The 269,404-nt window shown below is 36.7% G+C and overlaps 3 protein-coding genes across 10 annotated transcripts; all 3 read right to left on the bottom strand.

Annotated features, from left to right (window-relative positions):
• Positions 1-44,807: 44,807 nt before the first annotated feature.
• LOC124096583 (cytochrome P450 26A1) lies at positions 44,808-57,958 on the bottom strand. 4 transcript variants are annotated; one of them, XM_058581094.1, is made up of 9 exons: positions 57,189-57,470; positions 56,787-57,011; positions 56,254-56,544; positions 56,005-56,163; positions 55,399-55,533; positions 54,727-54,879; positions 47,903-48,052; positions 46,683-46,757; positions 44,808-45,507 (listed from the first exon to the last, which is right to left on the bottom strand). In XM_058581094.1, exons 1-9 carry the CDS (start codon positions 57,375-57,377, stop codon positions 45,487-45,489), a joined length of 1,398 nt encoding a protein of 465 aa, XP_058437077.1. In that variant the 5' UTR covers positions 57,378-57,470; the 3' UTR covers positions 44,808-45,486. The 4 variants fall into 4 exon arrangements, with proteins under 4 accessions (XP_058437077.1, XP_046306499.1, XP_046306500.1 ...); XM_046450543.2 differs by having other exon boundaries at positions 44,808-46,757; XM_046450544.2 differs by lacking the exons at positions 44,808-45,507; positions 46,683-46,757; positions 47,903-48,052; positions 57,189-57,470 and adding exons at positions 53,838-54,470; positions 57,477-57,958.
• Positions 57,959-59,449: 1,491 nt separating this feature from the next.
• LOC124096390 (cytochrome P450 26C1) lies at positions 59,450-71,647 on the bottom strand. The gene is made up of 6 exons (XM_046450220.2): positions 69,681-71,647; positions 68,935-69,159; positions 68,225-68,500; positions 66,485-66,640; positions 64,223-64,540; positions 59,450-62,253 (listed from the first exon to the last, which is right to left on the bottom strand). Exons 1-6 carry the CDS (start codon positions 69,882-69,884, stop codon positions 61,876-61,878), a joined length of 1,557 nt encoding a protein of 518 aa, XP_046306176.1. The 5' UTR covers positions 69,885-71,647; the 3' UTR covers positions 59,450-61,875.
• Positions 71,648-71,799: 152 nt separating this feature from the next.
• Exoc6 (exocyst complex component 6) lies at positions 71,800-268,290 on the bottom strand. 5 transcript variants are annotated; one of them, XM_058581091.1, is made up of 24 exons: positions 268,145-268,236; positions 254,749-255,776; positions 230,106-230,277; positions 228,807-228,854; positions 228,632-228,722; positions 225,076-225,121; positions 207,241-207,445; positions 203,681-203,836; positions 201,773-201,841; positions 188,155-188,238; positions 178,380-178,426; positions 178,132-178,252; positions 176,564-176,635; positions 173,233-173,330; positions 167,031-167,136; positions 163,970-164,079; positions 156,888-156,999; positions 156,023-156,157; positions 146,133-146,312; positions 133,282-133,308; positions 122,985-123,126; positions 105,806-105,879; positions 74,748-74,860; positions 71,800-73,042 (listed from the first exon to the last, which is right to left on the bottom strand). In XM_058581091.1, the coding sequence occupies exons 2-24, from the start codon at positions 254,808-254,810 to the stop codon at positions 72,910-72,912; spliced, it is 2,403 nt and encodes an 800-aa protein (XP_058437074.1). In that variant the 5' UTR covers positions 254,811-255,776; positions 268,145-268,236; the 3' UTR covers positions 71,800-72,909. The 5 variants fall into 5 exon arrangements, with proteins under 5 accessions (XP_058437074.1, XP_046306174.1, XP_046306175.1 ...); XM_046450218.2 differs by lacking the exon at positions 254,749-255,776 and having other exon boundaries at positions 268,145-268,290; XM_046450219.2 differs by lacking the exons at positions 133,282-133,308; positions 254,749-255,776 and having other exon boundaries at positions 268,145-268,290.
• Positions 268,291-269,404: the final 1,114 nt, after the last annotated feature.

Genomic DNA, 269,404 nt, shown 5'->3' with positions numbered 1-269,404 from the left:
TACCGGGAGGACCATCTCCTGGGCTGCTCTCAACAATAATGGCTAACATTTACTGAGCACCTATTATGTACCTGGAGCTGTTCTAAACTCTTGGCAAGGTAGGAGGTTGCCAGAGTTATTATGTTCTCTCTGTAGAGGTAGAAATTCACCTTAGTAAGTTCAGTAAGTATAAAATGTCACTCAGCAGGGCTTCACTGCCACAGTGCCCTGTAATTCCCTTGGACACTAGTCTTCTATCTCCCACTGGGTGCTACCTGAGCGGCTACCACTCTCTTTAGACTGCCTTCCTCCAGAGATCTTCACCTAACCCTGGTGTTCCCACAGCAAAACTGTTGGGCTGCAAGTGACAGAACTTACCTGAGGACCCCAATCCTTTTTCAGAGCACTCTTTGGGAGAGGGCATGGGCATAGAAATGGAGCCAGTGCATACCTGTAAACCTCTGTTGTTGTTGTTGTTTTGTTGTTTGTTTGTTTTTTGTTTGTTTACTGAGGATTGAACCCAGGACCACTTTAAAGCTAAGCTACATCCTCAGCCCTTGAGTTGCTGAGGCTCTCATTAGGTTGCTGAGTCTGGCCTCAAACTTGTGATCCTTCTGCCTCAGCCTCCCAGATTGCTGGAATTACAGGCATGCACCACTGCACCTGACCCTTCTAATTTTTCTTGCCTGGCTGCTTATTCTATCTCTGCCAAACTTCTTCATTCTAGGTTTCTATCTCTCCAGGGACTCTGTGATCCTCCTTCTACTTTGACCACCTTTGGAAATCCTCTCCCCAGGAATTTAGACAGGATTTAGCTTGAGCAAATCTAAATCATGAACCAAGTTCAAGTCTTTCCTCCAGGTCCAGTATAAATAAGATGAGTGTGGTCCTGTAGTGCAATGTTCCTAAATGCTCCATGAAAGAAAAGAAGTTTCCATATCATTCTATCGTAAGAGGCCCTTATGCCCACAGCATACAGAGAGCCCTCTGGGGGTTTTCTATAATCCAATCTCACAATGTTATGCCATGTGGAAATAGCTTTATGCCCAATAATTCCAGGTTCTTCCCAGAGGCCTAGATCTGTGCTGATCCCTTCCAAAGAAAGCCCTGCCTCACTCAGAGCACAGCATACACCTTCCTCCCTCAGCTACCCATGCACATACAGGATCCAGTCACAGCCAGGCCAAGATGACCTGGAGTGATCAGAAATTATGATATAATGGCTAAGTTAACCAAGGTTTGCCAATAAGTACATGATCATATTAAAATTTCAGTGTTCTGACTATAACAACATCTACTGGGCATTTCCCATGCCAAGCAGTTAACAGGATCTATCCCAACAACAATGCAACAATAATAATAATTAATCCTCTCAACAACAATAATCATGTGGCAATATTATTCTGCCCATTTTTTTCAGTGAGAAAATTAAGGTTGGAAAGGTAAAATCACCTGCTATCAGTTGCACAAATAACTTGCACACGTGATAGAGCAGGAGTTCAAACATGTGCAGCATAACTCGTGGCTGAACCTATCCTGTGTGCTCAAATCTCTGTCCCAGCGCACATGAAATTTAATGGCCTGGAATTGTTCATGAGCTATCGACCTTATTTGTAAGTAAAGGGGCATGAATTCTAGTGTAAGAATGAAATCTTTAGTTTGTTATTTCCAGGAAAGTTCTTATGTACTCACCATGTGAGGGATGGTGCATATATTCTTCCTCCCTGTTCCACACCCTCAACATCCGTGATCTCTGGTGACACACACACACACTCAGCACCCCCGTCAGGCTTTCTTCCTTCTGGACAACCTGGCACTGTGGGGAAACCTAGAAGATTCACTCTGGAAGCTCTCCTCATCCTTGGCTTACGAAACAGTGAAGAGTTCCTAATTCTTTTTCTTAATTTTGTCATTTAATAAGTTCAAGTTCTGGTTATTGTTTCAATTTCATCTTCTGCCTTCTTTTCCTCTCCCACTCCTACCTGGGTGGCTGCCTGTCGCCTATTCCATTCCCAGTTGAGTGCTGAGACGTCTATTCTTCCTTAAACCAGAGGTTTCAAGTCATAGAGCCAATGCTGGCAGAGCCTAAATAAGGGCTGAGAGCAAAGCTCACAACCAAAGAGGAAAGGCCGCCCCAGGGAAGATGGTTCTGTTATCCCTGGGTGGGGCCAGGAGAAGCTGTGAGCTCCTCTGTGGGAAGGAGGCAGTCAGCAGGCCTGGAATGGGGAAGGGGGCATTTCTGGGACCTTCACCCCAGGTCAGCAGCCAATTTTCAGACCCAGAATCCAGATATGGATGTACAAAGGGCCCTGCCCATGTCTGCTCAGCTAAAGCCACAGAACCAAGTGATGTTAACCCACAGTGGGAATGAAATGATAGTTTGGGGGAAGGTTCAGAAAGGAATGACATGATAGGACCTTGGTGAAGCATTGTCCCAGCTCAACCAGTAGAACTGTATCTCATCTCACTGTGGCCACAGGCCTCTGGACATGAGGCCTACAACAGAGGCCTACAAATGTTTCTCCAACACCAACCTTTCTAAACCTGCGGGGAGGCCAGCCCTCCAACAATGACAGAAGGGAGACTTGAAGGTCCTTCCCTGGGTTCTCTTGTCCTCTCTCTGGTTTCTTTTCTCCCTCTATGCTCATGGACGCTTGGGTCTTTTCTGTCACCCTGGCCCTCGCCTCTGAGTCTTGGTCCATTTAGAGGATTAGGGCAGATCTTGAGGTCCTCCAGACTCTTAGTAACCTCACCTTGTTACTCTCCTCAGTGAACATCTATAAACAGACAGTGCTCACCTTGCTAATAGTGGCTGTAGCTCTTGTGGACTGTCCTCCTCACTGGGTCTATTTCCACACTGGAAAGAGTGGAAAGGGAAGACAAACACTCAATATGCCATTTACTCATCATCTTCATAGGTACCTAAGTACTAATTGTCAACCACCCCAAAAAGGTATTCAACATGGTTCCTAGCCCATAGTAAACACTAGATAATGTGTTGAATTGAGTAAAAATTTACACATTAAATTTCCATCTTTAAAATTTCCAAAGCCTAGGAGTACCAACAATAGCTGTCTGTCTATACACTTGCATTGGGAACTAACATGATAATATGAACCACATTATAAAAATTCAGTATGGTGGCCCAGAAATAAAAGCCATAGATTTTTAAGAAAATGGCAAAGCTCATCAGCAATCTTAAACCCAATGGGGCTTTCCTTCTTCCAGTCCAGGGGTAAACTACCTATAGGTCAGATGCAGGTTAGCTCTCCCTTCAGGAAGGCACTACTGGCACAGTTATAATCCAAGGATGAATCTGTGGTCAAACTTACATTCACACTGAAACCCAAAAGGACTAGGGTGGGAAAGAAAGAAGAGAGGAACACACACTAATTCCAGTGAAGCTAGACTAGAAGAACAATGTCACTTTAGGGATGTGGTATGTTCATACAGACATATACAAACACACATGTATAAACACATGTACACATGCACACCTTTTTTTTCCAGCATTCTAGAAGTTTACTTTGATTACTATAAGAAATACACAAATAGGAACAAAAATTGACCAGAGGTCATTGCAATGAAGTTTTTGCAACTCAATATTTAGTTGACTTAAACATATACTTTTGGAGTGTTTACTACATTCCCATACTAGATCTGGGAATGCAAACATGAAGTAACAGTATTGCTGGCCTTGAAAATCTTACAACCCAGTCAACCATCACTTCCAATTCTCCAACTTCTATTTGCAGTCTTTTAACCAATGACAGTCACATCTTACACAACCTTAGAACAAGAAACTTGGTATCACAGTTAATCTTCATTACTAACAAACCCACCACGGAAAGTTAAACAAAGCAAGAATTAAAGACAGTTGCAATCATGAATTGAACACTTACTTACTGAGTGCCATGCAGCTACTATGTTAAGGGCGTTTCCAAGTATTATTTCTTTAGCTCACAACACCCAGGTGAAGTTGGTGCAATTATTACTCAGCTTTACAGATGAAGGAGAGGAGGGTGAAAGAGGTTAAATTACTTGCTGAGGGGGCTGGAGTTGTAGCTCAGTGGCTCAGTGCTGGCCCTAGGTTCGATCCTCAGCACCACATACAAAAATAAATAAATAAAACAAAGATATATATATATATAATTACTTGCTGAGGTCATGCAAGTAGTGCATGATCGGGCTGGAATTTGGACCTGGATCCATCTGGGACCAGAACAGCAAACTTAACTGCTAAGCTGCATGACCTCTCAAGGTGACATAGTGGTTACTGGGGACATCTCACAAATCATGTCTTATTTGATCCTAGTGTATATCCCCAAGGATGGAATGAGGGAACACACATTGAAGGAGGTATTAGAAGGTCAGAAAGGATCCTCAACTGAGTCGGAAAGAATGGAGAAGTGCTCAAGATAACATGGGAACTGCAGGAAGGGGTAGGTGGATGGGTAAATGGAAGAGTTTGCCTGAGAAAAGGAACGATGGTTGGAGTAAATGGATGTATGTGACCAGAGCACAGAAAGTGAGTGAATGGGTCAGAAAGGGAAGTTGGGGCAGAATGAAGTAGGAATCGCTCTTGGAGTCCATGTAGAACTTCTGAAGGCTCATGAACAGAAAATGCCACAAAGGAATCTGTGAAAGCAATTGAATGAGGGTGGGGGGCAATGGCAGAGTAGATGGGGGAGGCTAGTGCCAATTCCCAGGGAACCCTCCAGATTCATAATCTGGGAGCAAAGTGAGAAGACCTGAAAGTCTCCACAGATGTATCCTGTTGCATCCAAACAGTTGGCACTGGGAATGTCATGAATAGGAGGAAGTGGGTTGAAGTGAAGGAAAGAGGAAAAAGAAAGGAGACTCTGATTGGATTTGGAGGCCCACTGGATGAGGCGAGGGGTCAAAGGGGAGACTGAGACAACTGACTCTTAAGCCCGGACATCTTGATCAATGGTATTATCATCAACAGAATGAAAACTAGAAGGGAAAATCATGTTTGTTGGTTTGGGGAGTTTGTGTGTTTGTTGGGTTGGGGTGACAGGCAGAGATGAATTTTGGACACTTCGAAGTTTAACATGATAGAACCACCATTTGTAAATATGCCACATATGTCTGAGGCCTGAAAGATATATCAGTGTATTTGGGAGCATTTACTTCAAGAGGATCCAGTTGTTTGTTCTCTGTGCCTAAGATAAAAACAGAAACAAACAAAAACAGACAGAACCTGAAATCTTTCTGAAAGTGACATTTTCAAAGTGGAGTGGACTCCCAGGGATGAAGGAAATTGGAACATTCTCCATCACTGAGAGTCCAGTTGACATATTTTGATGTGGCACTTTATATACATTATCTCATTTTAGTCTCTTCCCCACAACCCTGGGAAGAAGGGGTTATTTTCTTTTTTTATAAGGTTCAAAGAGGCTGATTAGGTATCATAAGATTACATAATTTGTACATAGTAGAACTAGGATTAGAAGTCAAGTAGGATTCCAAAACTCAAAGTTGATTGTTGTAGTAGTCATAGTGCAAGGACAATGCATTAGCTCAAAGGTCAAGGTTGGAACAAGTCCTTTGAATCATTAACCATCAAGCATAAACCCATTCTGAGACCCTGGAATATGATTGTCAGTTTTCCTGCTTGTGATGTTGGTCCAACATATCCCAAAAGCGCCTGGAAAATTCTTCTGTCACAGGTATTTGGCCCTGGTGAGATGCCCATGGTTCATTTTAACTCCTCAGATCTAATTACAACGATGTTAGCAGAAATAGCTACCTTTGATAGGAATATTTAGAACCTTTTAAAATTCTAAGAAAGTTGAATAAGTGTATTATTCAAATGACAACCGAATTAGAAAAACCCATTTTGAAGCATATGTTCGCAATTGTTCTTGGGACATTGTCCAAGAAGATTCTCAGAGCAGCAAAGCAACACTGAAGCCATTTCCTTAGAAGTGTGTAAAAAAATTCTTCTTTTATATACATATACTTAGCATGTAAAGACCAAAATTATTTTATGCTAATTAAAAATGCCCTGCTTGATTCTATAATACATACTTCACTTACAAACAATCATTCTGCAAAAATAGAGTCGTCAATAATTGGATCCTTCCACAAACTGGCACCTTTTTCTTTCCTCTTGGGAAGGAGACGTCTCCTAGAAATGCAGACAGCTCGTCCCCAGACACAGGGAGTCGTCACCAGTCTCTAATAACTGCTTGTCTTGCCAGGAAGACAGACAAGCCAGGGCAAGCCCATGGCCTGCAAGCATCTGTGTCCAATTCTGTCTCCTCCGGAGGCAAACGCTTACCCTCGTGGAGCAGAGGAGGGCAGAGCTATGGCATAGGTTTGTACCCAGTAGAGGTCTCTCTGGGATGCCACCCTCTATGCATGGGGTACAACAGGTCCTTACTGCAAAAGAAGAAGCCAGAACCAGCCCACCTATACTTCCCATAGCCCAAAAGCATCCAAATCCATCCCATACACACCCTCCCAACCAGACAGCTCTCCACTCACATCAGCTGCTCATTTCACGCACAGTCTACTTCAAATGGACCTCTCTGGAATTCTGTTTCTGTGATCAAAATGGAAAGGGAGTTTGGAGGCTAACTTTGAACTTGTGAAAAATTACTCTTGAGAGTTTTTAAATGAATATAAGTAATATTAAGTGTTTTTAAAAATCCAAAATTTTACTATCAATATTAGCTATTTCTGCTAATATTCGCAGTAGAATTAGATGCACATATTTATCAAACAATGAGCTGTGGTTCATTTCTGGGATGTCAAGATGTTCATTTTGCTTATTGTTGTTTATTTTTATGGACATCTGTTCTCAAACTAGATTGGATTTTTTGGGGAAAAAAAACCAACAACATACATTGGGGGGGCGGGGTTGTGGCTCAGTGGTAGAGCACTCACCTAGCATGTGCAAGGCCCTGGGTTCAATCCTCAGCACCACATAAAAATAAATGAATAAAATAAAGGTATTATGTCCAACTACAACTAAAAAATAAATATTTTTTAAAAACATAAATAAAAATTTTGTGAGATTCTCATAATTTCATACCCAGGTGAAGTTCTTCACGAAACCCTGACCCCCTTGTAGCTAGGTAATCTATATGACAGCAGCCTCCATTTGAGGAATGAGAGCTAAAGAGAAATTTTGGCACTCTTTAGAGGAACAGTGAAGGGCTCACGACTGTTCTGTCTTTTCCAGGGTAATCCAGGCTGCAGAAATATCCATTCATAATGGTGGTTTATAATTTCTTATATAAGAGAGGCTGCCCAACGTCTGCTAGATGGCTCTACTGTTCCTTAGCCTGGTCTGGATATGCTGTAAATATGTGTTGAATTGTCTCTACGTAAATTGCTAGATTGCAGTTAGCAAAAAGGGTCAAATTTCTTAGAAAGTGAGTTTCCATTAAGTGAATTCTATTTTTCTCCCAGTTCCTATGATCAGGAAGTAATTTTGCTTGGACTAGCAAGAAATAATAGCTACAAGATATAATCAAAGTACACTTAGAAAGTTAGCAATCGAAAGGGGAAATCACAGATGTCCATTCCCAGCATTAAGGTGGCTTCCATGCGCCCTGAAACACTATACCTCAGAGAAAATTTAAAATGCTAGACAAAATATAGATAGACTTCTTTAAAATAAATGAATAAGCGCCAAGAAAATAGAGGATATGTTCCAAGATCCCTAGAGGATGCCTGAAACTACGAATAATACTTAACCCTGCAATTTAATGCCTTTTCCACCTTAACTAAGCACTTATTACACACCGTGTCCATAACTTTTGCAGTTTGAGGTGTGGCAACTAAGCATAAATTTCTTTTCTTTCTTTGCTGTCTCACTAATCCAATCTTACCAGAGACTTCAGTGATCTCACAATATGATTTTTTTTCTTTCCTTATGAATTCGAAAACTATCACCATTTCCCTCAAAGGCAGCACTTCATAATTTCTCCATGGGAGATCCAAATTGCCATCATCACTACTCTTGTACTTTGGGGCCTTTTTTAAGTAAAGTGAGGATTGCCTGAAGGTAAACACCAAGATATTACCATAGTCAATTGGAAGACTGAACCACTCACTACACAGTGACTAATGGTGGGTGGAGTATGCAGAGTGGCCATCCTGACAAAGGGGTGGTTCACCTTCCCGGTGGGATATAGCAGGATGGTGTGAGATTGCATCACACTCCTCAGAAGGGCCCATAATTTAAAACTTATACATTGTTTATTTCTGAAATTTGTTACTTAATCATCTTTGTACCTTACCCACCAAGTCTTGATGGCAACTGAGATTACGGAAAATGAAACTGGCAGGACTCCAGGGCTTGGTGACCACTGGCATTCCTTAGGAGCATCTGCATATCTACAGGTATCTCCTATAGGGCAGAGAGCCGGACCACCCTGCATCAGGCCAAGACTCAAGTAGGCCCTGAGAAAAAGGTACACTACAAGAAAACCCACCCAGCAGTTACAGATAACAAAGACAATTATATAGTGGTAAAAATAGGAAACAACAAGATTTCCCTAAGACCTTCCCTCTGAAGAATAATGTAGAGGCTCTCTCTAAAAGGCAGGGAAGTCAGCTGAATGCCATGGTGGACTTGAGGGTGTCTTCGATTCTGATGTCATCTGTGCCAAGTGAGGTAGTAAGATCCATACTTAGGATTGCATGTAATTTTAAACCCAGAACATTGGAAGCATGTGTATTTCTCCAGGTTTCTCCCTTGCTCCAGAGACAACCAGCTTCCCAAGAAGAACACCTACCTGCCATTGATGCTTCCTCATGCTACACACACAGCTTTCTCAGGAGATTATGATATATCTCTATATATTAACCAACCCATAGTCTGAAAAAGAGTTGAAATGGCATTTTCTTCAAAATTTTTGCTTGGGGACAAGGGTTGTGGCTCTGTGGTAGAGCACTTTTCCAGCATGTGTGAAGCACTGGGTTCAATACTCGGAACCCCATAAAAAGAAATTTAAGAAATAAAGATATTGTGTCTATCTATAACTGAAAAAAATTAAAAGTAAAAGCAGTCTTTAAAAAAAAAAAAAGATTTCCCTAAGATTGTATAACCACCAATTTGGACACACAGAGTAATGGAATCATAAATTGATAAATTGTAATACTCACATGGACAAAAAAAAAGTGCAAGGCGAATTTTATTTCACAGGAAGAGTTTCAGCAAATAAGTTCACCATAAAAAAAAAGAAAGAAAGAAAGAAAAAGAAAAATATTGGGTAAGGTACAAATACACAAGAGGAAACAGACCACCAAGAGTGAAAGTCAGCAGAGACAATAAATGGAGCCTGATCACAAAAATTTCAGGTATTAGAATTATAAAACATAAAATAAAAATGTTGAATATGTTTTTATATTTTAATACATTTAAGCATTTTACATATTTAATATGTTTAAAAGACTCAAAAACAAATAAACAGTGTATTTGAAAGTGAACTAATCCAAACTTCTGGAAATAAAAAGATAATAATTATAAAATATTCTAGTGAGGCCCCAAGCAACTTAGTGAGACCCTGTCTCAGAATGAAAAAATTAAAAACAGGCTAGGATATGGCTCAGTGGTTTAACAATCATGGGTTCAATCCCTGGTACCCAAATATTTTTAAAATAAAAATAAATAAATAATTCAATGGAAGGGTTTAACCATGAGATGGGGGCAGGGGGCAGACGGGAGGTGGGGTGGTCACAACTAAAGAAACCCAAACATATTTGAAGAAATAACACAGAAGACAACACAGAAAGAAAAAGAGCAAAAACTATAAAAGAGAGGGTAAGTAAGCAAGAAGACAGTGAGAGGTTTCCATAGTCATCTAATTGCTATTCCAGAGGAATATTCCAGAAGGAGAGAATGCTGAGAATTTTCCAAAATTGACAGAATATTCCAATCTTTTATGCAGGAGTTCCAATGAATTCAAAGCAGGGTAAATTTCAGACAAAGGCAAAACCTAAAAGTAGTGGAAATGCACAGACAGAACCCGTCAAAGAACTGGAAATTAGGGTAAAAGGAGACTATTCAGCAAAAGTGATGGAAATCTGTAGACAGTTGAATAGGCACTTCAAAGTGCTGGGAGAAAATAGTCTCAACCTAAAATTATGCACTCAGAAACTATCTTTTCAAGAATGAGAGTAAAACTTTGTTGTGGTTTAAATTTGTGCATTTTTGAGCCAGAGTCTCACTGTGCTATGCAGGCTGGCCTGCAACTTATTGGCTCCAGTGATCCTCCCGCCTCAGCCTCCTGGTAGCTGGGAACACAGGTGCATACCATCATGCTCGGCTCAAATATATTTTTAGATTAAAAAAAAAAGACAATTTTAGATAAACAGAGACCCTCACCTAAATGTTCTTCTTCAAGGATGTGTCTTAAGAAGGAAAATTACCCCAGAGGAATAGCTCCGAAAAGAAAGAATGAAGAAATGCTAAGCATGGAGTTCTGAATGAACTGACTGTACAAGTCAACATTAAGAACACCGGGACTGGGGAGGTAGGTAGCTCCGTGGTAGAGCGCTTGCCTAGCATGCTCCAGCCATGGGTTCACTCCCCAGGATGGATGGAAATTTTGCTGGCCACCAGCTGAGGCAGAAAGAAGGATGGCAAGTACAAAGTCAGTCTCAGCAACTTAAAGAGGTCCTAAGCAATTAGGAAGACCATGTCTCAAAAAATAAAAAGCGCTGGGGATGTGGCTCGGTGGTTTAAGCACCCTGGGTTCAATCCCTGGGACCAGAGGGAGAAAAAAAAGATTGTCAAAATAGAGCTGAGATGGAGCTCAGTGGTGGAGTGCTCCCCTAGCATGTATGAGGCCCTGAGTTCAATCAATCCCCAGAACTGGGGGGAAAAAAAAAGTCAAAAGAAAAGCACTTTATTTTCTAAAAAATATAGCAATCTCCATGCTGGAATTTCTCTGAATAATAGTCATTCTTAAAAGAAACCCAAGGTATGTGTGTGAGGGGGCGTCGGGGAAGCCACAGCTTTCACCATGATTTTCCCCCTCTCTGTTTCTTTCCTCAAAACCCTCGTCTTTGCTTTCTCCATCAACTAACAGCCACCAAACCTATGGGTACATAAAGTTAAAAATGGAATGGGCCAAACTTTACTTCAAGGTGGAAGGAGTCATCATAATGTCACAAGCCATAAAAATCAATCAGAAGATCTTTGGTGACCTGAGTAAAAGCACTGTCGGTGGATTGCCAAGGTTGGAAATGAGATTCCAGTGAGGAGTGACGAGTGAGTGGGGTCAGTGCACAGGGGATACGGGGCCGAAGAGCAGAGGGTTAAGAGCATCTAGTGTGGTATTGAAATGTCACCCTGCACCTCATAAATATGCACCATTACTGTGTGGAAATTAAACATTAAAAGTATATTTAAAAAAAATAAAAAGCAGCTTGTGTTTTCAAAGAGGTAGTATGAGTCCCCACTATATTGGGATCATTCCCAATGTAAGTCAGGATTCATTGAACAAAATCATGAACTTAGGAATTGTTTGTAATTCCAAAGAATATGTCCCTCCCTTTTAGGGCTTATTTCTTCAAGTTTCGATACAATTTTTTTTGTAGTTGTAGATGACTTTATTTTATTTTTATGCAGTGCTAAGGATCAAACCCAGTGCCTCACACAGCCCCAGCCCCTCAACATTGGTTTTAAGCTTATATTTACTGAGTGTTGACTCTCTACCAGACCTAGAGCACTCTACATAAATTATTGCATTTAAACCTCACATAAACCCCATGAGAAATTATTATCTTTATTCTCACAAGGAACTCAAAGTTTAGAGAGGTTAAGTACAGTAATTTGCCAGAGGTCATAGAGCTAGCCGGGAATCAAGTCAGGACTTAAACTCAAGTTGGTCTGACTTCAAAGCTCCTGTTCTCAGTTCCCAGACTTTCCCCCACCTCCCTTAACCTTTTCTGCCATAGGCCCCGATTTAAAATGATGTAAGGCATAGACCGCTACAGGAAAGTAAAGCCTGTATGTGCATATGTGAATACATATCTACATGCATATATATATGTGAAATGTAATTTATATTACTATATTTATATTTTAAATAATTTGTTAATCGTATACATTTTTTATATACTATACATTTATTATTTAATTTAACATGATGCCATCACTTATGGACTTTTTAAAAACTCTATGACTCATAGTCTGGGGCACTGCTCTTTGAGACCACCATATGTCTCCTCACTTTGTCTTCCTTGTGCTTAGTACATAGCAGGGCTCAGAAAGTGCTTGTTGAAATGAAGCCCTGTAGCTCTCAATAACCTGTTAAACATTTTCACATTTTTTGCATGAAGACTGGTGGAAGATTTAGTAGACACTAGAATATGCATGTGAAGTAAATATTAAGAGGGGAAAAAAGAGTTCGTAAAACATGATCCAAAAACAACATGGTCCAAAAACTTGTGGAGTCAGAAGAAATGGACTGCACATTCAGTTCTGTCATTATCTACTTAGCCATTTCTGCTCTCTGCAGTGAGATAAATATTCAACAATTGCAAAACATATCCCTGATTTGGACGACTTGCTGATTTCCACGGCTGCTTTAGCCTCCTCTGCTGATTTCTAGGTAACGATATGAGACATTACTCTGCTACGTCTGCGTTGACATCATGTTAAACACAGAGTGGTAAGAGGATGCCATAGCGGTATTTCCACTGTACATGTGTAATAGACACAAATAACCTCAGAGCTTCTCTATTACAGAAACATAGTAAAATAGGAAGTGATGAGTTCTGGGTATTTATGATCTTTAACTAATTAACATATAATTATTTGATTACAAGTGTATATCATTTAATTTTTAAGAATAGCTGTGTTTGATATCCCGATGACAAAATTCCCCAAAATTTAACAATTGACTCTCACAACCCAGCTCCAGCACATCACTATCATTTGAGACCTCATTTTTCTCATCTATAAAATTTTATAAACTATCCTAAGGAAATAATTATGGTGGAAAGATTAATCTACAAAGGCATATATCACATTATTATGTGTAAAAGTAATAAACTATAAGCAAAGTTAGCATTGAATAATAGTTCAGTTAATAATAGTACCCATACCTTTTACATATGAGCACATGTAGGAATGAACATACTAATGTTCTTTGAACATGTCACATGCCTGGCACTGTGAACTTAGACAGCAGTTGCTCTCCTGATGTTCTCCTCAGCACATTCACAGGTTGACTTTTGATCATTCATTCTATAGAACATCCAACCTGATAACCATGGGGAGCTGAACACTTCAGCCTGGTTGGCCTTATTCCAGGGGACTCACACATCCTGTTTGTATAAATGAGCTCTGTGCTCTTCAAAAGCAAGGTTAGTCTGTTCCCAATATGAGAAAAGCAACTTCAAGAGATGGGAGAAATCCTAAGTATGAAACACAGTGCAGTGGACATGGTAGCACACAAGTATAATCCCAGCAACTCCAGAGGCTGAGGCAGGAGGAACTCCAAGTTTGAGGCCAGCCTCAACAACTTTAGTGAGACCCTCGGCAACTTAGTGAGAACTTTTCTCGAAATAAAAAAAATAATAAAATAAAGGGCTGGGAATGTTGCTCAGCGGTGCTAGTTTCAATCGCTAGCACCAAAGAAAGAAGTGAAAAAAGAAGACACTATCTACTCAGGTTTTTTTGTTTGCGTGAGACATTAAAACAAATTATCTGTTGTTAATCTGAAAATTATTTTTTTCCACAGTGCTAGGGATTGAACTCAGGCTCTTGCACATGCTAGGCAACCACTCAACCACTGAACCATACCCTCAGCCCTGAAACTTAAATAAAACTGGATTTCCAGCTGATGTCAGCTCTACTGGCTAGATACTCCTTATCCAAAGCTCTCTCAAATGCCAGCTTCACTCATAGAAAGCTTTACCAGTACAGTAACCTTTGTCTCCCTACAGGTGTCTGCCTACCAATGCAAAGAAAAGCCTTCTCTGCCAGGCTAGACCGCCTTCAGTTGGCCTGAGCTGCTGGCTCACCAGGAGTCAGAGGTCCCTGATGTTCCTAAGTGCTTGGGGTTAGCAAAAAGTCAAGGAGGGACCCAGAAGATAACTCCCTCTTACTAGACAGCTTTGCCCAGGACTAGCCTGGGTCAAGACTAGGGCTGGGAGGCTCTCCAACCTTCCCCAGGATCCTGTGAGCCATTTCCCTTCATGGAGCTTCCCTTTGAAGTCCACACTCTGGATAAATAACCTGACTTAACTGCAAATGAGGTCATGTGTGTACCTTTCAAATGGGTCCAAGTCCCAGCTAAACCAGAAGAGGCCTTGCCCAGTCCCTTCTCCCCACGACAGAAGGTGAGACCTTGTTAATGGCAGTAGACCACTGGGCGGCACACCCATGTGTGAACTTTCCCCTTGTCTCGCGGACCATGTATTTGGATGACACATTTTGAAGTCCCCATGAAAGGCGAAGTTGCTGCTACAGTAAGGAAATTGCCTACGACTGGGGGGATTATGCGGCAGGGAGCGCCTTGGCAGCACCTCACACATGGTAACAGCTGTCAGGAAAATGACCCCAATTTTGCCTCTTCTCGCTGGGGAAGACACAGGAATTTAACATCCTTAGGGGTTTTGAAGTGGTGTCTTTGGTGCCAGCTCTGAATGCAGAGAATTTCTACTTTTCTTAAAAAAAAAAAAAAAACCCTACAAGTTTCAGAAGATGTGACAGGGCCCAGAAGCTGGAAAACATATACCTTGGAATTTGGTGACTTGGAGTTTATTTAACAGTGACATTATTGGACAGTGGAAAAATTGGAAAGGGGCTGAATGTCCATAATAGAGGACACTTGTACTTAAATAAATGAGGTGCCCCAGGATAGGATCGTCTCTTTCCATTAAACATGGTATCGAAGTTAATTATGTGAGTTGATATATAATTAGGTGAGACGTTGCAAAACGTGTAATAATTCACTAAAATGAATACAGTAATCTCTGAGTGGTGGAGTTACCAATTATTTTCTTCTTTTTACTAATATTCATCAACTTTTGTTTAAAAAAAACGAGTGAGTTGCTTTATAAAAAGGAAAAATAAAAAGTTATTCTATATATAAAGGTCTTTAAATATCCCAGGACCATAAGAACCTAGAATCGTGCTCTTAATTCAAATAAAAACCAAAGAACCAAAGATCTATTTGAATCTAAACCATAGTAAGGAAACTCATCAGAGCTTTAAACAATTCCCTGCATAATAGAAACATTACTGTGGTTTTTGAAACTTATAAAACTCTTTATATGCGCTCCAAGAAGCTAGTGAAGGTATATGTGAGATGCAGAGATCACGATCACAGACCGGTGAGGAGGGCTACCTCCAGACTCTTCTCTGTGCATCAGGCTAAGCACTTTACATGGTTTATCTCATTTAATCCCTTAACAACCCCCAATGAATTAGGGCTGTTACCGGGCTTGTTATGGAACTTATCCATCAAACTCAAGGTGTATTTTTTTTCCTATTTTAATTATAAGAAAAGAAAAACTTAAGAAACAAGAAGAACCTGTGTACTTTCTTCAATCCCTGTGGGGAGAAATGGTTAACCCAGGTTTATAGTCATGTGTACAAGAACTAGTGCTGGCAGGCATCAAATAGAGGTTGAGTTTGGTCAATCAGTTAGTTATCTGTAACAGCCAGCTGGTCAACCAAATTAACCGGACTGACTTTTTTTAATGTTGCAATGAGTTGCTTGACTTAAATCCCCCTTCTGCTCCCTGATCCCATCCTGCACCTGCCTTCCCACCAAGGTGGGAAGGTGAGTATATAATAAATACAGTCTGCATAATGGGGCAGAGAATTCAGACTAACAACCAGGTGTTTCTCTGCGTGACAACCTTTGGATATTTGTTTGGGTTTTTTTTTTTCTTCTCTTGTCTTGTTGAATTAAATCAAGCCTATTTGGATATCTTGTCCTTAAAAACCATAGCAAAATAGGAATACACTGGCCAGGGGCTGCCAGGGTCTGCAAGCCACCTTCCCCACTGCCTGAACAAAAGCAATGCAATCTTGACCTCTACAGCAAAAGGCATTTGCCACCAAGAAGATCAAAATATTCTGCTCATGAGATTTTTAACTGGTGAAACCATCCCCACCCAGATCTCACTAGTAATGTGACACTAGGAAAGAACTAAACCAAGCTGAAGGTATGAGGAAGCAGTGCCGTCCTGTGTTGGACCCGGGCAGAGGGTGTGTTTCAGGAGTCCAGCTTAAAGGGAATAAGAAAACCCAAGGCTTCGTTCCATAATTCTTATTCACTACTAAAGCCATGAGGCCAGGATGTGTGTTTAAAGGCTCTTTAATTCAAAGACCTGTTATCTTTACTTGACCTTATTTCCTGTCATTGGCAAGAATCAAGCTGCCTGTGTTCCCCCTAATAGCCATATAGTATAACCCTTGCTGAGAACAACGGCTGTGTGTACCTTCTTTTGTGGCAGGCCGCAATCTTGGGAAGTAATGTGTCTGTTTTGAAAAGAGTCGTTTACAGCCTGCTGTTTGACCTAAGGGATCCAGGAGCCCACCCTCTCCTGGCCTCACACACTGTATTTCCTTCCTGGGTTTTCTACAGGTTTAATGCAGCGCAGGTGGGAGTGTGTTTCCAAACCAGGTGTCTGAGGCCAAAGACATTGGCTCAAATATAGGCTCTTTTTTCTTTTGGATTTGGAATTTAGTACTGGGATGCAGTGAGACGTGGCGACGACGCCACTCTCTTGCAGTTTTGACTGTCCTTTACACAATCTTTGCTCCCTGTGGTTTAAGTCTCCTTGGAGGTGCTGTCAAATCCCCGCAGCCTACTTACCAACACTTCTCCATATGAAGTTGCTGCCACACAGGCAAACAGACCATTCCCCAGGTGATGGATTGAGAGTTGGGGATGCAACCACGTGATCAGGCCTCAGAAGGCCTGGCCACAGAGGATCAAGGCCTGAACAGTTGTGTGGCTGGAGATAGAGCAGGTATGATACCTGGGACACAGTATAGAGTTTCTCCTACTTGCATAGCCAAAGAACAAAGACCAGAACTGAGCAATGGTTGGTTTGAGGCCAAGCCAGAGCTGTACCAGGCATGCCAAAATTAAAATTAATAAAATAACTCACATTTATTAAGAATTGACCGTATTCCTGCACTGCACTTGACAATATCTCCTTTTATCCAGCAATAAACTTCTGAGGGAGGTACTGTGATTAGCCCCTTTTTAATAGATAAGGAAACATATTCAGAAAAGTTAGGTAATTTGCTCAAAGTCACACTGTTCATAAGTACTAGAGCTGGGTTCAAACCCAAGTGATTCCAAACTCACATTCCATTCTCGATATATATATCCATCCCCAAAACGGTTAATGCAGGTTTTCCAAACACGTCAAACAAGAAATATTGTTGCAGATAGTCACTGAAATGACCCTACAAATGATTCCTCACTGGGCCAAATTTCTTCAGAAGTTCTATTTCTCAGTAGTATCTACTGTTCTATGCCCTATTCTATAGGGACAACTCTACTATAGAGGTGACAGTGACCTTTTGATAGAAAACACCAGGATGGGTTCTACATCGTTCTCTTACTCACTTGTTTGAGAACTTTGGCAAAGTCACTTAACTTCTTTGAGGGTCCAGTTAGGATGATGGTACATTCCCATTTTCCCAGAACAGCACGAGTTGACATTGGTTGTCCCATTGTACTTTTGGTTTTGGGTTTTTTGTTTTGTTTTGCATTGGGGATTGAACTAAGGGCACTTAACCACTGAGCCACATCCCCAGCCCTTTTTAAATATTTTATTAGAGACAGGGTCTTGCTGAGTTGCTAAGTGCCTCGCTAATCTGCTGAGATTGGCTTTGGACCTGCTATCCTCCTGCCTTAGCCTCCTGAGTCGCTGGGATTATAGGCATGTGCCACTGCACCTAGATAACTATAACTTTTAATGGTTCTCTTTTTACTTTCTAAATTATTCCATTCCTGATAAGCTACATGGTCACATTGAGTACAGTGCACATCTCTAGAGGATATTTCCCATTCTTTTGGAATTAGCACCTCCGTGTTCTCAGCAGTCCTCTGTTCCATACCATTTAGGCAGTCCAAGATGCCTAATCAACATTCCAACTCCCCTGACCAGGGCAGCTGGTTCAGAGATGAGCATTCGACCCACAGCTGGCTAGTGAGAGTGAGTGTGCAGAAGTTTTGTAGAAACTTTCAAGGAAGAGACCCTGTCTGTCCAGTGAGGTTTCTGGGCTGGTATCATGTAAGTCTCTTGGTAGCTCTTGTGGCCATGACATGAGCAATGTCTGCTGGAGAAGAAAGCAGTGCAGACACCAGAGAAACAGACAGGTAGCAAGGACCAGCAATCAGGGTGTGCTTGAACTCACGACCTGAAGCCTGATATGGCAGGGTCTTCCGAGTTAAATGTGCCAGTAACTTCCCTGCTCTGCACAGCTAGTGTGAGTTGGGTTCTGTCACTTGGAACCAAAAAGAGAGGTTAGATTTCATTAGAGCATTTCCACTCTGGCATTTCATACTTCCACAGATACAAGAGTATACACATGCGTGCGCGCACACACACACACACACACACACTCACAGCCACACACGGTGACATACATGTAACTCCAATCTCACTAAGAAAACAGAGGTATTACTTAGGTCTTTCACAGCTTGATGATGCTTAGAACACCTATGTTGCCTAATCCAGTGGTTTTCTTACTGTTCCATGGAGATGCAGATTCCAAGAATGCATCTTAGTGGCTGTTCTAGGAACTGAAGGTATGGGTATAAAAATAAACAGATCAAAACTAATCTAAGATTTCATCTCACTCAGTCAGAATGGCAGCTGTCAAGAATATAAGCAACAATAAGTGTTGGTGAGGATGTGGGGGAAAAGGCACACTCATGCATTGCTGGTGGGACTGCAAATTGGTGCAACCAATCTGGAAAGTAGTATGGAGATTCCTTAAAACATTTGGAATGGAACCCCATTTGACCCAGCTACCCCACTCCTTGGTCTATACCCAAAGGACTTAAAAACAACATACTACAGTGATGCAGCCACATACTGATATAGCAGCCCAATTCACAGTAGCCAAACTGTGGGACTAACCTACATGCCCTTTAATAGATGAATGGATAAAGAAACTGTGGTATATATACATAATGAAATATTACTCAGCAATAAAAGAGCATAAAATTATGGCATTTTCAGATAAATGGATGGAGTTGGAGACTCTCATGCTAAGTGAAGTAAGCCAATCCCCCAAAACCAAAGGCCAAATATTTTCTCTGATAACTGGATGCTAATCCCTAATGGGGGAGCAGGGTGAGTGAAGGAACTTTGAATTGGGCAAAGGGGAGGGGAGGGGAGGGGGCATGGTGGTAGAAAAAAATGGTAGAATGAGACAGACATCATTACCCTAGGTACATGTATGATTGCATGAATGGTGTGACCCTACTTCATAACCAGAGAAGTGAAAAATTGTGCTCCATTTGAGTCAAAGAGAATTCTGCTGTTATGTATAACTGATTAGAACAAATAAATTTTTTAAAAAAGAAAATAAACAGAGACTTGGAGCAGGCTGCCTCAACAGCTATCCCCTGCTTCACCCAGGGCAGCTCCCCTATTACCCATTTTATATATTAGGGTTCATCAAGAGAGTTCATATGGGGGTGAGCAAGGATTCCATTGCTCCAAGGTTCGAAAGGCACTCATTTGATCAACTTCTATTATTTTAAAATTGAGAATACCTAAGTCCAGCGAAGGTAAGGGACACCTCCTCCCCAAAGATCACACAGTGGATCTGAGCGAGAAGACCTAAACACTATATGGTTCTCTTTGACATCACAATGGATTCTTTGGTATAATAAAATCAAAATTAAAAAATACAACTTTTGGGCTGGGGTTGTGTCTCAGTGGTACAGTGCTTGCCTAGCATGCATGAGGGACTGTGTTCGATCCTCAGCACCACATAAAACAACTAAATAAACAAAATAAAGAAAAAAAAATACAACTTTCACTTCACAGTGTTATAAAGACCAAATAGTCATATTTATATCATAAGCAATATGCATCTATACATTGTATAAGTCTAATAAATAAATTTTCACGTCTGTTTGTTTACTTGCTAGTTCTTTCGGCCCTTCCCTAGACAGCAAACCCTGTGCAGGAGGAAACTCGGTGGATAAGAATCCACCACCTTAAACACAGTAGGAGCTCAGCAAAACTTGTTTTAAAAGAAGTAATAAGCAATTCTCAGAAAAGCATATTAAATATTAAAGAACACCAAGAGGACGAAAAGAGAAAAATCTGAATTGTAAAAATGTACAGGCCAAATGCCAGTTTCATCAACAAATCTGCAGGAGATAAATGGAGATGGAAGCTACAAATTAAGCAGAGGTCTGATGGGTATTAGGAACATATGCGCCATCAGGGTCTGAGTCAAACTAATCAACTGTTAAACTTCTAAGGTAATCAGGAAATTTTTAGAGTAGATGAATGTTGGGTAATATTGTTGTCGTGATTATAGGTGTAATCTATAGTTGTATCTTTAATATAAAAAAATCCACACCTTTGAAGAACACACACTAAAATAGTTACTGAATTGATTTAACTTTGGGAATTTTGTACAAAGACCCTGGCGGTGGAAGTGGAACTTGAAGGTGGAAATGAGAAAAGATTGGCCTTAAGCAGATAGTTGAGGAACAGAGAAACATCTACATGGGGCTCGTTGTACTATTTTGCTATTTTTGGACATGCTTGAGTTTTGTTTTGTTTTTTAATTTTTTTTAGTTGTTGATATATATATATATATATTATTTATTTATTTTTATGTGGTGCTGAGGATTGAACCCAGTGCCTCACACATGCCAGACAAGCCCTCTACCACTAAGCCACAATCCAGCCCTGCTTGAGTTTTTAAATACTTAAAAATGTAGAAGAAGGGGGAGAGGGAGGAAAAGAAAGAGAAAGGAAATGAAGGAAGATCCTGGACTTTGAAGTCTGTCTTAGATTCTGATCTTAGCTTCTCTATTCACCAGCTAAGACTTGAGGTTGCTACTTCTCTTCAGACTTCTTGATTTGGATAGGACTAAAATAGCATGTGCCTCCCAGAGACTGTGAGATTCAAATGAAATCATATGTGCAAAGTGTGTCTGGTAAGTAGTATGTAATAGATGGGAACTGTCACAACCAAATGCTAAACATGCTGCCCTCATTATCCAAGGGGAATTAGTGCCAGAAAAATTGCACTTCAATAATAATAATAATGACTAAGATTGTGAAGGGCTTACTATATACTTGGTGCTGTTCTGGATGCTTTACTCATAGAAACTCATTTGATTTTCATACTCAAAGTGAAAACTCTTCAAACAAAATTTTAAAATTTGTAGTAAATAGCAACATAATAAATAATGACAAAAACTAATGGAAATAATATTTTTTAAATTAAACTAAATAAAATAAGGTTTTTTATCTTATATTTAACCACATATAGAAAAAAATAGTAAGTATGCTCCAATTCTTAAAATAAACAATAAGTGAATGTATTTCAAGGGTTTTCAGTATCAATAGGATATGATACTGATATTGTTTTAGTCAGCTTTGTCACTGCTGTGACTAAAAGACCCAACCAGAACAACTGTAGAGGAAGAAAGGTTTATTTAGGGGCTCATGGTTTCAGAGGTCTCAATCCATAGACAGCAGACTTCATTCTTCAGGGCTCAAGGTAAAGCAGAACATCATGATGGAAGAGTGTGGCAGAGGGAACAGCTCTCATGATGATCAGAGAGCAGAAAAAAGACTCTGCTCCAGACACAAAATATATACCCCATAGCCTCGCCCCCAATGAACCACTTCCTCCAGCCACACCTCACCTGCCTCCATCTATCACTCAGTTAATCCCATCAGGGATTAATTCGATGATTAGGTTAAGGCTATAACTTAATCAATCATTTCTACCCCAAACCTTCTTACATTGTCTCACACTGTGAGTTTTTTGGGGATGTCTCACATGGAAATCATAACAATAATATCTTTAATAATAATATCTTTCATAGTAATATCTTTCACTTTGTATTTTATTTTGTAGCACCATCATAAAAAACAGTCATCCTTGCAAAAATACTAGAGGAGATCATCCATTTCCTGATCTTTCTTAAATCTCGTTTTCAAATCATTCTCTCTTGAAGCTTCCTACCAGTTTTGTCTCTTTCAATTACTATTTTGCGAGATCCACATGTTAATCAATAGCTCTGTCTGAAACCACAGTATTTCTCCAATGCCTCGTGGAGTCTTGCATCTTTGTAAGATCTTCCTTTTTGTGTGTTATTAGAGAAATCTTGAAGTTAGGTGGGATGTGGGGCAGAGGTGTTCAAAGGAGTACTAATTTTATAAATTGTCAGTCACTAGGGATTTCTGCTTCCCTCTGCAAACTGCTAATTGTTGGGACTAGAGTACTAGACAGGACCCAGTTGTCTGATGTGGTGCTTCTAGTGGTGGTGAGCATGCGGAACTGATCCTCTCTTCTTTCTCCCAGAGGGTCTCATTCCATGTCGCACCTTCCCTTTCCTTCTGTCACCCCTTCCCCTTCCATTACCAGCCACGGGAATGATCTTTTTATGTAACCTCTAACTTTTTTTCTTTCCCTTCTTTACTCAGAAACCTCTGGAATTGCTTCCCCTGACACGACCCTAACTGTACTCTCCATCCAGGTGCCAGGTGCAACCTCAACAGAGACTGGTGGGCATATTAGGGTAGCTCTAGCCACTCTCCAGCGCACACAGCACCGAACAGAACAGAAAAGCCATATGTTCAGAAGTGAGTTTAAATAAAAAACATTGCTATCAACCTGGGGAGTCCTGGAAGGAGTCCAGAAATTCTCTCAGAATTGTTCCAGAACCTTGTGCCTCTTTCTCTACCTTCATGAGAACTTTTTCAGATACCAACACTCAAGATCAGTCATAAGGAATTTATTTTTTAATATCTTTACTGATGCTCAAGAAGGGACGAAGCACTTGTCTAAGACATCAGGGTGGCCTCAAAAAAGCCCATGGAATGCTGAAATGAGACCTCCTGGGTGAATGGCCATCTCCCCACCCCCACCCTCCCACCTCCACATTGCTTGCTGAACTCCTGCTCTGCTCTACTGAGGAGAGGACTCCGTGTGTACTGGCCTCCTGCTCTTACCCACATTAGGGTTTTCCTCCTTTGGTCTTTCCCTCCTCCCTATTCATTGCCTTTCTCAATTCTAATTTAGCATCCTCACACTCAGATCCAAATCTAGCTGTCTCACTTATTAGGCGTGTGATATGGGCAGCAATCATCCCAGCTGCATAAGGTCACTGTGGGGACCGACTGCATCAGTCAGGAGCAGAACAGTGTGAGTGTGGCCGAGGCTGGCTCAGAGTAAGCATTTCAGAAGTAAACTGTCTCCATTCCTTTGTGTCCTCCACTTGTGCTCTATGGGCTTGCCAGCAAGCCTGGGGAATTCTCCTTCCTCAGCTCTTCCTCACTGCCACTAGGATCTATGTTAAGATAGTTGCGGAGAAAGATTGGGCAGCCCATGCAACATGAAGGAGCTTGCAGGACTTTTCCTGAAGGAGTTCATTTTATCTTCTTTCTTAATTTCCTTGAGTTCAAGAATGAGCAGCAGCAATTTCACCTTTGCGCACACTTTTTTTTTTAACGTAAAATAAAATTTTGGGGTTTTTTTGTTTGTTTTATTGGTACTGAGAATTGAACCCAGGAACATTCCACCACTGAGCTATATCCCCAGCCCTTTTTATTTTTTATTTTGAGATAGGGTTTCTCTAAGTTGTCCAGGCTGATCTCCAACTTGCCATCCTCCTGCCTCAGCCTCCATAGTCTCAGAGACCACAGACATGTACCACCATGTCCAGAGTAAAGGTACATTTCTAAATGTCTTTCTTCTGATTATAAATAGGTTGTAATTAATGAGAATTTGGAAAAACACAACGTTCAGAGTTGAAAATCAACTGAAATTCCTCTTCCTAGAGAGAACCACTAATAACATTTTGCTATCTTTTTCTCCTATCTATATCTCTGTTAAAAATAGACTCCTACTATTTTTGTTTTTAACACAGTTTTGTTTGGCTTTTGTCACTTATGTAGTAAGCATATCCCAGCATTAAATATTCATCAAAAATGACTGCACCATAATCCATCATGTGAATACCATAATTATTTACATATTTTTAAATTTCCAATTTAATAAATCCTGAAATGAACACTTTTATCAGAACTCTTTTGTCTCAGTTCTGAGTATTTTTTAGGGATTAATTTATGGAGAGGGGATTGCTGGGTCAAATAAAGATTGCCCTTCTTAAAACTCTTCACATAGATTACAAAATTTTTGCAGAAAAATTGTATCACTTTTAATCTCATCAGCAAAGTCAGAGAGACCTATGGTCCATTTTTAGTTTCAGTCCCTGGAGACAGAGCCCCTAGGTTTCAAAGCAGAGACTATGAAGGGCTACTTCCCAAAGCATCCCTCTCTGCTTCCTGCTGGTTTCTTAGTTCAAGAAGAATATACTAAGAGGCCACATACTTTGTACCATTCCTGGGACCTGACACTACCCTAAATTTCTCTACCATCCCTTCAGTGATACCCCCAAAGGCATCCATGCTAAATCTTGCCAGCATGTACATTTACCACCTTATCATTGGCTAACTCAGCCCATTCCTGGCTCCTATTCCCCTCCTGGTTCTTATCTGCCACTCTCATTATAAATGAGTTCCATAAGGACCATCTTTGTCTTACTCATCACTGTGCCTCCAGGACTAGGGCCTCTGCCTGGCACAGAACAGGTGCTCAGTGAATATCTGCAGAAGAGAAATGATCAAAGGAAGCACACTTTGTCCCAACCATCAGTCAGAGGAGGTCCCTTCATCATCCAGGCCTTGCCTGCCCAACTTTGACCTCCAACCTTGTCTCTACACACACATGCAGCCTGTATACACCCAAACACACACACTTTAGACTCCACCATGCCAATCTGACTGTAGCTCCCTGTGTACCATTGCACATATGGGTTCCCCCATAGCCGTCCCATCAGCCCACTTACCACCTTTTGATCCTTTAAAGCCCAGCTCAGCCATTACCACTTCCAAGCAGCTTTTCCTCACCAACCCATGACCATAAAGTTGCTCTCCCCTTTGCCTCTCCTGCCTCTGCTGTATCATTGCCCTGGCCTATTACCATGAATTCAAATTCTGTGTTCAGCTACCTACTGGACTAGCAAGCAGACTGTACCTTTCAACTCTAGGAACTCAGGCGCCCTGATGGTTCTGAAACAGCAACACCTTGTTACATGGTTTACCTGCCCCCTCTTCTCCCTGGGGAAAGACTTGCCCCAACCCCCTGAGTCCTTCATACTGGCAGCTCTTCCACTCTTAGACACTGAGCTGACTGGCGACTTGCTCAGCCCTCCACAGTCAAGCACCAGGGCAAATCACAAGTCCTCCCTCCCCCAACCTTCTCTTAAAAGTAAGTACAAAAATGTATGCCCAAACCAAGAAGGCAGCCCCAGTGGCTTCTTCTGGGGGCCAAGGAGAGGGAGCATGGGACCTGAGAAGGGAAGAAACTTCTTGAATTTCAGCTATGAGAATGTATCAGCACTGCAGCTACATTGCAATAACAAAGTCGTCAGTAAACAAAATACAGAGGAAGGGCAGAAAGCCTCAAGAAAAAAACGTACGCTGTGTTCTGGGGGTGCACATGAAGGGGATGGGGCCACCCAGGCTGGGAAGAGACTCCCATAAGCACCATCTGCTTGCCGATCCTCCTGCCCTTCTCCAGCCTCCATCATTGAATGAACAAGAGACATCCCCACTAACACCAACACACACACACCAACACACACACACACACGCACACACACACACACCTGGAACCATCAACAGAATCTGCCTGACTCAAGAGTTCCATAATGCCCTATAGGGTAGAGAGAACTGCACAAACTTATAAATAATGTGCCCTAGGGACTTGCCATTGCAGAAACTAGACTTGTCCCTGGGGCTGTATCCATAAAGAGGGCAGCACAAGCCTTTATGGGCTTCCCAGGGCTGCAGAAGTGAAACAGCTATCCACATGTGAATCCCTCATCATGAAAACACATAAGGAATACAGGTGGGAGTGGAGAGGAGGTTAAAGACTTTTTTCTGACCACAGTTTCCCTTGGCCCAGCTCTGCACTCCCAGGTTCCAGAGCCAGGTGGGCCCAGAGCCAGGTGGGCCCAGTGTGTGGCTACCTGAGGGATACAGAAAACATGGTCCTTTCATCAGGGCAACAAGCCCAGAGACCACTTGGCGATCCAAGCCACCTCTTTCCTTGGATCATGTTTCTCTTTGGGAGAAAATGACTTCTCTGTCCAGTGTTGGAGAAAGGAAATCCCCTCCTGGGCTACAAACCAGGTTGCCTTCTGGTAGGTTTTGCCTTCTCCTTTACAAACCTCGCCGCGTGGAAGGTCCTGGGTTGAACCTACCTTTGGCTGTTGTGGCTCCTCATAATTATGCACAAGGCAAGGAAAAGCAACAACTGTAACTCGACACTTGGCAATTCAACCTAACCACCCCAAATAACTGACAGCCCGGGTATAAAACATCCCACAACAATGCCGGCCCACTGGCTATTACGGTGATTTACTCTGGACCACATGAAGTTCAGCGGCAGGGAAAGAAGGCAGAGCCTCAAACAGTCTTTCATGCTAGTGTCGTAAATTCAGATCATTGCTTCAGAGATGGTGCCAAAGTGTGGGTAACCCAAAGTCAAGGGGCCTAGGTTTTGTTTTCCAGGGCAAAGGGACACCATCAATGATGGGAGAGTTGTTTGGAGGTGACCCAGGGATGGGTTCCCGGCCACCTCTCCACTAGCTTTGTCTCTGTGGCCTGGAGGAAGGGGCATAAAAGGTGTCAGTGGCCCCCGTGCTCAGTAAATCACTGGGTGTAAACCAGCAGGGCTGGGTGACGGCCTTAAGGGACCCTTTTTCCTAGAGGCCAAGCCCAGGAGGCCTCCCACTGAGTGATCCCATTCATGGGTCATCAGGAGTGTGGGACCAGTCAGCCTGCTCAGTCACCAGAAGGGACCTCTTCCAGGGTTAGGAAGAGGTGACCAGAGAAGAGTCCTCAATTCCCCAAAAGAAATGACTTCAGCCATCTCTTTGGGTAGGATTAGAGGAAAACACCACTTGCTGGTGCCGACCACTGGAGAATCTCTCACATTTGTTGAGTTTGGCTTAACATCAGGAGCAGGGCTACTGAATTTTTTTTTTCTTTTTGTTTCAGAACCAAAAAGATCAATGGAAAAAAGAAGTGGATATACTATATTTGAAACAAGTATGAAAGTCGTTTGTCAACAAGAGCTGCCATCTATTTGGGGAAGGCTTTGCCACAGGATTTGCCTTGAGAGGGAAGTGCTCATATAAGGGCTGTTTCACAAGGGGCAGAAGTGAGCACACTGGCCCACACTCTTGCAGCTAGTTGCACCTACGTGTGCACACGCTCTTCTATTACATTGCCGCATTTAATTTATATTTTAAATTTAGAATTGGGGATGATGCATTTACCCTTAGTGACCAGCTACTGTTAAACATAAAGAACAACTATTTTAACTCTTTTTATGCATTTTGAGAAAAGAAATGACATACTAGACAAACAAGTTGGTAAGACCATGGTCTCAAGCCTGGATATTTAACAAATAGGAAGAATTGAGAGAGTTTTTTTGCCATGAACCAAGGGGCCCCTGTGGTCCAGGAGGCCTGGGGTCAGATCCCACCCTGACACCCTTGCTTTGTTGTCTTCCCATTTCTGGGCTTAGGGTTCAATTTCTAAGATGAGGTGATGATTTCTAGGTTTCCTTCACTCCCACCCTACAGTCTGGGCTTTAATTGGTGTGCTGGAGGGCAGCCTGCCACCTGAACACCCAACTTGAGGGTTACAGAACCAAACAGGCTAAGTCGGCCAGGCCCTTCATACTTTGTCCCCGCCTCGTTGTCCTTGTACCCTCTTCAGACCTCAGAAAAGCCTGATGTCTTATGGAGCGACGTGTCTGCCACTGACCTCACCTTAAGAGCCTAGATAGGTTTGATCTTATTTGCATTTTATCACTCGAGGTCCAGTTGGGGGACAGAAATCACAGCTATTTCTCAGTAGACAGAATCTATTGTGAAGAGTTGCTAAATAGGTAAGCAACAGAGTACCTTTGAAAAGAACCCTAGGGAGCAGGGAGGAAACAATTGCAGGAACCAGTGACAATCCACCCAACTCGGGCCCAGGGGAATTATTAAAAAATAGAAGTTTGGAGGAGGAACCCCAAGAGCAAAACCCAGAGTTCCGAGGTAGGGGTTGGCAGGCCTAAGTGGGAGACAATGAGGCTGGTTTGAGTGTTGGGAAAACTACGTCTTGGATTCAGCTTTTGCCACCTGAACAAACTACTGCTGAGTGTAGCAAAGTGTAGCCTGGGTGATGCTCACAGAAGCCACAGCAAACAGAAAGAAACAAGACCTTCCTCCTCCTCTTCTTCCACCAGCATGGCTGCTTCCTTCTAGCTTCCCCTCATGAGCAGAGTCTCAACTCCACCATCACAAAGCAGGTAGAGAGGGGTGAGTTTGAAGTGAAGAGACACCTTTGGGCTTCCTACCTGACAGAGCCACCTTCAACCCATTTTGTAGTGGCTTCCTGAAGTGGAGCATTGAGGCATATGGGACCTACACAGGGCTCAGCAGAGAAGTCGTGATGAGTTGCTGATGTCAGCCACAAGACCAGCAAAGAGAAATGGTGACTGGAGTGCCACAATATTTTCCCTTTCTCTGGTGACTAAATTCCTCCACAGTGAGTATGAGAAGTGGGCACTGCATTCTGACTTCTAGGAGCAAGGGCCAGAGACAAGTCCATGATCTCTTCATTCCCTCCCCTCGGCCACCCTAGCCAGCTCTCAGTTGCCTAATGCTCATAATTAGATGTTGGTACTGCTAGACATGGTAGCATGTGCCAGTAGTCCCAGCAGCAGGGGAGACTGAGGCAGGAGGAATGCTTCTGTCCAGGAGTTTGAAGTCAGCCTAGGCAACATTTGGAGACCCATCTCAAAGTAAATAAATCAATTAAATAAAACATGATTAGGTGGTGTTATGATTTAGATCTGGAATGTTCTCCAAGAAACTCATGTGTTAGGCAACAGAGCAATGTTCAGAGGTGAAAAGATTGGATCATGAGGGTTTTGATCTTACTGGTGGATTCATTCATTTGAATAGATTACTGGGTGGTAACTGTAGGCAGGTGGGGCATGGCTAGAGGAAGGAAATCACTGGGCATGTGGCCTCGGGGACTAAATCTTTCCCTAGCCTCTTCCTGTCCCCTGTCCAGTCTGCTTCCCAGCTGCTAGGAGCTGACAGCTTTCCTCCACCACACCCTTCTGCCATGATGTTTCTGCAATAGAGTTGGCTGACCACAGAATGAAACCTTTGAAACACTGAGCCAAAATAAATCTTTCCTCCTCTGAATTGTTTTTGTTAGCCCAGCACCGTGGTCCATTCCTGTAATCCCAGCGACTTGGGAGGCTGAGGCAGGAGGATCACAAGTTCAAAGCCAGGTACGAAGCAACTTAACAAGACCCTAAGCAACTTAGCAAGACCCTGTGTCAAAATAAAAACGGGTGGGAATGTGTTTAAGTGTCCCTGGGTTCAAACTCTAGTACCAAAAAATTTTTAAAATAAATAAATGTTCTTGTCATTTGATCCCAGTGACAACCTCTCCCCCTGCCCCCAATACAGGTAGTTGTATCCAGAATCCGAAATGAAAATTTAGACCCTTACTCCAGTAATTTCCAAGGAAATGAGTACTAAAACAAGGAAAGGGATGGTTTAAAAGAATGCATACCCTTGACCATTGCCCTACCCACAGCCAAAGATATTCTTCATAGGACCATGGAAGGGCACAAGTGGAAAACAAGAGCAGAATCTCAGCAGTGTAGCTCAAGTTCTCCCACAGGACCTAGGCCCAGGGAATGGTCAGAAAGCAGACAAGTCTTTAGAGTCAGGTAACTGTGGGTTCAAATCCCAGATCAGCCACTTTCTTGGTTTGGGCTGGGGAAGAGGCTTATTTTGTTTTTGCTTTTCCTATACTGAGGATTGAACCCATGGATGCTTTACTACTGAACTACATCTCCTTTTTCATTTTGAGGCAGAGTCTCACTAAATTGTGAGGGCAGAGATCCCAACTTGATCTGCCCATCCTCCTGCCTCAGTCTCCTGAGTAGCTGGCATTATAGGCATGCAACACTGCACCAGGCTCTTAATGTTTAGAATTAAGTCACACACCATCTCTGTCACAAATTAGGTTGGCAAGAAAGATAAATTAGTATGTTCTTTAAAATTCAACTCCATTTTTGTTTTGTTGATAAGAAATAATAATTCTAGTCTTTTCCAAGGAAGATTTTAGCAATGTGCTAGAGCCAACTCATGCAGCTGGCAAGAGCAGTTGATGTAAGCCCTTCCCAATTCTGCATTCTCTGACCTCATGTTGGCAGTCTGAAGTCAGCCTGGTGGGAGTAGTCAGCAAGTGCTATAAAGCAGGGATTTTCTTTTGCTGTTTTTGGAGGTCCAGATTATCAGCACATCTTTGGTCCCCTTTCCCTCCCATGGGCTGCATCAAGGTTGGAAGGAAAGGAGGAAAGGAAGATAACTTTGGTAATGGAAAAGGGCCCATCAGCCTGAAGGGAAAGAGAGAAACAAGAGACGGGTAAGCAAGAAATGAAAGATGGAGACCAGGCAGAGATACACACGAGAGTTTATTTGTCAGAGCTGACAAATAAAGGCCATCGCTCTATTGGAGAGAGAGACAAAACAGGTTGAGTTCTGGGACTTTTATGGGGAGACTCGGGAATCCGAGCCGGAAAGGTCCTAATGTGGTTGGTTAAGGGTGGGGTTGGTATGAGGGAGTGGTGAGCCTTTCTCAGAAAGGCTCTTGGGCAGGAAAGCAAAACTTTTTCCTTAAAATGGCAGCTGTCACTTAAGATGGCCATCCAGATGCTAAGAAAGGATGTTATACAGCCTTCAACCATGGCTCCATACAGATCACCCCTAGAAAATTCTTGTTCTTTTCTACAAGGCATCTGCAAACACTTCTTTCTTTTCCCTCTGTGCATGAACACTCTCCAAGAGTGTCCTTGCAGGTCTAATGGGGACAGAGAACTCTGTTCTCCTTATCTGCTGCCTCTAGATCCAGAGACTGTGTGTGTGTGTGTGTGTGTGTGTGTGTGTGTGTGAGAGAGAGAGAGAGAGAGAGAGAGAGAGAGAGAGAGAGAGAGAGAGAGACACTAAATTCTTTCCCTCTTTGTTATGGTTTAGATATAAGGTGTCCCCAGAAAGTTCATGTGTAAGAGAATGCAAGAAAGCTTAGAGGCGAAATGATTGGGTTATAAGAGCCTTCACATAATCAGTGCATTAAACCACTGGTAGAAATTAACTGGGTGGTGACTATAGGCAGGTATGGTGTGGCTAGAGGAGGTGGGTCCCTGGGGGTGTGCCTTTAGGGTATGCATTTTGTCCCTGGTGAGCAGAGGCTCTGTTTCAAGCTCATGCTGGAGATCTCTCTCTCTCTCTCTCTCTCTCTCTCTCTCTCTCTCTCTCTCTCTCTCTCTCTCTCCCCCCCCACCCTCTCCCTCTCCCCCTCCCTCTCCCTCTCCCTTTCCCTGTCCCTCTCCCTTTCTGATCACCATCTTCTGGATTGCTCTCCTCTGCCACATGTTCTGCCTCACCTCAGACCTAGATGGAGTTGGCCATCTATGGACTGAGACCTCTAAAACCATGAGCACTTAATAAACTTTTCCTCCTCTAAAATTATTCTTGTCAGGTTTTTTGGTCACCACAGCAAAAAAGCTGACTAAACCCCTCAAATACTATTAATGTTTTCATGCTTTGGAAACAAAAATCCAGGAAGCTCTGTCTTAAACGTACCTTGAACACAGCATCGCTCTGTTTGAATGGGAGAAAGAGGGAAAGGCTAACACAGCAAAAAATTCAGGCCACAAACACATTCTAAGTTTCTAAGGCAGTTTTTGCTGTTATTGCTGTTGGTGTTGTTTTGTGTTTTTTTTACACTTATAGTGAGCTAACAGCTTTCTCACACTTCCCTAAAGAGGTTTAAAGGACAAATAATATTAGTAAGTGTACAGTGCCCGACACATAGTAGGTCTTTGAAAAATGGTGGCTTCTTTCTCCTTCTTTGAGGCTTTGGCCACAAAGACTAGATTCAGCAGGGACAAAAAGCTGCAGGTGGATGACCATCCTTGTTTCCCCTGCTCAGTGGCAGAGGTTGCAACCCACTGGACGGGTCACCTGACTCCTCCTTCTGGGCTTTGAGAAGCAGATACTGATTAATAAGGAGCAAAATCCCCACATTTGTTAATAAAATCAAGTGTCCTCTTAGGTGAAGCAGAAGGTCCAGTGGAATATTTAACAAGCGAATAAAACCAAATACTCCTGGGAGTGTGGAATCTTGGCAAGCTGTTGTCTCCTTGGACACCTTCCCCTCAGTCTCCCCCAAGCCTCCCTTCTTGCCTGTTATCCAAACTCTGTGTTATGCCTGGTCAGTTTCATCCATAACCACAACAGCCATGTCCCTCCCCCACCGCCCATCAGTGGATCCCAATTCCATTCCTTTCCGCCCTGGACACCAGACTGTATTTGCAGCTGTCTTTTGAATGTACCAGCTGAACTTTCCAGACACCCCGCACTCGACTGTCCCATCTTAAACTCCTCCTCTTCCCCCTTCTCCTGATACTGGCAATGGTCTGCGTTCTCTACCTAATGAATGCCACTTCCACCCCTAACCACCCTCACTCTTCACAGCCAGTCGATGCCTGCTCTCTAGGCTCAGTGGACAGCCCTTGTGTCTCATGGGGACAATAAAATTTTCCTACAAAGTTCTTTCTCTGCTCTCTTATATCATCCTCCCACCCAGTCCAGCCTAAAACAAATCTAAATGTTTTAAAGGTCCCTATTCAGTGGCTCCCTTACCCTTGCACGGAAGTTTGAACTTGGCAGAACACGCTTGGTTCTCCACAACCCAGAGATAGTGCCCTGAACTCTGACCTCACCTATCCTCTCTCCCTATGCTGCCTATTGCTGCTCCAGTCACACTGAACTCCTTGTGCTTTGTAGATGCTCCTGCTATGGCGCTGTGTGATGGTTAATACTGATTGTCAGCTTGACTGGATGGAGGGATGCCTAGAGAATTGGTAAAGAAAATTGGGTGCGTCTATGAAGGTGTTTCCAGAGAAAATTGGTGGACAGGTCAGCAAACTGAATGGGGAAGACCTTGCCCTGAGTGTGGGCAGCATCATGCAACAGGCTGCGCCAGGTGGAATAAAGAGGGGAAGAAAGGGAAGCTCTGAGCACACACTCAGTCCTTCTGGAGTGTGTGCACATTTTTGCCACTACGTCTGTCGCCCCTGGACATCAGGCTCCTGATCATCATCTTATGAATGCAGACTTGCACCAGTGGCTCTCCAGGGGGCTTTCAGGTCCTCAGCCTCAGGCTAGCTAGCTGCCTCAGACCTGTCTTGTTCTAAGGGCTCAGCTTTTGGGACTGAGCAGCTACCCTGGCCCTCCAACCTGCAGATGGCCACTATGGACTATTCAGCCTATGATCACATAATCCAATCTAATAAATCCCCTCTTATAATTACACATATTCTCTTGGTTCTGTTGTTCTGGAGAACCCTAATTCATCACACGGGTTTCCTGTGTTTGCACTTGGTAAACTATTACTTTTTACAACTCCATTTCTAGCTCCTTCTCTATGAGCAGTCCTCCGATTTTTCCAATTTCTTTATTTAGATTTAATCAAATCCCTGAAGGCACTTCTGCCACGTTTGGGGCTCTCATCTCTCCTTACCTCTCCACACTGCAATTCTTTCTTTCCCTTCCCCCACCCCAGCAACTGGGAATTGAACCCAGGGCTTCTCACAAGCTAGGCAAGCATTCTACCTTTAAGCTATAGCCCCAGCCCCTTTTTTTCTTTTTCTTTCTTTTTTCTCTTGTTTTAGATGGGGTCTTTCGAAGTTGCACAGGCTGGACTCAAAACTGTGATCCTACTGCCTCCATTTCTGGAGTAGCTGAGATTACAGGTGAGCACCACCACACCTGGGTTACGATTCTTTCTTTACACATCTCTCTTCCCTTCTATACTCCTTGAGAAAGAAACACGTCCTAATCATGTTTATTCTATGAAATAGGAGGGTTCAGGTAAATGAGAGAGGATAAACAGAGTTAAAATTTTGAGGTTGTTATATTTGTGAGGTGAGAAGCCCAGTGTGGTGGCACACACCTGTAATCCCAGTGGCTCAGGACGCTGAGGCAGGAGGATCACATGTTCAAAGCCAGTCTCAGCAACTTATCAAGACCCTGCCTCAAAATAAAAAATTAAAGGTGCTGGGGTTGTGGCTCAGTGGTAGAGTGTTCACCTAGCACACACTGAGACACTGGGTTCAAACCTCAGCACCACATAAAAATGAAATAAAGATATTATGTCCACCTACAACTAAAAAAAATAAATATTTTTAAAAATTAAAATTAAAAATTAAAAAAAGGACTAGGGATGTGGCTCAGTGGTTAAGCACCCATGTGTTCAAGCCCTGGAATCACAGAGACAGAGAAAGAGGGAATATGACATTTTAGCTATGAAATCTGATGTATGAAGTGCAAAGAGGTAAAATGACTAAACAGATTTTGATAACTTATGGATACGTTCTGCTAGCTCTAAGAACCCACTTAAAAATATTTTTTTAATGTGCAGCTAAGAAGAAAAAGGAAACAAAACAGAATGACAGAATATTTTTCTAACACAAAAGAAATTAGCAAAGAGCAAAAGAAATAAAAAAAAATATACTAAATAAACAAAAGGAAAACAAATAGCAAGACAGTGGATATAGGCTGGGAATGTAGCTCAGTGACAGAGTGCTTATCTAGCATATGTGAAGCCCTGGGTTTGATCCCCAGCGCTGCAAATAAATAAATAAAAATGCAAAGATAGGAAAATTGAGCACAGTCATGTCAATGATTAAATTTTAAAATCCTAAATAAAATCTAGAGAGTGTTCAACTGGATAAAAAGCAGAAATCAAACATACACTATTTATAGGAGATAAATGTTAATTATGAAGACAAAGTTTGAAAATAAAAGACATCATGGGAAGAGCATAAGAAATCAGGAGAAAATATATTCATAAAACACAAAATAGGCTTTAAGACAGAGCTTACAAGAGAGACATTTCGTGATGATAAAGTAGGCAATTATTTAGGAAAACATAAGAATCCTAAATGCATATATACCTAATAACAGCTTCAAAAATCATAAAGCAAAGCTGAAAAATAGAGAAATAGACATATTCACAAATGTACATCATAACCAAGTTGTTGACAACCAGAAAAATCTTAAAAGCATCAGAAAACCAATAACAATATTAAGTACAGAGAAACAGAAGTAAGGATAACAATAGATTTCTTGCCAGAAGCAATGCTGCAAAACAAAACAAAACAAAACAAAAAAACAAGGCAGTAGAGTACTATCTTTAGAGTACCAAAGAGGAAAAAAAAAAGTAAATTTCTACTGGGTAAAACTATCTTTTGAAAACAAACACAAAATACTTTACCAGATATATAAAAACTGAAAGAATTAATCATAGCAGATACACACTACTAGAAACAGTAAAGCAAATCCATCTGGCAGAAGGAAAATTATATCAGATAGAACTATGTGTCTATTTTCTCAGATAAAAGATATGTTGATCCATATATAACAAGACTCCATAAATTTGGAAGGATTTAAGTTAAATAAAATATGACCTCTTATCACAATAGAATTAAAATATAAATCAGTAATAGAAAGATCTCTGAAAAATCCCCCACATATTTGAAACTAAATTAATATATTTCTAAGTAACCGATGTGAAGAAGAAGAAGAAGAAGAAGAAGAAGAAGAAGAGGAGGAGGAGGAGGAGGAGGAGGAGGAGGAGGAGGAGGAGGAGGAGGAGGAGGAGGAGGAGGGAAAGAAAGCAAGCACAAGGAAAACAGAACACATTTTGAAGTAAAGGAAAATGAAGAAACTAGATATAAAATTTCGTGGTTTGCAGCTGAAGCAGCATTAGAGAAAAATTTATAGCATTAAAACACCTACTTAGATAAATGGAAAGGTCTGAAATGAAATGCCTCAGCTTCCTCCTTAGAAAGCTAGAAAAAGCAAAATGAATAAAATCCAAAGGAGGGAAAAAAGAAATAATAAAGATCAGATCAGAAATCAATCTTTAACCACAATAAAACAAAACCCAGAAAACAAATAATAAGAGCAAAAACGAACTTTTTGAGAGCTGGGGACTTAGCTCAGTGGTAGAGCACTTACCTGGCATGTGTGAGGCCTTGGGTTCCATTCATCCCCAGTTGTGGAAAAAAAACCAAAAAAAGAAACTTCCTCAGTTTGATAAAGGATAAAGGGCATTTATCACAAACCTTCAGAATACATGATTCTTAATGAATGACTCAGTGCTTTCCATCCAAAACACAGAACAAGGCAAGATGTTCTTTTCTCCCCATTTCTATTCAACATTGTACTGAAGGCTTAATAAAACCATAAAAAGGAGAAAGAAAAGGAAAAAAGAAAAACATTCTGATTGAAAGGATGTAAAAAAAAAAATCTTTATTCACAGGTGACATAACCACTATATTGCAGAATGCAAAATCAGTATACAAAAAAAAAATTATTCTATTTTTATATACTGGCAATGAACAAAAAGAGGTTGAAGTTAAAACAACATCATCAACATGAAAAAGGTGATTGCTTAGGAATTAATCTGATGAAAGATACACCAGGCCTGTAAACCCAATATACCAAAACATTCCTAGGAGAAACAAAAAACAAAGGGATATCCCATATTCTTAGAAGTCTCAGAATTGTTAATCTTCGAAGACTCAAAATGGTTAAGATGTCCATCCTCCTCATATTGGTATCATCTGAGATTTACTGTATAGGATCTATTGTATACATCCAATACAATCTCAATCAAAATCCTAGCAGGACTTTGTTTTGTACAGCACCAGAGATTCCACTGAGCCATATCTCTAGCCCTTTTTGAGACAAGGCCTTGCTAAGTTGCTTAGGGCTTCATTAAGTTGCCAAGGCTGGCTTTGAACTTTCGATCCTCCTGCCTCAGCCTCCTGAGCTGTTGGGATTACAAGTGTGTGCCACGACGCCAGGCCAAGTAGGATTTCCTAGAAATGGAAAAGATGATTCTAAAAGTTATATAGAAATACAAAGAACCTAAAATAACCAAAGCAACTTTGAAAAATAAAAGCAATGTTTGGGAATTCCACTACCTGATTTCAAGGCTTCTGATCAAACTACATACGCTTCTTTAGATAGTGTGATATTTGTGGGAAAAATAGACAAATAGATCAAAAGAACTGGATAGAGTCTAAAAAAGAGACCCACTCATACATGGACAACCATTTTTGACAAGAGAGCAAAGGCAATTCAGTTAAGAAAGGATAGTCTTCTCAAAACTGGCACTCAACAATTATAGATCCATGAGCCAGAAATGAAGTTTGATCCTCATGAGGCTGAGGCAGGAGGATCAGCCTCAACAACTTATTGAGGCCCTAAGCAACTCAGTGGGTTGGGGATGTGGCTAAGCGGTTAAGCCCCCTGGGTTCAATCTCCATAATGTGAAGAAAGAAAAGGAGACAGAAAGAGAGGGATGAAGGAAGGAAGGAAGGAAGAAAACAAATAATTCTGCCACCTCCAAATATATATAAGACATTTGACTTCATTTGTCATCAAGGGAAGACAAATTAAAACCACTAAGAGATACACTGCACATCTTTTAAAAGTCTAAAATCAAAAAGGGTGACCCTAATAAGTACGGTAGGATGTGGGGCCAGCAGAATTCTCATACACTGCTGGTAGGAATGTCAAATAGTGCACTATGTTGGAGAACCTTTTTTTTTTTTTTCACAAGTTAAAAATATGCATAGCGTATGACCTAGCCATTCCACTTCTTAGCATTTACCTCAGAGAAGTGAAAGCGTATCTCCACACAGATTTGTGTTTGAATGTTTATAGCACCCTTTTATTACAAAAACTGGAACCTAAATGTCCTTCACAGGTGACTAGGTAAAACAAATTGTGCTCTATCCATACTGTGGGCAACTGCTCAGCAATAAACTGGAGCAAGTTGTTATATACACAATAACAGGGCCCAAATCTCAAAACAATTATAGTGAAAGACACCAACAAAAATGAATATACTGTATGATTCCTTTTATATAAAATTCTAGAAATACAAACCAATCTAAAGTGACATAATAGATCAGTGGTTTCCCGTGCATAAAAGGAGTAGGGAGGAACAAGAATGAACAATTACAAAGGAATACAGGGAAACTTTTGTGGACAACACATCTTCACAATCTTGATGTGGTGATAGTTTCAGAGATGAACACAAATGTCCAAATTCGTAAAATAAACTGGGTAGAGTGGTGCATACCTGTAATCCCAGTGCCTCAAGAGGCTAAGGCCGGAGGATTGCAAGTTTGAGGCCAGCCTGGCAACTGAGTGAAACCCGTGGCAGCGTAGTGAGACCCTGTCTCAAAATAAACAATGAAAAGGACTGGGGATGTGGCTCAGCCGTAAACTCCCTTGGCTTCAACCCCCAAAACCCCCCAAAAGTTTTCATAAATTATAACTTTAATATGTGCCATTTAGTGTATATGAATTGCTTTCACTTAAACATCCAAAATAATAAAAACATACCTAAAAAAAAAATTTTAAAAACTACTCGGGGCTGGGGCTGGGGCTGTAGCTCAGCGGTAGAGCGCTTGCCTAGCATGTGTGAGGCACTGGGTTCAATCCTCAGAACCACATAAAAATAAATAAAGGCCCATTGACAACTAAGAAAATATTTAAAAAAAAAAAAAAAGCTACTCGGCATCAGTATTTTCCTTCAGAATCTCTTGTAGCAGCTGTCTTCCTAGTGAGCCGTTCCCCTGTGGCACAGAGCCAGGGCGTGGGCAGCAGTAGCCATGGTCAGCAGTTTATGTTACCACTCAGTCCATTAGGGCAGACTCCAGTGCTTTCCAGTCCCCTCCCCGCTGCCTTCCAGCCGAGGAAACCTCCAGCCCTACTTTTGCTCCCCACCCTCAGCCTTCTCAGTGTGTGACTCCAACTGCTTCCTCACCAAGACCTATCAGTTGTCCCCAAGCAACAGCTGGACAGCCTGCAGTGGCAACTCCCTTCTGCTCCAGGCTCCTCCCTCACCTTCCTGGCTGAAGACAGCACCTCCAGAGTCTTCCCCCAGCCCTCAAAGCCCTAACTCAGCCCCCTCTGTCAGTCACCTCTAGGAAAGGCCCCTGTTGTCATTTCAAGGAGATTGAAACAGTTTGGTTCTCACCTAATCCTTCTGTTGGCACTGCATGTTTGCTACACATGCTAACAGCTGGTTGATAGAGCAGACCCCAGGACAGAAGGAGGAGGGGTGGCGCTAATGAGTTCTTCCTGGCGCTATGCCGATGAGATGCAGACAAACTAGTGAGTGGGGCCCACCTTTCTCCTGGCCTCCATGGGTCACCTCCCTGATCTGCTTAGCTCTGGGCCTGTGGGATTTGGAGGCTGGGGCAGGGCAGGAAGCCCAGGGAGCAGCAAATGTGGCAGGACCTGCCTCCCGTCGGTCTCCCTGCAGGACCCAACCTCAGAAAGAGCATCACCAAGGAATTGAGTCAAAAGCAGGTCTCGGAGTTCCCCAAGGGCCTCAACAATTCACAGCCACTTTCTTCTCCCTCCTTTATTCTTAGTAACTCTTTTCTTTTCATAAAAGTCAAGTTGATATGTATTGTAGAGCACTCGGAAAAAACAAAAACAAACAAAAAAGAATCCACTTGCAATCCCATCACCCAGAAAGAACCATTTCGTTTGCTTTTATTTCTTCCTTACCTTTTTTATATATGTTTTCAAAAGCAAATATAGGATCATCGTAAAGCAATGTTTATTGAGCAAGTGCACTAGGCTATGCTAAACACCTCACACAAATTATCTCATTTAAAGTTCATGATGGCTCTGAGTGATGATGCAATTATCATTCCCATTTTATAGAGGGATTAGTTGAGGCTTAAAGAAATCAAATACATTGTTCAATGTCATTCAGCAATTAAATGGTGGTGCTGGGATTCTAATCCAGGACATCTGACTCCAGAATGATCTCACTCTTACTGCTTTGAAATTGACCAATTATCCTATAAATATCTTTCTGAGTTCTTAGCCTTCAGCATCATTTTCAGTGACTCTATAGTACTCTGTTGTTCAGATGTACCACAATTTTCCCAATCCCCCATCAGTGGACTGAGGTTATTTACAATGTCTTCGATAATATATTCTCCAATAAGCATTCTTCTTGTTAAATATTTACTCAAAAACTAAGATGGGAATCTTTGAATCAAAACATATGTATAATTTTAAGGCTTTTGATACCTAGTGCCAAGAATGTCCTCCAAAAACAATGAACCAAATTATACTTCCTACATCCTCATCCACACTAGAAAACTAAGTATTCTTCAGCCAAGTGATTAGAGGCAGCTCAAGTTCTGCCACATAAATAATGAAATTTAGATCAATTAGGGATTTGGGGCAACCCAACCTCTTCCAGTAACTACACACACACATCAGCACGACAGCTAAGCCAGGCACTGAGCGGAACGGAGTCTTGAGCAGACAGTGTGACCAGCTGCCACTTCCCCAAGCTCTCAGCAGCGCCTCTGTGTCCATCATTGTCACCGAACAGTCATTGTCAGTGATGAAGAAGGAGAATGTCCCTGAATACCTTAGCTGCTGAACCCAGGGAGTGGCAGTTTAGAGCAGAGAGAGGACAGAGACCTGGGGCTCAGGACTCAGGACTCTCACCTCAGCCCTGGCTTTCTGGGAGTGGGGGTGGAATAACAGCCTGGAGTGCCCATCTGTCCCAGTCCCCTCTGTCCCAGACTAGGACCTGAACTGATGCCAACTGATGTATACTGCACTCCTGTTGTATGCCAGCCATAGGCTAAGCATGTCACTTTCGTTATCCCACTTAACCCACAAATCTTTGTAACACTACTTTGGTGTTTGTTTGGCAGATGGGAAAAAAATAGACATGGGAAGCTTAAGTGATTTGCCCACTTGGACTGGGAGCCAAAGACAGAGCCAGAATTCCAACCCAGGACAGTCTGGAGGGCACTCACTTCTAACACTGGGCTATGGGTCCTCTCCTCCCATCCTTGAGAGTATGACCATGTCTGTTTTGTTCCTCACTCTGTTCCCAGCACCTAGCCCAACACCACAATAAGCAACATAGATTGGGCACTTGTCTTAGTGACTTGAAACAGCATCCACTTTTTAACTCACAGCTCTATAGTCAGATGTCCCCACACAGCATCACAGGGTCTCTGCTCAGGATGTCACAAGCTGAAATCAAGGTATCTGCTGGGCTGTCTTCTCATGGGGAGCTCAGGGTCCTCTTTCAGAATCACCCAGATTACTGGCAGAATTCAGTTTTCTTCCACAGGATGACTGGGGCCTGCAAGTTCTTACTAGCTGACAACCAGGGCTCTCTTAGTTCCAAGAGGCTCCCTTCAAGTCTGACCTTGTTGGGGCTGGGGATGTGTCTCAAGCGGTAGCGCGCTCACCTGGCATGCGTGCGGCCAGGGTTCGATCCTCAGCACCACATACAAACAAAGATGTTGTGTCTGCCGAAAACTTAAAAATAAATATTAAAAAAAAAATTCTCTCTCTCTCTCTCTCTCAAAAAAAAAAAAAAAAAGTAAAAAAAGTCTGACCTTGTTGCCCCTCCATAAGCCTCTCACACTCTCACCCTTGATCTTTTCCTTCAGGAAGGGTCCAAGGGCTCACCTGACTGGGTTAGGCCCATCCAGGATGCTTTCCCTTTTGAGTAACTCAAATTTAACTACTTAGGGACCTTAACTGTACCCGTGAAATCCCTCTCATCCTATAAGGGAAGCTTATCACAAGAAGGATGGCCTATCATAGTCACAAATCCCTCTGACATTCAAGTCCAAGCCATGGATGTCAGGCATGGGAATCTCAGGGGCTGTCTTAGAACTCCGTCTACCGTAGCAACTGTGCAGATAAAGTGAAGGAAGGAAGTGCTCATCTGTGCAGACGGAGGAGCGGAGTGGCTTCAGTGTGCACTAATCCTGGGATATAGTCTAGAAGTCTGAGTTTGACAGAGCCCAGGATCACTTCCCTCTTTAAGGGGCAAGCCATGACACCCGGGCAGGCCCATGTGGAAGCTGAGGGGATGACCCATTCTCTGGAGCTTGGAGCAGGAATGGGGACCCTGGAGCTCAGGGTCCTCTTTCAGGATCACCCAGATTACTTGGAGCAGGAAAGAGGACCCTGGAGACAGAGTTCTGAGCAGGAAGGTGATCAAGATCAGAGAGCCCACAAAACTCCTCCAGATGCTTGAGCAGAACTTAGGTGGAAATCCAGCCCCACATCCCTGCTGCTTTCAGGTGGGTAGAGGAAGCCACATGGAGCAAATGGGTGGCCTTGGATGCAGGAGGCACAGTCTGGACTCATTGATGGGCCGAGGGAACTGCCCTTAGCAGCCCTTCCTCCCAGGCTCTCCTGCTGTGATGAGAGGTAAGTGCCAGACAGGGGCCTGTGGAGTGTTGGGGACTGGATGACCCCTGGCCCCTCCCCAAACCAGGCTGCAATCAAACCCAACTAAGCCCCTCTCGCCTCTCCCTCAGGTGAGCTGGCCCCTTACCTCCCTCCAGCTCCAGTATCTTCATTCAAGCAACAAGACCATCATGTTCATCAAGACTGTGGACAAGATCCAGGCATGGTGGAGCGTGCCTATAATCCTGGCAGCTTGGGAGGCTGAGGCAGGAGGATAGGGAGTTCAAAAGCCAACCTCAGCCACTCAGCCAGAACCTGTCTCTAAATAAAATATTAAAAAGGGCTGGGGATGTGGTTCAGTGGTTAAGTACCCCTGGGTTCAATCCCTGGTACTAAAGAGAGAGAGAGAGAGAGAGAGAGAGAGAGAGAGAGAGAGAGATCACAAAGCAGATTTTAGTTTTGTCTGTTTTAATAAGGAAAGTCTGGCTCCTCAAAATACAATTATTATGTCCTCTTTTCAAGGTCCCAGCTTCCTTTTATAGCGCACTCCACCACCACTGTCCCCTCTGTCTTTCTTCCTCCTCCTCCTCCTCCTCCTCCTCCTCCTCCTCTTCTTCTTCTTCTTCTTCTTTTTGATATTTTTTAGATGTAGATGGACACAGTACCTTTATTTTATTTTTCTGTGGTGCTGAGGATGGAACCCAGTGCCTTCCACATGCGAGGTGAGTGCTCTAGACTGAGCTCCAACCCCAGCCCCATCTCTTTCTTTCTCTGGCACATATCAAGCTCTGTGCCCTTTGGAGTTACCTCTGAAGAGCCTTAAAAAAAAGCAACAAAAGTCTCCCTCCTCCCTGTTGGTTCTTCTGAACCTGCTCCCCAGCTTTCTGCTCTCCACTCTGGCCTGTCCCTCTCAGCCTCAGTCCCCTTCTCCCAAGGACTTGCACTCCCCTCCCTTTCTGCACACTGTGCCTGGATGACCTCACTCATTCATCCAGCCTGTCTCCAGGAGCAGGAGCAGAGCTCACCTAGAGGCAGACCTGCCTGTGAACACTTCCACCGGCTGTCCTGAGTCTCACAGGCCCAGAAGGACCCTCTGCATCCCTTCCCCAAACCAGCATCTGCCCTAGGTCCCCATCTCCCAGACACCCTGCCCTCTGCTCAGCCACCTGGCTCTCAAGTGGAGGCCCCTCCCACTCACCTCTCCTCCAGCTAGAGGATCTAGAGTAACAAAGCGCTAGACATCCACCACCCAGATGTCCTTAGCTGCTGTCCCCTTCTTGACACACCCATTCATGCCTCACTTCTCTTGCCTAAAATTTCCCATATTTAATCTCCTAACTAATTACTAGCCAGGGCACTTGGACTAAGTCACTTTATCTCCTTGAATTCCAGTTACTTTCATGAAAATCAGAAATAATGATGCTCACTGCAAGGAGTGTGGGAAAGACAGAGAAATATGTCACCTGACACCTTGTTCCACCTGTGCTAAACACATCTGACCTCAGTCCTCCCCACTTCTCAGCCCTATCTCTGTCCTGTGGTTTATGCTCTACAGACACATCTGATTTCTAAAGTCACATTTGCCAAACACACCCTGAAATTTTCTGCTTCCAAAAATCCAGCAAGAGGTGATGACTGTCTTTGTGTTTTTGTTTTTTTTTTCAAGTTGGTATGGTATAAAATTATCTGGTTATTTTGGTTTATCTAAGATATTCAAATCAGAAGGATACCTGAATTTTTTTAAATAATTATGATTTCTTATTTAGAGCTTGTCTCTGGAAGTTTTTATAAAACAAAGTAGAAAGATCTCATTTCTGCCAAGAATTATCCTTCCTTTCACTCTGCTTTTGGAAGATTTGCAATTCAAATTGAGGATAAACCCTATTTTAACTTAGAAAAACACATTTCCTCTAGCAATGACATATTTAACACCTCCCCCGCCAAAGTGTTATATCTCTGTACTTTAGATATGCAACAATTTAATAAGAAAATTCATTGATCTCTCCTCCCTTTCTTATTCTTTCCTATCATCTCTGTAATAATAGAAATTTAGAACTGCACAATCCAAACACACACACACACACACACACACACACACACACACAACCTCTCCTTTGTCTTTTTAGATTACCTTCAAATCAATCAAACCCCAGCAACGACAGAGGCTGCATTTAATTCAAATTATTTTAGATGACATTAGCTTATGTCTAAAGCCTCAGAGTCAAAATGAAACAAAAAATTGAAATAAAACCCTTAACTTAGTTGAATTATCTTGATAACAGTCCAAATTTCTGGATTCCAAGAGAAATGCTTTCAGATGGATACAGAAGAAACAGTACATTGGTGTTGATGAGTAGAGAGGACAGTGGCTCTGGGGTGTCATGCAGACTGTGTGGGCTCTGGAGGCAAACTGCCTGGGCCTCAACCCTGAGCTGAGTAGCTGGTAACTTAGAGGTTTAGTTTTCTTATTTGGGGTTGTTGTGAGGATGAAATGAATTAATTCATGGAAAGCCGTAAGAACAGAACCTGGCACATACTAAGTGCTCAGTGAAAATAGGAGTCATTATTATTCCAGATAAAATCAGTATCCATTCCAAATGCTACAAATCTGGAGACAGAGTAGAACCTTCTACTCAGACAGCCTGGTTGCCAATTTTGGCTTCAACACTTACTAGCTGTTATGACTCTAGCCATATTACCCAACCATTTTGTGTTTCCATGGCTCCATTTGTAAAATCAGCATTCAAATTTGTATCTGGTGCATGCCTGTAGTCCCAGCCACTTGGGAAGCTGAGGTGGGGGATCACTTGAGTCCATGACTTCAAGACTAGCCTGGTCAACATAGCAAGACCCCCACCTAAAAAAAAAAAAATGACTTGTATCTGCATCATGAATATTATCATGTATATCAAATCAGACAATGTGAAATAACACAGTAAATGTTCAGCAAATTTTGGCTATTTTTCCTAGTGTGCTAAAAAAATAAAATAAAATAAAAATTTAATAAACTTAGAACTGCTTTTCCAAATACATGGAAGTTTCAAAAAGGTAGGGCTATAAGATTTTCCACTTCAGTTACTGATTGGGGGTCAAATAGCATTACCATATACCTCCTAGTTGGGAGGCGACTGTCCCCACATAGTTTTGGCGATCATCTTTCCCCTCTTAGGATAGAGTCAGACATTCCCTCTCCCAAAACTGGCAGTCCATGGGCATATGACCTTGACTCAGCCAATCAGATGTTCATAACTGGCAACTGGGACATTTCCTCTGAAAGTGGAAAGAAGGAACATGGAGAGAGAGGGCAGAGACAGGAAGAATGGACTGAAAGGGGAGACTGGCAGTCTCCAAAATGGCACCTCCATTATTTTGTCTCTCCTAAAATTCTTAATTACAAAATCAATGAGCTGAGGGTGAAGCTCAGTGGAAGAGCACTTGTCTATCATGAGTAAGGCCCTGGGTTCCATCCCCAGCACCAAAACCAAAAACAAATTCCTAAACTGTGCACCAGTGGCACACGCCTATAATCCCAGCAGCTCATAAGCAGAAGCAGGAGGATTCCAAGTTCAAAGCCAGCCTCAACAACTTAGTGGGACCCTAAGGAACCCAGTGAGACCCTGTCTCTAAATAAAATATATAAAAGGGCTGAAGATGTGGCTCAGTGGTTAAGGCTCCTAGTACCTTAACCACAAAAAATGCCTTGCAGGGGGCTGGGTTTGTGGCTTAGAGGTAGAGCGCTCACCTAGCGCATGCGAGGCCCTGAGTTCGATCCTCAGCACCACATAAAAATAAACAAAAACAAAGATATTGTGTCCAACTACAATTTTTAAAAATACATTAAAAAATGCCTTGCAACCAGAAACAGCATCCATAAATCCATAAATGTATTTGGGAAGTGTAAATAATCTCCTTGGGAAGTATCCTTATCAATTCTGCCCCCCCACCCAGTTAACTAAGTCCTTCTGCAACTTCTCCCTATGAAACAGTCTGTCATAGCCATTCCTCAAGGTCAACAGAATCCATTGTACTTACTCCATTATGGCTCCATAACTTTCCATAAAATAATTGCACCACTATTTTTTCAAACACTCCTCTTTGAACGGGTACCTGTTTAGATGACCAGCACAATTTTAAATGCACATTCTCAGCAATGCAACAACCTCACTTTCAGGAATCAAACCTACAGAAAGCAAGCACTCGTTCATACACAAGGTTATACATACAAGGATATTTACTGCACACTGCTTAGAGTGTCAGATACTGGAAATAACCTAAATGCCCAGCAGTCTCCCCTTATCTATGTTGTTTATGACATTTTTGTTTGAGAAGGGGGAAAATTTCAACTGTAAAAAGTGTTATATGAAAACCACTACTAAAACCCAGGTGAGAACTGGGACTTTTAGGTTCCTTCCAACAATGAAATTTTAGATGTCTTTACTTTGGGGGATGGAGGGAGGCAGGAAGAAAGAAAGAAAAAAAAAAGATGTATATGTCAAGGTCAAATTACCACAGCACAAGTGGTTCATTTTTAAATCTATTTTACCCACAAAGTCAGCAAATTTGAAGCCTCAGAGATTCCCAAATCCAGGTTTTGCTTCCATCCAGAGAGCCTCAAACCTTAACATGCATCAGAGTCACCTGGCACTCTTGTTTAACTGCAGATTGACTCATTAGATCTGGGGTGGGGCCTGAGATGTTGCATATCTGACAGGCAACCAGGTAACCCAGATGTTGCTGGTCTATGGAGTACATTTGTGGAAGTAACTGGATTGACTCACATCTGCTTGCTGTCTGAATTAAATCCTAGAACTATCCAAGTTTTGGAACTGAAAGTCCTGAGTCTCAGGAAAGACTTGCATCCCAGACAAACCAGGATAGTTTGTCACTCTGGCAATTGGATTATCTAACGTCAAATGACTCAGAGTTCTGAAAAGTAATATAAATGAATGAAGTTGGCTGGTTGGAAACTTTGGCAAACAGAAAAGTTTAAACATCCATGTACTCAAGCTCTTCCCAAGGGTTTCCAATTTGCAACCTTGGCCTACATGATCCCTTAGACTCTAACCAGCTGAGAAATGCTACACTATGTTTTTCCTTGATGTCAGCTGTAAATGTCTGTGGGCAATGGGTCACAGTGAAAATATCAGAATGAAGGATTGCCCAGAAACAGACAACATAGGGGGATAATCTACTCAAACACACTGTGGAAAGCCAACCTCTAAATGCTCCCCCCACCGAGTGATATAGCTAACCTCTGTAATCAATAATATATTGTGGATATGATGAAGTGTGACTTCCAAGGCTAGACATAAAAGACACTGGGGCCTCTGTCTTGCTCCTTTCTTTGGATCACTTGATCTGGGTGAAGACAGCTGCCATGCCATGGGAATCCCCAAGCAACCCTGTGGAGGAAATCACATAACAAGGTACTGAGGCCTCCTGCCAACAGCCATGTGAATATGCCATCTTGGAAGCAGATCTCCCAGCCCCAATCAAGCCTTCAGACTGACTCTATTTTCAGCCAACATCATAACTACAACCACCCAGCTAACCCACTCCTGATTGAGCCCTCTAAAAACTCCCCTAAGATCAAAGATGCAAGTTCCAAACTGGCAGCCAGCAAAGCTACAAACAAGTTTTCTTTTCCATGTACACTTTTTAAAAATATAAATTGGCCACCAATATCTAGAAAAGATATTCCTATGTAAATCTTGAGGCCCAGCATCTCCTAAAATAATTGCAAGAGCTTCAAACCAAGGTCTTCATTCCTACAGGTCAAAGATAGGTCAGGGCTAAGCCACTCTAAGGGGTACCTGTGATGCCCATGTCAGCACACCCATCACCTGGTTCAAGTTACATTACATTACATTACCCTCACATTACCTACCAATCCCCTTAAGTCTGTGATCCTTGACCTACAGATCAAAAAAACTTTTTTATCAGTGGTACTCTGGCCTCTGGACTAGCAGCATCAGCGTCACCCAGAAACTTGTTAGAAATGAAATTTCTAGGATCAACCCAGAAAGTCTTGGATGTTTATGTATTTCAACAAGTCCTCCAGATGATTCTGATGCACCTTCAAGTCTGAGAACACCTTTTTCTCACAAGTAAGCAGTCTTGCCTAAGAAACTATTTTCTACTACTCAGTATCAGGGCTGCAAAATGCCCGAGAGTCCAGCTCTACAAATGTGGAGACTTAGCCACTAGGCTCACCAGAAATGCCAACAATTTTGTACTTTCTCCCAGGCTTTGGGTCAAATTCTTTCTGGCCACAAAACTCCAAGTTCATAGAGAACCTTCAAGAGCTTCTCTCAGAGATATAGTGAAGAGCAAGAATCTGGAAACAATTTGGTCTCAAATGATCCGCTCACCTGCCTGTTTTTTTTTTTCTTCCCACTACACTCAAATAAATAAGCAATATAGCTATTTTTAAAAATTGATGACCAGGTCCTACAACATACTGGGCCCTTCTCCATGGTAACCTAAGTTTTCTTTGTACTTCAGATTTCTCTGCGGTGACCTAGAGGGCTTGGATGATCTGTCTACTGTTTTCCTTCCAGCTCTAAAGTAATCTGTGACTAATGATGATATTAAATGAACTTTCCATTTCAGAATACTGAATGCCCTCATCTATCATTTAATAAGTCACTGCTCTGTTGGATGGTATGGCTGTATTTACGGAATCAATGAATCGATATGGCTGTTCTTAAAGAGTTTGTTTTGTCAAATTACAAGCAAAACACCTTGTCTTCTTTTCACAATTAAGTGAACATAAAAATGACTGCAAATAAAAATCTTGAAGCATCTACTATCAGAAATGCGTACATAGGGCATACTCCTATAATCCCAGTGGCTCCAGAGGCTGAGACAGGAGGATCACAAGATCAAAGCCAGCCTCAGCAACAGCAAGATGCTAAGCAACTCGGCAAGACCCTGTCTCTAAATAAAATACTAAAAAGGGCTGGGGATGTGGCTAAGTGGTTGAGTGCCCCTGAGTTCAATCCCTGGTACACCCCCTCTCTCCACACCAAAAAATTTTTGTACATACGTTTCTAACCCCTGGTCAACTAGGAGGGTTTGGCAGCAGTGAGAAGGCTTGCAGTGTGGGGCAGCTTTTGTACTAAAGAGATGTGGTTACAAATATTGCAACATGATAACTCTCACCCAGAAAACCCACCCCGCTGGCCAGAGCTAGGTCCCCACCCCATCCCAGGGTTCTAACTCAAGTTGACTTTACTTCAAAGGGAGGAAAGCTTGTTTGGCCAAAAACGCATGGAGCGTCGGTTTCAGGAATGTGACATGCTGTTAAACCACAGCCGTGTAAGCTCGCGGCTGCTGAGATTTTCCTAAGTTTCACTTTTCAAAGAAAAACATGGCACCATGTAAGTTGGAGAAACAGAGTAAATGGTGTCAATTGGCCCCAAGAAGCTTTCTCTCCCCCCCAAAACACCTACTATGTGTGAGTATATTCTGGGGAAGGCAGGGAGGAGTGGGAGTGGACTAGATTTCTAAGATTAGAATGCTGAGACACACTTCCCGGCCTTGAGTAGCTTTACAGGAGGTGAGAAAAAGGATAACTGAAATGGACAGACTCCAGCTCAGTGCACAGCACAGTAGAAGGAATGGGGAAAGCAGAGTACTGTTCCTGAGGCTAGGTCCTATGAATGGTCAGCATGGGACAGCGGGGAGAGGCCTTGGATATATTAGAGCATGCACAGGAACCGCAGCTGGAAGCAACAGGTCACATGGCACTTAGTGTCTCTGAGGTCACAGGTCAGTCCTCCCTGCAGTTCTACCTCTAGATCTGGCCATGAGGTTGGAGAGAATGATCACTAAGGACTGCTGAATGTTCTGGAAGAGGATGTGGGGATGTCCTATATCCCTAGATGGAAGTTGATCCACATTTTAAAGTAAAGTAGGTATCTGAGGAATTGGATTAATAATACAGAATCAATTTTAAGAGCTTCACCACTGTTAAATTGTTGAAGAAGCTTGGGAGGGTCATTTACTCCAGCTTCACCCTCCCTGTTATGATCCCTATGGTGGCTTAGTTACCCAGCTTCTGCTTGGATGCATGCTTGTTCCTTCGCAGGTGGCCTGTTTGATCACTAAAGGGTTCTAGTGAACTTTTTAGATGGCCCAGCGTCTCCCTTCTTCTATTTCACCCTCCTCTGCACATACTCTCTTTATCAGAACTGGTCTAAATCTGTATTTACTACAGCAGAGCTCCAACTGCTTAAAGGAGCCACCACAGCTTCTCCAACCACCCCTTGCTCCTCCCACAGTGCTTTCATAGGATGGCTCAGGGACTTGGGTAAGGGCATCTGAACACCAACTAGGTTGCCCATATTCTTGAAAAACTGTGGTCCCTGCTCCCTCACAACTGAGAGCGATTGTCCAGGTGGAGTAAGAGTGACACAAGTCAGATTGTGGGTAGTGTGTGGGCAATGCTGGGGCTGTGGGCTGGCTAACCTCAGAGATCACAGACTGTCTTCCAAAACTGAAAGACAGTCCTGCTCAACCCAGTTGGGGTGACCACCTTCAGAAGGGCCAGGACTGTTGTGGAGTAGTTGCTAAGCTGTGGGTACCCTGAGGCCTCTATCTATCTGTGCTCAAAGTGTTCTTGGGCCAGAGTGTTTGGACACTGGATTTCATGGACACTGGTGGGAAAACCACCAGTCCCTGAGTTTGGCATACAAGGGAGAAGCCCGCCCCCTTGTGGACCTCTTGGGGGTGGCAAGGTTCGAAAAGCAAGGAACTGGTCCCAGGAGATAAGGGATCTGGAGGGAGCAGCCACTTCCTCTCACTGCTCCCATTTTACCAGTTGCCTCTGATGGCCTGCAAAAGAACTGATCAGCACTGTGGGAGGAGAGGGGAAAGGTAGCAGGAGAAATGTAGAAAGTTATGAGATGGAGACTCTTGGTCTAGTCGTCTGGCTACAGAAAGTTGGAACAATATCAGGCAGGTATAATTAGCTGTTTAAAAAAAAGAGAGAAGGGGAAAAAGGGGTATCAGGAGGTCTTTTCTGATTCCACCACCCCCAGGCAAATCAGTCCCTCTCTGGGCCCCCAAGGGTTGTGCTAAGCAAGGGCCACAGTTTTTCTGAATGTCAAAGTTCTAGGCTTCTACATCCTTGCCGTGACAGTGCTCATTGGTGCCACTCCTCTGACTGAAGACAAGAGGTCATGGGAGGCAATAAGGGCAAAGGACATTGGCGGAAGGAGACAGAGGGTTCCAACTTGACCAGCTTAGCGGATATACACCCAGCCCCAGAAAACACAGCACCCCTTCATCTCTGCAAGATTCCAACAATGAGCCCCACAGCATCATTTCCCATACCATCTCCCCTCCTCCCACAGTTCTGGCCAAGTCTGCATCATTTCTCCACTGCACGGACAGTGACCTAGGGGCACCTGAGCCATAAGACACATTTGCCGCAGATAAACAAACCAGGCTCATTTTATGTCCAATACAGCAGCCTACAAATGTTCAGTCTACCCCACACTCACCCCAAAACTAAAGTGCCTTCACTGAGCACTCAGCATCATCGAAAATTGGGTTTTTAACAAGTTTTTTTCAGGTAATTCTATACTACTCTATAACTGATAAGCATAATTGAGCTAAAGGTAGCTCTGGGAAAGACAAAAGTTTTCCTTAAAGCTTGCCAGATTAAAAATAGGTGGAATTTAAACATTGAATTATATGCTAAAATGTCTCAAATTTCTTATTACACTATGCTTATAGAGAAACAGGGACGCAAAGCCACCAAAAACATCGTTGTTAGAGGCTAACTGTCCTCCAGCAAAATTAAGAGTTAAAATCTTTTTTAAAGTAACCTTACATAAATTATCTGAAATAATGACGCCCCTCAGGCTAGTGTGCTCCTGGCTGGAAAGATCTAGGGCAAATGTTATGCAGAGAAGGAGGCATTTTTGTACATTACAGAACACTAAATCTTGGCTGAAACTATGTAAGTCTATCACATTTTTTAAATGGCTTTATAAGGTTATTATAAAGCATTATAAGTTATTGTATAAACATTCTAAAAATCAGAAGACTCCAACAATGAGTGCAATCCAAGCTCTACCTAAATATTAAAGTCAGGTAGAACATGAAATTCTAATTGTATGAACAGAACTTTGTTCAAATACCTGTGTAGACTACCTGGTTTCTTCAGCATTGCCAAATTCTAAAATTGTAATGAAAATTTTAAAGTCCAACCTACAAGCCATCAGAGGTTCAGTGAGCAGATTGTGCCATTTCAAAACGGAAAATGTGCTTGCATAAGCAAGTCACCAGGCCTAACCTTTCTGGATTGAGAGTCTGGCCTTCAGTTCAGAACATGGCCATGCCAGGGTCAGAAATGTGACAAAACTGCGCTTTCACGGAGGTTAGCCAAGGTTCACAGGGTCATGACTGGGCCATTTTATCAGTCATGTCAGGCTCACACCCTATTGCCTGGGATAGATAAAAACTTTATCTGTCAGTTTGTTAAATCTGCTCCTCCTGCCTCATTTTGAATAAAGAAAACCTGGGCTCAGCTTATCTAAACCAGAGACTTGCCTTTCCCCGAACTGTTTTCAAATGCAACTTCTAAGTAAAGGTGACATGCCAATGAATTTTGGTCTCATTTTAGCCAAGGACTGTCCATAAGTGGAGTCACTAGCTTTGTCTTATCTACAACCTTAACTTCAGAGAAAAGTTCTGGCTCTATTCAAGCATATGGATTTATTATGTTTATTAAATGCTAGATATGATGAAGGTGTTATTGTAGAATGATAATTATCAGCGTGTGACCTTTTCAGAATCATCTTTCCCTAAAATGAAGTTAAAAAAAAAAAAAAAAACTAAAATTGCCCTGGGTTCAATCCCAAGCACCACAAAATACAAAAACAAAACAAAAAAGTAAAATTAACTTTGGGCTGGGGATGTAGCTCAGCAATATAGCACTTGCCTAGTGTGCATGAAACCCTGGGTTCAATCCCCAGACAGCACCACAAAGAAAAAATTTTAATTAATTAAATTAACCTTAATAGATTTTCCAAACAGGGAATCTAAATTACCTTTAAAGAATTTGCAAAGATACCTTTGAGCCAACACACACCTAATACTTATTTTCAAATAACTATTGAGAGAAAAACAATTAGCTAAGATTTCCTCCTTACAAAAAATAAATATGCACAGATGACAAATCAACCCAGGTAAACATTTAGAAATCTGGTCACAAACATTAAGTCCAAACATTAAACCAGTGGATTTTTCCATTTCCTTCAGTGCAAGAAAAATATTTTCAAATTTTATTTCATTTGGAAGTTATACAAACTCATTATTTTAATATTTAAAGACCATGGTGCTATAGTAGAGACACATAAATATTATAATATCATTTAGAAATTAAATATAATAATTCAACACAACAGTATATAAAAACTCATATGTACACTTCAAATAAGTCCAAGATTTGAGCATTCATGCCCATCAGACTTCTCCCTGGAAATGAGTGAATCTTGCAGGGAGATTATCCACAGGATACACAGTGGGACTGGTTTTCATTGTAGGAGGTCCATTTAGAAGCCGCCAGTCACAATGCCTGGCCAGCTCCACTGTAAATATTTTGAGAAGAATTTTTGCAAATTCTTTGCCTACACAGCTCCTAAGGCCTCCTCCAAATGGGATGAAGCTGAACCTAGATGCATCCTCTGGGTGAGGCGGCATAAAGCGATCAGGATTAAATTCCTCCTTGTTAGTGAAGATATCAGCCACATCATGAGTATCACAGATACTGTAGATAACATTCCAGCCCTTGGGAATCTGGTATCCCTGCAAAAGATTATGAAGTCCCAAGGGCTGACAAACTGGAATTTAACTTTCACCAACAAAAAACTACCAGGGATCTCCTTGGGGGTATTATGAGTTAAAAGAAAGAGGGTTGGGAGAGAGAGGGATTGGTTCTAGCACAGGACAATGTTTTCAAAAGCATAAAGAATTCAAGCCAATGTTCAAGGAAGCAAGGATAGGTTTAAAACAACAAAAGGGGCAGAGCAGGAGTGGGATGCGGGTAGAATTCTTAACTTACATTTAATTCAAAAGTCTTCAGAGCAACTCGAAATCCTCCTGGAACTGGGGGATTCAGTCGGAGGGTCTCCTTAATAACACACCCTATATACTTAAGTTGTTCCAGGATTTCCATATCCAACTTGTTGTCTTGATTGCTCTTGCAAAGTAAGCCCTGCACACCAATAAAATCAGCCCAGAAGACATAAATAGGACTTAGATGGTAGCTGAACCCAAAGGGCCTCAGGATGGCAGAGAATAGAGGGAAACAGCAGCCAGGAGCCACTTACCTCCACTCTCTGCCCAAATCCATCCTCTATTTACAATTCTAAGAAAATGCTGATCACAATGAAGAAGGGTCAAGCTTCCCTACCCCTGTCACCGCCCCATCAGCTACTTGCACTTATCACACTATTCTATTCATGCCCTTGAACACCCAAATCTAAGAAAGTGGAAACTATCTGGAAATCTCCAAATTTCTGCAAAATGTAGAGGAGAGGCAGGAATACAAGGTCTAATCCTGCCCAAGTAGGATCACAGCTCAAGATTCTCTCCCCCAACAGGCCCACTCTGCCCTTGGCCAGGCACTTTCAAAATATTCAGTGAAATACTCAGCAGACCTAATCAGGAGAGAAGTTGGTAAGGGAGCAACTGAAATTCCTAAGCTAATACAGAACTCCCAGAATCCTCTTACCTTACTCTTCAGCTCCTCTCTAACTTTCTGGAGAACATGAGGATACAGTCCCAGGTAAGTGATCAGAGATGTAGCTGCACTGGCCGTGGTTTCGTGTCCTCCAAAGAGTAGTTCAGTTGAAGATTGCTTTAGTGCCTAAGAATCGAGTAAGACCCATATTTTTACAAGTTTCCATGCAGGTTCACAGTGATTACTCAGAATCCAACTGAGGGTTCTGGAGGGAAGACTAGAAACGCAAAAAGTTTTGCTGATAGAAAGTCAAGAGACCAAACGTCTTTAAAGAGAATGCAGTCTCTTTAGATTAGCTACCTGTACCTGGACCTCCTGAGTTAAGGCCTTGATTTTATTAAAAACGTCCAAGTTTCTTTATTAACATTTGCAGATTCCGATTTTTCCCTTTGAAATTTGGAAAGACCAGGGGACGCTCTTAGAGTTCGGCGGCAGCCTCTTTAGCGGCTCTACTGACCTAGTATCAACTCTTCGGGTTATTATTGCTGGAGTCTGGGCAGGGTGCCCACTCTGAGAAGCTTTGAGGGCCCCCAAGCACTGCGGGTTGAAAAGCTGGGGACCCAATTCCACATCCCCCGCTTTGAAGCCATCACTCACCTGCATGTCCAGCCGCTCTCCCCTTTCCCAGGAGTGCTCAATTAACAGCTGCAGCGCGTCTTTACAGCTCCTGTCTGCTTCCCCAGCCCGCAGCCGGCAGATCTTGGCTCTAATGTTCTCCTCGATTCGCGCGTGAATGAGGTTCCGCGCCTTCATGCCCTGAGCAGAGAGAGAGAGAGAGAGAGTGAGGCGGTGAGCAGACGCCCGGCTCCTGCGCCCCAAACTTCGCACCCCGCCTGCCGCCCTTACCCGGTACAACCCGCTGAAAGGCACGTCGATGGGTAGCGAGAAGAGATTGCGGGTCATCTCCTCAAAGGCTTCGACTAGCTGCTGCTCTGCCTCTCCGCTGCCAGCCCGCGGGGGCTCGCAGCCCAGCAGGATGCGCATGGCGATGCGGAACATGAGGCGCTTCACCTCGGGGTAGACCAGAAGGCCGCGCTCGCCGCAGCTCAGCCATCGTTCCAGGCAACTGCCCACTTCTTCAATGATCACTGGCACGTAGCACTGGAGTGCCTCGCGGCTGAAAGCCTGCATAATCACCTGGGTCCCGAGAAGCCAAGATCGTTAAAATCCTCTATCCGCTCCATCTCACCTTCCTGGGTCCCAGGCCATACAACCTCAGCTCCTCCAGACTCTACGTACATTCCGGCTGGGAAAGCTAAACGAGAGCTCGGAGGAGTCCAAGTCCCACCTCTGCTAGCACTTGCCTTGCATTTATCTGCCTGAACCTCTCCAGAAAAGGAGTCCTGCTCCTTGCCCAGGAGTCCCCACCCCGCCCTCACCTTCTTGCGCTGCTTGTGCGAGGAATCATGCAGGTTGGAGAGACAGCCAGAGCCCAAGATGGTGCGCACAGACGCGGGCCAGTGGACAGACACCAGCCGATGCTCTCCGAGCAAGATGCGCCGCACGTTGTCCGCGCCCATCACCCGAACCGTGGGCCGCCCAAATAGATGTGTCTTGTAAATGAAGCCGTATTTCCTGCGCTTCATCTGCAGAAACTTCCTCCGCTGTGAGAAGACCGTAGAGAGACGTGGGCATGAGGGGTCGCCTGGGAGCTTCGCGCCTTCCGCTAGCTCCGTTCCTAGCTGCAGTCGTTTCCTTCACCCGTATGCCTAACCTGGCTTCAGCTAAGATCCAGAGCTGAGCCGAGCTCCAGGGAAGCGTCCCGCCCCAAGCTTCCTTACCTGCAGCACCATCTGCAACGTTTCCCCAAAGAATGGGAAGCCCATAGTCCCGGGGGGTAAGGGAAGAGAGCAGCTGCGGTCGCGGCTGCTCACGCAGTACAAGTCCCAGAGCTTGATCGCAGCCAAAAAGAGCAGCAGTGGTAGCACAAAGGTGCAAAGCGCACTGGCCAGCAGCGCGGGGAGCCCCATGGCACGCTACGGTCTCCCGCGCCACCTGCCGCCGCCACCAGCTCTCCAACCCCGCCGCGCGCCCGCTTTATAGGCGGTCCAGGTTACTGCTCACGTTACCTTGGTTAGACACAAATTAGTTCACTCAAAGTTCATCTTTAATTGCGGATTGGGCCCCTGGCTCCTCCCCCCCGCGAGGCGCAGCCCAAAATCTTTAACCGTTTGTTCTGCGCCGAAGCAGAGGCGGAGCGGTAGCTGCTACCCTCGGAGCGCGCCTCCTGGGGTGCTAGGCTAGGAGCGCCGCCTCCCCCATCCAAGGTGTGCGGAGCTCCCAGACAGCAGGGAGTGGGGGCGGACTCTGGGTTCCCAGGAGCGAGAATTCCTATCCTGGCTCTTTCAGGAGGCCCTTGAAATCCCTCCTGCCTGATCCAAGCGTCGCCCCAGCCCAAAGCCGCCTCCACGGGCTTTCCATGTACAAGTGTCGCGTGGGTTCCTGTCCACCTGCTCAAGAAGCAAAGGGAAGCGTGCTCAGCAATCTTTATTCAGTGAACTCCTCCCACAGGTGTGGTAACTTAGGTCCAGAACGCAGGTTTCCCGACTTTCGAGGATTCCAGAGAAGAGCCCAGGACCAGGACACAAGCGAGAACCATTGGGAGTCAAATATGACCTGCGGGTCGTGGATCCTAGCTCCCGGTCACAAGGGAGTACTCATAAAGTCTTGGAAAGTCCTCCGGAAGGGTACAAGTAAGCATCCAGGTCCCTCAGGAATCTGATGCAAACCTGCACAGCCTGATCCCTTATTTTGCCTCTCCAGAGGCGGACCCCAGGGGCAATTCATCCACTGCTCCACAATCAACGCCAGGCTGTGTGATCCGGCCACGCCGCCGGTTCCCTAACACCCTGGGTCTTGCAGTTCTACCTGGGCAGCGGGGAAGAAGTCCTTGGTCATAGTAGGGTAAGGAGACCCAGACAGAGCAAAGGAAAGCCCAGGAGTCCTGGCTCCAACTCTACTTGCCTGACCTTGGACAAGTCATTAAACATTCCTGTGCCTGTTTGCTCCTCCTTAGGATGGAGGTGATCGTTCCTAATCTGTCTACAACTCAGGGCAGCTGTGAGTTCCCAAACCTAGCTTCTGGATGTAAAGACTCTTCCTAGTTTCAGGAACGCTAAGCTGCATTACCAGGGTGGCCAGGACTTGGGCGCTTAGAGCCTTCCTCCGCTCCCCCACTTCCCAGCCTGTGTAAAGCTACTGTCCTCACTCTGGCGAGAGGGCATTTTGGCCCTAAACCCAGATGTCTCTCGGCAGCTAATGGGAAGGTTGAGGGAATGTATACCCGGGAGCGGGTCCTCTGGACTCTGCCCAACTCCAATAAGCCGCTTCTGCAGCCAGTAGCTGAGCTCCAGCACTACCGGGTGCGCAAGAGCGTTCACTGTTTCCCACCTGGCCGAGCTACACCGCTTCCGACCAGTCAGAGCCACACGCTGCCTGGGTTTGCGCGCTGAACGTACCAGCGGCCCCGAAAATGAAACAGAATGACGTACGTTTGTTTAGAAGCACTGGCTCTAGCAGAAGCACTCTCGCACGCCTTGGAAAGCGTCCCTTGGAGACGGAAAATTTTAATCCTGAGAGCTTAAATACGTGGCACTAATGGGGATCCCGGTGGTCCCCAAACTCGGAGGGTCAGGAAATGTATGCGGAGGTCTTAGCGACCCGCACAGTCCAGCAAATCTCCAAGCCAGGGTCTCCACAGGGTGTGTTTGGAGGAGTTAGCGATTCAGAATCTCTGGGCAAGACGGTCTCTTACTGTCATTTCTTTTAGTCAACTTCCTGGGCACTAGCAGGAACCGGGGAGAATCGCGCTAGAGGTAATTCTCAGAAATCCCCAACCCTCCCCTTTGTAGAGCGCCTCCGGCTGGTGTGCAAAACTGACTATCGGGAGCGGGAGCGTGACCTGGGGCCCATTCCCAATCCTCAGGCCTGACCCGCCTGTGACCCCTGCAGGCCGGACCGTGACATCCGAGTGAACTCTGCGGGGCCACCTCGCCAAGTTCAGCTCGCGCCTGGTCACAGGATGAGCGAGGCCTGCGCGCTGGAAGTTGCCACAGACAAAAAAAAAAAAGAAGAAGAAGAAAGAAAAAGGAAAAACCTGCCTGCTCATCGAGACCCGAGCGGGGGTATCTGTTGCCAGGGAAAAAATTACATATGAGAGTGAAAGATCATTAAAGAACATCTTGAAGGGGGAGAGGGGGTCAATAAATTACCAGCCCCCAAAGAACTTTGATCTAGTGGTGGTGGGCGGGGAGGGGGGTTTGGCTGGCTGGAAATAGACTGTTTCCAAAATGTTTACAAAACATTTCATTGCTAAGAGGTGGAGGTGAGAAACCTTTTTGTTGTTGTTGTTTTGTTTTGATTTGATTTGTTTCTTTACTGAAGGGAAAGGGAGGATCCAGAGGTAGATAAGTCAGATGAACTAGGGCAGCTGAAGCACCCCTCCATTTTTCTCCCTTCTTGAACATTTTTATCCTCAGGGTTCCATACCTGCTGTTCCCTCTGCCACTCTCTGGTTCCTTCCAAAGTTGAATATCACCGTCTCAGAAAAGCTTTCCCAGCCCACCACTCTATTACAGATGCTTCGCTTTATATTCTTTACGGGGCTTATCACCACTGGACAGATTCTTGTTCTTATGGGTTTTTTTTGTTTGTTTGTTTGTTTGTTTTATTTATTTATTTATTTTGCTAGTTCATTGCCTCCTTCCATGAGCAATATCAAGAACAGAAGGGCAATAACCACATCTGCTCCTTCCCAGAGAATTTAGAGCTACTAAATCAGGGAACCTTATTCCTTAAAATTATTAACATGATGTAGCAACGAGAAATTAGAGTAAATTTGGAGCCACTCCTATGGCTTATTTAGTTCAAACCCAAGTGCAGGTAAACCAAGTTTCTGGGAACTGATAGACTATCCTGGTTTCTGATAGGCTACGCCTCATATTTCTACACTCTCCCTAAATCAGAATCAATCCTGAAGCTGGGGTCCTTTGGCCTCCTCACCCAGACATATGCTTCTCAGACCCAGATGTCCTAAGTGTTTCCAAGAGCACCCTAAGGGCAGACCTGCATCCTGCCACCTTTGCTACCTCTGGCGCCTGCTGAGCTCAGGGTCTGGCGCCCGACCTGTGACCAGCCATGGGTGATGAATTGCGCTGTATGGGGGTTATGGCAGTGTCAGCCCCTCTTGGAAGAGCCGGCTATGCTTTGGAGCTGCCAACCCTGCACACCCCTGCTGAGTTCCCCCTTTCCTTCAGGCCCTAGGATCCACCTTAAGCATAAGGTCAGGAGGGCACTGGCTTCCTTCTGGTTCATTAAGGGGTCAGCTCTGGCCTGAGAGGCAACTTCCCCAGCTCACCAGTCATGTTCAGCTGCCCAGGCCTGTGTGAATATGGGTAGCAGGTTGAAGTGGGCTAAGGATTCCTATGAAAAGCCAAAGGGGCTAAGCCCAGAGGGTGAAGCAGTGGGGTTAAGTGATGGGGTAGAGGAAGCACTGGTGGGGGAGTTCAGAAACCTATTGCTGGCTCCTTGGGGAGTCTTTGGTTCTTTCCTCCTTAGTTCATCCTCTGTAACAGAGAGGATATTGAAGTAGTAAACCAGGAGATTTCTGCAGCTAGCTATGGGGGAGATAATTCAAAGCCGTCTCCAGAACTAGGCTCAGAAATGAAGCCCGTCCAGTGAAGGATTGGTGCTGTCCACCTTCTGAATATGCTCCGGGGTGGGTCCTTCAGGTAGGTCCTTTATGTGCCTCCCCCACCCTCCACCTGGTGCCTTCCCACCAAGGAGCAGCAGCTCAGCTAAGCCCTAGCCTCCTTGCTCAACCGCTGGCAGGAACTTTTATTTCTTGGCCTTCCTGTTTTGGGTACAAATATCCCAAACCTCTCTGATTATATCTCAGCCTCCCATGAGGGGATTATGTCTCAATCTCCCATGAACCATCTTTAGAGACATCTCGGTATGCCTTTTCTACCCTGGAAAGATTAAATGCGTTCTTGAAGTAGGAATTTTTCTTTTAATAAGTCTCCAGCAGAATCCGGTGATGTTTGGCTGTTCAGGGACCTGGAAGCGCACCCAGTTCAGAGTTTCCGCGAGATTAGACGGGCAGAAAGACCCAAGTCGCATGAAACCGGAGGCCCGTTACCTTCTGTTGGGCTCCCTTTTGGTGTTTTTTTTTCTCAAGGACCCAAATCAATTCAGGAATGGCCCCCTGGCGATTTGGCTTCCTCGAAAGTCTTGTAGTTCCCACCACGTGCGCCTGTTCTCTGTGTAACCCCCGCCGCGGGCCCGCGATCCACGTACTCTCTACGGCGCTTTGACTCGATGGCGGTGGCAAGACTTCTTACTCGCTAAAGTCCAGCACCGAGACACGTTCGGTGAAGGTTTGTTAAACTAATTAGTGACGGGTGAATGCTCGCGGGATGTAGGGCGCGCAGCAGCCACTGGGCAAGCCAAGTCTCTCAGCGCCGCCGCTCAGAGGTGTAGCTCATTCCCTGAGGCCGGAGGCGCGAGCGGGTGGAAGAGGAGCCGAAGCCCGTCCACCGGGTGCACGATGGGCACCGTCTGCATGGCCGGGAAGGCGGACGTGGCCAGTTCCCAGCGAGCGGTGCGCACCAGCTCCACAGCTAGTAGCTGCAGTACTGCCTGTGCCAGCTCCTGGCCGAGACAGCTGCGCGCTCCGCCACCGAAAGGGATGTAATGAAAGCGGCCGGAGGTGCCCGGAGCATCTTCACGCGCTGCGCTAAAGCGCTCCGGGTCGAAGCCTTCCGGCGGGCTACGATACACAGCTGCGGTCTCGTGCGTGTCCCGGATACTGTACATCACGCTCCAGCCTTTGGGGATCTGGTAGCCCTGTAAGGAGGCGAGGTGCACAACCTGACCACAAAATACCTGGAAACAGAGCCCGAAAAGACCCTCCACCCCCATGCACCATGCCATACCGGCTTGTGAAACCCGGCAGGCAGGCGTCATTCTGGGCACCAGAATGATCTTCCTTCCAGCCTCCGCTCTTTCATTAGGAAGCTGTATGATCTTGGGCTAGACATTCAATCTGCGCCTCAGTTTCTTACTTGATAAAATGAGAACTGAAATGCCTATTTCGTTGTAAAGATTCGAAAAGGGGTCTGACACATACTAGTGTTCAGTAAATATGTGTTATTATATAGTAAATCTATCGTTTATATTCCCTTGTTTTGTCTTTCTTTTTTCTTCTGACATTAGATCAGAAGACTTATATTCCAGTTCTGCACCTACCAGCTGCCTGAAACCCCAACACAAAGGGCAGAGACCCCCATTCCTATAGGTCTGTTTAATTATAAAACTGTTATTTTCATTTAACTGAAAACTTCCGGCTGTAACCACTCACTGTTTGGACAATACTTCAGATCTGGTAGACACACTTTAAGAAGTAGCACATAAGATACTGAAGACAGCCTTCCTGTAATTTTTGCCCACCTCTAGCCTTGCTAACCATTTTGCTTTTTTTGTTGTATTTTCCAATCCCTCGATCATCCTGCTGCCCTCAATTCAAGAGATTGCAGCTTTCTGAAGCCTGTTTGCCAACCCCCACCCCACAGCCTCACCAGGGTGATAGGACATCTTGGAGTCACTAAGATTCATCTTGGAATTGCTGGCTCTCCTCTCTAGTACACCCCATCTGTACACTGGAGGATGGTTAAGACTCTTCCTTGATCTCTGCTCACCCTCTGTGGGGACCCTCCCTGATCTTCTGCTCCTCTTCCTGTTCCCCTAAGGTCTTCCAAGGCATACCAGCATCTGCAGAGTAAACTGTGATTTCCAAGATTCAGCATCCAAGACACTTCTAAACACCCACCTTTGTCTGGGCTGTTCCTTCTCTGTGGTGCACTCTCATTCTACCACATTCATGACTTCAGTTCAAATGCCAGATCTCAAAATGTTTTGATTGCACCCAGCATTGGAAATCACTTCTTTTTTTCCACCATTTATGATGAAGCTATCAGTGCTGGTCCCCTCATTGTCCCCATGATACTCAATGCCCTCCCCCTGCACCCTGGTAGCAATGGGTCATGGATGCTCACTGTGGAAGGCAATGCCCACTCTTTGTTTGGAGTTGCTCAGTTATTGAGCGTGGTGCTCTAGAGACGGCTTTTTAGGCCAACAGTCCTCAATTTAGCAGTCGGAATGGGCCAATCCCAATGCTGCCACTTGGCTACACAACCCTGAACCCACCTGGAGAATCAGAGTTGGAGGACCAAGACAGTTTCCTTCCAGGGAACAAACTGAGGCCTGGAGTGAAGAGAGAAATGCCCACTGCATTCAAAGAGGAGTCAGGTCTAGACCTTAACCTTGCCCATCCCAGGGCAGTCAGCAGACCATTAAGAAATTCTACCCTGTAGAATTGCTGCACTTCACTGGCATCCAACCTTAGCTGGAGCCCTGGTCAGGTAACAATGATGGATTCTTTGATCTTGCGAGGGAGCCAGAGGTGAGATACATACTACAGTCTTTGCTGCCCACTCACCTTTGCTGAATGGGAGGTGTGCAGTGGTGTGCAGAGGAAAGCAAATTTAATTCTAAAACTTGATTATTATTGAGCAGACCTACCTAGACCGCTGACAAAATATTTAAACGAAATTCCTAACATTTCCCGGTTTACCAGGAGCCAGGCTTTGCATCCCTGTGCCGAGGACCCTGGTAAGTGGAGGAGGGCTCACCCCGTTTTACAGATGGGAAAGTCCTGGGCTAGGAGACCTGCGGCCCTAATCCCCAACCCTCTTTCCACCCACTCACTGCAGCAGGTGACAGGAGGCTGGCAGCTTGGCGGGCAAGGCGCACTTACGTCCAGCTCAAAGGTGCGCAGCGCTGTGCGGTAGCCCCCGGACACCGGCGGCAGGAGGCGCAGCACCTCCTTGACTACGCAGTCTACGTAGCGCAGACGGCCCAGCACCGCGAGACTGAGGTCAGGCTCGCAACCACAGTCTGGCCCTGGCCCGGAGGCCCCAGGCGTGCAACTGCACGCGCGTTCCAGCCCTTGGACTGCCAACTCCTGCTGGATCTTGGCGATGGCCGCCGGATTTTGCAGTAGCAGCAGAACGAGGGAAGTGCTGGCACTGGCCGTAGTGAAGAAGGCGGCGAAGAGGAGCTCCACAACGGACTCCTGCAAGACAGCCCCGTTGTCTCTGATTCACAGTCTTGGCCACACGGCGGAGGCGCAGAAAACCTTAAACTATTGCACTAAGGCGGGCGAGCTGGGATGTGCTACCGTGATGGCTGTGTGCTGTGCGAAGGTCCTGAAATCCATTAACTTCCAAATCTGCCACTTGGGAAAGTCGCATAGAGCACCAGGCAAACAAGTATCTACCTACCTTTCTTGTTGAAAGAGTTCCCAGAGGCAATGCTGGAAACTTACTCAGTGCATTACCCTTAGTGTTTTATTAACCCATTGGATTCTCCCCCTAATTCTGTGAGGCACAATTACTGCCATCCTTTTACAGGATTGGAAACTGAGGGCTGAGACGTGCTCAAGGTCCCTACAACTAGGAGTTTTAGCAGTGAGGCTTGGGATTCTAAATGCTCTTGACCTCTTGGTGGTGCTGCCTCCAACTCCCACTGGGCCTTCTGATAGCAACTACAGTGAAACAAAGGTATCTTCAGCAGCCTCCCACCAAAGCCTGCATCAGTCCTTCATCTTCTTATCCGTCACTATATCTCTTCCTGGTCTGCCCTGCTCAAGAAGGGATAGCCTTCAGATTTCAAGCCTCACTGCTTTCCTCCACCTTCTCTCTGTCAAGTGTCTTCCTTCCAGGCAGCATCAGTGTTTGTGTTTATAAGGTGAACGGGAACCCTCCCTTCCCATACCTGGGAAATGGGAGGCTGTTTTGCTCACCACTGCACCTCCCATTTCAGCACAGAGCTTGGCAGTGAATAAGTACATAATATTTGTGGAATGAATATTGACCTGTTTGAAGGCTAACTGCTGGTCCTATCTTGGACAAGATGGACATCTGGGATGGAGGACCCCATTGCCCCAACATCCTCCCTGGCCAGTCTGGTCTCCCTTTGTGATGCCCAGGCCAGAACTGAAGATTCCTGGCCAGTGAGCACCTTCCTGAGGGTGTTGTCACCCCTTTCCAGTCCTGTCAAGGCATAGGGATCATCTACTTCATTCCATTCCACTTCCCTTTACTGCCCAGAAATGATCTTATCCATTGGTCACCCCCAGGACCCATGAGCTGATTGCTCATTCTTTTGTAACCATTTTGATGCTTCTGGACCTCAACCATCCAGGAGTCAGGATGGAGATTATTTGTTCCATTGTCAGAGAAGAAACTAAAGCTGAGCCCCATATTCAGTGGCTGGCTGGTAGAAAGTGGGAAACAAGTCAGAGAAAGGATGGAAATTGCTTATGGAAGATTGAGGTCCTTCCATTTCTCACTTTCTCCTAGCCCCCATAGTGCACTTCTTTCTGGGTTCTCAAATAGATCCTGGGCCATTCCAAGCTCCCTCCTTTTCTCTACTGCATCTACATGTAGGTGGAGAGTGGACCTAATTCTTCAGGAGACCCTGCAGAAGCAAAACAGGCAGTTAAAGGTGCCAGGTGCCAAGATGGTTCATAAAATGAGAATGTTGCTTTGGGGAGGAAGATGGGAGTTTTGAGGATGTGGAGGTTTTGGTTTTTGGGGTTTTTTTATTTTTATTTTTAGTTTTTAATGGACACAATACCTTTATTTTATTTCTTTTTATATGATGCTGAGATCCTGAGCCCCTTAGAATTTATAGAAAAAGAGTGAAGGGGACTTCATAGGCAGGGGACAGCAGAGACAATGACATGGGGTGAGGGGGGGGCAAGTGGAGGGGTTAGGTCCAGAGCTGTTTGGGGCCAGAACTTATGAGGACAGGCTTAAGATTCATCCTTTCAGTGCTCTTGGAAGGTGGGTACCAGCGCAGGGCTATGCAGCTAGTGTGTGTGGCTGATTCATGGCAGGAACCCAGTTTCCTCTTTCCTTTCATCCTAATATGTGCCTGTGCCTCAAAATGGTGCTAGTGTGTGTAGACACTTGCTGGGAACAAAGAGAGGAAGGAAAAACCTCCTGCCACCTACCTTCAGCTCCTGCACTGACAGTTCATGACCCAGCTCCCTAGCACTGTGAATGATCAGGTTGAAGGCATCTCTTGGCTCTGCCTCTGTATCTTCATGAAGCTTCTCAGCAATGGCCTCCTCCAGGTACTTGTGCAACTGGTCTCTGGCCTGGATGCCCTGATGCACAGGGAGAGAAGGCAGATGTGGCAGGAAGACTCAGGGACCATATTTAGCTGCCTGCCTCTAAAACTTCTCTGGTTTCACATACTTTGCCTAGATCCTGGTGTTAGATCTCTCAGCTTAGTTCCCTCCATGCTTGGCACGTAGTAGAATTCAATAAATGACCATAAATCTGTCCATTGTCTGCAATAATTATATCTTTTTTTTTAAAGAGAATTTTTTAATATTTATTTTTTAGTTTTTGGCGGACACAACATCTTTGTTTGTATGTGGTGCTGAGGATCGAACCTGGGCCGCACGCATGCCAGGCAGCGCGCTACTGCTTGAGCCACATCCCCAGCCCCCAATAATTATATCTTGATTATCATAAGTCCCTCTGAGCAAGACTGTCATCCTCAAGGCAGTACAATGAGGCTCAGAGGGGTCAAGTGATGATCCAGAGTAACACAGCACAGTCAGGGTACAATCATTCAAGTGCCCTTTCCTTCACTAGGCTCAGGCTGGGGCAATGGGCATCACTGCTGAGAAGAAGGGGCACCCAGGAAAGCTCTTAGGGGACACTATCATATGTTCTAAGCATTAGCCTCTGTAAGGGGCTGGGGAAGAGGGCTGGGATGCCCCTTCAGAGTTTCAGGGAGCAAGCACAACTAAAACATAACTCCCTGGGGCTGGCGATGTAGCTCAGCAATACTGAGCTTTCCTAGCATCTGTGAGGCCCTGAATTCAATCCCCAGGACCATCTAAATAAAATGAAAATCCCCCTGGGGAAGCCTTGAAATTGAGCACTTCTTAACCAGAAGTATAGATTCAAATCCTGCCTGTGCCGGTAATAGCTGTGTGATCTTGCTTAAGGCATTTAACCCCAATGAGCCCGTTTCATCAATAAAATAAGAATAATAATGCTTAGCAGTCTGCAAGGATTAAATGAGAAAATGTATCCAAGGCGAACAGCGCACATGACCCTTTATACAAATCTGTTATTTTTATTCAGGTGACTGAAAACCAGGAAATCTGCAGACTGAAAAGCTCCATGCAGGGGAAAGGGAAGGCTAAAATAGGGCTTTTTCGGTGCTCTTGGAGCCCCGCCTGTCACTCTGAGCTGGAAATTAGCGGCCCAGGGCAGCGGTATTGGGGGCTAGCACCCATCCGCCTTCGACCAGGGCAGGTGCTGGGGTGGGCTGGGGTGTGCCTGCTGCCCTCCGGTTCCCACCAGTTCTGCAGCCATCCAGGCTTCCGAAGAGGCACTGGAGGCCCAGGCAGAAGCCGCCGCTCTGCGGAGGGCACGGACTGATTGGCTGGACACCCGCCACTAAGACCCAAACTGAGGAAGCCAGCGGTTGCATTGGTTGGAGTCCAACGCGTCAGGCAAGACTCTGAAAGGGTGTGTGGTCCGCCCCGATCCCACATCCAGTCAGAACAGAAGTAGACCAGGAGCCCACCACCACAGCAAGCCGCCTCCCCATTCTGGGCGGCACCTCAGCCTCCCAGCAGATGTAATGTCGTGGTGCGCTAAGTCTCAGGGATACCCCCCCGTGCTGTGGAACCCAAAAGGAAGAAGGTCTGGGGCCGGGGCTCCAGTACCTTGCGCAGACCGCTGAAAGGCACGTCCAGGGGCAGTGAGAAGAAGTTTTCCACCAGCTGCTCAAAGGTCCGGGCCAGCTCGGCACACCGCACCTCGTCCAGCCGCAGACCCAGCAGGATGCGCGCAGCCAAGCGGAAGGTGAGCGCCTTGGCAGCCTGGTAGACAGCTACGGGTCCGCGGGCAGAACACCAGGAGCGCACCTCACGCCGCAGCGCCTCCTGCAGGCGCGGCACGTAGTGCTCCAGTGCGGTGCGGCTGAACACACGTGCCAGCACCTGTGGCGAGCGCGCCAGATCAGCGCTGGCGGGAGAGGGGACCTACTCCGCTGCGCAATTCTCTAGTAGCCAGAAGACCAAGTCTGATCCCTTCCTCCTCTTCTAAGCACCCCAAACCTAAACTTGCTGGGTTTTGCTCTCATCATTCCCTCTAGTTCTGCTGTTACATACAGTCCCTCCCATATATCCACGCTTTTCTAGAAGCCATCCTTGAAGTCTTCCTTGAAGTCCTCTAGGTTTGATCTCCAGCATTTCTGTATAACAGTCACTTTATAATTCAAAACTGGAGAATGTAAGAGACTGGCCCAAGGCCACCTGCTCTTAAGCAGGGATCTCGGTCAGGTTCTCGGTGTACCCTTATACCTGGCTCCTACCTGGCCCACAGCAGGTGCCTGAGGATCGCAGTTCTGACGTTGCCCCTAGTTTCCACTCACCTTGCGCCGCCGCCGGTGAGGCTCACCAAACGCACTGAGAAGTGTGTGGGAGCCTAGAAGGATGTGCGCGCTCTTCGGCCACTGGCTGCGCACCAGGCGGTGCTCACCCAGCAGGATGGTGCGCACGTTCTCCGCACCGCTCACGCGGATCACTGGCCTGCCCAGCAGGTGGGTCTTGAACACTGTGCCGTAGCGCTCCCGGCGGGAACTGTGGAAACTCGAGCCCTGTGAGCGAGGGGAGCTTGGAGGGCTAGGGCCTCTGGGCCAGGTTGAGGCCTCTGGCCTAGGCCTCCCAACTGATAACACCTTGCCCCATCCCGGCCCGTTGTATTTAACAAAACAGGGCTCCAAACAGCCCCCGGAAATACCCGATGGGAATACAGATGCTCTTGTTTCCACTGGTAAGGTAAAGAAATAGAGGCTCAGAATGGGGACGTGAGCGCCCAAGGTCTCATGACTGAGATACGCCCCCTGACTCCTAACTCTATACTTGAATCTTTACTCGCTCCTCAAACCCCTCCTAAGCCCAGTATTGTTTAAGCTGCTCTGGGGAGAACTCTGGTAAGTAAGTTACGGTCTTTCTAGGAAGCAGAGAAGCTAGCATAAGAGAGGGTTGTAAGCTCTCCCCGGGGTCCTGGGCGAAGGGAAGGTACTAAGAACCCTGAGAGCATTGACAATGAGGAGAGTCCAGTGGGAGCTGCGGAAAGGGGGCCATATGAGGTTGCAGGGAACGGTAAATTGCTCACCTGAACCAACCAATGCAGCGTTTCGCCGAAGAAGGGCCAGCCCATGGAACCCTTGGGCAGAGGCAGGGCAGAGGTCCGGTCCCGGCTCAACTTCCAGCGGAGGGTCCAGAGGTACTGGGCCAGGCATAGCAGCAGGCCGGCGCACAGGAGAGCGGTGCCGGCCGCCCCAAGCACCGACAGGCAGCTCAGCCCCCAGGGAAACATGACGAGGCTGCGGGGACTAGGCCGCTGCGTGAACAGGAGCACAAGAATTGGGACGCGAGCGGAGCGCAGAACTCACCTGTTCTGTCCCGAAAGGGCCAGTTTGGGGGCCAAGACCGAGATTAGTAAACCTCAGAGTCCCGCTCTAAAAACAAATTGGCAGTGAAAAGCCGCAGTGACCGTGCGCCCTTGAGGAACAAGTACTCCTCCTTTGGCTGGCGCACTTGAGATATTTTCCCAGCTTCCAGTTCAAAACACCAGTCCCTTTTGGGGGTGCAGGCTGTCTTGGGAATGCTCACTCCAGGCCCCCGCAGGACACTCCCACCTCCTCCCCGGAATGGAAGCAGCGAGGGAGGGCAAAGCAACTCACCCGGATTGTCAACCAGGGCTGCAGACCCCGGCCCCAACTCCTCTCTACTAGTTTAACCCTTCTCAGATTATCCTCAACACGTTTATATAGATAATGGCTCCCTCCCTACAGACTGATCCCAGATCCCGCTTTGTACAACGCGACGTGCCTTTGCATATTTAAAGCGCCCCATGCAGAGTAATGATTGGAGGCGTTGGGCAGGGGTGCAATCAAGGAAGGGATCCTAGAAGGGAGTGGCAGCTAGGCAGGGGGCCGCGCCAGCGCACCCTCGGGCGGGGCTTGCGGTTTCGCGCCAGAACTTTCCGACTCTTCCCAAGAGCCTGGGAAGAAGGCAAAGCCTGCGCTCGGCTTACAGGCTTGCGCCCCGCAGCGCTCTAGGCCCACCCCCACCGCGTCTGTCTCTAGGATCCCCACTCTCCAGCACTAGATGTCCCCTTTACTACCACTCCACAGTTAATGGACTGGGAGTGCTCCCCTTTGCTCCGTCTCTTTCAGGGAAACTTGGGCATCGATGCCGGCCCTTGGCATCCCCAGAACCCAGAAGGGCCCAGATTCTCTGACTCCGAACCCTATCCGGGTTCTCTGATCCACCATTCAGGATCTTTGAAGAGATGGTAGTTTCATTGCTGCCAAAAATTCAGCGACGCCCCGTAGTCTGGAGAAACAAATCCTGCTTTTTGGGTCTGAAGGACCGAATTCTCTCCTTCCCCCCCCCCCCCAAGTCCGACCTACGATCCCCTGTAGTTGTGTCTGGGGTTTTGTGTCCCATCCGAGGGTTCCAAACGGACCAGAGCGTCCTTGTCCCTACATCGCAACCTGTTGTGGCGTGGCGGGGTTGGGGGTGGGGAGGAGCATGGGGTCGGTGCTTTCTTTATTGGGAAGAGTAAAGGGTAGCCACACCGGTCGGCTCCAGGCGGCAAAAAGACAGCATCCTTCCTCTCTCCGGAACTCTAGACGCCTCCGCAGACAGGAGACAAAATGGGAGGCATCCAAAGTACCCTGGAGGGCAGGGTAAGGAAGCCAGGGGTAGCCACATTCCATAGTCTTCAGAGTATGCTAGCTGTTCTCCAAATGTCTAGATTTTATTGTTCCTGAAGAATTACCATGTTTTTTTGTATGATATTTTTTAAATGTTAAATACTTTACAGTAAGAGATGGTCAAGAGAACAAATGTTTTTGTTTTGGTGCCACTTCCATTCCAATAATTAATAAATAATATTCCTTTTTGCAAGTCTTTTTAAAAGACATGCTCAAACTTTCAATATTTCATCACAAAATCCAGAGATGTAAATAGTTCTTGACACTTACTTTTTTATTTTTAGCTTTTAGTTGTTGATGGACCTTAATTTTATTAGTTTATTTATATGTGGTGCTGAAAAACCAACCTAGTACCTCACACATGGTAGGCAGTGCTCTACCACTGAACCAAAACGCCAGCACCAACACTTATTTTACAGTTTCTTACAATTTTGACTTGGTTTATAGTTTTGCTTTCTCAAGGAAGCAATTTTAAATCTGGAAACACCAAATAGACAAAATCACAATGCATTTTCAATGATTTGTTCAACCTTTTTAATACTTCACCACAAAATCAAGATGTAAATATAGTTCTTGACACTTATTTTACAGTCAGGGATAGTTTCTAACAGGTATAAATACCAAAAATGCAAAGAGAGTATTCAGCATAAATACAACCAAGAGAAAAATAAGGATTGGATTTACATTACTATTTGGATATCAGTGACTTTATACAAAGGAAAATGTACAGTTGTTTTATGTTTTTTAGAGTTTAGTTGATTTGGTCTGCTTCCACAGTGAGGATACAGTACTGAGATCTGCTATTTAAAGAAAGTAATCTGACCCCTGTGGTCATTTCTATGTGTAGGAAGAACATATCTACCCTAGTTCAAGCTGCACCTGAAGTGGTTAGCCCCAGTTAACTGTTCTATCTTTTAATTTAAACCAAACCAAACCAAATCTAGAATGATATCAACTACAAGCAAATAGAAATATTAACTCTGATGAACAAAAACAACACTAAATCTTTAGAAAATCCAAAATCTTTTCTTCATATTCAAAAGGATTCAATTAAAGCACCCAAGTAGAACATAATTTACACTCTTTATTAAGTTTGATTTCAGGACGCTTTAAAGATATGTGTATTTTCCCCTCAGAATCAGCAGAATTAAAAGCTTAGTCTACTTAAAGCACATCAAGATGAAAATAAGACTGTCATAAAATGACAGTGAAATATTCCCACATTAGACATGATTGCATTCCAAAACCATAAACTGAAGAAAAAAACAGGTCGCAAGTTTAAATAAGGGGAGAAAAAATACTTTTAAGTAGAGGCATATGCTTTTCTAATGTATTTGCAATCAGTTTTATATACAATTTTTGACAATTTATATATTATAGTTTTACCTTTTCCCCTTAAAATTGAAAAAATTAGTTTCACATTTTTCATATATAAAATAGTATTCAATTTTTAAAAATCCATACAAATGTTATTACTATTTCTTATTTAAGCCCTCATCAGTGTATTTTCTCTATTGTATTTTTGAATTTTGTAAACAAATTATTACATCACGACCTGTGCTTGTTAGAGATCAATGCTCAGTCACAGATTAGTGTCACTGAGTATAAACAATGTGAAATCTATGTGTGCTGGGACATACCATTCACCAAATTTCTTAGCTGTTTCACGACTGTCTCTATCAACTTCTGTTTGTCACGATCATTCTTCCTGAATTGGGCAAATATATTGTTCTTTTTGCTAGTATCCTTCATCCTAGAAACAAATGTGAATGAATAAGGTTATTAGGAGGAAATTAAAAGCTATGCTATCACAAGTAAAATATATTGGCAAGCTCCAAATTACCTCACACTAATTCTATGCTTACAAAATATTCTTCAAAGAAAAAAGGTACTAATGTAGTTACAGATAGAGAAAACACACACACACACACATAAATGGTTTTATTTTACATTTTATATGAAGTGGTATTTTTGCATTAGAATGTAAATCTAAAATATGCTAAGTTTAAATATCATACCATTTTCTAATATTATTCCATAAAGTATGCTAAAATACTCTATGTGGATTCTGCAAACTACATTCACAGCAAGACAAGGTAAAAGGAAAAAATGCATTAGAAAATTTAAAACAGCAATGTTTTTGCCTCAGTGGTGTTTCATGACATTATAAATCTATATTTATTTTATTTAAATTTTTTTTTGTAGTTGTAGATGGACACCATGACTTCATTTTATTTGTTTATTTTTGTGCAGTGCTAAGGATTGAACCTAGTGCCTCACACATGCCTTTAGGCAAGCGTTCTACCACTGAGCTCCAGCTCCAGCCCCTCTACATTTATTTTAAAAGTTCCTTAAGTCAAATATATCACACATATTGTGAAATGTGGGGAAATAATATATACTTTTAATTAAAAATTGAAGATTTTAGTAGTGATGTGTAAAGTGAAATATGATTAAGTCAAGACAGACTGCCACATAATGAGAAGAAAAAAACACCTTAATTTGTGTTTAGCTGGACAAAGATGTGCCAGTAAATTGTTACCTCAGTTCTGACAGTATTATTTTTTTTCTCTCTCACTTTTTGTGTGTATGGCAAGGGGCAGTAATAGGGATTGAATCCAGGGGCACTCTGTCACCAAGTTATCCCTAACTTTTTATTTTTTGAGTAAGTATCTTGCTAAATTTCCCAGGCTGACACTGAACTTAAGATCCTTCTGCCTCAGCCTTCCTAGTGGCTGGGATTACAAGCATATGCCACCATACCCAGCAATATTATTTTTTTCAAATTACATATTTCTCTATCTTCAAAGAAACCATGATGTAGATAGCCTAGTGGCGAACATTCCAATTCCTGGGCATGTTTTACAAGTACATTCTTTCCTGAACCATACAGTTTTTTGTTGTTATTGTTCTCTCTTTTTTTTTTTTTTAACATAGCCTTGCTATATTGCCTAGGATGGTCTCGAACTCATAGGCTTATGCAATTCTCCTGCCTCAGCCAAACAGCTAGTACTATAGGTGACACCGCTGCACCTAATTGGGTTTTAATAAATTCAGTTGTTATTTATATCTGCAGGTTTTTTTTGTTTTTTGTTTTTTTTTTTTTTTGGTGGTGGTGGTGCTGGGCCTGAAACCAGGGCCTGGAGCATGCTAGTAAAGGCTCTACCATTAGCCACACAAACCCAGTCCCCAATAAACATTTCTAAGGCCTATTAAGCCTGCAATTCAGGACACAAAAGAAAAAGTGTTTTGTTCACATTCATACAAAAAGCAATTGCATATGTAATTACAATTCTGAAGGGTAAGAAAAAAGCTTATTTTTTAGTCATTAAAATAGTGTGAGCTTTTAAAAGCTCCATCTAGATATATCTCTTTTCGTAAAAATTTCTAGTTCTTCATTTTGTCATTGACTCAAAATCTGTTAAAGGCTATACAAAATGTTTTCAGAATATACTCACTTCTCCAAAAGAGTAAGGGCTGTGTTTGGATTCACCCGAAGGTACTTTGAAGCCGGCTGTCCATAATCAGCTAGGTAAGTAGACCAATCCCAAACCATAAACAGGTCAAGGAGCTAAGAAAAATGGGAGAAATGTTATATTGACTTTTAATTATTGACCCATACACAAATTAAGTATATGCTATTCTTGGTCCATTTTAACATGATTTGCTTCTTAGATGGAATGGAATAAAGAAATTCATATCTAAAACTTCATTAACTGTATTTTATCTTGTTTAATGTTTATTTATTTATTTATTTTAAAAATATTTTTTAGTTGTAGTTGGACACAATATATTTATTTATTTAATTTTATGTGGTGCTGGGGATTGAACCCAGGGCCTTGCCCTTACTAGGCGAGCACTATATCACTGAGCCACAACTCCAGCCCTTAATATTTATTTTTTTAGTTTTAGGTGGACACAATATCTTTATTTTACATTTATGTGGTTCTGAGGATCGAACCCAGTGCCTCATGCATGCTAAGCGAGCACTCCACCATTGAGCCACAACCCCAGCCCCAGGACATTATCTTTTTTACTTTGGAATTACTAAAACTGTCAGTAGTTGCTTTTCTAATAAATACTGAATTTTCAAATGATCATAAATAAAAACTTTCATTGTTCTGTGAATTATATTAACACATGCTAATGTTTAGAGAATTTATGTTTATTCATTGTTCAGTCAGTACTCATATTTAATTAATAGGGGTTGATGCTACTAACTATACAAAGAAATTTAAAGAACCCTTTTCCTTAAAGATATGTTTACCTTTCAAAGGAGTTGTTTGCATGCAGACTTTTCTAAAGTAATTTAAACCAAAGGCTCAGATAATCTCAATTAAGTGCATTAAAGAACCTCTGCTGGATTCTCCCTGGTGACAGATCCCCAGTATTATTATGAAAGGAGGACTTCAGGATTTGGCCTGTTAACTTTAGGCAATCATTTTGTATAAACAAACAACAACAAAAAAAGAAACTCTCTTGTCTTCCATAGTGTCTTAAAATTGACTGTTTGCTTTATAAACTCCAGTTAGAATCATTGTCAAATATGGAAGTAATCTTTTAAAAGCAATGCCATGCCTAACCCAAAGCACCAAACTCCTTATCCAACTTTAAAACCGTAATCCTCTTTAAGCCATTTAAAACCAACTTCCTATCCCCATCTGAATTGTTTCAGAAAGCTAAATGCTTTAGTTACTACTTCCCTTTTTTTTTTTTTTTTTAAACTCACTGCATAAGTTAGGAGACTACTGGTTTAACTTTCAAATGAAGGAAGCATTTGGATTTACTTGAAGAATACATAAACTGACCTACTGACTCTGAGAAGGTTGAAACTTTCTAGAGTTATTAACCACAACTAAGTAAAGGTTAGAATAAACTAGCTTTTCTTTAGGAAGGCAAGGGACTTGTCTGACTATTTTTCCATCCAATTTACAACTTTCAATAGAGGCTCTTGCAAAAGGTAGAAACTGCTATAAAAAATATTAACTACTGAAAGTAACTACTAAAAGCCACTTACTTTCAGACAAGAAAACATTCTAGGCCATACTAGAAGTTGAAACACTGGAACAGAAAGCATACTGAAACAATGTTTAATATACTGTTTGAAAAAGAAAAGGAAACTTATATGTAAATTTTTTACTGTTGTTTGTCAGTAAATACTTTTCCTCTTTTTTCACATGGAGAGAAAGTTACTTTCATACACTCAGGTGGTGAAAATATAATTGATATCATTTCTCTGCAATGTGATCCTCCAAGTGTTTAAGCACCTTATAAAAATGGACATTCTCTGACTCAGTAATTGTACTTCTAAAGGAATTTAACTTCAGGTAATATTAATAAAGGTAAACAAAAATTTATGCACAAAGATGGTAAACTCAAAAATGTTATTTGGTTATCAAAAAACTGAAAACACCTTTAATCCCAGTGTTATGAGTGGTTAAGTAGTGAGGTGTATCTGCATGATGAATATAATAGTATGTGCTTAATATTTACATAGAATTTTAAATTACTTGGGAAGATGTTTATGATAAATGTTGCTACTTAATTTAAAAAACACATAAAACGTAACTAAAAGAAAAGCTGGGCTTGACAGTGTACACCTGTAATTTCAGTTTCTCAGGACACTGAGGCAGGGAGGATACTGAGTTCAAGGCCAGCCTCATCAATTTAGTGAGAACCCATTAAAAAAAAAGACCTGAAAAATATTAACAATGGTAGTTATTTATATGGTGACATTATGGGTAACTGCTACTTACTTTCATAATACTCTACAATGAACATTTGCTAATACTATAGATTTAAAATTTATATATTCACGTGTTAAAATACATTCCAATAATGAACACCCTTCACAGTCATCAATAAAAGCCTCATTCTGAAGGATTCCTCTCAGGTTTATGTATGTGTTTGCACAAGTGTATGTGATTATGCAAACAGTCAGCAGAAAGTAACCACTTAATATATTGGTTGTCATCTCCCTTTCTTTCCAAAGGCATTATTAGCAATGTGACCTTTGGGATGTAGAAGAGGAAGGAGTCTTAAATAAAGTTCTTTTTCTTCCTAAGTTTTTCTACACCCTGGTGAGAAAGGAGGAGTCTACTTAATGAATTAAAAGCCTACACCAATTGCACCTCTGAATACAGTACTGTTTCTTCTACAACACAAAAACAGAACTTTCCTAGATAAACACTATACTTATAATTTTAATATATGGCCAAATATCACATGCAAATCTCTAGAAACTACAAGAATCACAAAACTTAACCTACCTGCTCACATGTAGACAAATATATGTGCACATTTACATTAGTACTTGTGCATAATTGATCTATACATGTATCTGTGGAAATCTGCACATTAAAGATGAAGCAATGCATTGCCAATATGGATTAAAGGTCTAAACATCAAGATAAAAATCCCTTTAGTTATTCAACAAATATTGACTGCCCACCTGTAACATACCAGACACTATGCTAAGTACCATACAGTATTGAAATCAGGCAACATCCCATTCCCCAAGCAGCTTATATTATTAAGTGGGGATGCAATAAACAAGAAAAAAGCTGGGCATAGTTACACACACCCATAATTTCAGCAACTTGGGAGTGTGAGGCAGGAGCATGTTTGAAGTCAACCACAGCAATTTATCAAGACCCCATCTCAAAATAAAAAAAATAAGAAGGGCTAGAATACTATGCTAATGAAGTAAGCCAATCCCCCCCAAAATAAATACCTAATGTTTTCTCTGATATGAGGATGCTGATCCATAATGGAATGGGGCAGGGAGTATGGGAGGAATGGAGGAACTTTAGATAGGGCAAAGGGGATGGAGCAGAAGGAAGGGGGTATGGGGGTAGGAAAGATGGTGGAATGAGATGGACATTATTACCCTAAGTACATGTATGAAGACACAAATGGTGTGACTCTACTTTGTGTACAACCAGAGACATGAAAAATTGTGCTCTATGTGTGTAATATGAATTGAAATGCATCCTGCTGCCATACATAATAAGTTAGAAATAAGTAAACAAACAAACAAATAAATACATAAATGGAGGACTTGGAAATGTAGCTCAGAGGTAAGACATCCCTGAGTTTGATCCACAAAAAGATAAAAACAAAACAAAACAAACAAAAATAAGGTAATATTTTGGTGTTAATATGAAATTATTTTTTAAAAAAACCACTATTCACAGAACATCCTACTATTAAGCTACAGTAAGACATGAGGAAGCTACTATTACTTTAATACAGAATAAGATAGAAACCACTGATTGTTTACTCATTATTCTCAGTCTTTGTTGGATTCTTCTCTTCTCTTTTCTTTTCTTGTACTGGGTATTAAGCTGAGGGTGCTTTACCGCTGAGCTTCATCTCTAGTCCTTTTTATTTTTTGTTTTGAGACAGGGTCTCCCTAAATTTCCCAGGCTGGCCTGGAAATTGAGATTCTCCTTCCTCAACCTCCCAAACTATTGGGATTACAGGTGTGTGCCAGTGAACCTGGCTTTCATTGAATTTAAAGGCTGAACATTTGAGCACCACTTCAGTGTCTAGGTTCCAAAGGATGAATGGATGTAGATAAGAGAGGAATGGGACCAGCAAGCATGCTGATCTCATTTTCTGATTTCTCATTTCCATGAATATAAGGATTTTTCAAATGCACACTACTGCTGGAAGGAGTAAAGAGAGAAAAGCTTCACCAAGCTGGCAAGCAAAATCAAAGTGTGTTCAGCATAATGAAACCACTCAGTAGATATTCAAGAAAGAACTGATGGACGATAACAGACTACTATTCCAAGTATACCGAGGAGTTTTTACTTAAGTTTCATGAGTTTAAATTTAAAAAAAGAGCACATTATAAACTACTCTGGCTTATACTGTCTGTAGGCAAACTGACTCCCCTCCGTCTCTCCCAGGATTTCAATGGGGATAGGATATTGATAAAGAGGGTAGATTCCTTCATGATATTATTTTTGCATTAGGTCTAGTTATTGAGTAAAACAATTTCTAGAGAAAGCACCACTAATATTTCTAAATGTTATCTTTGATCCACAACAATTATAAGGTCATTTTCCAATTTTTAAAATACATTTCTGTTGAAAGAACGGTATAACACAAAACCAGGACTTTATTCCTAGGTCCCACTTGGCCAGCTTTTAGGGCCTAAATCTATTTCCTTAGGTTGCTACCCATTTCTGTTCTGACTGAGAAGCACAAATCCTGTTTTTTGATTTTGATAGCTTAAAAACAATATGACTGAAAACAGAAGGGAGACCACTGGAGGAGAGGAAGGAAGCCAGGTGAAGGGAGGAGGGAAAGGAAAGGGGAGAAATGGAGAATAAAACTAACAAAAGTATGTTATGTACACAGATGAATATGTAACAACAGTCCACTATTATGTCCAATTATAATGCAACAATAAAAAAAATCAAAATTGCTCCAGCATCAGAGTGTGATGGGAAGAAAAGAGGAAACTTGGATGCTGTCAGGTACAATCACTGACATTCAGCTTCACTCCATATTATAGTCAATGCTTTGGGACTGCCTCTCACAATTGCTCAGGTTTCACAGGATATGCTGTGTTTTTAATATTAAAACCTCAATTATAGAAAATCTCACCTCTATTTGAGTAGTGCTTCCTTCAAATGGCAAAGCACAAATAATACATTTGTTATTAATCACACAAAATCTCTTTGAGTCTTGTAAACAAACAGTAAGACATCGTGTCTCAACAGGTGAATTTATTAGTTAACACATATAACTGAAATTCAAAGATGTGGATCAAACATGAACAAAAACAAAAATCTCCCTGGATTATCCAGAAGTAATTTTTATAATTACTTATTAAAGGATAAAGTCAGGTATATGGTAATGAAAATTGGTATTAAGTTATATAAATAGGTTTGTCCCAACAGTTGAGTAAAATAATTCCACCTTAAATCCTTTTGGGAAGTAAGCAAACTATGGCTCATATAAAAATGAATAGCAAAACAATGTGCCTCAGTTTTATCTCATCACAATTTATAAGATTATCTGAAATTAGTATCCTTTTTTTCCCACCAAGGATTCAAAAATACCCTTCATAACTAATAACATTAAGTGGATTTATACCAATACTTGTACATGAGTTATAAATTTCATTTCCTCAGTGCTCCCTGTGTGTCCAGAAAACAAAAAGAGCAGCTTAAGGGGAGAAGTGGTTGCATGGGTGGTCCCATTTATGGGCTCAAAATAGTTGAATTACGGAGGAATCTACCTGTGTCAACCCATTTAGCTTGCTGACAGCTTCCCATCCCAAGAACTCACTCCTAAACCACACCCAAGAAACTTGGGGTCTCAGACTTGATGAAGTCACTTTATGCAAATGACAGAATGAATCTAGGCAGATTTAAAACCATTCTTTGGAACTCTTGAAGTGGCTTTTTGCCTTTGTAAAAATGAATCCACAGTGCCAGGTCATTTTTTCCTTGAATCTGGTTTAGCTTTCTTTGTTTTGGGTCTTTTGGATTTTGCTTTTGAAGCACCTCAGGGGCAGTGACCCAAGACAGAAGAAAATAAAGTTAAGCCAACCTCAAGAGAAAAGCAATTGGGGATACTAGGTTTGCTTTTGTAAATGTGAACAGTGACCTGGGGGCTCAGGGTCAACCTTAGTTCCCCAAGTTCCCTTTTCCAAACACTAAATCCACCTGGGACCTCAGGGTTGCTTTGCAGATTCCAAAAGTAAACCAGGAGATCGGTTTTCCTTTGCCACCAAAAAACAAAGCTGAAGCAAAGCTTCCTAGAGTGCTCCAGAGGTTTAAACAACAACAAAACTCCTAAATCCAATACAGCTTTTAGGAAGAATACTTGTCCTTCGAACAATTCCTAATTAGCTGCCACTGGGAATTCAAGAAAAATAGGTCTTACTAAATTAGCCACATTGGAGAAAAAGCAGAAGTCCTTTTTCTAAATAGATAATGGAATCAAATAATGAGCCCCATATTTTTTATTTTTTATTTTTGAGAGAGGGTCTTGCTAAATTGCTGAGGCTGGTCTCAAACTTGAGATCCTATTGCCTCACTCTTCAGTGGAGTGAGGCAATAAGATCATGGAGACTATAGGTGTGAACCACCACACTTGGCTCCATGATTTTTAAAGCACTTGGCTTTTCCTTCTTTTACCACTATGTGAAACCATAATCAGAAAACTCCACTTGCAGGATAGAAGATAATTTTAAGTATCAACCAGAAGGAGCCTGGTCAAAACTATAAAGAAGCAAAACAATACTGTGCCTTTGGCAACCTCCCTTTCTTGCCTTTAGGTTTTAATTTTCCTTGGCTACCTTCTGGATTTCTGATACACTTTCACTCAAGTCTGCCTTCTTCAAATGTTCCATTTGCCAAGTCTAATGTCAGCCAGTCTTGCCACTCTTCCTCTATGAGAACTAGGAGTGACCTCTGAGCACTTCATGCAGAAGAGGCTGCTGAAAGGCACTGGTGCTCTTAAGTCACTTTACTCAGATGAACTGCATATGACAGAGGTAGAATGCTCTTCAAGTATTTTTGATGCTCAGCTATATGGAAGTCCCAGCACCACAAAAAGAAAAAAAAAAAAAAACAACTTCGGTAAGCAAGCAACTGTCCAGGCAGCCCTCTGACACCACCTTGTCTGGGTAAGCTGCTCCTTTTCTGTGTCCTCACAATACCTTCCACATATTGCTATCACATTATTTATCATGGTATACTGCACTACTTTATTTTTCAGGGGTTAGTTTCTCTACCCATTAAATAATCAAACATCAGTAATTCATTTTTTAGTTTTAATGATTCATGGCTATCCAAGTCCTTGATATTTCCCATATCCCAGTGGCTGAAGTGCTTTTTCCTCCTCCTGTAACATACTCTGTAAATGCTTCAAGGATGATGACTTTGTTTTACTTAAAATGTACTCCTTCACATTTGACCCAGCACCTGGTAATATAGTAAGCACCAACTAAATGTTGAGATAAACTGTATATGTTACCTTTTTAAAAAAATTTCTTCTTATTTGTTCTACTTAGTTGTATATGACAGCAGAATGCATTTCAATTCATCGTACACAAATGGGGTGCAAAAACATTTCAATTCTCTGGTTGTACACAGTGTAGAGACACACCATTCATGCAATTATACATGTACCTAGGGTAATGATGTCCATCTCCTTTCACCATCTGCATATGTTACCTTTTAACATAATTTCATAAGTCTACACAGAATTTATGTCTTACATACTAACAATATGGTTATGTTATTGTTTACTTTACATGTAAATTACTAATACAACTTTTGAGTTTAAAGTTCTGCTCCTGAGATTAACTTATGTACTCTAGTGATTCCACCACCAAACATGTTAAATAGCATTCCCAGGTCATACATTTAATTTTTCTGTCCAAATTCATTACATCATCTGCTATACTTACAAAATAGGCAGTTATGTAATGACTTCATCAATGAGGCTCAAAGACTTTCAAAACTAAGGAAATTAAACCCTGAAATTCATGAGAGAGGTGTTCACTAGACTTTCATTTTTCTCTGATGAGTCATTTTGTTTCATTGAAGCTATGAAGAAATAAGATCTGCCAATATGAATGGACTTTGGAAGAACTCAAGCAACAAAGGAAGACAATATGGATTAGTCAATGAAAAAAATTGTATGCTGATGTGTCTATATTACAGGACATGGCAGATGCTTTAATGACACAAGCTAGACTAAGCTTGAATTTCTTTATGTACTCCTTTTTAGAGCACCTCTTAAGAAAAACAAGGGGGAGGGAATACTAGTTTTTTTCAAATTGTTAGGAATCTCAGTGGGTATTCTCCACCAATTCCCCCCATCCCTCCTAGCTAATGGTTGTGATTTAAAATCAAGCAAATGAAAACTTGGTGAATTTAATAGCTCAATTAACTTAATCTTCAATAAAATTAGTCACATGTGTGATTCTAAAATTTTAGTAAGTCAAACAATATTCATAATTTGCCATTATGAATGCCATTATGTTATTAATGCTGTTGATTTAAAGGAAAAAAAAAGCTCAACTAAAATTAAAACTAAATACTTTAGACACCAGAGACATCTTGTCATTCCCTCTTTAAAAAGAAACTCAGATCAAAGAGAAAGAATATTATAACATAGTAGTGAGTACTTGCATTTAAGGGGGCTTGCATCCTTAGTCAGTTCTTTCTTTCAAATCATATAATAGGTTTTACTATATTCACTCAATTAAAAATATGTATTTAGTTTATTTTTCTTGAATCTAAAAGGCACTTATTTTTTAACCCCTAATTATTCATTTACTTCCAAACCTGATTGTATATGTAATTACCTTTTGTCAGGTATAATAATTTGCTCAATAAACATGTCAGAACACTTGCTACTTAGACTGTTTCAACAGATAAATGTCTTTCCACAACCTCAAGGCATAATTAAATACGGGGAGGAGGGCAGTTATCAAAATCAAACCACACTGAAGCTGATTCACTAAGGCAGGAATTCACAGCATGCAGGCAAGGCCTACTTTGGGGCTTGATGCTTGCCTGAGTGCTCAGTTAGTGAAGAGATTTCTAAGACAAGGTAACAGTGATAACACTGCAACATTCTGACTCCCGCAGGTATCCATGTGAACTTCAAAATAGGCAAAAGATGAACTTTTAAGATGCAGTTTAATTAAGAAGCAACTACTGGCAAATAGCTATTGGTAACACATCCTTACTACAGGTTACAGCAATAGAACACAAAAAAGGAAACTAAATAAAAACAAAGGAAACACATTCCTTGGGAAGATAAATGCAGCCACTGGAATTAAATGGATTGTGACCTAAGTCCTACAATCCTCGTATAATGTGAATCTGCGCTATGGGAGTGCAAAGAAAAATCCCTACCTGACCTCTGGATAACCTAAACAGGAAATCAGGACATTTCTAAGGAAAATCAACTGTGTCATCCTGTTAAGATAATTGTTTCCATTGACACTTTGCATAAACATCTTACTCGACCATCAGAAAAAAACCTAAGCCACAGCGTCTCTTCTTTGTAATACATAAAAACAGTGCATGGCCCAGTTCCGTCAATTCATGTGAGAAGGTAAAATTTCATTGATGATAATTAGGAGGAAAACAAAAAAGAGGAGAAAGATATTAATAGGTAAAAAAGTTGGAAGTAGTTATAAATATTAAAAGTAGAACTTAATTCCTGGTAAGAATCTGGGGAATAACTTTAAAGAAAGCCTTAATAAACACCACAAGTTAAAATGAGTAAGCATTATTTTAAAAGAATAATTAAAAAATATGATATTTTATTATTGTGCTTAAGATTGTTAGAAATTAGCTCCATTGGTTGGGGACAATCAAGTCCTCCATTATCTCATTTCATCAATATTCCATGAAGCTGGATGTGGTGGTGCATTCCTGTAATCTCAGCAACTTCAAGAGGCTAAGGCAGGAGGATCACAATTGCAGGGTAGCCTTGGCAATTGAACAAGAACCTGTCAGGGGATGTAGCTCAATGGTAAAGTCCCACTGGGTTCCATCCCCAGTGCCACTCCCCTCAAAAAAAAAAAAAAACCTTTGTGGATATTATTTGCTTTTATTATTTGTCACTTGAATAAGAAAACACCTAGGAGCTAATGCTTTAAGCTCGGGGTATAGCTCAGCAGAACACTTGCTTAGCATGATCAAGGTCCTGGGTTTCATCTCATTGACAGAGCTATGTACAAATGATTAGTAGTACAGCATTAAATATTGCTAAATATTGCGAGGCAGGGTGAAAAGACCTGAAAAACCCTCTAAGGTGATACCTAAACTGAGTCTTAAGAAGGAGTTAATCCAGGACACATAAAGATATTTCAAGCAGATGGAACAACATGAGGAAAGGCACAAAGATGAGAAACAGTGTGCTCATTAGGAGTGTGATGTACTTTAGTACTGCTAAATTGAAATATGAGTTCAGGACAGGCTGGAGGAAAGGACAGGGGCTGGCTGGGTCACAAAAGGGTGTGTGCCTTATTTTGGGAATTTTGGATAGCCACTGATAGGTTCTAAAAAAGGGAGCTGACCTGGTCAGATTCACTACTTAGGTAACTCTAATAGTTTTGTGAAGAATGAATTTAAGGAGAAAAAACTTAAGACAAAAAAAAATATAAGACTGTTTTGACAACCTTATAATAAACTGAGACAGATAGGTAGCTGGCATAGAAGAGGATGCATAGGTGTAGGCAGATACTTAAGATGGAGAGAAGAGGATGGGTCTGAGAAATATTTAGGAGAAAAAATTCCTAGGACATGTTGATTAGCTATAAGACATGCTTCCACCAACCACAACAGAACACAGAAAGAAGACATGATCCAACAATGAGGGAAAATGACATATTGAAAGGATGTGGGACATACATCTAAATAGAAGTATCTACCAAACAATCTGATGTGTATCTGGAGCTCATATCAGTTTACATCAGAGACATGATGAAGAGTGGATCAAGTAAAGAGCAGAGACAGAGGAGTATTCTGCAGAAGAAACCTCAGGGATATTGAGGGAACAGGAAAAGGAGACCACAAAGAAAATAAAAGGGGGCTGGGGATGTGGCTCAAGCAGTAGCGCGCTCGCCTGGAATGCGTGCGGCCCAGGTTCGATCCTCAGCACCACATACAAACAAAGATGTTGTGTCCATCGAAAATTAAAAAATAAAAAAAAAAAGTATCACATCATGATTTATAATACGGTTGTGCGTATTGCTGTCATTTAAAAAAGAAAGAAAATAAAAGGAAAAACATTAATAGAGTTCAACTTTCAAAGGAGAGGGGATTTTAAAGAGGACATGATGAACATCATTAGTTGTGCAGAAAGAACCAGTCAGATAAAGGCTAAACACATTTACTAGCCTTCTCTGGTGACCTAAGTGAATATTGTTTTAGCACATGGCAAAGCAGACACTAAGAACTGAGGAATGAACGAGAAATGAAGAAAAATGATAATAAGTTCTAAACTACTCTTTTAAGAAAATTTAATGCAAAAGAGAGAAGAGAGGTTGGAAATAGCTAGAATGAAACCAGAAGATTCTCTTTTGGATACGAGAGATTTGAACATGTTTTTAGGCTGCAGTAATCAGGAAAAGGCTAAAGGAAAAGAAAGGTAGGTGAATACTGAAACAAAGTCCCATAGAAAAGATAGGGTCAAGGGCAAAGAAGGAGAGAGCCTCATTAAAATGGCTACCTATCACCTGAGAATGACAGAAAGGAAGTGCGGTTCGGTGTGCATATCTGCAAATTCAACAGTGGGAGACTACTGGTTATGGAAATGAATGAAAGCAAGCTCCAAGGGGCTGCAGCTTCTCTCAAGTAAGGAAGAACAAAGGTCTTTGAATAGAAATGGGCAATTAAGGGGACACCAATCTTTTTCATTGCTTAGCCAGTGAAAAAATGTGCATGGCAACTAGAGAGGGCTGCAGTGATAGAATACCCTGAATTTTATGAGGAGAAGGTGAAGAAAGCATTCTGACAACAGTTGAAGCAGTAAGGCCATTTATATTGGAGTGAAGGTTTTCAAGTGATGCAATGTAAGAGTGCTGGACGATATGAAAAGAGAGACTACATAGATTAAGGGAACAAAACAGGAGAAAGGTCAGGAGGTTGGGGAGGGGAAAATGAAAGTGAAAAAAGGGACTTAATTTCACTGAGAAATGGCAGTGTCTGACCAGGTCTCAGAGAGAAAAATGGCAAAGGCTGCAATTAGATTTCCAAAAGGGCAGGGAAACATCTACCTGAATGTGTGAAATCTCAGAACACCTGGAGCAGCTGCAACAGCCCTGTTAAGGGGAGAGTTTTTGAGAGCTGTGGAACCAGTGATTAGATTTCCTGAAGTCCCTTCCTTCTGATTCTCAAGTCTTAGGATATCATGATTATGAAAATCGTAGATTCACAGACTGAAGATAATTAACAATGCCCTGACATTTAAGAAAACACAGAAAAGAATCAAAGAAAAGGAGAAAACTTTACATTGTAAAATATTGTAGGAACTAAAATGTCACTTAACATTAGTATTAAGCATTGAAATATATACCTAAACATAATTTTAGGCAAAAATATTATAAAAGATTGATTTTCAAATTAAAAAGCCCTTCAGTAATTTGTTTTCTGATATTAGTAAAAAATTCATCATGATTATATCCAATTGGCTCTCAAGAGATCACTATTGACCTTTTCACTGATATTAATTTCTTTTATAATATACTTTACACATGCTAGTGGAGGAATGCATTCCTTTGAAATGCCAAAAGTTTTAGCAGTGTTGAGCTCTCTGAGCCTTCTAAATTTCAAGATGGGTAGCTCTGTGGGCTACTGATAATTTTCTGAAGTTTGGAGTAAGTATATATGCCGAGTTCTGGGGATTTGGAACAGAAGTAATAGCTCTCCCTTTAAGGTAATCAGTAAAAGCTTACTGAACTATAAACTAAATTTTACTTCATACAACACTTTTGAGAAGCAAAAGATTAAGTACTGTGTCTTTTATGGCACAAAACAGCCACAAAGGAAAAATAGATTAATACATAAGAAAAAGCTACTTTAACCATTGGAAAGGTTTGTATACAGTTTCAGTCTGAGATCATTTCACATACAGATGGGTTACCTATAGTGGATCCTGATTATGCAAAGTTCACTTAATCTCCTATGGTTAGTTTTTCTTTATCTCCATTCTAGATCATTAGCTATATTTGTGCATACATTTTCACTTGAACATCTGATTCAAGGGAATGCAGGCCTTTCGGTACTTTATAAAAGGAGAAACTAAGTTTCAGAGAGATGTGTCTTGTTCAAATTTATATGTAAAACAGAACTGGAATCTAATTTCTTATTTATTTGTTTTGTTTTGTTTGGGGATGGGTGGGTATTGGGGATTTTACACAAGGGAGCATAACCACTGAGCTATAGCCTCATCTAGTTTACTATTTATAGTGCTTAAAAAACTAAAACTAGGATAGCTTAATTGACATAAGATTTCCTTCTGTTTGTATGTATACCAATTTGCTCTCAAAAAGAATGCTAAATAGGGCCTTTTAGAGCCCTATTTAGATTCACACTGTATATGGCAAATGCGGATAGGTGCTGTATAGGGAATATTGTTTTATAAAGCGAAAATTTGCTAATAGTGACAGTGGTGATTGTTTGTAATAGTCATTAGTATGTGAAACACTGTATTATTACTGTTTTGGGTTTTTTTTTTTAGACAAAGTATTTAACTATTTAAAATTTCATAACTATATTCCAAACTACTTATATGAAAAAAAGAGAAACAATTTCATTCAATAAAAGACAATTGTTAGAGACAAATATTTCTTATCCATGAATAATAACAAGTTTGGCAAAAATGTGATTTTGTGTATGTAGGGGGGATTGAATTTGTGTGTTCTACCAATGAGCTTCATTCCCAGCCCTTTTTATTTTCGAGTTTATGATTCTCTTGTCTCAACCTCCTGAATTGCTGAGATTACAGGTATGCAGCACTGTGCTGGCCCAAATATGAATTAATTTTGAAAGATATGCTTCACTGTTGGATAGTGTCAATACTGAGTTTCTATTTAATAATTGAGTTAATTTATATAATATAGTGATCAAAGACCAAAATTCACAATCCTTTACTGTGATCAACTATTTTAAAATTTTTAAGCTATTCCTTTGAGTGAAAAAAATAATAAGAATATTGACGTTTAAAAAAACATTTAAAGGGGGAATGGGGGTGGGAAAGATGATGAAATGAGATGGATATCATTACCTAGGTACATGTATTACTGCACATATGGTGCAATGCTACATCATGTACGTCCATAGAAATGTAAAATTGTGCTGCAATTGTGTAATGAATCAAAATGCATTCTTCTGTCATATATACCTAATTTAAAAAAAATCTGAGGGCTGGGGATGCAGCTCAGTGGTAAAGAGCCTGTCTTGTGCTCCAAGTCCTTGGTTCAATCCTCAACACTGCAAAAAACAAACAAAAAAACAAAAACAAAGAGTATGCACACAAGAGAGAAAGAAACTAAAAATCAACAAAACTCAGCACAGTGATGGATTATGGACATCTGTAATCCCAGCTAGTTGAGAGGCTAGGGTAGGGAGATAGCTAGTAAGAGGCCAGCCTGAGCAATTTAGTAAGACCTTATGCTGGCCAACTTGGTAAGCTTTTATCTCATTAAAAAAAAAAAAGAGCTGGTGATGCAGCTTAGTGATAGAAGTTTGCCTAGTATGTGTGAGGCCCTGGGTTTAATCCCTAGTACCCCCCACCCCCGACACATACACACACATACATACACACACAAAAAAAAAACCCCAACTTGGGGTAAAAATGGGAGTTCATAACCCACTTGAATCTAATGTATGAAATATGATATGTCAAGAGCTTTGTAATGTTTTGAACAACCAATAAAAAAATAAAGAAAAAATAAATAACAAAAACCAACCAAACAGTAAGCATGTATTATTTCATGTTGTTTTTGTAGTTATTAAAGTGTATGTTTACTTCAAGTTTTTGTTTTCAAAAATTATTTGAGAGAGTAATTTTCAAAAGTATTAAACAGCTCAAACTTTATTCTTAAAGTAACAGTAAAACCCCCAAATCAAAATTTGTATTGATAACTGAAGATAAGAGTACAAATCACCAACATATTAAAACACGAACTGTAAACTTTCAGAATTATGACACTGGAACACAAAGAAGAAAAAGGCAAAAGCCATTTAAGTTCAACTAATCCTTTATAACCTAAGCTCTCCCAAAGGGCAAGCATACTTTTCTAATATTTGGACCTTACGGTAAACTATGTGAGATGTCTGGTCTTGTTACATTCAGGAATAAACTCAAATACATTTTCCTTTAATTCTTTGGTACTTCAAATGAAGTAAAATAGTCTAAAGAAAAAAATGCCTGCTGGAGGAGCTGTGTGAACAAGCTTGTTGTCCTGCTACTGTATCTAGTCAAGCATTCGGATACTACAACTTTGGCAAATCCCATTAATACTTTAAGAAGTCAAAGGCTTTAAAACTTCTAAAGAAAGTTCCTGTGGAGTAGTCACATGGGCAAGTTTAAGCAAGCGGGGTGTGTATACAATATGGTAACAAATATAATACAAACAAAAGAAGATTTGCTTAATTATAGTGGAAATAATTGTTATTTAAAAGTGACTTCTTCATTATAAAAGAATAAACTGGACAAAAGAATTGTATGTTATGATGCCTTAAGACTAGAAACAGAAGACAAAAATTTCAAAGTAAAGTCCTGGCAGACACCCAGTCTCCATGGCAAGAATTCTGGCCAAACAATTCCTTCATAACTTCCAAGGCTTGTTCCTGTTCTTAGAGATAGAAGCTGACGTTGTTCATTTTTAGACAAATGCAGTTTGAGCCCTGCAAATTTTTAAGGTTCTCCTGTTTTTCCATGGTGATGTACATCAGAACTTATTTCCTAAAATTTATAATTATTTGGGCATGGAAGAAAGGAATTTTCAGACTATGTATAAAAGGATGGAAGAAAGCAGTTGATGGGGATAATAAGAACAAGGAGGTAGGTGCCCATGTTCCTTCTTTTTTTAAGCAATATTGGTGAATGAAAATGTCAGCTCCTAATAGTTCACCACAATGTAGACCTGGCACACTAGCCTTGCCACTGCCCTGATGAAATATGCTAAGTACAGATAGATGGTAATTGCTGACTCCATCCACTATCGGCCTCTTTAATGTAAATGTCAAACAATTCACTAACTTCAGCAATGAAGACTAAGCATGCCAGGAAAAAGATCTTTCCTAGAAATAAACTGTACAATACTTTTTTCTTATAGATTTCATTAAATTATTAAAATATAAAGTTGAAATAGTCCAGGAAAGTTTCCCAAGGTCATGCAATGGTTATTAAGAGAAGCAGGATTCCACCCTGTCTCCAATTTCCTTCTTAATAGTATTCTTGTTATTGCACCACTCAGATACTTCAGTAGCTTTCTTTTTATACTCTCTCATTTCTATCCTTTCAATAAGATAACTTTATCTTCATTGATATCAGCTAACTCATACCTTAAATAGTCTGGCTCTTATTTATATTGTTACCATTCACATGTGTTTTCCCAATGCTGGACTATGAGAGATACTGAATAAACATTTGTTTAATAAATGAAATAGTAAGTGAACAAGCAAATAAAGGAAAATCCATCCACATTTAATGCTTTTACTACTGCCAGTTTTGGGACTCCATTAGCAAATGTTTAATTTATTAACACACTACATTGTTCCAAAAGGGCTTTATGGCAACTTACAAAACTACACGCAAAATAAATACAACTCAATAAGTGAGAACAGCCAGGACCAAGAGAAGTAAGAGGAGGAGTGAAGAGGAAGTTAGTATATGGAATGCAGGTGATGCTATCCTGTACACCTGCATTTTCTAGCTCCAAAATAAAGATGAAAATATAATTAATTATATAATTTACAGTATTCTTGAACCAAATTGCTGAGGATAATTTCAACTATCTCTAACACTAAAAACAGAACCGAGTCCACATGATGACACCATTATGAAATAGTGAAGCATATCATCAGTGATTAAGTAATATCAATTCAATCATCTATAGCTTAGATTACCAAAACAGTTTTCTGACTGGTTCTCCTGATTCTGATTTTGTCCTTTTAAAAAATCTATTCTCTTTAAAGCAAATAATTTTTTTCTTTTCTTTTTTTTTTTTTTGTGTGTGTGGTGGGGTAACTAGGGATCCAATTCAGGAGCTTCTACCACTAAGCCACAGGGCCTTAACTTTGAGACAGGGCCTTGAAAAATCACTGAGACTGGACTTGAACTTTTGATCCTCCTGCCTCAGCCTCCAGAGTTGCTGAGATTACAAGCAAGTGCCACTGCATTTACATTTCAAAATGTAAATCAAATCAAACCCTTCAATGATTTCCCAACATACTTACCATCTAAACTCCTTAATAAGACCCTCAAGGTCCTACTTAATTTGGCCCTGATAATTTTCCTCATCTCATGTACACCTCTTTTCCCCTGGTTCACTAAAAATTACAGCCATACCATTGCCCTTTATGTTCTTTGACCCATCTTAGGACTTCATATTTTCTATTTCCTCTGTCAGGAACGCTATTTCCCTGTATCTTCCAATTTTATTCAGATATCTTCTCTAGTGTCACCTCCTTAAAGAGGTATTCCTGGCCAAAAATCTGAAGTTGCCTACTTCACCTCCAGTTATTATCAAACTCACTGTTTTATTTTTCTCTTACCATCTAAAAGTTATTTCTCATACCATCTAAAAGCTATTTATTTAAAGTTCCATCTAAAATTATTTGAAATTCTCATTATCTATTGGGGATATCCTTCCAAAAAAATGAGATTACAAAAATGAGGAGAGGATCTTGCCTATCTTATTCACCACTGTACTCTCAGCACTTAGAATAGTGCCCAGAACAAGTGTGCAAACATTTATTAAACACATGAAGAAACACCTAAAAAAGAAACAGATTCCAGTGATATGGCTTAATCTGAACAGCTTTCCATTTCCCTTAGAGTAGTCAATGGTAGATAGTTGATCATTTTTAGGTCTTATGTACTACTTTTGAGATGAAAACATTGAGCTTTCTTCTCAGAAAAATATATACAATAACAAAAGCTGCATGTACCTCCTAATAACAACCCATGATTCTAGATTAGAACCTGTGATCTAAAAGCCTTAGTAAGGGCCTTTGTGCAATGCAGTCTACACTATAACCAATTCCTGTCCATAGAGATGAAGGGTAAGAGGGGGAAAATATCAATAAAAATTTGCATATTGTTCCTAACAGATTTCTCTGTAAGGTGATAGAACCTAACCTCACATAGGTAAAGTCCATGATTGATGGTTACTTAGTCCTTTTGTAGTGTACTGAGAAGCCAAGATTTGTAATTTAACATGAAAAAAAATGGTGTATGTGTTATGACACAGGTAATAAAATCTGTATTATGGACTGCCTCTTTTAAAAATGGCAAAGACTATACTCTTACTCTAATTAAACAAGATTGTACTGGCTTAGGATATAGATAAGAACAAGTGAGTTGTAGGGGTTGATAAAGTTAAACAACAAAAACACAGAGAGTGGTCATGTAGCCAGCTCAGTGGTAGGGAGGCCCTGGGTTCAATCCCCAGCAACAAAAACAAAAAGTACAAAGAATTGGCTTACATTCAGAATAGTCTATGAACTCTCCCAGAGGCAGAGGCTCTTCCCTGAGTACTATTAATAAAAAGATGCATGTGCAGGGTCATAAAATTACTTTCAAAAAAGTATTATTTTAAAAACTATGTCAGATCAAAGAGGTAGTGGCAGGAAAGAACAACATTTAAGTACAGAACTCGTCTCCTAGCTGGCAAGGAGGACTTGATATCAGGTAAAAGAGATCATCTGAACAAAGTCACTTTTGTTTCTGTACTTTTCTCTTTTTGCATTTGTAGGTGCTTACAGTTAACATGTAAATAAAGTAAGTCAACTGGGCAAAGACACTTCTATAAATTCTAAAGGACTTAAATCTTTTCTCCATAATATTTTTAAATATTACTGAATAGTAATACTATTTTCTTTCTGGAATTTTTGGCTTTGTTTTAAGAATTTTATTTTGACAAGTATTAGATATTCTGTCTTAAGGAAAGGTACAACTATCCTGAAAAATGTAACTTTTACTGTATTTCCTCTTTACTACAATAAGACCTATTTACAACAAGCAGAAAAATATAAAACTTAATAATTTTGTCAAAATATCTATTATTCAAAAATTTTCCATCTCATTTATAATATATGAAGTATATTAGTAAGGAAAAAAATCCCAATAATGAGTATATTCTTTCTGAGTATGAATAATGTGGCTCAACAATAATACCTTGATAATTCACTAAGGAATCTGACAACTGTTCACATTTGAACTTTATATGAGCTGGCATTTTTTTTTTTTTACAAATAACTTCGTTTTATTGTTCTTTTTTTTTTTTTAAGAGAGAGAGAGAATTTTTTTAATATTTATTTATTTTTTTAGTTTTCGGCATACACATCTTTGTTTGTATGTGGTGCTGAGGATCGAACCGGGGCCACACGCATGCCAAGCGAGCGCGCTACCGCTTGAGCCACATCCCCAGCCCATGAGCTGGTATTTTAATTTCCCACTTAAATCTTTTCATTTTTCACAAGCCATCCTATGTTACCATTTCATGCTTCTTAAAAACAAGTTATTCTGTGTGACTGACTGGCTGGGTTTACTGTACTTAAGTATCAATAATCCTCCAGTAATTATCATCTTTCATAAAATCAACTGAATGCTTAAAAAAGGAAGTTTGAATTATTTTTAAAAGAATTAAAATGTAAATTTCTTACTTTTTATTATTTACATTTTAATATTTAAACTTTACCTATTTACTTTAAAGTTTAATCTATTTGCTATTATAATGCTCTGTTTTAATCTGATAGTTCTAGGGACCCACAAGTTAATTTACTAGTGGTCCAAACAAATCTGTTTTTAAACTATGCCACAAAACATTGCTTTGTAGGATGAAAAAATTTTTGTTTGTACAAAGTATTCAGCATCCAAACAAGTTTGGTGGTGGTGGGGGGAATATACTTTTACCATTGAAGCCTTTAATTTGCAAATAAAATTCAGAATTTACAAGAGGAAAACAATATATGGAATTTTCCCCATTTACTTGATCACAGTTTACTTTCTTCATGACTCACTGTTCCAGTAATGGTTTGAGAAATGCTGCTTTATATTCAATCACTGCTGATCACTTAATTAAGGTAGACATTGCTTTTGTGCAAATTTTTATAATTCATCTGCCCATAAATTTTTTGTTTTGTTTCTTTTTGCAGTCCTGAAGATTGAACCCAGGGGCACTCTACCATTGAGCTACACCTCCAGCCCTTTTTATTTTTATTTTGAGACAGCTTCTATATTAAGTTGCCCAAGCTAGCCTCAAACTTGCCATTCTTCTGCTTCAGCCTCTCATGTACCTAGGATTGTACCTGAGTGTGCACTATCATACCCAGACAAAATACTTTTTTACCCATTAAAGAAGAAGCAGTTGGTTCTGGGAAGATGATGACATTTCTTAGAAATAACATGACTGTTTTAGGATTCCTAATGCCAATCAAGATAAATCAAAATATATTTATATGTTACTTTAATTTGAGAATAAGTCTTACTTTAGAAACACTCTCACCAAAAATAGGATATAAAAATAGTTCTTTTAAGGAACATTTGTTTGTATGGAACAGTAACTTATGTGTAATACCTCAATTCTTAGCCAAAAAAAAAATCCAACTTTCTCCAAAAGTGGTTTTAAATAGAGCTAAAAGGTTTACATTCACTTATTCAACATTTATTGACTGTTTACTATGTGATAGGAGTTGTGCTGGGCCATAGATAAATAGCAATGAACAAAAAGCATAAATCTTGTCCTCATAAGTTTGTACTTTAGTTTTTTCTCTTTTTAGAAAACATACTGCCTATATTGTTATAAATACTTACTCTAGAATTGCTTTACTTTAATAACTTTGATGTGATAAGAGGATAGTTAGGGTGGTGTTCAAAATCCCCAAACTGCTGGAAATAGTGGAGCACACCTGTAACCCCAATCACTCAGGATCTGAAGCAGGAAGGTTGCCAAGTTAGAGTCCAGCCTGGACACTTATCAAGACCCTGCCTCAGGAAAAACAAAAACAAAAAACAAAACAAAACCCTATCAAAACTGCAATCAACTAATTGCTTCTGAGGATGGAACAAAACATGAAATTAGAAAAAAGTTAGAAAAAGACAACAAAAAACGTTTTACTTGATATTACATGCACATGTCACTTATATGTTATGCACATGTCACAGTGTTATGTTTTATAATTAGTTTACATTAAAATGCTTTGAGATTCAATTCTCTTTAATAAATGGTGCTGAGTCAATTGAATAACTGTGTAGAACAAAATGAGTCATCAACCTATACTCCACATCATATATAAAAATCAATTCCAGATAGATTGTGAACTTAAATATGAAAGATAAAAACAATAAAATTTTTAGAAGAAAATATCTTTATATTAAGTTGCCCAAGCTAGCCTCAAACTTGCCATTCTTGCCATATCAGTGGCAGGAAAGGATTTCTTAAACACAACATTAAAAGAACTAACATAAGCAGGGAAATGATAGACTTGATTTCATTAAAAGTATTTCATCAAAGGCAGTGGATATAGCTCAATGCCAAAATGCTTGCCTGGCATGCATGAAGTTTGTGTTTAATCCCAAGCATGGGGCTGTGAAGGGAAACCAGGCACAGTGGCACACATCTGTAACCCAGCAGCTCAGGAGGCTGAGGCAGGAGGATCACAAGTTCAAAGCCAGACTCAGCAACTTAGTGAGGCCCTAAGCAACTTAGACCCTGTCTCAAAATAAAAAAAGCTTGGAATGTTGCTCAGTAGCTCAATAGTTGAGTGGCCCTGGGTTCAATTCCTGATAACAACAACAACAACAACAACAAAAAGACTTCCTCAAAAGACATTGAACAGCGGAAAGACAAGCAACAGAGCAGGAGAAAATGTCTCCAATACATATATCAGACAAAGGATTCATACTCAGAATATATAAAGAATTTCTATACATCAGTAAGAAGTAGACAACAAAATAGAAAAAAAGGCCAAAATCTGGATAGATTATCCATAAAAGAGGATATTCATGGCTAACATATATATAATAAGGAGTTCAATTTTATTAGCCATCAAGATATATATATTGAAACAATAATGTAGAATTACTATACAACTACTAGAGTGGCTAAAAATGAAGAAACAGACAATGCCAAAAGATGAAAAGGAGGTACAACAATTACACCACTGCCTGAAAGGTAAACTAGCACAATTTTGTGGAAAACTGCTTCACAGTATTTATTAAAATATCACATGTGTACAACATATGATTCAGCAATTCCTCAATATAATGCCGCAACAGAAATGTATGCATATGTTCATCAGAAGACATAAAATTGAATGTTCATGTTAGCACTATTTATAATAGCAAATCTGGAATCAATTAATATGTCTACCAACAGGAGAATGTATAAATAAATTATAGCATATTTGTACAAGGGCTGTCTACTTAGCAGAGAGAATGAATGAGCCACAGATAAAGACAACAATATGGACATATTTCACAAGCATAATATGGAGCAAAAAAAAGGGGCAGAATCAAAAATACTGCATGTAGGAATGGGGGATGTGGCTCAAGTGGTAGGGTCCTCATCTGGCACACATGAGGCACTGGGTTGGGTCCTCAGCACCATTTTATTTTTTTTTTTTAATTTTATTTTATTGGTTGTTCAAAACATTACAAAGCTCTTGATACATCATATTTCATACATTTGATTCAAGTGGGTTATGAACTCCCATTTTTACCCTATATACAGATTGCAGAATGGGAATTCAGTTACACATCCACGTTTTTACATATTGCCATACTAGTGACTATTGTATTCTGCTATCTTTCCTATCCTCTACTATCCCCCCTCCCCTCCCCTCCCATCTTCTCTCTCTACCCCATCTACTGTAATTCATTTCTCTCCCTTGATTTTTTTCCCTTTCCCCTCACATCCTCTTATATGTAATTTTGTATAACAAAGAGGGTCTCCTTTTATTTCCATGCAATTTCCCTTCTCTCTCCCTTTCCCTCCCACCTCTCGTCCCTGTTTAATGTTAATCTTTTTCTCATGCTCTTCCTCCCTGCTCTGTTTTTAGTTGCTCTCCTTATATCAAAGAAGACATTTGGCATTTGTTTTTTAGGGATTGGCTAGCTTCACTTAGCATAATCTGCTCTAATGCATCCATTTCCCTGCAAATTCCATGATTTTGTCATTTTTTAGTGCTGCGTAATACTCCATTGTGTATAAATGCCACATTTTTTTAATTCATTCATCTATTGAAGGGCATCTAAGTTGGTTCCACAGTCTAGCTATTGTGAATTGTGCTGCTATGAACATCGATGTAGCAGTATCCCTATAGTACGCTCTTTTAAGGTCTTCAGGGAATAGTCCGAGAAGGGCAATAGCTGGGTCAAATGGTGGTTCCATTCCCAGCTTTCCCAGGAATCTCCATACTGCTTTCCAAACTGGCCGCAACAATTTGAAGTCCCACCAGCAATGTACAAGTGTACCCTTTTCCCCACATCCTCGCCAGCACTTGTTGTTGTTTGACTTCATAATGGCTGCCAATCTTACTGGAGTGAGATGGTATCTTAGGGTGGTTTTGATTTGCATTTCTCTGACTGCTAGAGATGGTGAACATTTTTTCATGTACTTGTTGATTGATTGTATATCCTCCTCTGAGAAGTGTCTGTTCAGGTCCTTGGCCCATTTGTTGATTGGGTTATTTGTTTTCTTATTGCTTAATTTTTTGAGTTCTTTGTATACTCTGTATATTAGGGCTCTATCTGAAGTGTGAGGAGTAAAGATTTGTTCCCAGGATGTAGGTTCCCTATTTACCTCTCTTATTGTTTCTCTTGCTGAGAAAAAACTTTTTAGTTTGAGTAAGTCCCATTTGTTGATTCTTGTTTTTAACTCTTGTGCTATGGGTGTCCTATTAAGGAATTTGGAGCCCGACCCCACAATATGTAGATCGGAGCCAACTTTTTCTTCTATCAGGTGCAGAGTCTCTGATTTGATATCAAGCTCCTTGATCCATTTTGAGTCAACTTTTGTGCATGGCTCAGCACCACTTTAAAAAATAAAATAAAATAAAGATGTTGTGTCCACCTAAAACTCAAAAATAAATATTTAAAAAAATACTGCATGCCTACGAAGTTCAAAATCAGGCTAAATTTATGGTGTTAGAAATCATGACAGGGGCTGGGGATGTGGCTCAAGCGGTAGCGCGCTGCCTGGCATGCGTGCGGCCCGGGTTCGATCTTCAGCACCACATACAAACAAAGATGTTGTGTCCGCCAAAAACTAAAAAATAAATATTAAAAATTCTCTCTCTCTCTCTCTCTCTCTCTCTCTCTCTCTCTCTCTCTCTCTCTTACCTCTCTCTTTAAAAAAAAAAGAAAAGAAATCATGACAATGGTTATCCTTTGAGAGGAAGGACAATCAAGACTGGAAAGAGGCATCGTATGGTGACAGTACTTTCAAATTCTCTATATGTAATTGAGAGGAATGATCAAGTCCTCTTTTCCATAGTTTGCCCCAAATCAAATACCTGAAAACAGGACTTAATCTCACAAAGGATAAGGAAAATGATAATATTTATGGCTTAGAGACTTGTATTTGAAAGAAAATGGTATACTTTACTTACCCTAGGCTCAACAGAACCACACATTTGATTTTCTATTACAAAGGTATACCTCTAAGGCTTTGAACTACATATTCCAAGAGTTTTAAAAATGTTCTTCATGACAAGTATCTGATCCCTTACAAACCTTGTAAAGGTATACCAGGAGCTCTGCCATTTGTGAGTGCCTACGTCATCAAGCAATATTTGAGGCACAGTCTTTTTTTTTTTAAATGTATATTTTGTTAGTTGTAGTTTGACGCAATACTTTTATTTTATTTATTTATTTTTATGTGGTGCTGAGGATCGAACCCAGGGCCACACACATGTACTAGATGAGCACTCTACTGCTGAGCCACAACCACAGCCCTTGAGGCACAGTCTTAATAGCTTCAATCACTGTAGTCTGACCCAAATGCCACACTATTTTATGAATGCAATCTAAGAATTCTCATCACATAATTTGGAGGTTAGCTAAAACTACCAGATCTTTTTCTACAGGTCAAATTTCCTCAGTACGTCGTATAAATTTTTCAGTTAAAAAAAGTTAACTACAGCATATAATATATTCCTTACTAAATTTAAGTTGGTTACTTTTGGCTCATTTCTCAAGCCTATTGAGAACACTTTGATTCTGTCTTCTATCATCTTAGGTAACTCTCCTAGCTCTATATAATCTACACATATAATTCATATTTTTGTCTTTATTTAAGCTAATAATTTAAACATATGTTGATCCCAACTGTCAAAGATAATCACCTATAGAGTGCTACCAGAGTTGTCCCAAAGCAGCATTTCCCAAAGGATGTTTTATGTACCACATCCTAAAATGAGTCAGGAGAAAGGTTAGTGAAGAGTTTGGGAAATGCTAAGTTACTGAAGAATGTGTTTTAAAATTCTAATGAACATGATGAGTCTCTAAAAGGGGAGGGATTAGAATAGAAAATACTTCCCAAACATTTGATTTAGAAAACTTTTCTTTCCTTTTCCTTTTGTTGAGATGCTGGGGATGAAACCCAGGGCTGACACATGCTAGGCAAGTGTTCTACCTGAGTTTCCAGCCTGGAATTTTTTTTTTTTTTAACTTTTCTTACCTTGAGAAATCAGCAGTCCCAGAAAGACACTTTTAGAAATACTGTTCTAGGGTGATAATGATCCATTAGCCAACATTCTTTGGGGCATGAGATTATTTTATTATCTACAACCCACATTACTGCTTTATCATCAGATTACCTCAATATATTCATATTGTCCAAAAGATGCTCAAGACACTATCAAGTGAAACAACATCTCACCAGTCTAAATAATTTATCATAAAGTGAAATAGGATCAGTTAAATAGGATTTAGTACTAGACTTGGTGAAGCCATAAATGCTCAATCTACTGTGTAATTATGCTACTAAGAAGCTATAAAGTTTATATATATATATATAATATATATATATATATATATATATATATATATATATATATATATATATATGTTTTCTATCAAAATAATTATATTTAAAAAGTTTTGGTGATTAGAAAATAATCTTTAGTTACCTATGGAATACTTCATTTTCCAGTGAAATATTTATATTGTATAAGAATGAGTTATAAAAATTATCACTGAATACTGCATACAGAAAATCTCAAAAATTTAAGATTTTCATATATTGTTAAAAAGAATTTCACATATTCATTGAAGTCCACCTAAAAGATATATAACAAGTTTAACAAAATAGATGGGCTTTGTAAAAGGAAAAAAAAAACCCAGAAATAATATATTAAAATATATTATATTTATTATATTATATTATATTAACATATTTAGTGACTAAACTTCAAAGGGGTGGGTGGGAGGATGACAGGTTTTACAGGCAAATCATGATCTAACAGCATATTTAAATTGAGGCAGCATATTCACATACTATAGTACCAGTAGCACTAATCCTCCACATTGCCTATTGGGGCAGTAGCTCGTAAGATGTTGTTGAGATAACTGGCTTCCATTAGCAAGTATGTGATTGGCAGGATGATAAAGTCTTTTCACTCACAGGTCAGCTATTTCCTTTTCTTTAGACCAGGGCAATCCTGATGATCCATCTTTTAGCTACAGTCTCTCATTGAGTCCCAATTCTCTTGCCTTCAGCTTTGATACGGTTCTAGCTTTCCTCTTGTATTAGCTCATACTTGTCATCAACTCCTCTATTCAGTAGAGCAAATATCAGGAGTTTGACCTCAGGGCAAAGTCCGGGTGGGCAGGTAAAATTTGACCACTGGACCTACTTCCTAATCTTTCATACCCAGCAATTCATGAAGCAGTATCAAATTCAAACTAAAAAACAGAAGCATGACCTCTTAGAAGTACTATGAAAAGGGCTCTTTTGCCTTTCTAAGTATACTTGAAAAGAACTGTCAGCTGCCCTATTAAGACAGAAATGGATCACAGGCTAGAAAAAAAAGAAGGAAAAGTGCAGAAACTGAACTAAAATGTAAATAAAGGTATTAGCACCCCTTTATGTTTAGTGATATACTATTTCATAAAAGTGTAAAAACACTATGCCTTAAATATCTTTATGAACCCAGAAAAAAAGCATTATTGAAATTTTAGGGCATTCTTATTTAAATAATCACTAACATCTGATGCAAAAAAAAAAACTTGTATATTCTCATGTGAGGCTTTTGTTTTCAAGTTTAGTTTTATTTTTTGGCCTATTCTCATACTTGGCATTTTGCCACTTGTTTATAAATTGATTTAAAAAGCAAATATAGCTGAAAATACCATTTTAAATAGATTAACTACTGAAATCATAAGTTATGATTAAGTTATGCTACAGTGATCAAATAGCTAAGAACAAGAATTACTAACCATTTTAGAATATAAAAGTAGAATAGAATATGACCAGATTTTAACATTAATAATCAGAGAAGGGCTGAGGTTGTGGCTTAGTGGTAGAGTACTCACCTAGTACTGGGTTTGATCCTCAACACCACATAAAAATAAACAAATAAAAATAAAGGTATTGTGTTCATCTACAACTAAAAATAATATTATAAAACAATAATCAAGGAAAAATATTTTATGCCCTTTTAAAACTAGAAGAATTCTCATGAAAATCAGAGAGACCAATAGAATAGAGGAAAGGGTCCGGAGAAGAGAGGAGGTAAGAGAAAGGAGAAATATTGGGGAATGATATAAATGATACCAATTATTATTGCTATATATATTCATCTACAAATATGTAACAACAAATCCCATCATTATATATGATTATAATGTGCCAATAAAAGTCCAATTTTCTATTCACTGGTCTATAATACTACATATTTACTACCATACTGCAGAATTGTGTTTAATATTTACATAGTAAAATTTTTTAATTCAGTTAAGTCTATTAAACAAATTACACTGATAAGGAAAAGCCAACCAGGACTTAATGTCTTCTAAGTATACATACCTGAAAAGTAAATCAACCAAAATGACTTGAGATATTATTAATATTTAAAAGTATGCCTTAGTGACAATTCCCTAGGGAGTTATATTCTTGTAAAAAGGACTTTCATGCTATCAGATATCAATGGTCTTTGAAGAAAGAAAGTAACTGAATCAGAGGGTGTTTTGTTGTTGTTGATGTTTATTTGTTTTGGCTGGGGAGTGAATCCAGGGGCATTTAACCACTGAGCCACAACCCCAGCCCTTTTTATGTATTTTATTTCGAGACAGGGTCTCACTGAGATGCTTAGGACCTCAATAAATTGCTGAGGCTGGCTTTGAACTCATGATCCTCCTGTCTCAACCTCTCAAGCCACTGGGATTACAGGCATGCGCCACCACACCTAGCTGAATCAGAGTTTTTAATCTAAATCGAACCAACTATCTATCCGGACAAATCATGGAATGGAATCATTTTTACTTTTTTATTTTTTCCCCAGGGCAGGAGGATAGAACCCAGGGTCACTGAGTTATAACCCCAGCTTACTAGGAACAGAATTCTTCAAGTTTCATAAGCCCATGGCCCTACTCACAATCCTACAATGAGATTAAGAACTAGTTAATATCATTAAAACTAGTTAATACCACCTAAATTCATATAACACAAAATATCATGTAATAGTTTTCAATTTTTTTTTTTGCAAATTCTTTGTGTATTATGGAACTTATCCTCAAATCATCCCCTCTTAAAGTTGTCCTTTGGGGTTAGAGAACATACTATGTTCTTGCAACAGGAAAACTTACCCCAGGTAAGCTGCATAACCTACTTGGAAAACAAAAATACAATGAAACCTATTTCCAACTTGCTAAAGAAAACAGTTTTCTATATTAGATCATTTTGTTCAGGGAAACAGAACTGCAACAGAGAACTTCTTCTACAGGAAAATGACTTACTGCCAGTAGAAAGAAATCTCTTCTGTTAAACTGAAATGGAAGTGGAGAGTCCATTTCCTTTATTTCCTAATAATTTTCCCAACTTAGCAATGTCAATCATCTATAGATCTAAGCCATTCATAAAGAGTATTCTTAGTTTGACATAATATCTGAGCACTGAGCAAACAAAAATGTTTAGTGCTATACAGACATAATATGGGGACAGAAATGGCCGTTTCAGTTTCCTTCTAAACCTGACTTAAAGATATACCACTTAATTCCACATGTCTAATTGTCTCATAAGGATTCCTACCCAGTTTGTGGGTATTTTACTTCTATAAAGAATTTTTAAGCTCCACAAGGATGAAACTATCTCTATTACTCTTCTGTCTATTTCAACCACATCTCCTCTCTAAACAATGTATATATAGCCATTGATAAGTACTTATTAAACACCAGTTGGGAATTAGAGCAAAAATAGATCTATCCTCAAATATTTACTGAAATCAAAGTTCCTTAACTGCTCAAACTGGCCATCTGCAAATATCATTATGGTAGAGTGTGTCATATCTATAGAGCTGCACCCCAGTCATATTCATCCCCCAAAGGGAATGGGCATCATTAGGAGACTGATAACACAATGCCTTTGTTTTAATTCAGTCTCCATATGGTTCTTGCCAAGCACTCCTGAACCCTTGAACTCAGATCATCCCCTTATGCACACCCTTGTGATTCCCCAGCTCTATTAACCTCCTTAACCATAGAATTAAGGAAAAAAAAAAAGAAAAGGGGAGAAGGAGGAAAGAGGAAGAAAGATATAAAATGAAAAATATGGAAGATGGAAAAAGAGAAAAAAATAAAACAACAAAGCAGAAATGTCAGAGTTGTAAAATGAAAGGAAGCAGAAAAAAAAGATTTTCACACTTGTTATTAAACTTAGAGTATTATGATCAAAAAAGAATTATGCAAATATCTAGTAACAATAGTAATAACATTATTATATAATAATATATATTTTATTATATATTCTTTTCTTCTTCTTCTTCTTCTTCTTCTTATTATTATTATTTTTGGTGCTAGGGATTGAATCCAGGTTTGCTTAACCACTGAGCCACATTCCCACATTTTTTATTTGAGACAGAGTCTTGCTAAATTGCTAAGGGCCTCACTAAGTTGCTGAAGCTGACTTTGAATTTGCAATCCTCCTGCCTCAGCCTCCGGAGTTGCTGGGATACAGGTGTGCACCACCGTGCTTGGCTTATTGGGTGGGTGTGTGTGTGTGTGTGTGACTGAGGATTAAACCCAGGGCCTTGTACATGCTAAGTGAGTGCTCTACCACTGAGACACCCCCAGCCCTCTAATTAATTTCTGAAAATTAGTTTCATCTTTCTGAAAATATATAAAGTTTGTAAAAACAAACAAAAAAGGCGTTCTTTACACCACTGGCAAAATTTTAAGCAAGGGGTTACTTTTAGGTTGTAATAATGTACATTTAACTTGGGTCCTGAAATTAATGTTGCTACCATCAATTTTAATATATGGCCATGAAATTCTTAAGAAATAAACTTCAACTGTCACTAAACAAAGCATAAATAAACTTCAATTGCCACTAAACATTATACCTGTGCTTTGCAGGTATAATGACTAAATTAAATATTAATTGTGAGAATGCTCTATAACACTGAGACATTGAATGAATATAGGTTCAGAGAGAAATGCCAAATACATGGCTATCAAGAAAGCATTTTTCAAAAGGTTGTTTCAAAGAAAACAAGCACTCATGTAGCATTAAAAATAAAAAAGATATGAGATAAGATAAAAGGTAGTAAATGAGAAGTACATTATTATATCTTACTTGTCTGAGGTCAATAAATGCTAGTTGTAAGGTATCCCCCTGGAATCCTGGCACAGGCTCAGAGCTGGCAAACACTATTAAAAACATAAAAATAAATTAAAAGGAATTAAAACAAGATTGTAAAATACACATGAGTTGAACTGCTAAATTTTACTCATTACACATATATTATAATATTTACACATAACCATTTCAACTATTTATAACTTCAAATTTCTACTCGTGAGAATGTTTTCCACACCCATTACCACAAATATTTTAATAATGTTAAACTTCTAATCTGCCATTTAATCACTGTAATCCTTAATCACAATAAATTTAGCAGGGTTATCCAACATGCAGTTCAAAAGTTGTAATACACTTCAATCAAGGCAAAATTTTTTGACTCTTTTTAGCCTTAGGTGAATGATTATAGAAACATTTTGAAACTATACCAGTTCCATGGCTGTCAACATATTCCAAACATTTGCTTTGTTATACAATAGGCTCTACAAAAATCTTACCTCTAGCTAATAGCAATAAAAGGCAGACACCGAGATAAGAAGTCAGCTTTACATGCAGACAACAGGTAAAATATCCAAAGCAGAAAAATCATGATTCAAGAATGTATACTCACATCTTTTAATAAATTGTTTTCATAAAGGAATCTTGTTTCTTTAAAACTAAAAGATATCTTAATATTTTAAACATTCAAAATATCTTTAATTCTTTGCATTTAAAATAAAAATTTTAATACTATGCACACAGCTTTAGTTTAACTAAAGATAATCTCAACAATAGTAGTTATTTTGAAGACAAAGCACTCTGGGTTCATAAAAAAAAAAAAGACCTCATTCTTTTTGTTTCTGTGCTAAGAATGTTTATACTCATTCTCCCTCCACATTAATATTCTAATTTTCTTAGAACATTATGAATTTTCCTTTTTGTATTTAACTGAGCCAGTACGTTAGAAGCCATTAAAAATTTCAGCCTTTATGGTTCTTGGAATTAAAAAAAAATCTTAAATTTAATGGATTCTGTGTGAAGCATAGTTTAGGAAGACACAAAATCAATAGTTAAAAATCAGTAGATGAAACTTTAGCACAATTTAATTTATCTGGCATCTTTGAGGAATAAGGAGTAAAAACAAAGTTTTTGTTGTTGCTGTTGTTTTTAGATGATAATTTTTGCTTTAAGTAAAATTTTTCTTTAATCTTCAGCATTTTGTATAGAATTATAAAATGTACTATAATATTTTCTTACCTCTTATTTTTAAAATACATTATTTAGATTTTTTGTAACTCTCTGAATTACCATTAAGAATATTCCATCCACCTCCAAGGGCGTTGGGCATGCTGAGATACACTCAGCTACTTGGGAAGCTGAGGCAGGACTATAAATTTGAGATCAGCCTGGATAACTTAGTGAAGATCTGTCTCCAAAAAAGTGCTAGGGAAGTAGCTCAGTGGAAGAGAACTTGCCTAGCATGCATGAGGCCCTGAGTTCAATCCCCAGTGCCAACACACACACACACACACACACACACACACACACAAGTTACAGTTTAATCTCCATTGGCTTGGCATTAAAGCCAAGAGCTTAATTATAAAACATCATAAATTTATACATCATTTTATCATAATACTTTAGTAAACAGGGCATACAAATGATGGATCATAAAATCTTATACCTAAAAGTGACATCCCTGTCTTTGGAAATATCTCCAACAGTCCCCTGAGGGCTCAGTTTAAAAGTTACCCAGTCCTTCATTTTAAATGAAAAGTAAAGTGACTTGCCCAGAATCACATAGCTAATTCTGGTCTCCTGGCATTCAATCCATTGATCCAGATCTTGATTAAGAATTTAGTTTCTCATCTTTTATCTCATTTTTTATGAGAACTTAACTAATACAGAGAAACTCACTGATTTATAACTCTCAGGGCTTTTTCTCAAATATTTTTAAGGAATAGGAATTTAACAACCTGATAATCACCTGACACAGAGGACATTTGTAAGAATATGCTAGTCAGTTTGATTAGCAGCTTCATATTCTTTTCCTTTAGTACTTTAAAACTTAAGTGTACTCAATCTTACCTTTAAAAATCTCTTAAATCTATATCTGTCTCTACCTCAGTTCAAGCTATCATCATATCTTGTTGGATTATTAAAAGCACACTCCCATCTGGCCTCCCTATTTCCTCTGTGCAACCTCTTCATCCACTTCTCCCAATGTGATTTATGTAAGATGTAAATGTGATTTAGGCACTTCAAAGTAATATCATTTAATGTTTCACCATCACCTTCACAATAAAATAACAAGATTAAGGTCCTTTATAACCTGTCCTTTGCCTATCTTTCTAGCCTCATGTCTTACCACTTTTCTAGGGGCATCTTAAACTTTTCATATCAAATTAACCTGTACTTCCTTGCATACCAGTCTATGTCTCCTGTCTTTGCCTTTGATCCTTCTGCCTAGAGCGTCTTTCTATTCTTTTTCACCAAAATAATAACTCTTACTTATCCACCAATTCAATCATCACTTTTCATGGGAAGAATTCCATTATCCCTGCAGATTGGGCTAAATACTTCCTCTGGGCTCCCATTGCAACTTCCTGTGTAAACCTTTCCTCAGCACTCATTTTTGTTGCTTATAACTGTCTGGGTCTCCCCAACAGACCATACTCCCTGAGGGTAGGGACTATACTTCCATTTCTCATTTCTATGACCTAAATAAGAAATATTTAATGAAAGTTTCTCAAGTGAATGAAAGAAAACTGAGCAAGCAATAAATTCTAAGAGGATGTCATTCAGTCTTGGTAATTAATATACTATCTGGGTTGCTGATTAGATAAAAAATAACACTAGCACTTTCTGCCATATGGAAATATTCCATAACTGCACAGAACACAATTTTTAGTTTTATGTCACTTAAACACATACACACTTTTTTTTTTCAGTGCTGGGGATCAAATTCAGGACTTTGCACATGCTAGGCAAGCACTCCATCACTGAAATACATTCCCAGCCCATTAATTTAAATTTAATAGCCATATGTGGCTATTGGATAGTACAAACCTAGAACATTTCGTGCATACTTAGTGTATTTATATCAGAATAAATCAGTGTGGGTGAGAACATTCCTAATGCATTCTTCAATAAAAATTGAAGAATTTCCACTTCCTGGAAAGTAGAGCTGTTTTTGTTTTGTTTTTACCTTTCATATCCTGTGCCTGGTTACAGGAAATCTTAACAAAGTATGTGCTAAAGGAATAAACAGGGATATAAAGAATTCATTTCTAATATTGTTTAATGGTCCCAGGCCATTGTTTAATGGTGTTGATGTGTGTGTGTGTGTGTGTGTGTGTGTGTGAGAGAGAGAGAGAGAGAGAGAGAGAGAGAGAGAGAGAGAGATAGATACTGGGGATTAAACCTGGGGATACTCTACCACTGAAATACATCCCCAGTCCTTTTTATTTTGAAACAGGGTCTCACCAAGATGTCCAGGTTGGCCTGAACTTGCAAGCCTCCTGTCTCTCCTCCCAAGTAGGTGGAATTACAGGCAAATGCCATCACACTTGGCTAATGATCCCAGTAATTCTTGAGGTACATGTCAAATTTTTAAAGAACTGTTGACTAACTTTTGAAGTCTTTTGAATTATTATTTAAATTCCTTCTTAGTTCATTCAGATTCTCATTTTGTTTATGTGATTTGTCATATCCTGGGGTTTACTTATTCTACTCCTTTGGGCCATCATATAATTAAAAATATAATGCCTACTTCCCTAAAATGGTATCTCTTGTCTTCACAGTTTAGCCTTGCCTTTAAGGATATTTTTTAAAAAACATAAATTGATCCTGGTCCTAAATAAAATATTTTATTTACTTTAGAAATTTTTAAACAGACTATTCTGAATCTTTGTTTTCTTCTAAATTTTTATTGCCTCCAATATGGTCATTTTTAAAAAGACAAAATAACTTGATAATAAATTAATTTCCTACTATTTTCTGCCATATGGAACTTAGAAATAATAAATGATTCTATGTCTAAAAGTACTCCAAAAAAAGATTCCAGAGAGAAAAGCCTGATCTTGGAAATATCTATGATAAGTAATAGAATAAAAGTCTGCTATGTCAGTCTAAGTAGGAGGAAGACAGAATCAAAGCAGATGAAACTGAGAAGAAAAAGTAATTCATTTCAGGTGGAATTTTTTGGGTCTTCTAAATATAAATCATGTCATCTGCAAACAGGGATAGTTTGAGTTCTTCTTTTCCTATTCGTATCTCTTTGTTTCTTTCTTCTATCTATTTGCTCTGGGTAGCGTTTGAAGGACTATATTGAATAGAAGTGGAGAAATAGGGCATCCTTATCTTGTTCCAGTTTTTAGAGGGAATGCTTTCAATTTTTCTCCATTTAGAATGATGTTGACCTTGGGTTTATCACATAAAACTTTTACAATGTTGAGGTGAAGAGAGAGCTTACAGAATGGGAGAAAATCTTTGCCACTTGCACCTTAGACAGAACATTAATCTCCAGGATATATAAAGAATTGAAAAAACTTAACACCAAAAAAAAAAAAAAGCCAAACAACCCAATCAATAAATAGGCTAAGGAACTGAACAGACACTTCACAGAAGAAATAGGAATGGTCAACAAATATATGAAAAAAATGTTAAATGTTGACAAGCATGTGGGGAAAAAGGTACACTCATACACTGTTAGTGGGACTTCAAATTAATGCAACCTCTCTGGAAAGCAGTATGGAAATTCCTCTGAAAACTTGAAATGGAACCACCATTTGACTCAGTTATCCCACTCCTCATAGTATTCCCAAAAGTCTTAAATCAGCATACTACAGAGATGCATCCACATCAATGTTTATAGCAGCTCAGTTCACAATAGCTAAGCTATGGAACTAACCTAGGTGTCCTTCAATAGATTAATGGACAAGGAAAATGTGATATATATACACAATGGTATATTACTCAACCATAAAAAGGATGACTTTATGACTTTTGCCGCTATATGGATGGATCTGGAGACTATCATGCTAAGTGAAATAAGTCAATCCCAAAAAAACAAAGTCAGATGTTCTCTCTGATATGTGGATGCTAACACATAACAGAGGGGAGAACAGAAGTTCAGTGGATTAGACAAAAGGAAATAAAGGGAAGGGAGGGAGGTAGGAATGGAAAAGATAGTAGAATAAATTGGTTATAACTTTCCTATGTTTATATATGAATATACCACCAGTGAATCTCCACATTATGTATAACCACAAGAATGGAATCTTAATCAAAATAAATTATACTCCATGTATGTATAATATGCCAAAACATGTTCTACTATCATGTATTCTAGAAAACACAATTAAAAAAAAAAGTAAGGGGAAAAAAAGCAGAATGGAGATTCCTCAGAAAACTTGGAATGGAACCACCATTTGACCCAGCTATCCCCCTCCTTGGTTTATACCCGAAGGACTTAAAATCAGCACACTATAGTAATTCAGTCACATCAATGTTTACAGCAGCTCAATTCACAATAGTTAAACTATGGAACCAGGACTGGGGTTGTGGCTCAGTGGTAGCATGCTCGCCTAGCATGCGTGAGGCACTGGGTTTGATCTTTAGCACCACATAAAAAAATAAATAAAGACAATAAAGTCCATCAAAACTAAAAAAAAAAAAAAATTAAAAAAAACCTATGGAACCAACCTAGATGCCCTTCAACAGATGAATGTATAAAGAAAATGTGGTATGTATACATAATGGAATATTACTCAGCCTTAAAGAAGAATGAAATTATGGCATTTGCAAGTAAATGGATGGAACTAGAGAATATCATACTAAGTGAAATAAGCCAATTCCAAAAAAAACAAAAGCTGAATGTTCTCTCTGATAAGCAGATGCTGATCCACAGTGGACAGTTAGTAGGGAAGATTGAAGGAAATCTGAATTGTGCAGAGGGGAGGAGTGGGGCAGTGGGGATGGGAAGGATGGATTGTGGAATGAGACAGACATTATTACCTTACATACATGTATTACACTACTGGTATGACTCAGCACCATATACAGCCAGAGGAATGAGAAGTTATGCTCCATTTGTATACAATGTGTCAAAATACATTCTCTTGTTGTATATAACTAATTAGAACAAATTTATTTTTCTAAAAAAAAGTAATTCATGCTGTGTGGGCTGTGATTTTAACAAAAAGGTGTCTTTCAAATTGGCAATATATTATGAAATTTTAGGAGACTAAAAAAGGAATATCTGTAGACAAAAATACAAATTTTATATATATATATACATATATATGTGTATGTGTGTGTGTGTGTGTATATATATATATATATATATATATATATATATTTTTTTTTTTTTAATTAGGATAACAGGCCTTTCTGACCTTAGTAGCTATACAAGATGTACTAGTTTTGGTTTAGGAGGGTTGTGGGAGGAAGACTGCTAAAAAGTCAGGCCCCAAGTATTTATTCTGACCTTGAAGTAAAATGCACAGTGAAAAGTTCTTGAAAAATTTGTACTAGGCAGAAAGAAATTTTTATTGTAAAGTAGAGAATGTGAATTATTTACAATGTAGATATAAAAAACATCTACATTGGGTAGGTAGAATTGTCAGGGGGTAGGGAAAGGGGAAGAATGAGTCTAAATGGAGTCATAAGAGTGAAGAGACCAAGAGCTTGACAAAAGATTTAAAGGGAGGGTAAGGAGGCTAGGCTAGTCTGAAGACCTTGTTTACTGATGAGAAAGGCAAATGCATATAAAATGGAGTATTTTGTAACTAAATAAAGTACGGAATATGAATACCAATTGTTTGGTTATTGACAAATATTTTAATACATTCATTTCTCATATCTGAAGATTTAAAGTGGCTAGTTAGAACTCAAATTTTGGTTAGGCAAAGTATCTTACATGGACTAGATAGATCATTAGAAGAGTGCCACCTAGTGGTTTTTCTGGCAATACAAAAACTCATTCTCCAAGTCAGGAGTCAAGAATTTGGGGCTCTCACACTTACATTTGTTTACATGAGGTTGGCAGTAGAGGAATGAAAGCTTTTAGAACATTTATCATCCCATTTTTACATAAGTAGTTTTAGCTCTATCCCTTTCTTGGAATCAAATACTGGTAAACTGCCTTCAATCAAATAGTTTAGGTGCTATTAAAATCCAGAATTGCTGGGTGCTGTGGTGCTTGCCTTATAGTCCCAGCAATTCAGGAGGCTGAGTAAGGAGGATCATGAGTTTGAGGCCAGCCAGGGAAATACAACAAGATCATGTCTTTTATTTTAAAAAAAGCAAGTAAGAAATTCAGGTATCCAAACAGTGTAATAGCATAAAAGTTTAGTTTAAATAAGACACTGCAATATTCTCATACCATCCACATAATTTTGCCATTAATACTTTAAAAACTTTTTTTTTTTAGTTGCAGATGGGCACAATACCTTTATTTTATTTGCTTTTACTTTTATGTGGTGCCAGGGATCAAACCCAGTGCCTCACACATACTAGGCAAGCGCTCTACCACTGAGCCACAACCCGGCCCCCACTAATACTTTTATTTGGGGGTGTGAGACTTTTTCAAGGCTGAAATTGGGGTTCCTGAGGTCATGGTCATAAAAAAGAGACTTAACCTCTTTTAAAAATTTTTATTTTTTTTTTTTTTATGGAAGGTTAAGCCTTTATTCAAAATGAAGAAAGACACATGGAGATTTACCTACTTCTCAATAACTCACCTTTAAAGTAGGTGCTGGCACTCTTCAATCTGGAGCTTTTCTGATACCTAAAAAGATGTTAACTCTTAGGAGATAACCTCACTAGATATTTGTGTAGAATGCATGAAAAAGTACATTCTAAATCTATCCTGAAAACTTCAAATATGGGACAGAATTTGTAGTTCTCTGATGCTTTGGAAATATTTTGTATTTTGCTAGTAATACGAAGGATTTCTGAGACTCCTTTTTAATAACTATTTTGGAGGACATATTATCTTTTCTTCTACATGGTTATATCTGTAAGGCACCTATATTAGGCTCAATACAGAGCAGGTATTTAATAAATATTTAAGCAAAGTATATACACAGATTTAAACATTAGCCTTATGCCAGGTTGGCCAATGCATCTCCAACCAAGAAGAAATTTATTTATTTATTTATTTTGATACCAGGGATTGAACTCAGGGCACTTAACCACTGAGCCACATCCCAACCCTTTTTTAATATTTTATTTAGAGATAGGGTCTCACTGAGTTGCTGAGGACCTTGCTAAGTTGCTAAGGATGGCTTTGAATTCACCATCCTCCTGCCTCAGCTTCCCAAACCATCAGGATTATAGGCATGCGCCACCACACTCAGCAGAAATTTATCTTGAACTTATACAAATCTATAATAGGATCACGTGTTCAATGTAAATTTTAGAGAGGGCTATTATTGTAATTCTCCAGCAAACATTACTTATTATCTTTCTGACTTTCTCAAAAATATAGTTATACTAGTATTATGGCTATGGTAAAGTTAACCAAAAGTATCTACTACATTCATGCACTGACTCTGCTTAATATTTTCAACCTATAAATTTTTATATCTAAATTAGATCTGTTTCTTATACTTTCTCAAAGTACCAGTTACTTTTGTAGAATTTAACACTTTATAAGATTTATCAGTGAGATTATTTAATGACTATCTCCTCACTGGGCTTAAACCTCAAGAGGGTAAGGACTTTTTTCTGTTTGGCTTACCACTATATGCCCTAAATATCAACTATATAATAGAAACAAAGGAATTAATTAATATGTAATCCCAAAGCCCCTTCATTGCCTTAATATTTAATTGCCTCAGAATCTTAGAACTAGGATGTATCCTAGAAGTCGTTACTTCCAAATTCCATATTTTATGGGAAAAAATGAGGCCTCTAGGTGGTTTGATTAAATTAGAAACAGAGTCAGGACCAGAGCCAACGTCTTAACTTCCTGCCATGTGCTCAGACTATCTTAAAACATTTGAGCCAGGCACAGTGACACAAGCCAGTAATCCCAACGGCCCTAAGCAATTGATGGAGACCTTGTGTCTAATTGAAATACAAAAAAAAAAAAAAAAAAAAGGCTAGGGATATGGCTCAGTGGTTAAGTGCTCCTGAAATTTCACTAATTAAACTATCTACCCTTGATGTATCATCTCTTCCTCTTTTTCTTTTCTCTATCTTTATTCCCTACCCTCTAGCCATGGGATGCACTCTTTAGGTTTCTTTCACTGTGTACTTCTCTGATTCTAACCACCTTAACATAACAAATAATACCTCTACTTAGTTCACCAATTATATGTATATATTCCCTCCTCTAAGATGTCTGGAATATACCCTCTTTTCTTCATTCCCACATTCCAAGGTCAAATTCTCTTTATCTTTCACATGAAAAAGTTCAAGAGCCTTTTGTAGGTCTTTCTGTTTTTGGTCTCTCCCTTATTTCAGTTAAGTTTCCATGTAACACAAAAATTAACTTTCTATAATATAGATTTCATAAAATCATGGTCTTGATTTAATAGCTTCAGTGGATCCCTACTTCCTGGATAAAATAAAGTTAAAACATTCAGGAGTCTAACTTTTCTCAGTCATACCTTTTCATACTTTCAGCAGGCATCTTGCTGTCTACTCACATGAAATTGCCTGAAGACTCCCTAAGCACAATCCCATCACAATGCTTTTGCCTATGCCATTCCCTCTTCTCAGAATGCCCTTCCCTGCTTTCAATGAAATGTTACTCATTAAAAGACCAACCTCAAATTTCACTTCTCATTGTTATCAATCTTACCAATCCCATGATAGGTAGAATGAATCACATTCTCTTTACATATATATTTCTATAAAGAAGTTGTTTTTTTAAAAAAAAATTTCTTTTAATATTTTTTGAGTTGTCAACTTTTGAGTTGAACTTTATTTTATTATTTATGTGTGGTGCTGAGGAGCGAACCCAGGGCCTCACATGTGCTAGGCAAGTGTTCTACCATTAAGCCACAACCCCAGCCTAAGAAGTTGTTATATTCTAATCATTTAATGCATCTGTCTCCTTCCCAGCCAAAAAGACTATGAAATATTTGAAGTCTGATTCATCTCTCATTTTCCAATATATGACATGTAAGAGGTTCTCATTAAACATTTGAATAAATGAATAGTCTTATGTCAATTAACATGGAAAAAAAAACTTTCGTAATTACTGAAATTTTGGCTTAAGCTAGTTTACCTCACAGGTATGTGATACTCACTGCAAGAAACACCAGGGAAAGGAGTACCATAACAACACACTGTTTGAAGAAATAAGTGAGCCTGTAGATGATTAGTATTAATTCTTCTTCATCATCAGAAAAACACCCAAACAAAAATCAAAAGTACATGGCTGATGATGGTACATAATAATTTGTCAGCAACTGAATTAGTTCCAACTTTCCATCTCTTACATTTCATCCAGATGTGCTATTTGTTTATCGCTGTGAAATGACATTCTGCAGCCTAGGAATGTATGTAAAATGTTTTAACAAAGTATTAAGGATGGTAAAGTAAATATTTTGGTTTCTGACTAAAGCAAACAGAAGAAATATCAAACTCAGAATAAACGGCACTTTGTTTGTTTATACTGGGGATTAAACTCAGGGGCACTCAACCACTGAGCCATGTCCCCAGAGAGAGAGTCTCACTGATTGCTTAACCCCTCGCCACTGCTAAGGCTGGCTTCGAACTCTCGATCCTCCTGTCGCTGGAATTACAGGTATGTGCCATAGCGCCTGGCCTTAAAGGGCACTCCTGATGATGCTTATATTTCATACTTGGAACTAAACTCACTCACTATTGCTTAAATTCTTTAAGTGCCTTTCCTGAGTTGTCCAGGATCTTTGGTAGTTCATGGGCTCCAATCTAAGTTCAATTCCTGTTATCTAATTTGCATGGACTCTGGATCTCTTGCTAATATGCCACAGATTGGTGGGATTTTACATAAATCTTGGGAACCAATCACAGACTATTATACAATGGTTTCTTGGAGTCTTAAAGAGAAAGTGATTACTATGAGTCAATTTGGGTTTATGAAGAATCACAGTAATATCATTTTCTTCTTTGAAAAGATAATTAGATGAGGAAAATTCAATGGTAGGTATTAACTCTATGTGCTAGCAAGTCATCTGACAAGGTGACGTATAATTTTGGGTAAAACATTAAACTATAAATTAGATTCACTTACAGGATTAGAAACTGGTTAAGACAACCACAAGGTACTCATAAGATTCTGAATAATGGATCTAAGTTGATATGAAGGGGGAGGTTCAGGTATTGCAGTGGTTCTCAAACTTTATTGTGCTTCAGAAGTCTCATGGAGGGCCTATTCAAACAAATTGCTGAGCTTTATTCCCAGGATTCCCAATTCAGCAAGTGGGGCTGAAGAATTTGTATTTCCAGTAAGTTCCCAGGCAATGCTACTGCTATTCATCTGGGGACCATGTTTTGAGAACCTATGATATACAGTATCTCAGAATATTAATAACAGGTCTTACCCAATGTTCTAGAAATGACCTTGTTAAATATGCAGACTGCATGATTAAAATCTATAGATAATACTAACCTGTGATGTAAAAAGATCTCAATAGGCTAGTTATAGAATAAATCTTAAAAATAAAAATTATGGAATAATCTTAAAATACTAAAATAAAAACCATACATACAAGTATAAGATTAGAAAAACAAAACTTAGAGGGCTAAAGCTCAGTGGTAAAGCACTTGCCTAGTACACATGGGAGGCCCTGAGTTCAATCTCCATTCCTATAAGTAAAACAAAACCTCCAGAGCTTAGCAATCACAAAAAAAGAAAAAGGTGTACAGATTTTAGTGCTCTGTAGCATCAATGATTTAAGTATACTCTGGCCATTAAAAAAAGTCATAATAGTTTGGGCTTCATTAATAAAGTACAGATTATAGAATAATGTATTTGATAGGCCACCTACATATTATGCTGGTTCCCCTAAACCTGGGGGATTAGACACTGACATCAAACAGAAACAGAGTCAAGCCAGTTGTTCAAAAAAGAGCACAGGAGCTAAATTTATATGTGAGAATAGGAAGAACTGTTAGTGTCTGGTCTTCAAAAGTTTAGAGCGATATAAGAGCTGTTTTAATATATAATTAGCTTATAGATAAGGATTTGTTGTTTTCTATATGACTTTAAGCAGACTGGCACATACAGTTGTCAGGCTACTTCCTATACACAGGTACCCAGAGAAGGAGAAAGGGAGGGAGAAGTGAAATTCAGTTTATAGTTCATTCAACGAGTCACATGACTTGGTAGGGATTGAGACCAGCTAGAAAAAGGCTAGACTTTCTGTAATTCATATAAAGGAGAAAACTTTTGCCTTTTGATGAGAACACCTTTCTAATTTGCATAAAGGCACAATATGAACTAATGATAACACTAGCCTAAAGGTAGAACTAGGTCTATCAAGAGAAGTTTAGAGAAAAAGTGCTTTCAGCTCAATGTAATATAATAATAAAGCAAGATATCATATAGAAAAACAGTTTCTGATGAGTAGCTAATCTCCCACACCAGATGTTCAAGGAATATCTGGACAACTATACTGTAAGGTTATTTTAGAGAGGATTTCAAGGTGGAAGAGTATGTGAGTTTGTGTGTTATGAGGTCGGCAGTGAAACTCAACAATCTTTTTAGCTTTAGGGATTCTTCATGTAAACTACCTATCTTCCTCCATATCCAAGTTGATTCCATAATAATCAGACCCCTTCTTTTCACAAATTTACCATGTACTCTAGCCTTCTTTCTATCTAGCCAAATTCCTCTTCCTATCTTCTCCTTTCCCTGACCCATACATACTAAAGCATACATACTAATTAGTACTGAAAATATACTTTGTATACAAACTGCTTTCTAAAATGCTCACTATCTCTAGCAATCAGAGAAATGCAAATTAAAACTATTCTAAGATACCATCTCACTCCAGTAAGAATAGCAACCATTATGAAGTCAAACAACAACAAATGCTGGCGAGGATGCAGGGAAAAAGGTACACTCATACATTGCTGGTGGGACTGCAAATTGGTGCAGCCAATTTGGAAAGCAGTATGGAGATTCCTTGGAAAACTGGGAATGGAACCACCATTTGACCCAGCTATTCCTCTTCTCGGACTATACCCAAAAGACCTAAAAACGGCATACTACAGGGACACAGCCACATAATTGTTTATAGCAGCACAATTCACAATAGCTAGACTGTAGAGCCAACCTAGATGCCCTTCAATGGATGAATGGATAAAAAAATATGACATTTATACACAATGGAATATTACTCAGCACTAAAAAACAACAAGATCATGGCATTTGCAGGGAAATGGATGGCATTAGAGCAGATTATGCTAAGTGAAGTTAGCCAATCCTCCCCCCCCCAAAAAAAAAAAAACAAATGCCAAATGTCTTCTCTGATATAAGGGGGGTGACTCAAAATGGGGTAAGGAGGAAGAGAATGAGAAGAAGATTACCTCTAGATAGGGAAAAGAGGTGGGAGGGAAAGGGAGAGAGAAGGGGAATTGCATGGAAGATGGAAGGAGACCTTCATCGTTATACAGAATATATGTATGACAATGTGAGGGAAGGAAAAAAAAAAGAAGTGGGTCACATTAGATTGGGTAGAGAGAAGTGATGGTAGGGGAGGGGAGAGGAAGGGGGGAATGGAAGGACAGCAGAATAAAATAGACATTATTATTGCTGTGAATATATATGTGACTGCATGACCAATGTGATTCTGCAACCTGCATACTCAGAAAAATGAGAAATTATATCCCATCTGATTCAAATGTAATATATGTCAAGATCATTGTATTGTCATGTGTAACTAATTAAAAAAAAAAGAAAAACAAGCCAAAAATTACTTAAAATAGAATGAAAATTTAGTTAAAAATTTTCTTAATATGTTCACTAGAGAAAGCTGCAGTTTTTGTTATTGTTTTGAGGTTTTTCAGTACTGGAGACTGAATCCACAGGCATTTAACTACTGAAAAACATCTCTAACACCCTCACTCTTTTTTTTTTTTTTTTTTTTTGAGACCAGGTCTCACTAAGTTGCTCGGGACCTTAGTAAGCTGCTTAGACTGGCTTTGAACTTGTGATCCTCCTGCCTCAGCCTTCTGAGTGACTGGGATTACAGGAGTGTGTCACCATGCCAAGCTACCGTTCATTTTTTTTCCGAGAGAGAGAGAGAGAGAGAGAATTTTTTAATATTTATTTTTTAGCTTTCGGTGGACACAACATCTTTATTTTATTTTTATGTGGTGCTGAGGATCGAACCCAGCACCCCGCGCATGCCAGGCAATCACGTTACCGCTTGAGCCACATCCCCAGCCCCATACCGTTCATTTTTAAACGATTTATGTGTCAATCACTGAAAGTCTATGAGTTGCAGTAGAAAAGAGTATGGGACTCCTTCATCACTTATACCACACTATTAAAAGTAAAAAGATGCCTTTTGGCGGGGAAAAACATTTAACATCACAAGTTGTGAAATAAACATGAAAATATAATCAATTTATATTTGTTTTGTCATTACTGAAAGTATGATACTGTATTTAAAAAGTAATGATTATGGTGATAGATGATGCGCATTAAGAGCCAGAGTCACCCAAAGGGAGAATCTTAAAAGGAAGCCAAGTTGTCTTTTATGGTTTCTCTTTGAGTCTTGGTCCCTTCCTTTCCCTATCTCCAGTGCCAAAATTTAGCCCCCAACAGGCTAGGATTTATCCTTCTTATTCTTGACCTCAGACTTTCCTAATTGAGTTATACCTCATACTCAGGGTCTTCCTTGGTGTTCTTCAAGAGATTAGTCCTTTAAGAAAACATCACATTTAAAAAGGATCCTTTAGCAATTCTGCCCAAAGTAGTGAGTAAAAGCAAAAAGTTATAAGGCAAAGATTGGCCAGGGGGTGGGGGTGGAGTGCCGACTTAGTTAGGCTACACTTCATACAAAAGTATGAACAGAGAGAGTTAGACATTGAATTGCCTAACCAAACAGCAATTTCTATCATTCGGCAATAAATCTAATTGAGAAGAAATAACCAAACATCAACAAAGGGTTCAACCACCTAATTATTTTGAAGTCACACTAGAGATATAATAAAACAAAATGTCTCAAGCTATATCAATGTAAAATATGTACATAAGCAATGTCATACTGGAATGAGCTCATAAGAAAACTTTTTTTTTTTGGTACTGGATATTTAACAGGGGGATTTTACTACTGAGCTACATCCTAGCCCTTTTCATTTTTTATTTTCTATTTTTTGGGGACAGGGTCTCACTAAGTTGCTTAGGGTCTTGATAAATTGCTGAAGTTGGACTTAAATTTGTGATCCTCCTGCATCAGCCTTCTGAGTCACTGGGATCATAGGCATGTACCACCATACCTGGCATAAGGCAACTTTTTAAAAACTTTAAGAAATCAGTTTTTAGCTGTGTGCACAGCTGAGAAGTACAACACACACTTAGTATGTGCCAGACCTTGGGTTCAATAAGAAAGAGAAGAAGGAAGGAAGGAAGGAAGGAGGAAAAGAAGGAAGGAAGGAGGGAGGGCAGGAAGGAAGGAAAGAAATTAGTTTCAAACTACTTATAGAATAATAATTTGAGCTTAGATAGCTTGTAAAAATTTTTAAAGTATTTTTTTTGGCAAATACAAAAAATATTTTGTAAATGCTAGTTTTATTTTTTATAAAGAAAATAAATGTTTTCTAGTTAGAGAAAATTAGAAACACTTCCTAAGAAAATGAATTTTTTTCTCTAGCGGAAAACCTTATACACAATGGGCACACGAATATTTGATCCTTGTTGGGGGAAAAAAGTTGCAGGCTGCTGACATTTAATTTTTAAATGTCTTTCACAAAGAATATATTGTTGCAAATATTTCCTCAGACAAGTATTTTATAATCCTTCTTGTGCCCCACTGACTTTTAATTTATCAGTGGAGGTGCCTAACTCAACTGTCAACAAGGGATTACTCATTTGAAAGTACTGCTTGAAAACTGCTAATGTATACTCATGTTCTATACTTTAAAAGTTATAATTTAAGGGTTGATAAAACCCATATCCAGAAGTACATATAATAAGGCCAATAACACACAAGTAACCAAATCGGTTTTGAAGCTGATTAGCTAATGTCAATACTAGATTATGGAATATGAGAACCTTAGTACCTAAACAAAATAAAGTAAAAAATAATGGCAACGATAAAGGCCTGAGAAATGTTTGGAAAGATAAACAAAAATTTAGACACTTCATTTGTTATGCAGGGTCTTTTTAAAAAAATTTTTTAAAGAGAGAGAGATAATTTTTTTAATATTTATTTATTTATTTATCTATTTATTTTTCTAGTTTTCGGCGGACACAACATCTTTGTTTGAATGTGGTGCTGAGGATCAAACCCAGGCCACATGCATGCCAGGCGAGCACGCTACTGCTTGACCCACATCCCCAGCCTGGATATGCAGGGTCTTAAGATTGTCCTTCTACCAAATATCTAAAAAGTTATTAATAGAAAAAAGTAATAAACTTAGAATCATCTCATTCATTTATGACAAACATTAAGAGTCCTGGCAAGAAAGCAAGAATGACTTGAGAGGGTTGGAGTTGAGGCTCAGTGGTAGAGTACTTGCCTAGCACATGTGAGGCACTGAGATTGATTCTCAGCAATCTATTCTATTTATTTACTTATTTTATAAAATAATCTATTTTATTTATTTACAAATAAATAAAATAATCTATTTATATTATATTATTTATAAATAAATAATTTTATTTATAAATAAATAAAATAGAGGTAGTATGCCCATCTACAACTAAAAAAATACTTAAAAAAGAAAAAAAAAGAGTTACCTGAGAAAGAAATATTGGGGATAATGAGTTATCTTTTGAATTATCCCAATTTAGAGTACCATTTCAGTGCCTCTCTAGAAACCTTGAATGTGAAGCTGGTATAATTTTCATTTTTCTCTTCCTTTAAAGAAGTTAGTTCTATTCACAAGGCTGCCAAAAGTTTAGTTATATTAGATCCTTTCCTTCTTCAAAATATCCTACTACCACTATATATATAATTTTTTTCATATAATTTAAATATACATTCCTTGAAATTCATGAACTAACCAACATGGTACTTACATTCACACTGTATGACATCTAAGTTAAATTGCTGAACAGCTCCCATGCTTATCTGTTTTAACTCACTATCCAGCAGCATCTGCATCAAGGATGTTGACAGATGCTGGCAGGCTGACATGCAAGCTGTCTGGGCGACTTTCCCCTGTTTAAATCAAACAAAAAACAAACAAACAAAAATAAATAAATAAGCAAATACAAAAATATACTATAAAGTAGTACAAAAATTATATACTGACAATCTTTTAATAGTGATTATTGGCTTTTCTGTTTCTGCATTCTGAATAGCTATGCCTTTGTATTGTAAGAACCAAAATTAATATTTTTAGTTCCCTCATCTTTCTCAGGATATATCATTAAAGATCTAACTGAAATACAAAGAAAACTGAAACACAAGTTAAAAAGCTATTATTATTTCAGATCTCTTGAAATATCTAAGATTAAAAGAATTAATATCTAATATTAAAATAATGTCTGAAAATTTTAAAAATATTGATATTTCAATATTAAAATATGACATTTATGACAAAATCACCATAACATCAAAAAACACACTTTTCCATATAATGCTCTCTAAGCTCTCCTTTGTATATTTAACTAAACCAAAATGAAGAAAGTTAATGTTGTAATTTATTATTACTATTTAAACTGTATCTAAAATTCAAAATATACTTTGAGCCATAAGTCTTTATTTCTACTCAGAATGCTAGCATGTGACACAGCTTTAATTACTGATGGGAGGGAGGCTTATTTACTAGTATGACTTCAAATTGAATTAAATACAGATCTGTATTTAGTTTTAGAAATTGAGTTTTAAAATCATTTGGTAATTTAGAAATATGTAGTAGTTAAGTGAACTACATATGCTTGTGGTTTTCTTTTATTAAGGTATATAACATTTAAATATATTTTCTACTTTAATAAGGTCCTGCAACTACATGAACTTTGATAGCCCTAAGTTTTCTTCTTTTAGCCTCTAGGTTATATAGCTAAATTACAATACTACATCACTTTTAGTATAAACTATTTATTTTAAAATGCTTTTTTGCATTTGAAATAGAAGTTTAAAATAAAATATTTTAAAGACTCTTCTAGATAAAATCTTCTAGTATAATACTGCTCCTAGAATGGCCACCTCTAGCCATTATGAGATTTGGTGATTTGATGATAAAATTTAAGATCTATGGTTATGGTTAGAAAAAATGACTTTCTGGAGACAAGCCATGTTTTGCTTCATTTCCATTAATAAATATTTAACCATTTATATTTAATAATTAGGTTTCTTCCTACTTAACACAAAGACAATAAAGTTACAATCATGAAAAAATATCTTCCAAACATAATTGCTACAATAAATGGGTACAAAAATGTTTATGTGGATTTGATTTGAAAAGTAATAAAGAACATAAATATATTTTCACATTTGTTAGAATGTTTGTTCTTTAACTTACATATTAATAATCAGACTGGAAACAAAGAACTTTTATGAATGATTCGTTAGCATTTAGACACTATGCACAGTAGAAAACTGAAATGGAATGTCAATTTCTCAATCAAAAACTTGAGATAAAAGCTGATGCAAACAATATACTTGACAGATACTGATGAACTGCCAAAAAGGAATGTAACAAACAATGAAAAACCCAGCATGCTTCAAGATCCCCCAGTCCTAAAAGGAATTAGTCTGGGAGACATGCAGCTCCATTCCCCAAGCAGAATAATATCAATATGAATGAGAGGGGGGATAAAAGCAGAAAAAGAAGAAATCAATGACCAGTTATTTAATTACAATATAATAGGTTTGTGAAAATGGAAATGTCATTGTGACCTAATGGAACAACTATTATATTTTAGTTTAATGTACTTCTTCATCAAATCAGCTCCATGTTCTATTTATGTTGCTACTATAATGTACTCACTACAAAAACAGATTAATAAACTGCAAATTTTATTATTAAATTCATTTTAAGTTCATTTAAGCAAATACACTGCACAATATAAGTAGTATTGTTTTCAGTGAACCTTTAAAATTTAACAGATTCAGAGGCTACAAATATATATGTGTGTGTGTGTGTGTGTGTGTGTGTGTGTGTGTAACTGGAGCTGAAAATGATGGTTAGAGTACAGATAAAGTTATTCCATAAAATGGTAGGAATGGGTAATGAAAATTCATATTTAAGTTACATATAATAATAAAATCCTAACATTATTTTTTTTTGATTAGGCATATTAAATACAGGCTTATTGTTCTCAAAGAAGTTTAAAATATTTATAAAATATTTTATAACTTTTTCAAATGAAATAAATTCTTCGTTACTAGAGATCAAAATTTAAGTTAATAATATCAAAGGTTCAGATTCTTTCCATTTAAAAAATTATGTTCTATAAGATTACATACTTTTAAAGTGCCTACTTTCTAACAATAGAAAGTGTACATATATTCTTAGATTTCATCTACTACTTAATTTTATTTATTTATTTATTTATTTGAGAGAGAGAGAGAGAGAGAGAGAGAGAGAATTTTTTATTTATTTTTTTAGTTTTCGGCAGACACAACATCTTTGTTTGTATGTGGTGCTGAGGATCGAACCCATGCCGCACGCATGCCAGGCGAGTGTGCTACCGCTTGAGCCACATCCCCAGCCCCTACTACTTACTTTTAGATAGAAAAATTCTAATCTCTCCAAAATATGCACACCTAAAAAATATATTTGACAATTTATTTCTGATGCGTATGGCCCTGCACATACTTTGATATAATTAAACACCACTCTTGAATAATATTACTGCTGTTATTGTTGAAGCTTTTAATAATTTAATAATTTTATAAGACAAAACCAATCTAACAATTTTTATAATTATCTTTAAAAACTATCCCTTTTTATTAGAGATGACCTGGTTTTTAACCTGATAACAAAAAAGCCCAAATAATATATGACTGAAAAAAACACTGCACATTTAATAAATTTTAAGCACCTAGAAATTTCTCTTGCCCTCATCTGAAAAATTAATTGCAACTATTAACATTTTTCTCTTTAACAACACAAAATTCAATAAATAAGTTAAAACACCTGCTTAAGTTTTAAGTGTAACTATGTTTTCATGTTCTAACATTTTGTTGAAAAACAACTTGCAAAGAGAGAAAACCCTTAGACAAACTTCTTATATTTCAAAGGCACTTGTAAAACAGAATCTGCTGACATATTAGATCCTTTTTGCATTACCCAAAAGCTTTTCTTCTAAGAACAATTGTGGTAAAGAGACATTTGGCTCCTAGGAAATTCCCAAAGGGTCAACCATATGCATCCTTCCATGCACCTTCACAGTGCTGCTTTCTAGATTCATGTCTCAAAAGCAGCTTTCATCATTTACTTGTGTGTCAGTCAATATGATTTATGGACTGCATTCAACAAAGTCAAAGCATATAGAATGAGAAATATGACTACAATCTGCTAATTTGTTTTGTATTGAGCCATTTAAGAGTCAAAGACCTGATGTCAGACTGAGACCAGCAACACAATTAACCAGCCGGTGACAGATTCATCCATCCTCCCTGCCAGGCTGTGCCAATCAAAGACAGCATGAGGTGACATTTGGTGAAATCAGTAAGAAAACTCATTCTCTAAGTAACCTATGTGAGACCTTGATTGACACTTTTTGAATTTAGTTTGTGGAACACAGCCACTCTTTACTCAATAGTTCCTCACTGCAAGCTGTGAAATAAGGCTTTTAATGCCAATCACAGGAACAATAAACCACTAACCATCAACCTCAGTCTAGAATCAAGAAAACAAATGTTTGTATGTCAAGCCAAATTTCCCAAATAATTTATTATTACAGGTTAAGCTAAAGATTGTTTCCTTTGAAATATTATAAAATAACATGGTAATAAAAATACATGTTTTATAAGATTATGGTTCAAATTGTTTGGGTTTCAAAGAAATGTTTTCAAAGATCTACTCTAATAGTGGGAGAAATGTTGAAAATTTATAAATAATTGGCTCTTTGACTTTTCATTTGTAGTTTTGTCTCACCATTCTCTTATTTCAAAGATCTAATTTTTTTTTAAAAAAGGATTGATTCCAACAGTAATTATTCAAAAGCATTTTTCAAGTCTGTTTCATTCTTTCAAGAACATCTCATGTAAAAATATGCTCCTGAAATCACAACCACCTTCCTGTATTGGTTTATTCTTCCTTAATGATCCCAGATGAGTCAAATTCCCTTTATTTATAATCACCACAAAAACCAACTCTGCACAATAAACTACTCTTTTTATTTAAGTAAAAAAAGAAAAATATAGATACAAATATACTATGCATAATGTTATTTTTTAAATTGATAACAGGTTTTGTTTCAAAAGGTTACATAACCCTTGACAGAAAAAAAATCATGGTGGATTTAAATATTACACCTAAAACTAGAAAGTGAATTTATTAATTCTGATCCTGCCTTTTAAATTATTTAAATTAAAGCAGTAAATTGATGTTATGCATAAACTTACTGCCTCTCAGTTTGCTATATAAATTTCAGTTAGCAGACTATGAAATAGTCTTTCCAGAGGCAAAAGGGGAAGAGAACTATTTTTTTCTTATGTCTTTATTTTTGTTTTATTTTTATGTGGTGCTGAGGATCGAATGTAGGGCCTCATGTGTGCGAAGCAAGCACTCTACCACTGAGCTACAACCCCAGCCCGGGGAAGAGAATTATTTTGACGGATTCTTCAGTCTCCTAAAGAGCCACAATGTATATAGCCTTCTAAAATACACAGACTGAAAGAATAAGGTCTTTCACCAAATGTGGAGTAAATACTAAAATTAGAAATAAAAAATTCTTAATTCGAATTTAAAATGGTGAACCTAGGTGAAAAGTAGATATTTTAATTTAAAAAATCTATTATTTTCCTTCTGTTTCATACAAGAACTACTAATCAAAAGTCTCACTATATGAAACTACATCTTAGCACAGAGGTGCAAGCCTGCAATCCCAGTTATTAGGGAAGTTGAAGCAGGAGGATCACAAGTTCAAGGCCAGCATGGTAAAAAGTTGGTGAGACCCTATCTCAAAAAATAAAAGGCTGGGGATGTAGCCCAGTGGTAGAGCACCCTTGGTTCAATTACCAGCACAACAACAACAACAACAACAGAGAGAGAGAGAGAGAGAGAGAGAGAGAGAGAGAACGAACTACATACTAGTCTTACTCAAATATAAAGATACTATAAAATCAGAAAAACTAAAACATTAGCATAGAATGTGGAATTTTCCCCAAGATGACTTCACAAATGCACAAGGATTCCTTTAGATTTTGATCCATTTTCTTATTTCCTACACTATATACAATAGTTAAATGTGTAAAATTCTCAATCAAACAGAATGGGTGAGTTATAAGTTTAAATATGAAGATGAATTTCTTTAGTGAGTTTTAATAATTGCTTTAATATTACTATGAAGACAGATTTTTAAAGTTATGCTAAAGAATTCTTAGGTCTATAAAAATATACTGATTCTAAACACACTCAACATTCTCTAAAATACTTCTTTTACATTTCTCTATTTCTCTTATACTTGCTTTTTGTCATCATCTAACCACTTCCATCCCTGAAAAAACTAGCTACCACCTTAGTTAGCCACAATTCTATAGTCAGCTAGGAATTCCCATTCTCCCCTCTTAGGTTTTTCCACTCTCCTTCTAACAATTCCCAATCATAAGGATGCCAGACAGTAACATAAATACTTATTCTTGGGACACATGCATATGTGCAAACACACACACACTGGGCGGGGCAGGAAGACAGAATAGAACATGATTATCTTAAAGTTGAAACAAAATTGTTTCCCAAAGTAAGAAAACTTCAGGACTAAGAGTAATACATGGCAAAATTCTAGTTCCCTCAAAACTTCCTTATCCCAATCACAGGGCTTATCAAATTTTGGCAGTCTTTGTTTTTAAACTATCTTTTGAACATGGACTTAGATGGCATGCAGTATCCACATTTTAGCTTTCTAGCAAGTATCATTGCTGCTGTCTGTCATGGTAGTCTCAGGTTATCTTTAAACACATCCTAACTTTAGTAGGAAGAAAGAGAACGCAAGGACAAGCAGAACAGTAAAGGTCTAGAAAGTTACAAGGTTTTGAAGAAATGCCTCTGCTTCTACACTACTCATTATTGGGCTGTTATGTTTATGTTTAAATAAGGAAGCGACGTAACATTAATGCCCTATCACTGTTCTCATTTGGCAAACATAAGAAAAGCAAGAAAGATAGAGATGTGCTTAATTTTCCCTGTGGCTGACAATACTACAATGTAGTACAGCCAATTTACAGAATTCAGTTTGAAAAACTGAAGCATTCCAAGAATCATTAAAATAGTAACTCTGTAATAGCAGACCCACAACCTTATTCCTTTACATAAGCATATAGCTCTGAGTGCCAAGACCATTAATAATGAAAATATTTTACAACCCTAGTAAAACTTAAAATTTCCAAAGAAACTGCCATAATACTAAGAGATTAGATAATATAGGTGGTTTCCAAGTATCATTAGTAAACTGGACAAGTGTCACCACCAAAAGCCTACCGGTTATCTCTTATTAATGCATGTTTGTGGTTAATACATTATAAACACAGCCATAATTAAAGACATAGCACAGAGGAGATCTTAGTCATTCAAGGATTTATATTTCAGTGCCAACCTTTTAAGGATGATTCTGAGGGTCTAGGACTAATAGGGCATCATTTATTTAGGTACACATTAGAATAGCATGTTCTGTGAAATAAGTATGATGGGGTAAAAATCATTCAAAGGCTGACTGCAGTCAAACCAACTTCCCCATCTCTATGTGGCTTTGCTGTCTTGGCATGGATGAAATAACTCTCATTAAGGTCTTTGGTTTTCAATTATATTTCATAGCATTTTTCTGAAAAAAATTATATAGCATAGTAGTATCCTCAAATTTGAGGATTCTCAAAGCCCAGGCATGTACTTATCCTGAATAACAAGGACTTGTGAATAGGTAATTCTGTTAAGAATAAGTCTTTACAGACAACTACAGCAGATCTTTACCAATCGCTCCTCTTTTGCTTCTAACAATTTTAACCTTGGGGCTGGGGTTGTAGCTCAGGGTAGAGCACTTGCCTAGCACATGTGAGGCACTGGGTTCAATCCTCAGCACCACATAAAAAAACAAACAAACAAATAAATAAACAAATATTAAAAAAAAGAATAAGAAAGGAATATGCTCTTTAAAAATATTTTTACCTCAATACTACCATCTATCACATTGATTTCCATAAAAGATAGAAAGACTTAAAACATGACAGCCTTCTTACAACAACTAAAGTCTCCTGGATGAAAGTAAATGATTAAAAGGTGGTTTCCCACAGTCTGAACCTTCCCCCTCATATGTAATATTAGCCTGAACATACTACTTTGGTGGGACTTTACTCTGCAAAGCCTAATCTCTTTAACTTGTTGGATTTTAGTACCTTGCATAAGTTTTTACTAAGTGTATATCCACATGTTGTATTTTTTTTTATCTCTATCTGACCTGCAAACATCCTGTAAATGTATTGAGGTTGTTCTCCCCTCCCATTAGCTCTGCCCTTACCTTTCTCCATTATTGTTCCCTCTTTACAGGAGAGGGAAAGAAGAAACAAAGGAAAACAGAAGGAAAAATGGACTCTTTATGGCCTCACCAGATCTTGACTTGCACAGGAAACGTCTGACTCTAATATCTTTCTCTACCACCTACTTTCTTTTTCCTTAGAGATCTGACCTCCCTTTTGATTTTTCTGCTCACAATAAAAGGTAATTTCAATTTAAACAATCTGTTATCCACATATTTTAGTCCCTTTTCTTATTCCCCATTTGAACTTTTGCCCCTTAACTTAAAGAGGAAAAAATCTTTCTTTTCTTTCTATTGTGGAATACAGATTAAAGGGGAAGATATTATTTGAATCCCTAGAAATTTGCCACTCCTTTGTGCAAAAAAAAACCCCTTAATTTTCTAAACATAAACCTCTGTTGTTATCAGGAAGTAAAGTGGCTGGATGCTACACTTTAATTTTTAGTTTTTTAATATTGAATCTTCCTATTCAAAATGGTACTTTGCTCATAAAGCCTGAACCAATGATCTAGTCTATTTTCATCTTTAGCTCTGTCAAAGAGTGAAGTTATAAGATATGTAAGTGTGCATATTATGTATGCACACTAATACAGTGCATATACATATAGTCTATAGACTGAAAAGAGTCCATTATAATTATTTCTATTTATATCCCTCTTATCTGTCACAGGTCAGGTTTGAAGTCATATCCTAATTCACAGATTTCCTACTAAAACTCTCATAGTGTTCCCTTCTAAAATCCCTTCTAATACTACTACTACTTCCAACTGAGCCTTCACCAAAAGCAATTCAAAATATTGTTTTTTACAGTGTTTAACAGCAGGGAAGTATTTAAGTATGCTATGCTATATATACACACAATACTTACAAGTTATTAAATAAATCTCTCACCAAGATTAGTCAGCATTTAACTGAGATGCCTACTTAATAAATGTCTAAAAGTATTAAAGTTATAAAATAAAAGTATGCTCACTTTTGACAAAGAGGCAATTTTGTTTTGCAATTAACTTCCTACACTGAAAAATCACCTGTTTTAAAGCATTAAGAAAAACCTTCATAAAAACATAAATTCTACTTCACATAAAAGGCTTTGACTGTTTTCGACCTTTTCATATACTCTCTGTCTCAAAAATCTTTAGCTTTATCTAATGCAATGATTATACTGTCAATGGTTGGTTTTTGTTGATGTTTTGTGTACTTGGAATTAACTCATTATAATAGTATGAAAATAGATAGCAAAACATGTCATAGAAATGCCTAATTTATATCCATATAAAGAACTATTCTACATAAATAACTTTCAAAACACTGGACATTCAAGTACCAAACTTTAAAAATTTCTAATTAAAATTTATCTAGAACAATCCCCTACCCTCTAAAATCAAAGACAATAAACAATTTGAATTTTGGGACAAAGGGTCAGTCTCACTTATGAACACCATTTTTGCTTTCTGAATATATAAATGGTTTATCGGTAGGAAATATGTTAGCAAATTTAATATGTCTTTTATACTTTTTGCTAGCCTCTGGAATTTTTATTTGATTAAACAATCAAGAGCCCCAGAAGTTTTTGAACAGGGAAATAGATTAAACTGTACTTTAGAAAGAATTATCTGACATTGGTGTATAAGATGGACTGAAGTAAGGAGAGACTGGTGGAAGAGATCAATCCAAAGACAATTACAATAATCAAAATTTTAACTTTAATAATAGGAATAAGAACAGAAAAAGAAGGATACAAATTAGGAACATTTACATTTCAAATGCTAGATGAGATTTTTTTCCCCTAAGAATTTTCAATATTTATACATTTTGAAAATATTTAATTACTTCTTAATCTGGTTGTCAAGAGTTCAAAATTGTATGTTGAAAAGACAAATAGAGTAAAAAGAAAAATATGATAAAGCTATTTTGAAAAGAGAATTGCTTGGTCTGGGGATGTGGCTCAAGCAGTAGCGTGCTCGCCTGGCATGAGTGGGGCGCTGGGTTCGATCCTCAGCACCACATAAAAATAAAATAAAGATGTTGTGTCCACCGAAAACTAAAAAATAAATATTAAAAAATCCCCCCCCTCTAAAAAAAAGAGAGAGAGAGAGAGAGAATTACTAAGGCAATTCAGGAAAGCAATACTGGGCTGAATTGAGAAAAATTTGTACTGGTCATGAATCACATTGGCTCACAATGGGTCATGTACTAGGTTAAATTTCTACAAGTTTGGCTAATAGAGTTGCAGAGAAACTCAGAAAAGGCATAAATTGTCTTGGAAGTGACTAATAATAACAATATTTTTAAGACTGTATTTTATGCCAGGCACTGTTCTAAACATTTTATGTATACTATTTCACGTAAGCCTCACAAAAATCTTTGGGGTGTACATTCCCATTGACATGATTTCACAGATCAGGAAAGACCACAGAGAGGTTTCCAAAAGCACAGCACTCCCCACAGATATGCCTTCAATATTAACTTTCATAATCAAATCACAGAGAATTCTATTTCATCAAAACAACTAACATTACCTTCAAACTTATGTTTCTACAAAACTACAAATATATCAAAGTCACTGCCAAAAGAATTAGAAGTTAATTTAAATACATAAGCAGAGAAAAATAAGCCTGTAGGATGTTCATTATTTTCTAATGTTATGTGCTAGCTTTAGTTTGCATCTACTTACCGACATGGCTGCATAATCATTGTTGGTCTGAGGAGGAAGTCAGCAAGGAAATCAAATAAAAAAGGAAGATGTATTCTAATAACAGCAGAAACAGTGTTTAAAGCACCAAAAGAAAATATATTATACAACAAGCAAGTTAGTTCTACAAATGTTACTCTAACTTAAAGGTATTAATTTATCACATATATTATCAATTTATTTTGGAGATTGATGTGAGTTTTTATGTTCACATTAATCAGATAAATCTTCGTGCAAACTTTTGTCTATCTAATCAAGTTGTCTAGTCAGCGTTAAATTACAAGGATGTTAGCAAACTACTAAATGTCAGCTGTGTGGAAAATTTAGAAAACAACAGTTCTTCAACAGTGTTTTTTGCTATAAAGGAGTGGTTCTCGAACTTCAAGGAAAAAAAAGCATATTTGTAAGCTTCAGAAGTTTTAGTGCAGTTAAGTCTACACCAAGCAATGGTATCTGAATATTTAACAAGCATCTCTTCTCAGAGGTGATTTTAATATAGACAGAAATAAATGTCTATTTTTTTCACAAATAACAGGAAATAATAGAGCATACATGATTCTGAAGCTACTTAGGATAAATCTCTGTGTTCTCACATAATCTGTTAATATAACTTGAAATAAATTACTAAAGAAATGATGGCTGTTACCTTTTTAAAAAAATTTTTATAATTGTAGATGGACACAATACCTTTATTTACTTATTTTTTTATGTGGTGCTGAAGTTCGAACCCAGGGCCTCACATGTGCTAGGCAAGCGCTCTACCACTCAGCTGCAACCCCAGCCCTCACTAAGTTATCTTACAGCTAATTATTTACATGTATCCACTAGCAAATGAATAATAGTAAGCCAAAGTAAAACCAAATTTCTGGTCTCAATTTAAGTGCAGATAAGCTCCTGTCAGAGTTCTATATTAACTATATATTTACTGGTTTATTCTTTACAAATATTAAGCATTAATTAAATATCAATATTAATTTAATATTCCTTAAAATAACAAGGATTAAATAAATTAAAATAAGTGTTAATTTTTTAAAAAATTAACTATTTTACTTTTCAAATTTCAATAACATGTAATATTTAAACACTATTAAAATTTTTATGAAAAAGTTATTTACTCAGAAATATGAATCTAACCTAATTACATTAGGTCAAAGAAACTCAAAACTATTTATTAGTGGAAGTTGAACTTCTGGTATAGACTAGACTGAAGGTTCTCCTCCAAAAGGGAAGTTGTTCTTTTTACCAAATAAAATACACAATGAGTAAGAGAAAGACCACAGCAGAAACTCATCTAGTCAGGCTGATCAATCTAATTAACCCTAGTAAGCAGTGTGCTGACAGGTGTTATTAGCCAAACAATTAATTCTTCTGGAAGACTGGACTTGATCCCAAATAATTACTAAGTCTTTTCTAGATTTAACTTCCAATAAATTTTGTATTGATTATTATAATTATCCCATCAACATAGTAATTTGTTCAACAATTTTTTGTAGACTCTTTCAAAGTGTATGTAAAGATGTCTTGGGAAATATATAAATGCCACAAAGTGAAGACAAAATTCAGTTAAATTTAGAAACTTGTTGATAAAAGTCAGACAACAGCATTCAACATATGACTGCCATCTACATCATAGGATGTGTGATACTTTCATCATATTTCACATAATACCATTTTATATGAATTATATTAATAAATCAGATAAACATCATTCATTACCCTCTACATTTAAAAATTAATATCCATACCATCTCACTCCAGTAAGATTGGCAGCCATTATGAAGTCAAACAACAACAAGTGCTGGCGAGGATGTGGGGAAAAGGGTACACTTGTACATTGCTGGTGGGACTGCAAATTGGTGCAGCCAATTTGGAAAGCAGTATGGAGATTTCTTGGAAAGCTGGGAATGGAGCCACCATTTGACCCAGCTATTCCCCTTCTCGGTCTATTCCCTAAAGACCTAAAAAGAGCATGCTACAGGGACACTGCTACATCGATGTTCATAGCAGCACAATTCACAATAGCAAGACTGTGGAACCAACCTAGATGCCCTTCAATAGACGAATGGATAAAAAAAATGTGGCATTTATACACAATGGAGTATTACTCTGCATTAAAAAATGACAAAATCATAGAATTTGCAGGGAAATGGATGGCATTGGAGCAGATTATGCTAAGTGAAGCTAGCCAATCCCTAAAAAACAAATGCCAAATGTCTTCTTTGATATAACGAGAGTAACTAAGAACAGAGTAGGGACAAAGAGCATGAGAAGAAGATTAACATTAAACAGGGATGAGAGGTGGGAGGGAAAGGGAGAGAGAAGGGAAATTGCATGGAAATGGAAGGAGACCCTCAGGGTTATACAAAAGTACATACAAGAGGAAGTGAGGGGAAAGGGAAAAATAATACAAGGGGGAGAAATGAATGACAGTAGAGGGGGTAGAGAGAGAAGAGGGGAGGGGAGGGGGGATAGTAGAGGATAGGAAAGGCAGCAGAACACAACAGACACTAGTATGGCAATATGTAAATCAATGGATGTGTAACTGATGTGATTCTGCAATCTGTATATGGGGTAAAAATGGGAGTTCATAACCCACTTGAATCAAAGTGTGAAATATGATATATCAAGAACTATGTAATGTTTTGAACAACCAACAATAAAAAATTTTAAAAAAAATGTATATGGAATAAAGATCTAAATAAATATATTTAAATAACATGAAAAAAAAAGACAATGAGAACTGTAGCCTCTATAGAAATATGACCCAGTACATGCATTACTATCCCGCTCCCCTAAAGCCAGAACCAATGCATGAAAAACACATAATTTATGAATGGCATATGAAAAGAATCATGACAACACATGAGGAATATTTTTCCATTGTCCTCTCCTACATTTTAGACCATATCATTCATTTAATGACACCTTCACTTGATGTTTCCAAGGACAGACTCACTGGCTAGGCACACAGCTGTACCGAAACATAAGTCTCTGTTGTGCAATGGACTCTGTATGTGGGGAGCTCCCCTTTGTATTACCATTCATAGAATTTCTCTTCATTCTACATCTGATTTGTAGAACTCACACCCTACCCACGGATATAGAAAGCAATGAAATTTTGAGTTTGTACTAATAATTGTACATCATCATCAAGTCCATGATGTATGGAGGAAAAATAAGGAAAACGTTCGAAGTCAGCCAAGAAAACATGTTTAATGTGTTTAAATAAATTTTTAATTGAAAAAAAATAAATAAAAATTAATATCCAAATAAGAAAAACTAATTTATAAGAATATATGCCCAGTATATGGTTATATTTTCATTTAATAGGTAAACACTAAATGTATTCCTAATTGCTTGTGCCGCAATATAAAAAGTACAATACTTGTATTTTAAACACAATTCTTTCTGGTTACATAAAAAGAGGATGGATTAAAGTCAATAATTCTACTAAACTATTAAAAGTTTTCTTAAGTTTTCAGTCAAGTTAAAGGCCACTGGAACTCTTATACTTAACTCATAAATAAGTGTGAGCCAAAAAAATGAAGTGCAGGTATAAGAGTAAATGAAGTGCCAGAATCAGTAAGGCCACATCTAAGCTGGGACTTGACATTCATCTAAAGGGATGATGCTTAGAAACATACAATATTATATATAGGGACCCTTGAGGTAATCTAATCCAATCACTTAACTTCCAGGAGAAGGTAGCAGGTTGTTCAGAATCATATGACAGACTAAGTTAACTTGTTTGCTTCCTCCCCATCCTGAGATACAAGTGAAATAAAAAGCACAGAATGGCAAAGCACAAACTGCTCAACAACAAAGGAAATTAAGATGCATGGGAAGATTCATCAAGAGATTATTTCTGGAAGACAGAAGGCAGATGAAACAGAAAAAAGAAAGTCACTGACAGAGAACTAACTACAGTGGAGCTGCGAACCAGCAGTACACTGAAGTCCAGAGTTAGAAGTATGAAAGGGAAAAGAAATGAGATGGAAACAAAGATTTCTGGAACAACTGTGCCAATGATCCCCCACCTACAGAGCACAGGCAATTCCCTAATGAAAGAACTCTTCAGGAATAGCTGAGGTTCCTGACTTAAGGGGAAGAGAAAGGGAAAGGGAGCAGGGGGTAAGGGGAAGAAAGCGAAGGAAAGAAAGAAATGAAAATAAAGCAAAGAAAGGAAAGGGGAAAAAAGGAAAAGTCCCTTTTATTTTGGCAAGGTGATAATGGAAACAAAGGAAGGAAATAATACATAATTTGTGGAGTCAGTGCAAATTGGAAATGTGGGGACCCTTGTTCAAACATTAAGAATGTGCTGGGTGCACACCTTTAATGCCAGCCACTCAAGAGGCCAAGGCAGAAGGATCAAAAATTAGTTGCCAGTCTTGGCAACTTAGTGAGTCGCTGTTTCAAAATAAAAAGGGCCAGAGATGTAGCTCAGTGATAGAGCACCCTTCAGTTCAATTCCCAGTACAGGAAAAAAAAAAAAAAAAGAATTCCAAGACTGTAAAAGATAAGAACCAATTCACATGAAGGGCCCTTCTAAACATGGTATTCTATAACTATAAGGTTGCATACCCAGGAAGTTAGTCCTGAAAATAGAAGACCACAATCTCATGACTAGTTTCATACCTGCTGAATATAAAGGTAAAGAATCCTGGGCAAAATGCCCCCAGCAATGTATATAAATATTTCCTGCTCAAGGGAAAAGGTCTATCAAAAAAATAGGATATGTATTTACACAGTAGCAGAGTAAATCCATGTCAGATCTCAAGGCCTTCTTTGTTAAAAAACAAACAGAAAACCAAGGATTACCACACTGTGGAAAATATCAGAATAAAAAAGAATATACAAAATAAAGAAACAAAAACCTATTCCAGAGTAATAAAGGTAAGACACAGAAAACGACTTTAAAAATTTTCTACACTCAGATTTAAAAGATAATAAATTCATTAAAAAAGAAAATTCTATGAACAAGGAACACAAAAACAGAGGTGATTCCTTAAAAATTAAAAATATAATTAATAAAATATCATATAGAAAGATGGAAAAATAAAATTAAGCAAATCTTCCAAAACATAAAACAAAAAAGATGGGGATATAGAAAGAAAAAAGAGTACGAAACACAGAGAACCAATCTGGGAACTCTAATGACAGTCTAGCAAAGAAGAGAAAAATGGAAGGAACAAAATTATCAAAAAAATATACAGGAGGGCTAAGGTTTTGACACTTGCCTAGCATGCGTGAGGCACTGGGTCTGATTCTTGGCATGGCATATGAAAAATAAATAAAGTCCATTGACAACTAAAAAAAATTTTTTTTAAATATAGAGGATAATTTCCCTCCCCTGAATAAGAACACTCATTTTCAGCAAAGGGCCACTGAGTAAATAGCTAAGTGAATGAAATAAAGGCTAACATCTCTACATGTTTCTATGTATTTCTTTTTTTTTTTTTTTAATTTTTTTTATTGGTTGTTCAAAACATTATAAAGCTCTTGACATATCATATTTCATACATTAGATTCCAGTTGGTTATGAACTCCCAATTTTACCCCAAATACAGATTGCAGAATCACATCGGTTACACATCCACATTTTTACATAATGCCCTATTAGTAACTGTTGTATTCTGCTACCTTTCCTATCCTCTACCATCCCCCCTCCCTCCCCTCCCATCTTCTCTCTCTACCCCATCCACTGTAATTCATATCTCTCCTTGTTTATTTTCCCATTCCCCTCACAACCTCTTATATGTAATTTTGTATAACAATGAGGGTCTCCCTCCATTACCATGCAATTTCCCTTTTCTCTCCCTTTCCATCATAGATTCTAAAACCCAGATGACAGAAGACAATGCAGGCATGCAATGAAAGTTGCAAGAGAAAAAACTACTTAACTTAGAATTATATAACTAGCCATATTATTAATAAAACATGAGCACAGAGATATTTTCTGATATTCAAGGACTTAAATAATGTAATTCCTTTCCAGGGGAAATTATTAATTATTGAGGAAGTTCTGAAGCAGTACAAGACAAATCAGTAAAGCAATAAAAGACACACACATACACACACACACACACACACACACACACACACACCCCACACACCAAATCTAGGAAACAGTTCTCAGCCCAGGAGAGCAAGAAAGGAAAATAACTATGCAGCTATTACAGAGAACAATTGGTACAGATTAGAGACAAAGGAGTCTGGAAGAAAGGCCTCTGTGGAAGATTTTTACCCAAATGAAGGAAAGAAGGTTAGAAACACTTGATATTTTGACAATACAACACTCACTTATCAACAAAGATAAAATAAAAACATGAAGTCATCTAAAATGCAGTATAATTTCAGTAAATATGGAATATAATAAAAAAGAATCTATTTGGCCATGTTGAAAAAAATAATCTCCTTTAAATGACCAGAATTTAAAATACCAGACCCCAAACATGAAAGGGGAAAAAAATCCTAGCGTACTACACCTTGCCTAAAGGGAACAATATTGTCATAACATTAAAAAGTACTGTTTTCTGGTATTCACCTTGAAAAGCCAACCCAGGACAAAGCATAGATTAGGTGGTGGTTGTCAAAATAATGTAAATATTAATAACTTCAATAAAGGTAAAAATAAAAGTATACTTATCGGAAAACAGTACCAGATGGAAGAAATGATGGCACAAAAGATAGGGAAGCTAATACTATTACATTACATAGAAGAGAATTAAGATAGTGATTAAAGTAGAAAGAACTGAAAATCGAAATACAACTATTTTATATAAAACAATAAATAAAATATAAAAATACATGGGAGGAAAAAGGAAAGGGGGGAGTTGCTACCTGTGCTTTATCCTTCATAGCAAGAAATTACTAGCTAGTCTCTATTTTTGTATTATGGTAACCACCAGAAGAAACAAAACCCAGTGGTGAAAAATGGTAGTCTGGGAGAATGGCAATGAGGATAGGAAAGGGCAAGAAAAGAGGCTGTTTTCCATTCCAGACTTTTCAGGACTACTGGACTTACTACCATTTAGCATATTAATCGGAATAAAAGTAAAATAAAACAAGAAAAACTTTATTTTCAGTTCTATGAAATAAAATATATTAGTAAATCAATCCAGATGGTAAATGATCTGCCTGCTTTCACAATGCAATTAATTGGAAGAAGCAAATCAAGTACCCAAATCTCAAAATATTAGTACAGTGCTACCTACATCTTGAAAAAAATTTTCAGGAGAGAATATTTTCAACAGTTAAGATACTATCCATTTCTGCCTAAGTTATGTATCTTCATTTAATATTGTGTGTGTGTGTGTGTGTGTATATATGTGTGTGTATATATGTGTGTGTGTATATATATATATATATATATATATATATATGCTTCTCAATTTAAGAGAGCATAATATGCTTAAAAATCATTAACAAATAAAAAGGAAATTTTTTCTTAAAATTAAAACTTCAGTCCCATCAGATACCTACAATTTAGTAAAAAAAAAAGGGATTGCAGCCTTAAGCACAGAGAATTTACAAAGAATATCAAATTAGCACATCAATAGAACCCTAACAGCCTAAAGCAAGCAAATTAAAAAAAGGGAAGCACCTTCAAAGGAAGCAACTGAAAGAAAACACCTTGAAACGGAACTAGATAGGAAATACAGCACTGCATTTAAAGACTAACAACACTTGTGACACATTTCCCTTAAAAGTTATTTCTACTGTAGTATTTTCATTTCATTTTTTTAAATATATATACATATTTTTAGTTGTAGACAGACACAATACCTTTATTTTATTTTTGTGTGGTGCTGAGGATTGAACCCAGTGCCCAAGCATGTCAGGCAAGTGCTCTACCACTGAGCCACAGCCCCAATCCCATATTTTCAATTTATTGTTGAGCAACTCTATGTTTTACTTTTTGAGTTAAGTTTTTTGTTTGTTTGTTTGTTTTACAGTGTGATTTTTAAGGTTAAGCTGTATTTAGTGGTGTGCTAGTTAATTTTTAACAGTGATTCTCTGGAGGGAAAAAAACTTGGTTTGTATCATTTGCTGGTTACAGTGGTCTAAATACTCCTACCATGACTACCAGTGTAATGTAACTGAATACACAGTTGGGAAGAGGTATGCTCAATATCAATTTCCCAGTATGATCTTGAGGTCACTTTCTCTCAGTAGGAAGGCATCTCTAATCTTAGAATACAAGCTATTAGGAGGAATAATTTGATTAACAGATATTGCTGTGAACAGTTTTTCAGACATTTATTCTCTAAAGTGAGAAACACCTATAACGATATAGTGATTTTCTTGAAAAACATCCAATTATATTTACATTTGATTAGAGAATTACATACCAAAGGTAAAGTCATTTCTAAAAATGTCTTTTTTAGGGGCTGGGACTGTGGCTCAGCGATAGCACATTTGCCTGGCATGTGTGAGGCACTGGGTTCGATTCTCAGCACCGCATATAAAAAAATAAAATAAAAGTCTATCAACAACTAAAATTTTTTTTAAAAAAAAATGTATTTTCAAAAAACTGTCCACGCCACTTTCATTAATGCAGGAAAAAAAAGTTAAGTATATTTGAAAGCAAAAGGAAAAGATATTTCTGGGAAGAAAACATTGAAAAGTCAAATAGAAATCAGATATATCTACAAATCTAACACCTCTAGAGTAAGTAAAGAAGAAGAAAAGATTACATTATGGTTAAAAGTAAAACAAAGGAAAGTTCTTAAAAAGGAAGAAATATGAGCAAACTGATCATTTGAGAGCTTCCATTTATTTCTACTATAGAAGATAATTATTTGTTAGTACACATTTGAATAATCGGGGCCCTTTCGTTAATAAATATTTGTGATGAAATTAAAAACTATCATTTATATATATCCCTTAGTGGTTGTAAATCAATAAATTATCTTTATTAAAGCAAACGCATAAATAACGTTTATGAAGGAAGGAAATGTTAACTCTTCTTTCCAGAAATAGACCATTTCTGGGGTCTTGAAGCAGTAGTTGGAGTAAAATGTTACTGAGTTCCATTGGCAGGCATGGAGAGAGCCTAGATGTACAAGTGGCTCAAAAATTTCTTTCATTTATATTCGTGTTAACAGTAAGTAAATGTTTAATGCTTTTAAAAAATTTCCTTAGTATAACATTTTCTGGCTTATATAAAATCTTACAATACAAAAAAGTTTGCTTATAAGTTATTTTAAAAAATACATGTCATAAATGCATAGGAAAAGACAACTGGCAGAACACAGGCTAAAATAAAAACACTAATCATCCCTTGACAAAATTAATTTTTTGTTGTCTTTCTTCTGTATTTTCTAACTGTCAGGGAAAGTTTATAAAAAAAGAAGGGTTATTTACACATTTTGAAATAGTAAAACTTGTTTATTTCCAAGGGCACTGATACAGGGAAAAAGTAATTTTTATTTCACATATTAACTAAACCTTAAAAACATTTATTAATATTGTCTACTTCACGCCAAGCACCCTGTCAGGCAATGTTTTTACACAGCATTTTAATTCATCCTATAATAGTCCTATGGAGAATGAATGGATTATATATTATACATATATATTTTCCACAAATATATATATTTTCCACAGTCCAAAATATATTATTATATTTTACACAGTCCACAAATAATCTGAAACTAATATATATTATATATACATTATATTTTGTGGAAGGGAAGAGGCACAGAAAGGTTACACAAATTGCCAGGACCCTATAGCTAGCAAATTATAAATTAAGGTTCAAACTCAATCATCCTAATTCCAGAGCCTATTCTATGAATATCATCACTTCAGCACCTAAGCCTGTAGGAACCATAAAAGATTAATGAGTTTAATTCTAAATGAGCCATGAAAAAGGCAAGTTTCCTTGAGGCAGAAAACATAGTTAGCAGGGAAGCTTAATACTTTGAGTAATGGAAAAACAACTGTGATTACTACAAATACTGACTATTTCAATTTCTGTTAATTCTTCTGGCCAGAAAAGAGCTTGTCTTATCTGCTGGAGCACAATGAAATGAAGAGGAATAGCTAATTAAATATGGAGGCAAAAAAGCTCTTTTATTTTTCCATTTCCTAAAAAGGTTTATATTCGCTCTTAAGAGAAACAAGTAAGAGATATCCATTCTCTCATTCATTTAACCCTGGAGAGAAAATAAAAAGTGGACATAACTGGTAGTTCTCCAAATCCTACAGCTTTCTACTGCTACCATAATTTGAAAATGACAGAGTTCTTTCCCTAGGCTCCATCAAAACCATGATTATCTACTAACTTCTACTGTTCTCAGATCTTGTAAGCAGAGAACAAAACTCTGTTAGATAATTGTAACTTTTCTGGAATCAATGAAACTTTTCACTGGGCAATGTGGTCGCCAATTGTACATGATGAAAGTCTTTGATAAAGAAAACATTCTTTTGCAACAGTGATAGAAATGACAAAAAAACCTAAATATTCAGTAAAGTTACAGGTGGAGATTTTAAACAGAACATGTTCAATTTTGTGTCTTTTCAGAGTTGCAGGGGAAGTAAGAGCCACTTTCTTTTATTGCAGAAAATTTACTTCCATGTCCCAATTTTTTGCACTTTTGGCCAATATTAGCACTATTTGAAAGGGTCATTAGTTTCACAGCTTCCACTGACTAACTCACCCCATTTTTCAGGAACATTGCTAAAACCAAAGATAGGGCATGAGTCTAAAATTAGACACATTATTTAACCTCGTATGTCTATAAGTAGGATAACTAGTTCTGCTTGCTGCCTGAATTGGGACTACATGTGATAAATAAATATATTCTGAAGCTTCTTTGAGGGTTGAAGAACTTTGGAATTGGTCTCTCTATCTCAGTCCACAAATAATCTAAAACTAAGAAATCATTTTCAGCTTAAAATATTTAAAAATGATAGCTTACATAATGTCATATTTGGTTTAGATAAATTATGCATTTAGTAACTATGTCAATTTGCTTGAAAGAAAACAACCTAGTTTAATATTTTATATAATTTCAGAGTTTCAGGGAATACACTAAGCCACAATATAGTTGCTCTATTAATTATAATTAAAATCTATCACAGTCAATAACTTAATATTTTTGCTTAAAAATTCTTTTAGTTCATCCTTAAATAAGAACATACTATTGTAAGAACATTCTCTTAGCTGTGAATTGTTTGGTCATGTCCTAAATTTATTGTTGAATTTATCTGTCTACACTGTATAAAAATTTATTTTCTTTATAGAAAAACCCATGCAGATAAGATAAAAATTTTAAATGGCATACGAATACTCACTTAAAATCAGACAAAATATCACAATGTATCAGGTAAGTGATTGAATCTAGTTAGACTAAGAGTCTGTTTCTCACAAAGTAGTCAGTCTCTTTTGAGAAACTGGGATTTCCTCCAGGATATGAGCCTTCTAAAGCGAGGGATTTATCCTAAACATTTCTAACATATAATCTCTCTTAATTTTATCCCATGTATACACAAAATTCCTACCTATCACTTCTTACCAACTTGTGATGCAGATATTACAACATAAAAACACAATATATACATTGTGTATATATTTATCCTTGAAGATTGCTTTTGGCTAGAAGCATAGAGATTTATACTGACAAGGTGAATTCAAATTAACTCAATAATTATTTAGTGCATATACAAGAAAAGCACTTCTTTAGAAATCAGTTGATGTAAAAATTAATTAAAAATATTTACAGGTTTTTTAAATAAATTCAAGGACAGCAATTAGAAACAAAATATCATCCCCAGGTAAGCACCTAAAATTTCTTTGACCAAGAGCCATGATTAAAATCTCTTTAAGATGTTCTTCTATTTATTTCTATAGAAACATCTTCCCTCAATTTCTCTAATTAGCTCTTTGGAACAACTCCTGATGGGGAAAGAGGATAGGGTAAAGATAAGGAAAATACTTTTTTTTTCCCCCTCCATTTCAAACAAGGAAGAGGGTTGGTGGTAGTTAGCTAAGTTTTGAATTAAATAGTTTATTTTTTATGTTCAGCTACATCTTCTATCATATGATAAAAATGTTGATAAAATTTATTCCTATTTTATTTGTGTAAAACTACTGTATTTCTCTTTTCACAGTGGTTATATTATTTTCTAGATACACTTAATAAGAGCATGTTCATCCCACCCTTTGGCCTTTGTAGTCCTCATCTGGAGAATCCGGTGTCCAGCCTATTTACATCCAAATGTCCTTGCTCTAATTTTTTTTTTAATTGTTTCATCAACCGAAGTTCAAGATATACATGAACTAAGAACATGTACCAGGACAGAACATGCTTGTTTTACTTTTCATCTCTTGTATAAAAACTAGTCAGTGACTTCTTGGCCCTTTATAACTAGAAAAACCATTGATTATACTGATTTTTCCAAAAACTTCTACTAGTATTTATTTCTATTTAAGTCTACATTGTCAATTTCAGGGTTTTCCTTTGGTTTTAGTGAAAATAAATTTTTTTTGTTAGAAAGTAAAATAAATTAGAACCTCAAAAAACTGGCTAAGTTATGATGCCTTATAAACTGATTTATTAAGAGGACTAGACTAGACTGTTTTTGGTTTGGTTTTCTTTCTTTTTTTTTGCAGGTTGGAAATTGAACCCAGGGCTTCACACATGGTAGGCAAGTGTTCTATACTGAGCTACATGCCCAGTCCTTATAAACCGATTTATAATAATGGAAAAGGAAATATACAATCTAGGAATTTTATTTAAACAAGTAAACCCAATCTAGAGTTAAATCCTAAAACATATTTCATAAGCAAACTTATACTACAATTTTTAAAAATTGTTTATACTTACAGGCAGATGAGTAAACACTTGAAAGATACTTCTCAAAAAATTAATAAGATCCATTAAATAACCACTAGCTCTTCCATCTGGTTCAGACATTGTCCAGTCATAATCAGCAAGCTGAACAAATTCATCAATTTTTTGATTGAGTTTGGTATATATTTCTCCTTCTGCAGCATGTCGAGCATCCTGACAAAACAAAATAATAGCAAAAAAGAAAAAATAAGAAACAATTACAGAAGCAGATAATAAAGCAAGTTTGCTTAAAATTATAAATTTTATCTTATACTTTTCTTTGGTCTTTGATCTAATATTTTAGTCATTTATTCAAAGCCCAGGAAAACTGTTAACTTCTTTATACTACTCTGTTTATTTGACTGAGTATCACATTTTTTCTTCTTTCTTTTTCAACCTGTCACCTGTTTTTTCTTTGTGTGACCAGATACTTTATGAGATATTAATTCCCAACTTATTCTCATAACTTTAAGAAGACCCTAAGGAAAAGCAGAAATGGGAAAACAAAAGTCAATAATGCAGAAGATCATGCCTTCCCACTGAGGAAAAGGAAGCTAGATTATCATAGAAAAAAAATATGAAATATAGTTGCCTTTCAGTATCTCAGGAGTAAAAGTGGGGTTTATTCCTAAATGTCTCCCTTATTTTCCCCCATATGCAATTCCAAGGACACATAAGTCTCTTATATAAAATGGTATTTGCATATAACCCAGAGCATCCTCTCATGTATTTTAAATCATCTCTAGATTATTTATAATACTTAAGACAATGTAAACACTATGTAAATAGTTGTTACACCGTACAGTTTAGAAACAATGACAAGAAATGTCTGTACATGTACAGTACAAACAAAATTTTTTCCCTAGGTATTTTTGACCCAAGGTTGGCTGAACCCACAGATATGGACTCCATGGATACAGAGGACAAACTGTTATGCTTTGAGTTTAAAAGGTAGTAGAAGAAGTAGATGATTAATTTCTCTGAGGACAAAAGAAATAATGGGAGTAACCTCAACAAAAATAGCAGAGAATGGATATCTAAACAGTCTTCAAAATTTTGGTTGGAATACCTTAAATTTTTTTAAAAAAGTGTTGTGTACTCAAATGTGTTGCTAAGTGGGCCACATTCCAGAAAACAGCATATGTTAAGACATAAAACAAGCCTTAAAAGTACTGAAGGCACACCAATTATGTATGTTCTCTGGCCACAATGAAATGAAAAAAAAAATAATAAGAGAAAAAAATTTATAAAATTCACAAATATGTGACAGTAGCACTCTGGAGTTGGATTTAATTTTATTTAAGTAGCTAAGCACTATTTCTGAAAAAATGAATACCTATTTAATGCCTCGAGAGACCTAGTATCACTCACCATTATTAGTCACATTGTACATTTGAATATAATTTCACCTAATATACAATTTATATCATGTCTATGAGTAAGAACACTATAAAGACAATGGGATGGGTAAGATAGTTTCTAACATCAAGGATTTATAATGCAAGAAAAGATGCAACATAACAAAATGTGATTAATGTGACATTAAAAGTTTTGCAAACCATCCTGAGCAAATAAAGGAGAAAATAATTAGTACATATTTGTCAGATAAAGCTTTGTGGAAGCAATGCTACTTGAGTCAGAACTTCAAAAATACAATCAGGATGGGCTTAGCATGTAGCTCAGTGGTAGAGTGCTTGCCTCACATGTGAGAGGTACTAGGTTCGATCCTCAGCACCACATAAAAATAAATAAATAAAATAAAGATACTGTGTCCACCTACAACTAAGAAAATATTTAAAAAACATAATGCTCAAAGGTATTTTTGGTTTGAGTGCCTTAAATTTTTTTTTCTAAAGTGTATATGAGAAAGTAGCCGGGCATGGTGGTATATGCCTGTAATCCCATAGCAAAAGCAAGGCACTAATAAGCAACTCAGTGAGATTCTGTCTCTAAATAAAACACAAAATAGGGCTGGGGATATGGCTCAGTGGTTGAGTGCCCCTGAGTTCAACCCCCAGTACCAAAAAGAAAAAAGAGCATACAGGAAGTAAATATGAATGATCAAAATGTATCATCTTCACATTGTAACACTTTTTTGTTCCTAGTCCAATTTTCATACTGTCTAATCACTTACTACTCACTGCCACCCCCTGCTGAGAAAAACCAACTACCAGTAGATATCTTTCCATCTGCATGTTTAGCTTCACAGTAGAACTGGAACAGGAATTCCAAGAAGGATTTTTCTTCTTTCTACTCAAAGATCTAATACCAATTTCACATAAACAATAAAAACCTTCAACAGTGCCTCTCCTCAGCTATAGAAGAAAGTAAAGATAAATACCACTTTAAATAAAAAAGGAATTTAAGATAAGTTAATGTTCATGACATTAGCAGAAACTGTTATGAAGAACTACTAAATATGATAGTAGCAAAATGAGGTGACTCAAAATAGTTATTTATAGTAACTTATGCTTTTAGTCTCTCTTCATTAAAATTTCTAACCTCATCTCATAGAAATCTTGAGAAGCTAAAAACTAGTGTTTATCAATAATAATTTATCAGTCACTATACGTGCAGCACTCTGAGCAATGCAGGAATAAGTTATACAAAAATAAGTGAGTTCAATTAAGGCAGAAATTTGTGCCTATTTTTGTTCAACAATGTATCCCCAGCACCTAGAACAGAACTTGATGTATAGTAGATAGCAGCTAAGTACTTATTAAATGAAAATGTTGAAGAAGTTTATAATCTATTTGGAATAGAAAAGAATCACATGTAAAATACTCACAGAATGAATAAATAAATATGAATAAATCAGTATTGACTACATGTATAGTGAAAGTATAGCAAGAAAGAAGAGATCATTTAGGCTGGAAAAAAAGGTGTCATGGAAGAAAAGCTACCAGATGATATGCAAAAATAGGAACCTAGGGAGAAGTGTTTATATCAGTTGCTATTCTAATTACTACTGCTGAATAATAAACTACCCCAAAACTTAATGTTTGAAAAAAGCATTTTATTATGTTCTCAGGTTCTAGGGGTGGGAGATGATTTTACTCTATAATAACTGGGATTCAGCTGGAACAACTTGAGTCTGGGAATAATATTCAACAATGAAGAGTTAGAATCATTCTGGAGGCCCCCCACTCATATGTCTGGCACCTGGTATAGGTAATTTCTCCATATGGCTTGGCTTCCTCATGAAATGGCAGCTCAGGGTCCATGCCCACATGCTTGGAGTAAAGCGGAAGTTACACTGCTTTCACTGTGCTAGTTGACTTGTGATCAAAGCAATCACAAGTCTACCCATATCAGGAAGGAGGGACATAGACCCCCCCACCACACACACACACACTGCTCAATGAAAGAAGTGTTAAGAATTTGTGGCCATTTAAAAAATTGTCATCCTTGCTAATAATAAATAATGAAGAAATGGACCATAAAGTTTTCTTTAATGTACTTAAAGAATATGGGCCAGTATTTTAATTTACTTAACAGAAAAAGTGGAAAGGGATTTGAGAAAAATGGGAAGGGGTTTGTGTCCCACTATATCTTTACATCTTGCGCAAAATAACTTTTGTAGATCCTTGGATTATTATTATTTCAAAGGAAGTAACAATCATCCCTATCTCACAGGACACTATACAAGCTTCTATCATTAATTCAAAGTAACCGTACTAGGCACCTATCATTTAAAAACATGATTAGTTTCCTTACACCTACTAGTGTTAGGTAGCTAGTAATGGTCAATAAATGTATATTAAGTGAACTGCATAAAGATGATTAATATATCAGCATTTCAAGCCTTCCAAATTGCCCAAGTTAACTTAACTTACAAAAGTTATTTGCATGTAGTGGAGAAAAAAATGAATATTGAACATTCACAGAAAGATTTTTTTAAATGTGAAACACTAGCAACTAGCTAATGGGATCATAGATAATAAGTATTATCAATAGCAGTAATTCACATCTCTCTTCAACTTCCCTAACAACATCAGGGAAAGGTAATTAAGATGACAAATGCTTATAACCTACAGAACTATACCATAACACATCTTAATACCACTTGTAAGTCAATTTCTTGAAGCCATATATTTTAAAAAATGCTCATTTATCACTTTCCATTTTGCCCCAACATTCATAATTAGTCCTTTTTCATGACTCACTGTCTTTGTTGAATCTAAATGGATTAATATAGGTCACAACAGAAGTGAAGCTAAACAACAATCCCACACACCACTCAGATAAAAGAGACCTAAAGCTCAGTGTTGTATAATCATCCCGTATTCAACATTTCTATTATAAGGCAAAGAAAATTGAGAGACTGATTGTTTCTATCTTCTGTTAAATTTCCTATATACATTCAGACTGTATTTATGATTTCTCTTGCTTTTCTGGGAAGCCTCTTATGTAGGCAAGAAAAGAAAATTCTTAACCAAAAAAAAAAATTTATTTATTTATTTGTTTGTTTGTCTATTATAGTGCTAGGGATTGAACCTAGGACCTCACACATGCTAGGCAAGTGTTGTGCCGCTAACTATATCCCCCACCCCTAACAAAATATTAAGCCAGTTTCAAGAGACTCCTTTCCTCTAAATTTATGGATTTATAGCTTTTGATTTTTATAAAATGGAAATTCTTTAAAGATTCTAATTTAAATTCACTTTTAAAATCAATGGTATATTTAATACCCTCTTTTACTATACACAGTGTTATTAAAATAAAGAAAGTATTAACTAATATTTTCCTGAATTTTTAAAAAGTAATATGGGACAACTAAAATGCTAACCAAAAATTGAAAGAGTGAGAAAATATCTACAAAATTTGAAGCCATGAGGAAAAACAAAACAGTTTTTTATCTGAAAAAAGAAAAATTATTAAAATGATGACAATAAAGTCATTCACATTATAGTCATTACAATTGCGTGCGTGCTTTCTAGACTTCATGTTTCATGATAGAGTGATTCACAAAAAAGAAAAAAGAAAAGAAACTAAGCAACAATAAAGTGAAAATATAAAAATTTATTATTTTCATTGTTGTTACTGTCAAGAACTTTGGTGTTTAGTTTACTTTTCTGAGGTAACACCAAGGGTAGGTTCTACTTTCCCTATAAACTATTTAGGTTCAAACCAACTTTTTTCAAGATTTTTTTTTAAATTGGAAGGAGAAGTATTTAATATTTTAAGAAGTTTATTATAGTCCATAAACTATAAAAGAAAGCTAAGAAATCTAAATCAGGAAGTTAGTGGCTATGCTATGTGAAAGAAAAATTCAGACAGAAGTTCTGAGCAGGGACACATTTTAAGACAACATTTGAAAGAAACTTTCTAATGACTAAAAGTTTTACTTATTTTGTAATCCAAATACAATCATTAGGAAACATATATGACCTTGATACTGCATGAAGTGATCTTATGAAGGTCAGTTTAAATCTTTTATTTAAATCTTACATAAAATTTAAAAACATTCAGCTTATAAACAAATTCATTCATTCTTCCTTTGTTTGTTAAAGAAACAGTGCCCTCTGGAGGCAGAAATGTATTAAGCAGAATTTGAGAACTATTTTTTATTGCAATGTATAAAAATTAAATGAGGTCATACTATCAGTAGTTTTCAACCATTGGTGCACAGCAGAACTATCCCAGAAGGATTTTTAAAACATGTATAAACTCCATCTGTACCTCCTAATCCATAAGCATGTGTGTTTTGAATGAAAGCTAAGTAGAAATACACATCTATAATTTTCTGTTTGTCATTTATTCTCCCTTTTGGAGCAGTCTTCAAACATGTTTTGGAAAACATTCACAGATATATGGTTCAGGCAGGACTGAACCTAACTGGCTCCAAGGATGAATCTTGATGAGTATAAGAAAATTAGCAGTTTCCATCCTCTTACACAGGGAACTCCACAGCAGCTAGTGAAAGAAACATTGTCTCTCTCTTCAGATGATAAGGCATGAAAATGTGAGGTTTGGAACTGGGACCAGGCAACCATTCTGCTACCAGGAGAGCACCTACAGGTACTGGGTCATCACATGGTGTCTGAAAATGAGGTCAAAATTGCATAAAGTAGAGCTAAATAAAGGAGAGACTCTGGGTCCTTGGTGATATATCCTGAGCAGCAGGCTTCAGCCTCACCTGAAATCTGCCCTGTCTTTGGACTTTTCAGTTACTCTGGCAAAAAATTATTGCAGTTTTTTGTTTAGTTGGTTGTTTTTGTTTGTGTTTCAAGATGGAGTGCCATTATGTTGCTCAGTGGCTTTAGGAGCATGTCACTCCACCAGGCCCCATTATTGTTTAAGAAAGTTTTAGTTGATTTTTCTGTTAGTTTCTATCAAATTTTTTCTTAGTAGCTCTATTACAAGTATCCTATTTGAACATTTTATTGAGTATCTAAGGGGAAAAAAAGGTTATGTTTAATTTTACTCATTTAGAATAAGGCAAACAACAGTTCAATAACCTTTTTGGGGCCTTAAAAATCTAAGTAGTAGATGGCACTGGAACTGTCACAAGACTATTTTCCCTAGTTAATTTTTTCCTGCTTTTCTTCAAAAAACAATGTTATAGTAAGCCATAATTTTGATCCAGAAATTTCTAAATGTTAATTATACCACACACAGCATCCAAATCATTATCTTAATGTCAGTATTGACAAAACAGGGGAAAACCAGATAAGACAATACAACAAGCCTAATATTTAGTCATGATGGGGGAAGGAGTATAATAGTGAGTAAGATGGACAGGAGGATAAGCCAATTTAAGGAATCATAGTTTTAAAAAATAAATAGCTAATTTCATTAGATGCTTTAGATACCAGTTTGACAATCAAGAAAAGTTACTTTATTCTTATATTTGGTACCTAACATCAACTTTAAAATGAAAGAAAGATTTGCCTCTTTATGCTTCTAATTAAATTAGTAAAGGAGCACTAATTCACTTGGCTACTTTTCAACACATTTTTTCATTATGCCATATTATTTTGATTGACTTACAGTTGCAATCACTACCAGGACTCAGAAAGAAACTCTTCAGGGTGACAGACTAGAAAAGTTCCATGGAACCAAGTTAAAAGATCCCTGGTGCCAAAGAGAGAGAACTGGGATCATTCCTCTACATCATAAACCAAAAAGGAAATGATATTCCCATTTCATCCCTCTGTCTTGATGCTAATTTTTTCAGTAAGCGTAACTCTTACATGATTTTTAAGTGGCTCTGTGTGGGTCCAAGTTAATTTCAATAAGTTGAAGTACTGTTTTAGGGTAGTAACTACTGTTGTACCTCTAACACCACTCACAGATTCAGCAAAGTAAAAGGTAAGCTAATAAGAAAATCTATAATAATTCATAAAATAAACAGATGACATACATGAGCACATATATCATATGCATGCATATGTGCATTTTGGAAGAAAAAAAATAGAGGTATGGTAAAGGAATCTTGAAAGTGCTTGTTTCCATGACCCTTAAGAAACCAAACAAGAATGTTTTGTAGGGTTATTGGATTGAAAAGAATTAGGCTAAGAGGTTAACTAAGCAATTCAATCTAATATCCATAACTAAGACTGTACCTCAATCATCTCTGTGGAATAGGCAACACATTGACTATTCAATATGAATGGAAATTCCCCAATGTCCCTGAGTAATTCACTCTAACATTGAGTTAACAATTCTCCCTGCTGAACCACTTCTTCATATCACAATTCAAGACAAATTCCTCTTGAAATAGATCAAAAGGTAGAACCAAATACTTGATTTTCCAATAATGAGCACAAAACAGCTCTTGTTATATTATGAAACATAGGATGAAACAAAGAAATATTTACTAAGCTCTAAGTGAAAACAAAACAAAGAATAACAAAAAATGAGGAAGCTATGCTATTTGTAGTGGCAGAACTTGATTTCTGATTTCCAAGGAAACCCACCTAAGGGTATATGATGGTAGTTGGTGTTTCAACTAAATATCTACAACTATGGAGTGGTGAACCAGAGCTAATATTTCTAAAATTCTCTCCCTACAGACAGATTTTGAGGAACAGTTTCAAGATCCCTCAATATAAGAGCACCATGTTCCAGCATCTTTGATTCTAACTGATAATAAACAATTGCTTGAAAATTCCTAGAAACACCAAGGTATTTATATTTTATTCAGAGTACTGAGTAAGCAGATGAAATTTAATGTGAGCAGTTAATTAGGCTTACAACTCTAAGCCTAAGTAAATCCCCTCTTGTCAGGGACTGAAGCATACATGAATATAAGAACAGAAAGAACAATTAAGAGAGAGATTATTAAAAAAATCTAATATAAAAGCTAAGGATTTCTGAAGGCAGTGGCACACATCTGGAATCGTAGACACTAGTGAAGCTGAGGCAAGAGGATCACAAGTTCAAGGCCAGTCTGGGCAATTTAATGAGACACTGTCTCAAAATTAAAAAAAAAAAAAAAGAAAAGAAAGAAAGAACTGGGGATATAGCTCAGTGGTAGAGCACCCTTGGGTTGAATCCCCAGTACCATAAAGAAGGAAAAAAGAAAGAAAAAAGCTGAAGATCAATGCATCTTTGGATAAATAAAGGTCCAAAATTGTACTCCCCCCTTATAATACTTAAGTGATACTGTTACGTATCTTTTACAGTTTTTTTCTTCCTGTGAGCTTCTTGAGGGAAGTGACAGATATTTGTATACTTGGGGCCTAATAGAGAGCTCAGAGCATAACTGATAAACAATGAATTGCTCTGTGCTATCTCCTTTAATCTTTATAACCTCATATGAGGTATATAGTATATTGTTACTCTGATTTTACAGATGAAGAAATTTGTAATCATTAAGGTTAAAAAACTTGCACAGGTCACATAGCAGTCTACTCCAGAGTATATACTCTTAATCACTACATTATATTATTGAATAAATGAATGCCTGCTTTTTCACATCGTTCTGTCTCAATTCTAATTTTATAAATCCACTGACACAGATGCCATTCTGAATTTGTCTTCTGTATCAGGCTGACAACATGAGCTTAAGAGTCATCGGGGAAGCATAAGATTTAGGGACCAAATAGAAAATTTTAGGAGCTCACAGTTGTTTCTGGGCTTTGCACATTCAAAGTCAGAGTAAATATTAACATTAAGTTAATATCTAAATACAAGTGCACTTAATTTTAAAAATAAATTATTACAATATAATTTTAGGAGATAAATTGAATAATTTATAATATAGAGAAAGTAGGAAGATAAAAATTCTTTTGGATTTTTAAAGTTAGAAGGGATCAGTAAGTGGTTTATAATTAATTTAATAAAATATTACTTACAAGGAAATTTACAATGCTAGCCTATTCCAATGTATCATTTGTGTTTCCAAATCAAAAAAAAAAAACATAAAATTATTGAATCTTGCACTCTGCTGAAAACAACCATCAATTCATCTTTCAGTATATCCCCTGCTACTATACAAGTATAAATCTTTTCATCCAGAAAAAAGAACTTCTGTGACATATTTTTTTCTTCAGTATAGAGTCAATAAGGGATGAAAAGCAAATCTCACACTTATTTATCTCATATTTTTCATTGCCAAACACACACACATGTAAAATTAATTATTGAACTCTAAAATTCAGCTAGCCTAATTCAACCTTATCATTTGTTTTCAAAACATAAACAAAATGTAATACATTGTAGAAAATCAATGTTTCTCTCCACTTTTATTGAAGTTTAAAATGTTTTATTAATATTTAAAATGCCAAAAAGGAACTGACATTTATCTGCTTGTTGACAATAATTAGCTCTAATTCTCAATATTTAGAAATACAATGAAATCACACACAAAAATTGTCTTTAATTACCTAATTTTGCTACAGTAATTGAAAAGAAAACTTTGGTCAGATTTTATATACCTTAAAAGTAGAAAGTCCATAAAGTCTTGTGGTATGAACAGTTTCTTGAGAAATATTTGTAATGTTAGTTATAAAGTCCTCAAGGTATTTACAAGCTTGTTCCAGGTGTGTTGTGTTTATGATGATTTGCACTAGCTAGAAAACACAAAATATATACAGTAAAATGTAATTTACACATATACAAAACTATCTGATTTTTAAAAACAGCATTATTACTTCCAAACACTGTACCATTTCTGCATAATTATAGCAACACAGGAAACAACTGATTATCTGATGTTAAAAGCCTGATGCAAATACTGCTAACATCATTAAAAAATATATATGGATACACCAAGAATCCAACTGCCAATAATTTTAAAATAACTTTCCATAGTACTTTTCCAATCTCATACATTAAATAAGTAAAAAAAAAATGAGGATTGAGGATTTTGATCCTCCATGTAAAGACTGGCAATGAGATATTTAAATGCATTTTCTCACATTTCCTTTATTTCTGGTGTAAATAAATGAAAACATGAGAAGATGCACATTGGATTAGATACAAGGGAATGAAGGGAAGGGAGAGAGGATGGGGTTAGAAAAGACAGTAGAATGAATCTGACATAACTTTCCTATGTTCATATATACATACATGACCAGTGAAACTCCATTATCAAGTACAACCACAATAATGAGATCCTAATTAAAATAAATTATTCTCCATGTATGTATAATATGTCAAAATGCTCTCTACAGTCATGTATATCTAAGAAAGAACAAATAAATAAAACACCAAGCCAGTTTTATATTATGATGTTCATCAATAATCTATAAATTTTTTCAAATAAAAAACTATTTGGTTGTATGTGTCTTCTTAACCTACCTCTGTCAAACCTATATGAGGCTTTCTAATAAGGTTCAGTAAACAGCTACTCAAAGTTCTGGTCAGCAGCAGATTTGTTGATTTTCTAAGCATATCATCTATTTCTGTTGAACTAAAAAGAAAGGTTGATATTATTAAACTTTCCAAGGGTATAGTTAGTTAACATTCTAAATAATTTAATATTATTTGTTAAAATAATTTGTTCTAATCCATTCTTTCTTATCTTTAAATGAATTATAATAACTCATACTTACTAAATCACAAACTTCAATTCAATTTCATAAATTCACAAAGCAGAATATTCTTTTATGGCAATAATTTAAATTCATCAAATCAATCACTACAGAAAAATCATGAGGTACTTAGTACAAGGAAATAAAACTATTCTTAAATTACAACTACATTCTACAGTCACTTTGCAAGACACTTCATATATAACTACAGCTAAAAATTACTTTTTTAACACACATTGATGTGAACTTTTCTTAGATATAAATTTTCAGATTTAAATTTTAAAATAATTAAGCTATCCATTTCCATTGAGATTTTTGAAGACACTTATATTTTAAACTAATTTCAATTTAGTGTAAAAAAACCTATGATGCTTCTGAACATCCTAAAGATTGTTAAGCTGGCACTATTCTTATGCTTTCCTCCTCACCACTAGGCCTTCAACCGAATAATAATTTCTTGGGATTCTCAATCTCAGCACCATTAACATTTTAGACTGAATAATTCTGTGCTGGGGGGCCCATTCTGTGAATTGTAAGATGTTTAGCAGTATTTCTGGTCTCCACCTACTAGTTCCATGTAGCACCCCTCCCCGAAATTGTAACAACCAAAAATATTTCTAGACATTGCCAAAGGTAGAGAGGTGGGTGGCAGCAGGGAGGAGGCCAAAATTATTCTCCGTTTAGAACAACTGCCTTACACCTTTTACTTTTTTAAAAATTTTTTTGGTATTGCCCAGGGGCACCTTACCACTGACCTACTCCCTAGTCCTTTTTATTTTTTGAGACAGGGTCTCACTAAGTTGCTTATGGCTTCGATAAGTTGCTGAGGTTGGCCTTGAATTTGTGATCCTTCTGTCTTAACCTCCCAAGTCATCTCCTTTTATTTTTTACTGTATTAAAATAACATTTCTAAAACTATATAAAGCACAAATATTTATTACATTTTTAAAGTTTTTTAAAAGATGGACACAATATCTTTACTTTATTTATTTATTTTTATGTGGTGCTGAGGATTGAACCCAGTGCCTCACGTGTGCAAGGCAAGGGCTATATCACTGAGCTATAACCCCCAGCCCCTATATTTATTTATTTTTTTTTTAAGAGAGAGAGAGAGAGAGAGAAAATTTTAATATATTTTTTTTTCCGGCGGACACAACATCTTTGTATGTGGTGCTGAGGATCGAGCCCGGGCCGCACGCACACCAGGCGAGTGCGCTACCACTTGAGCCACATCCCCAGCCCCCTACATTTATTTTTAAAGATGCAAATAAAGCAACATTTGACCAAACATGAACACTTCCTGCTACTGTTCTAATGTTCTCTATTTTAATGCAGGTCCTTTTCTGTTTAGTTTATTTAGTTTTTGGTGCTGGGGTCCAACCAAGAGCTTTGTGCTTGCTAAGCCCCTGCTCTAACACTGCTTCCACCCCAGCTCCAGTGCAGGGACTGTACTATTTCTGCTAACCCTAATTCTAGTAGGCCCAAGGAGGCTATTTCTCTCTGATTTGTTTTAAAATATAGAATCAAGACTTCTCCAGAAATGAGCAGGGCTTCAGGGTTACTTGGTATCAAACATTCAAGACAGAAAATGTTTTAATTGATCAATAGTATCCCTTGAACAAGCCAATTATTCACCCTAATAAAAGAAAGGTGGTTGACAACTCCTCTGGTTTTTCAGATACACTGAAATTGTGCTTAAAGACACACTGCATAGCATCTTTTTCATGTGAAAGTTATCATTTACAGATAATATCTTTTGTTTAATTTCCCTATACATCCTTGAATGCTGAGTCTGGTTTCTTCATAAACCAGAGAAAGAAAACCTATCAGCACCTGTGTCCTATTTGGGCCAGCAAGATTTACCTTATGACTAGTATTCCCCCCATGTAGTTTTTAATATCAACTGAGCAATTTTTTCCTTAAGTCCTTGCCCTTTGAACCTATAACTTATACTCTTCCTAAATTTTAAAGAACACTTCACAATAATTAAATTTAATATGCAATAACTCTCCTAAATATCTTACAGCTTAATTTCTTATGAGGACTAAAAAAAATGCTTAAAGACAACATTCAAATCTTATATTATTCCTCTACAACCAAATTATCATGAAACTTTGGAGTCTTTTATGAAGTCATTTAATTCTCTGACACTACTTTTATTCATAAATAAAAACATTCATACTATAAAAGCTATAAAATACTTCTTATTTAAAAAATCTTAACTCCAAAATATGTTTAAACAAAAATAAAATATGAGCTTTAAACACAGACATGATTTTTTTTTATCCATAACTTTTTTTTTTTGTATTAGGGATTGAACCTAGGGATGCTTTACCACTGAGCTACATTTCCAGTCCATTTTATTTTCTTGTTCTGAAACAAGATCTCAATAAGATTGCCCAGGCTAGCCTCAAAACATGCAATTTTCCTGCCTCAGCCTCCCAAATCACCGGGATTAGAGGTATATACCACTGTGCCTGGCTTCCATAACTCTTTAATGACAAAAAACATAACAACTCTTAAAGCTCAATTTTAGGTTATGTATGTAGAGTTTAAAAATAAAAATGTCAAAGAACCGATAATCTAGAGTAAATTTAGATTTACATATCTTTTAATTAATCATTGTCTGTTTCTTCATATCCCAATTTTTTTTCTTTTTTGTAGTAGCGGGGATTAAACCCAGAGTCTTCACATGCTAAGCAAACACTCTACCACTAAGCTACATCTCAGCCCCATATTCTGAATTTCTTTTTCCTCTTAGTAACAAAATTAGAATAGTGAGTGTATTTGGCAAAGCATAATTTTTTAAAAATGTCAGCATAAATACTTTCTTGAATAGATAATGATCACAGCTTATTAAAATGAGCAGAACGCCAGGCACAGTGGCACACATATGTAATACCAGTGGCTCAGGAGGCTGAGGCAGGAAGATTGCAAGTTCAAAGCCAGCCTCAGCAAAAGTGAGGCACTAAACAACTCAATGAGACCCTATCTCTAAATAAAATACAAAATAGGGCTGGGGATGTGGCTCAGTGGCCAAATGCTCCTGAGTTCAATATCTGGTATCCCCACAGCCCCAAAAATGATCAGAATCAATCTAACAAAATTAGATATTTTTGTCAAAGAGAGAAGGAGAATATTGTAGCCTTTTCAGTCGTAGCATTAGCACACAATCTTTGCCTTTTAAACTTCATATATAAAAGGAGTTGGAACTGATGTTCTAGTTTTATATTCGGACATTAGGTTTTAGGGAAGATTATACATAATAATATGATTAATAACTTTTATCTTTGGTATTATAAATTCAGTTTAAAAATAAAATCATAATTATTAGAAAGCCACTATAACTCCTCTGTAAATAAAAAAATAATAATTCCAAAATGCTATATTTCTATGCTTTCTACAAGTGGTTTTTTGTTTGTTTTGGTTTGGTTTGGTTTTGGTACTGGCGATTAAACCAGGGGCGCTTAGCCACTGAGCTACATCCCAGCCCTTTTTTATATTTTATTTAGGGCCAAAGTCTCACTAATTGTTTAGAGCCTTGATAAATTGCTGAGACTAGCTTTGAACTCACTGTCCTCCTGTCTCAAGCCTCCCAAGCTGCTGGGATTAATGGCATGAGCCACCATGCTTAGCTCTACAAATTTAATAATATCTTAATCAGGTATGAGTATTGTGTTTCAAGAATCCACATTAGAGTAGGTAATAACAAGTACATGTTAGAACATTCAAATTGTCCACACAACAAGTTTAAAGTAATTATATTTAAAGGAAAAGATAAAGGGAACTAATGCTATAGATTAGGATTGCAGTTTCAAGAATAATTCTCAAGACCAGGGATGAGCCAGCACATCCTTTAACATGCACAATGTCCTAGGTTTAATCCCAGGATCTCCCCACTTCAAGAATAATTCTCAATTTTACTCTATTTGAGTCAAGTTGTAAGATGAGTGCTAAAGAGATACTTTTTGTTTTTCCCTTTCACTAGCATTTGTTCACCTAAAAAAAGATGAATATATCCCCATCTTTTTTTTTTTTTTTAGAGAGAGAGAGAGAGAGAGAGAGAGAGAGAGAGAGAGAGAGAGAGAGAGAATTTCAATATTTATTTTTCAGTTTTTGGCGTACACAACATCTTTGTTTGTATGTGGTGCTGAGGATTGAACCCGGGCCGCACGCATGACTGGTGAGCGCGCTACCGCTTGAGCCACATCCCCAGCCCCTATCCCCATCTTTAAAAACTTAAAGATAATAGAGATTTCAGTTATAGTTAGTTATTAGAGAGTATATAAACAAATTCAAATCCACTGAAATATAAGTCAAATTATCCTCCATCCCTTTATTCACAAGTACTCCTATTTCAGGCTCCTGACACTTCTTGTATATGTTCCTTTCTCTTTGTAACCATTGATCCTATTTCAGTCATTTTTCATCTCTTTCTTGAGCCACTGACTTCACTTCCTTAACATGATACTTTTTGTTATCCTTCTCCAATCTACCATCCGTGTTGAGCCAGAGGTAAACTTTTGAAAAAATAATTCCAATCATGTCACACCTTAAACATTCTTCAATAGTTCCCCAACACTTTTAAAATAAAATATAAACACTCCAAGCTCCAGTCTCACATCTAGCATCCCATGCTCTCCTAAGCTCTGTGAGCCTACCATGTGCTAGGTATTGTACTCGGTGCTTTATTGCACATGCACTACCTCCTTTCATTCTTACTACAAATTATTTTCCTCATTTGACAGATGAGGAAACTGCAGTTTAAGGAGATGAATTTACTTGTTAGCATCAAGACTCAAACTAAAGCTTATGTTATTAAGCACTGCATAGCTTCTGTTTAGAACAGAATGTTAAATGAAAAACAGGATAGGAATAAATTGTTGATGGCTCTGATATATCCACTAGAAAAACTTACCATTGTAATCAGACTTACTCTTATGTTATTCCTTTTCAGGTAATACTCAACTTATATTCACTACCTTTTTCAAAGGCTATATGATGGTGTGTGTGATATGTTATGCTATATAACCTCTAGTATCTAAAGCTAAAGTTAGTGTCTTTAGAAACTTTGGTGTAAGTGGTTGGTAAAGTATGATGAAGCTTAAGCAGTGATTTTTTAAAAAATTTTGCTATACAACAGAGTCACTCAGAGAAGTTGGTAAAACCTTGGAACTCACCCTCAGTTTCTAATTTAGGAAGTCTGAGGTAGTATTTCTAATTATTTCCTCTGTGATACTAATGTTACTGGTCTGGCAACTACTTGAGAACTGCTGGCTAATGGGAATCACATAGCACAACAAATGCTATTTGTTAGACATTTGCCTTCCTTTCTTCTCCTATTCTTATAAGACTCATAAACAGGAATTACAAAATCTTTCAAAGAATCACTACTCACAAAGAAAGAACAATGTAAGACTTTAAATCAGATACTCATTCACACTGGCAGAACACATTTCTTTTTCCATTTATTTTTATCTTGTTTAAATCCAAAATAGTAGTACTTTATGATAAGAAACAGATACAAAAAATTTCTGCTTGAAAAACAATTATAACATATGAACTGCCTTTTTGTGATTTAAAATTTTGAGTTTCCCTGAAAAAGAATATCTCCTGCTATTCCATATATAAATTCAGAAGAATGAATTTCAGAGTAAACATGAAAGCAAGAATTACCACTTCATGTGTTCCAGAGTGTTCACAATCAGAAATGTATCACCTGACTAGAATGCAGGATCTTTCTAGATAACTGGATGTAGCATAAAGATTAATGCTTTGCTTCCATTAACTGAACCTTTTTTATTGTGCCAGACATTTTTACAGACGTGAATCAGAAGACCTGCTCTTCATCCCAGCTCTCAACCTAATGAGCATGATCATTCTGAATTATTGATTTAGCCTTTCTGAGCCTCGGTTTCCTTATCAGCAAAAAGGAATAATATCACATTTCCCATTTCCATAAACATAGAATATTATTTTCATCATATCAGATAAATGACACTTCTTGCCTATAAAATTAAATTGGCTATTACTACCAATAGTTGTGCTGCTCTCCATTATTGAGTGTATCAACTTGCTACAACATTCTTTACTTATTCTATTGATTTTGTCTGAATCCTCACTTTAAACCTATCTGAGAAAAAAAACAAGCTTAATGATATCAGATCTCCAACAAGGCAGTCAATGTCACAGATAAAAAGGGAACATCATGAAACAAATTGAATCATGAATGCAAGGTGTGAACCTTGTTTGGACCCATTGAAAAAGACAATCAAGATAATCAAGACAATCAAGACAACATTGACATATACTAGGAAACTGATACTATGGAATCATATTAATTTTGTTACATTTTGTTAACTAATGAAATGTCCTCATTGTTTATAGAAACACATATTGAAGTATTCAGGGATAAAAGATCATTATATTAGGAATTTGCTTGCAAATATATCAGCAAAAAAAAAAAAAGAAGAAGATATGGCAAAGGCTGGGGATGTTGCTCAGGGGCAGAGTATTGATCCAGCATGAGCAAGGCCCTAGGTTCAATCCCCATCACTGCAAAAAAAAGAATATATGACAAAATTTTTATTACTGTTAAATTTAGATGCTGAGAACACAGAAGTTTCCTATAAATTATTTTTACTTTTATGTACTTTGAAGATTTACATAATTAAAAGTTAAAAATACAATATTAGATTTATATCAACTAAACCCTAAATATAACTAAATAAAATATGTAAACTTTTTTGATGAGAGAATAATTCATTAAAGAGTCATGGTATGAAAACTAAATGTTAATGATTCATAAAAACAGTATGATAAAGACACATTTCTTATTAGTAAGCTTACCTCCGGTGCAGCGATTCTGAAAATTTAAGGCTGGCATAAATAAATTCTTTAACTTGAATGTATATATGAGGCACTGACTGAGACATGGGGAATTTTTTTGGGAAAGATTGCTGTAGAAAGAGAAAGTAAATATTGTTTTAGAAAATTTTGAAAAAGTCATTCTAATCATTACAAAATATAAAAATTAAATTGACCTCATATTTGAATTAATAGTAAATAATTACATAAATTCTACTGCTGCTTTTCTACTTTATTTTTTATATTTTAAAGAAATCCAAAATAATTCTGAAAAAACTGCAGCAATTTAATCTTATATTTAAAATCATTTTAGTATACTTCCAACAAGCAGAGACAGCACATATCAATACCTCTTTGTGTTCTGATGATAAGCATTGTACAGAAAAAAATCTAATAGCTTACTACTTTGTATCCATAATACTTGTATACTTTGCATGATCTCATACTCCCATGATTTCAATGACCATGTAAATGTCAGTATTTCCCAAATCTACAATTCTAGATTGAATCTTTCTCTTAATGTTCAAATCTGTATATCTAACTACCTACTGGACACTCCCATTTAGCTGTACTATTTCAGACACAATAGATCCAAAAGTGAAATGATCATCTCTTTTTTTTTTTCAAAACCTGTTCCTTTTGTGTTTCCCATCATAGTGAATGCCACCACTATTCAAGATAGAAATTTAGTTATTATACTTGACTTCTTTTATTTTCCTTATCCCTCATAAGCAAATAACCATCAGCAGCTTCTGTTGTTCAACTTCCTAACTACCTCCTAAGTCAGGTTCCACAACCATAGGCCCTATTCAGGTCACCAACCCCTCTCAATTGGATAACTGTAAAAATGTCTTAGCTGTACTCCCTGCTACCAGTCTTACTCTTTCCAATCATCACAGGTTAGCTAGAATGATATTGCTAAAGCACAAATCTAATTGTGTTGTTACTGCTTAAAACTTTTCGGTGACTTGCCTCTGAGGCTAAACTCTCCAACATTATTGACAAGGGCTATTATGGTCTGACCCTTTCTATTTCTCCAATTACATTTCTTTCTTTCTTTTTGGGGGGGCTACAGAGGATCTAACCCAGGGCCACTTTACCACTGAGCTATATTCCCAGCCATTTTTTATGTTTTATTTTGAGACAGGGTCTCACTAAGTTGTTGAGGCTAGCCTCGAACTTGCAATCTTCCTGAGTCACGAGGATTACAGGCATCTTCCAATTACATTTCTGGATCTTCATCTACTAAACTTCATCAACTGTACTTTACACTACAGAATTACAGCCTTTCTACATGCAGAAATGATTTTTCTAAATTAGGAGCTTAATCTAAGGAATAAATGAATACATTGGAAGCTCCTAACAAGAAAGTTTTATTTTAAATTATAAACCTACTTAGAATTATTTAGCATAATTGGAAAGGACAGTAAACATCACTCAGTTCTACCTCATTTGACAGATTAGATTAGGCTCTAATACCCAAATAAGGTAAAAGTCACTTGGCCATAGTAAGCTACAAGCAGAGCTAATGTGTGAATCCAGCCTGGTTCAGTGCTTTATTTCAATGGCAGGTGGGTGTAGGTATTGAGGATTTAACCCAGGGGTACTTTACCACTAAGTTATATCCCTTGTGCTTATTTTTATTTTGAGACAGGGCATCACTAAGTTGCTAAGACTGGCCTCAAACTTGTTATCCTCCTGTCTCAGCCTCTCGAGTCACTGGATTATAGGTGTGCACCACCACACCTGGCTGGTTCAGTGCTCTTGATACAGATGCTATAGTCTGAATAAAACTCCTTACCAGTAACTACAAACAAAAGAAAACAAAACCAAGCCATGAGAGGGAGAATATTCTAGTAATGTTTCTTGACACAGGGACAACTCTGGGACTTTAAAAAATATAGAATTAGAAGAATTATTCTGATCTTTTAGCAATGTTAGCTATAATCTAAAAGCTATGCATTTAATTGTTTTTTTTCTATATTTAGTGATTATTACACATTTATGACTAAGTTGTACATAAAAATATGACAAAAATTTATAGTCACAATTCACTCTGAATTCAGTCTTGCTTATTCTGACAATAAAGATATAGAAAATAAGCAGAGCATGCCTGTAATCCCAGCAGATAAGGAGGCTGAAGGAGTCAAGAAGATCACAAGCTCAAAGCCATTATCAGCAACTTAGCAAGGCCCTGTCTCAAAAGAAAAAAAGGGCTGGGGATATGGCTCAGTGGTTAAGTGCACCTGGGTTCAAACCCTGGTACCAAACACAAAAAAAGTAGGAAAGCACTGAATTTATAAAGAACTGAAAAAAAAAAGAAGAAGCAAAAACAAAAATAAAGAAAATAAAATAGGTGACAGCTGTAGGAAATATGCTATTCATATTCATATTCAAATCTCATAAGATTTGAGTCTCTCCAGCAACACTGGATAATTGTAATTGTGTGTGTGTGTGTGTGTGTATGCACTCATGTGTAACCCAGAATATCCCTCATATTGATCTACTTCCTTTCTCTACCCTGTCTTTTATTTAGGTATCTTGACTCTAAAAATATATCCCTTCTTCCAGAGGAAATATGCAAGGAGCTATTGCCTCCATGTATCTTTTACTTAACCAAGATAAAATTTTTATAGAACTATACTTCCTTTAAAAAGCCACAATAAGATCTTCCACAGTGCTGAATATTTCAAAGAAATTCTCTTTTCTCTCAATTTATTCTTATTAAAATAATTCATTCAACATTTAGTATATATAACTTGGAATTCACTCAACGTAAGTACTTGCCATAAGAATCCACCTAACATTTGGGATAACATTTCCTTCTAGCATCCCCAGGAAAGCCCTTCTTCTTTTCATCAAAATAGTAGAATAATAGCATAATCTTTAAAAGTTAACAAAATATAAAAAATTTTCTCAAATAATACAACCAAAAAATTGTTCCAAAAAGCCATTCTTACTTAAAATATCAGGTTAATTTTATGTCATAATACAGATCATGAATTTATTTTTTTTAATTCTTAAATTAAAAACTAATTCATACCTTCTCAAGGTCTGAATCTTGAAAGGGAAACTTGCTGGTGACTATTTTATATTCTTCTTCACTGACAATAGGGATGGGGCTATAATTATCTTCTTCAAAAATATCCCTGTTAAGAAAGGAGAATTAAAAAATTATTAGAAAATATATCATTAAAGCATTATAAGACAGTATCTTAAGAGCCCAACTACAACAAAAGCATTTTTTATTTGTCAGTTACAAGTCCAAATAGGAAAATACTGTCTAATCATCTACAATTCTAAAATCCAATATAAGTCTTGTCTCTCAAAATTCATGTGTTATATCCTGTCAGTACTTTTAGTTTTCTAGTCTAGAACAATTCTTAAGATATAGTCTGAACAAGAAGTTCATCATTGGCATTAAAAACATATCCACGAGATGAAGCATATTCAAATCAGATTTTTAAAAATATTTTCAGTTGTAGAGGAACATAATACCTTTAATTAATTAATTTTTATGGGGTGGTGAGAATTGAAACCAGTGCCTCACATGTGTGAGACAAGCGCTCTACCACTAGCCAGAACCCCAAGACCAATCAGATTTTTTGATACAGTTTTCAAATTGTCTTGTGCCTTCTCTCTTCCCAACTAGACCACAAGCACTTGATGAACAAAATATTATATTTATTTAGTCTCTCATAATGTTGTGATTATAAAGGACCTTTTATAGTTAGTGAGACAGAGACATGTACTACTGATCACCTATTCATGTGCTCCCCTACACAGCCCCCCTACAGTTAGGAAGGACCACATAACTAGTTGTTGTCACTGGCTATGAACGGAAGGGATACTTTGAGTCTAAAGTATTTATGAGCCAACTGTGTAACCCTCCTCCCCATAGTGACAAGGGAAGCAATACGTTGAGGAGACAGAATCACAAATATAAATAGCTTGGATCTCTGATTACTAAACCCACTGTAGACTTCAGTATAAATAAGAAATTGTGTAGAGATTTGGGGGGTTTTGTTGCTTTTCTGTAGCTGCAGCATAATACAGCCTATCCTAAGGTAGCTGCTGCTGTTAATTATATATATATATATATATATATATATATATATATATATATATATTTGTAGATGGACACAATATCTTTATTTATTTATTTTTATGTGGTGCTGAAGACTGAACCCAGTGCCTCACATGTGCGAGGCAGGCGCTCTACCACTGAACTACAGTCCCATCCCCAGTAACTTATTTTTATTCAACAATTTGGTTAAATATTTACTATACCTAGTATATTCTAGGCTTTGAACTGTAATGAAAATTCCTTACTTCATAAAGATAAAAGCAAGATCCTGGCCAGGCATGGTGGTGCACATCTGTAATCCCCATGGTTCGGGAAGCTGAGGCAGGAAGATAGCAAGTTCAAAGCTAGCCTCAGCAAAAGTGAGGCATTAAGCAACTCAGTGAGACTCTGTCTCTAAATAAAATACAAAATACAGCTGAGGATGTGGCTCAGTGGTTGAGTGCCCCTGAGTTCAAACCCCAGCACAACTCCCCCACAAAAAGCCAGATCCCTGTCCTTGAACCAAATACAAGAGACAGATATACAAATTATGTATATAATGAGATGTTTTACATATAATAGTTACAAGAATCAAAAACAGGACAAGGGAAGAAGTAACTATGAGAGCAGGTGGAGGAATATCTCATGGAAAATTCTACAGAAGAACTATGGACTCTGTAGATGAAAGATGAAAAGAAACACTACTGATGAGATTATGGGAGAAAAGCATTTGGGACAGAAGGAACATATGTTCAAAGGCATAAAGAGTGAAAAAGTATAAATATCAGGTGGTGTCAAACAATAGGTATTCAGATATTGCCGGAGTCTAAAGTTTATTAGGCATATGTTGAAAGACAAGGTTGAGCAGCTTGACAAACTCAGGTACATAGACTTTATCCTTGAGGTAATAAAGGTTTTAGGAAGGAGAATGTCATAGGAAGATTGCTACTATATGGGAGAACAAATTGGAAAAAGGCCAATAATGAGTACAAAAAGACCAGTTAGAAAGACTGAGGAATAACCTAAATAAAAGGTGAGGAGGGTTTGACTTAAAACTATAGTAGAGAAGGCAGAAAAAGGTAGCATAAACAAGTGCTTTTAAAAAAGTAGAATATACAGGACCTAAAATTAAATAGGATTGTGAAAGAGAATATATTTATGACAAATCTGGTTTCTAGAGAGGGCAAATGAATAAATGATACATAACTCATCAGAGACATTTTGTTGAGATAAGGCACATAGAGAAATGTGTGGTTTGGGTAGTGGATGATGTCCAGTTGGTAAAAATTTATTCTTAGGTCTTAATAACAGGATAGAAATATAGACACGGGTTTGTAAATCATGATGGCACACAAAGTAAGGCATAGTTCACTTAAAACATAGTGAGAAGCTTCCATTTATTCTATTCCATTCTAAATATTGTTTAAAAATAAAGTAAAAAGATTAAAAAGCAAGTTATAGGACTAAAGTTATAGTACCAAATTCTACAAACATACAATGAGGGCCTATTCTGTGCAAAACAGTGCATGAGGGCTAGGTAATCAAGAATATATAAATAGCTCCACAACATTGGTCTGGGCAATAATATTTTGGATATAATCTTAAAAGCACAAACAACAAAAGCATAAGTAGACAAATGGGACTACATCAAACTAAAAAGCTTCTGCACAGCACAGGAAACAAGAGTGAAGGAACAACTTAGATTAGGAGAAAATAGTTGCTTATATACATCTGATAAATCTGGTAAGAGATTAATATAAAAAAATAAAAGGAACTCAACAGCAAGAAAGAAAATGTGGTACATATACACAATGGAACCATTTGACCTTAAAAATAAAGGAAATTCTGTCACTTGCAATAAAATGAATAAACTTTTAGGATATAAATGAGATAAACCAGGCAAAGAAAGACAAGTACTAAGGATCTCACTTGCTTGTAGAATCTTAAAAAAGCCAAACTCATAAAAAGTAGAGAATAGAATAGGTAGTTACTGGAGGGTGGTTACCCCTCTTTACTAGAGACAAGGGGTGAGATGAGATGTTGGTCAAAGGGTATGAAGTTGCAGTTAGAGAGGAAGAATAAGTTTTTGAGATCTGTTGCACAGCAAGGTGACTATAATTAAGTATGTGGCGTGTGTTTCCAAACAGCTAAGAGAGTAGATTTTAAATACTTGCACTACAAAAAAGTATGCATATAAGATGATGAGTATAGCTGGGCATGGTGGCTTAGGAGGCTGAGGCAGGAGGAGCAAAGTCAGCCTCAGCAACATATCAAGGCCCTAAGCAACTTAGCAAACAAGACTCTATCTCAAAAGAAAAAATAAAACAAAGGGGCTGGGTATGTGCTCAGTGATTAAGCACTCCTGGATTCAATTCCTGGTACCAAAAATACACACACACACACACACACATACAATGGGTATGTTAGTTTGATTTAATCATCAATAATATATTATTAAAACATCACATTATGTTCCATAAATATAAACAATTATTATTTGTCAACTAAGAATGATAAATAAATAGCCAGGTGTGGTGGAACACACCTGCAATTCCAGAAGCTTCAGAGGCTAAGGCAGGAAGATTGCAAGTTCAAGGTCAGCCTCAGCAACTTAGTAAGACCCTGTTTCAAAATAAAATATTAAAATGGGCTGGGGAAAGGGCTCAATGTTTAAGTGCCCCTCGATACAATCACTGGTAATAATAATAATAATAATAATAATAAATAGGGCTGGGGATGTGGCTCAAGTGGTAGCGCGCTCGCCTGACATGTGTGCGGCCCGGGTTCGATCCTCAGCACCAAATACAAACAAAGATGTTGTGTCCGCTGAAAACTAGAAAATAGATATTAAAAAATTCTCTCTCTCTCTGTAAAAAAAAATAATAACAATAATAAATAAAAAGCATGGGTATATAAAATGTATAAAAAATTAATAAAACATTGGTACTCACAATGTGGTCAGAGAGAACTACATATAGATAAAGTATACTAGTAGTGAAATTATAAATTCTGCCATGGATATGGTTGAGTTTTAATTATTCAGTACTGATGAAAATTTTTACTTTTTCCCCCATTTTACTATTAGATTGTCAATTCACTACTTGTAAAATATTTGAAGATATAAATCAGGGTAAATCAAGCCAAGCTAAAACTTTACTATTTCCAAAAAATTTAGGCAAAAAATGTGACCTACAATGATGTTGAGAATTATGTATTACAATCTGTAAACTATCATTTGTTCTCCTCCACTATTACTTTGAAGAATAAAGTTCATCTTAACTCTATTTGAATGAACTCCTTAGCTTTCCAAAGAAAAGGTACTTCCTGATTTCCTTAATTTGGGGGAGTAATGTCACTGCTAGAAGTCTTAAGATAGATAAAAGAGAATGTCTGGCTCAATATAATCCAGCAACAATTATAAAATCTCAAACTTTCTTCTGAAGAGGCCAAATAAATAACAACTCTAAGATTTTACAAGTATAAAGATATTATATCATGGGGCTAGAGTTGTGGCTCAGTGGTAGAGCACTCGCCTAGCACTTGCAGGGCCCTGGGTTCGATCCTTAGCACCAAAAAATAAATAAATGAAATAAAGGTATTAAAAAAAGATATTATATCACATCATATCATAGTATATGTTATAGATAACTGCCTCTATTAATAAGCACTATTGTTATCTCTTAAATAATATAAAAAATTGATGATAATAATATGGACTTTTCAGTATTGTCAGTTATTTCAACCAAGACATCATCTTGACAGTATTACTCCTAAAAAATGTTAACACAATAAGCTCAAATAAGAATCTATTTAGTTTATTTTAATTTTAATATAAATGTATCATCTTATAAATATGATACAATGTAAATATAATTTTAATATGTGTATCACCAATTAATAAGATTTCTATTATAGAATTCGGAAGGTTAATTTCCCTACAAACTGTTGGGGTAAGTGTTAAGCTGGTATTTTTAATTTAAAATCATCAGACATTATCGACATATTACTTTTATCATATTTTGGACAACCTAGAAGATCTCAAGATCAACTTTTTTTTCTGAAAGAGAAAGAGAGGGAGGGAAAGAGTGAGAAAAGGAGGAACAAAGTAAAAAGGAAGAGAGAAGACAGGAAGGTAGGAAGAGGGAGGGAGGAAAGCTTTAAGTAAAAGCAAGGGCAGAGTTCTCTTTTCATGGCAATGCAAAGTCTCACAGATATTAAAATACTTTAATCCATGTCTTCAGGTAAGTGGTTATAGTAAAGGCAATTTTCCTATTTAGAGTCTCCACAATTCTTAATCTACTTAGGTTATTTGTTAAAAAAAAAAAAAATTTTCCCCAAACCAAATTTAATGGCTATAAATTTCAGTTTCATATATGAAATTCCTTTGAATATTCATAGACTTTTAGGTATCTAATTATTTGCTGAAAAATTACAGATATTAGAACTAAAAGTAAGTATAATTAAAAATTGATTCTAAATGGTATAGTCACTATAGAAGACAGTATGGCAGTTTCTCAAAAAATGATATATTTACCGTATCCTGGGTATAAACTCAAAAAGATTAAAAGTAGGAACTCAGACAGATATATGTATAGGAATGTTCACAATAGCATTACTCACAATAGCTAAAAAATAGAAACAACCTAAATGTCCATCAACAAGTGAATGGAAAAACAACATGTGGTAAAAAGAAACAATGGAACATTATTCAGCCTTAAAAAGGAATGAAATTCTAATTAATATATTCACTGTGAATGAACCTTCATGATATTATGCTAAGTAAAATGATCCAGACACAAAAGGACAAATATTGTATGGTTCCACTTACATGAGTTACCTAAAACAGTTAAATTTTAGAGATAAATGAAATTTTAGAGGATGGTGGTACTGCCAGGAGCTGAGAAAAGAAGAAATGGGAGTTATTGTCTAGTGGGTACAGAATTACTGTTTGAGAAAATAAAAAGTTTCTAGAGATAGATGGTGGCAATGGTTGCAACAAGGTAAATATACTTAACAACACTGACCTGTACATTTTAAAATGATTAAAATGGTCAATTTTATGTGTACTTTACCATATTAGAAATTGATTATAAGCATTTTGGGGGGCTATATGCAAAATCAATTGATTGAGCATTTGACAAACTTATTCACTACATTAAGGCACATGGCTTAGACTAACCTGAAAACTCCAGCCCATTTCTTAAGCAGTGTTTCATTGTATTGATCTCTTATTTCAAATAAAAGGTCAAAAAGTCGGTTCACTGGAAAACCATAACCCTAAAATACCAAAAAAGAAACAAAAAAGCAGATAAACAAATGTATAAAAATATTTATAAAAAATGGTGGGAACACTAAAGAATCATTTGGAAGAGTTCACTAAAGCACGTTGTATGTCACTCTGAAAGCATACAATGATTTTTAAACTTTCTACTGAATTGCATTAAGATAGAGGTCCAGAAAGAGTTTTAAAGGACTGGAAATTTTTTTCCACTTCTCTCTTTTCAATCAGGACTTCAGTGTTAGCCTCAAAAAGTATTAAAGAGTCAAGATGGGAAAGAGTTCAAGATTAATATTCTACATAGCTGTGTACCTAAAGAATAAACAAAAGGAAAATGAACAAATTTGTCTGGAAAATGGTGACTTCCTTTTGTACCTTCAATTTCAGATTTACTTTTTTGCTTATAAGGAAAATTTGTATCTTTCCATTAATTACATATGTACTCCCTAAACTTTAGTCCTTTATACTCCGAGCTCACTGAAATCCTACCCATTCTGGGGCCAGACATCTTTACTTACTTTGCAGAGTTGTCCCTTTTCCTCTCCAAGGTTTTTCCTTCATCTCTGTTCTTGATTTTATCTCTTTCTGTAAGAACTATTCCATGGATTATCTACTTATTCTATTATGTCTTCAGTTTTCCCTAGCTCCTTTCCCTTAGCTAAATAAACATGTTAAATTGTCTCCCATCTTTAAACTAAGAACAACAAAGAGACCAAAAAAGTCCTCTCTGAAATTTCTGTGGTTCCTAAGTGTTTCCCTTTCGCTTCTTTTATGGCCACCCCTAATGCAATCTAATTCCCATTCCTACTCCTTTATTTAAACTGCTCAACAATGTGAAAGATTATCTCCTAAATATAAAATTCCATGATCTCAAGGGAGACCTCTTCCTTGAAACTCCTCTGCTTTGAATTCTGTAACACCACCTTACTCTCCTTGTTCTTTACATCTGTAAACAATCCTTCCAGTTCCTTGTTTAATTTCTATCACTGTCCTTCTACCTTTTCTTTTAATTCTCTAGAGCAATATTAACTCTAATGACTTTAATCACTATTTTTCTGATTATTCTGAATCCATATGTCTAGCTAGACCTCTCTAAATTCCAGACAATTAATTCCAATAAATTACAACATCTTGTTAGAAAATCCACTCAGTTAGCCAACAATCACATTAAAATTAACTTATTTTCTCCCTTTCTAACTAAACCATGTGTCTTCTTACTTTCTATCTATGGTAATAATTCTATCATCAATACAGTTTTTCAAGAGAAAAACTTTAAAATCACCTAAACTCCCTTATATATATTTAATCAGTCACCGAAAACTTTTCATTTTTTCCTCCTTCACAAATCTCCTTCAAATCTTTCATTCTTCTAGAAATATTCCCAGGAAAACTGAATTATTTCAGGTCCTTCACATCCCTTGCATAGGCCATTGTAAGGGTTTCCTAAACTAAAATCACACCCACCTATTTCAACTGAATAGATTCTCAACCCTCAAAATTACCAACCATTCAAAAGTGCAAACCCAATCATACCATTCCCCCTAAAAAGTAAAAAAGATTTACTAACTCCCTCCCACAAGACCTGCCACAATCTAATTTAAACTACTTCATCAATTTCATCACCACTATTTGTACTTCCTTGCTCATACCCACATACTAGTTTCTAACATAATCAAGTTGCTAAATCAGTCTAGAATTCACCATCCCAAACTAGATCTATAGTTTGCACATGCTTTTCTCTTAATGTCCTTTCCTTCCTATCAGCTTGCTGAACTCATCCTTCAAAATCTAGCTTAAATTTCAACTCTCTGTATATAGCCTTCCCCAACTCCTGGAATCAAAATTAGTCATTCTATCTTCTGTGAGCTAGTGCTCTTTAACATATTGTTTTATTATATTGTTTATTAAATTCATTATTTGTTTACAAGTAAATTGAATTTATTAAAACCAAGGATTTCTATGCCCATACTTTCTTACTAATTTCTATGGCTCCACCATTTTATATATCAAATAACTGCTAAAAGGATGCTTAAAAAGTGTTAATGAATAAATCAATCTATGTTTACTTTCAATTTGCCTAACAGTCAGTAAGCAGAACTAGAAATGTGCTGGTGTTACTTTTTACTTTATTGTTTAGTCACCTTGTTTTAAATGATAAAACACTGGTACTTTAAAAAGCAAAATTTCCTTAAGATGGCCAATTTAAAAAACTAAAAATTAGTTGGGTGCAGTGGCACATGCTTGTAATCCCTGCTACTTGGGCAGCTGAGACAGAAGGATTACAAGTTCCAGATAGGCTTCAGCAATTTTATGAGACTTTGTCTCAAGATAAAAAACATTAGAAGGAGTGGGGATGCAGCTCATGGTAAAGCATCCCTAGATTGAATCCCTAGTACCAGAAAAAAATTATATGACATTCCTTAACTGGTTTTAATGAAAAAGACAGGTCCATTCTTCAATAGGTTTAAATTTACAAGCCAGATAAAAATCCTCCAAATAATAAGTCTGTCAATTTTCAGCAAAATGAAAACTGCAGCATTTCTGAATAAGTGAAAAGAACTGGTGTCCTCCTTAATCTTATTTTAAAGTAGTAAGATTAGAAAGGTATCCTTGGCAAGGGTTTACATAACCATCACTGCTGCTTTTCCAATGCAACAATTTTCCAATTTTCTTTGATTTCCTGCAAAGGTCCTTAGAACCATGTCAAATACTCTAGATTTAGTTGTTCTGAAAGTGCCAATCCAAAAACTGTTTGTAATGATCTACAAAGAGATAAGGAGCTTGTACCAGAAGATAAATCAATGTTGTTAAACTACACTGACAAATTACCACCCATAGCAAGATGCCAATTGACCTAAACACTGTACTTAATAATATAGTTAATTCACATTCTGACAAAAACTCCTTTTTGTTGCATATCTAACAATATGCAAATATAGCTGTTTCATACTTACAAAAATGCTAGCCTGTGTTTAATAAAAAAACTTAATTCTAACCATAAAATCCCATAAGTTTAAGCATAAAAACAAAAATGCAATCAATTCTCTGTTATTTTAGAAGGAAGTGGTATGAATAGTTTGAGGTAATAGGAGAATGCTAATACATAAGTAAACATTTATTACTACCTATGTACTACCATTAATCCACAATAAAATAAATGAGCATGCTCTATATTTTGTATGTCTTTAAGTGCTCAAAACAGCCATTAATTGAACATTAGGTTATTACTCACCTGCAAAGTATCTGCAAAAATTACAATGAGATTCTTCAGCTCCAGAACAAGATCAGGATCAGTGCAATAAGACTGAGGGAACAAGGATGGGTTAGTGTGGAGATGGAAACACAACACAGGGTGGGAGGGTGGGGGGAAGACAGAGACATTTAATTAAAAATTAAGAAATAAGAACCTCAAAAAAGTTTCTTTTAATTTAACAGACTTCACAATAAAATTAAAATCTTTATTAGTCAGATCCACAGCTGGCTTCTTCTACTTGGTATAAATTTTTAGGGAGATATTTAAAGTAACTGTATTTTTTTCTGAAATTTGCACATGATAAACCTTGGACAAAACAATAATACTTATATTTATAAAATTTTTAAGATTTTAAGAAACTAGTTATTTTAAACTGACACAATGGATTTAATATAGACCATGCATTTTTAGTTTTCATTCATTTATTCCCCCTCTTATAAAAAGATATAATGTATTTTTTTTAACATAAGAATAACAATTAAAATATCTGGGATTATTTTTTAACAGCATTTAATGAAATTTTGAACATGATATACTGCATTTAATAATATGATTTAACATTTAATGTCATGGAATTAATAGGAAACATACCATAATTTTATATACTTAGAGCTGATCTGATAAAATGTATTATTCAGTGGTAGAGCACTTCCCTAGCACGTGTGAGGTCCTGGGTTTGATCTCCAACACCCGCCCACCCCCCAAAAAAAGTATTACTCTTTATTAATATGTCAGAAAAAGTTCCAGTTCATAGGATAGTGCATCTAGATTCCTGATAAATAAAAATGTAGTGTGTTTACAATCTAAATATTATATATGATAATTAATCCTCCCTCAAGATATTTTAAATCTCTATTTAATCAATAATAAAATTATTATAAATATCAGATTATAAAATTTGAATACGGTGATATTTTACTGAGGGTTAGTAAGTTTAGACTGTCTTATTAAAGAAAAGTCTACAGTGACCAATTTTTAATTTCAATCTTGCTTATGACACTAACATATTTATGATTTCCACAAAAAGCCTTAGGAAAATATTTGCTCAATTTTAGTCCATAAAATCTTCTCATTACACAAACGTTCATTATTTCAAATGAGTTCAACTTTTTAAAACTGAAAATTTTTCATAAATTCATAATTGTAGTGTACTACTGCAAATTATAAACATTGAAAAACAAGTTCTATTGAGTTTTAATGGTGGAGCTTATTTTGGAAACAAAGAATTTGGAATGATAATTAAAAATCCTTTCTTCATGGTGCTTTTCAGTGATCCAATAAAGAGGTCAGTTGAGACTAATGAGACCAGCTTAATTCTTCATTTTCTATAATGCTAGAATAAAAATGTCTTGGGAAGCCCCCGTCAGTTGCAAAATCCAGAGTGATATTACCAGAAACATAAAGGCCTAACATTACTGCTTTCAGATTGAAGAAATTACCAAAAAAATGCAGAAAGATGGAAGTACAGTTTTCCTTTGAATTGTGTAACTCCAAAGTTCTTGAAGTAACCGAATTAAAATTTTAGTAACAAAAATTGTCTGACTTACTGAATGAGCTCTAAGGACAGCAATTATCTTTGAGAGGGCCATGTTCCAAAGTTCATCAGTGTATGCCCTGGTTACTAATCCTTGAGTCACATGTAAAATATGATCTTCCACAACAAAGAACCTAGAATAGTAATTACCAACACAGCATGTGTTAAAAATTTTTTTTAAAAGCCCAAATAGAAAATGTTTATTTCTTATGTTTAACATAATTAAAATTAATAATAGTTACTTCCATATTAGATACATACCCTACAATTTGAGTGAAATATCTTCTATAGCCATCAACTGTTTCATGCTTTAAATGAAAAACAAAAACCATTTAAACCAATAAATACCAGTGATATAAAGGTTCCAAATTACTACAACTTCACTAACAAATATTTATTGACAGCCTACTGTATGCTACATGTATTTTTAGGTACCAGAAATACACATGTAAATAACAAAAAGTGCTTACATATGAAAGAAGATAAGACATTAAATAAGTTAAAAGTAAATAGGATTTCAGAACCCCCTCTCAGCACCCAAGTTGAAACTATCATCATCTCTTACTTGGGTTAACGCATCATTTTCCTACCTAGTCTCCCTAGCTTCCAGCCTTGCCTCCTATGGTATATTCTCATATAGCTGCAGGATAATGCTTTTCAAACAATAATCAGAACATTACATCTTCTGCCAAAAAGAACTTTTAGTGCCTGATGCAGTGGCATACACTTGTAATCCCAGTACTCAGGAGGTTGAGGCAGGAGGATTTTGAGTTCAAAGCCAGCCTCAGCAAAAGTGAGGTGCTAAGCAACTCAGTGAGACCCTGTCTCTAAACAAAAACGCAAAATAGGGCTGGGGATGTGGCTCAGTGGTCAAGTGCCCCTGAGTTCAACCCCCAGGAACTTCCCCCGCCCCCAAAAAAAACTTTTAGTGCCTTTTCATATAACAAGTTTAACTTCTTAAAAATAGTCTACATTTGCCCATTGTTTATCATTTTAACAAAAGGCATAAAAGAAAACATTTGATCACCTGACTCGTCATCGATAAAAACTTGCTGGTAGAAAATATTTCATATTTCTATTGTTCAAATTATATATTTGCATATTTCATAAATGTGATCAAATTTTCAAATTTCTGGGTCTTTTTTTTCCAATTTTTGCAGGGAGAAGACTGTTAATACCTTCTAACTTAAAAAATACTGTGCTCAGAAACTACAGTTTACAATGACACCAAATGTTTGATATTCCTTGATACTTGCTTTATTCTATACAGAATGTAATTAAAAATGTTTTTTATTATCCCATGTGTACTCTAAAAGAGTATATATACGTATGTGCAACTGTTGAAATAGGGTTCTCTATGTTCCATTAGATCAAGCCTCTTAAGTGTACTGTATATTCTTACTGGCACTCTGTCCACTTGGCTTTCAAGATACTGAGACAACTGAAAATCTACTATGCTTATGGATTTTTCCACTTCTCCTTGTAATTATGGCAAATTTGCTTTAAATATTTCCAATCAATGTTATTAAGTGCACACAGGTATATAATTATAATTTTTAACAACTCTAAGACACACATATATTTTATTTTTTTATCATTATAGGCTTTATCTTGTATTATATGAAAGTATATACTTGGTTTTTATTCCTTTAGAAATTACCCTAAACACCACATTATATATCTGTAAGTAATCAAACTCTAAAATTAGTCAAACATTTTTGCTGCTCTTCTGGACAATTCAGACACTTTCATTAACTCCAATCTCATTCTAATGTTTATGTTATTATTTTGTATTTTAATTCCATCTTAAGTCCATAATATCTTATTGAAAATTTTGTACCGTCAACATAGGTTTATCTACATATTTATACTTTCTTCACTATTCATTCCTCCTCACATCTCGTATCTTCCACATGGTCTCACTTTCCTTTTTCCTTTTCTTTTAAATTTTCCTTAAGTTCTGCTTTTCTTTGTTTAAAATATGTATCTTTGACCTTGTTTCCTAGGTTGACAGTTATTTTTGTTCAGCACTGATAATATTTCATTGTCTTGTTTACTTGATAATAATCTCTTCTGAGGATTTTAAGATTGATTTATCTTTGTTTTTATGTACAGTTTATTGGCATATAATTTACATAGCATAAAACCAACTCTTTTTCTACAGAGTTCACTAAATTTTGACAGATGTAGACAGTTGTGTAATCACTACCAAAATCAAAAAGTATAACTAGATTTTTAGCTCATAAAGTTTCTTTATACCCTTTTGCAGTGAACTATTTTGCCCAACTCCCAGTCTTTGACCACCACTAATCCCATTCTGTCCCACAGTTTTGCCTTTTCAAAAATGTCAAATAACATAACTTCATTATCTAATTTTCTTACTCAGAATAATGCTTTTGAAGTGTACCCATTTATCTATGTTTATCAATTCCTTTTTATTGCTGAGAAGTATTCCATTATATGATATGCAACAATTTGTTTATCTACTCATGTGGATTAACCACAATTTATCAACTAGTTCACAGAAATTCAGGTTGGTTCAAGTTTTGACATTTATTAATAAAACTACTATAAACATTCACATATGAACCACTGTATAAAAACATATTTTCATTTCTTCTGAGTAAAAATCTAGGATTGGGGATGTAGGGTTTTATGATAATTCATTATCTTAAATTGCCAGACTGTTTTCCAAAGTGGCAGGGTAATTTCTATACCCACCACAGTATAATAGAATTCTAACTGTTCTACATCCTCATCAGCACTTGGTATTATCAATTTTTTTAAAGTCAGTTATCCTAGTAAGTATGTCATAGCAATTCACTATGGTTTTAGCTTACATTTTCCTGACAAAAAATTATACTGAACATTTTTTCATGTGTTTATTTACCATCTGTATATCTTTGATAAAATGTCTATTCAAATTTTTATTGTCATTTTCAAAGCTAGTTTGTTTGTCTTTTAACTGTTGAATTATATGTTATTTTTATATTCTGGATATAAGCCCTTTGTTAGACATGAGTTTTGCAAATATTTCTCCAAATGTGTGTCTTGCCTTTTGATTTTCTTGAAAATGCCGTTTTTAAAAAATGTTTTTATAAGTTCATTATAGTTACACATAATAGTGGGGTTCATTTTGACATAATCACATATACATGGAATTTAGCTGTCTCCATTTCAGTCCCTAGCACTTTCTCTCTCCCACTCACCCCCCTCCATCTCCCTATCCTTCCTCCTCTATTCTACTTATCTTCCTTCTGTTACTTATTTATTTTTAAGTATTTATTTTTTAGCTGTAGGTAGACACAATATCTTTATTTTCATGTGGTGCTGAGGATCGAACCCAGTGCCTCACACATGCTAGGTGAGCAGTCTACCTCTAAGCCACAACCCCAGCCCTATTTATTTATTTCTTAATTGGTGCTTTATAGATGTACATAAAGATGGAATTCACTGTGGTATATTTATATAGGTACATACTGTAATTTCCTCAAATTCATTCTGCATTTCCTTCTTTTCCTCCCTTTTCCCATTCCTCCTCCCTCCCCTCAATCTCTTTCCTGTAACACCACTGTTTTCTCTCTTTTATTTTTTTGAGATCTGATTCCTACTTCCAAACCCCCATGCCCCCCTTTTTCCCTTACTTTGCTCTAACTTCCATGGATGAGAGAAAACATTTGACCTTTGACTTTCTGAGTGTGGCTTAATTCATTTAGCATGATGTTCACTAGTGTTATCCATTTACTAGCAAATGCCATTCTTTCATTTTTCTTTATGGCTGAATAAAACTCCACTCTGTACATACCACATTTTCTTAATCCATTCATCTGCTGATAGGGACCTTGGCTGATTCCATAACTTAGCTGTTGTAAATTACACTGCTATAAACATTGACAGGCCTGTATCACCATAGTATGCTGATTTTAGTTCTTTTGGATAAATACCCATAGTGAAATCGCTGGGTGATATGGTGGTTCTATTCCTAGTCTTTTGAGGAATATCAATACTACTTTCCAAAGTGGTTATAGTAATTTGCATTCCCACCAACAATGTACAAGTGTACCTTTTCCCCCTCATCCTCTCCTACATTTATTATTTGTATCCTTGATGACTGCCATTCTAACTGGGGTAAGATGGAATCACAATATACTTTTGATTTGCATCTCCCTGATTGACAGGAATGTTGAGTATTTTTTCATATATGTATTGGTCATTTGTATTTCTTCTTTTGAGAAGTGTCTGTTTAGTTCTTTTGCCCATTCATTAACTGGGGTATTTTGACAATGGCTTTGAACAGCAGAAGTTTTTAATTTTGCTATTCAATTCATCAAGTTTTGTTTGTTTGTTTTTGAGGATATCAAAATTAATTTAATAGACATAATATGACTCATAAGACCAGTCTATATAATAGCTCTTTAAAAATAATTTGTTATTGGGTTTTATTTTTTAATTAATTTTTTAATTTATATATGATAAGGGAATGTATTACAATTTTTCATATCTTTGGTTGTATACAAAGTATATTCACACCAATTCATGTCTTCATACATGTACTTTGAATAATAATGTCCATCACATTCCACCGTCATTTCTAATCCCATTCCCCCTTCCTTCCCCTCCCACCCCTCTGCCCTATCTAGAGTTCATCAATTCCTCTCATGCTTTGCCTCCCAACCCCACTATGAATCAGCCTCCTTTTTTTTTTTATTTTTTATTGTTGGTTGTTCAAAACATTACATAGTTCTTGATATATCATATTTCACACTTTGATTCAAGTGGGTTATGAACTCCCATTTTTACCCCATATACAGATTGCAGAATCACATCAGTTACACAACCATTGATTTACATATTGCCATACTAGTGTCTGTTGTGTTCTGCTGCCTTTCCTATCCTCTACTATCCCCCCTCCCCTCCCCTCCCCTCCCCTCTTCTCTCTCTGCCCCCTCTACTGACATTCATTTGTCCCCCTTGTATTATTTTTCCCTTTCCCCTCACTTCCTCTTGTATGTACTTTTGTATAACTCTGAGGGTCTCCTTCCATTTCCATGCAATTTCCCTTCTCTCTCCCTTTCCCTCCCACCTCTCATCCCTGTTTAATGTTAATCTCAGCCTCCTTATATCAGAGAAAATATTCGGCATTTGGCTTTTGGGGATTGGCTAATGTCACTTAGCATTACCTTCTCTAACTCCATCCATTTACCTGCAAATGCCATGATTATTATTCTCTTCTATTGCTGAATAATATTCCATTGTGTATCTATGCCACACTTTTTTTTATCTATTCATCTATTGAAGGGCATTTAGGTGGTATCACAATTTAGCTATTTTGAATTGTACTGCTATAAACATTGATGTGGCTGTGTACTGTAGTATGCTGTTTTTAAGTCCTTTGGGTATAGACCAAGGAGAGGGATAGCTGGGTCAAATGATGGTTCCATTCCCAATTTTCCAAGAAATCTCCACACTGCTTTCCATATTGGTTGAACCAATTTACAGTGTATAAGTGTACCTTTTTCCCCACATCCTCGCCAATACTTACTGTTGTTTGTGTTCTTAATAGCTGCCATTCTGACTGGAGTGAGATGATATCTTAGTTTTGATTTGCATTTCTCTAATTGCTAGAGATGATGAACGTTTTTTCATATATTTGTTGATTGATTGTATATTCTCTTCTGAGAAGTGTCTGTTCAGGTCCTTGGCCCATTTATTAATTGGGTTATTTGTTTTTTGTTTTTTTTTTTGGTGCTTAGCTTTTTTAGTTCTTTATACACCCTAGAGATTAGTGCTCTATCTGATATGTGAGGGTAAAGATTTGCTTCCAAGATGTAGGCTCTCTATTCACCTCACAGATTGTTTCTTTTGCTGAGAAGAAACTTTTTAGTTTGAATCCATCCCATTACTGATTCTTGATTTTCATTCTTGTGCCAAAGGAGTGTTATTAAGGAAGTTGGGGCCTAATCACAGATGATGAAGATTAGGACCTACTTTTTCTTCTATTAGATGCAGGTTTAATAGTTTTATTCCTGGTTTTAACCCTAGATCCTTGATCCATTTTGATTTGAGTTTTGTGCATGGTGAGAGGGGTTTAATTTCATTTTGTTGCATATGGATTTCCATTTTTCCCAGCACCATTTGTTAGAGAGGCTATCTTTTCTTCATTGCATGTTTTTGGCACCTTTGTCTAATATAAGGTATTATAATTTTGTGCGTTAGTCTCTGTGTCTTCTATTCTGTATCATCGGTCTACCAGTCTGTTTTGGTGCCAATACCATACTGTTTTTAAACTACTCCACTTACAATAGCCTCAAAAAATATAAAATATTTGGGAATCAACTTAATGAAAGAGGTGAAAGATCTATATAATGAAAACTACAGAACCCTAAAGAGAGAAATCAAAGAAGACCTTAGAAGATGGAAAGATCTACCTTGCTCTTGGATAGGCAGAATTAATATTAAAAAAATGACCATACTACCAAAAGCACTATACAGATTTCATGAAATTCTGATCAAAATCCCAATGACATTCCTCACAGAAACAGAAAAAGCAGTCATGAAATTCGTCTGGAAAAATAAGAGACCCAGAATAGCTAAAGCAATCCTTAGCAGGAAGAATGAAGCAGGTGGCATCACTATACCAGACATCAATTCATCAAATTTTTAAAATCGTTCATGCTTTATGTATCTTACCTAAAGAAATGCTGCCCAATCCAAGGTCACAAAGGTTTTACCTTTCTTTCTTTCTTTCTAAAAGTTTATAAATTTGGCTCTTACATTTAGGTCTACGATCCATTTTTTAAATTGCTAAATGAGGTTAAGAGTTAATATTCCTTTTTTCTATTGCATGGAATCATATAATATCTTGTGAACAGAGCACAAACTTTGTATGATTTCAAGCCTTTTATATATGTTGATATTCGTTTTATGGCCCAGAATATGATCTGTCTTGTGAGTCTTCCATGTGCACCTGAAACATACATGAATTCTGCTGTTTTGGATGAAGTATTCAATAAATGTCAGTGAGATCAAGATAATATGATAATGTTTTTCAGTCTTCTACATTATCTTTGACATTGATATTCTGAAATCTCATTATAGGGTTTCTGACAATATGTTTCTTTTTCTTTAATCTATTTAGGATTCTTTGGGCTTGACTGTGAATTTTCATTTTTCATCTCTTTCAAAAAATTATCAGACATACATCATCAAATATTCCTCTGTCCCATTTGTTCTACTCTCTTTCTGAAACTCCCTTCTTACACACACACATGAGAACTCTAGTATCTTTGTATCTTCTATGTCTCTCATCTGATTTTTTTTCTTTCATTTCCCTGTGATGCTTTCTAGGTAATATCTTCAGATCAACAAAGAAATGATTAATGAACTGTTAACACCCATTCATAACATTTTAACTTCAGTTAATGTATCTTTAATTTCTAGATATTCTGTTTTCTTCACATCTGTTTGGTCATTCTTTGTAGTTTCTGGTCCTTATTATATTTCTTAGAAAGCTTACTTTTTATTTCTTTAAGCATATTAAATAGTGTTATTTTATACTCAAAGGTTTGTAACATTCACCACCTTTTCCTGTTATCAATATTCTTTTTTTTTTCATGTCTTCATACATGTACTTTGGATAATGATGTCCATCACATTCCACCATCATTGCTAACCCCCTGCCCCCTCTCTTCCCCTACCACCCCTCTGCCCTATCTAGAGTTCGTCTATTCCTCCCATGCTCCCCCTCCCTACCCAACTATGAGTCAGTCACCTTACATCAGAGAAAATATTCAGCATTTGGCTTTTTGGGATTGGCTAACATCACTTAGCATTGTCTTCTCCAACGCCATCCATTTACCTGCAAATGCCATGATTTTATTCTCTTCTATTGCTCAGTAATATTCCATTGTCTATATATGCCAATTTTTTTTTATCCATTCCTCTACTGAAGGGCATCTAGGTTGGTTCCACAATTTAGCTATTGTAAATTGTGCTGCTATAAACATTGATGTGGCTGTGTCCCTGTAGTATGTTGTTTTTAAGTCCTTTGGGTATAGACCAAGGAGAGGGATAGCTGGGTCAAATGGTGGTTCCATTCCCAGTTTTCCAAGGAATAGCCATACTGCTTTCCATATTGGCTGAACCAATTTGCAGTCCCACCAACAATGTATAAGTGTACGTTTTCCCCCACATCCTCACCAACACTTACTGTTGTTTGTTTTCATAATAGCCGCCATTCTGACTGGAATGAGATGATATCTTAGTTTTGATTTGAATTTTTCTAATTGCTAGAGATGATGAACATTTTTTCATGTATTTGTTGATTGCTTGTATATTCTCTTCTGAGAAGTGTCTGTTCAGGTCCCTGGCCCATTTATTGACTGGGTTATTTGGGCTTTTTTGGTGCTTAGCTTTTTGAGTTCTTTATATAGCCTAGAGATTAGTGCTCTGTCTGATGTGTGAGGGGTAAATGATTCTCACTTATCTGGTAATTACTTTTGACTGTGAATTGCTAAATTTTCCTTAAAACTTTAACTATGAATACTCTTTAATTCTGGAATGAAAGTGCAAAGATCTACAATCACTTCTGCCAGACACTTGAAAGCAATGTCACCATGGAGCAACTTTAAACTAAACTTTCAGTTGATTTTTTTTTTTTTTTTGGACTATCCAACAAGAATGCATTTGAGCTGCAAACACATGTGACAAACTTCTTATGAATCCTCAAAAGAATTTTTTCTCCCTGTTCACTCAGCAATGACATCTGAGATAAGTAATTTTCTTTATAGTATTTGCAAGAAGGAATAGAGAAGATTTTAGATGGTTTTATTTGTAGGACATCCTAATAATGGGGCTTTAAAAGGGATATAATTTCTAACAGGACATCTACTTTGGTTTGGCCCTGGGCTTAACCCTCTGAACTCCATATCCTGAAACGTATGCTTTCCAATTCAATATATGCTCCTACAATAAAAACTACATTCAATCCCTGTTATGGTCTAGATGTGAGGTGTCATCCAAAAGCTCAGTGTGAGACAATATAAGGAGGCTTAGAGGTGAAATAATTGGATTATGAGAACTTTAACTCAATCAGTGAATTAATTCCCTGATGGGGATTAACTGAGTGGTAACTGAAGGCAGGTAGGGTATAGCTGGCAGAGGTAGGAATTGGGGGCATGCCTTTGGGGTACATATTTTATATCTGATGAGTGGACTCTCTCTCTGCTTCCTGATTATCATGTGAGCTGTTCCCCTCTACCACACGCTTTCGCCATGATGTTCTGCCTCACCATGTGCCCTGAGGAATGGAGCTGGCTATCTATGGACTGTGACCTCTGAAACTATGAACTCCCAAATAAACTTTTTCTCCAATAAAATTGTTTTTGTCAGGTCTTTAATCACAGCAGTATAAAAGCTGACTAAAACAGTCCCTCACCAAACCTATCTGAGTTTCTGCTTTCCTTTAGGTTTTCTTATTTCACTCATCTGTTTTGTAGTCAGATGTATTCAGATAAAAATTACATACAATAAAATTCACTCTCTTTCATATGCAGTTTCTTATGAGCTTCCACAAACTAGTCACATTAACTATTACCACAATCAACGTATAGAAGAGTTCTACATTCACTTAGTTTTGGGCCTGATTATACTATTCTGTCAGGTCTTCTGTGCTTTTAAAAAGAAATTTAAAAAAAACTTAAATGTCTATCCAGCATCTTTAGGTGTGACAATTAATCAACATACACAATTTCCCATATGATTAGGAATTAATTATTACTCCCTGACATTCTACATATTCATTTTTATCTTTTACTATTATTAATTTTCTTCCCTAGTAGAACGCAAACTCATGGGAGAAGGGATTTAATTTTGTTCAGTGCTGTATCCTTGGCACCTAAACCAATTACTACAAAAGGTAAATGTTCAACAGACATTTGTAGTTGAATGAATAGTGACACATGCTCTGAAGAAATTAAAGCAGGATAAGGGGATAAAAAGTACCAACAAAGCTAATAAATAATTTTAACATACTTACCATACTTGATTGGGGTTGTAATACCAGTCTTGCTTGTTTCTTTCTTTGTTTTCGGTAGTAATTTTCAAATGTTTCTTCATCACCCTAAATAATAAAGTCAGTAGAATAAGAAAAATTCAAGCTTGCATGTGTGCACATACACATACATTTACTGCTAAGAGTAATTAACCCACTAAGAGTCATTTTAAACTTTCTAACTGGAAAATAAATGCTGAATGGATTTCATACTGAATGTCAAGAAAGGGTTTTTGTCATTTTAGCAAAGACAGCAACTTTATTTGGTATCTTAAATATCATGACAAATAAAGTGCAAACATTTGACACTTTCCCAACTTATCACTTAAGCTTTATATATTTTTGAATGCCAAGACAATCTGGAAGTTAATAAGAGAAACTAGAGATTAGCTGTCAAGCTGGTTGTGTTGGGTGACATTTGAATCCCAGCTACTTGTGAGGCTGATGCCAGAGGATCAGAAATTCAAGGCCATCCTGAGCAACTTAGTGAACTCCTGTCTCAAAATAAAATCTAAAAAGACTGGAGGTGTAACTTAGTTGTAGAGAATTTGCCTAGCATGTTCAAGGGCAAGAAAGGAATTCCCTAATGCAACCAGAAAAAAAAAAAAAAAAAGGAAGGAAGGAAGGAAATAAAGAGATATTAGCCACCAAGCCTAAACTTCTGAATATGTTATATAAGGTCCTATATAATGATCTGGTTTCTTCCTCAATCTCCTGTCTCATCTCTTGCCACACCTTAACTCTTAGAATATTCTATCTAATACAAAATTTCTTTTCACTGCCAGGCTTTTGTGCTGGCTATTTCTGAAATATACTTGCAGTTTCCCTTCTCTGTACAATTTTTACACATCTTTTCAAGATTTGCCATTAATGATACTTCATTTAGAAAGCTTTCCCTAATTTCTACAGGCTTGTTATTTTCTGTTATACCACAACAATCTGTACTTCCCTATCACAGCATTTATACTGTGCTGTAATTCCCCAATTATTAGTCTATCTCAGTGCTACCCAATGAAACTTTCTATGATGGTAGAAGTATTCTATGTTTGTACTATTTACTATGGTAGCCACTAGTGACATGTGGCAACAGAGTATTTGAAGCAGCTTAATAGGACTGACACACTTCAATTTTGCTTAATTTTAACTAATTTCAACTTAAATGGCTACATTTAACTAGTGGCTACCACCGTGAACAACAGAAATCTAACTTTTCCTTTTTTTTTTGGGGGGGGGGTACCAGGGATTGAATCCAGGGGCACTTAACCACTGAGCCACATCCCCAAAACTTTTATTATATTTTATTTAGACAGGGTCTTGCTGAGTTGCTTAGGGCCTCCTATATTGCTAAGGCTGGCTTTGAACATTGTCTTGTGGCTCTGAATGAATTCTTTGAAACAGAGAAGAAGATAGAGAAGATGGATATATAGTCATTCATTTATTTGTTTAATTATTCATTCAACAAATATTTTTGAGTGCCTTCCACATGCCAAGCATTCTTCTAAATGATGAGCTTATACTGGTGATCTAGATGAATATGGACAATTTGTTAACAGACTAAGAATGGAAAAGTTAGCTGGGTGTGGTGGCGTATCCTATAATCCCAGAGGCTTGGGAAGCTGAGACAGAAGGATCCCAAGTTCAAAGCCAGCCTTAGCAATTTAGGAGGCCCTAAGCAACTCAGCAAGACCCAAATAGCTCAATCAATAAATGGGCCAAGGATGACCACCAACAGAAAAGGCCCAGTGGCCCGCGGCGGGACAGAGCTTCCAATCACTCCTGCAAGGTAGGCGGGCCTGCGACCCGCCGGCAGAAGAGGAGCAGCGGCCTGCTGAGAGGCAGAGCCGCCCCCTCCCCCTGCGCCGGCAAGGTAGACAGAACTGTGACCACCCACAGAGCAGGCCCAGAGGCCTGCTGAGGGGCAGAGCTTCCAATCACTCCTGCAAGGTAGGCGGGCCTGCGACCCACCGGAAGAAGAGGAGCAGCGGCCTGCTGAGAGGCAGAGCCGCCCCCCACGCCCCGCGCCTGCCAGGTAGGCGGAACTGTGACCACCCACAGAGCAGGCCCAGCTGCCTGCTGAGGGGCAGAGCCGCCCACCACCCCCCCGCGCCTGCCAGGTAGGCGGAACTGTGACCACAGACAGAAAAGGCCCAGTGGCCCGCGGAGGGGCAGAGCTTCCAATCACTCCTGCAAGGTAGGCGGGCCTGCGACCCACCGGCAGAAGAGGAGCAGCGGCCTGCTGAGAGGCAGAGCCGCCCCTTCCCCCCGCGCCTGCAAGGTAGATGGAACTGTGACCACCATCAGAACAGGCCAGACCTGCAACCAACATACAGAACAGGCCCAGTGGCCTGAGGAAGGGTAGGGCCGCCCCCCCGCCCCGCGCCTGCAAGGTAGGCGGACCTGCGACCCACAGGCAGAACAGCCCCAGAGGCCTGCAGAGGGGCAGTGCCGCTGCCTGCGCCTGCAAAGTAGGCAGAACTGCGGCCACCGACAGAACAAGCCTAGCGGCCCACAGAGGGACAGAGCCGCCGCCCGCGCCTGCAAGGTAGGCGGACCTGCTACCGACCGGCAGAGCAGGCCCAGCGGCCTGCCGGCATGGTAGGCACATTGCCCCAATTGGAGGACGGGCAGAGCCGCCGCCCGCGCCTGTGAGGGAGACTTTGCAACTATACAAGACCAATATAAATATATAGGGGCAAAATTCAATAGCACAACAGTTTCACCAAGTAGAAAGGAACGCGAACAGTATGAAGAGACAAGGAAAGAAAGGACCACAAGCAATGCAGGTCAACTCAACATTAGAAGAGGTAATAGCTGCAGCAGATGGAATGTCAGATAAAGAATTCAGGATATACATGCTTCAGATGATCTGGAGTCTCAAGGAAGACATCAGACAGCAAAATCAGACAATGAAAGATCACTTCAATAATGAATTACATAAACAAATCCAAGAAGCAAAAGATCAACTATACAGGGAGATAGAGGTTATAAAAAACAAACAGAAATCCTAGAAATGCAGGAAGCAATAAACCAACTTAAAAACTCAATTGAGAATACTACCAGCAGAGTAGAACACTTAGAAGATAGAACATCAGACAATGAAGATAAAGTATTTCAACTTGAAAAGAACATAGACAGCTCAGCAAGACTGTTAAGAAACCATGAGCAGAACATCCAAGAAATATGGGATAACATCAAGAGACCAAATTTAAGAGTCATTGGGATACAGGAAGGGACAGAGTTTCAAACCAAAGGAATGAGCAATCTATTCAATGAAATAATACGAGAAAACTTCCCAGACTTGAAGAATGAGACAGAATCCCAAATCCTAGAAGCCTACAGGACGCCGAATGTGCAAAATCATAAGAGACCCATACCTAGACACATTATAATGAAGATGCCCAACATACAGAATAAGGAGAGAATTTTAAAAGCTACAAGAGAAAGGAAGCAGATCACATTTAGGGGTAAGCCAATCAGGATAACAGCTGATCTTTCAACCCAGACTCTGAAAGCTAGAAGATCCTGGAATAACATATTTCAAACACTGAAAGAAAATGGGTTCCAACCAAGAATTGTGTTTCCAGCGAAATTAAGCTTCAGGATGGAAGATGAAATTAAAACCTTCCACGATAAACAAAAGTTAAAAGAATTTGCAGCTAGAAAACCATCTCTTCAAAACATCCTTGGCAAAACATTACAGGAAGAGGAAATGGAAAATAACAATGAAAACCAACAGTGGGAGGTAGGACAGTAAAGGGGGGGAAAATAATCAAAGAGGAAAACAAACCATGTTTAGTAACATAAATAAACAAATATGGCTGGAAGAACAACCCATATCTCAATAATAACCCTAAATGTTAATGGCTTAAACTCACCAATCAAGAGACACAGGCTAGTAGAATGGATCACAAAACAAGACCCAACAATATGCTGCCTACAGGAGACGCATTTGATAGGAAAAGACATACATAGGCTGAAGGTGAAAGGTTGGGAAAAATCATATCACTCATATGGACTTCGGAAACAAGCAGGAGTGTCCATACTCATATCAAATAAAATAGATTTCAAGCCAAAGTTAATCAAAAGAGATAAAGAGGGACACTACATACTGCTTAAGGGAACCATACACCAACAAGACATAACAATCATAAATATATATGCCCCAAACAATGGTGCAGCTATGTTCATCAAACAAACTCTTCTCAAGTTCAAGAGTCTAATAGACCACCATACAATAATCATGGGAGACTTCAACACACCTCTCTCGCCACTGGACAGATCTTCCAAACAAAAGTTGAATAAGGAAACTATAGAACTCAATAACACTATTAATAACCTAGACTTAATTGACATATATAGAATATACCACCCAACATCAAGCAGTTACACTTTTTTCTCAGCAGCACATGGATCCTTCTCAAAAATAGATCATATATTATGTCACAGGGCAACTCTTAGACAATATAAAGGAGTAGAGATAATACCATGCATCCTATCTGATCATAATGGAATGGAACTGAAAATCAACGATAAAAGAAGGAAGGAAAAAGCAAACATCACTTGGAGATCTCCATGAACAATAGGTTACTGAATGATCAATGGGTTACAGAAGACATAAAGGAGGAAATTAAAAAATTCTTAGAGATTAATGAAAACACAGACACAACATATCGGAATCTATGGGACACATTGAAAGCAGTTCTAAGAGGAAAATTCATTGCTTGGAGTTCATTCCTTAAAAAAAGAAAAAACCAACAAATAAATGATCTCATACTTCATCTCAAAATCCTAGAAAAAGAAGAGCAAAACAACAGCAAAAGAAGTAGAAGGCAAGAAATAATTAAAATCAGAGCTGAAATTAATGAAATCGAAACAAAAGAAACAATTGAAAAAATTGACAAAACTAAAAGTTGGTTCTTTGAAAAAATAAACAAAATCGACAGACCCTTAGCCATGCTAGCAAAGAGAAGAAGAGAGAGAACTCAAATTACTAGCATACGGGATGAAAAAGGCAATATCACAACAGACACTTCAGATATACAGAAGATAATCAAAAATTATTTTGAATCCTTATACTCCAATAAATTAGAAGATAGTGAAGGCATCGATAAATTTCTTAAGTCATATGATCTGCCCAGATTGAGTCAGGAGGATATAGACAACCTAAACAGACCAATATCAATTGAGGAAATAGAAGAAACCATCAAAAGACTACCAACTAAGAAAAGCCCAGGACCGGATGGGTATACAGCAGAGTTTTACAAAACCTTTAAAGAGGAACTAATACCAATACTTTTCAAGCTACTTCAGGAAATAGAAAAAGAGGGAGAACTTCCAAATTCATTCTACGAGGCCAACATCACCCTGATACCTAAAGCAGACAAAGACACTTCAAAGAAAGAAAACTACAGACCAATATCTCTAATGAACCTAGATGCAAAAATCCTCAATAAAATTCTGGCGAATCGGATACAAAAACATATCAAAAAAATTGTGCACCATGATCAAGTAGGATTCATCCCTGGGATGCGAGGCTGGTTCAATATACGGAAATCAATAAATGTTATTCACCACATCAATAGACTTAAAAATAAGAACCATATGATCATCTCGATAGATGCGGAAAAAGCATTCGACAAAGTACAGCATCCCCTTATGTTCAAAACTCTAGAAAAACTAGGGATAACAGGAACATACCTCAATATTGTAAAAGCAATCTATGCTAAGCCTCAGGCTAGCATCATTCTGAATGGAGAAAAATTGAAGGCATTCCCTCTAAAATCTGGAACAAGACAGGGATGCCCTCTCTCACCACTTCTGTTCAACATAGTTCTCGAAACACTGGCCAGAGCAATTAGACAGACGAAAGAAATTAAAGGCATCAAAATAGGAAAAGAAGAACTTAAATTATCACTATTTGCAGATGACATGATTCTATACCTAGCAGACCCAAAAGGGTCTACAAAGAAACTATTAGAGCTAATAAATGAATTCAGCAAAGTGGCAGGATATAAAATCAACACGCATAAATCAAAGGCATTCCTGTATATCAGCGACAAATCCTCTGAAATGGAAATGAGGACAACTACTCCATTCACAATATCTTCAAAAAAAATAAAATACTTGGGAATCAACCTAACAAAAGAGATGAAAGTCTTATACAATGAAAACTACAGAACCCTAAAGAGAGAAATAGAAGAAGATCTTAGAAGATGGAAAAATATACCCTGTTCATGGATAGGCAGAACTAACATCATCAAAATGGCGATATTACCAAAAGTTCTCTATAGGTTTAATGCAATGCCAATCAAAATCCCAACGGCATTTCTTGTAGAAATAGAGAAAGCAATCATGAAATTCATATGGAAAAATAAAAGACCCAGAATAGCAAAAACAATGCTAAGCAGGAAGTGTGAATCAGGCGGTATAGCGATACCAGACTTCAAACTATACTACAGAGCAACAGTAACAAAAACAGCATGGTACTGGTACCAAAACAGGCGGGTGGACCAATGGTACAGAATAGAGGACACAGAAACCAATCCACAAAACTACAACTACCTTATATTTGATAAAGGGGCTAAAAGCATGCAATGGAGGAAGGATAGCATCTTCAACAAATGGTGCTGGGAAAACTGGAAATCCATATGCAACAAAATGAAACTGAATCCCTTTCTCTCGCCATGCACAAAAGTTAATTCAAAATGGATCAAGGAGCTTGATATCAAATCAGAGACGCGCCGTCTGATAGAAGAAAAAGTTGGCTACGATCTACATACTGTGGGGTCGGGCTCCAAATTCCTCAATAGGACACCCATAGCACAAAAGTTAATAACTAGAATCAACAAATGGGACTTACTCAAACTAAAAAGTTTTTTCTCAGCAAAAGAAACAATAAGAGAGGTAAATAGAGAGCCTACATCCTGGGAACAAATCTTTACTCCTCACACTTCAGATAGAGCCCTAATATCCAGAGTATACAAAGAACTCAAAAAATTAGACAATAAGAGAACAAACAACCCAATCAACAAATGGGCCAAGGACCTGAACAGACACTTCTCAGAGGAGGACATACAATCAATCAACAAGTACATGAAAAAATGCCCACCATCTCTAGCTGTCAGAGAAATGCAAATCAAAACCACCCTAAGATACCATCTCACTCCAGTTAGATTGGCAGCCATTATGAAGTCAAACAACAACAAGTGCTGGCGAGGATGTGGGGAAAAGGGTACACTTGTACATTGCTGGTGGGACTGCAAATTGGTGCCGCCAATTTGGAAAGCAGTATGGAGATTTCTTGGAAAGCTGGGAATGGAGCCACCATTTGACCCAGCTATTCCCCTTCTCGGTCTATTCCCTAAAGACCTAAAAAAAGCATGCTACAGGGACACTGCTACATCGATGTTCATAGCAGCACAATTCACAATAGCAAGACTGTGGAACCAACCTAGATGCCCTTCAATAGATGAATGGATTAAAAAAATGTGGCATTTATACACAATGGAGTATTACTCTGCATTAAAAAATGACAAAATCATAGAATTGACAGGGAAATGGATGGCATTAGAGCAGATTATGCTAAGTGAAGCTAGCCAATCCCTAAAAAACAAATGCCAAATGTCTTCTTTGATATAAGGAGAGTAACTAAGAACAGAGTAGGGACAAAGAGCATGAGAAGAAGATTAACATTAAACAGGGATGAGAGGTGGGAGGGAAAGGGAGAGAGAAGGGAAATTGCATGGAAATGGAAGGAGACCCTCAGAGTTATACAAAAGTACATACAAGAGGAAGTGAGGGGAAAGGGAAAAATAATACAAGGGGGACAAATGAATGTCAGTAGAGGGGGCAGAGAGAGAAGAGGGGAGGGGAGGGGAGGGGAGGGGGGATAGTAGAGGATAGGAAAGGCAGCAGAACACAACAGACACTAGTATGGCAATATGTAAATCAATGGATGTGTAACTGATGTGATTCTGCAATCTGTACATGGGGTAAAAATGGGAGCTCATAACCCACTTGAATCAAAGTGTGAAATATGATATATCAAGAACTATGTAATGTTTTGAACAGTCAACAACAAAAAAAAATAAATAAAGCTGAGTAATATTCAAAAAATAAATAAATAAATAAAAATTTAAAAAAAATAAATGGGCCAAGGAACTAAACAGATACTTCTCAGAGATGGTAAAACATTTATAACCATTTCACTGAATCGTAATGTACATGAATTTAAGAATGGGATTGGTCAATGTCACTTAAAACTTTCAACAACCCCAGAAAACATGCCAGTTCTGTTCTAAAAACTCAACTTCACTAATCCATATCATTTTCTCTACTGAAAGTTATTTTTCTTTACAGCAAACAACACATCCTAAAGAAGGGTATTAACATCTGCCGAAATCATTTAATGCACAAGACATAGTTTAAGCATTCAAACTTTTCTATGTTTTCCATGCTATACTATCAGACGACTCTCTCTTAAATGTAACATAGTAAGGAATAATTATATTGTCAATAGTTAGAAACAAAAGAAATCAGGTCATTAAGAGTAAATTGGTACTGTGCACAGTAGCACAAGACTATAAATCCAACGACTCAAGAGGCTGAGATAAGAGGATCTCAAGTTCGAGATAAGCCTTGGCAACTTAGTAAGACCCTAAACAATTCAGCAAAACCCTGTCTCACAATAAAAAAGAGTTGGGGATGGGCTCAGTGGTTAAATGCCCCTGGGTTCAATCCCCAGTACCAAAAAAAAAAAAAAGAGTAAATTAATATTACTGGCAAGTATGTCATTATTCCCTACTATGTATGTGAACTAAGAACACCCCACCATAGGACAAAATATATTGTTTCTAATATAATTTACCCTTAACAGGAAACTGTGTAAGACAGGAAAGAAAGGCACCCTTATGTGTATATAGTTTCTTCTTTTTTCTGTGACATTCTGGAAGCGTTTTACAGATCAAGACAATGCATTGTGGTAGTCTTGAATATTAGTGAAGGACACAACTTTCTTAGATAAACAGTGGGGTTGTCTATAAGATAGCTTCCAAAGAATACCTCATGGTATTCATATTCTGTGTAGTTCCCCTCTACCTTATATCACAGTTGGTCTATGTGACCAATAGGATAAAGCAAACATAATAGCTTTATGTTTGGATAAAGCTATTATGTTTGCTTTATGCCACTTTGGATACTAAGTTATAAAAAATCTTATGGCTTCCATCTATCTTGATTTCTCTCTTGTATCACTCCAGCGGAAGTCAGCTGCCATGTCATGAGGACTGTAAAGGCGGCCTTGTAAAGAGCCTTCTGCCATCAATCCATTGAAGAAAAAAATCCTCCAGCCCCTTTCAAGCCTTTGGATGACTGTAGCCCTCACTGACTTCTTAACTAGAACTCATGAGAGACTTTAGGCAGAACCAGCAGGTAAGCCACACCCAGACAGTTGACCCTGTGAAGCAGTAAATATTTATTATGTTAAACAAGTATTTTATGCAGCAAATAGATAATGAATACAACAGTATCTTAGGTAGCTTTCCTAGGAACAGAACTAAGATCAATAATATACTAAAGAAATGCTCAAAAAGGAAACTGCTCAAAAAATGAAGAAAGTAAGCAAAAGAACAACAGGAAGCCAATCCAGGATCCCACCTTAGGTAAAGAATTGCCAAGAAATTTGGCTTCAGCTTGATTCCACAATATAAAGTTAGAGTATAAGTTGTAACTCTAGAGTTGTCCTAATCGAAGCAAAGAATCTAGGTTTCTAAACTGCCATACCCTCATACAGTGACTGACTAATTTTAATCCTGGTCACATGGTATGGATCGTAGTGGTAATAGACTCCAAGGCACTTCTAGCTCCTAAGAAAGGGCTTCAAAGGGATTTAGGCAGAGCATCAACATTAAGAGAAGAACTATTATGCAAACAGGCTGTGTCCAAGAAAGGTCATTTTTAGGAAAAAGATGAGAATTCATACTTTTTTTTTTTTAATTTTTAGCCCAGGACTCCTTGAAAAGCATTCATATACTTTTAAAATGCCTAAGATAGCAATTCTCACATAAGATTTTGTATTTGTCTAATACATTCCAAAAATTAATTCATTCAGATTTCTAACAAAATAGTCCCTTAACTCACCAAAAGTTTAAAACATGGTCACCTAAGAAAATTCACCATGCACGCTCTTAGGATGAGTGTGATAAGCTATAATATAGATGTTGTTTGCACCATTTTCCAAAGAGAGCCCTGCTTTTTAATAGTATACCTATTTGCTTTCATGAAACACTTATAGTTGATTAAATAAAGAAGGAAATGCTCTCTTAAAATTTTTGAACATGGGGCTAAAATGGACCTACAGTAAACAGATCTATTTCATACATTTTAATGTAACCCTTTTATAACATTTTTTAAATGCTTTTAACATAGAGGACAAAAAGACATATGACATGTTTAAACAAATGGCAAACAGCAGACTCAAGTCCTACCATATCAGTAATTACATTAAATGTATATGAACTAAACAGGCCAGTGAAAGACAGAGATTAGCAGATTAGATTTAGAAAAAACAAATTAAACCATGTATTATCTGTATAAGATACAATTTATATTCAAAGACCCAAAGATCTTAAAAGTAGAAGGATGGGAAAACTGCACTATGTTAACAGCACCCAAAAGATAGACTTTTATCAGCTAAAATAGATTTCAAACCAAAAAATATTACCAAAAAAAGGGACATTTAAGATGAAAAGTGGATCAGAATCAGGATATGCAATCCCAACAACTCAGGAAGCTAATGAGAATTTTATTTTTAACTGACTGTATTCCAAAAAGAATTGGGTGGATTTAAATGGAGACTTGAAGAACATATAAATTACTATTAGCTATTCTAACCAAATAAAAACAGGGAAAAGAAGTATGGAAGAAGATGAACAAATTTAACCTTCTAAAAATTTATAGATCTACAAACAAAATTAAAAAGCAATGATTATAAACTGGGGAAACTATTGTAAACAACAAATGTTTGATTTTTTTCCAAACATTTGATTTTTAAGACGTAAATTAACTAGCAGTAATATAGTTTCCCCTGTGAATTACCACAGTTCTATTTTTGTTTTACTTGAAGTAAAATACCAATTTTGTGTGGAGTTACTCTTTTGTATTGGTGGTGGTGATGATATGATCTGCTCTAGTCTTTCAGGAGGGCCCTTTAAAAACACATGTAAACCAACTACAATGGCACAGACCTGTATTCCCAGATACAAGTTCAAGGCCAACTTTGACAACTTAGCAAGACCCTGTGTCAAAATAAAAAATAAAAAGGGCTAAAGATGTAGCTTAGTGGTAGGGCACCCTAGGTTCAATTTCCACTACAGGAAGGAAGGAGAAAATAAAAGAAAGGAAAGGAAGGGAAAGAAAAGGTCAATCTATAAGGAAGACACAACAATTATAAACATATATTTACCAACAAAATCTCAAAAACATATAAAGCAAAAATTGGCAGAACTGAAAACAGAAATAGACAATTCAAAGGTCACAGAGGGAGACTTCAATACTCTCACTTTCAATAACAGAATAGGAAGATAACCAACAGGAATATATTAGATATTAAATATAAATGACTCTAAAAATCACTATATCAAAACAGATATCTATAGAATATATCACCCAGCTACACTCAGAGATACACTCTTCTTAACACAGAAACATGTTAGGCCATAAAGCAAGACTCAATAAATTTGAAAGGGCCGAAAACATAAAATATAATTATAATCTTTGACCACAAATTAGATTAAATTTGAAAACACTAACTGAAAAACATTTGGAAACTCAAAAACATATAGAAACTAAACAAATACTCCCCTCCCCCCCAAATAATCAGTGGGTTAAAGAAAACAATTACAAAGTGTAACTAGAAAATACTTCTGAGATAACTGGAAACAAAAACACAACATATCAAAACTTATGAGATAAAGCTAAACCAGCACTTACAGAGAAATCATAGCTGTAAACATAAATATTTTTTTAAAAATCTCAAAAATCTTTCACCTACATAAAAGAAGCCAGAAGCTAAAAGCCACATATAATATGATTCTACTTAAATGAAATAACTAGAACAAGCAAATAGAAACAGAGAGTAAATTTGTGGTTGCCATGGACTGGGGGAAGAAGGCAGAGAATGAGGAGTGACTGCTAATGCAAGGGGTTTCTTTTTTAGGTAATAAAATGTTGTTTTTGGAATTAGTACAAACAGTTGCATGTACTTGTGAATATGCTAAAATCACTGAACTACATACCTTAAAAGGATGAATTTTTGGTATGTGAATTATATTTTAATAAAGCAGTTTTTTTAAAAAGGATAAGGGATTGGTTAACCAAAAATAAGAATAACATACTTTATAATAAAACACATGTAGAAATAACATAATTATAATTAAATGTGATGCAACATTACCACAAAAACAAGGGGAAAAATGGAAGTACAGTCATGTGTCACTTAATGACAGAGATCTGTTCTGAGAATTGCATTGTGTTCGTTGTTGTGTAAACATCATAAAATGTTCTTACAAAAAAACTAGATGATACAGCATGCAATACACCTAGGATATATGGGATAGCCTATTCAATTGTTTTTTAATTTAAAAAAAAATTTAGTTGTAGATGGACACAATATCTTTATTTTTTATTTTAATTAAAAAATTTAGCTATAGATGGACACAATATCTTTATTTTTTTTTAATTTATTGCTGAGGATGAAACCCAGTGCTTCACACATTCAAGATAAGCACTCTACCACCAAGCAACAACCCCAGCCCTGTTTTTTAATTTTTAATTTTACTTTTAAAACTTTTTTGTTAAAGACCAAGACCAAAACATAAACACTACACATTAGCCTAGGCCTACACAAGGTCAGAATCATCAATATCACTATCTTCCTTAGCTACATCTTATTTTACTGGAAAGCAGCAACAAAAGGAACTGTCATTTCCTTTGATAACAACGCCTTCTTCTGAAATACCTGCTGAAGGATGAGGCTGTTTTATAGTTAACCTTCTTTTGTGTTTTTTTAAGTAAGACTACACTCTAAAATAACAATAAATGCTAAGTAAATACATAAATCAGTAATATAGTTTTTACTATTATTATAAAGTATTAAATACTATAAATAAATTTGTGTGCTCTACTTTTAAATGACTGGCAGCACAGTAGGTTTGTTTATATTAGCATGACCACAAACACATAAGAAATGACTATGCTAAGATATTACAATGACTACAGCTATCAATAGCCAAGGGGAATTTCTCAGCTCCCTATAATCTTACAGGGCCATTGTCATACTTGAAGTCCATCATAATTCAAAACATTGTTATATGTACATGACTGTACACAACTGTAAGGTTCCTATGATATACATAAATATGTTACTTGAAATTTGATCATTGTAAGTTAAAAAAAGAAGTGCATATACACTGGATATTTCACAAATTTTTACTGTATTAAGATTTATAGTATCTAAGATTATGATCATTCTTTAAGGCTTAAACTACATATATGCCTTTTAAATAATATAAATATGTATACATACATAAATATGAAATATTCTTACCAAAACAGAATAAATGTGTAAACATCGGTAAACAGGGGAAAAATCAACAAGGTCCTGAACAGTTAAGACCTGAAAAATAAAATCAGTTTTTAAAAAAATCATAGTTTAAAATATTAATCTGATATTGGATAACACAGTCAAGAAAACTCATGGATTTTGTTTTATAATATTCAATTAATCCTCCCATAGAAAGCATACAATATAAACAAATACCTGCTTTATTTTACTATAGCATTTTTTCAGTAGTTTATTCTTCATCTATTTTTACCATTGTTGACTAGTTTAGATTATAAAGTTTATTTTTATTGTACTTGATAGAGTACCAGAAAATTGCTACAAATACCTACATGCTTCATTGTTGTTTTTGTAAAATGATGCATGAACTTACGGTTTACCTATAAAACAAAAGTTCCTTCTGCTAAGCAGCTAAATCATATGGTTTGCCATTATACCTACAAATTAAAGACACCATCGCTATTATTTTATGGGACACTAAAGAAAAAAATAATGCAGCAATTTGAAACAATGACACCAGCAATTTTGAGATGTATACCAACTTCTGGAATGTTATAATATGAAAAACTGCAGCTTGGAATTAATAAAATATAGTAGAATGAAACCCTTTTTTAAAGAACACATTTCCTAAATTATTTTTATTATAATGTTACTTATTAGGGGAAAATGATAGAAACAAATTGTACTAACAGTAGAAGAGACCCAAGAGAACAGGCAAACCACCACGGTAACTAAGAGTGTAGATCTGGGCTTGTTAAGGCATGACTGTAACACTCTAAGTAGCTAAAGATACACAAAACAGACCAGGGAAAGCAGAGATAAGAAAACTAGATGGTCTGTTTTTACTACTTTGAACTCCTAGAGAGAACAGAAAATAGAGATCCTCTGAATATTACAAAAGAACAAAAGTGTATATTTTAAAATCACTTATATAATTTCAAGGGATGAAGCAAGACACACTAATTCTACATCAAGAAAATGTTTAGCTGCCTATATTCAGAGTGATAACAGACATTCACTGCATATATATGTGCACCAATATATGTTATATATACACAGATACATACACACAGAGAGGAGTGTTTTGTCTCATCCTCAGACATACAGCACAAATGTATATAATTAACACTCAGTTATTTCCCCATCTACAGAGGAAGCTTTGAGCACATATTCACACAATTCAGAGTTCTTATGGTGTCCCAATTAGATTCTTAGAAGAAGAATTTAAGATTTCATTGATAAACTTATAAATAACCAAGAGTAACTAGGTTCCCTATGATATAAATGAAATTCAACTAAATTCAAAAGAATTCAAAGAAGATAAAAGACACAAAAGAAAACTTTGTGGAGGGAATCAAAAATGCAATAAGATAAAAGAATAAATTTGGATACCAATGGTGACAGAAAATAAACACTTAAAGATAATTTCAAGGTTTGTAGACTTTTTAAGACTTCAAAAAAATTTTAAACTTGACTGTAATAAAAAATAGAATTACTCTGCAGTATTTCAGCACCAACTAGAAAAAAAAAAAAAGCATAAGCTAGCCAGAATTGGGGCAAATGGCAAGGTCAAAACCTTATGAAATAAAAAATTTGCCAAAGATAATTCAAAAGTGAGACTACTATAAAAAAGTCATTAGGTTTACATTTTTACTGCTAATTATGGCAAAACACCCAGGCTCAACTATCAATGGTTTTTGAGTACATAATATGCCCTATTTGTCTATCAGTTATGTAGTTTAGAATTTCAGATGATTCCAAACCTACTGCAATCTGATCAACATCAATGGAAAGATGAAGAGTCAACATGAATTCATGGGAAAACTAAGAGTCACACAGATATACATTATGATCCAAAAAATTATCCAATAATAGATAAAGAAACCCCATTACCTCCTCTTCATTCTCATCCTCTTCCTCAAGTATATGTCTCAATACAATTTCACGCTTTTCTTCTATAATTCTATCATGATTTATATACATATTCTTCCCAAATTTCACATTATTTTGCTTCTGCAGAGCAATACTGAAGGCTTTTTGCTGTTGTGCCTATTTTCAGGAAAGCAGAATTCAAATTATTTCAAAATTTATTATGGTAAAACTGGTTCAAAATATTGTCCATACTTCCTTATATTTTTAATGCAGGTATAGTATCTGTAGCAGTGTTTGCTTGTTTACTCATGACATGTGCCTCCTCTCTTCCTTTACAAACAATCTTGTAGGAGTTTATCAACTTTATTTGAAAAGATGAAGAACCAACTTTTGGCTTTGCCATTCAACTTACTATATTTTATTTCCTATCATGTTGATCCTTATTTATATTCTTTCATTTTTTTTTTACTTCCATGTCCTTTAATGTATGTCTTAAACCATGAGGAAAATTCAGATCACATTGTTACCCCCCAAACTGATCAAAATATGTTCACATTTTCAAATTGAGAAAAATAACATAATTGATATCTCATTTCCTATATTGTTTTATGTAATCTGACCATGAAAATTTAATTTATAACATTACCAAGAGGCCACATTGTTTATTTTTTAATTTGTTCTTTTTAGTTACACATGACAGGAGAGTATAATTTGACATATTTATACAAACATGGAGTACATTTTATTCTAACTAGGATCCCAGTCTTGTGGCTGTACATGATGTAGAGATTCACTGTAATATATTTATACTTGTCCGTAGGAAAGTTTATTTCTATTCTTTTTTTCTTCGAGTTTAATTTTCTATTTCTCTAAGTTCCTGAAATGGAACTACTAGATCATTGACTTCAGCCTTTCTTTCCGAATTTGTAAATTTAAGGCTATAAATTTCCCTCTAAACATGGGGCTTTCCTAACCTTGGAAGAGTTCTGTGGGTAATCATAGTTTCTAGATTCAGAACCTCTGGATTCTTTTCCTCAACTATGACTTTGAAATTTATTTTCTCATATCTTCTTAGATTCTACTTTTTTCAAGTTACTAACCAGATGTTGGAACCCTAACCCATTGACCTACAATTACCATTTCTATTCCTACACTATCACTCACAACAGACCACATTCTCATTACCACATTGGTAGGGGAAATGACCTCAAACCTGGCTTCCATAGAAGAGAGAGGTAGTAAGTTTGGCTTAAATTCTATTTTGTGGCTTTATTTATCTATTTATTATTTACAGCAAATAAAGTTTTTTTGTCAACTAAGTATTAAATGTTAAGCTAAATGAAAGGTACTATCAAAAATCATTAGAAAATTGAGTCTGCATAGTTCATCTACACATACGCAAGAATTAACTACAACTGAGAAAAAAACTAAGCTATTTCAGAAAACTTTATTGTATAAGTCCTATGTTACTGTACATGGTTCTAATTTTATAAAGTAAAATGGTTGTGGTAAAGAATTTCCAAAATCAATAATCCTACAAGTAAACAATCTATTAATAAAGAAAATTAACATGGAGGAGCCAGACACAAAAGATCATACATTATATGGTTCCATTTATACAAAATATTCAGAATAGATAAATCCACAGAGACATAACACAGATTGGTGGTTGCCAAAGGCTGGAAGGAGGGAAGAATGGGACATGACTAACCACTTAATGGACACAGGGTTTCCTTCTGAGGTGATGAAAAATGTTTTGAAACTAGACAGAAATGATGGTTGTACAAAATCTTTACCAACTAGCTGAATCTTTTACTTTAAAGTAATTAATTTTTTTATGTGAATTTCACAATAGAAAGAGAAAAAAATAGAATACAGTATATTACTATGCAATGCTGAGAAAATTAGAAGTAAAACAGAAATTATCTGATTTATAGATAATCCTTTAAAAGATTAAAATAGGGAATTCAATTCATATATGGAATTTTAATTTCCTCTGATTTAACACTGTTCTGTTACAGATGAACTTTTTAAATTACAAAAATAAAATAAAACCTCCCTAAAAGTAGTTTGTGATACTTGGGGGGAAAAAAACTCAGGCATCAGAAATCAGGTTGAGCACTGTTTTATTCTTAAGATGTAATTATTATTATGAGTTTTAACAGTTCTTAGAAATTTGAATTAAATCATAATCATTTTAAAACTTTTCAACAATGAAAATTCTAAATATAAGCAAAGTAAATAAAATAATATAACATACTCTCAGGTACCCACCAATAATCTCTAACCAAGTAATATTTTTACATTCTTATTTATTTATTCATTTATTTTAAGACAGGGTCTTGCCCTATTGCCTAGGGTGGCTTCACAACTTGCAATCCTCCTGCCTCAACCTCCCAAGTCACTGGAATGAAGGTGTGCAACACTCATCCACCATAAATTTTTACATACTTGTTTCATCTATACATTTACCCACTCATTCCATATATACCCTTTTTTTAAACAATTTTCTTTGGAGTACGATTTATGTACATTAAAATACACACATCATAGCTGTACAATTTTGACAGTACACTTTCATCATGTTATAGAATATTTGTCTTCACTTGTTTCCTTTCCCAGGCAATCTTCCCACTCAAGCTTCTAGTTACCTACAACTATATTGATTTTTTTTAATCTTGTTTGCCTGCTTTAAAACTGCATATAAACAGTGCCTTTTTGTGCTCAACTTCTGTTGTTCAACATATCTATCTGAGAGATCCCTATGTGTTATATTATCAGTAATTCCTTTCTTTTTACTGCTAAGTACTATTCCACTGTGTGACTACACCATAATTAGTGTATCCATTCTGCTTTCCTTGTGAAAGCAATTTGAGTTTTTTCCAGTTTTTGACTAATAGTTGATATGAACATCATAAGGCCATGTTTTCATTTCTAATTGATAAATAATCAGGAGTGGAACCACAGATTCAAATGGTAGAACTATAACTTCATAACTGCTGAATACTTTCTATTGTTTGTATTTTTAAATTTATTTATTTGTTCTAATTTGTTATACATGACAGCAGAATGCATTTCAGTTCTAGTACACAAATACCATTGTTTGTCTTTTTATTATTGAACTGTAAGAGTTTTTAATTCAAAAACTTTGTTTTAAAAAAGAGAACAATTTAGAATTTTAGCATAAAAGGGCTACTTCCTGTCTCTGTGGCTGTCAGTTTTAAGATAATTTTATAACAGGTTTGGCAATGGCAAAAGTTATTGTAACACCACACAAGTGGAGAAGATTACTGAGAATTCAGGTAAAGTTCTGAAGTCTTTAGACTTCTCTGAAGTACACTTCTACAGCAGAGTGACTGAAGAATTAAAGTTAAGACTGACTTTATTTAAGTATAGAATAGCTATAAATCCAAAGAAAACACTTACAAAATCTATTCTAAACAAGAACCAGGAAGGATAAGAAAATGGTAAAACTAAACAAACAAACAAAACCATTTCAAGTAAGTTAAAGAAGTAAACCTTGGAATATATTTTATATCCTAGATTATTAAATATTAAATTAAAATTATTTTTAATCTCACCTGTTTCATTGCTGTTTCACCTATTTTGTCAGAATGTTTTCGAATGCTTTCCAAAAAGTCTTTGAGATCAGACATGGAAATTTCTTTAATATCCTCACGGAGTGTAGGAAGATTTTCTATCATTAGCTGACAAAACCGGTATTGATTAACCCGGGGAAAGTACACGTTCTCTAATTGTTCCATAGTTTTTAGGGCAGAGTAATACCTGTGAGAAGTTAAAAATAAAACTCTATAAATAAAGTTTTATCACATTAATTTTTAAAGTCTAAATAACTAGCAAGAAGCCTTAGGTTTGATACCCAGAACTGCAAAAACAAATGGGGCAGCGGGAGTTACTAGTTAAAATAAGAAAAATTCCCATTTATTTCTATTCACAAAGCACACATTATATACCATATACAATTTACAGATTGAAACCATCACACTAATACGAACTTCACTATTTAATTTTATCTAAATATATATCATAAAGAGCATCATCATAGTCCTCACGGTGTTTTAAATAAATAAGTATAATATTACTATCCCTTTTGTCTTTTTATTATTTTGTGTTTTTATTATTGAACTATAAGAGTTTTTAATTTTACAATGGGAAAAAATGGAAAAGTATAATATTTCTGAATTATAATAGTTACTTGATATATAATTTAGAGTCTCTCCCACCATAATATCAATTCATACCATTACCATCAAAAAGTAATAGATTTAATTCTAATTAAAGGAATACTAGAATAGATTCTACAGACATTAAAAGGATGGCTAGAGAACACTGTTAATTATTAATAACTCTATACCAGTAAATTTAAAAACTTACAAGTCTTTTTAAAACACAAAATGTACAAACTAACTCAAGAAGAAATCAGAGGTCTTGCTGATTCAACACATACTAAGATAATGGAATTAATATCAAAATTCTGCCAAAGTATTTTGTTAAAGAGAACAGGGTACTCTATTTCAAACTGATTACTTTTTTTTCTTCCTCCTTCTGAAGTTTTTCTCCAGTCTTCACCTTGAGAATCTAGTATATGGCTCCAGAAAGTTTAATATTGTGGGAACCTTTCTAAGATGGGACCCCCACACACACACCATTCAACTAATACACGCTTAATCACCTTTTAAGTGTTGCTACTAGGCTCCCAGTATTGCAGTATTCTATCTTTGCCGGTCTCTCCAGTTTTGGGGGGAATCAGTTTGCCTGTGAACTCAGTTCTTTGGTAGATTAAGGAAACTTGCTGAGTTTCAATTAATTTCACTTTCTGCTTTTTCTTTTTTTATTATTATTGAGGATGGGAGCAATGGCATCCAAACTATTCACATAGTAGTTTCCAGACAAGAAACTAGAAGTTCCTTTTTTAAATCTTTTTTATCTTTTTATTAGAAATTCATAGGAGTTCTTTACATATTATGTAAACACTATAAATGTTTTCTCCTTGTGCCGGGCACAGCGGCACACACCTATAATCCTAGTGGTTTGGGAGGCTGAGGCAGGAGGAGAGTGAGTTTAAAACTAGCCTCAGCACAACAACAGATGAGGTAGAGAGGGAAGATGGGAGGGGAGGGGAGGGGGGATAGTAGGGGATAGGAAAGGCAGCAGAATACAACAGTCACTAATATGGCATTATGTAAAAATTGTGAATGTGTAACTGATGTGATTCTGCAATTTGTATTTGGGGTAAAAATGGGAGTTCATAACTCACTTGAATCAAATGTATGAAAGATGATATGTCATGAGCTTTGTAATGTTTTGAACAACCAATAAAAAAAAAAAAACTAGCCTCAGCAATTCAGCAAGGCCCTAAGCAATCGAGTAAGACCCTGTCTCTAAATTAAAAACGGGGGGATGGGGCAGAAGGGGCTGGAGAAATGACTCATTTGGTGAGTGCCCCTGTGTTCAACCCCTAGTAGGGAAAAAAATGTTTTCCCCTGTCTGTGACTTATTTATTAATTTTCTGAAAGATGTCTCTTTTTAGCTGGGTGCAGTGGTGTGTGCCCATAATCTCAGCAGCTTAGGAGGCTGAGACAGGAAGATCCCGAGTTCAAAGCCAGCCTCAGCAACTTACCTATGCAAGTCAGTGAAATCCTATCTCTAAATAAAATTTTAAAAGGGCTGGGAATGTGGCTTAGTAGCAAACACTCCTGTGTCCAATCCCTGGTACAAAAAAAAAGTCTTTTTTAAATTATTCTGATACATAATTTTACATATTTGTGGGATACAGTGTGATAATTTTATACAGTATATAATGTAATGTGTTTTGATGAGAAATTTTTAATTTTGAAGTTCCATTTATCAATTTTTTGAAACTTTTTGTCTAAAAAAAATCTTTCCTTACCCAAGGATTATGAAGATATCCTATAATTTCTTCTATAACCCTTATGATAAGCCAACTATATTTCTCTAAAAAATATCACTTTAAACATAAAGACACAAAAAGTTCAAAAATAAAGAGATGAAAAAGATATACTATGTTAACACTAATCAAACAAAAGCTAGAACAGCTATATTCATGCAGACTTCAGAACAAGGAAAATTTCCAGAGATAAAAAGAAGGATTACATTATAGTAAAATGGTTAATTCTCCAAGGAGACATAACGATCCTATTATGTACATGACTAACACCAGTGTATCAAAAACATGTGAGATATGGCTGGGGATATAGCTTAGTGTTAGAGTGTCTGCTTAGCACACTCAAGGCCCTGGGTTCAATCCTCAGCATTACCAAAGAGGATGGGAGGCAAAAACCGATAGAAATGCAAAACAAATAGACAAATCCTTTATTATAGCTGCAGACCTCAGCACCCCTCTAAATAAATTAACAGATCCAGCAAACAGTTAATAAAGACAAAATTGAATCAAAAAGTACCAACAATTAAATGGATCTGACATTTATAGAATACTTCATCTAACAACTACCAAATACACATTCTTTTCAAGCTCACGTAAGATATTCACCAAGACAGACCACATTCTGGGCTATAAAATATGCCTTAACAAACTAAAAAGAGTAGAAATAGTATAAAGCTAACTTCATATTTAATGGCAAGAAACAAGGTGCTTTACCCCATGAAATTGAAAACAATGAAAGAATGTCACCTCTCACCATTTCTATCCAACATCATACTGGAAGTTGTAAATAACACAATATAAAAAGAAAAGGGAATAAATGGTATTCATAGTGGGAAGAAAGAAAGAAAAGTCTTTGTAGTTGACATGATTGTCCATGTAGAAGATTCCAAACAACTGACAAAAAAAATTCTGAAACTAATACCTGACTATTAAAAGGTTGTAGTGTATATACAAAGTTAATACACAAAGCCAAATGCTTTTCTTATAAACAAATCCTTTCCAGAAAGGAACAACTGGCATTTGAAATTAAAAACAATACTATTGGGCAGGGGATGTGGCCCAAGTGGTAATGCACTCGCCTGGCATGCGCGGGGCGCTGGGTTTGATCCTCAGCACCACATAAAAATAAAATAAAGATGTTGTGTCGACCGAAAACTGAAAAATAAATATTAAAAAAAATTCTCTTTCTCTCTCTCTCTCTTAAAAAAAATACTATTCACACTAGCACCCCTCCCCAAATGAAAAGTTTAGGAATAAATCTAACAAAAAATATATAAGATCTATGTAAAATAAACTACAAAACTGATGAAAGTAAAGAAAATCTAAATAAATGGAGAGAGATTCCATGTTCACAGGAAGAAAGACTCAATATTATAAAGATAAAAATTCCAAACTTCATCTTGGCAATCACATTCAAACTCCAGCAGAAGGCTGGGGTTGTAACTCAGGGCACTTGCCTGGCATGAGTGAGGCACTGGGTTGGTTCCCAGCATCACAAAAACAAACAACAACAACAAACTTCAGCAGTTTACTTTGTGGATATTGTCAATCAAACTCTAAAATTTATATAGAAGGGCAAAAAAAAGACTCAGAATAGCCACAAAATATTGAAGAACAAAGTTAAAAGATTGGCACTACTCACCTTCAAGATATAATATAAAGCTACAGTAAAAGAAAAGACAGTGTTATAAATGTGAAAGGATTGAGAAATAGTTCAAAGAAATAGAATACAAAGCACAGAAATACATCCACACAAATATAATCAAATGACTTTTGACAAAAAAAAAAAAGCAAAGGAAATCCAATAGAAAAGTGTAGTCTTTTCAGGAAATATTGCTGGAACAACTGGACATCCATGTGCAACAAACAAGTAAGTAAATGAATCCACTGATTTTCACTTTTCACAAGAATTAACTCAAAATGGATCACAGACCTACATGTAAAACACAAAATTCTAACCCTAGAATACAACATGGGAAAAAAATCTTAGATAATCATGGTTTTGGAAATGAGATATTAGAAATAATACCAAAGCACAACCCATGGGGAAAAGAATAAAAGTACTCTTTATTTAAATTAGAAACTTGTGCTCTGTAAAGACACTATTAAGAAAATGGAAATACAAGTGATAAAATGGTAGAAAAATTTTCAAAGCCCGTATTTGATAAAGGACTTGTATTTAAACTATACAAAAAATAAACTTAGTAATAAAAATACAACCAACCAAATTAAAAAGTAGGCAAAAAATCTAAACAGAAAACTAATCAAAGAAAATAAAGCATTATGACCTAACAATTGCACTCCCAGGTATTTACTCAAATGAGTTGAAAACCTATGTGCATAAAAACCTGAAAATGAGAGGTGGAGTTGTGGCTCAGTGGTAGAGTGCCTGCCTAGCATGTGTGAGGCACTGGGTTCAATCTCCAGCACGAATAAAATAAAGGCATTGTACCTGTCTACAACTCAAAAAATATTTTTTAAAAAACCCTAAAAATGAATGTTTATAGCAGCTTTATTCATAATCACTCCCAAATTTGAAGCAACTAATATGCTCTTCTTTGGTGACAGAATAAACACTGTGGTACATCCATAAAATGCAAAGTTATTAAGTGATAAAATGAGTTATCAAGCCATAAGAAGATATAAAAGAAGCTTAAATGCATACTATCAGGCTAAACATGTTATATACTGCATACTTCCAACTCTCAGCCCTCGAAAATGTCAAAACTATAGAAATGAAAAGAGACAGTGACTGGCAGGGTTTGTGAGAGAAAAGATAAAGAAAAGATGGAGAATAGGGGATTTTTCAAGCAGTGAAATGCTTCTGTATAATACTACAATGGTGGATACATGTTATTATGTAACTGTCATAGAAATGTACAACACAGAGTGAAACCCCCCTCCCCAATGTAAACTATGGACTTCAGTTAATAATGTGCCAATATGGATTCACTGATTATAACACATGTACAACATAAAGCAAGATGTTAATTATAAGGAAACTGTGCATAGGAGTAAGCGGAGAATATATGGGAACTCTGTAAATTTTGTTCAACATTACTATAAATCTAAATTGCTCTAAAAATAAACTCTATTGTTTTTAAAATAAGCAGAGTCTGGTAGTGCGCACCCAAAATCCCAGCTACTGAGGAAGCGGAGGCAGGAGGAGCACAAGTTCAAGGCCAGCATGGGTAATATAGCAAGACCCTGTCTCAAAATAAAGAGCTAGAAATGTAGCAATAGTAGAGAACCCCTGTGTTCAAACCCAGTACTACCAAGAAATACACACACGTGGACTTGAACAGACACTTCCCAAAAGGAAATACAGAAATGACCAAATAGCAATGAAATAAAATACAACATCAGTCATAAGGACATCTATAATGCAAACTGAAGCTAAAATGATATGTTATTTTACATTTACCAAAATGACTCAACTAAAACAGATTAGCCAGATGTTGGCAAAGATGTGAAACAAATGAAATTCTCTTAGATTGCTGGTGAGAGTGTAAATTATACAGCTATTTTAGAAAACTACTTAATGGTTTCTTGTGAAGCATAGCATACATCTATGCTATAACCCAGTAATTCTACTCATATATACTTATTAAAGGGAAATATAAACACATGCCTACAAAAAAGATTTGCACACTAATAATTGTTACTAGTCTTAGTAACAATACCTCAAAACTTCAGGCAACCCCAAATATCCACCAACTGGTAAATTCTTCAAAGAAACAATAGAATTGAATACTATTCAGCAATGAAAAGAAACAAACTATGCAAAAGCAGATCTCGGAAAACATTATCTGGAGTGACAATGATTTCATTTATATTAATTCTAAAAATACATAAAACTAATAATATGGTGATAGAAATTAGAAAGTGTTATTTCTGGAACATGGAGGAGGAATTGTTTTGAAGGTGGGTGAGGAAACTTTGTAGGAGTAATGGAAGTATTCTATGTCTTGTGGCAAAAACTTTACAAGTAGTAATAACATTCAACATCTTGATCTTGGTGGTTACACAGGTGTGTTTACATATTTAAAAATTCATGAAGTTGCAGATTTATGATCTGTGCATTTTTGTTTATGTTATAATAAAAAGTCAACTGAAAAACTACTCAGCAAAAAAACTAAAAAGAAAAAAAATGCACTATAAATACAGAAAATATTTTATAACACATCTGACAGAAAACAGGCCAAGTTCCAAAATATACAGATTTTAAGCCTACCTCAGACATGTTGAACATGATGAGTGAAACAATCAAGTGAAAAGATTCAAAAAGAATCAAGTAAACTTGAGCTTAAGTCATGAGAATCAGACTAGGAAGTCATCTGAATAGAAATTAAGATTTTTTTAAAAAAATAAATTTGAAGTGATAGTAACTACTACAAAATTTGTAAATACTATATAAGTTAAAGCAAATACATCTGTGAGTGTTTGACTCTGTAGGTCATGAACTTGCAATCTCTGGTTGACTGGCAAGAATAAAATCTGTCCATTCTATTATCTACCTTATTACCTAGTATAAATACTTAACCTTTACAACAAAATGGCAGGGCACCTTTACAACAAAATGACAGGACACCATAAATCAAAGAAAGGGAAATGGGGTCCTAAAATGCAGCAAGTTTGCAGACTGAATACATGTTTTCACTTTCACTTCTTTATGAAACATCAATGAGCAAAGTTTTTTTGTTTTTTGGTGGGGTTTTTTTTGTTTGTTTGTTTTGGTATTTTGGTGTTTGGTTTTTTTTTTTTTTTTTTTTTAAAGCATAAGCCCACTCCAATGGAAAGAAAAGAAAAAAAAAAGAATAAAATTTTAGAAGCTGGAAAACTGATAGGCAAGTGGTAAGGTAAGAACTCAGCAAACCTGAGAAAACCGAATCTTAAGCCAAAAGTGGAGAAACCAAGAATGATCTAATTTATTCTGTAAAATCTGCAAAAGACTCAGGGATTGATAAGAAACCTACTGTTTCTGGAAGTAGGGGTGAAAGGAGGACAAAAATAAGGAATATGTTGAATGTTTTCACCATAAAGAAATGATAAATGTTTAAGGAAATAGATATATTTATCCTGGTTTAACACTACACAAAATATATATGTATCAAAACATTAAATGTACAAACATGTACAACTTTTATGCATCTGCATTAAAAATTAAATTAAAAATAACATAAGGAATGTGGTTGAAAATGTGAAACATACTCTAAATTCTCTTCTCCATTCCAAGCCTATAAGTAACCATCCTTTATCCATTCTGGAAAAGGCTAAGGAGACTGAAACAATCTCTGAATAGGGGACACCAGCCAAGACTGAGGACCATAGTACTGGCTCAGAAACAAGAAGATTAGTTGAACCCACATACACTAGAGTCCTCTTCCTCAACTGAAATCCCAGAATGCTAGCAGTGAGACTTTTTACCCTATAGACAGAAGACAGAGGAAGTTTCCTCGGGGTAATCTAACAAACCCAGAAGAAAGACCTCAAGATATTAATTAATGATAGAAATTTCCCAGCCAAAAAGAGTCCAACTAAATAACCAACCATACAGGGAAACTATAATTAAGTATCATTAGAAGCTCCAGAGCTTCTAATCAGTTTGTTATATATACCACATTTTAATAAGAGTAATCAACCAAGGAATTACCAAACATCTAAGAAATGTCTGTAACAGGAAAGGCAGAGATAAAAACAAATATTAAAATTTAGAGGAAATATACTATGTAAGGAAAGTGCACATCTAAAATCTCAAAAGAGTTCAGAGAAAACACTATAAATCAAAAAATTAGAGATCAAAATTGAGTTCTATTGGGTTTGATTTCCAGTATGGGGTGGGGGAAACTTCCTAGAAATTAAAATCAGACAGCAGAATAGGAAAATAAAAACTGCATACTCTCTGAAAAATAAAGATAAAGAAATTACATAGAAATAATAAAGACAGGGCTGGGGTTGTGGCTCAGTGGTAGCGCACTTGCCTAGCATGCCTGGGGCACTCGGTTCTAAGTCTCAGCACCACATACAAATAAATAAAAAAAAGGTCCATCAACAACTCAAAAATGTTTTTAAAAAGAAATAATAAAGACAAAAAAGATTTTTAAAAAGCCAAGAAGAGACCCAATATAAAAGACTGAACATTAATACCTGTCCTGGAGAGAAAATGCAGAAAATAGAAGGAAAAAAATTATTCAAGAAAATTTCCTAGCATTTAAAGGCATTATCAGATTGAAGAATAGTTTCTAAGTTAAAAGGAGTCTCCCCTTTTATTAAATTTAAAGTATCCAGCACAATGGAAGTAAATAGACGTATACCAAAGCATGTCATAAAAAAAATTAGATCTCAAGAAAAGATAGATCACTGCTGGGCATGGTGGCATACACCTGTAATCCCAGTAGCTGAGGAGGCTGAGGCAGGAGGATTTCGAGTTCAAAGTCAGCTTCAGCAAAAGCCAGGCACTAAGCAACTCATTATTTAGAGACTCTGTCTCTAAATAAAATACAAAATAGGGCTGGGTGACCCCAAGTTCAATCCCCAGTACCAAAAAAAAAAAAAAAATAGGTCACAAATGAAGGAGAAATCACAATGACTTCAAACTTCTCAATGGCGAAGGTGGTAATCTTCAAATTTCTCAATGGCAATCTTGGAAGACAGAAGGAATGAGACAGAGGAAGGGGGGCACTGTTTGTATATGTATGTGTGTGTATGTGTGGACAATGAGCCTATCTTACATGCAGATCTTAATTATTCTAAATACCATTACTGACTTAGAGGGACCAATGTGCCTTAGAGAATTGTTTCCAAGTTATTTTGGGGAAGAAAAATAAAATGAGATGCTAGATCATCTTATTGTACAACAAGCAAGAAAGTATACAAAGACAAATGAGGACAAAGAAACTGGCTTGAGGGCTTCTCTAGCAAAATTTATAACAATCTATGCATCAAATAGAATAATGACATTAATAAATTATGAGACATTTATTTTTAAAAATTCATAAATCCATAGCAATAATCAGAAGCAAGGAAAAGGGAGATTAAAAAGGAAAATCCTTTATATGAAAAAGTCAGCAATGATAGCATTTTAAAAAGAAACTATAAGTCCCGTATAATAACTGATTAAAGCAAGAATCCTAAAACCACTGGGTAAAAGATTATTAGGAAACAGGTATCAAAGTGTCACTTCACAGATTACTTATTAATTGCAGAGATAAAAATAGACCTTTCCAAAAGAGATCTAGTCCCCTTAACCAAATGATCAAATTTAGCATTAGCTAGAAACAACCTAACAGTAAATGCCTTCTAATGTCATAAGATGAAGACGTACACAATGACCACTTATATCATACTCTTGCCAAAACATTTACCTCTAACCATGAGGAAACAAATAGACAAATCTAAAATGCAATCTTTAAGAACTGACCTGGACTTTTTCATGAAAAATGAAGAAAGGCAGGAGGACTGTTCTAGATTAAAAGAAATAAAAAAGACATACCAAACAATGTTTTCAGGGAAGAAGATATAAGACCTTCGGGGGATAATTTAAAACATTTTAATATAAATATTAGACTTTATTATTGAAAAAATAAATTAATGCCCTAAACTAGAAAATAATAAGATAATAATAAAAGTTAGTTATTTGAATACATAAATGTAAATACCAAAATAATCAGTTAAGAAAGAAAATTGGGATCTGGGGTTCAGTGGTGGAGCGCTTGCCTAGTCATGTGAGGCACTGGTTTGATCCTCAACAGCACCACATAAAAATAAATAAAAGTTTTCTGGGTAGTAGTGAGGGGAGGACCAAAGGATTGCCAGATCTCACCGCGTTGGCAGTAGTGGCGGCGGAGGAGGCAGCAAGAGAGGTTCCTAATGAAGGTGATAAGAAAGAATGTAAGGCAGGAAAATAATTAAATATTTTTACTGTAGATCACTAGGCAATGCTGAGCTGACGTGGATCTGGGGCGAACAGTCTGGGCCCCTCAGAACACACACACTGAGCCCGGATCGGCTGCATTCAAACTGCGGTTCGCCTGCTTCTCGTGACTCAGCACTAACGATCCCCCTGAAATAACTGGTCGGCCTGTCTGAACTTACAGAGGTAAAAGCCAACCGAGCCTTCATAGGCAGTGGCCACAGGATTGAAACGGGGCTTGGGAGAGACAGTCAGGACCCACCCGTTGCATTGGTCACCCGGCAAAGGGAACTAACGGTCACCATTTGCACGGGATACCACCATGGCAGAGAACTGACGTCACGGGCGGAGGAGATAACTTCATTGAAACCAGTGCGACAGGTGTGTAATCCCCTAGCCATCTCTCTCCACACAGCGGGGAAACCTTAAGGGCCCCTCCTAGACGGAGGGAATCAGGAGTGGCGCGGGACTCGCGGCGCAGAACTCCCAGCTACCGCTCCCACCAGTGCTGACAACTGAGGTCTCTTGCACCAGCTACTGGAGGCGTGGCTACCGGAGGGCAAGCAAATTCACTGGGGGTTCTCAGCCCCAAGCTCTACAAACTTAGGGTCTGAGGGAGGCAAACAGGGAGAGTGTGCCCAGGCATTCATGAAAACAGGGCTCCCAGGAGCAGCAGACCTGGCGTGTAGCCAGTATTGTGGTGAGCGTCACAGGTGAGCGTGGCCTGGCTTGAGGAAACACAAGAGAAGGCCCTATGCACTCAGGATTGGAGACCCACCCAGTCTGGGACGAAGAGTTGCTGCACAGTGAATGGTTCCCACCTATTGAGAGGAGAAGCTTGGCCCAGTGGGCACTGCTCCACCTACTGGAAGACAAGTTAATCGAACTCTATGACTGCATTTATTATTATTTTTTTTTCTTTTTCTTTCATTTTCATTTTTTTGTTGGTGTTGTTGTTCTTTAACTTTTTTTAATGTTTTTAATTTTTTTATTTTATTATTATTATTTTAAATTTTAATTTTCATTTTTTTATTATCATTATTATTTTTTTAAAAAATTTTTTTCTTTCTTTATTTTCTATTTTTTTTTCTTTTGTCTTTTCATTTCTTTTCAATTTTCTTATTCCCCCTTCCTTGAACTCTACCTGCCTACTCTCATTCTCTTTAGTGACTTCTTCCCTTCCCTTCTAATATCTTTCCTCCCAAGCATCAAATAAATCTATAAGAGTAAACAGTAACTCAGCAGTCAAACAGAACAAGAAGTAACATGAGCAGCATAAAAAAGCAAGGAAGAAAAGGAGTACAAACAATGAAGGACAGCCTAAATATTCAGGAGGATCTAGAGTCATCAGAAAAATGGTCATATAAAGAACTCAAGGAATACCTTAGACAGATGGAATGGAACCTTAAAGAGGATACAAGACAGCAAATCCAAACAGTGAAAGAACACATTGAAAATGAATTACATAAACAGATAAAAGAAGAAGTTAAGCATCTTTATAAGGAGATAGAGATTATAAAAAAAAATCAAACAATAATTCTAGAAATGAAGGAAACGATAAACCAAATTAAAAACTCAATTGAGAGTATCACCAACAGAGTGGAGCAAGTAGAAGCCAGAACATCAGATAATGAAGACAAAATATATCATCTTGAAAAGAGTCTAGCCAACTCAGAAAGGCTGGTAAAAAAATCACGAGAAAAACATCCAAGAGATATGGGATAACATAAAAAAACCAAACTTATGAGTCATCGGGATAGAGGAAGGTACAGAGATTCAAACCAAGGGAATGAGTAACCTGATGAATGAAATAATTACAGAAAACTTTCCAGAAATAAAAAAGGAAACGGATATACAAATTGTAGATGCATACAGGACACCGAGCACACAAAATCACAGTAGACCAACGCCAAGACACATTGTTATGAAGATATCCAATATACAGAACAAAGAGAAAATATTAAAAGCTACAAGAGAAAGGAGGCAGATTACATTCAGGGGTAAACCAATAAGGTTAACAACAGATTTTTCATCACAGAGGCTGAAAGCGAGAAGATCCTAGAACAACGTATTTCAAACACTGAAAGACAATGGATGCCAACCAAGAATTCTGTATCCAACAAAATTAAGCTTCAGGTACGACAATGAAATAAAAATCTTTCATGATAAACAAAAGCTAAAATAATTTGCAGCCAGAAAACCAGCATTGCAAAGCATCTTGAGCAAAACACTACACGCGGAAGAAATGAAAAACAATAACCAAAACCATCACTGGGAAGTGCCTCTGTAAAGACAGAGGGCGGGGGGAAAGCTAATCATGGAGAAACAAACTAAATTAAAAAAAAAAAGAAGATAAATAATCAAACATGGCTGGAAGTACAAACCATATATCAATAGTAACTCTAAACGTTAATGGCTTAAACTCTCCAATAAAGCGACATAGGCTGGTAACATGGATTTAAAAAACAAATCCAACAATATGCTGCCTCCAGGAGACACATCTGATTGGAAAAGACATACACAGGCTGAAGGTGAAAGGTTGGGAAAAAATATACCACGCACACGGTCCTCGTAAGCAAGCAGGGGTGGCCATCCTCATATCGAATAAAATCGACTTCAAGACTAAGTTAATCATAAGGGATAAGGAAGGACATTATATATTGTTAAAAGGAACCATTCACCAACAAGACATAACAATTATCAATATTTATGCACCAAATAATGGTGCTGCGATGTTCATAAAACAAATTCTCCTCAAGTTCAAGAATCAAATAGATCACAACACAATAATTATGGGTGACTTCAACACACCTCTCTCACCATTGGACAGATCCTCCAAACAAAAGTTGAATAAAGAAACTATAGAGCTCAATATCACAATCAATAACCTAGACTTAACTGACATAGATAGAATATATCAACCATCATCAAGTGGATATACTTTTTTCTCATCAGCACATGGATCCTTCTCAAAAATAGACCATATATTATGCCATAGGGCAACCTTCAGTAAATATAAAGGGGTGGAGATAATACCATGCATCTTATCTGATCATAATGGAATGAAACTGGAAATCAATGATAAAAGACGGAAGGAAAAATCCTACATTACATGGAAAATGAACAATATGTTACTGAATGATCAATGGGTTACAGAAGACATAAAGGAGGAAATCAAAAAATTCTTAGAGATAAATGAAAATACAGACACAACATATTGGAATCTATGGGACACAATGAAAGCAGTTTTAAGAGGGAAATTCATCGCCTGGAGGTCATTCCTCAAAAAAGGAAAAACCAACAAATAAATGAGCTCACACTTCATCTCAAAGCCCTAGAAAAGGAAGAGCAAAACAACAGCAAATGTAGCAGAAGGCAAGAAATAATTAAAATCAGAGCAGAAATCAACGAAATTGAAACAAAAGAAACTATTGAAAAAATTAACAAAACTAAAAGTTGATTCTTCGAAAAAATAAATAAGATCGACAGACCCTTAGCCATGCTAACGAAGAGAAGAGAGAGAACTCAAATTACTAACATACGGGATGAAAAAGGCAATATCACAACAGATGCTACAGAAATACAGAAGACAATTAGAAATTATTTTGAAAACCTATATTCCAATAAAATAGAAGATAGTGAAGACATCGATAAATTTCTTAAGTCATATGATTTGCCCAGACTGAGTCAGGAGGACACACACAATTTGAACAGACCAATATCAATGGATGAAATAGAAGAAGCAATCAAAAGACTACCAACCAAGAAAAGCCCAGGACCGGATGGGTATACAGCAGAGTTTTACAAAACCTTTAAAGAAGAATTAATACCAATACTTTTCAAGTTATTTCAGGAAATAGAAAAAGAGGGAGCTCTGCCAAATTCATTCTATGAGGCCAACATCACCCTGATTCCAAAACCAGACAAAGACACCTCAAAGAAAGAAAACTACAGACCAATATCTCTGATGAACCTAGATGCAAAAATCCTCAACAAAATTCTGGCGAATCAGATACAAAAACACATCAAAAAAATTGTGCACCATGATCAAGTAGGATTCATACCTGGGATGCAAGGATGGTTCAATATACGGAAATTAATAAATGTTATTCACCACATCAATAGACTTAAAGATAAGAACCATATGATCATCTCGATAGACGCAGAAAAAGCATTCGACAAAGTACAGCATCCCCTTATGTTCAAAACATTAGAAAAACTAGGGATAACAGGAACTTACCTCGACATAGTAAAAGCAATCTATGCTAAGCCTCAGGCTAGCATCATTCTGAATGGAGAAAAATTGAAGGCATTCCCTCTAAAATCTGGAACAAGACAGGGATGCCCTCTATCACCACTTCTATTCAATATAGTTCTCAAAACACTGGCCAGAGCAATTAGACAGACAAAAGAAATTAAAGGCATAAAAATAGTTAAAGAAGAACTTAAATTATCACTATTTTCGGATGACATGATTCTATACCTAGAAGACCCAAAAGGGTCTACAAAAAAACTACTAGAACTAATAAATGAATTCAGCAAAGTGGCAGGATATAAAATCAACACGCATAAATCAAAGGCATTTCTGTATATCAGTGACAAAACTTCTGAAACGGAAATGAGGAAAAACACTCCATTCACAATATCCTCAAAAAAAATAAAATACTTGGGAATCAACCTAACAAAAGAGGTGAAAGATTTATACAATGAAAACTACAGAACCCTAAAAAGAGAAGTAGAAGAAGATCTTAGAAGATGGAAAAATATACCCTGTTCATGGATAGGCAGAACTAACATCATCAAAATGGCGATATTACCAAAAGTTCTTTATAGGTTTAATGCAATGCCAATCAAAATCCCAACGGCATTTCTTGTAGAAATAGAGAAAGCAATCATGAAATTCATATGGAAAAATAAAAGACCCAGAATAGCAAAAGCAATTCTAAGCAGGAAGTATGAATCAGGCGGTATAGCGATACCAGATTTCAAACTATATTACAGAGCAATAGTAACAAAAACAGCATGGTACTGGTACCAAAACAGGCGGGTGGACCAATGGCACAGAATAGAGGACACAGAGACTAATCCACAAAGCTACAACTATCTTATATTTGATAAAGGAGCTAAAAGCATGCAATGGAGGAAGGATAGCATCTTCAACAAATGGTGTTGGGAAAACTGGAAAATCATATGCAACAAAATGAAACTAAATCCCCTCCTCTCGCCATGCACAAAAGTTAACTCAAAGTGGATCAAGGAGCTAGATATCAAATCAGAGACTCTGCGTCTGATAGAATAAAAAGTTGGCTCCGATCTACATATTGTGGGGTCGGGCTCCAAATTCCTTAATAGGACACCCATAGCACAAGAGTTAATAACAAGAATCAACAAATGGGACTTACTTAAACTGAAAAGTTTTTTCTCAGAAGGAGAAACAATAAGAGAGGTAAATAGGGAGCCTACATCATGGGAACAAATTTTTACTCCTCACACTTCAGATAGAGCCCTAATATCCAGAGTATACAAAGAACTCAAAAAATTAGACAATAAGAGAACAAATAACCCAATCAACAAATGGGCCAAGGACCTGAACAGACACTTCTCAGAGGAGGACATACAATCAATCAACAAGTACATGAAAAAATGCTCACCATCTCTAGCAGTCAGAGAAATGCAAATCAAAACCACCCTAAGATACCATCTCACTCCAGTAAGATTGGCAGCCATTATGAAGTCAAACAACAACAAGTGCTGGCGAGGATGTGGGGAAAAGGGTACTCTTGTACATTGCTGGTGGGACTGCAAATTGGTGTGGCCAATTTGGAAAGCAGTATGGAGATTCCTGGGAAAGCTGGGAATGGAACCATTTGACCCAGCTATTGCCCTTCTCGGACTATTCCCTGAAGACCTTAAAAGAGCGTACTACAGGGATACTGCCACATCGATGTTCATAGCAGCACAATTCACAATTGCTAGACTGTGGAACCAACCCAGATGCCCTTCAATAGATGAATGATAAAAAAAAATGTGGCATTTATACACCATGGAGTATTACGCAGCACTAAAAAATGACAAAATCATGGAATTTGCAGAGAAATGGATGGCACTAGAGCAGATTATGCTTAGTGAAGCTAGTCAATCCCTAAAAAACAAATACCAAATGTCTTCTTTGATATAATGAGAGCAACTAAGAACAGAGCAGGGAGGAAGAGCAGGAAGAAAAGATTAACATTAAACAGAGACATGAGGTGGGAGGGAAAGGGAGAGAAAAGGGAAATTGCATGGTAATGGAGGGAGACCTTCATTGTTATACAAAATTACATATAAGAGGTTGTGAGGGGAATGGGAAAATAAACAAGGAGAGAAATGAATTACAGTAAATGGGGTAGAGAGAGAAGATGGGAGGGGAAGGGAGGGGGGATAGTAGAGGATAGGAAAGGTAACAGAATACAACAGTTACTAATAGGGCATTATGTAAAAATGTGGATGTGTAACTGATGTGATTCTGCAATCTGTATTTGGGGTAAAATTGGGAGTTCATAACCAACTTGAATCTAATGTATGAAACATGATATGTCAAGAGCTTTGTAATGTTTTGAACAACCAATAAAAAAAAAGAAAAAAAAATAAAAGTTTTCTGTCCATCTACAACAAAAAACAATTTTTTTAAAAAAAGAAAGATAAAATTTTGCCCCTATGAAGTAGGAATGGTATATGGAAATTAAGGAAGGTGATGCTTGATTTTTGTTTTGTTTTCTGTTTTTTGCAACAAACACATAAAACTACTATTTGAATCTTTAAAACATGAGGATGTACAACAACAGAAAAAAAGAGGATACATTAATAGTATACACACAAAATAAGTATATATTGTCTTATCTACTAATAAGGAAAAAAAATCATTCTACTAATTAATACCAACTGGTAAAGCCTAATGAAATTCAATGTGTAGCACTATAAAGCAAAGCATACACAAATCTTTGATCATAGATTTGTATAAAATGTGCTGTGAAAAATGAAATGATTATTAATAAACCAAGAAGAAATATTTTCCTAGTCCAAATATGTCCTATTTATTCTGGCTTTTCCATGTTACTTTAAAATTGTTCGTTTTAAATCATTTTAAACATCATTATAGCTAATGCTCCAATGGCAATCAATAAATGATTTAAATTATTTTTCTTTTGTCATGTATTCATTTCTTTATAAAACAGAATATGAACAATAGCCCTGATGGTCAAAACTGTGCTTTGCCTTCACTCCACATTATGTCCTTAAGCCCTTGATTGTATGCAGTATTAGTACACTGGCAAGTTAATAAAAATTTTCTCATTCCTGTTTAGCTCTCTATTTATCCTTTATCAATATTATCAATCTTTGATATCAAAAACAACAAATATTCATAAATAAAAAGTTTGCTTTCTTGGGTGATCCTGATAAGCAAATTACACGAACAAAGGTTAATGTGAAGTACAAAGCAAAATTCACATAATTCACTATGCTTTACAGTAAGTTTATCTGTGCTTTCACTAATAGGAAAAAAGCTTATTTAAAATAACAAGAAAGAAACCAACTTACCTTTTTGCACTCATCTGTTCTTTTAGTTTACTATACATTTCCAGCACTGCATTCAAAAAATAACATTTTAGCATTTAAAATGGAAAAAAAGAGCATTTTGAGAGATTAAAATAATTAAAACAGGCAATGATATATTACAAAATCATAGTCTTCACTACATTGAATTAGCTTAATATTTTCTGATAAATATTATATGTTTCAAAGTAAATAAAAATATTTTAATTTTCACATGTTGAATATTTTATAGATAGGTAGATATTGAACATTTTATATATATATTTTTTGAACCTGGAACATTTGCATATGTTGATACCTATAATTGAGACATTAACCTAGTAAAAATTATACTATTCAGAAATTTCTAATATTTTTTCCATGAACTGGAATTAGAAGTTTGGACTTTAGTTATTTGAGAATTAAATTTTCTTTCTCAACTGATTCTGTCCCAACATACCAAACAAAAAACACAACTGTGTTATAATTAACCAAACACAAAAACTTACACCAAATCTACAAAGAAAAATATCAAAAGTTTACTGCAAAGAGTGATTTACAATAAAGCTAGAAATAAACATAGCATATTGTATGCATATATAAATAAGTAACAAATTCCATCATTATATACAACTATAATGCACCAATAAATGAGATTGTGTAATTCTGGAGAAAAAAAGAAAAACATAGCAAAGCATCTTTATTCATTTTATTCTTTCTATTAAGGCACAGAAATGCAGTTATTCAATAAAATTGTCATAAGCTTCACCAAAATGACCTACTATCACCAAGAAGGCTTTACTGCAACCATGTAAATGACCATTTAACCTTAGTAGAATTTGAAAGTGAGTCAGTAAATCATTATTGGCTCATCAAACCAACTCATATTTTCCTAGAACTAGACAACAGTTTTCTTTTCAGATTTGCTATAGTTATATGGCTATTCTCAGGGGTCTACAAATTTACTAAAGAAATTATTTACTTGTCCAAAAAACATCAGACCTGCAATGGTGGCTAAAGTGAGCTGCCCTAACTCTGTGACCTCAAAGGACCCTCTGCATTTCTATCATAGCCCCTATAGGCAATATAATAATTCTCACATTTTCCAGCCAAAGTATTGGAATGAACACATAACATGGGACAGATCCTGCTGCAATAGTATAAACTGGTTTTGAAGTCTCCTGTTTTACCTCAATAATTCATACAAATTTCAGATCTATCTCATTATTTCTACCTTGTTTCCATATAAAAATTATGCTTTCTTCAAAAATAATCAAATAAAACTAATCCACCAAGAAAATGCATTATTTCTGCTATGAATTCTTATATCCTCTCACACTCTTCCAAAACCAAGGAGTCGTTAGGCAACTGTATTATAATTGATGACTTAATTGTCTTTATTCACATTAGATTATAGGATCATTCTAAAGCTGGGACTATGTCATTTTCAACTTTATATCTCCAATACCTACCATAATGCCTGACACACATACAAAAAAGTAAGTATCATTTATCATTGGATACTTAGAAGGATGGACAGAGGAAAGGAGGTACTGTATTTCACTACATAATTGTTGCACTCTATTTTTTCAGTCCAAAAATTGGTTAATAATCATTCACAGCACAATCATTGTATAGACTAATTCTGTTTATTATGCTGCTTAAAAGGTAAATGTAATAGCAATGTATTCACCAGTGGCATATGGATGTGCCATTTGTTTTTGCCCACACTAAAAGCCAAGAGCCTAGAATTCTCAGTACTTGTTCACTGTCAGTATATTTCAGAAAGCTGACTTGAGCAATTGGCTTAGAATGCTATAGTACTGATGTATTATCAATACATTTTACATGAGAAGCACTGAGGACAATGTGTCAGATAACAAAATCAATGATAGCAAGCACAGAATCTTCAGATCAGATGATTAGATTTTGTCAGTTTACACTTCACAACACTGTAGTAAATTTTCTCAAGTGTAGTATGCACAAATTAATAACAATAAGTTAACTTCTTTATAAAGACCAGAAAATGTTCACTAAGCTGGCTAAACTGTCATGAAGAAATAATGTACATCAATTTGTACTATTCAATTTTAACATATATTCTCAAGTAGTTTGTGAAACTTACTCTTGGACCAAAGATAGGTTAGTAATAAATGATTTGTAAGTAATACCAGCAAAATTTATTATTTTAAAAAGCTTCACATAATGGTCACACCCCACTGTTTTGAAAAAAAGTTGGCATAAAATCTGCAACAATTATACAATGAAATGTGGTCATGCTGGATGTTGCAATTCAGAACACAATATTTACATGAACTTACACATGCTCTCTGGCCTTAAGAGCAGACAGTGACAATAACAACAACTTGACCTCTACTTTGAAGTCTTTATTTCTCTTATGAATATCTCACCTACAGAAAAAGCTGAGTTTAGCTCTTTCTCATTCCATCAATACCAATTTTTAGGCTTATTATCTAAATTAAAAAGGGACAAAGTATAAATCTTGGGAGGCTGTCTTCATGGCTGTTATGATATATCAGCCAAACATATATTAAACATCATCATAAAGAAATATGTTTCTCAATCCTGAAACCTAATATTATAAGTAGGTATTTTATTTACTCAAAGTTTATGCGTAAATATCGCTGGCCCATCAAAGATTAAACTTAGTAGGCTATCACTGATTCTAAAAAAAGAAAAGCTATTTCTTTAGCCAATAAAATCTGCTGACAGTTTTAACAATATAATTTGTATTCTAAGTTAAATTTACACCATATAAATATTATACAAAACATTCTATTCCCCTGGATGCATAGGTTTAGGTTCCTTCCTAAAAATTAATAAGTAAGTCAAATGAGACAATGAGACAACTTTAGCTTACAATATTAAGAAAAAAATGGCATATACCTGCTTCCTTTTGTTTGAACAGGATGCTTCCAACTTAAAGTTATATTAAGTCCAGGTAAAGAAAATACTGATTAGTTTCTTCAGAATTTATGTGATGTCCCAGTAATATCTGAGCCCTAACAGAGAGACCAGAAACTAAGTCTTTCCAAAATATAGGAGAAAAAGCAAGAAGGGAAACGTCCTAACACTTTTGATGTTTTCTTTCCTTATCAGCAAAATGAGATTGTGAGCAAAACAAAACCAACCTGTTATGTGACAAACAGAAAATGATGGAAAACTAGAAGTAGGAAAATTAGGCAAATTAGGCAAAGATGAGAAAAAGTAATGGGCACTCTCTGCATGGGAAAGTATTCTGAGAGGGGAAAAAACATGGACAGGGCAGGGGGCTGGAGTGGACAGATGGCAAAGTAGGCAGAGAGGAAATGCAAAACTAACAGTTGTTCTAGGAGACTACTATAACAGATAATCAAACAAGGGCCTTATTATAAAAAAGAAAACCATGGAAATTCATGAAATTGAGTGAATAAGAGAGGTAATCAAAAGCTTTTTTGCAAGGCAATCACCAAATAATCAAATTCCCATAATAAAGAATGACTATATGCTATTATGAAATTTGCCTATAATATAATGTTTGACTTGGTAAAATTAAACTCACCTGGAAGGCATAACTGCAATTTTTCTACTACAGTTGTAATATTCCTCTGCTGAATTCTACATCGAATAATATCTTCTGTTTGGACTATCACCTTAGAAAAAAGAAATATACACATCTTTTTAAAAAACAATTAAATAACACCCACATATATTTTAAAAAATTATCATTTTCTTACCTCTTTTCCAGCATCTTGAAATCTTCGATTGGTATCAGTAACTTGTACCTTAAAAATAATTTCACCTTAGTTAGACAAATATGCATAAAACTGCCCTGATGTAACTGCTCACCCTTGTAATCAGATCATGCTTCATGAGAAACTTAGAACAAAGAAATGCAAATTCAAATTAACTCTACAGCTTGAACTTGAACTTTTGATTGAAAAGGGCTTTTGTTAACTTCAATTACTTATGACAGTTCTTTTTAACAGATTCTGTGGCAAACTTCTCAAATTTACTCAGGATTTTTGAACTTTACTTGCTTCTCTAAGTCTGTCAAACAATTCAAATCACTGACCCAATTGACCACTGGTCCCTTTTTGATAACTTCAATGAGGTCTATGTGCCATTCACTGTCTGTAGGAAATAGTGATTGCATTTTATGGTAATTAAACATTCATACTTTGCTGAATGCAAACACTGGGTGGTTGATTAACATCAAACACGGAAATCTCAATCCACAGCAACATTTTAATGCTGCAGGTGCAGGCAAAGCTCAACCTCAAATTTTCCCACATATTAAGTGACTCATTAGGTCATCATAGTAAGGAAGCACATTCTGGTTTATTAAAAATCTCATTAATTTCTGAACAAAGATGCTCAGTGACCTCATTGATGTTGTATTTGGTCTCTTGTTATCTGAATATCCTTTATATATAATACATAATAGTTTTCTAATCATAATCTTTGAATTGTCTGCTAAGCACTCTAAATACAAAGATAAATAGGACAATTCTTATAACTAAATATTTTATATTCTTACTGAAAAAATCCAGGTTTCATTTAATATATAATATTTTTACTATATGACAGAAAATGTAGACCATCTTCCTTTAAAAAATTATAAACTGCTGTTAAATTATTTCAAATTTACAGTATAATTAAATAATTTTGAGAACAAAATCATTTATAGTAAATTTTAAACAATTTTAGGATGTTTTTAAATCAACATTGTATTAATTATCATTTTAAAAATTCTAAAACTGCAAACAGGACCTTACACTGTATGAATGTTTTGAATTCACTTCCCTGGGTGGAAAAAAATCCTATTAAGTCAATGTACTACTTGCTTTAGAAAAAAAGAGATTACTCCTGTCATTAGCATGACAACCGAGTTAACAGCCATAAAGAGCATTCCCAAATACATATACTAATTCAGTTCCTGAAAGCGCATTTAATAGTAACTTACAGATATGTACTATAATAGTTGAGTAATTTAATAAGAACAAAGGAAAACAAAATTTTAACATATTTCCTACCTTCAGTTTTTCTGCATCAGTCCTTACTTTAAGGAGTTCTGTAATAGCATCTACAAAACCCTGATGATGAAAATTACACATTTTTTCAATTTCCTTGTCATGATTTCGGATACAAGCATCTAACTTTTCCATAAACTTCTTGTGTGAATTTGGTTGATCATCATACACTGACCTGTATATATATAAGAAAACTAAAATTAACTTCCCAGTTCACCAAAATTTATTCTTTATAAGTCCAATTTTTATAACAACTAGAGATTAAGTCTGAACAAATAAGATGGTATTGTCTTCAATAGAAATAATTTTGGTGAAAATATTTCACTTCTTTTTGAACATGGTAATATTAAAAAACCAAAAACCCTCAAAATATATCACTAGTTATCCACAAGAAGAGATCTGAGGCTCAGAAGATAAGTGCCAAATACAAGTCTTATACTAGTGCTCAAAAAAAAAAAAGCAGCAGGGCTAGGGCTGTAGCTCAGTGGCAGAGCATTTGCCTAGTGTGTGTGAGGCACTGGGTTCAACCCTCAGCACCACATAAAAAGTAATTAATTAATTAAAAAAGGAATCTACATGTGAATAAGGAATGAAGGAACAAACTCATGGTATCTATGGCATTTACTATGTGTCAGCCATGTTCTAAGTACTTTGTATATTAACTCTTTCATCCTCACAACAATCCCATAAAGTAGGTATTATTATTATTATTAATCTTGTTTTGCTTGATGTGTTACAGATTGTGTAACTGCTGTAAACTCAACAATTTGCAAATGATAGCTAGGATATAAATGCTGGCAATCTAGCTCCACTGTTCATATTCTCAAGTACAAGGTCATATTGTAGTCACTACAATATTCTCTAAAGATGGCATCACATGCCTGATGTATCTCAGTTCATACTCATTGCCACTTAGAGGACATCCTCCCCACCATTCACCATGTGGTAAAGAACTAACCTTGGCCCTGGCTCCTGAAATGGAAGCCTTTGGTACTCTCTGCCTCTTGGAGGCCTTAACAGTGTGATTTATTGGGAGGAGCTTCATCCTTTTAGCTTTCTAAGGTGCTGAAGACTTAGGTTAGCAATATAGGCAGTCAGCAACATGGATGTCAGTCATGTCTACCTGGGTGGTTAGTCATGTTCACACAACCATACCCTAATAAAACACCTAGACTTCAAGGCTTAAGTGAACTTCTCTGATCAGCCATTCTCTGAGTATTGCCACATATCACTGCTGGGAAAGGTGCTGTCCACACACTTCCACTGGGAAAAGACAATTGAAAGTTCATACCTGGCACTCTCTTACACTTTGCCCTATGTGCCTTTTCTTTCTCTGTAATTTATGTGTGTGTGTGTGTGTGTGTGTGTGTGTGTGTATATATACATATATATATATATATATATATATATATATATATCTTTGCTATATTCTGTGAATCATTCTTGTAAATTTTGAACCTGAGGGTAGATCTGGGGATATTCTAAAGTGTATTTTCCCATCTGTTGCCCATTATTCGGGGTTCAGTGCAAGTTCCATGTTCTCCAACAGACCTCTGCCTATCGTTTCTATGCAAAGTAATCCTTTCATCTGCAAGACAGGTAAATTTATAGTCCTTCACAGCTATTCTGACAGGTAACCATGTATAACTTTGTATCTAACTTAAATGCTTTATGGGTATGTCACATATTTTGTTTCCCCAAATAGATCATAAGCTTCTTGAGGGCAGCCTCCATAACTCAGGTTTTAATGAGTACTAACTATAATACTAGAAACACCAATACAGGATAGTAATCATGAAGAATTTAGACTCTTTAAGATGAGCTAGAATGAAGCTCGAACTTGAACACTCTCTCCTTTATACCTACATTTTTCTTTTGCTCTAATCTTGATGTATAGCATTAAATTCCATAAACATATTAACATCTCCCAAATTTATATATCTAAACTTGACCTCTCTCAAACTTCCAACTCAAGTCTCTCCAAACAGATATCTGATGAGCATCTCAACTATGTTAAAAATGAATTCCCAAACTTCCTTCCCCAAATCTGTTTTTCCCGTAGTCTTCCTCATTCAGCAAATTCCATTCTTCTGACTGCTAAGAAAAAGAAGAAAAAAAAAAAAACTTTGAAATCATCCGTGACTAATCTCTTTCTCTCGCCCTCTTCCCCCTATTAATCTAGCAAACCTAACCACACCTTTCTACCTCCACTGGGTATCACCCTGGACTAAGCCAACAACTTTTCTCACCTAGGTTATCGTTAATTGCTTTCTAGCTGGTCTCCATGATCCTACCCTTGCTCCCCTTCAGTATGTTCTCAACAGAGTAATCAGATGATGTCTAGCAGAAATCATAAGTTAAACTTTACATAAGTAAAATTCCATGTCTCTCTTCTGCTCAAAACCCTTTTTTCTCTTACAATAATCCTTAAGGCCCTACATAATTTTGCTGCATGTTACTTCACTGGCCTCACATACTTCTAATTATTTCCATTTCACTTATTCCATGTCAGCAACATTGGACTCCTTTTGGTGTCTTAAACACATCAGGCATGTTCTTGTCCTCATCTTTGCAAATGCTGTTTCCTTTGTCTGGATCACATTTCTTGTATGTGCTTATCTCCTTCACTCCATTTAAGTCTTTATCCTCTTTTTGAGATGGCTACAACATCTACATTACACACACACACACACACACACACACACACACAATCCCCTTCTCTTTTTTTTTAATCTTTTTTTTTTCTAAAATAAAGGAATTTATTTGGTAATGGTCTTACCACTACAGGATATATTGTTTCACATTTTTATCTAATTATCTGTCTTCCCCATAGAATGCAAATTGCATGAAGACATAGATTTTATATAGTTTCTTCTGTTGAGTCCCAGCCCCTGAAGGCACAGATTTTTTTGTCTGTTTTATTCCCTGTTGTATCCCTAGCTCTAGAACAGTATCAATCTTATCATATAACAGATATTCAATAAATAATTGATACACGAGTTGCATAAATGGAATCAGAAAGCATATTTACTATATTCAACTTCAGGTAAGGCGTCTGACTTCTTTAAATATAAATTTTCTCAATCATAAGATAAGAATAAAAATAGTACCTATAGCAAAATGAACAAGAATTTAAAGTTAAAAACATAATACTATTAGATTAGGGTTATAGTTCAGTGGTAGAGAGCTTGCCTGGCATGTACAAGGCCTGGGGTTCAATCCTCAGCAACACACACACACACACACACACACACAAATTAGCATCCCCCAAAATGAAATACATAGATATAAATTTTTTAAAATACTTAAAAATCTATGTGAAGAAAATGACTGATTAAAAAATCAAGAACTATATAAACAAAAAGATATTTCATGTTTAAGAATGAGACAACAATATTGTTACAATGTCATTTCTTCCCAAATTGATCTATAGACTCAATGCAATCCCAATGAAAATTCCAGCAAACTATTTTATAGATATCAACAAACTAATCTTTAAGTTTATAGAGAGCAGCAAAAATACCCAGAATAGCCAACACAATATTGAAGGAGAAGAACAAAGTGCCGACAACTCGAATTCAAATTTACTATTAAGCTATAGTAATCAAGACGTGTGGTACTAGTGAAATGGCAGAAAAATGGATCAATGGAACTGAATAGACAGCCCAGAACCACATTATTACAGTCAAACACATTTTTTTGTTTGTTTGTTTGCAATGCTGGGAATTAAACTTGGGGCCTCACACATGCTAGGTAAGCACTCTCCCACTGAGTTACACATCCAGCCCAAGTCAACTGAATGTCAACAAATGACCAACATAATAAAAAGGAGAAAAGATAGGCTTTTCAACAAATGGTGCTAGTAACTCACATGCCAGACAGTGGATTTAAACACAGACCTTACACTTTTTATGAAAATTAACTCAAAATGGATCACAGACTTAAATGTAAAATTAAAAATTAAAAAACTCTTAGAAGATAACATAAGAGAAAATCTAGATGACCTTGAGTTTGACAATGACTTTTTAGAAGTAACATTAAAGGTACAATTCATGAAAGAAAGAATTGATAAACTGGATGCTACTAAAATAAAAAATTCCTACTCTGTGAAAGATACTGTGAAGAGAACAAAATGAGAAGCTATACACTGAGAAAAAATATTTTCAAAAACATATCTGAAAAAAGACTAATATGCAAAATATACAAAGAATTCTTTTTTAATTTTTATTTTCAAAGAATTCTTAAAACTCAACATAAGAAAATAACTTAATTTTAAAATGGGTCAAAGACCTTAACAGATACCTCTTTTTAAAAAAATATACAGGGGCCGGGGTTGTAGCTCAGAGGTAGTGCGCTTGCCTAGCATGCGTGACGCACTGGGTTCGATTCTCAGCACCACATACAAATAAGTAAAGGTCCATCAACAACTAAAAAATATTTTAAAAGTATATACATACATATATACACACACACACACACACACACACACACATACATACATACAGATGGCAAATAACATAAAAAAAGAAGATGTCTCATATCATTTGCTACCAGGGAAATGTAAGCAACAATGGCACACCAGTACACAACTATTAGAGTGGCTGAAATCTAGAAAATTGAGAAAACTGAATGTTAGTGAGGATATGGAACACCAGGAAATCTCATTCATTAATGACAGGAATTAATGACAGGAATGCAAAATGGTACAGCCACTTTGAAAGACAGGTTGGCAGTTTCTTACAAAACCAAACACATGAAAAAAAAATGTTTTTTAAATATTCTTACAACATGATCCAACAATCATACTTCTTGGTATTTGTCCAAAGGAGCTGAAAATTATATTCACACAAAACCTCTACATAAACTTCACAACAGTTAATTCATAACTGCCAAAACTGGGAAGTAACCAAATGTCCCTGAGTAGGTAAATGGACAAATAAACTGGTTCACCCAGACAACTAACTATTAGTTGGCACTAAAAACAAATAAGCTATCAAGCCACAAAAACAAATGAAGGAAACTTAAATGCATATTACTGAGTGAAAGAAAGCAATCTGAAAAGACTACATACAATACAATTCCAACTATGGACAGTCTGGAAAAGGCAAAACAATAGAAGCTGTAAAAAGATAAATGGGAAGGAAGGAAGGAATGGTAGAGTACAGAAGATTTTTAAAGTAGTGAAAACATTTTGTATAATATTATAATGATGGATATATGTAATGTATTTGTCCCAATCCACAGAGAGAACCCTAATGTAAATGATAATGATGTGTCAATGTGGGTTCATCAATTATAACAAATGTACCTCTTCGGTGAGAGACACTGATATTGGAGAAGTTTTGCATGAGTATAACTTCCTCCCAATTTTGCTATAAACCTAAAACTATAAAGTCTTTCTAAAAATACTATCTACATCACCAGGTGTGGTGGCACAGGCCTGTAATCCCAGTGGCTTAGGAGGCTGAGGCAGGAGGATTGAGAGTTCAAAGCCAGCCTCAGCTAAAGTGAGATGCTAAGCAATTCAGTGAGACCAGTCTCTAAATAAAATACAAAACAGGGCTGGGATGTGGGTCAGTGGTTAAGGGCCCTGAATTCAATCCCCCATACAAAAAAAAATACTATCTACATCAGAGTGCTATGACAAATTAGTAAATATGAAAATTTCTTAGCACAATAACTGACATATGGTAAGTGCTCAGTATATATATTGGCTACTAATGCAGTGTACACATAAGAGAAGCTGAATAATTGAGTTCTAGCTACAATTATCAAATAAATATGGCTAATTATCCATGCTAAGTGATGTGCCTTCTACTGATATTTCACATTTGGATCTGGCCTTTTTTCCTAGTGCATTTATTGCATATACCACACCAGAGAAAATATCATTACCTCCTTTTCACAAATGAGGAAACTAGAGTAGAAATGATAAATGATATGCTCAACATAGCCTAGTTTGGGATTAACTGAGGCAGTATTAGAATCCTACTTGATGCTTTTCCCACAAGTAATACATAATTAACAAGGACTCTTAATTAAATCAGTAATATTATTTCTATGGAAAATCCATGAGCAAGAAGTTTATCTAACTCAACCTAGTATGTGTTTCATAATTGCGAGGAAAAACAAAATATATTTTGTTTGTTATGACTAAATTTTACTTTTATTCCCTCCATAGAAAACACTAAAACAACTTTGAGCCCAAAATACATGACTTTCTACAAACAGTGTAAAGGTGTTTTCTAAATGTGTAATATTAGGCAAAATTATATAAAGACAATTAAGTTTTAATTTAAAACATTTTACCTGCTGTGATCCTTCACTATCTATCAAAGTTACCTTAGTTCCTCTAAATTTGAAGTTCAAAATTATCTTCAAGATATCCTTTTTAAAAGAACTGGCACTTAATCCAGTTGTCCTATCAGCCTACAATTCCTCTATTCAGGCTTCTTTTATCTCCAAGTTATGGACATACTAATGACAACTTCAAAATTCCCCATCTACAATCTTTAGAATCTAATTTCTTCAGGAAATTTTCTTGGGGGTCACTTACAGGGTAAATGGATCTTCCTGGTTCTCAGTTGCTGACACCTTGTCTAAACATGAATGAGTTCAAATCATTCCTTCCTAAACTATCAAATTCAAGAGTAGTACAGATCTGTGGACTATGCAAATACAGTTAGACATATCTTCAACTTCAAACATAATATTTTCAAGACAGAAGCCTTTAAAAAGGGCCATCTTCATGTTCACAACATGAAAAGTGAAATACTAAATCAGAATAGCTCCAATTTCTCTCATGCTTTTTAATTATCAACTTTTTATTCCTAGAACCAATCTCAAGGATTATTAATACTCCCATCACTTTAAACTGTCATCGATATCATCATATTCCTTTGTATATGTTCAAAACTCACTGAATAATTCACTCTGAACATTTTTATAATTTTTCTACATATTTTAATGAAACAGTTTGATATATACCTGGCTCTTAAAATCCCCACTAGTAGGGACTGGGAATTTGGTTCAGTGATAGATTGTTTGTCTAGCATGCATGGGGTCCTAGATTCTATCCCTAAAACCTAAAATGTGTGTGTGTGTGTGTGTGTGTGTGTGTGTATCAATAAGTAAACAGGACATATGAAGAAAAGGAGAGGCTGCCATTGCTGCTGCTTTTTTTTTTTTTTTTTTTTTTCGGTCTCTCCCTTTCTTAACCTATTACAAGTATCACACTGTAGGAAAAACATAGCGAGAGATATTTCGTGACTGCTCTACCAAAGGAGAGTCTGACTCTCTTTTTAAGTAAAAAGGCAAGACTGTTATCCCTTTCAAAATTATATAAATAAACAACATAAGAGAAATATGTTCTTTCCCAGAAGTCTTTCATTTTATATATATTTTATATGTCCATCCTTTGGCATGTCTTTCCAATTTATTCCCCAGAATTTTAAAAACAATACTGTTTTATAATATTTCAGAATACTACCAGTACATCCACTGTGAACTCCTCTTTTTATGATAATTTATTACTGAGAGAAACAGTATCAGAACATACTGTTTCTCTCAGTAATAAATTATTAAAGCCTGCAAAGAATAATCTATTTATATTCCTATTTTTCATAAAGCCTGCAAAGCATAACCTATTTATATTCCATGTCTTCTGCTATTAAAATAGAACCATAAGTTTCTAAGAAAAAAATAAAAATATTGAGATTTCAGATAAGAGATATGCCAACCTGCTCTATGAACGTGAAGAACAGGTCTTGATCTACCTATAACTAAGTCTCAGACTCCCCACACTTCTCCTGACCCTTAATAGCTATTTGCTATTTCATACATGAATACAAACTCCAAGTTTATATCTATAATCTATATCAGTGAGTGGGTACTCAGAAATAAAGTCATCAAAATTAAGGAAAGTTCTAAACCACAAAAATAAGTTGCATTTAAACAAAGTACTGAAGTATCAGGCAAGTGCCAGAATCCAAAATTCAACAAATGATAGAATGCTGACCCTAATAAAGACCAGAAAGTTCCTAGATCTAACTACCTCATTTTAATAAATACAGCACAAACCTAAAAGCCAGCAAGCAAGAACTCAAAATGGAATTAATTACTACATGTAGTTGATTTAATCCTTTATTCATATCAATGAAAAGTAATATAAAAATAACTACTCTAGAAATTTACTTATAAAGTCAGTAAGAAATAGCTGACAGGATAGAGACAAAGGAGACAGAGAGAGACGGAGACAGGATGGATAGATATCAGAATACTGGAAAGGGGAAAAAAGTAAAAGGAATTGTTAAGCCCAAAATCTTGAAGCAGTATATAAAACAGGTATTGTCGATCTTTTTTTTCTGAGATTTATATTTAGTCATAGATATAATTTGAAAGCTTGTAGTGAGAGAAGAATAGAGAAAGAAACTCTCTCAGTAAAGATTCTCCACAGTGACTTATCTGTCTATAGAAAGGAATCATGGCTGCTGCTTCTGGCTAATGATGGTGACTAAAAGAAACAATAACAAACCACCAAGTACTCACTATGTATTCAATGCTTTACATGTATTATATCATCAAATATTCACTGCCACTTTATGACATAGATTCCGTTATCCCAATATACAAATGTAGTTTGGGAAGATTAAGATATAAAGTCCAAAAGTCACATAGAAACAGAGCCAAGATTTAACCCTGGGTCTACCTGACTCCAAAGCCAATGTTCCTATTATGTTATATGAACTCTCCAGTTAGCAATGGTGATAAGCAGCATGGAATGCAGAGAGGAAGTACCAGCATAGCAATCAAACAGATCACCTTTGAAGATCAACAATTGAGAATGACTCAATAGGGAATCCCTGATGTGCACTGTTGCACCCATCAGGTGAAATCAACCAACGGACAGAAGAAAGGAATGAGAACTGAGGCAAAGCTAATTGTTAGGCAGTATTAAATTACAAATGCAACAAAACAAGAAGCAACAAAATATGAAATGGAGAAAATTGAAGGTCCCATACTTATCTGACCTCAGTTGAAGGGACTCTGAAAAATCTTCTTTCTTTGTCCCTTTTTGTCTTTAATGATCATTATTATTCTTTGAAACTTTGATTTGCAAGAAAATACTGTTCAAGACTATTCACTCTTTGAACCTGAGCTGGTTAAGTTATATCCACCCAATACATTTATGTGCCAGTTATACAACCATTCTATTTTTTTAGCAATGTACAACTTAATGAAAATAATGTTTTCTTCTTTCAAAACATTCTCCCAATTTTATGTCTATTGGCAAATCTAATCAAATTTCTATAAACAGGCACATCAATATGACATAACTAGCAAAACGGAGCATTAGAAAATTGGGAAATTTTCCATTATCCCATATCCACTAAGGTTGTATCTTAATATTACATATTACAGACAATGATATCAATATGAGAGTTCAATCATCCCTTCCAAAAGCTTAGCACAGTAAAATATAACTTCTGTTAAAATTTAATGCTATGCAGACAAAAATACAGATACAAAATCAACTTTAAAATTTATTTTAAATAAAAAACTGATGGTTTACACTAAAGATTTTATCTACATATTTTAATTTTAGCAACTAGGAATTCATAAAATCACTGTCTCAAAAACATAGCTGAAAATTTAAGTACAAAGATGTCTTTTATTTTTATTCTGTCAAATCACCAGAGTAAAATGTTGAAATATGAGTTACTACATAGTATTTGATCACCTAATACTGTAACAAGCTTAAGGAATTAAAATAAGTAATTATCTTCCACAGATGCCTTTTTGAATCATGTACATAGGACTCCACCTAGTGGTAAGAAAATAAAAATAAAATGAAGATTAAAATGTTAAATTGATTCACAGAAAATTAATGCTTTTATCATAAAACCAAATGTCTTAACTGAGAAACTGACTCTACTTTTATATTATTGAAGAAGCTACATTCTATAAATAAAATTAATGACCTACCAAACATATTCCACATTTTTATCTTTGTAAAGAAAAAGTTTATTTCTAACAAAAGAAAAAAAACATTCACAAGGTACTATACGAAAAGGACTCTCAGCTCTGGTAACATATGAGGATATTTTTCATTAAAAAGCACATAATGACAATTTTTTTAAAAGCACACAATATTCTTATACTATTTTCAGTATTTTCCCTTTCACTAAATATAAATTATAAAGAATAATTCCATCACAATATCTTGAAAAAAAAGTGTTAACTTCCTGGGAAATAATTTTTAATTTACTAAAATAATATCTATACTTTGAGAAAAGTTAGCATACTCTCAAAGTACCTAATCCTAACTTTCCCCAAATTACCTATATTTACTAGAACACTATAGTTTTCTTTTCTAGACAAAACAAAAATGGCTTTTCTCTGTCTGCAAATATTTTGCTCTCTAATAGGATGGATATACTGGTTTTGTAACCATGAGAGAATGGTCAAGACCTACGTCTACATACCGTCTATTGTGAAATTGTCACCTAGAGCACTGGCCATTAAAATGATAGCCACTGACAGACTTTCCAAGGAATTTTATAAAATGTCAATCAACCGCTTTTTTAAGAAAAAACAAAGACTAGCAAGAAAATGGATTTTCAAATACTGGAAAACTAGAAAGGGAAATACTTTTTAGAACTCTGGGCATTAATGATGCCTTTGACCTTTTGGTGTCAAATATATTTTACAAACTTTTTTTAGAAAACAAAATTTCACTCTTTTATCTCTAATAAAATTGTATCAATTACTTCTAACTTCCTGTGGATGCTTCCTAATGTCATCTTATATTATATGTTTTCAAAAGATTAACCACATTTTTTTAACCAGTTCTTCAATAACACAGCAGTCTTAAATTAGTATTTTGGGCAATAAAATAAAATTTTGGCTTTTATGTTCTTTTAAGCATTCTGTATTTTTTCCGTCTACAGGCATTTTTGCTATTTTTCATTAATATTTCAAATGGCATATCAAGCTTAATTTCTAACATCAGCATTAGCATATTTCTAATACAAATTTAATATTTCATATTAACAAAATGACATACTTCTTTAGCAACTGCACATTTATAATTAATTATTTTTAGATTCTGGGTATATATCTTAGTGGTAAGTACTAAAATGTTGGTTATTAAAAAATTTTTGAATATTAAATATATTTATAAGACAATCAACTACCCTAATAATTACCAACTTAGGACAAACTAAACATTAAAATGCTACTATGAAAACAATTTTAAAGTCATTATCAAAAAAACTGTTCAGAAATTTCAAGAAGTTATTTAAACCATCCCATCCAATACATACTGCTTGCTATCAATCTCAAAATAGTTTTAAAAATGTAATTTTGGTATATTGGTAAAAATTATCACACAACATATTAATCATTTGGCAACTGACCTAAAACTAAGATTTGAAAACATATTCTTAAACAGAAGCACAAGAATTGTTTCTCTCTTTTTTGTGTGTGTATGTGTGTTTTGTTTTTTGTTTTTGTTTTTTTGTTTTGTTGGTACTGGGGATTGAATCCAGGGTTGCTCTACCACTAAGCTCCATCCCTAGCCCTTTTTATTTTTTATTTTGAGATAGTCACACTAAGTTGCTGAGGCTAGTCTAGCACTTGTGATCCTCCTTCCTCAGCTTCCCAAATTGCTGGGATTAAAAGCACACACCATCACACTAATTCACATAAATTGTTAAAGCTCTTCAGAATGGAACATATGAACACCTCAAATATAAGAGGGCAGTTAAACAGCAAAAAGTAAGCATCTGAAATCCAGTGAGATCTTACTATACTCAGATAAATTCATCAGCAATTCTCTGTGCCTCCTACATGGAGCCTGGAAACTAGAGGAAGTTACATTGAAATATTTTATTTGTTCCTTACTATTCATTTTTAGGAAGTTTTTGTATTCTTGGATACATGTATAGGGAATTTAACCCAGTCTTTTAGTGGAGCTCTCTCTTGAATACCAATTTTTAATCCACTTGAAATCCTGCAATTAGAGTCAAAGGTAAGACTTGAAACACTACAACATTTTTCAGTATCCTTCAGACATAGTTAAGGCACCCAGATTTTCATTTAAAAAAATACGTAATAAACAGTGGGCTAAAATATTGTTCAAAGATAGCAAATAAATTATCACTGGGGAGAAGAGCCATTTTTCATAAAATCATATGACCTGAAATTCACCATCTGTTACTTGCTCTAAATAGCTGCTCAATCTTAGGGAAAAAATATTTCTACCATAGCTACTTAGCATCATGAACTAGCAAGAAAGAACATAATCAGTATAAAAGTATTATATCCAGTACTCCTAACACTTTCCCAATCATTTTATCAAATATGGCAGCATGAATAACAACTTTCCCATAACTTTCACTAATACTTTGTAACCAGGAACAAATAAGAAATGAAATAACTCCAAAACAATAATAGCCAGATAAAGAGAAAAGAGGATTATTTTTTTAACTTTGTTATTTTTTTTAAGTTGAACATGGACAATATCTTTGTTTGATTTATTTGTTTATTTTATGTGGTGCTGAAGATTGAACCCAGTGCCTCACGTGTGCATGGCAAGCGCTTTACCACTAAGCCACAACTCCACCCCCAAAGACAGGATTCTTTCCAACAATATTTACTAAATATTACATGACTACATATACAATAAAAACTAGAAACCAAGTACAGAAAACAGGCAAAGACACAGGAAACTTTAATACAAAGAATAATTGTTCCTTACATCATTAAAATTTATCTGCACTGGGCCTAATTCTTCAAAGAAGCAGGAAAGCAAATGAAAAAGTTTTATAACATAGATCCAAATTCTTTGATAAAGCTTACATTCAGAGATAGGAGCTATAGCTTACCCTTTGAATCTGGGCAAATTTGCAATTATTCTGACCAATGGAATATGACAGAAATAATAAATATAGTGTGATTCAGGAAAATAGAAAAGGTCGTGCAACATCCACCTGGACTTCTTTAGAAAGCCATCTATCATGTAAGAAATCTGACTATCCTAAAAATGGGATGCTGAAGAAGTCACATGTAGGCACTCCCAATGATGGCCACAGCAACTGCCAGCAATAAAAGTGAGCCATCATGCTTGTTTAGTCCAGTTGAGCCTTCAGATGACTTCCAACTCAAACAAGTGGCTAAGAACAACCAACATCTGAGTACGACCATGCAATGGTTTGGATCTTAAGTGTTAACCAAATGTTCACATGTTGGAGGCTTGGCCTTCGGGAAGTACTGTTGGGAGGTGGTGGTACCTTTAGGACATAGGGCTTAGTGAGAGGTCTTATGATCACTGAGAGCATGCCCTTGAAGAAGATAGTAGGACCCCAATCCCCTTCCTCTTCCTCTTTTTTGCAACCTGGCCTCAAAGTGAGAGGTTCTTCTCTACCATGTGCTCTGGCCATGATATACTGCCTTGCCACAGACCTAAAAACAATGAGTCAACCAATCATGGGCTGGAACCTTTGAAACTGTGAACAAAACAAACCTTTTCTCTTAATGTGATATCACAGGTATCTGTTATAGTAACAGAAACCTGGCTAACATAAATCACATAAGAGATGCCAAACTACAACTTCCCATCTGAGACCTTCCTGAATTCCTAAATAAAGGTCTCCAAGTATGAGACAAATTTTTGGACATTTGCATAAAATGCTTAAAATAGTATTACATTAAAACCTTTTTAAAGATAATTCCCCTCTTCTTAATTTTTTTCCTTTTTGGCATTAACCCTTTGGGGGACTATTCTAAACTTTTTTTGCATTCCTGGGATGCTCTTCTCCTACCATATGCTCCAATACTAATCTTAAACTTCCTTCAAATTTCAACTCAAGACAGTTTCTCCAGGATAATTTCATGAATAGATATAATGTACAACTTTTGCTTTACCTGGAATTTTTATAGCTTTTCTACATAAAACCTATACTATACTTTTATTTTTTATTTAATTCATAAGTGCTGTGAAGATACAAACTGGAAATCTTAATAAAAGAAAAAGGTTCACTAGAGGGCACCCTTCACCAAAAAGTATTCCCCCAAAAATCGAATCTTTTACTACTTCATCAAAGTATTTTGTCAATCTCATAATTAACACTATGAAAGCAAACTAAAAGTGATATTTCCCTATTTTTGAAGCTGTTTTGTTATCTATTGCTTTGATATAATTATTAAAATGACAGAACTACAAAACACTATAAGAATTCTCTAATCCCAGGGTCTTAGGAGTAAATATGAACAATATGGCATAGGATAAACTTTTATATATTGTATTGTGCCTGACATATAATAGACACTTGGGTACTGAAAGAACACACATAAAAATAATTTTAGTTTGAATTTAAAGTCAGTTTGAATTTAAAATAAATACACTAAAGTACATGTAGTAGCCAGGTGCAATTGTGCACGCTTATAATCCCAGCAGTTGAGATAGGAGGATAACAAGTTCAAGGCCAGCCTCAATAACTTAGCAAGACCCTGTCTCTAAATTTTTTTTTAAAGGGCCAGGGATGTGACTTAGTAGTTAAGCACCCCTAGGTTCAATACACTTGAAAAAAAAAAAAAAAGACATGTAGTATACTGAAAACTGATGAAAAATTAGCACTGACTCATAAATCTAAAAAGAATTAGCAATCAAATATGAATAAAAAATATATTTTATTTATGTCCTTCATTAGCATTTGGAAACCTACAGATGATTTTTATGATGTGTTCATGCTAAAATTACTGAATGAAAAATACCCTAAAATTTCTAACAGATCTATGAGATTTTCAACCTACTTCTAAACTAAATAATAACATTAGCCTTCTTATAGGAAAAGTATCTTAAGTAAAGCTAATATTTTTAAAAATATTTTTTGAGGTCCTGGAAAAGGTATCATTGTACAAAATATATTCTGAAGTGAAAACAAAAACTTTACTAAATTGCAGAAAATATTAAGAATGAAAGCCAGGGCTGGGGTTAGCTCAGTTGATAGAGTGCTTGCCTAGTTATATAAGATCCTGATTTTGATCCTCAGCACCACAAAAAAAAAAAATTAAAAAAGGAGAAAAAGTCAAATGCAGATGTATTTAATTCTAACTCTGGAAGAAAGAACCGCCCAAAAAAATATACAGTACATATTAACATATAATACACATTTACATATAAATTATCTATTTATAGGTATTTGCAGATTATTGACATTCAACTTTTATTAAAAATTAAAAATGAAGTTCTTATAAATCTCAACCTGTCTAGGCATAAAACAATTTGAAAATCTTTAAAGGTATTTTAAGAAAAACAAAGTTTCTTGCAAAAACATGTTTCTTGGGCTGGGTTTGCGGCTCAGCGATAGAGTGCTTGCCTAGCATGTGTGAGGCCCTGGGTTCGATCCTCAGCACCATATAAGAATAAATAAATAAAATAAAGGTATTGGGTCCAACTACAACCAAGATAAATAAATAAAACATGCTTGTCTTTACCAAAAATATGTCCAGGACCCTCCTTGCCAAAGATGGCCTAGACTGAAAAGGATAAAGGAAATCCAGATGAGACTTAACGTCAGCAGTCACCTCAACATCAGTATGATGGCATCTTCAATACCAAATGCAAACACTTAGAAAACTCTAAATCATAAAAATGCCGAGACAAAAGCAGCAGATCCACCATCTGAGAATCCCTCTACTCCAGAGGGTAAAGTATGGCAGAGCTGAATAACAATGGCTCACCATCTCTACCATCATCTGGTTTAGTCATCCAACAAGACAAAAGTAATATGAAATTGCAACAATAAGAAATGAATAAAAGACTGGAGCTTGAAGATCTTCAGTGATTACTTTATATCTACTAATAAAGTAACTAGAACTATCTGCATTATCTCTGTAGCCCGTAACTTTTATTATTTTTACCTAAAGATGTTTCCTTTTGACAATATCAAATATAAATATGTGTAAGTTATTATATACTTGTTTTAATAAAACAAGTATATAATAACTTACACATATTTAATTTTTATAGTGTGTTTGTCAAAAGACAAAGGATTTTTTTTTACCAATTAAATATATTCAAAAGTAGTACAGAGGAAAACAGAAACATGGTTACTCTAATAGAAAGCTGATCCCAACTCCTTATCACAGAGTCTCCTTCCCTTGGTCATTTCACAGCTTTGCAACAGGAGAGAAAACAAGTTAAGAAGAGCACTGTGCCCACTCAAAAGCAGACTGTAAGTAGGAAAACAAAACATAATATTTACATCTGTGCTCATCATTTGCAATCTACAAAGCTATTTTGCATGCATCATTGTACTTGATCCCAAGAATTGTGAGGAACTCTACATCACAACTGGTTTTATATCTACTGACAAATTAAAAAAAAAGAGAGGCTCAGAGAGGTTAAGGAATTTGTTCAACACCATATAGCTACTAAAAGGTCAGAGCTAAATATATAAATCTTGACCTCATAAGGAATGTTAGAGGATACCACAGGGGGGCGGAGGGAAGGTAAAGGAGCTCACGGCAAAAATTGCCACTCGGTTGCTGAAATTATTTCTTAAATATGCCAGGAGTATGTTCATTGTTCATTTCTACAATTTCTTTCTTAGTAGTGGGGCAATGCCTCAATTAATGAATTCTTTTAAAATTAAGCTCCTGCTAGTGAAGTGGATAACACTAAAACAATAACACACACACCCTCACAAACCATACAAAGGGGAGTAGCCTGCCTTCACAGTCAGGCATAACAATAAAAATAAATAAATAAACCACTGTACAGATACTACACCTACCCTACCAAACTAAAAAGAATCAGCCCTTCCAATAAGTGAGCACTAAAAACAAACTTGCTGTAGGTTCTTTTTCACCACTGGAATGAATGAATAAGGATAGAAACAAAAAGGGAAGGTAAGGAATGACTACACTGTTTTGTTTTACATCATTTAGAAATGAAAAGGAGTGTGGATAGGGTAAAACTTCAGTGATTTCTCTTGTACCAAGCAGCCCCCATCTCCTAGAGGGAATAAGCTGGAGACTGTCCTTATTATAGCTTCCGGAGATCTGTTTAGGAATTAGAGGAAGAAGATTCCTCCATCACTTTTTTGGAGTTTATTTCAGGATCTGAGCCTCCTCTGATGTAGCACAGGTTCAATTCTGGTCATATTCCTTACTGCTCCCAAACTTAAATGAAGCCTGTTTTTCAAGTTTAGTTTTAATGTTTTTGAGATTGCAGGTTTTATTATCAGATACTCCAAGATTGGAAGGCAAAACATAGTAATTAAAAGCTTAGGCTCTGGAGTCAAATGGCCTTCATTCATTTAGCTCTAGTACTTAACTGAACACCTGGAGCAAATCACCTTATAGTCCCTACCTTGATTTCCTCATTTGCAAATGGGTATATAATGGTACCTCATTTGCTTCTTGTAAAGTAAATTACATAAAAAGATACACTGAAGTGTTTAAAACTACAGCACATAGAAAATAGATACTATTACAGTTATTACCCAGAAGATCGCTTTTACCTCTAGGAACAAAGATAGTGACTAAGAAATTAGAGTTAATATAGAATTTTACAAAAAATAAGAAACACCCGAATGTGCAACATAAGGAAATAATCAGGTATATGTGCTTTAAAATGTAATAAACCATTAAGAATTTGGCTTGTAGAGTGCATGAAACACCATTTTGGTAGATACTGAACAGTACTAATTTTGAACAGGATAAACACAAAGGAAAAATCTGGAAATATGCACACTAAATATTAATTCAGTATTCTGAGTAGAAGAATTTTAAGTAAATTTTATAAAAATACATTTGTTCTGTGAAATATTTTAAATAAATAATTTTTGTTTGTTTGCTTTGGTGATACTAGAGAATGAACCCAGGGCCTTGCACAACCCTTTTATGTTTGAGACAGGATCTTACTAACTTATCCAGGCCCCCTTGAACTTGCAATTTTCCTGCTTTAGCCTTCCAAGTAGCTGGGATTAGTTTGGTTTTTGTTTTTTTGTTTTTGTTTTCTGTTTTGTGGTACTAGGGAATGAACCCAGGTACTTACACAGGCTAGGCAAGTGCTCTGAAACTGAGCTATATCCCCAGCTAACATTTAATTTTTGTTTTTGTATACTAAGGATTTAACTCAGGGACACTTAACCACTGAGCCATATCCCCATCCCCCCTTTTTTAAAAATATATTTTATTTATAGACAGGATCTCACTAAGTTTCTTAGGGCCTCACTAAGTTGCTGAGGTTAGCTTTGAACTTGTGATGCTCCTGCCCTAGCCTCCTAAGCTTCTGGGATTACAGATGTGCACCACCAAGCCTGGCACATTTAATATTTTTATAATCAGAAAAGAAGGTACTCTGATTTTGGTGGAGAAAACATGATGAAAATTACATACAATGAAGTTTGCCTTCATTCAAAAAATCTTTGACAAGGGCCATTTATAGTCGCACATGCCTATAATCCCAGTAATCTGGGAGGCTGAGGTAGGAGGATCACAAGTTCAAGCACAGCCTCAGCAACTTAGTGAGACCCTAAGAAACTGTGTGAGAACCCAGTTTAAAATAAAAAATAACAAGGGCTGGGGATGTAGCTCAGTAGTAGAACACCCTGGGTTCAATCCTCAGTACCAAAACTATTTTTTTAAATTAACAGTAGGAAACATTTCATATGTTGAATATCATAAATCCATTCAGTAAATGTTCAATAAATATTTACTGCATGCCTACAACAATAGAAAAAAAACTAGAATTGGTATAAATAATGATTGTTCTTTAGTAGGAATAAAAGGGAATTTTTTCTCTTTGTTCTTCTAATTTTTCAAGTTTTTCTATAATAAAGGTATTTGTTTTTCAACAATTTAATTCAAAAAGAATCCAATAAGGGGCTTGGAATGTGGCTCAAGCGGTAGCACGCTCGCCTGGCATGTGTGCGGCCCGGGTTCAATCCTCAGCACCACATACAAACAAAGATGTTGTGTCCGCCAAAAACTAAAAAATAAATAAATAAATAAATTCTCTCTCTCTCTTCTCTCTCTCTCTCTCTCCCTCTCTCTCTCTCTCTTTAAAAAAAAAAAAAGAATCCAATAAGAGTATGTTATACCCATGTTATTCTGCTACCTAATATAACAGGAAATAAATAAACATATATATATATATATATACACATAAACAGATATATATATATCAACCATGGGTCTCAAGGACAATTTCATCAGGCCTGTATTTAAGATACACATATGCATACATATACTAAGACATACATTTACCCACAACTAACTAACACTGTATAGAACTTAAAAGTCCATGCTGGAAGAAAGAATCCACACAAACAAAAAATAATGTGTGTGTATCCTTGTAGAATGTGTGTGTCTAAGATGCAAAAATTTCATAGAGGAAGAAGGACCTATAATGAGAATTTAAAAATAGGTAAATATTTGCATAAGTGGAGAAAAAGGAAGGTAAAGACAGACAAGAAAGAAGATGGCATTATAAAAAGCCAATTAAAATGTTTAACTTATATAAAGGATATCATCTATTGCTAGTATGAATTCTATTATAATTTTTAAAATAGCAAATCTTTATTTGGGCTGTGGCCTAAGGGTGGCAAGATCCTCCACAGTGATTCTGACAAAAGTTATAGATATCCCCAGAAAAGCATAAAAATGCAACTGGAATAGATACCTTCTCCACGAGAACTGTTGCCCATCCACAAGGCTGAGTAGAGCAGCACAGTCTCTTCCAATCCCTTCATATTGCATCCAGAGTATACAACTAATCTAAATTCAATCTAAAAACACTTTTTCAGAAATTTTGAACTAGAATTTTAATGATCATCTCAGCCCTCAATCTAATTTTCAGCTTGTTTAATAACATAAAAAATGCTGAGAAGCACTACCATATTATAATCCAGAAATAAGGGTCTCAAGACGTATTTTAAATTAACAGACTCCTAAGGAAAAGAGCAAGTCAAACAGTTCTGCAGAATAATGAGGCTATATGATAATGCATCTAACTTTTATACACTTTTAAATTTTTTTCAAAACATCTATAATATTATACTGTTAAGAGTTTAGGATAAGGCATGTATCTTAAAATTCTGCTGCTGGATATCCAAACCTAATTAGGTATCCTGTAATTAAAGAATAATTTTGAGTTTCTAACAAATCCTGGGGAGGAGGAGGAATACAAACACAGAATCCACGTCTTTTCAATACAGAACAGTGAAAAAAGATTTCTTGCTTACAAAATATTCACCTCCTGTGAATTTTCCCATGAAATATCTCATCTAGTTTGCTACATGTGTTTTAAAATGCTTTATAAAATAACAACCAGGTGCTTCCTCAAATACAGTTGAAGATATTCTGCCAAACTATTTTTAAATTACAGAGCTAACATACCTTATTTTTTTAAAAGGGGTAGAAGTAGCTGGGGATAGAACCCAAGGCCTTGCACATCCCCAGCATCCAAACAAACAATAAAAAGAGACCATATAATCTGTCAAAGCATCAATAATAAGCAAATAAATAAATAAAGGATTGTTTTCAATGTATTTCAAAGTTTAATTTTTCTTGCCTTGATTTCCTCTCTGTGCAATTTCTGTGACTTTGTTCTCACTAATAGTATCCTGTTCCCAGGCACAGGAAAGAACTTGGTGTAGTTTGTTAATTAACATTACTTCCTATAACTAAAGTTAACCTTCTGTAGTACTAACATTAAGGCTCACTACCATTCTGGATATCAGCATAGCACAATTGCTAATGAACATCCTCTATGGTGAAACCTAAATTTGTAATCAGCCAACACAGATTTGCAATAGACTTCCTCCTTCCTGTTTTCACATTCCTGACCAAAGAGATGTCTCTTCCTGTTGACTTTTGTGCTACTTGGTAAAATGTAAAAGATAAGAATAGAAATAACAATATATACTTATTTGATTTGTCCTCTTGGATAAATAATTGCTAAAATAAATTTTAATTCACAAAGTTTAAATAATTAATCAGATTAATAAATATGGCCATAGATTATTTTCCTAGAAGACTTTAGAAAATTAAACAAAAATATCAGATTACAAATGGCAGAACTAATATGCATTTTGCCAAATGACTTAAGAGATGAACTATATAATCTGCCAAAGTCCTTCACAGAAATATTAATCTACAATTATGGAGAAATATGCTTAAGGGTTTACTTCTCAACAAAGCAACAAAAAAATACATTTGTCTCTGTGGAAAACAAAACTAAAATAAGAGACTTAGAGTTTACGCATTTTGTTATGCTAAAAATTACAAATGAAGTAGTCTACAAATATTTTCATTTTTCAAAGGCAAAGATGTAACATTAATATCTTTTTACTCAAAACATCAACAACAAATTTTCAAGAAACAAACATTACAGGAGATATGAGACAAATAAATCAATAAAAAGGGACGTTAATACATCTTTCTTAATCCAAGAAAGATCAAGTGAAAAATAATATGAGGCTTTAGAAGATATAACAAACTTAACTAAGTGTGCATGTATTTGAAACTGTTAATCCTGATAAAAAAGAATATACCTTCCTTTCAAGAACATATGAAATAATCAGAAAGCTAACCAGATATTAAGCCACAAATAAACTGTAATGATTTTGAAAAATAGAAATAATTTAAACAGACTAATCTAAATATACTGTAATAAAACTAGAATGTTTTTAAAACTTTTGGATTAAAAGGAAACTACAGGGGCTGGAGTTGTAGAGTGGCAGAGCACTACAGTGGTAGAGCACTTGCTTACCATGTGTGAGGCACTGGGTTTGATCCTCAGCACCACATAAAAATAAATAAATAAAATATTTCTAAAAAGTATTTTTTAAAAAGGAAAATACAAAAATAAAACAGCAGAGTTTCTTTAAAATAGCAATAAGGAAAATAAAATATATAGAATATGGCTAGAGAAAAACCAGACATATAGCAAAATCATCAGATAAGCATTAGTTATATCAGTGAATGTTAAAAGGTACAAAATATAAAAAGCTAGAAAAAAGAATAAAAGAAGCAGAATCAATATTTAAGAGCAGAAATCAAGTTAGAAAATTAGTGGAACTAATAGATCCAAAATAAGTTTATTTTTAATGAATCAACAAAATAGACAAACCATTAACTAACCTATGAAAGGAACGGGAAATGCATAAAACTGCAAATATCCAAAAGTACAACTGACAATAGGCATGTAATTATGAAATACAGAAGAAATTATAAAAATGTAAAATCATGATCATATTGCATAACTATTCAGATGTATTTCATAAATTTAAAGAAATTAATAAATTTTCAAAAGTATACAACTTGACCATCTAGAGATAGAAAAACAGACCAATTACCACAGAAGAAACAGAGAAAGGAGTCAGAAAACTCCTTACCCACAAAGCCCAAGACCCAGTTGATTTTCACTGGGGTGATTCTAAGAAACCTTTAAAGATCAGATAATACATTATGCAAAGCACAGAAAGAGCAAAAAAATCCCATTTTGTTGAATGAAATGGGCATACCATTGATTCAAAGATCTGAAAAAGATTGCACCAAAGAAGAAAATGTCAAACCAATTTCACTTAAAAATATCAATACAAAACAAATCATTGAAAGCATAGTAACAACAGACTCCAATAGCACACTGAAAGAGCAAATCATAACCAAGTGAGATTTATTCTATGATGACAAATATTTCAATAATAGGAAATCCATTGATAAATTCAATTATATTGATGAAGCCAAGAAGAAAAATCATATGACCATCTCCAAAGTTGCAGAAAAAAATATCTAACAAAATTTAACAGCATTTCTTGTTAAAAACACTAAATAAAATGGATATGGATGGATACCTCTTAAACATTGTAAAATATAAATACCTCAGCCCAAAAACTAATGAGGAAACACCAGAAGCTTTTCTGCTAAAGTGGAGAAAAAGAAGATGCTGACTGCCTCAGCTACATGTTAAGTATCTCTAATTTCAAATGTTTGGGACCACAAGTGTTTCAGATATCTCTTCTTTTAATTTTTTTAATTTTTGGAAATGTATTATATAATAAGATATCATACACACAGACAGAGATAATTTAATAGTTTTAAGAGTTGTATTTATTAAATAAAGTTTCATTGTGCAGAATTTCCCCCTGGTGGCATCATACTGATGATCAAAAAATTTCAGATTTTGGAGCATTCTGGATTTCAGATTTTCAGATTAAGGATGCTCAACCTGTATTATATTGCAAATTCTTTATTAAGCTATTAAAGTTGATAAGAAAAAGCAATCCAAGATTTAAGAAACAGAAAGGAAGAAATAAAGTTATTTCTAAATGCAGGTTATTTTATTTTATAACTAAAAAACCTAACAGAACCAGTAGAGGAAAACTGCTACAAATAATAAGAAAACTTTAAATAGCATTTAACAGTTAAAATTTAATATACAGGGCTGGGGATAGCTCAGAGGTAGAGCACTTGTCTAGCATGCACAAGGAGGCCCTGGGTTCAATGTGCAGATAATATACAAAGATCACTAGCATTTGTATGTGTGCACACATGTTAATGTGTTTTAAGTCAACTGTCACTATAACAAAATATCTGAGATAATTAACTTAAAAATAGAAAAGGTTGGGCTGGGGATGTGGCTCAAGCGGTAGCGCGCTTGCCTGGCATGTGTGCGGCCCGGGTTCAATCCTCAGCACCACATACAAACAAAGATGTTGTGTCCGCCAAAAACTGAAAAATAAATATTAAAATTCTTTAAAAAAAAAAAAGAGAAAAGGTATATTTTGGCACACAGTTTTGGAGATTGCAGTCTTTGACTGGTTCCATTTCTTTGGACCTATAGTAACCCAGCATATCATGTGGCAGAGCAAAACTGTTCTGCCTCAAGAGTCAGGAAGCAGAATAGAAAGAGAAGGGGCTGAGATCCCACAATCCCTTTAAAGGTATGCTTCAGTGACCTAAGGTCCTCCAACTAGGCCTCACCTCCTAAAGGTTCCATGCCTCCCAAAAGATCCACCCCAAGTATAAAATATTTAACACATGGACCTTTGGGGGACACTTATCCAAACTAACTTTGTTTGTTGCCGCAGCCCGGCTGGGGGACGAACAACTTGTGTACGTTGATACAGTAGGAGTAGGAGCCGTTTATTGCAGGACAGGAGCAGTATTTATACATTCCACACAGCTTATCTAATTAGCATAAACTAGATACATCAGTCAACCAATAAGGAATCTCCACACTTAATGGCTCGCTTTTGTTACTTCTCAAACCACTCCCTCTGGCATTTTGCCAGGCACCATCTAGACTTGTTCACGAACTTTAACATTCCCCTGGCAAAATGCCAGGTGTTATTTTGACTTGTTTACAGACTCTAACATTTCCCCCTTTTGTTTAATTTAAATAACGACCATAGTGGTTTTTACAGAAACACCATAAATAACCTGCTACAAACAGAAAGGGAGGATACAAAATGTCACAATACCAAGCCAATTGATGGCTCCATGCAAGAAGCCCTTGGAAAAATTATACCAGCAATGACACCATTTGCAAAGATACCGAGTTACAATTTGTTGTAGATTACATTTTGTTGTCTCAGTCCAGGTAAAGCAGTGTCTCAATAGATTAACTCACAGTCCAGGTAAATCACAGTCCAGGTAAGTTCTGTAGGCAGCTAGTTTGATCTGAAGTCTCATCCGTTTTTCAGCCAAAGTCTTGTCCGGTTCTCAGCAACACTGGAAATTTTTTCACCTTTGTTTTCACCAGCACTGGGACGAAGGCAGGAACTCCGGATGGCTAAAGAAAATCCTGTAGCATTCCACTAAGAAAACAACCTTCTGAACAATTTAGTACATTATCTCAAGGTTTTTTTGTATTTGAAATAAGCATTAATAGTGCTCATTACTCATCAGCTTCCAGGTGTGGGAGAACCACTGTAGCTTAGTTATTGGCATTGAAAATGACCAAACATCAGGGACACCAGTAGCGTCTTCTGCTGGCTGTAGTGCCTGGGCAGCCCCAGATGGCCCTGGGGAGTATCCCGGACTCAAACTGCTACTGGGCACAGGGAGCAAGAGCTTGCAAGACTGTGCCTCCAGGTCAGGTCTAGATTTGGGCTCTCAGCAGTGGAAGAGCCAGCTCCCCGGCCAGGAGGCGGGGAAGGGCCAGTCGCCGCCGCCTCTTGGAAAATCCTTGCTGCACTGTGACCGGCTTGCACACTCGGCAGCCGCCTCTCCGCTTCACGCACCCTCCGGTAACGAAAAGTATTTAGTAATAGCCTTTTGCTGCAACTTTTTTTCTGATAATCCTTCTTCTTCTGAACTTTCTTTTTCTTTCTGACTAGAGTTCCTGGGCTTTTATCAACATATGCCCTAACTACTCTTGGTTCCAGTGGGGTGCCTTCTTCCCTTAGTAATTTACTTCTCACCCCTTCCATATTTTCATCACAAAGACAATACAACATTTCAAGACAAAACAAGACACAAACATACTGTATCAATCTTCTCCATCTTCTTAAAATGGCCATTTTTCCTCTCGCCCTATCTGCCTAGGGACGAGCAGATTTGCTCCCGTCCTATCTATGGACGGGCAGCTTTTTTTTCGTCACTTACCCCAGAGTGTCCCGGGGCTCCCCGTACGGGCCACCATCTGCCGCAGTCCGTCTGCAGCAAAATAACGGGGGGGGGGGGGGGGACAAATAACTTGTGTATGTTGATACAGCAGGAGTAGGAGCCGTTTATTGCAGGACAGGAGCAGTATTTATACATTCCACACAGCTTATCTAATTAGCATAAACTAGATACATCAGTCAACCAATAAGGAATCTCCACACTTAATGGCTCGCTTTTGTTACTTCTCAAACCACTCCCTCTGGCATTTTGCCAGGCACCATCTAGACTTGTTTACGAACTTTAACATTCCCCTGGCAAAATGCCAGGTGTTATTTTGACTTGTTTACAGACTCTAACAGTTTGTTTGTGTGCGTATGTGTATATGAATGTGTATGTGTACATACTAGTTACTAATAAATATATATACATTCGAAAACACCCAAGAAAAATAACAAGAAATACAGTCATGTGTCGCTTAACAACAGGGATATGTTCATTCATTCTTTTTTCTTTTTTGTGGTACTGGGAATCAAAGCTAGAACAACACATACTACATGCTACACATAGACAAACTACCCCTTGTCCTGCAGAATACGTTCTAAGAATTGCACTGTTAGATGATTCTGTCACTGTGTAAACATTGTTGAGTATACTTAAATGAACCTAAGTAGTAAAACCTATTTTCAAATTTTTTAAAAAACTTTTTTGTCAAAAACTAAGGCACAAGGTTGAGGGTGTTGCTCAATTAAAAACTAGACACAGGGGCAGGGGCTGTGGCTCAGTGGTCGGCACTTGCCTGGCATGTGTGAGGCACCAGGTTCCATTCTCAGCACTGCATATAAATAATAAAATAAAAGTCTATCAACAACTAAAAAAATATATCTTAAAAAAAAAACTAAGACATAGGGTAGAGAGTGTAGGTCAGGGGTAGAGTGCTTGCACAACACAAGATCCTGGGTTCAATCCCAAGGGAAGGAAGGAAGGAAGGAAGGAAGGAAGGAAGGAAGGAAGGAAGGAGGAAGGAGGGAAGGAAAGAAACCTAAGACAAACACACCCCTTAACCTTGGCTACATAGGGTCAGAATTATTATTAATACTATCTTCCACTTGCATATCTTGTCTCACTAACAGGTCTTCAGGAGCAGTAACACAAATAGAGCTATCATTTCCTACGATGATAATTCCTTCACCTCCTGAAGGACTTGCCTGAGTCTATTTTACAGCTAACTTCTTTTTTCAAATAGAAGGGCTATACTCTAAAATAATGATTAAAAGTATAGCACAGTAAATATATAAAGAAGTAACATAGTCATTCATTATCAAGTATTACAAAATTGTATGTGCTATGCTTTTATATGACTGGACACACAAGTTTCTCTACATCAGCCTCACCACAAACATGAAAGTTATGCATTCATTGCACTGTGACATTACCAGGACTATTACATCACTAGGTGATAAGAATTTTTCAGCTCCATTATAATATTTTTTAATTTTTAAAATTTTTTTAAATAAATGACAGAGGAATGCATTACTATTCATATTACACATATAAAGCACAATTTTTCATAACTCTGGTTGTTTACAAAAGTATATTCACACCAATTCATGTCTTCATACATGTACTTTAGATTATGATGTCCATCACATTATAATCCATATAATTCCATTATAATCTTATGGGACCACCATCATATGTGTGTTGTTGACCAAATATCATTATGACACGTACCAACACATAATCTTAAGGAATTCTAAAAGTTATTTATGAAAAACTTTTAACCTAGAATATGTTCTTGGATAGGAAGATTCAATATCACCAAGATGTAGGTTCTCTCTAATTAATTTATAAATTTATAAATTAGGTTAAATCCCAATAAAACACTTTAAAGATTTTTTTTCGAGAGCTAGACAAGTTGATTATTAGGTTCATTTTTCATTAACATGTTCTAAAACTAACTCTGTAAGCAAAGCATGTTTGAAAATAATTTCCAAGATTTAGGTAACTTGAAACCTTAATATTTAATTAATATATAATCATTACCTAGTTAATTTTTAAGCACAGGAGAACACTAAAAGACTGACTACTAAACATATATAGATTTATACTTAGGTTTCTTATTTTTATATGCTTACAGAGCCTTAAGTTTTAGGACATGTTAATGAAAAATTTGCCAATTTAAAGTATAAAAAGGATATTCTGTGGTTGTAGGAAACTGTATTTGTATGAACTTTACCAGTACAGTAAAATGCTTGCATACAACAGTTCTAAATGTTCTGCTCCAGGGGTTTCAATGTGAAATATAAATTAGTTTGTTCAAAAAGTTAAAATCAGTACCTGAGGCTATGAACACTCTCGAGAAAATCGTGACCAAAAAACACAACTGTGTATGTGCTTTTGTTTTTCAAGAAAAAAGTCATTTTATCCTAAAGCAGTTTTCAAAATTTTTTGTTCTTTTATAGACTTAAAACTCCAAAAAGCTTTGTTTTATATCAATCAATATTTTTTCCAAACACTAAGTTAATCTTTATTACTCATGTGTGCAAGCAAAACACAAATACATGTTTTTTCCTTTACTACTTTTGAACATTTCTTTTTTTATTATTATTAGTTGTTCAAAACATTATAAAGCTCTTGACATATCATATTTCATACATTTTCAATCAATATTTGTTGCATTAATAATTAAAACAAAGAAATAGATCAGTCCAGGACAACTATGTGACTTGCACAGTGATGCTATGATGTGAGAAAGAAAGAGAGTTTTACTGTGTTAACTATAAAAAAAACTGGGCATTATTTTTTAAAAAAGAAAGAAAGAAAGGGAAGGAGAGAGGGACAGAGGGAGGGGAAGGGGAGAGGGAGGGAGGGGAGAGGGAGGGAGGGAGGGGGAGAGGGGGAGAGAGAGAGAGAGAGAGAGAGAGAGAGAGAGAGAGAGAGAGAGAGAGAAATAACCAAAGTGAAAACTCCAATAGTAGATGTGACATGACAGAACAAAAAAATCAATGAACCTCAACATAAGCTAACATATGCAACTCAAAAGAAAAAAATTAAGAAAATAAACATTGCCTCAAAGAAATATGGACACCATTAATCACACCAACACTCATGTCATGGGAGCACCAAAGCTGATAAGAGAAAGGGGCAGAAAATCTGTTGGAAAAAAATAATGCTTATTCTTTTCCTAAATTCAATGAAAAACATTAATCTACATATCTAAGATCAAATAACTCCAAGTATGATGAATATAATACAGAGAACAGTAAAATAATGTGAGATAAAGGAAATATACTGAAACAAAAAAAATATTCATCATACACAAGGGGAAAAAAATGGAGGCTAAAAGAATGACATATTCAAAATATAAAAAGGAAAAAAAACTGTCAACCAAGAATTTTATAGCCAGGAAAAGTTTCTTTCAAAAATGAAGATAAAATAAAGATATTCCCAGATAAACAAAAATAGAGAATTAGTTACCAGCAGACCAGTCTTAAAACAAATGGCATTTCATCAAGATCAAGAGTAACCCTGAGTAGCAATGTGAACACACAGACACACAAAGAGCCCTAGTAAAAGTAACTCTATAATTATACAGTATAAATATATATTTCTTCTTCATGTTTCTCTTAACTGATTTAACAGCTGACTTCTCAACTGCATAAAACTGTATGCATAATTTGTAATGGAGGACACATAGTATGTAGAAATATAATTAATTGACCATAAGAGCACAAAAGGGAGTTTATGAGCAAAGCTATACTAGAATCAGAAAATGACACAAGATGACAGCTAAACATCCAGCAATAAATGAAGAAAATCATAAATGGAAAATAAAAAGATTAACATAACAAACTCTATAAACATATTCACTCCTTTTTCTTAGCTTCTTTAAAAGGACAAAAAGTTGTAACTATGTATTATTATATTTATAACATGTAGATATAAGATTATAACAATATAGCAAAGAAAGAATAGAGCTATATAGGAGTACTATTTCTGTATCTCACTGGAATTGAGTTAAAATAACAGATCTGAAGCAGTTCTGAGAGCAAGTACTGCGACAAAACTTTTGAAAAAGATTATTAAAGTAATTAAATATTGCACTAGAAAATAATTAATGCAAAAGAAGATATAAAACAGGGGCTGGGGTTGTGGTTCAGCGGTAGAGCGCTTGCCTTACACATGTGAGACCCTGGGTTCCATCCTCAGCACCACATAAAAAAATAAACAAATGAAATAAAGGTGTTGTGTCCAACTACAACTAAAAAATAAATATAAAAAATTTTTAAAAAGATATAAAACATATAAAAAATGAAACAACAAATACAAATCTAATTGTATATATAACATTAAATATAAATGAACTGAACAAACCATTCAAAATGCATAGACTATCAAACTGGATAAAAAATAAGATCCAATGATGTGGTATCTAGAGGAGGTATTTTATATTTAAAGACAAAAAGGTGCTGAAAGTAAAAGGCTAGAAATATATATGTATCATGAAAAGAACAAGCACAAGTTGGAATAACTATATCAGACAAAACAGACAATTCTAGAGATAAAGGAGGATATTTTATGGTGGTAAAAGTGTCACTCAACCAAGACTATATAATTAATATAAAAATACATACACCTAACAACAGGGTACAAAAAGACATGAAACAAAAACTATTCATTACTCAATAATGAATAGAACAACTACACAGAAGACCAAAAAGGAAATAAGAGACTTGAAAAAAAATATATCAGCTAACAAGACCCTAGATATGTATAAGATTCTCCACCAAACAACAGGAGGTACCTATTTTTCTCAAGTGCACATGGAATATTCTCCAGAAGAGACCACGTTACGACATAAAGGAATCCTCAATAAATTTTAAAAAACTGAAATCATACAAACTATTATCTCTGACTGCTACAAAATGAAACTAGAAATGAATAAGAGAAGAACATTTGGGAAATGCACAAATATATGGAAATTAAACAACATACTTCTAAATAACCAATAGTTTAAGGAAAAAATCTCAAGGGGAAATTTTTAAAAAATATATGTGAGATGAATGAAAATGAAGACACAATACCAAAATTTTTTTAGATAAAGTTAACACCATGCTTGGAGGGAAATTCTATAAAAGCCTACACAAAAAAAAAAAAAAAACACAAAAACAGAAAAAATCTTAAATCACTAATCTAAACTCCCACCATAAGACACTAATAAAAAAAAAAAAAGCAAACTAACTCAAAACAAATAGGAAAAAGGAATAAAGATTAGATCAGATATAAATGAAATGATAGAAAATAGAGAAAATGAATAGAACAAAGAGTTAGTTTTTTGAAAAGATCAACAAAATTAACAATCCGATTGAAGAACTAAGGAGAGTCAAATTACTAAACTCAAGCATTACCCTAGTACCAAAGCCAGCTAAAGATCTCACCAAAAAAAGAAATAAAGAAAATTACAGACCAATATCCCTTATGAATACAAACATAAAACTCCTAAAAAAAATACTAGCACACCCCCATAGTATAGTAAAAGAACTACATATTATAACCAAATAGGTTTTATCCTGGGAATGCAAAAGTGGTTCAATATATGAAAATCAATCAATGGTAATATACCGTATATAAAACAGAACTAAATGGGAGGTAGAAACGATCATATCAAGTGAGTGAACATTAACTCATAATATGATATCTTATTTTCATGCAAAAGAACATCAGAAGAAAATGACCGATCAATATCTCTTATGAATACACATGCAAAATCCTCAACAAAATCTAGCAAACAGCAGCTGGCAAAAAAATAAAAGGGCTATATATTATGGACTATGACCAAACTGGATTTATCCCACAAATACAAGATTGCTTTATATCTTAAAATTAATTAATATAATACACCATATCAACAGAATAAGGGACAAAAATTTTCACATCAGATGTGGAAAAATCATCTAATAAAATTAAAAACTCCTTTTTTTGTGTGTGCAGAAAGACCATTTTCATTCAAGTTTTCAAAATACACCTGCAAAAGTACAATTCTAAATTTTACTTTAAAAAACATGTTCTCATCATGTTTCTTTGTCTAAAAATAACTGGGAGATTGAAATGTAAGTTTTTCTACCCAATGTTTCTAACACATTGAGAAATAAATCTATTATTTAACATTCTCTTTTTAAATGAGAGGTTATTTTTTCTTTCTTTCTTTTGCATTACAATTCTTATTACACATATAGAGCACAACTTTTCATATCTCTGGTTGCATATAAAGTATGATGTTCACACCAATTTGTGTCTTCATACATGTACTTTGGATAAAGATGTCCATCACATTCCACCATCCTTACTAACCCCCTGATCCCTCCCTTCTCCTCCCACCCTTCTGCCCTATATAGAGTTCATCTATTCCTCCCATGCTCCCCCTCTCTACCCCACTATAAATCAGTCTCCTTATATCAGAGAAAACATTCACCATTTGTTTTTTGGGGGGATTGGCTAACTTCACTTAGCATTATCTTCTCCAACACCATCCATTTACCTGCAAATGCCATGGTTTTATTCTCTTTTATTGCTGAGTAATATTCCATTGTCTATATTTACCACATTTTTTATCCATTCCTCTACTGAAGGGCATCTAGGTTAGTTCCACAGTTTAATTATTGTGAATTGTGCTGCTATAAACATTGATGTGACTGTGTCCCTGTAATATGCTGTTTTTAAGTCCTTTGGGTATAGACTGAGGAGTGGAATAGCTGGGCCAAATGGTGGTTCCATTCCCAGTTTTCCAAGGAATTTCCACACTGCTTTCCACATTGGCTAACCCAATTTGCAGTCCTACCAGCAATATATGAGTGTACCTTTTCCCCACATCCTCACCAACTCTTATTGTTGTTTGTCTTCATAATAGCTGCCATTCTGACTGGAGCAAGATGATATCTTAGAGCAGTTTTGACTTGCATTTCTCTAATTGCTAGTGATGATGACATTTTTTCATATATTTGTTGATTGATATATATCCTCTTCTGAGAAGTGTCTGTTCAGGTCCTCGGCCCATTTATTGATTGAGTTATTTGTTTTTGTTTGTTTTTTGGTGCTTAGCTTTTTGAGATCTTTATATATCCTAGAGATTAGTGCTCTATCTGATGTGCGAGGGGTAAAAATTTGCTCCCAAGATGTAGGCTCTCTATTCACCTCACAGATTGTTTCTTTTGCTAAGAAACTTTTTAGTTTGAATTCATCCCATTTATTGATTCTTGGTTTTAATTCTTGCACTATAGGAGTCTTATTAAGGAAGTTGGAGCCTAATCACAGATGATGAAGATTAGGGCCTACTTTTTCTTCTATTAGACACAGAGTCTCTGGTTTAATTCCTAGGTCCTTGATCCACTTTGAGTTGAGCTTTGTGCATGGTGAGAGATAGGGTTTAATTTCATTTTGTTGCAAAAAAAAAAAAAAAAGATCTCAACAAACTAAAAATACAAGAGAGCTTCCTCAACCTGATAAAACACATCCATGAAACTCTTACCATAGTTTAGAGTACCAGTTCCTCCATATTCTCACCAATATATGGTATAATGATCTTTTTTTTAACTAAACTTTTATGATTATACACACACACTCACATATATATATATTAGTTGTATACACACACACACACATATTAGTTGTAGATGGACAAAATACCTTTATTTTGTTTATTTATTTTTATGTGGTACTGAGGATCAAACCCAGTGCCTCACACACGCAAGGAATGTGCACTACTACTGAGCCACAACCCCAGCCCCTGGTGTATGATCTTTAAATTTCAGATGTTCCAACAGTGTAGTGGTTTAACATTGTGGTTTTGATTTGCTTTTTTTTTTTTTTTTTTTTGGTATAGGGGATTCAACCTAGGGGTACTTAAACATTGAGCTACATCCCCACATTCCCAGCCCTTTTTTAATATATTTTATTTAGAGACAAGATCTTGCTATGGTGCTTAGGGCTGGCTTTGAACTTGTGATCCTCATACCTCAGCCTCCCAAGTCACTGGGATTATAGGTATGTGCCACCTTGCCTGGCTAATTTGCATTTCTAATGAATAATAATGTTAAACATCTTTTCATATGCTTATGCCCTTTGTGTGTCTTCTGTGAAGTGTCTGTTCAAATCATCCTTTTTTTTTTAAGTTTTTTGTTATAATTCAGTGTCAAAGACTTCCTTTTATGCATCCTGGATGCAATTTTTTTTAACTAGATACAGATTTACAAATATATTCTCTCAATATGGTGCTTGCTTTTTCATTCCTTAACAGTATTTTAGAGGCAGGGAGGATAATGGGAATCGAACCCAGAGGCACTTTGTCACTGACCTACATCCCCAGCCCTTTTTTAATTTTTTATTTTAAGATGGGGGTCTCACTAAGTTGCTTAGGGCCTTGCTTAGTTACTAAGGCTGGCTTCAAACCTGCAATCCTCCTTCCTCAGCCTTCTGAGCCACTGGGATTACATGTGTGGGCCACCAAGCCAGCCCTTAACAGTATTTTTGAAGACCAGATGTTGCTAATTTTGATGAAGTCCAATTTACCAATTTTCTCGTTTATGTTATTATGCTTTTGGAATATAGTATTTAAGAAGTTTTTGCCTATCCCAAAATCATAAAAAAATTTTCCTGTTTTCCAGTTTTAGTAGTTTTCCATTTTACATTTAAGTTTATGGTCCATTTTGAGTTAATTTTTAAACATAGTACAAAATACAGATCAAAGTTATTTTGCCTGTGGAAATCCAATTGTTCCCCCTCCATTACAAATAAGATTCTAATTCTACTGAGTTGCCTTTTTATCATTGTTAAAAAGCAATTGACCATACATAAATATATTTATAGGGTCTCTATTCAATATCATCAATTTATTTGTGTTCCTGACGCAAGTACCTCTTTGTCTTCTTGTATCTTTATAATAAATCTTACAATCAGGTAGTATAAGTCCTGCCACTATGTTCATCTTTTCCCAAGTTAGTATGGCTATTCTAGATCCTTCATACTTCCATATAAATTTTAAAATCAGTTTGCAAATTCTACAAATTTTTATTCGGTGGGGATTGTAATTGAGATTGTTTTTTGATCTATTGACAAAACTGGGGAAAACTGACATTTTAATACTGAGTTTTCAAGTCCATGAACACAGCATACGTATTCGCTTATGTAGGTCTTCTTTAATTTCTATCAGTAATGTTTTATATTTTTGTCACATCTCTTGTCAAATTTATCCCTAAATATTTCATATTTTCAAAGTTATCAATTTTTAAATTTCAGTTTGACTGTTCATTGCTAGCATACAAATACAATGTTACTGAATTCACTTATCTGTTCTATTAGGTTTCCTATAGATTCCACAGAATTTCATACTTTCCTATATCAATGATCATATTGTCTACAAATAAAGTTCCCAAATTGCCTAGGGTGGCATCCAACTTGCAATTTTTCCACCTCAGACTCCAGAGTAGCTGGAATTATAGGACTATACCACCACACCCATCTAGATACTTTTTTTTAATGGCTTCATTGTACTGGATAGAATCTCCAGTATAATGTAGCATTAAAAATGAAGTGATAAAAATATCCTTGCAATTTGGTGTCAACATACCTTATATATAATCAGAGATATGATAAATTATGGTATAATGGTGTATTAAGAATTGTAATGCAAAAATAAATAAATAAATAATTTTTTTTAAAAAAAGAACATACTTGTGATTCTTATGTGTGAGATATTCTTAGGCATTAAATGTAATCAAAATATTTAAACATTAAAAAAAATAACCTTGCTTTATTTCTGGCTTTATAAGAAAAACATTCACTCATTCATTACCATTTCATTACCATTAAGTATAATGTCAGCTATAGAATTTTCATAAATGCCCTTTTCAAACTGAGGAATTTCCATCCCTAGTTTCTGAGGAGTTTGCTTACTTTTTGACTTTTTGTTTTGTTTTGTAGTACTAAGGATTGAGCCAAGGGCCTTTAGCATCCTAGGGAAATGCTCATCACTGAGCTACATGCCACCCCCCTATTTTTTATAATTATACATAATAGTGGGATTCATTATGCCATATTTGTATATATATACATAACATAATTTGATCAACCTCATTCCCTAATACCACACAGTCTTTTTTTTTTTTTTTTAAGTTTTGTCCATGATTTCTCTGCATCTACTGAAATAAACATACAGGGGTTTGTTTTTTTTTTTGTCTTAAATGTTCATTTTGGTGAAAACGTTAAACTGATTTTTTTCAAACATTAAGCCTGCATACTTTCTTAAAATAAGGCCCACCTGATCATGATATGTGTATGTGTGCATATACATTATATATCATTTTAATATAATATATATGTGTATGGATATATCTTTAGCTATATTCTATAAATGACATATATTTTCATATTAAATCCATGTGTAGATTTAATTTGCTACAATTTTGTCTCAAGTGTTTAGATTAATATTCATGAGGAATGTTGGCCTACAATTTTTTTTAAAGTAATGTTTACTCCTACCCTACCCCCAGTGCTGGAGATTGAACTAGTAATGTCTTGATTAATTTTGCTAATCAAGGTTAATGTTAACTCAAAATGAGTCAGAAAATATTCCCACCTCTTTAATTTTCTAAAGAGTTTTTGTAAACTTGGTGTTGATTCTTCCTTAAGTTTTGTAAAATTCACCAGAAAAAGCACTTGAGTCTCAAGTTTCTTTTAAGGAAAGAAAGCTTTAACAGCAAACTATATTTCTTTAATCGATAGAGAACTATTCGGTGATCTAAGTGAGCTTTGATACTTCATATCTTTCAATAAATTTGTACATTTCTGCTAGGTTGTCCAAACTGGCAAGAGTTCTTCTAAATATTACCTTTTCTAACATTTATAAAATCTACAGTAGTGTTAACCTTTCTTATTCCTGTTACTAGTAATTTGTATCTCTTCCATCCACTCCCTGCTCAAGGTTTATCAAGAATTCGTGTTTTGGTTTTATTGATATTCTCTACCTCTTTCCATTTTCTTTTTCATTGCTTCCTATTCTAACCTTTATCATCTTTCTTCCACTCTTTGGGGTTTCATTGGTCCTTTTTTTTACTTCATTTACTTAGAAACTGAAATTCCTTTCTAGTAGAGATAGTCTACAAATTTCTCTTTAAATAGATCTTTAGCTGCATTCCCAAAATTATATATTGCATTTTCATTTTATTCACTTCAAAATACTTTCTAATTTCTCTTGTGATTTCATGTCTGACATAGGAATTATTCAAAAGTATGTCATGTGGTGACTAAATATTTGAGATCCTTTTCCAGAAGGTTTTCTTTTTTTTAATTTTTTAAAATTTTGATTTGTTATATACAACAGAATGCCTTACAATTCACATTACACATACAGAGCACAATTTTTCATATCTCTGGTTGTACACCCAGAAGGTTTTCTATTATTGATTTTTAATTTTATTCTCTTGTGATCAAAGGGCGGTATTGTGGAAAGTGTATCACATACTTCTCAGGGAGAAGGCTGAAAAATTCTGACACTGAGGGAAATAATTTAATAAAATAATAATATAAACTGACAGGCCAGCTAAAGGATAATTAGGAAATAACAAAATGTCAATTTGAATACTAAAATATATATTGGTGAGCTAATACACCTTGGATTTGCTTCAAAATAATCCAGAGTGAGGGTGAATGGAGAGGGGGAAAGATCAAGCACAACTGAAGCTAGACAATGGTTCATACTGGTTCGTTCATTATTTTACTTTTTAAAAAATATTTATTTTTTAGTTTTAGTTGGACACAATACCTTTATTTCTTTTATTTATTTTTATGTAGTGCTGAGGATCGAACCCGGGGTCTCACGCGTGCAAGGCAAGCGCTCTACCGCTGAGCCACAACTCCAGCCCCTATTTTACCCTTTTAAACATTTAAATTTTTCCAAAATAAAATGATGCAAGGTGCTGGTATCTCCCGCTCAATTTCAATTCTTCCACGCTGCCGGCGGCCCAGCGCGCCCTGCGCGTGACCTGACACCTCAGTCACGCCGGCTGCCAGCAGCTAACCTTCGCCCCCGGCACCGCAGCAGCACGAAGCCAGCAGGCCTACGGCGGGTCCTCGGGACCTGCGCAGCGGGCGACGCTGCAGCTACATGGGTCAGAGACGCCCAGGCAGCCACACCCACCGGCTGCGTGGTGACAGCTCGCTGGGCTGACCGCCTCACTGACAGGTGCGGCCGCCCGCTCTGCCCCTCCCGGCCGCTGCCCGAGTCCAGCCGCCCACGAGCGCCCCCGTCCGCCCCCGCGCGCACCACCTGTCGGGCCAGTGCGCGCGCGGCCAGCGGTGGACACCCCGCCCATACACCGGAGGTATTGGCAAGACGGCCCGAAGTCCCGAGAAGAAAAGAGTTTTACCGGAGAGTGGGCCCCACGCAGGCGGTGTCAGTGCTCTCGATCTCCTGCAAGATCCGCTCGTGCTCCGGAACGGTGCCCAGGGCCTCGCCGCTCTCCGCCATCTTGGCTGGAAGCTGAGGAGCCGGCGAGGCGCGGCGCCGCGCGAACGCCGGGGGCGAGCGGCAGGTGGCGCGAGCGCGAAGGGCGGGGCGGGGCGGGGCGAGGGGCGGGGGCGCGCCAGCCGGAGGAGAGCAAAATCGCCTCCAGCTTTCTCCCACGACGTGACCCTGGTTGTCTAATGCCTGCCTGGCCTTTGGGCTGTAACGTACACTCTTGTATTCTGTGTGCCAAGGTAATGAAGGAGGTAGCCCTTCGTCACCCTCAATCTGTAATAAAGGATAGGGGATCGCTGAACAAGAGGCCCTGATATTCTTAGTGATGGGGAGTCAGGGAAAGGAAAACATACACTCACAAAAAGCAAAACTGTGTATGGAAGTTAAGTTTATTTTAGGAAAGAATAAAAAAAAAATCCTGATGAGGACCGATCAGGGTGGTTTTGTTTCTCCTGCCCAAAGCTTGTTCACAGAGGCCATTAAATTACATATCATCTAGGAAATAATCACAAACTTAAGAAAAAGTAAACGACAGGAATTTAAGACACTTAATAGCAAATATACAAAAGAGGCCCAGAGCAATGTGTGATTTTATTCCAAAGTCCTTGAACCCAAGTGCCCCCAGGTAGTGGTAGCTGGGATGAGAAGAGATGGGCAGCAGAGTGGTGGAAAGAGAAGTGGGCGGCTTGAGCAAAGGTACCTGTGTAGAAAAGTCCTGCTTAACAACATGTTTGTGGGAGTAAACCAGTTTGTCTTGATCAAAGAAGCCACCGAGTAAGATTAATCAGGGACAGAGTGTGAACCTAGCCTGAGGAACAACTATTTACTGGCCTCCATTAATCCAGGGCTTTGAGCTTCCCTTTGAGTTGGCCAGCCCTGTCACTATCCGCTCCAGTGAGCCTCTGCTAGAAACCGGTCTCTTTCCTCCTCCCCACTGTAAGTCCTGGGAGATGAAATTGCATCATAGATAAGAGCATGAGTTCTGAAGTGTCTTCAACTGAGTTCTTTGGATTAATGTCACTGCACAGTTGTGTGACACTGGGCAAGAATCTAAACCCTTGATTTCTTAGCTTCCCCATCTGTAAGTGAAAATAATAATAGTATCTACCTCATATTGCTGTCTCATATTAATTTTCTATTGCTGCTATAACAAATGACTACAAATAGT

The sequence above is a fragment of the Marmota monax genome, unplaced genomic scaffold (assembly GCF_021218885.2).
Source record: "Marmota monax isolate L192 unplaced genomic scaffold, Marmota_monax_Labrador192_F-V1.1 WCK01_AAM20220418_F8-fsc00004, whole genome shotgun sequence".
Taxonomy (NCBI): Eukaryota; Metazoa; Chordata; class Mammalia; order Rodentia; family Sciuridae; genus Marmota; species Marmota monax.
Note: the sequence above shows the minus strand (reverse complement) of the source record. Positions and strands in the feature narration are given on the sequence as shown.

Excerpts from the sequence above, each read along its gene's own strand:
- LOC124096583 (XM_046450542.1), bottom strand. The coding sequence starts at position 57,377 with ATGGGGCTCCCCGCGCTGCTGGCCAGTGCGCTTTGCACCTTTGTGCTA. Across the intron at positions 56,545-56,786 it reads CGCACAAGCAGCGCAAGAAG|GTGATTATGCAGGCTTTCAG; the intron begins GTGAGGGCGGGG and ends CTCGGGACCCAG. Across the intron at positions 54,471-54,726 it reads TGAAGACTTTTGAATTAAAT|GGATACCAGATTCCCAAGGG; the intron begins GTAAGTTAAGAA and ends AATCTTTTGCAG.
- Exoc6 (XM_046450218.2), bottom strand. The coding sequence starts at position 268,245 with ATGGCGGAGAGCGGCGAGGCCCTGGGCACCGTTCCGGAGCACGAGCGG. Across the intron at positions 146,313-156,022 it reads ATGGACTTTCTACTTTTAAG|GATGCTCGACATGCTGCAGA; the intron begins GTATATAAAATC and ends TTGTTTTGTCAG. Across the intron at positions 74,861-105,805 it reads CATTTATTGACCTCAGACAA|CTCCTTGACCTGTTTATGGT; the intron begins GTAAGATATAAT and ends CATTTTTCTTAG.
- LOC124096390 (XM_046450220.2), bottom strand. The coding sequence starts at position 69,884 with ATGTTTCCCTGGGGGCTGAGCTGCCTGTCGGTGCTTGGGGCGGCCGGC. Across the intron at positions 68,501-68,934 it reads CTCACCGGCGGCGGCGCAAG|GTGCTGGCACGTGTGTTCAG; the intron begins GTGAGTGGAAAC and ends CGCTCGCCACAG. Across the intron at positions 64,541-66,484 it reads TGTCAGTGCAGGAGCTGAAG|GAGTCCGTTGTGGAGCTCCT; the intron begins GTAGGTGGCAGG and ends GCTGTCTTGCAG.